General features: G+C 50.6%; 2 protein-coding genes and 2 pseudogenes across 4 annotated transcripts; 2 read left to right on the top strand and 2 right to left on the bottom strand.

Moving 5' to 3' along the window:
• Positions 1 to 55,658: 55,658 nt before the first annotated feature.
• Positions 55,659 to 56,009, bottom strand: LOC307111964 (uncharacterized protein C11orf71-like; the record flags this gene model as incomplete). The annotated part of the gene is made up of 1 exon (XM_079792234.1): positions 55,659 to 56,009. The coding sequence occupies one exon, from the start codon at positions 56,007 to 56,009 to the stop codon at positions 55,659 to 55,661; it is 351 nt and encodes a 116-aa protein (XP_079648360.1).
• Positions 56,010 to 56,321: 312 nt separating this feature from the next.
• Positions 56,322 to 57,096, top strand: LOC307111963 (RNA-binding protein 7-like; annotated as a pseudogene). The gene has a single exon. The product of its transcript is annotated as an RNA-binding protein 7-like (transcript).
• Positions 57,097 to 208,080: 150,984 nt separating this feature from the next.
• On the bottom strand, positions 208,081 to 208,431 carry LOC307111962 (uncharacterized protein C11orf71-like; the record flags this gene model as incomplete). Its single annotated transcript, XM_079792233.1, has 1 exon — positions 208,081 to 208,431. One exon carries the CDS (start codon positions 208,429 to 208,431, stop codon positions 208,081 to 208,083), a length of 351 nt encoding a protein of 116 aa, XP_079648359.1.
• A 312-nt stretch (positions 208,432 to 208,743) lies between these two features.
• On the top strand, positions 208,744 to 209,341 carry LOC307111720 (RNA-binding protein 7-like; annotated as a pseudogene). The gene has a single exon. The product of its transcript is annotated as an RNA-binding protein 7-like (transcript).
• The last annotated feature ends 76,708 nt before the right edge of the window (positions 209,342 to 286,049 follow it).

Genomic DNA, 286,049 nt, shown 5'->3' with positions numbered 1-286,049 from the left:
TTTTAACGTGTCTTTAACTGGTTTTGAAGTGTGTGATGGTGTGTTATCAAGAAGCAAAATTGCATTGCCCTGTCTTCTGGCACATTCCTGTTGTTTCACTATCAAGGAGTGGTTCAAATTGATTATTTGTTTTGGTAGCGATCAGCATTAATGGTTTCACCTGGTTTAGGAGCTCATAATACACCACACCTTCCTGATCGCACCAAACCAAAGCATTGTCTTCTTTCCGAAGCGATTTGGCCTTTCAGTAGATGTTGATGGTTGGCCTGGATGAACCCAGGATTATGTGCATTTGGGATACTCAAAATAAATCTACTTTTTATTGCCAGTCACAGTTCGAGGGAAAAAAGACTTTCTTTTGTGCCATTGAAGCAACATTTTACTGATGACTTTTCGGTTTTCCATTTGTCTTTCATTCAGTTGATGTGGCATCCATTTTCCTTCCTTTAAGATCTTTCCCATTGCTTGTAAACAATCGGAAATGGTTTGCTGAGCAATTTTTAAGCTTTCTGTAAGTTGTTTTTTAGTTTGACACGCATCCTCATCCAATAATGCTTGTAATTGGCCTTCAAACTTTTTCAATTGACCTGGACATTCTTTGTCTTTGACATCGAAATCATCACTTGTAAAGCCTTTCAACCAGCGTTCACAAGTATCTTGACATGGAACATGTTCACTATAAGCTTCCGAGAGTGTTCAGCAGCACTTATCTTCGAAATAAAGTAATGAATTAAAACTTCCCACAAATGCTCTTTTTTTGGCACAAAATCAAACATTTTTAAGGGTAAAATATCTATGTTATGTTAACACCTTCAGCAAATTTGTCCTATGAAGTTTTGAAGCTTGCTGTCCATACAACAAAATAGCATACATATCAAATCGCATATATATCAAATCGCATATAGGTAACTCTATCTATTGAAAAAAATCCGCATAATTAACTGGTGCACCTAGTAGAATCCTCCTCACATGCTCAGTAAAGCGTTGGCACAAGCATGCCACTAAATGAATTAAGCGGAGTCAGAGCATAATGGTTCACCGAGTCCTGATTCTGGTTGTGCCGTGGGTATTGTTTCCAACTCTCCTGGGCAGGACAGGACTCTGATCTCCCAAGAACATTTAGCTAATGTAGTCCTTTGTTGTTATTCATTTCATTTATTTGCTGTTTTGTTTTGTTTTTCCTTCCTCTCTTGGGTTATCCGGGGGATAACAATTTAGCAACTCAGCACAAAAAGCATCGCTTTTGGAGAAGGAGAAAGGAGGACAAGGCCTAGTCTCCACTGGCCCACCGGCTTTCTTTAAAGGCATGCAGTTCTGGTCCTCCTCCGACATCGCACCTGCTTCTGACTAGCCCCTCCTTTTCTCAGACACTGGGATTCCTAATCCTTTCCCTTCACCAGTGTCTTCACAATGTACCCTCCTTCATGCCTGATATTCAAACAAACAAACAAACAAACAGAAAAACAGTATCTAAAGGCCAGATGATCCAAAGTGGACCCTTCCTCCTGAGCCAAATTCCAAGCCAAGCTTAAAGTACCAACGAGGATTCTGACTTCAAAAGAGACGAGTTGTCCAAGCCTCTAGACAGTACTCCAGCGCAGCCAGTGTTAGGGGAGCCTCGGGGCATCCACGCCCAGGTCCCTGGGCCAGGGTGTCCATGCTAAGTGCTTCTGGGGCCCATTGCCGCCCCCTCTCTCGCACCTGCAAGCTTGGAGACCATGCCCTTGTGCAGCACAGAACGCATCAGCGGCTGCTTGGCTTCCGAAACTCTGTGGTCCCTGTCAAGTGCGATTTTTTTAAGACTCATTTTTGGGCAGCTAACTTTAAATCTGTGGCCCTTTTCTCCGCTTCCTGTGTCAGAGCACAGCATCTTAGCTTTTGTGGAGCAGTCCCTTTTTAGATGTGTTCTGTTCTGAAGAATTTACTGCTCCACTCAGCATCTCAAGTAACTGGATCCATTTTGCTGAACCAGGGTTCAGCCCAGAGTGACGTTGTAGGACCGTGCTGAGGTCCTCTGATGTCTTGGATGCTGCTGTGAGGCCAGCAGTGGACAGACAGGACATCAGCTCACAGTCACCGTCAGCCGAGAGTGCTGGTCCACAGAGGCCTTTAGCTACTGCATTGTTTTCAGTCTTCAGCCTTCCTCATACCATCTCTATGATTTTGCAAAATCTATATCACGTGTGTGCTTATTACATACTTTCCCTTGAATCGACTTGCCGTTTCCACTTTATTTTAAAAGGGAAGATATTTATCGGTATTGTGAGTGGAAAACCACTGTCACTATAAACAAAGGTCACTGTACAAGTAAACAGGTGACTCTCAAAACGTTCCTGTCAGTTAATGTGGCACTGACTTCATGGCATGCACTGCTCTGACTCCTGGGCTGCCACGTGCTGGTCCCCCGCCTGCCTGCCCAGCATGCTGTTGGAAACGCAGTCTCTCTGCCCTGGCTGCTGTCTGCTGCTCCTCACGCTGACGTTACGCAGTGGACGCCTGCCAGATTCATCCCACCAGACTTGAATCTTGCTCCTCATCAAGGTTATCCTTCAGAATCCAAATTTTCCCTTGATTTAAATTTGCAAGGCTTGGGTGCTTACAACTTCCCCATGAGTCCAGGCACTGGGTGGCTGAGGGCCAGGGGGGTCAGGTCCTGGGAGAGTGTGGAGGGGCCCAAATACCCACAGTGGGCATGGCTCCGGGTCCATAGGCCTCCAGCTGCCTGGAGCAGGATGCTGTGCAAAACAGCCTTGTCCTGATGCTCCCAGGAACTCCAACCGCATTCATTTTTCACTTGTATTTGCAGAGCCCATCCCCTCTCCTACTAGAAGGTCGTTGAAGGTCTTTTAGGTATGTTTTCCCCCCTCCCCCAATATTGTTGTTGTTTTCATTCGGATTTTCGTTAACTTTGCCAAGAGTATATGTTCACAGTAGAAAATTCAGACATTGCAAAAAATGGAAGGTAAAAATCATTCTTGAGTCAAAATCACCATTTAGAGATGAAGACCTCTTAAACAAATGACTCTTAGGGTGACAATGAACTTGTTTCTGAAATCATAAGGGAAGCCTGTTGGCAGGGTGCACATTCTGGAGCATGAGGGCCTGGACCACAGATCGGGAGTGGTCCTGAGCATCCACAGACCTGGTCTTCTTACATCAGCGATTGAGTGACACGGCAGGTGGGCCCAGTAGTTAATGTGTTGGACTTTTACCAAAATTTTGTTGAGCCTCCTGAGCTCATTCGTTATTTTCTCCCAGCTGCTGGGGGCTTGCACTGTGAGCCATGGGTAGAGCCAGGGCCAGCCGCCCGGGGCCTCCAGCTCAGGGTGCCACCAGGGCCTCCCCTTAGACCCCAGCCCATGGGGCACACAGCCCACCTCTTGTCCCTGGGCTCCCTGGGCCCTGCTGCCTCTGCTTCTACGCCTCATTGTGATCGCCCCATTTTGGCATGAGATTTTGCAGCCCCATTTCTCACTGTCCTTCTCTGCCCCAGGCCCTGTGGACCTCATACCGAAGGGAGTGGCCGCTCGCAGAGGCAGCCTTGAGCACTCGGATGCCTCCGCTGACCCAGCCACCAAGCCCCGGCAATCAGAGCTGGGCTCCAGGGCCTGTTCATCCTCAGCCATCACTACAGCTCCTTCCAGCTCCACCTCCTCGTCTATGTCCAGGCACCCAGGCCGCACCCACGGTGAGTCACAGGTGCCCCTAGAACCAAGAGGGATGAGCATCTCGGCCCAAGGTCCTTCCCAAAGACAGGGGTAAGAGGCACCGCTTAGACTGAGAGGTGGTCAGCAGGTGGGTGAAGCTGTGCGCAGGTTTGGTGTTCCACAGACACAGCTTCAGAGCTCAGCTCCACCTGCAGCTGTGCAACTTTGGGAGGGTAACTCTGCCATCTGGAGACCGGGGCCTGAGCCCTGGAACCCACACAACTGGTCATGAATTGGTGGCACCAAGTGACTCCTGAACAGAGATGAACGAACCAGAGTTAGGGTTAAAATCAGGCAACTTTGGAGGTTTATTCTCCAGGGAGGAGACTTGACAGGGTCCCTGCACTGGAGGCCGGTCCATGGAGTGGAGGGCAGGTGTCCTAGACTGAAAAACAAGGGGATTCAGAAGGGGTGGACAGGTTGGATGTCTCCCAGATTCCAGTAGCCATGCGTGCTCATACCTTGGATGGGACGTTACATCCTCATCAAGGCATCTGATTAGCAGGAGACATTCCCAGCAGAGCAGTCTGGTCACATCTTGCCAGGGGGGAGCCCATGAGAGGTCAGGCTCCCTGGACACCTGAGGAGCGCCTGCAACACCAGAGACAAACCAATGTGAGAGCAACAGAGCCAGCGGGCATTAGGCACAGAGACAGAAGCTTTAAAATGCCCGTCATGACCTCAGAGTAAGCCACTCTGCACAGTGAAACCAGAGCAGGATGCTGTGAAAAAGAGTATCTGGGGAAGAGCAATCGGAAATTTAGAATATGCAACAGAAAGGGAGAAATAAAGCTCAAAACTTAAAAAGACTTTCTGCTTCTAACCCAGAGATGAAATATCTGAGGACAGCAGAAAGAGCTAAAAATGACTGTTCCGGGCTGTTAGAACCTGACGAGAAGACATGGGGTTATGATTTTTCATAATCTTACCTCCCACAGGACCTGGAAGCTATGACATGCATAACCGTTGTTTGACAAGCCCAGCCAAGACAGACAGGGTCCCTGCCCTCAAGGCTGCCTGGGGCAGCTTCAGGACCTGGCCCCTTGTTTACAAATCAGAAGCTCCCCTGGGAGAAGATGAGGTGAGTGAGCACAGGGCAGGAGGCAGTCCCTCTGTGCTCTTAGCCAGACACTGAAACAGCAGCCACTCACTGTTGGGTGTCAGGGGCACGGTGCCATGTGTGGCTGGGGCGGTCTTACTCTGTGTCCCTTGTGGGCACTCAGCAGTCTGTCAGGTCTCCCAGGCTTGGCAGAGCAGAAGCCCTGCCTGGGCTCCAGCAGGAGCCAGGAGCACCACCTCCCCTGAGCCTGCCAGCAGCCGATGTGACTCCAGACCCAACCCTCCAAGCTAACCCTTGGGCTGTCTCAGCCTGGATCCCATCCTGAGCCACAGACCAGGCCTGTTCAGATGCCTGCGGAGCCTGCCCGAGGGCCCCTCACACTGCACACCCAGCACTGGCCACGGCAATTCCCTGGCAGCCCAGTGCTCACGCTCAGGTGGACCTAGAACTGTCTGCAAAATGGAGACCCTGGTGTCAGTTTGGAGAGGGTCCAGGGCTGCTGTCAGAGAGCAGCTGGCAGGCCTGAGGCACGGGGCATCTTAGTCCTCCTCAGGGAAAAGCAGTGACTAGTGGCCCATGGATACTGGACGTTGCTGGGGGGAGCTGCTGGTGCAGGCTCAGTTTCTAGGGGGCCCGCATCCTCCCTCAGGTGGTGGTTCTCTCCTTTTCCTTCCTCCAGGCCCTGGAGAGCCCAGGCACCCGGGAGAGAATTGCTCTCAGGGCCCTGCTTTTGGTGCAGCTGGCCCTGGAGATGGGAGGGGATCCCGGGATACTAAGTATCAGCTGCCTGTGGTGCATAGCCCTTAGGCCAGGACACTGCTGTCCTTTGGAGTCCCAGTCATTGCGCAGGCAAAAGTGTGACTTAAAGTTAAGTCAGATAGAGTCCCGAGTGTGAGGCTGTCCCGGCAGGAGAAACAGGGGGGAGATAGGACAGGCAGGCACATGCTCCCCAAGGGCACGGTCCACCTGTCCCTCCCTCCTCCAGGACCTGGACACGACCACGACTCAGGGGCTGGGCCAGAGTCAGAGGTGGCTGTCTCACAAAACGCCCATGATTCCCCATGGATGTTTCAGGTCTGCTGACTCTCCAGCCTTATGTTCTCCACCGGCTACACTTCAGATGACAGCCCCTGTGAGCGGTTCCGGGCTCTCGAGTTCCCAACCTCAGGCAGCATGGGCGTGGACGGTGCATTGTGCCCTTCAGCCTGGGTTCTCACACCTGTTTCTATCAACAGTGCTTTTCCTGCAAGTAAGGCCTGTGTGCCAGTCCCACAGGCACAGGAGGTGAAAGTGGAGGTGTTAATGCTGAAGCGGGATGGGGACCCACAGTTCCTCAACACCCCTTCCCTGCCTCCCCTAGGGGCCTAAGCATGCAGCTCCTGCTTACATCTCTCCAGTGAAGGGGAGTCTTTCCTCCTGAGGCCCCAGCACCCGCCCCCTCAGACCACCGAGGTGAAGCCGCCCCCAGAGCAGCATTGGCTCTATTGTGCACACGTGGGCGATCACACTCTACCCTGTCCTGGCTCCCGCCCTCACCAGGTGCCACTGTCCTGGTCTAGGCAGCGTGTTTCCACATGTTCTAGCAGCTCCATGTGTCCTAAGGGTGGGCTCCCCAACCCTCCAACCCTTCCTTTCCCAGAGCCGCCCTGTTTGGTCTATACCGGAGTTCTGCGTGAAATTTCCTCTGTTAACAACATTGTTTGAGCCCCAGCCCCAGACCTCACAGACACAGAAACACAGGTTGTCATCCCACACAGCCCATGCCCACTGTGCCCGGGGCCTGGCACTCCGGGGAGGCGGGACCCCTCCTGGGGCATCTCCAGAACCTGGGTCCGTCCTTCTGAGGGCGCTCCCTGAGCTGTGGCAGAATCACTCTGTTCTGTCCTCTTTGCAGACTAGAAGGCGTTGTCTGGGCTAGACTGGGTCAGCGGCCCTTTGGTTCAGGGTGGTCCTTTCCTCCCAGGGTCCCGGCCAGGCAGCTCAGAGAGGCACAGGGATGCTTCCAGTGACCGCTCACCTCGCGGCCTGAAGGGTAAGTCGGCCTTCCTTCTGGGCACTTTCCAGTGCCCTAGAATCTCTGCTCTGTGCTTGGTGTTATTTGTATGATTTAAAGAAGACCATTGGCAAGCTTTTCAAAGCTTGATGGGTTTGCCTCCATAGGGCACATCATGCAGTTTCAGGCTCAGGCCTGGGAGTTTTCACGGATTTGGGTTCAGATCCCTTCTCCTCGCTGACCAGCTCTGAGCACCTGGGTTAGCTACCCATCCTCCGAGTCTGAATTTCTGCAGCTTCCAGATGGGGACACGAATGGGAGTTCCGCTCCATCGTGCTCAGAGGACATGGGGTGAGTGAGATTCCTTTACTGTGTCTAAGCTTGTTAATGGTGGAGAAGATGGTCTGTCTGCGCTGTCCCAATGGCTAAGCAGTGTGGTGCCTCACAGCTGTTGCTAATTTCAGCTTTAGCAGGAGTTCTGCATTTCCTCCTCCCTTATTTTGTTTTTATGTCCCAGCGGGAACTTCTAGAGAATTCCAGCGTGTCCTTGACATCCCCAATGCCAGCCTGGGAGAAGTGTGCTCTGGGTTCCCCAGCAGGGCTCCCTCTGCTCTGTGAGCAGCAGGCAGCGCAGAGCCCACTGGCGGCAGGTGAGTGAGAGTGATAGACTGACGTGTGTCCCTCTGTGTCCCCTTACCCTGACACCAGGTTTCTCCGACGCGGCCTGCTCCACCGCAGGCCCGAGAGCTTCCGCAGTGAGGACCTGATGCCCAGCAGGGACACAGCACTCTGCCCCGCCCCACGGTGCCAGCACCCCAGAATGCAGTACCCTCAGCCGCCAAGAGTACCTGCCACCCAGAATGTGCCTCTCCACCAGGAGGCATCCAGAAGAGGGGTGTGGCCCAGCCCCAGGCCTGGGAATCCCTGTGCCCCCGGAGCAGAGGATGGTCACCCTGGATTAGTTTCTGTAGGAGCGTGACCAGGCTCCCCCTACTCTGTGTGTGGCCTGGGAGAGCTCTTTCCTCACTCTCCCCTCAGATGGACGTGGACCAGAGGGGAGACCTGGACAGCAAATTCACAGAGAGGGATGGGGCGGGGCTGGCAACCTGGCTGCAGAGCTGGCTGGATGGGGACATAACCACTAGCCAGAAAGTGACTGTGCTGGCGGCCCGCCCAGATCTGGGAGTGTGTTCTCTCCATCTGTGCAGGGAGCGGCAGAAATGCCAACATGGAAGGTTAAGCTGTGCAGTGTCTGTTGCAGTGACTCTACGCTGCCGCTGGGCAGGAGGTGTTCCTAGCCATCTGTCAATAAACAGGCAAGGCTGTGCTCCAATGACACTTTACTTACGGACACATCCTTTGAATTCTATAGAGTTGTTTTAATGCCATTCTTTTAAAAAGATGTTTTAATCATTTAAAATGTAAAGATTTATCAGCTTCCAGGCCATACAAAAGCGAGTAGCACATCCTAGCTGGCTTGGCTCAGTGGTTAGAGCATCAGCCCCTGGACTGAAGGGTCTCAAGTTGGAATCGAGTCTAGGGCATGTACCTCAGTTGCAGGATCAATCCACCAGTCTTGGTCAGGGCTTGTGCATGAGGCATCCAATCATTGTATCTCTCTCACATTGATGTTTCTCTCCCACACTCCCCCCTCCCCTTAACTCCTTCCATTCTCTCTAAAAATCATTGAAAAAAATATCCTTGGATCAGGATTAACAAAAACAAAAAAAGGGTGGCGAGCTGGAATGGGCCCACAGAGCGAGTTTGCTGAGCGCTGCTCTGCAGCTCTGAGCCCAGGACTTCAGCGGCCTTAGGGAACCCTCATGTCTCCGTGGAGCTTTCCTGAAGCTGCACGTGCGCCTGTTACTGAGCCGGTGCCTCCGTGCACCGGTGATGGTCCCCTCCTCACAGAGGGATACATGCAGGGTTTTAGTGCTCCCGTGATTGTCTTGTTCCCCTTAGCACACATGGTTGAGCTTTCTCTGGCCACATAGCAAATTATCTGGCCTGCAATAGTAGAGTCTGGTGACACAGAATACAAACTATTTGCTCAGTAGGGACGTATTGAGTGTGTCCTATGTGTTAGGCAGCACGCATGATGCCTGCTCCCCACCCCCCAAAAACAAAGGAAACCCGTTCAACAGCAAGTTTTGTCACATACATGCTAGGCGCCATACTTGCTAGTCTTGCAGTTGATCCTGAAGGCAATGCAGTAGGTCCTTGGGTTTCGTTGGAGATCTGCTCCTACAGCGCCAGTTAACGCGATTTTCGCCATAAATCAGAACCCACCTACATAAGCACCGACTTCACTCACAGGGAGCAAATACACAGCAATGATGTCAAAAGAATTTAAAGGAGAGATAACAATTCCTGAGTTTTACTAGTGGTAAATAGAGTAAATAATAAAAAACATCAAGCACATATGTATGTACATACATCGAAATGATGGAACATATATCCTACCTAATAAAAGAATAATATGCAAATTGACCGCACCTTCGTGACGCCCAAGCCACGCCCACCAGTCAATCAGGATAAGTATGTAAATTAACCCGACCAAGATGGTGGTTAATTTGCATATAAAGACAGCTTAGAAAGAAGCCAAGCACTGCAGAAGGGAGCAAAGCTGCGGAGAAGCAAGCAAGTGGGGTGGGGAGAAGGAAGGGAAGCAGGCAGGGCGGGGGAGAGCGAAGCAGGAAGCCCTATTGCAGGACTCTTCCTGCAATGGGCTACTAGTATATATATGTACATACACACATATATATATATATATATATATATATATATATATATATATATATATATACTAGAGGCTTGGTGCATGAAATTCGTCCATGGGGGTCCCCTCAGGCCAGCCTGCACCCTCTCCAATCTGGAACCCCTCGGGGGATGTCCAAATTCTGGTTTAGGCCTGATCCCCTGGCACGCAGTTGGACATCCCTCTCACAATCTGGGACCACTGGTTCCTAACTGCTCACCTGCCTGCCTGCCAGATCGCCCTAACTGCCACCTCTGCTGGCCTAGTCACCTCTTGCCAACCTGATTGCCCCTAATTGCCCCCCCTCCCGCCAGCCTGCTTGCCGCTCAATGCCCTCCTCTGCAGGCCTGGTTGCCCCTCACTGCCCTCCCCCCCCGCCCGTCTGCTCGGTGCCAGCTGTCCCTCCTATGGGCCTGGTCACCCCACACAGGCTGGTGCTTAGTCGTTTGGTTGGCCCTCAGTAATCCCTCTGCTGGCCTGGGGTCATCCCATGCAGCCTGCTGTTCAGTCATTTGGTCACCCCTCACTAACCCCCTGAGGGCCTGGTTACCCCACGCAACCTGTTCTGTCATCCCTTTGGTTGTGATGGTCGCTTAGGCTTTTATTATTATAGATGGGTGATGGTGATGTAACCACGAAACGACCTATGTCGAGTCTGATGTAACCTGAGGACTGCCTGTATGTGCATGGTCTCTGCCTCCCATCATTTCTGTTTCTGTCTACAGAACCCTATGCACCGGTGGCTAGAGAGAAACCAAAGCCCTGCCCTGGAGACCATGGTCTGATGCCTTGCTTCTCAGACTGCAGCCTGCCACACGCTCACCTGGGCTGCCTGGACACAGGCTGGACCCAGGGTTTCTGGCTCATGGGCTCTGGGATGGGGTTCCCGGAGAATCGGCATCACTGTGTGTGGAAAAGCACAGTACAAGATTCAGAGGACACCTGGCCCTTTCCAGCCTCAATGAGACCAAATCAGCCTCGCTGTAGGAGTTGGTTGTAGAAGCTGATGCTCCCTCCTGAGAGCCCCCTCCCTCCCTCTGCCCAGCGTGCTCCCCCACTAACCTGACACCTCTGAGCAGGCCTGAGGAAGTGGGATTCACAACCGTGCCCCTGCCCATGCCTCCACTCCTTGAGTGTTGATGCTGGGAGAGGGTGTCACAAGATGGGCCCTCTGGGTATCCAGGGTGGGTGTACTCATGAAGATGGGTGTCAAAGATTTAAAACTCTGCAGAGAGGAGCCGGGTGGTATGAAGGATGGCTGCAGAGCCAGACAGAGGTGGGTTCAACTGCCACCTGCCACTCTCTGGATGTGGGACCGGCTGAACTGTGACCTCACTTGCCTTACCTGTTGAAGGTTGTTTTAATACAGCCTTGCGAGGTTGCCTTGAGAACTGAATGAGTTGGGGGGTGGTTTTTGTTTTGTTCTTTTGCATTTGCACCTATGGTTTCTAGCAAAGTGCCTGGCACACGGGAAGCAGGTGATAAATGGTACCTGTTGTGTTAGTGACCGCAGGTCTTCCTGGACAAATCCCAGGACATGTGACTCCTAACTAGCATGTGAAACAGCAGGCTGTGTCTCTGGCAAGCTGAGCATCCAGATGTCTTCATGGGCCAGGAGTTGGTGGAGCTGTCTCCTGGGCTGCTGAGCCATCCCGCAGACTGACGCTGCCTGAACCAGGTCTGGGGGCCTGGGTCTGAACCCTGACTCATCTTCCCCATGCCCTCGTTCCCTTCCTCTTCTCCAGGTGGCCCTCCATCTAGGAGACGCCTGCACTAGGCTGCTCCAGGCTGGGAGGTGCTGGCAGAAGGCGGCAGTCACCAGAGCAGGGGTTGACCTCCATGGGCTCTGCTGAATTCCTGCAGCTTCCAGATGGGGACAGGTCCAGTAGTTCCAATCCATCATGGTCAGAGGACACAAGGTGTCCTTTACGGTGTTTCAGCTTGTTAATGGTACAGAAGATGGTGTGTCTGTGCTGTCCCAAGGGCTAAGGAGTGTGGGGCCTCACAGCTGTTGCTAATTTCAGCTTTAGTAGAAGCTCTGCATTTTGCTCCCACCTTATTTTGTTTTTAAACCCCACTGTGAACTTCTAGAGAATTCCAGCGTGTCCTTGACATCCCCAATGCCAGCCTGGGAGAAGTGTGCTCTGTGTTCCCCAGCAGGGTTTCCTGTGTTCTGTGAGCAGGAGGCAGCACAGAACGCACTGGAGGCAGATGAGCGAGAGTGAGAGACTGACGTGTGTCCCTCTGTGTTCCCTCACCCTGACACCAGGTTCCTCCGACGCGGCCAGCTCCACTGCAGGCCTGAGAGCTTCCGCAGTGAGGACCTGATGCCCAGCAGGGACATAGCACTCTGCCCCGCCCCAAGATGCCAGGACACAGGACCCTCAGCCACCAGGAGGACTCGCCACCCAGAATGGGGCTCCCCACCAGGAGGCATCCAGAAGAGGGGTGTGGCTCAGTCCCAGGCCTGGGGGCGGTCCTGTGCCCCCTGAGCAGAAGATGGGCACCCTGGAGTAGTTCCTGGAGGAGCGTGACTGGGCTCCCCCTACGCTGTGTGTGGCTCTGGAGCTCTCTCTTTCCTCACTCTACCCTCAGATGGACCTGGACCAGAGGGGAGACCTGGACAGCAAAGTCACAGAGAGGGATGGGGTGGGGCTGGCAACCTGGCTGCAGAGCTGGCTGGATGGGGACATAACCACTAGCCAGAAAGTGACTGTGCTGGTGGCCTGCCCAGACCTGGGAGTCTGTTCTCTCCATCCGTGTAGTGAGTGGCAGTAATGCCACTGTGGAAGATTAAGCCATGCAGTGTCTGCTGCAGTGACTCTATGCTGCCGCTGGGCAGGAGGTTGTCCTAGGCCATCTGTCAATAAACAGGCAAGGCTGTGCTCCAATGACACTTTACTTATGTACATTGTCCTTTGAATTCTATAGAGTTGTTTTTAATAGCATTCTTTAAAAAAATTGTTTTAATGATTAAAAAATGTAAAGACTTATTAGCTCCCAGGCCATACAAAAATGAGTGGCAAGTCCTGGCCGTCTTGCACAGTGGTTAGAGCCTGTGGGCTGAAGGGCCTCGGGTTCAGTTCCCAAGCACTGTTTCACATCTTGAAGTGGTTTCATTACAAGTAAAATTTACTTAATGAGCTACGTTCCACTTCCCTCAGTGTGTAGCTTGATTTGCTATTTGAGCAGCAACCACCAGAGTAGCTGTTTACAAAATTTAAAATCACTTGGGATAGAAAGAGCATTGCTTTGGTTGCAGCAGGAATGATTCAAAACAACTCCCTCCACTAAACACTTCCTTAATCATTTTCCTTCCCCATGAGCCCAGAATTTAACTCGCAGTCAAATTCATCTTAGGAAGAGCAATGGTCCCACTGGCACAGGATGGTACAAAAACAAGGAACACACCCTGGTTCTACCGGAAGGGCTATAGTTCGTTGACACAACTGGAACAATCTATAGCTAAAATTAAAACCATTTTCAAAACTTTTTTAGAAAAAAAAGATAAAGAATGCCATCTGTAGGAGAGTATTTCAGAAGGAGGCGAGCTGTACCAGAGAGACCCATGCAAAGATGTGGTTGAATCAGCCAAAGGTCCTCATTTTCATGTGAACACTCTTGCTCTGAGGGAGACATATTTCCTTTAGTTTCTATTTCCTGTGAATGGAAACCAGCCAGGCTATACACCAAGTCTGCAGTCTCTAGGTATCCAAAAAGGGAAACCTAAATGTATAAGTGACCTTTACATTTTACTTCATTTTAATCAATATAAATTTAATTTTATAAATTTATATGTGGCTTCATGGCTGGTGTGGCTAAGTGGTTGAGCATCCACGCATGATCCAGGAGGTCACGGTTTGATTCATAGTCAGGGAACATGGCTGGGTTGCAGGCTTGATACCTCATAGGAGCTGTGCAGGGGGTAGCTAATCAATGATTCTCTCTCATCATTGAGGTTTCTATCTCTCTCTCTCCCTCTCTCTGAAATCAATAAAAACATATTTTTAAAACTTGTATGTGGCTAATATTGACCATATTGGACAGAGTGGTTTAGGATACTAGAACATTGATTTGAAACAGTCATGCCTGAATCTCGGGACACCTTTCCTCCACAAATCCAAGAAGAAATGTACGGGGCCATTAGTGTTCACAGCAGAAACAGGAAGCTCACCCTCAGACACTTCCCAACTGCCCTTCCCCTCACCACCTTCTCCTCCTTCTCTGGGGCTGAGGCACCTCCTTCAGGAGCAGTTTGACAGTAAACTGCCCCATGTCCCTTGCAGTTGGGACAGTTCTGGCCAAGGGCTCATGCAAGAGAGTCTCATAGTTGATTTCTGAGACACTGTTTTCCTCCCTGATGAAAAGCACAATAGTGAAGAGAGGACTGCTTTCCTCTCTTTGATGATGGGAGCTGTGGCCACCTTCTAGTCGGGGCAGCCATCATGTGGCCATGAGGGAACAGTGGGAAGAGAGACGCTTACCATGACCTCACTGACTAGCTGAATTCAATCCTGGATCCACCTGCCTGTGGATTCATTATTTTGTGAGAAAAAATTTCTGTTGTGCAAGTCACATTTCATCAGTATTCTGTTGCATACCATCCTCAGCTTCCACACTGAAGGAGACCTTTAAAACTCCTGAGGGTGGGCAAGGTTGTATCATTTCATGGTATTGCAAAAAATGTGTAAGTGTGGGAGCAGAGAGGAGGACAGAGGAAAGATGGGAGATGCTTGAAAGTTCAAAAGTCTTCCAACTATTCCAGAGGAAATGTTGGGACACGAAGGCATGTGCACCAAGTATCCTATGTAATAAAAGGCTAATATGCAATTCGACCAAACTGCAGAATGACTGGTCACTATGATGCGCATTGACCAACAGGGGACAGACGCTTAACAAAGTAGCTGCCCCCTGGTGGCCAGGGTGCTCCCACAGGGGGTGTGCAGCTCAGCCAGAAGCTGGGCTCATGGCTGGCAAGTGCAGTGGCAGGCAGACATCCCCCGAGGGGTCCTGGAATGCGAGACGGTGCATGCTGGGCTGAGGGACCCCCCCAAGTGCACAAATCTCATGGACTGAGCCCCTAGTTAAATCCATAAAACAAAAACTTCAAACATCTGGAAGAGTATATAGCATAACAATCTCAGAATAATGTAAGAATTATTTAAACAAAACCGAAAACAACTGGTAAATCTCACCAAATTAAAATGGAAATTTTCTCACCCAGCCAGCGTGGCTCAGTGGTTGAGCATCAATGTATGAACCAGGAGGTCACAGTTTGATTCCTGATCAGGGCACGTGCCTGAGTTGCAGGCTTGCTCCCCAGTGTGGGGCATGCAGCAGGCAGCCCATCACTGATTCCCTCTCATCATTGATGTTTCTCTCTCTCTCTCCATCTTCCTTCCTCTCTGAAATTAAAAAATATATATTTTAAAATGAATAAATATATATAAATAAAAATGTAAATGTTCATTTGTTCAACATCTTAAATCTCTGAAAGTTCTACACCGATTGCTTTGAAATTTTGACATAACGTTGAATTGGAATACGTGCGTTTTTTTATATACCTTATACCTACTATTTTATAGATGTCACACCTGTGACAGGTAAAAACATGCTTTTTTTTGGGTAAAATAATGCCATCTGTTGGACGTAAAAGCAACACAAGCTATACTAAATACTTTACGATTCCATTTCAATGGTTCTGATTTACGATCTATTTATGATTTCCAAATTTCCAATTTTATGATTCCATTTCAATGTTGATAATGATAGAAGATTTGTGTTTAGAAATCATGAACAGTTATCAACCAATTGGGAATGCCATCACTGAATCGATCTGCTGCTGTTCATTCGATGTAGAATTGTGTCGTGAACAAAATTACAACACGGGTGATCTTTTGTTGTATGTGCAATCAAATATTCCTAAGCTAACACTTGAGCAAAAAGGCATTTATGATCAAATATTGCACACTGTCATTAACGAGGTTGGAGAAATCTTCTGAGATGCGCCAGGAGGAACTGGTAAAATGTTCCTAATTAGATTTATTCTGGCAGCAATTTGATCCCAAAATGACATAGCCTTAGCTCTTGTGTCATCTGGAATAGCTACGACATTGCTACCAGGTGGAAGGACTGCTCATTCTGCTTTGAAATTGCCATTGAACATGCAATTCATTGAAACTCCCACGTGCAACATTTCCAAAGCATTCGGCATGGCAAAAGTATTGCAGAAATACAAACTTATTGTTTGGGATGAATGCACAATGGCACACCAAAAATTGCTCGAGGCTCTCGATCTATCATTGAAAGATTTGCTTGGAAACATCAGACCATGTGGGAATGCATTAATATTGCTTGCAGGATATTTCAGGCAAACATTACCTGTAATTCCTCGATCGACACCAGCGGACGAAATAAATGCTTGCCTGAAATACTCTACTTTGTGACGACATGTAAAGACATTAAAATTAACTACAAATATGCGTATCCAGTTACAAGACGATCGATCAGCTGAGATATTCTCACAGCAATTGCTGGAAATTGGGAACGGAAAGGTGCCGGTTGGTCTGGCCTCAGGACGGATCTCATTGCCTCATAACTTCTGCAATTTAGTGACTTCAAAAGAGGAATTGGTTGTAAAAGTATTTCCCAATATTCAAACCAATTATAAGAATCACGATTGGCTGAGTGAACGAGCTATTCTTGCGGCCAAGAACAAAGGCATCTACAAACTTAACAATATTATTCAGTCTAACATTCAAAGCGAGGCAGTCCCATACAAGTCTGTCGACACTGTTGTGGAAGCAGATGAAGCGGTTAATTATCCATCAGAATTTTTTAATTCACTCGATCTGCCAGGGATGCCACCGCACGTACTGCAATTGAAAATCCGCGTGCCAATTATCATGTTGCGAAATATCAACCAGCCAAAGCTTTGCAACGCCACGCGGCTTGCAGTAAAAAAATTAATGAGCAACGTGGTAGAAGCAACAATCTTGACAGGACCTTTCAAAGGTGAAGATGTCCTCATTGCTGGCATTCCTATGATTCCAACGGATGTGCCATTCCAAATTAAAGAGATTGCAAGTCCCAATTCGATTGGCGTTTGCAATCACCATCAACAAAGCTCAGGGCCAATCTTTAGAATTGTGCAGTTTAGATCTAGACACGGATTGCTTCTCACATGGACAATTATATGTTGCGTGTTCTAGAGTAGGCAAACCAGACAATCTCTATTTCTGCACAGGCAATGGAACAACAAAAAATATTGTATACCCACAAGCATCGTGAAATTAAACATATTAGAAACATGCTCTTTCTCTTTTCTTTCTTTTCCATTTAACCAGACTGAGCCACAGCAACGCGTGGTCAGGTACAGCTAGTGAATAAATAAAATGGAAATCTCTGTTGAAAGCACATGATGAAGAGCATCGTCATGTACACTGAAAGGCTGAGGATGTGATTCAAGGTCAGGTAAAATTTCTGGTTGAGGATGTGATTCATGGTCAGGTAAACTTTCTGTCACACAGAGCTAGAGGACGGCACATGCCCAGCATTTAAAACTAAAACCCATGAGGAAAGAAGCAGGAATCCACTAGAGAAATGGGGAGGTCCTAGCCACCAACACATCACAGAAAAGGACCCATCAGTGGCTGAAAAACACTCAAAAAGATGCTCAACATGACTATTAATCAAGAAATGCAAACTAAAACCAAAATGACACCCCATTTGACTCCTGCCAAGATTGGCAAGGATATTGAGCAATGAAGCGCAGCCCCTGTGCTGATGCCTAAAGTAGAGCAATAATTCGTAAAGCCACTTTTCTCCTAGTTACAGCTAAAGCAAACCCTGCCCAGTTGCCAAAGATTTCACATACAGGAATGTTCACAGCAAAGTTCCTCACAACATCAAAAAGCTTCCAATAACCCAAGTGCCCCTGCACAGGAATACAAATGTGGTGCAGCCATAAAATGTCATTCTGCGTGGAAGAGTTTACTTCAGTGACAGTAAGTCACCTACAGCCATGGGCGCTATAGGTGAACAGAGCTGAGCAAAACTGCAAGATGTACAGAGAATCTCACAGCATGACATCATTGAGATAGAGTTGGACTACATTCATAATTTAATGTAATATTATTGTTGATCAATGCACAAATCTGAGACAAAATGCTAAGGGAAAAGAAAGTTATGACAGATAATATTGAAAACAGTCATTTTCCACTGGTGAGAAGAAGGGGCTGTGATGGGTGGGGGTGGGGGCATCCAATGCTTTAGAAGGACCGCATTCTATGTCTCACACTGTATGGTAAGTATGTGGGTGTTCATTATTTATGAAGGTGTTCTAACCAGGTTGCTTTTTCTTCCTCATTTTAGGTAATCTTTCCAGCATCCCCATTCCTCTTAACACATTCAGGGCATTATCTTCTAGGTCTGGGGTGGGACAATGCAGGCCAGTAACAGTAAGAGAGATATCATCTTCATGGGATTGTCAAGCACCCAGGCCTGACCTGCACGGAACTGCAGGCAAACCCCACACCTTTTTTTCTTTTTTGGTTAATCCTCACCTGAGGATATTTTTTCCCATTGATTAGTAGAAAGAGTGGAAGGGAGGGGTAGAAACACACAGAGAGAAACATCAATGAGAGAAAGACACATTGAATGATTGCCTCCCACACCCTGACCAGGACCAGGAATTAAGCCTACAACTGAGCTATGTGCCCTTGACTGGAATCGAACCTGGGACCTTTCAGTCCATAGGCCATTGCTCTGTTCACTGAGCCAAATTGGCTAGAACCAGAAACATGGCTCTTAATTGTCAGCCACTCCCTTTATCCTCAGCTGGGCCCACCACTTCTTCCTTCCTCAGTGACACTGGCAAGCCTAGTGCCTCCCACCTCTGAGAACCAGCCTCTCCAGTCTTCCCTTTCCAGGCCAAGCCTCCCTTTCTCTGCTTTTCTTCACGGCAAGAGTTTTCCAAAGTGTTTCCTCCATTCGTTCACCTTTTCTGTTGTCTTATTCATTCTTGGAGTTCCCTGTACTTGGCGACATTTGTCCATAAGCCCATTTTTGAGAGGAATGATGATGGGAGTGGCTGCCCTGATGCCCTTAGTTGTGGAGTTATCTGTGGAAGGGCTGCTTTGAGGTTCCTCTGATGGAAAGGCTCCTCTGAGCCCCCGTGAATTCCCTACCACGCTCCTTCTCTTCCTTTGGGTCTTGGTAAAGTCCACCTTCCACAGAAGCTTTCCTTCAGTCATGTAGTTTCCTTCTATCCTGTCCCCTGAGCACCCTTTAAGGGTCAGTGTCAGCTTATATTATCTTACTAGAGGCCTTGTGCATGAAATACATGCATTGGGGAGGGGGTTGTCCCTCAGCTCAGCCTGCACCCTCTGCAATCTGGGACTCCTCAGGGGAAGTCCGACTGCTGGTTTAGTCCCAATTCTGCAACCAGCAGCCAGACATCCCTCTCACAATGTGGGACTGCTGGCTCCTAACTGCTCACCTGCCTGCCTGCCAGCCTGATAGCCCCCTAACTGCTCCCCTGTGGGCATGAATGACACCTAACTTCTCCTCAGCTGGCCTTATTGCCCCCAACTGCCCTCCCCTGCAGGCCTGTCCTCCCCCCCAGCTACCCTCCCCTGCCGGCTATTTTGTGACAATGTGGTGGCGGCCATCTTGTGGTGGCCATCTTGTGACAATGTGGGGCAGCCACCTTGTGACGCAAGGGCATGAGGGCCAATTTGCATATTACCTCTTTATTATATAGGATTGATTCTCTTGTCTACTTAACTTTTAAATAGTGTCTTCCACTCAACTATAAATGCATGGGGGCAGGGCCACATTTCTCTGTTCCCATTTGGATTTCCAGGTCCCAGTGTAGCACCTGGCACAGAACAGAACCCAAAGATGATTTCTCGAATAAATACATGATTTTGTAATAAGTGTTCTTCATGACTAAAGTTTGGGAGTATAGTATGAGAATGATATTTTGTTAAGAAGTAAAAGTAATGATTACATATTTTTCTAAACGTCTAAAACGTGTTTACAGATTTCCTGCACTTTACAAAAATATATGAATGGATCACCTTCATCTCAGACCATGTTAGAGGCCTAAAATCCTTCTTAAAGCTGACTGGCAACCAGCTCTCCTGTGTTTCTTTCTTTGTGTTTCCTCTGTTGTTTTTGTCTATAAATCACTGTTGGTGCTGCTGTGTTAGGAAGCCTGTTCCCAGGAAGCTGTCTGGCCTTTTGGATGTCTGCTTTTGGACATAATATCATGGCTTTTTTGGTTTTGACTTTTATTTCTTTCTTTGTAAGAAAATGAAGGAAAAGTGTCTTTTTCCACTTGACTCCTCCATGATTCATAGAATATTGTATACCCAATACCAAACAAAGGATTTGTTTTACATTCTTTTTTTAATTTAAATTCTTTATTGTTGAAAGTATTATATATGGGTCCTTTTTCCTCCATTGACCTCTCCCTGGCTGCTGCTCCTCCCCTCCGCCCAGCACATGCCCTCACCTCCTTACTGTCTCTGTCCATTGGTTATGCTTTCATGCATGTTACAAATTCTTTGGTTGATCTCTTACCGAACCCCACCGTCCCCTGCTTCCCCTCTGAGGTTTGACAATCTGTTCGATGGTTTTATATCTTCGGATCTATTTTTTTTTTCATCAGTTCATGTTGTTCATAATATTCCACAAATGAGTAAGATCATGTGATATTTATCTTTCTCTGACTGGCTTATTTTGCTTAGCATAATGCTCTCCAGGCCCATCTATGCTCCAAACAAAGAATTTGGGTGAATCCTTAAAAATTAATTTTTGGTGATGCAATACCTTAAGTAGTGCTTAGATGGAAATATATAGCTGTAATTGCACATACTACTAGACAAGAAGAAAGATTTAAAATCAGTGATGTAAAATACTAACTCAAGAGACTAGAAAAGTAAGAATGAGTTAAACTGGAAGAAAACAGAATGGGGGAAATACTAAATCTAAAAGTAGAAGTTAATGAAATAGATGAACAAATGAAAAACTTTAAAAGTGCATAAGTTTCTTTTTGAGAAGATTGATGAAACTGAGAGATGCCTAGTAAGACTGATGAATCCTTACTAATAAAAACCTACGTGGTTTTTGAGCCCTCACACATAATGTCACCACAAGATGGCCACCACAAGATGGCCACACGCACAGCAGAGGCTGGGCCCAGCAGCCACTCCATGTGGTGAGGCCTGGGGATCCCGTGGCTCCACGAGGTATGGAGGAGGCCAGTCCCTGCATCTCCACCACCTTGCAGGGAGGAGGCAGGTCCCAGCGGAGGAGGCGGGTCAAGGCATAGGAGGGCAGTTGGGGTGATCAGGCTGGCAGGGGAGCAGTGAGGCATCAATCAGGCCAGCAGGGGAGCCTTTAGGTGGTGATCAGGCTGGCAGACAGAAGCAGTTAGGGGCAATCAGGCAGGTGAGCGGTTAGGAGCCAGCATCCCGGATTGTGAGAGGCATGTCCCCTGAGTGGTCCCAGATTAGCGGAGGTGCAGGCTGGGCTGAGGGACCCCTTCTGGTGCACAAATTTTGTGCACTGAACCTCTAGTATATTTTTAAAAGGGAGAGAGAAAGAAAATAAATGATCAATATCTGACATCAGAGTGAAGACCTCACCACAGAACCCAGAGACATTAAATGGACAATAAGGGGATATTATAACTGTCTTTATGCCATAAACTGGACAACATAGATAAGTTCCTTGAAAGCCATAAGTTACTGAAAATGACAAGAAAATCTACAACATACAAATAACCTCTGTTAAAGAAATTGAAACTATAATTTAAAATCTTTCAACAAAGAAAACTGGGCCCAGATGCTTCACCGGTGAATTCCTCCAAACAGGGTCATTTCAATAGGTATAGAAATATATTTGACAAATTTTGAAATCCACCCATGGTTTTTTAAAATAAATTTTTATTGTTTTCAGAGAGGAAGGGAGAGGGAGACAGACATAGAAACATCAATGATGAGAGAGAATCATTGATCGGCTGCCTCCTGCACACCCTCCACTGAAGATCAAGTCCATAACCTGGGCATGTGATCTTGACTGGAATCAAACCCCGTATCCTTCCCTTCAGTACAGAGGCTGATGCTCTATCCACTGAGCCAAACCAACTAGGGCAAAACCCATGCATAATTTTTAAAAAATTCTCAAAAACTGGGAACAGAAGGGAATGTCCTCAAATTGGTCAAGGGCAACAAAAGAAAACTAAAGCTAGCATCATTATCCTTAATGGTGGAATATTGAACTCTTATCCCTTAAAGTCATGAACAAGTCAAGGATGTCCAAGAAATAAAAAGATACATCAGTTTTCTAAATGGAGAAAAGCATATAAAAAAGAAAATATATTAAAAACCAAGAGGCATATGCAGAGATACTCAACATATAACATGTCATCAGGAAAATGCAAATTAAAAGCACAGTGATCCCTGGCTGGAGTCACTTCTTCTGTCAGTAATCAATGCAACAGGCAGACAGAAAATCAGTAAGGATATGAAAGAACCAAATACTGCCCTCAATAAACTGGATCTAACTAACATTTGCCCAAACCTCCACCCCCAAATAGTAAAATACACATTCTCTTAAGTTCACATGCAACATTAAGCAAGGTAGATGTTTCTGAACAATTAATAAATTCAAAACATATGATGTGTGGTCTTTGATCCCATGGAATTGAGTAACAGAAACATAACTGGCAAAAATTCTTAAATTTTTTGAAATGAAACAAGAGGTTTCTAAGTAATCAAAAGGTTAAAAGGAAATTTCATGGGAAATGTAAACGTATTTTGAATTGAACAAAACATGGAAATGTAGTGAAGAATGTGTGACATACTGGCTAAAGCTGTGCTTACAGGGTAGTTGATAGCACTGCATGTTTACATTAGAGAATTCCCAAATGGGTGGTCTGACTCTCTCCCGAGAATGCGACGCTTGAGTTGAGATCTGAGGGGTGAATTGGCCTTAAGAAGGTGTAGAGAAAGAGAACTGTGTACATGGCCAAAGGAGCGGTGCAGGCAAAGTTCATGGTGGGAAAGGAGTTGGGAATTGGGAGGCAAGTGTTGCTGAGAGGGGAGAATAAGGAGAAGTACTGATTGGGTTGAAATGGGAGACGGCAGGAAGTAGAACCTAGGACATTGTAGGCCATGGTGTAGGAGTTTTGTCTTTATGGTAAAAACAAGAGAATTACTGGGGGAAATGGCATAATTTTGGCACATGTTTTGGGAAGATGTCAGGCTCCTCTCTGGAGATGCATTAGAGAGGACAGAAGGGACATGAGTAGACCATTTGGGGGCTATGGCACCATGTGGTGGTGAACGGGCAGCAAGTGTCACTTTCAGCAAAACAAACCTGGAGGCAGCCTGCCAGGATCAACCCTGGCTCCACCAGCTGCTGAGTGTGGAATGCTGACCAAAGTACTTGACCTTGCTCTCCCTCTCATCTGTTCACACCTATTAGGGCCAGTGTGAGGGTTATTTAATGAGTTAGCATAAACACATGGGACATAGTAGGCGTGTGAGAGACGATGGTGATGACTTAGATGAGGGAGATGGAGGTAGGGATGAGAGAGGTAAAACCAACAGGACTTGGTGATGGATTGGATGTGGCTGGTGAGGGAAACGGGTTCTGTCCATGGTGCTGATGTACAGTTTGGGCTGGACACTGAAAGCAGATCAGCTCTGAGGGGGTTGGTGGGTTTTGCTTTGCTTATCCTGGTAGACTTCTAACTCATGCCTCAAGAAAAGTGTCCTTTCATCTGAACTGGGAGTAAAATAGTTGCGTCTCGGCATGGATTTCTTGGGTTAATCCTACTTGGGGTTTGTGCAGCTTATTCAATCTGTAGCCTATGTCTTTTGCCAGATTTTGGGATTATCAGCCATTATTTTTTCTATTATGTTCTGGATCCAAACTCTCCTCTCCTCTGGAACCTTAGAATAAATAAAATGCAGTCTCACCTTAAACACCAGGGAATAGTCAGAAGGCATTTGTACTCCAAGAGTCTAGATTGAGAATATATATTATTTTAGGGAGAGTTTAAATAAATTCATGTATATTAGGCATTGAAGAAAAGGGAACTTTCGTATGTGGGAAACCACTGAGCTGCCCGTGAGATACTGCTAACTGCCTACCAGTAGGGGCTGGGAGGGCAGTGGATTGAATTTGACCTAGTGACATGTTTGGGGTGATTTCTAATTACTTTTAAAGCTTAGTTTTAGAAGTGCTACCCTAAAATATATTTGTTGAAAATCAAAATTGATACCTATTCCTTTGAAAGATGTCAATTTTGACATTACCTTGACAGAATTTGATTCCATCTTTACAGTTTTGGCCCCTTTTGTGTTTCGTTGTTTTATATATATTTTGTGGGGCTAAGTTCTGCAGTGGCATTTTAAAAGAGATAAGTTGCAGTAAGAAAATAATGCACTAGAGGCCTGGTGCAAGAAATTTGTGCACTCAAGGGGCGGGCTGTCCCCTCAACCCAGTCTTCATCCTCTCGCAGTCCAGGAGCCCTTGGGCGATGTTTGACTGCCTCTGAGCAGGAGAGGCTCCTGCCACCACCCCTGCACTCTCCAGCTGTGAGGCTGGCTTCTGGCTGAGCGGTGCTCCCCCTGTTGGCACACACTGACCACCAGGGGGCAGCTCCTGACTTAGGCATCCTACCCCTGGTGGTCAAAGCAAGTCATAGTGACTGGTCAAATGGTCGTTCTGATTGTTCCGCTGTTTGGTTGCTAAGCTTTTATTATATAGGATAGTATGTAGACAAGCATCTCATACACGCAGACCACGGGCCACATGCAGCACACAATGAATATTTTTGTAGACCAGCCAACATAACGGTACATAAGAAACATTTTAATAAAAAATTTATAACTTAACTTTTACAATATCATGTTATACATAATTATTATTAACAATGACAACATTCGCTAATGACTGATTACTATGATAGTGTTGCATTCATTTCCCTTACGCACCTTAAACACAGGTGCACCATTTCTCTCCACTAATACTAGCAGCAAATATATTAGCAGCCGATTGCCATGTCATTAGTCTTGGACTGACCTGTTTGGTTTGCACAACTGAAAATATTTCACTTTTGGAGAACATGAAAAATGGGTTTGTTTGTGTTATGCTTATTAATTTGTGCAGCTACTAAGTGTCTGATAAATTAATGTTCAAGAAAAAATATTGTTTTTTTATTAAAATATTCTATTACTTTATGTTAACAACTAGAGGCCTGATGCACAAAGACTCATGCAAGAGTTGACCTTCCTTCCCCTGGCTGCTGGCACCAGCTTCCCTCTGGCACCTGGGACCTGGGCTGCTTCGCTCCAGCCTCAGCCTCCACCCACCCAGTTCCCCGTTTTTTTCCCATTCGCCATTCTGAGATCAGAGCCTGCAGGCCGAGGGGGAGGGACCGAGAGGTGGTCAATTCACCTCATAGCAACCAGTTGAGTGGTAGTTCTGGTCGTGATGCTTATGGCCTCTGGCCTTTTATTTATTATACAGGAATTACTCATTTACTTCAGCCCTTTGCATTCAGCATGTCTCTATCGAAATAAAGCTACAATTCTATGAAAATTGAAGCTTTTAACCTTCAATTTGACATGAACTTTAACCTTATTTATTTGGCCAGTGTTAGCCTTTGAGTTTCATAAGTGTGATGTAGATGTAGAGCCTTTATATTTCCTTGTCTTTCATATGCCATATAGATCTTAAATTTCATAGAAATTGTGTCATAATTTTTGTGTATTCCAAAGCACGTAACATTGGCCAGGAGCTGCCACACCCCCAACCCAGCTGTGTTCCCTGCCAGAGCCCTTTGGAATATGGGGCCTAGAGCCATTAGGAATAGCGGCTCAAGAGCTGTTTAGAATGTGGGGTGAGGAGCCTTTTTTGAATGTGGAGCAAATAGCCGTTTAGAATGTGGGGTGAGGAGCCTTTTTTGAACGTAGAGCAAATAGCCGTTTAGAATGTGGGGCAAAGAGCCGTTTAGAATGTGGGGTGAGGAGCCGTTTGGAATGTGGGGCGAAGAGCCGTTGGAAATGCATGGCGCTGAGCTGCTGGGCACAGGGACGGTGGGCCCAGAGCCGGTGTGCGCAGTGATGGACGGTGAACACAGCCTCAGGTTGGATGATACTGTCCGGGAACTCATGGAGCTCTTTCTACAGAGCCCGCTGGTGACTTGGGTGAGTGCACCTGCCTCCCTGTCCCATTACTCGTGCCCTGGCTTCTCTCCAGCCTCCCTGAGAACTCCTTTGACCCCACCCCCCTGGGCCCTGGCAGTCCTGGGACTCGGGGGTCTTCACAGGTTTCCAAGCAGGGGCGGAGGTCCTGGCCTGGGGGCCTGAGGGGTTTCCTACTCTGGAGCCCATGCACCAGGTGCAGGACCCCGTGGCACTCCCAGCCCTGGACTGAGATGGGTTCACCTGCTCTTGCCAGGGCGCTAGGCTGCCGGTCCTGGAGTGGACAGGGTCTGAGGGGTCACAAGGCCCAGGTGGCTGGACCACTGGGGAAAAGTACTCACTCCCCCATATATCCTGGTGTAGCGTTTGAACTCGAGACCAGTCAGTGAATGGCAGTGACGGGGGAGCATTTGTGTGGGTGTCTGAGTGGGAACATGTACTGGCTGGAACTGGCACAGTGATTTGCAATAGATGAGAAATTCGTTGAAAAGTCTGTTTTATTTCTTCCCATTCTGGGACGCTGGAGAAAAGTGGCGATAAAGTTTGCCTCCTGCTGTCTTGCATCTGTAGCCCCGATAGGGGCAGGGAGACAGGCCCTGGGGAAAGGTGGGCTTGGTGCCAACTGAAGGGAGGTTGGGTGCTGGGTGATCCTTCAGCCCACAAGGGCACAGCCCCAATGAGCAACGCTGTTGCCCCGGAGAGCTTCAGAATGTGCACGTGGGGTGACATTTCCTGCTTTCTGCCTGCACTCCCTCCTTGCAGGTGAAAACTTTGAGCCCAGTGGCCAGCGGCAAGGAAGACAACCTATACATGCACTTGGTGGATGGCATCGTGCTGAACCAAGTCATGCTCGAAATGTAAGTTGTCCTCACAGGCAAAGGACAAAACTGATGCTCAGAAGGTTTAATTTAAGGGTGTAGAAATGGAGGAACCTGAGTTGCTGTGGGAGGGTTTCTCGTGGGCCAGTGGTACCTCAGGACGTGGGCCTTTTTGCTGCCATTCATTGGGGATGAAGAACTCCAGGACAGTGGGTGGCAGTTTGTTTGATGAAGGATATTTGGAACTGAAGGACTGTCAAGCACTTGGTGTAGATGGTTCAATTAACTTCAAACTCCGGTACTTAATGTGGGTTAAACAATGAAATTTAAAAATAAAACTTGGGGAAGGGGGTCATGGAACTGTAACGGACAGTGTCTGGCTACAGGAAGTGTTGGGTGGGTTGGAAGCCCTGAGAGTGACTGAGGGTTCACTCCTGGTTAGGACCCTGATTCTGAGCTCGTTCCCTGCATCTTCCACATTCAGTTGCCCCATAGTGAGTGCAGTCGGTTAAGTGGCTTCTCAAGTCCTGGATTGAAAGCCACTGTGTTAGGAGTGGCACAGGGAGTCAGAATGCTGAGGGACCGATTTGGACCCTCTGAAACAGGGTCTGGGGTTGGTGGTACTTGTTAGTGTGCAGGCGGCACCACATCCTCTCCTGCTGCTGAATTCTGCAGAGCCTGTCTGACTGACAGCCTGCCTCACGGAGGTGGTGGCTCCTACCTCTGACTCTGTTTTTAACTCAGAAATGACAGGGGAGGTGTTGGAACTTAGTGTCGCTGTGGTTCTTAGGCACTTGATGGAAAAGGGAACATCCTAACTTTCTCCTTGGATCAAACCCTTATGCTCACCTACTCACCTGCAACTAAGCTGTCTGACTTGAGCATAAACCCTTTGGCTATTGAGAATCAGCTTCATCTGTGGCCCATGCAGGAGGAGGAGTTAGCTTGGGCATATTCAGAAAGTGGTTTAAGCAGACTTACCTAAAAAGAGCTGTTTTAAGAAATTTCCCAAAAACATAGCTCCTTTTGTTTTAATAAGTCATGTGTTATCATGCTGTGGGAGAGACATTTTGGTTCTATAGTTGTTGTTTTTCAAAAGCCACACCAATGTTACAAGCTTTGCAATCCTGTGTTTGTTTAGATTATAAATGACAAATCTGTTAGCCTTGGCAGCACTCTCTGAGAACATTGATGAAAATGAGTTTTCCTGGGGTTGTCCTATGGCACAGTGAGGTTCTGGCAACCACCCCCAGCCCCACCCCACCCATTGTGTTAGACCCCGAAATTACTGCATTCCATGGCGCAGTGACCAGTGAAACTTCCACCTGCCCTTACCCAAGCCCAAGACTGTTTAATTAAAACAGCCAGCAGCACCCCCAGCCTGTCCACTCAGCTCTTACACTCAGGCAGAGGGAGGACAAAAGCCCCGGGACTGTGGCTCTGTCTTCCCTGGCTTTGGAATCCCTGAGCTTTTACCACTTGCTTGTAGATCCGGAGGAAAGCCTGTTGTACTTTCCTTTGAGAAATGCCAGCTCTCCCTCTTTCACACTTGGCCTGTGGCTAAATTCAGTTGGAAGGGCTTTTTCCCTCCCCTTGACAATGTCAAATGTTACTTTCTCCTCAGTGATGTGCCCAGGTAACCATCCAGCAGTGAGAGCCGACCAGTTTGAGGGTCTTAAGGCCCTAAGCAGGGCTTTTGGGTCTTTCTGGTGAGGGCCAGGCACCTAAGAGGGACAGCGGGAAGCCCTCTGGGTGGCGTTCCAGAACAAGGAAATGCAGGCGAGAGTGGCCCCAGCAGCAGAGTTTACTGACTGGGGATGAGAATGACGTGCTCCAGGTGTGGAAATGAGGGCATTCGATGCCTTTGGAAGTGGTGGGGATTGACTGGAAAAGGGGTGCAGGAGAAATGGGAGGGGTAGAGGTTTTCTATCTAATGGCTGGAGTATGTTTCACTTTAAAAACTCATCAAGCTGTAGCTTAAGATGTATGCACTTCACTCTATGTAACAATCCCCTCAATCAAAAAAGAAAAAGATCCCCAGCCCTTGTGTCCACACGTAGGGAACCAGCGGGGACTGAAGTCCAGGTATCTCTCATCCTAGCTGCCTGACGCTGGGCATGGCACTCATCACCTCAGTTTGCTCATCTATGAAATGGGAAGTGCAGTGCCCCCATAAGAGATGGTTGTGAGGATTAGATGCGATGATGTGTGAGCATGTAGCACAGAGCCTGCCACGTGAAAGGTGTTAGTGTCAGTTACTCACTCATGTGTATACCCTCCTGAGTCAGGAAGGAGTTGTGGAAGCCCATACGAATTTTTGTGTTTCTTCAGTCTTTCTCCCACATTGTTAGTCTCCTAGATTATGATAATTCATAGCCTTAGCCTTCTCCCAGTGAGTTCTAGGACAGAACTGGACTCTGGGACCCACGTCCTAGCCCTACATCCGACACTGTACTGAAGCTACTAAGCCTGTGTTTTCACTTCTGCCAAGTGGAGAAATGTAACTCACCAGCAGGTAAGGTTGTTCTGCTTTACCGCCCATGCTGGGAGCTCCAACTGCCTGCTGTTCACCTGTTTGGATCAATTCTCCCCAGGTTGACAGGACCTGAGGAAAGAGAGCAGCAATATGCTAACCGGCTTGCTGGGGCTCAGATAAGGGGCGTGTTACCTAACACTTCAGAGCCACCAGGAGGCTGGCAGGGACTCAGGTGCCTGCACCTGGGAAACTGAGGAAGGCTGTGGTGGTCTCTGAGCCCTGGCCTCCCAGTGACATGTGTGCCTGGGAGCAGGAAAGCACTGTGAGCTCAGCTTTCTGGGGAGGCCCTGGTCTAGGAGAATCGCTGAATGGAAGTGAAGGATTGAGGGGCGTGGATGGAGATGCATGGGAAACTTGCCTAATGGCTCCTCCGTAAATGCAGAATCTCTGGGTACCCACTGGTACCCCAGGGAAAAGAAGGTGTCTGATTCACGTTGCACACATTTTTCACTGTCTTGTGGGAAAGTCATCTAAGAGCTTTGACTCTAGCATCAGGCAGACAAATTCTAACCCCCCTTTACCACTTACTAGTTTATTACTTTGGGAAAATTCCTTAAACTCTCTACGCCTCCATTTCCTGATCTGTAATAAGGGATGAAATTTCATAGATTTAGAGAGGATTAAAAAAGATCATGTGTATAGCAAATGCCCAACAAATGTCCATCATCGTTGTCATTAGAGTGAGGCTCAGAACTGGGTTGTGTGTGTGTGTGTATGTGTGTGTGTGCACGTGTGCGTGTGTGCGCGTGTGCCTGCATGCCCGCATGCCTGTGCTGATGTGCATGTACTTGTGAGAGTGGACATCATTTTGATTTGACCCAGGTTGGAATCAGCAGCGCTTGCTCTGTTTTTCCCGAAGCAGGAGAGGAGGGGGTTCGCATCCTGGGCAGAGTGGGATAGACTTCCCTTCGCAATAGTTGCCTTGCTTGGATTTGGTTCCTAATAGCCTTTCTCTGCCTTAAAGGAGGGAGTCTTGATGAATGATTGTGGTAATTAGTCTGATTGCTCAGGTAGTAAATGCCAGGGCTCTTTTGGAGTGTGATTCCAGTTAGTACTGCCCTTCAGAGCTGGTGGGAGAAGCAGAGGGTCAGAGCCCAGGCCCCCACCCTGGTGCGTGGAGTGTCTTTTAGGTGCAGCGAGCATCCCTGTGTGCTGAGGCCCTTTGGCTGCTGGCACTCCTGGGGAGGTCCCATCTGACTAGTAAATGAAAGCTCAGGTGACAGCAACAACAAGAGGAAGAGCCCTGCTTGTTCCCTAAGCTCTGCTATGCTAGGAAGCACATTTGTCAGTTTATGAACTTGCTTCTTTTTTTAAAAAAAAAAAATATTTTATTGATTTTTTTTTTTTTTTTACACAGAGGAAGGGAGAGGGATAGAGAGTTAGAAACATCGATGAGAGAGAATCATTGATCAGCTGCCTCCTGCACACCTGCTACTGGGGATGTGCCTGCAACCAAGGTACATGCCCTTGACTGTAATCTAACCTGGGACCCTTGAGTCCACAGGCCAATGCTATATCCACTGAGCCAAACTTATTAGGGCATGAACTTGCTTCTTGTCCCTTAATGTGCTATTGTCCAGGGAGAATTGCACCCTGCAGGTAAATTATATTGCAATTCTAGGCACACTTCTGCAGCCAAAGTGCCTTTGCTGTTTAAATTCTGAAAGCCTCCTTTGTTCCTAAATTAATTTCCACTGAACAGTTCACCTTTATTTCCTCCGTAATGAATGGCTCCATGAGAAACATGTAACGTGTAGGTGGCTTGGCAGACTCTATTACTGTGTGGGGACAGTAAGAACTGTTGTCATCTGACAGTTGAAAAGAAGGCCTCTTGTTTCCCCATGTGACTATTTTAGGGGGTCCAGGGTGATTGGATGAAGTCCTTGGCTGATATTGCCTGCAATGGATAAAGGGGTTTCCATACATACCATGCAAGGTGGGGACTCATACTGTAGCTAACAAATATGTACCTCATGGTTAAAGTTAATTTAATTAATCTGTTTTTTGAACTAAAATGGTGCCATGTTAGAACTTTGAAAGAACCAGGGCAGGAAAGATGATAAATCAGGAAAGCCTCAGCCTTCTCTTCAGCCAGAAGATTGCCAGGCTCTGCCCCTCCCCAAATGCCCTTTTTGCTCCAGGTCTTCCTCAGATTTTTCCTTGAGATTCTTTTCTTCTCCTGTGTCTTCTTTGACCTAGAGGACACTTCTCGCTCTCTCTGTCCAGCGCTGTAATGATGTAAGCAGGGGCGAGTTCTAACCGGGGGATATTGGCATGTTCAGTGGCATCTACACACCTGTTGGTTATCTTCAGAGCTTCATCCCAAGTAACAAAGGAAGGCTGCCAGAGACCAGATCCACTAGTAGTCCCATTGCTTTGGCATAATTCCTCACTTAATGTCACCAATTGTTCCCCACCTATGGCTAAACTGGTCAGTTCATAGCTGTCAGTTCCTTCATGGTCATGTTCAAATGCTGGCAAAGTAACACCTGCTACATCCTCTTTCTTCCCTCAGATCTTCACTGGGCCTTGTTTACATGTTGGCTAACTGTGGTACTCAAGTCCCCTGCTGCGAAATTGCCTGAGTGAGTGGGAGGCAGCTTCTCTCATCACTTTACCCATCAACATTTTAGCCTTTACAATCTGTAGGATCCTTGGGAATCGAAGGTCAAGGCATCGGATTGGATTCTTTCTTTAGGAGGTTTATGACCTGTCGGGGTGCTCCTCTTAATCAAGCCTTCATCACGGTCTGTGCTATTTGCCAGGGAAAGATTTCAATCTGGTCTTTGCCCAGCATTCAGAGGATGACTGTTCACTCCAGTTCCCAGCCCAACAGTCTGGGCTGCCATAGTCAGGGCTGCCATAGCCCCAGCCCAGTGTCCTCCTCTCCAAGTGAGCTGCTGGTGTCCTGGTTGAATTTCAAATAACTTGTGGTGGTGGTGGTGGTGTTTAAATTGTACTTCCAGTGACATTAGAAATGTGTATTTGTAGGTTTTTTTTTCCCTTGTTTGTCACTTTTGTATTAATGATTGGCTTCAAATGAGCCGAATTGCATTGAGATAAATATCTTTTAAAAAAATATATATATATATATATATATATATGTATATATATATATATATATATATATATATATATATATATATATATATTATTGATTTTTTACAGAGAGGAAGGGAGAGGGATAGAGAGTTAGAAACATGGATCAGCTGCCTCCTGCACACCTCCTACTGGGGATTTACCCACAAGCAAAGTACATGCCCTTGACCAGAATCGAACCTGGGACCTTTCAGTCTACAGGCAGATGCTCTATCCACTGAGCCAAACTGGTTAGAGTTGAGATAGATTTCCATGCCTCTCCAAACTCCTATTATGGAGGAGGGCAGGTTACTGGGGAAAGAGGAAGAGGCCTACCTCTCTTCCATGAGACTAGCTCCCAGGAGGCTCAGTGCCCTCCTGAACCCATGAAGACAGCCCTCATTTGAATTCTCACCCTCCCTGTGTCCTGGGACAGTAACTGTGGGGGAGGGCTTTGTTATGAAAAGCAGGAGAGGCAGCAGCTAAGGCCTCCTATTGAGTCTGTTCTCTTCAGATAGGAAACTTTTTAGGAGCCTGAGAATTTTGAGAAATATCCTGAACACATATCGATGAGTAAAGTTATAAGTCACTTGATTCAGATTTCTAATTTTATCCAGACCAGACCTGACTTTAGCTGGAGAGTGGAACGTAAATGATGCTTGGGGGTTCCTACATGAATTACATATGTCTCTACTGTTAGCCTGTCTCCTGGGCAGTGGCGTACACCATATAGTGCCACAGATGTATGATGTCGGCTTGACCAGGTGGAATTGTGTCCCTAGAATGTAAAATCACAGGATCAGCCCGAAACCCAGGCTGGTGACAGAGGAGGGGAACCCATGTGAAGTAGAACATTAATGATTTTTTATTGATTTAAGTCAGAAAATGTACCATTTCCCACTTTTTCTTTCTTGATGGTTCATATATTTTGGTGTATCCAGTTCCAGCTTTCTTAATCTATAAATATATTTTGGGGTGGATTATCGATTTTCACAAAGTGTAACCTTTTGGGTCTGCACTGCATTTGGTGGTGGTCTGTGGGAGCTGCTGGGAGTGGGAATGGAAGTGATGTTGACTAAGGGCCTGGGGAGGGCTTGTCTTGGGGTTGGGAGGGATGCGTATTGTCTAAGGTCCACGGCTCGGCAGGAGCAGAATTCAGGTTTGACTGGAGCCACACTGGTTTCAGCCTCACACTGACCTGGGCTTGGAGAGGGCCCAGTGCTGGGAAGGGAGGTGAGGCAAATGCTGGGAAACGCTGTTTCCAGTTTCGTGTTTCCTCCCCTAGAGACCCCAGGCCTAATCAGCGCTTCCACCAGCACGTGAACAACCATGTGAACCTCCGCATTGAGAACTTGACCATCCTGGTCAGACACATTAAGACCTTCTACCAGGTAAGGGCAGCTTCTGCTCCCAGGACTTCTGTGCTTCTGGCAATGTCGTCACTCAAAAGGTTTCCCTGCAGAAAGCCCAGAGATGGTGTTCACGGTGAGGCAGCTGCTTGCTGACACTTGGGGTTTATTACTTGCATCTATTTTCCAACCCCCCCCACCCTCCCGAATTGTGAGAAGGGGCAGATGGCAGGCAGATGTTGGATTCTTTACTTTGTCCAGTCAATGTCCATTGAGCCATGTGCATGGCATTGGGTCTGGTGCTGTGAGGGCCCCAGAGATGAGTCGCCATTGTGGCCCCAAGCACCAGTCACATAGGGAGTGGCTGGAATGTGCTCTGGCGTGATGTGGGCGGTGGGGATACGCTGACCTGGTAATTGTCCACAGCTCAGTGAGTCTTTGTATAGCAGCAATTCAACGGGTTGAAGGAGGTATAGGACCACAGAGGGTTATGTTGGGTCAGGATTGTAATGGACGAGCCTCCAGCATGCGGACGGCAGCACTGGAGTTCAGCGTGTAGAGTGTCCACTTGTCATGCTCACCGTATCTCATTCACAGATAGTCCGTGGCAGGAGGATCTGATGGCGAAGGGCTGTTAAAATCCCTTCCCCAGTCTTGGGAAGGTGGGGTGAAATCTCTGATCTTTATGGTCTTTATATGACCAGGACGGACGCCATATGGACTGAAACTGCCCCGCTGGGCCCTGGTTTTCACACTTTTTCTGAGCATCAATGTCCCCCGATGAGATTTTTAAAGATCCCAGGTGAAGCTCCATGACTGATTGTTTGGTGGCTGGGGGACCCTAGTGCCCTCTGCTCAGCCACTTCCTTTCCCTGCAGGGCATCTCTGTGAGTTCCTGGGACCTCAGGGAACATTGTCTAACAACCATTCATTGGCCTGGCATGTGTGGCTCAGTGGTTGAACATTGACCTATGAACCAGGAGGTCGACGGTTTAATTCCTGGTCAGAAAATATGCCCAGGTTGTAGGCACGATTTCCAGTGTGGGGCCTTCAGATACCAGGAAATAAATGACTCTCATCTTTGATGTTTCTATCTCTCTCCCTCTCTGAAACACACACACACACACACACACACACACACACACACACACACACACACATACTATATAAGGAAAGCCTAATATGCATATCAACATAACAGTGGATAGTGCGGTTGCTATGACACACACTGACCACCAGGGGGAAGACACTCAAAGCAGGAGCTTCCCTCTGGTGTTCAGTGCACTCCCACTAGGGGGCGCCGCTCAGCCAGAGACCAGGTTTAGGGCTGGTGAGCACAGAGGTGGTGTTGGGAGTCTCTCCTGCATTCCAGGCATTGCTAAGGAGCAGCAAGCTGAGCCTTAAGGAGCAGTGAGCAGGCAGGTGGTAAGGAGAGATGGCTCCCGGACTGCAAGAGGGTTCAGGCCAGGCTGAGGGACCGCCTCCCCATCCCCGAGTGCACAAATTTTTATATTCAGATATTTTTATTGTTTAAAGAAATACTCACTGCCCAAGAAGCAAGAAGTCCCAGATTTATGCCTTGGTTTCACTGAGTTGTTGGCCAGACTCCGTCTCTGAGCCCTGTTCTCAGCATGCAGCTGTGCTCATTCCATGGTCTTGATTCTGAGCAGCCTCTGGGCGGGGCCTGAGGGAGCTCAGAAGATGGGGCTGAAGTGGCCTCATTTCTTTGTCTGAGGGGGGCCACACTCAGGGCCGGGCATGCTGTAGGCTGGTGGGTTTCAGCTAGTGCTGCCCTTGTGATGGCCACGGACAGGGGAAGGGGTGGTGCTGCCATTGAACTTGGGTCTGGGTTTTGAGGGACCTTGATTCCTGGCTGCAGGCACCATTCGTGATAAGCACGTGCTTTTGATGCTGTGTGCTAAGTGCCAGGGTGGCAGATGGTGCCAACAGTTCAGGAGATGAGACTCCTAACTCAGGCTGCGTGGGGGCAGCTGGGAAGGCTTCTTGGAGGAAATGACACCTGAGTGCAGTGATGGTGCGCAACTGAGTTTCCAGTTTGGAGGGTTATGGGCAGGAGACAAGGGAAAGGGTGTCAATGTGGAGGCAGTCCTGTCAGCGTCTGTCACTTGCCCCAGTTGCTGGGATGAAGGCCTGTTGTCCTGGTTTCACAGGCATCAAAACCAGGGAGATGCCAACGTGGGACCCTTGGCAGGCAGGCCTCCCGCCTCAGGGCATCACCTCTCCCTGTGGCAGCCATGAAGGCGTCAGGGGAGGGAGGTTTCTGAGGCTCTCTGTGAACAGCAGGGAACAGGCAGGCTCCAGGGCGAGCTGTGTGGCCATGCGCATGCAGTCTTCTGGTTTAGCTGGTCAAGGAGGGTGCACGCTGATGATGGTCAGCTGCCCTGCCGCTCAGCTCTGGGCTGGCCAAGGGGGCTCGACCATGTGGAATTGCAGGCAGTTTACTGCTCTTGGGCACTGGGTAGCGCTCCAGAACACAGAACCGTCCCAGGAAGGAAAAGGGTCCAGAGAGAATCGCAGGGAGAAGGAAGGACCTGCCTCCTGGCCCGGCTTCTGCACTGGCAGCTCTTTGAGGGCAGGGCAGGGGTGCGTGGCAGCCTCAGCCCCGAGGCCCAGAGTAAATGTTTGCTGCAGCACTTGCTAAGGGCCACAGGGCGCCCCTGCGTCAGTCCTGCTCAGGTGGAGAAAGCCTCAGGCACTTGCCTCTGGGCTGACACAGGTAGGTGCGGGTAGGGTTGTGCTGTGTATTTCCTTCTTATTTATTGTAAAATAAAGTTAAGTTCTGGTCATATAAGTAATATGTGCTTTTTACAAACAGCTAGGAAAACACAGAAGTAGTAAGAATAAGAATCCCCCAGAATCCCACCACTGAAAGACAGTCACTATGAGTGGTTCTAGTGTTTCCTCCCAGTGTTTGCATGGGGACTTGTGTTTCACGCCCTGCCTTTCATGTTCTGCCTTTTTCCCTCACTCCTGACATGCTAGAGTACACATAACTGGTTATTGTTGTGAAGCGACAGTCAGGAAAGTTTTCCAAAAGAAGTACTGCCCAGCGTCCACTTGTTGTGAGGGCTTGAACGAAGCGAGACAGACATTCCTTACTCTGACCAGGGAGGGTGAGAGGTCACCCCAACGTAGAGTGGGATCCCTGTGCCCGTGGCTTTTCAGGGAGACACGTCAAAGTCACAGAATCCAGGCAACACTTCTGCCACCCTGGCTGTCCTCTTCTGAGGCATCAGGGGAGGGCACTTAGGAATACCAGAGGCCACTCTTGAATAGCATGAACTATTCAAGAAGCTCAAGTTTTGTCTCTGAAAACCTGGGGAAACTTTGTCCTTGACCTTTTTCAGAGGACTGGAGGGGTGAGAAGCAGCATGGCCAGGCTCAGTCTGAGCGCTGGTATCCCAGCCAGGGTCTCCAGCCTCCTCCTGGCCTGCTGCTTTGACTCCTCTGGGGTTGGGGCCAGGACTCTCACAGCCAGCTGATGTGGGTCAGCGATTGAGCATCGACCTATGAACCAGGAGGTCACGATTGGATTCCCAGTCAGGGCACATGCACGGGTTGAGGACTCAATTGCCCAGTAGGGGACGTGAAGGAGTCAGCCCATTGATGGTTCTCTCTCATCATTGATGATTCTCTCTCTCCCCCTCCCTTTCTCTATCCCTCTCCCTCTGCAAAATCAATAAAAACATATTTTAAAAATCAAAAAGACACGCACATCTGATGCCGATGTCCTGGCATGTAATGTATCTTCTTCTTCCCAAGGTTTCTGCTCATATGCAGACATAATGTTTATTTGGTTATGATGAGGGCAGAAGTACAGGTAGCTCTGACTTTTCACATTTATTTATGTCCTAACTATTCCTTCCTCTTACACAGCATGTTCCCAGTTACTGTGCAGTGGCTGCGCTCCCCCAGTGACTTGATAAGCTGTCATGTTGTTGGTCATTCTTTATTTCCTTTCATATTCTCAGTGGTATCTTTCCTCTTTGTTTGTGTAGGAAGTTCTGCAGCAGTGGATCATAATGAGCTTGCCGGATGTTTTGATGCTTGGCAAAGACCCGCTGTCTGGTAAGTGAAAGCCCCTGTTCCCCCTATGAATTGGCTAGTTCTAATGGCTCTGGGCAGCTGTTGGACAGAGAGCTCTGGCTGCCAGCTTGGAGCCAACACAGTGAAAACACGGGGTCATCCCGGTGAGATTTTAAAGGATGGGTTTGTTCCTCTGGGCATGAAGCCAAGGCCCCAGCTTCAGTGGGCTTAGGGACTGAGTCATATGTGGCCTCTTGAGGATCTCTCCTCCTCAGTAAATGTGGAGTCAGGGCCACCTTCACAGGGTGGGGACCTTTTGGTAAGAAAGGAAGAGTCTGTGGAGGAACTCACATCTCTCTCCCACGGGGACCCTGTGATGCCCTTTTCAGTCCGTGGTGGGTCTCACCAGGAAGTCCTGGCAGGTCTGCCACTGCACCCTGAGGCCCGAGAGGGCAAGGGTTCCAAGTCCTAACCTCGGACACGCGCTGTGACCTTGAAAGACCGAATGAAATGTGCTCCTGGACGTCTTCCAGAAAGTCAGAGTTAGTTCATGCTTGTCAGGTGGCTCCCTGGGGAGGTAAACAGGCGGTGGATCTCCTCCGCCACATCCTGTGCGTCTGCCTGCACCAGGGCTCCGGACCAGCACCATGTTCTCTTACCTCTGGGCCTTTGCACATGCTGTTCCTGTTACTGCAACACTCTCACTCACTGTGTCCTCACTCCCCCCGCTGACCCTGTGGGTCTCAGCTCAGAGGTCACGTCCTTTAAGAAGCCTTGCCTGATCTCACTGTAGACTAGAGGCCCTTCTTCCAGGTTCCCTGGGTGCTTTTCAGCTTTTGTGCATTGTTGATGTTCTTGGTCTGAGCCAGAGGACTGTATTCATTATGACAAAGCTCGCAGCAGCCAGAACACATGGGTGCCTGGAAGGGAGCTGTCTGTAGGTTTGTTTCTTCTTTGCCTGCTTAACTGTCACTGAGCCAATCTCACTGGCAGGGACCCACTAGAAAGTGTTCTGTGTGTTTGAAACTATTCAAAACCCACAATCTGGTAAATTTAAGAAAATTCCAGTTTTTCTTACCCCTGAAATCCTGAGAGAAATTTCATATCAGCCTCCCATAAAAAAATGAGAGAACTTTTGCATCTCTCCCCCCCCTCTCCTTTTCTCTCTCTCTCCTCTCTCCTCTCTCTCTCTCTCTGTCTCTCTCTCTCTCTCTCTCTCTCTCTCTCTCTCTCTCTCTCTCATCTCTCATAAGTTTCATAATAATCTGTGTAGGGGTAAAAATCACAGGATGCCTTTGTTTGCACCACATGTTTTTATCCACTCACCCTCATGAGAACAAACACAGCACTGCTCCACCTGAATCTCCTAGCGCCCTGTTTATCGCCCCAAAACTTATTTTAAATCATTTTTTCCATGAATATTTTTCCTAAAATTAATTCTCTACCTTTAAAACCTCGACCCCCCTGCCTCCTCACATCGTGTTAACAAATCTTAGCAAACAGAAATTCTGTCTTTTGCTAACAGTGCTGTGGATCAGATTTAGTTTTTTCTAGATGCCTGATGGGTGTGAATGAATGAATGAATCCTCATGATTGTCACTGTGTGGAACTGCTGGTGCTGAGGAAGCAGAACCCTTTGCCCCTTTGCTGTTTCATTGAGCCACCTTGGACTGTAGATTTGAGCTCATGTGTGTCTGTGTGTGTCTGTGCCTGTCTGTGTGTACAGGGTTTCTAGCCTCCTCTTCCCTTATGCTCTTGCTACTAGCAGTGGGCTTATCCTACAGGTGTTTCCACTTTTAATGCTGTTTTCCTCTGCGGTGGCTGGGAAAATGGACCCTCAGAGCTGTTGGAGTTATTCTAAAGTATGGTACACTTAGACCATCTGCCATGAACAACAAGATGTTCTGTATGAACTCTGCCTTCAGTTTCTGCTGCTCCACGCCCTCCAAACACTTTCTCGCTGGGTGTCAGCTCTCTGCTGGCTACAGCACCATATACAAGCCTGGGGGAGGTGAATCGCTGTAGGAAGAGGAGCTGGCGATGGCTGGGAGGGTCTGTGCCTGTAATATCCACCTAAGGGCTTACAAGAGGCACTTGCCTGTCATGTGGGGACTTATTGGGGGAGGGGGGTGCCAGGGTAGGGAGGGTCACATGGGCACATGGGCTGGTGGGTGAGAGCACTGTGGCCATTGAAAGGTTTTGGTGGGACTGCTTGGAGGCTTTTAACACTCCTATGCTCATTACCTTTCTTTTTTATCAAAACTGAAATGTGGCTGATCATCAGCTCAGCATGAATAGAGAAGTGAGTCAGGATGGTGATTATATTTATGAATGACTATAGATTGGAGCCTTGGGGCCAAGTGAATTGCCTCAAGTGAAATAATAATCATAAGTCTTTGAAATTATTCCATTTTAAACACTGAGGAAGTTCTACACTTATCAGCAAAGGGAAGTCTTTGCGGGTAATGGATGGATCTGCAGCACCCATTCTTACTGAGCATATTGTTAAGAGTGGGATCTGGATGGTCCATGGGGACCCTGGGGTCCAGCCCTCACCCCTCCCGTCCTCCTTCAGGCTGGGAAATGACAAGGAGGGTGCAGTTTAGGTCAGTGAATGTCCAGCCCCCAGTACTGAGACTCAACCATAGTGTCTTCATTGCAAGAAAGGTTGTTTTTAGCTATTTCTCATTTGAGAGCTATTAGCACGAGGTCACCTATTACTCCATACACACCTCACAGCCCAGGATCTGAAATAAAGCACAGCAGTGATTCTTGGGACGCGAGTTTGTTTTCTTCATCCCAGGGGTCATTGGTAGTACCTTGGGCCATTTAGCACAGTGCAAGGGGGTGTGGGTCAGTCTTCCAAGAAGACAATGCTATGTATATCTGTCATGTTCCTTCTCCCCCAAGTAGAACAGGATATGATGAGAAAGCCAGAATACTAGAGAATTTTTTTTTTTACCCAAAACCACTCTGCACATCACGCAGGCCAGCTGTCTCCATTTCAGAGATGGGAACTGAGGCTGGGGGACAGTGTACAGCTTGGTGGGGTCACACTGCTCCTGGTAACCAGGCAGGTCTAGAGCCCAGTATTCTGAGGCTGTTGATATAAGTGCCTGGCACTCGTAAGCACATGAAGATGCATAATCTAGGAGACAGTGTAAAGAGATGAAATGTGATTCTTTGGGTCCTATCTGATTGGCAGAGCTGAAAAGGAGCAGTTTGATAGAGTGGATCTGGGTCTGGGGAAATCGGGCTTATCGTATATTGGTTGTGAGAGAATGAAATGGTAAAAGCCTTTCTGCCTGGCAATTTGGCAGTAGGAAAAGCTTAAAGGACGAGTTTTCCCTAAACAGGTAAATAAGAAGCTGCTTTACAAACCAGCAGCCAGGGGCGGGGAACCTTTTCTCTGCCAAGGGCCATTTGGGTATGTATGATATTATTCGTGAGCCATACTAAATTATCAACTTAAAAACTAGCTGCTATATTTGGTCGAACATTTAATAATCACATGCCTAATACCTTAAGAGGACCAGGCCAAATGATTTTGGGGGCCTTTAGGGCAGGACATTCCCACCCCCGCTCTAAGCCCTGGCCTGTGTGGTTTTAGTTGGTTGGATATCATCCAGTGCACCAAAAGGTTGCTGGTTTCATTCCTGGTTAGGGCATATGCCTGGGTTTCCGGCTCTATCTCAAGGTGGGGAGTGGGGGGAATTAGCGGGAGGGGGTGTGCAGGAGGCAGCCAATGCATCTCTCTCACATCGATTTGTCTTTCTCTCCTTTCCTCTCTAAAATATTTTTTAAATGAACTGCTCTTCTTCCTTCTAAAAACCAAACAAACTGGCCACTAAGATGTTTAGCATCATTTAGATTTAAACAAAGAAAACTTGAGCCTCTGGAAGGAAACTGGTTGAGTAAGTTGGTGGCCTTTGTACAAAAGGGACGCCTTATGTTGTCTGGGTTTGCTTTGCAACACTCCAGCCAAACACTGATGCTGAGGAACAGCAGGAGGAGGGCAGCGGGACAGATGTGCAGGATGTGGGCTGCATGAAGCTGGGGGTGCGTCTGGGGCTTGTCTATTTGCAATGCTGCACGATGAACAGGTGGAGTTGTGTGCGCCTCATCTTAGCGCCCACTCAGCACTTCCTGAGGAGACGCCTCTCTGCCATTGGGCTTGCTTCCTGCACACACTATCAAGAGATGCTGATGTTGACGTTCATGGATTATCATGGGAAGATATTGATGACATACTTGAGTGTGAAAGGACCACAAATACTATGTACAGAATTCCCATCTGGCTTAAACAATATGCAAGCCCATATGTAGAAAACAGACTTGCGGGGAGGGCACCCAAGTCGAAATGATTTTTTTTAGCTTTCCTGATTTTCCCCCCAAGAGCAGAGTGGTGTATCACTGGTGAGATTTTATGTGGAGATGAGTCTACTTAAATAGGTTCCTCTTTTCATTTAGCAAAGGCTATGGAGGAAATGAAGAAGATGCTGGTGCTGGTGCTGGGCTGTGCTGTCCAGGTAGGGATTGGGCAAGGGTGGAGGGGGCCTGCCCTTGCCATCTTGTGTGTGGGTTTGTGGGGATAAACTCCCCCTTAGTGAGTGAGGTAGGAGGGAAGCTGCCTTCAGTCCAACATGACATGTTCCAGCTTCTGAGAGAAGGTACCACTCATTAGGTGGCAGCTGATTCTAATCCCAGGGCACCTTTGGCAAGAAGCAAGTGGGGAGTCCTCAGCCCAGGGTTCCCTTAGCAAATTGTCCCCAGTATAGGGACACCTAGACCAAAGATCAGAAACTCCATCCTGCCTGGGGGCCCCATCTGACTCACCCCCTGATTTTGGAAAAAACTTTCATGGGCACAGGGCCCCACTGGATTCTTCATGTATTATCTCTGGCTGCTGGCACAGCACAATGGCAGAGCAGAGACTAAATGGCCCGCAGACTCTGAGATGTTCCTACCATCTGGCCCTTTGAAGAGCAAGGTTGTCACCCTGGAGCTCTTGACCTTATCTGGTTTAAGAGTCACTGGAGTTTGTTTAACGTGCAGATTTCTGTGCTTCAGCCCCAGCGTTTTCAACCTGATGGGCTTTTTGAAAACAAGTACCCCTGGTGATTCCTCTGTGGTGGTGAGAGCAACTTCTAGAGAAACTTCTGTCTAAGGGGCAAGAGGGAGGACAGATTCTTGGTTATAAAGGAGGAAGCCAGAGGCTGGTGGATAGTTCATTTGGAGACTATTTCTGTGGCATTGGTGGGCCCAGGTTGCCTCCCTTGCAGAATGCTTCCATTAACATGTGTTACCTTCACAGTGCGACAGGAAAGGGGAGTTTATTGACAAAATCCAACAGCTGGACTTTGAGACCCAGGCCGGGATTATGGCCCATATCCGGGAGGTAGGTGTGTGGCTGGCTTTGTGGGGCTTAGCCATGGATTCCCACTCCCGTGGCAACCAGGAGGCAGACTCTCACCACCAAGGGAAAGTTTAAAGACTACATCACCCATTAGTGATTGTCCTAATTTTAGGTTTCATACACTAGACATATTGAAACTGTTTGGAAAGGTAGTCATCAGCAAGCTAAAACAAAATGAGGGTAAAAAAGTAAAAATGAATAAATAAATAAATAAAAATTAAAACACCTCAATCAGGTCTCCGTTTGCCTCCTGTTCTTGCCTACTATGGAGCCAGGCTGGTTTTAAGTACTCTCAGGGGGTTTGGCCTCAGAATTTGATTTGTTCTGAAAATGTGCTCTGGCCCATGTGGCTCTGCTTCCCATGGCTGATCGTCCCCGGGAAAGGGTCTCCGTTTCTGTCAGTAACGTGGCAGAGACACAGGCTGCCAAGCCCCAGAAGGGCAGTCGCTGTTGGCTGGGCCCTGGGGTGGGTGCGGGAGGGCTCTGCACTGAGCCCTCATGGACCTTGGCAGAGGGGGTCACATCAGAGAAGTGGTTTCTCTGGAAACCGGGCCTGTGGGGCAGCCACCAACCTGAAAGTGTATTTCCCTGACATTCGCCCTCCCCCCTCCAGAAGAAGCCTTGTATGATTTAGTTACCTTAGGAGATGTGGTTCAGCCTTCAGTCCGATTGGACAGGTGAGATAAAGGCATGAGAAAGACATGAGCAGGAGCACCTAGGAGCAGGTGTGGGGCTGGCAGGGGCCGCTGAACACAGCACCCCAAGAAGGCGTTAGGGACAGGCTGGGCTGATGGGCACCCAGACCCAGGCACCATGGGTGGTGGGTGCTGAGTCAGCACTGGAGCAGGAGAGGGAAGTGATTGGTCGAAGTGGAGGGGAAGTCAGCATTGTCCTAAATAGGCTCAGCCATTCCTGATGGTGAGTGGCCAGCTTTTAGCCTGAGGACCATTCTGCTTTTGTTAAATCCTTACCCGAGAGTATTTTTCCATTGATTTTTAGAGAGAGTGAAAAGGAAGCAGGAAGAGGGGAGAGAGAGGGGAGAGAAAGACATAGATGTCAGAAAGCAACATCCACTGGCTGCCTCCCGCAGGGAGACAGGCTCAAAGCACTAACTGAGGTATGTGCCCTTGACCGGGAATTAAGCCCGAGACCCTTCGATTCCAAGGCTGGTGCTCTAACCACTGAGTGAAACCAACCGAGCAGGGTTTTTGAGGTGCTCTCCCCCTCCATTTGCCCCTCTGGGAAATGGAAGAACTTTTGTTGGTGCACCTCACTCAGTGGATTGCCATTTGTTTCCCCTCTTGAGGCCTGAGTGCACTAACACTCACCTTCCCACACTGAGAAGACACGGACTGGAAACAGACCTTCTGCCTCCTCGGGCTGGTCTGGGAGCTCAGGTTGAGAAGGTGAGGTCAGGCCCTAGATGGTTTGGCTCAGTGGTTAGAGTGTTGGACTGCCGACCAAAGGGTCGCAAGTTCGATTCCCCGTCAAGGGCCTGTCCCTGGGTTGAAGAAGGTGATGTGGGCAGTTGGAGGAGAGGCTGCCCAGTGCGGATGAGGCTGGGGTCTGTGCTCACACCCAGCAGAAAGGGGAAACCAGGTGGGCCTGTGTGGCCTGTGGGGAGGAGATACAGGCTCACCTGAAAAGTGTTTCAGGCTATGAAATGTTTCCTCAAAAAGTAATAGAAGATTGTCATGGACCCAACGTTCTGACAGAAGCGTTCTAATATTTTGCCATCTTCGCATTAGATTCTATTTTGAGAATAAGATGCTATCCCTCCTCACCCTCCACTCCCAAGGCTCACCTTCTTTGTGTGATACATGGATAGTGCGGGACTGAAATCCCTGGGGACAGTTAGGGAGCTCCCACACTGTGAGGAGTGCTGTCTGGTGTGAAGTCAGTGTCCTCCTTGAACTAGTGTGTCAGCAGTGGTGTGTGAGTAAAGAGCTCAGCTGCAGAGTGTGGCTGGGCTGTCTGAGGGGCCTGCCCGCCCCCCACCGACATGTGGTGGCTGAGGGTTAATAATATCAGTGAGGTGGGTCAGCTGTGGGAGGGTTGGCCTAGGTCCCAGGGGGCGTGTCCTTGGGAGGTGGGTACTCTAGGGGACCCCACAGCTGCTCCCTGCCCAGCCTCCGCAGCACTGTCCCCCTGTGTCCCTCCAGGTGACCCACCACCAGGAGAGCCTGTTTGACCTGCAGAGGTTGGAGGTCCCAGACATGGCCCTGGAGGAGCTGCAGTCCCTCTCGAGGAACATGGCGTTTCAGCTCAGGAGGCTGGTGGATGAGCGAGACAGTGGCAGGGAGGTGTGTTTGCGGGTGGCCCTGCAGCTGGGGGACAGGTGGGGAGGGGTTTGGGCCTGGGGACCTAGTTATGGGCCTGGCTCCTCATGCTGACTTCCTCTCCAGCGCGCACATTGTCTGTCCTCCTGGTCCATTTTCCTTGGGGGCAGGGCGACAGCACTTTCCCTGCAGGGCCCAGTCCCCTCCCAGACACCTGCGTGAGGACAGATGTTGAGCTTGGGGTCCCTGCTCCATTCACTCGGCCCTGCAGTCTCACTAAATGTATCCTTGCATTTTAAAAACTCCCCCAACTTTCTCCTGCGCCCCTCCTGGCATTGCAGTCTCGGCTGCCATCTTCTCTTTTACTTTCTTCCGTCTTTTGGTCATCCTTCAGCAAATTGTAGTGCGGGCACTGTGCCAAGCACAGGAGCAAGCCGGTGAGACCCCTCTGTGTGCCCTCTGTAGCTGATCGTGACCCTGACCCTGGAGCGGGACACCAGCAGCCGCCCCAGCGAGGACACACAGCACCTGGCTGTGGAGCTGGCAAACACCAAGGCCAGGCTGCGCAGCATCAGGCAGGAGCTGTGAGTCCCCCAGTGACCCCGTTCTTTCTGCCCTTGTGCCCTGTCACCACACCTGCTAGCACCTGTGGTTCACTGCCATGCGGGGCAGCAAACGGGGGCGCTCTCCCACGTGCCCTGGAGGGTCTGGGCTCTGCTCTGATCCTGGTTCCTGTTGGGCCCTGGGTAGCCCGCTCCCTTCCCGCCTCTCCCCTCCCATCCCCGGGCCTGCACAGCAGGGTTGTGCTGGGCCTTTAGGGCTCCTGCCAGTCCAGACATGGCAGGCTCAGAGCAGCAGCCTGCTGCTCACCCTCAGGCCCAGTGTGGGTGCTCTTGGCTGGAGGGAGGATGTGACTCTCCTGTCCCGTCCGGTGGGCCTGCTCCCCCTTTCCTGCAGCTGGTGATGACACCATGCCTGGTATCTCGGGAGCTGCCCGCCTTCACCTCCCCGCCAGTGGGCCCCGCTGCCTGCCTGGCTGTGGCCTCCTTCCCTGTCCCGCACCCTCAGAGGAAAGCTCAGGTCTGTGGTGTGGTCTGAGAGCAGGCATTGAAAACTTAAAGCTCACCTTGGAGTCAGGAGTGTTTTTGCAGCCCCGGGTGCAGACGCCTTCCTCACGCCCAGAAGCCAGGTCCCCTCTCCTCCCCGCTGGGGTCTCCCAGGTGGTGGGCTTTCCGGGTGCTTCTGAGGAAGCCCTCACCACATCCTCCCATCGCCCCCAGGGAGGAGAAGACGGAGCAGCTGGCAGACACCCGGCATGAGGTGGACCATCTGCTGCTGGAGCTGCAGGAGTCCGATCGCTATGTGAGCGGGAGGCCTGTTCTGTGGGGGTGGCTGGGGGGCTAGGGCGCCCCAGTCACCGTGGCCCCAGGTCCAGGAATGTGATCTGGGACCTCTCCTTCCCGCTCAAAGCAGCGCTCCCTGAGAGTCAGTTGTCCTGGGAGCTGCTGTGGGGTGACATGCTTCAGTGACAGCATATGGGGCTCCCCCTCGGGGGTCTGCACATGGACCAGCTTGGCCGCCCCTGGCTTATCCTGGGGCTGCAGGGACTGGGCCTTCCCCAGCCCCGAGGGTGCCCTGAGCCAGGTCCCCTGCCTTTGCCCACCTCCCAGAACATGGAGCTGGCGGCCAGTGCCCAGTCTGCTCGTCATGCCCTCTCTGAGCTGGACTCCCTGAGGGAGAAAGCGAGCCGCGTGGAGAGGCTGGAGATGGAGGCGAAGGGCCTCAGACAAAATCAGAAAGACGCAGACTTCTATGCAGCCCGCATGAAGGTGAGCCCAGCCAGGGCAGGCAGCCAGCGGCACTTGTGTCCTGGAAGAGGGGAGAGGGGCCGTGATGCCTCCCCAGCTGGCCCTCTCCCTGCACCCCAGCCAATCTGCAGGACCCCTGGGCTCCCTCTGTTAGTGGAAGGAACAGGGTTGGGAATGTGGTTGAAGGGCCTCTTTCTTTTAGGGCTTTTCCTTCTCCTCCTTCATGCCACAGTGATGACTTTCTAGTCACTAATCTTTTTTTAAGAGTCCTTGTAATTTCTGTGGCTAAATCTTACCAGGACTATTTTCTCATCTGTAAAACAGAGGTAACTTTACTAGTCCGTGAGGTTTTTACAATGAAAGAGGTAAGATACCTGGTATTTGGGCAAGTCCCATATTAAGCTCTCTGTGGTGTAGCCTACTCGGATCCTTAGGTTATGGGTCTGTTCAGGGGATGGTGTTAGGGTTAAGGGGGGACAGAACCAAGAACCAGGCAGGGTTACTGGCGCTCTGAGCATGCAGCCGACTGCTTCACGTCAACAGCGGGTTACAGACCCTCTCCTTGAGGATTTGGGAATGTTGCCTCTTCTGCTGAGCCCGGGGTTTAGAGGCAGTCTGAGGGAGCTGGGTGAAATCAGGATGGCAGCGCACAGTGCCGGGCCTGCTGGATGTAAGAAATCATCCCCGCTGCCAGCAGGAAGCTTGTGAGGGGAACACAGGTCTGCAGCACAGGCTGACCCTCTCCTGGCCACGCTGCTGGTAGGCAGGTGCGCAGGGGCAGGCGGTTTGGCCGGAGACCTCAACATGCTCTCCTGCTGCAGACGGGCCAGGTTGGGGATGGCTGTGGTCCAGGTTTGGTGGTTCCTCAGACCTACTCAGAGCGTGGCTGTTCCCAGGAATGTAGATGGTGTGCTCCCCTACCCCCTGTGGAGAAGGCGCCCTGGGCGCTGTGCCAAAGCAGCCTAGCCCAGGCAGGGGTGGGGTGGGAGGCCAGCTCTCAGCTTTGTCCTGGAAATGGTCCCCGGGCCCTGCTGGTGATGAAGGGCATCCATCTGCAGCACAGACCGGTGTGGGGCACGGGCACCCTCACTCACTGGAAATGCCACAGGTGGGAGCGTTACAGAAGGTCATGTGCAAGCTTCCCCAGACTGCTGCCTCCGCAGCCTCCTGCACACTGGGGACCTAAGGCAGCCCCCACATCTCAGCCGACAGTCTGCCCCAGGGATGGGGGTGGGTTTCAGGGCTCAGCCTCTGTCTCCGTGTCTTTTCCGGGCCTGTCCAGGCAGCCTCGCTCAGTCATGCATACACAGTGACTGAAAGTCTGTGTGGCACCGAGCCCTGCACCAGGAGCAGGGGATGGAGCACAAAGCAAGACTGGCTCCCTGCACTCGGGAGCTTCTGGGCTTTTGCAGGGTTTCACATGGAAACCCCTTTTCCATGTTCTCAAGGTACGTGCCTCTGGATAAGAGAAGCAACATTTTTCATATTGATTAATAATTTTGCTGTGAAACTAGTAATGCCTTAAACTTGGCGTTAGTAAATGAATAACAAGATAAACAGCGTGGTCCGTGGAGGCCAGTCCACATAGAGGATGAGTCACACTCTTCTCTGAGGCCCATGTGCTTGGGCCCAGGGAGCAGTGAGGACAGTGCTCGCGCCCGCAGGCTTACATCGCAGTGGTTCCAACAGCCCTGCAGGCTGTGCGCAGGCCTCCCTCAGCCCTGCCTGGCCAGGTTTCCTGCGTGCAGCTCGTGCCCCTGAGGGCAGGGGCAGGGTCCTGTCCCACTGCATGCCTGGGGCTGGCACACACAAGGCACTTGGTAGTGACCTCACAAGTCACGTAAAAACCATCTCATCATGAAAAGACTTGCAGCCTGGGGAGAAGGACGGGGGAATCAGAGGTTTAGTCTCCTTTGGAAAGGTGACAGTGTCGGGTGTGATGGGCAGTGGAGCAGAGAGCCCAGCACGACTGTCACGTGAACACCCACCAGGCAGGGTCTCTCCTATGGGTACAGGGGGAGCCACAGACAGCCCGGGTACCCTCCCTGAGAACCCGTCCAGTGTCAGCACTGACAAGCACATAAAAGGGGAGGGTGTCAGTGCCACAACCTGAGGAGAGAGCCCTGGGCGCCCCTAGGCACAGTGAGAAGTGGGGGTGCACTAGGTGGTCCTTGACTTCGCTCTGCCAACAGTCCCACCTCTGCTGCCCGGATCCGGGGTGGAGAGAGAGTGCCTGGAAGTCCCTCTGGTTGTTCTTGACTGAAATTCCCAACACCGGAGGGCAGACTTGTGGGTGCGCTGAGCGGCCAGCTGGGCCTGTCTCTGCCCCTCCAAGAGGGAAGGCACTTAGCTTCCTGGGCAGGGCTTGCTCCAAGAGGCGGAGGCTCAGCAGGCACAGTCCCAGCTCTCACTCCACTTGCTGGGTGTGGGGCAAGCCTTGTCCCCGTCCATCACAGGAGTGGTGGTCCAGGCGCCTCTGAGCCCCTCGTGCCCTGGCACCATGTGGCATTGATAGGAAAATGTTTCTAGTGAGCTTATCCTGGGGAGTTCTGTCCACAGATGGGGCCCCTGAATCGGATCATGCAGGGAGGGGCAAGACAGGTAGGAGCTGGGTTTAAGATCGGCCTTGGGACTGGTGGTCTCACACTCTCTGCCTCTTCCAGGCCCAGCCTTTGCCACTTTAGGACTCGGGCACAGCTTCTTGCCATCTGTTCTCTCACTTCTGCAGTGGTGGGCTGTGCAAAGCAAGTTTAGATATTTCTGCTGCCTGATATATGGGGCACATGGGAACAGTAGCTATAAATCATCCAGTTCCACACTGTACTCTGCTTCTGGATACTTGTCCATCCCTGTTGTCTCCAGGTCCTTCAGGGCCCAACTCACATGGCACCTCTGATCCCCCTCATGGCGTGATTCAGCTGACAAGTGTCTTTGAATATATCTTATTGATTTTTTACAGAGAGGAAGAGAGAGGGATAGAGAGTTAGAAACATCGATGAGAGAGAAACATCGATCAGCTGCCTCTTGCACACCCCCCACTGGGGATGTGCCCGCAACCAAGGTACATGCCCTTGACCGGAATCGAACCTGGGACCCTTGAGTCCGCAAGCCGACGCTCTATCCACTGAGCCAAACCTGTTTCGGTTGACAAGTGTCTTTGAACACTTCTGGGAGCCACAGGAGAACAGAAGTGCATAGTCCTGCCCTGCAGAACTAGCCTTGGGTTGGGGACAGGCCAGCTTTGTGTTTTGCTCATAGTAGGCACTCTGGGTGCCCCAGCACCTGACTCAGTGGGTGGGACAGAGTGGAGCTGAAGTCCTTCTTAGAGGGGCTATTCTGGCTGGGATTTGAAGGCTGTGCAGGAGTGGGTTGTAAAGGTGACGGGCCAGGCTGTGCTATGGGAGCTCAGGGCCTGGGGGGATGGTGATACTGCGAGGACTGGTGGGTAGACCTGCTGGAACACTAGATCAGAATGCTGGCGGCAGTGGCCAAAGGGGGAGAGCTTAGCCTTCTTCCTGCTTGAAGCCCCTCCACGAGCTCCAGCTCACATAGCTGGTAGTGTCGGGGCCCCTTAGCCACGCGGGCTCCTCAAGGATGGGGTGGAGGCCACTGAGGGCAGTAGACAGACAGGTCTGGAGCTCTTCAGCCTGAGATCAAGCCCAGCTTCACCCCTGGCTGGCTTTGTGACTTGGGGCTCATTTGTTAATTGACCCAAGGCAGCCTCTTCGTGTGTAGGAAGGGATTGTCCCTGCCTCCCTCTGGGGGCTGTTGTGAAGAGTGAATGTGCAGAGAGCTCCGAGGGCAGGGCCGGAGCCAGGAGAAGCCAGAGTCAGTGACCATGCCCTTCCCGCTGCCAGGCTTTGTCCAGAACCGTGTCCACTGGCGGTAGGTGCATGGTTTCCTATGCGGGGAAATGAACATATGATAGATAAGCAGGAGCTACTGGCCCATGCCCAGTTGTTAGAACCATGAGTGGGGCAAGCATTGGAAAACTGCTCCCTTCGCAAAACAGACACGTCCCTATGTATGGGGGCTCACAAACTGTGAGGGCATTCAGGGGAGACTCAGCCCCCTAAAACACTGTGTGCTGCTGGGAGGGCTCCGGAGGGCAGGACCAGGGATGAAGGGAATGAGCTGAACGGCTCCCCTGTGTGTGCTGGGCACTGGGACAGGAGTAAGTGCAGTGGACCTGCGAGGGTCCAGCCATTGTGCTCCACACTCAGAATGTGCCTGACACTCAGAGGCCATAGTACTTGTTTGTTGTGTTTTACAGACCCCTCATTTCCAGGAAACTGCTGAGAGCAGGTGTGTGAAATGATCAAATAGGAACTGCATATCGAACCAAAGCTCATCTGAATTTTGTTTTAGACCCAGATCAGTGGAGTGACTGTTGAGTTGAGAGGCTTAGATTCAGACTTCAAACCCAGGACAGACTCTCACCCCACCCCTTCCTTGTTAAGGAAAGGGGCTCAGCCAAGTCCCACACCTGTCAGCAGGTGCACTCGTCCAACCACCCGAGGCTGTACGTGTCAGACACTCCCGAATTTAAATAGTGTCTTGCTTTGGGGATTTTTCCATCTGGCCTGGACTCATGGAGAAGGGCAGGGGCTCAATAGCGGAGACAGAACTTCCTGCGGCTGCAGAGTCATCCCTAGGTTGTTCGTTTGGGTCCAGGGGCCTGGAAGCGCTGTCTTCATGACCAGGGACCTTAACCTGATGGCTCTCATGTGTGTTCTTGCTGACCAGGAGCTGATTGAAGACAATTATACTTTAATGGACACCAAGGGCCTTCTCCAGGAGCAGCTGACTGTCGCTCGGTCCCAGGTCGATAAGCTGTATGAGCTTGAGGAGGAGAATGTGCAGCTGAAATCAAAGCTGCGCCACCTACAGTTGGTAGGACAGGCTGTTGTTGCCACGTGTAACACAGATAGGGGCAGTTTTAGGTTCATGTTGTGCCCTTCTCTGATGTTCGGCTACTGGGTTGGTGCTGCTGCCGACACAGTGACCCGCTGACGGCAGAGAGTCGCTTGGTAAGCTCAGAGGCTTGAGTGGGCACCACTTAAGGGTCCCAACGCAGAGAGGGCCTGATGCTGTGTTGCTTTCCCGTGAGGGTGGATGGATGTGGGCATCTGTTGCAAAACGGGTCTCTGCTGGTGTTTATGGTGTGGGATGAGCTGTGCTGTGTGAGTCCCTATGGCCTTTCCAAGGCGTTAGGTCTGCTAAGGGGCCACAGAGTTGCCATCATCATAGCGCTTTCTTTAAAGCCCTGTGCTGTATGTCACTTTGTTCAGACACCGCTCAGAGACCTTGGGTGTCTTCATCCTCTAGGTCACTGTGTCAACATACCTTTTAGTGGTTGTAACTGTCACAGCTGGGCTGTGTGTTGGGGTCATTTCTGTGCAGCTGTGTTTTTGGAAGTGAGCAGGTGCATGGAGGCCCTTCATCCTGGGGGAACGAGGGCAGATGCATGGGGGTTGGAGCCTGTCCACAGAGTGTGCCGCAGGCTGCATCCTCACCACCACCACCCCCCTTTCTGCACTAGGCCCAGTACACAGACCAGAAACGCCTTGAGGAGCTGCAGGAGGAGAACTTGGCCCTCAAGGCTGCACAGGGGCAGAGTGTGAAGGAGTCTGCCCACCTGCGCTGGGAGCTGGAGCAGCTGTCAGAGGGTAGGCAGCAGCCCCTGGTGCCTGGGAGCCAGCCTGATTGAAGACAATTACACTTTAATGGATACCAAGGGCCTTCTCCAAGAACAGCTGACTGTTTGGCTTCTCCCTCACCCAGGGAACTGAGCCCTTGGCTCTGAATCATATGTGTCAGCCCATCCTCAGCCCAAGTCAATAGGGTTTTATTCAAGGGCCATTTGGAACTGTTTCACTGCAATTCTCCCAAGAACATGAAGGGCCTGGCAGCCTTGAAGTCAGCACATGAAATGCAAAGGAAGTGTTGCCAGATTTATCAGTTGCCATTCGGCCAGGCCCTGGAGCTTCCAGGTGACAGCACGCTTACACCCAGAGGGTGTTTCAGATCTCTCCCTGGAGCACTGGGAGCTCTGGATGCAGGAGAAATCCCCAGTGGTCACTGACTTCCATTATAGTTGCCCCCGGGGCCTGGTTTCCTTAGATGCTCTCATAATCAGGCAGATGGGTGTCGTCTGCTCTCCTTCTTCCTGGGCAGGGGCTGCTCAGTGGCTGCTGTTCAGGGGACCCAGGCCTCTTCCTCTCCCTCTGGCATTTGCCCCCTCCCAGCCCCCGGAGGAGGTGTGGGGTTGGCCAGGGAAGGTGGGTGGGGCAGCCAACTGTGCAGCAGGAGCCTCAGCACCCTGCAAGCAACAGGCCAGTTCCCGTGTCCAACAATCACACGCGTGCACCTGAGAGTGCAGGTGAAGGCTCTCTTAGAGCTCTGCAGAGTCAGGAGGGCCTGTGGCTGGTTTGGGGAGGAGCTGCTTTTTCAATTCTGAGCAACATTCCTAAGCGTCATGGAAAGGCTGTTGAAAGCAGCTGGGTATTCCTTCTCTTCAAGGCCTCCCATTTGCTCCAAGCCTAAAATCAGTTCATTGAACTAGGAGTCTGTGTGGGAGTTAGTTCTTTCTGTGGTTTGGTGTCTCCCCACTCCTGGGAACCCAGGCTCTGGGAGTTCAGGTTCCTGGGGAGCACCACTGCCCCCTGGTGGGACACACAAGAGGTGTCACTGGCAGGGACTGGCTCAGACCAAATGTGCTTCAGTTAGACACCACCAGGGTGTCTGATGGGGTTTGAAAGCCTCCCTGAGTCAGATGCTCAGTGTAGCTAGTGAGCCCTTTCAGGTCGGTGACTGACTTCTTCTTGGTGTTCCCAACTCCTACTGCTTAGCTGTCAGCTCACGAACACAGCGTGAATGTACTTTGGTGTGGTTGGTGTGGTGGCTTCTTGAGTCAGAAAGGCCTGGTTTAAAGTCCTGGCTCTCTACTTGTTAGCCTAGTGACCTCTCCTAAACCTCAATTTTCTTATCTGCAAAATGGGGCAATGAAGCTGCCTCACCGGATTACTATGGGTATCTTGTGAGGAGACAGTGAAGAGTTAGGCTGTGCCTGGCCCACGGGCGCCAACAAAGGATGGCTGTTCTTATCGCCCTTGTCTTACCCAAAGATGCCCACTGCTCTGCTTCTTGGGGTGCTCATGAGCAGCCCTGTTAGCAGTACAGTGCGATAAGGCTCCCAGGGCTGAGTGTGTGGCCCTGGAGGGACAGCTGAGGGAACAGCCCTGACCCCTCATGCATTCATGTTTTCCTCCTGAACAAGCCCCGGGACTTACCCAAAGTCACGCACCTGCTCGTGGCAGGGAGGGGCCAAGAACTCCCATTCTCCTCAGGTCTGTGCTCTCTTTTCTGTTCCTCATTCAAGCTGTTTCAAAGCACAGGAGGAAATCTGCCTTTACCTTATGTTTTGATCTCGCTTAGAATTTTTAAAGCAGCTTAAATATACTATCTCATTCTTTTTCAATGCAATTGTGAACTTACAAAATGAAATCTCTGTCTGAAGGACCTTACCCAGAGATGGAGAGTACTGCGCATATGCGCCCCATTGCCTCTACCACTCACAGACATGCGGGTTAATGATCATGTCCCCCCTACACCCTCGGCTGAGCCACTTGGACTCCCATCACTCTGAGGCTGGCACAGAGAACGCACTCTCTTTGCCATCTCTGTTAGTTTGTGAAATCCTTGACTTGATGGTCAGGTTATAACTTTGTAAAAAGTGGATCCAGCAGTTCCATCATCTTGAACTTTTGCATTGGCTTCTCCACCGTCACCTGCTTCCTTCTAAAGCTCTGGTTGCTTCCCTGACAAACCCAGCTGAGCCAGCAGAGGGGCCATAACCGCCCAAGGAGCCCTCAGATGCGGACAGAAACAGCACCCTGGGAAAAAGGGAGGGCATCCAGCTGAGCATCCCGGCCCCCCAAATCTAGGGCTCGGGGTGATGGCTGGCTCGGGGCCGGGGGCAGAGAGCAGAAGCTGAGGCCCCTGGACTCTGGGCCCTGACTCCACTTTGCTCTTCAGCCTCCAGCTGCTTCCTGAAGCTGGACAAAGAGAAGCAGAGCCTCCAGGGCACCATCCAGGGGCTGCGGGATGCCTCCCTGGCCCTGCAGGAGAGCAGCCTCCAGCGCGGGGAGCTGGAGAAGGAGAACCAGCAGCTCAGCAAGCAGGTACCCGTGGGTGGTGGCCGGAACCTAGGGGCATGGACGAGGCCAGGTGGAGAACTCAGGGGTCGGTGGGCATGCGCAGCTGGGGGAAAGGCAGAGTCCAGTGCAGCCACCATTATGGGAGGGGACAGGAGTCCTCCTGGAGAGGCGTCACGAGGCAGCATGAGGTGTCCCTGCAGCAGTGAGACCGCACCCGATGGAGCTCTGTGTGCCTCGCTGCCTTCCTCTGTGAAATGGGTTAGCGATGTACCCCCCTAGTAGGTGTGGTGAGGATGGTGTGAGTCAGTGCAGGCAAAGGGTCCAGCTTGTGGTAAGTGCCTAAGGAAAGGAGAGCAGCGCCCTGTTGGGAAGCACCGGGCAGGGCCGAAATGCAGCCCAGGGTCACACAGCACTAGGGTCACCCTCACAGCATCCCGCACCTAGAGCTCTGCAGCAGGTGCAGTTCCATGGGGATCCGGTAGAGGGAGAATCTCGCCTGTGGCCTTGGCACCGCCCATTCTGGTCCTTTCCCTTCACTGAGCAAGGTGGGCTCCAGCCGCTGCCAGTCGCCCAGGGCTCTGGTCCGGAAGCCGAGCTGTGTCTTCTGTGGAGGAGGAGGTCCCCGGTGGGTCACCTTGGGCCTGGCCAGGAGGGCGCTGTCTCCAGAGACCTTCGCCAGTGCTGAAGCCAGCGGGCTGTGGCCATTGAGGGGAGCGCGATGGGCCACCGCATTCCCTGGGTCCCCAGTGCACAGGGACACGTGGTTCAGGGCCATCTTCAAACGCGGCCGCTGTACCTGCCTCACATCCCTGGGCCCAGGGAGGCCTCCGCGCTCCCAGGTCAGTCCAGACCATGACCAGCATGGAGACAGCCTGCCCCGCGAGCCTTCCTGGGAGCCATGGCCTTCAACCAGCGCTCTCCTCGGATCTTGCACACTCCGTCAGTACACTTGACACCAGGCGGGAGCGAGCGTGACTGACACTTATGTGGGCAACAGCTGGGAGCAGGAGGACATGAGCTTTGGAGAATGCGCAGTGGTCGCTTCAGTGAGGACCCCTGGGCCTCTCCTGGGAGGGGCGATGCCAAGATGAGGGCTATGGCTGTGGAGGCGGATCCTACTCTCTTAGTGGGCTACCTAGACACTAAAGTGACCCAGGAGCTCCTTTCCCAGCCTTTGCACCAGGCTGGGCCAGTGATGCAGGTGAAAATTCCAGCAGATAAGGATGGTAAACCAAAGCAGTTTGCATTTGTGAATTTCAAACAGGGAGTGTCTGTTCCTTAGGCCATGAATCTCCTTAATGGAATAAAGCTTTTTGGAAGGCCCATCAACTTTCAGTTTAGATCAGGAAGCAGCCATGCCTCGCAGGAGGTTGTTTTGTCATATTCCCAGTATCATGTTGGAAATTCAAGCCCTGCCTCTCCATCTCCTAACAGACATGAAAGGACTGTGGATAACATGACTCCATCACCACAGGTCATTCAGAGATGTTTCTCTTCTCCAGAAAAATTTCAGAATCAACCAGGGATGAACAACGTTTTGAGACAGAGGTCATATGGCAGGAAATTGGGTTCTCCACATCTTGATCGATCAGGATTTTCCCCATCAGTTCAGTCACATAATCATAGTTATAAGGAGTCTCCAAGCTCCCAAATGGCGTCAAGATACACCATCATCACTGCGTAAAGCCAGGCAGAGCCCTCATCCCTCCCTAGTAGACAGACACTACAGCCGTGAGCAGCATTACAGAGGACACGGAGGTGATGACTTCTATGCAGACAGGAATCGCGATGGCTGGAGCCATGGCCATGATAGCAGAAGAGACAGCAGTAGAGCTGGGAAGTGGCATTCATCTCGGAGCTAACAAGTGTCCAAAGGACATTGTTTTCATAGAGTCATCCTAGGTCCTTTGGACTAAGTTGGTCTGGGAATGTGTTGTTCAAACTGTAGAGAGCAGTTTTATAAGTTGCCACATTTCTTTATAAAATATTTGAACATATAGCTATAGTCTAATACAGAAATGAGAAGACTTGTTCTTACAATTTTACTTTGATAGACTTTCACCTCAGGATTTCATGAAGAGGAAAGTGTTTTATGCAAAAGAAAGTTCCACGATTCCTAATCGTTTTAGAAATTGAGGAAGGCACATGTTATATGTATTGGTTGTATCATAAAGCAAATATTTTAATGATCTATTATCTATTGTATTGCAAGAACCTGCTTATTAGTGAATCACATTTTGTGTCTATAATAGAAAACATTCAAGTTGATAGTCTAAAATATACTAGTATTTAGTTAACAAATGAGAAAATGGAATTTCAATGATTGGTTTTACTAACATTGGTGAAGTTTGGGATTAATCATATTGTTTAACTTCATGGAGAACCTAAGTTCATTGACTTGCTCTTTGGGTTTTGCCCTAATTGGATATCCAGTGTAAATCTTCACTTCCTATTTCATTCTAAAATTTTAGAACTTTCTCATTAAATAACTGAAGTTATTTAAATATCTCTAAATGTACTTTTTTAAATTAAAAATTCAGTGTTAGTAAAGTCTCCTTTTTAGGAAGAACAAAAATGCAAATGCAGAGTCAGATAACATGACTTACCAGAAGTATGCTTGTTTGGGAAAAGGTTCACACAGCCTTTAAGTGCTGCCCCTATTACTCAAACTTTAAAAATTTACAATTTTTAAAGTGCCCCGGGTATGTGTACATTTTATTATAGGGATTGTACATGTTGTCTTTTTGTTTGAACATTTGAAAGAGTTAAGTCTTACACACTTACTGATTTAAAAATTTTTAAATCCTGTTAAAACTTTTTTGTATCAAGATGTTTCCTTTTAATTATAGAACTAGTTTGTACAAATTCACTCCTTCCTATAATTGGACCCATTTCAATAACTATAGCATTTTTGTATTGTTACTTTTTAATATATTGAAAAAACAAAACAAATCAAAACAAAACAGAAAACACCAGGTGGGCCCGGGAGAGAAGCAGCGAGGGAAGACACGCTGGTGTGTAGACGACATGGGTGGCCATCTCAGGGCATGGCTGCTGGTGACAGGAGCGCAGTGCTCACTCTCCTTTCGGTCGAGCGGGGAGGAAGGAGAGATGGCTGGACTGCACTGCCTTTCTGGACAACCCAGGTCTTCCCAGTAGCGCAGTAGAACAGACATCTAGGAGGACAGACAGGCTCACCAGCCAGTTCATCCTGCAGTTACCAGGACCCCATTCACATTGACACGGGAAGAAGGGCCCTGAGAGGCTAGTGACAGCCTTCCTGTGCAGGTCATTCTGGGTCAGAGGCCTCAGTACACGTAGCCACTGCAGGTGACACAGCTGCGTCGTGGGCTCTGAGCACACCTTGACCGGTGGCCGGATTCCGCATGAGGGAGGGGCAAGAATGATCTTGCTTGTTGACTGCCTGGCAGGACTGGTGCTTTCAGGTGTCTGGGTGTCTGTCCCGACCTGCGCGGGGGTCCTGCGAGCGCATTTGCTGAGGCTGCCCCGGCAATGGGAGGGACATGGGCTGCAGACCTGAGACCTGAGTCCAATGGTCACAGCTCTGCTGGAACTTAATCTCTGGGGAGGCTTGGGACCGCCCCTCCTCCTGTGAAGTGGTTTCTCCAGGCTTCTTGTGGGATGTATGAGTTTCGGTGACTCACGCTTCTCGTCCTTTGAGGCACTGTGTGTCCTGTCTGTGGTTCAGGAGGAAACCCTCCTCACGCCATGTCTCTCCGCACAGCACAGCACAGGGAAGCCACCTGACAGTCTGGGTGTTAGATTCACTTGGGCCAGGCACAAGGAATGTCTCTAAATGGCAGCCGACCTTGGCCGAGATAGAAAGGCTTGACCTTTAGAAAGACGAGAACCTCCAACGGGGCAGGTCCTCACGGGTGAGCCGCAGAGGCCTGTGCTGTAGCCTCTGGCCTAGCTCCTGGCAGGCCTGACCGATGACCACTGACGCTTCTCATGCCCCCAGGCCCACTCGGGTCCCTCCTCCGCACACAGGACTGGCGGGGGGAGCCGCCTCCCCGCATGACTCCTTAGCCCTGTCTCTCGGGTCCCATCCCCTGTCTCCTCTCTGGATCAGGTCCCTGTAGGACACCTTGACAATGCTGCCACAGCCCTTGGAGGCCAGTTTGGGCTCTGAGCCCCTGGTGGGAGGGAGGGGCCGCAGTTTCCAGACCAGTGCCTTCCTTTATCTGCTGCCAGGAGGCCCTTCTGCTGCTCCTCCTTGTCCTGCTCCACCTGCTCGGACTTGACTGCATCTGTCCTGGCCCAGTGGGGCTGGTTGGGCTTTCTCCCCCGAGCCTGGCTGCATCATGGGTCCTCCCTCATGTTGGATCGATGGTGCATCTGGGCTATCAGATGAGCATCACAGGGGACATGGCCTGACATTGACCTCACCTGGAGCCAGGGCAGGCCCAGCCTCGAACACGTCCAGAAAACATGACCCTCTGGGAGGTGTCTGAGGAGGTACAAGCGTCAGCCAGGACAGGCGGGCTGGAGTCCCAGGCCCCCTGGTGCCAGCTCAGCTCTCCCACCGCCCAGTGTCGCCCAGGCTGTAGGCTCGCTTTGGTCTGTGTAAACCGTAATTGCCGAAGTTCACGTCCTTCCCTGTAACTCACGACCCTTCTCTGAGGGAGGACCTGAGAGAAGGTACCTCCCCCACCCTCACTTTGCATTGACAGCCTAAGAGTTCATTCCTTCAGCCAGGAATCCTGGTTTAGAGAGGAAGAGGGCAGCCCTTTGGGGCCTATTGTGGGAACACAAGCGCAGCACAGGGGCTGATAGGCAGGCCCCTGGCACCCACCCATGTGCTCTGGGGACCTGGAGCCTCCCCACAGGAGCCCTCGGCCCAAGGACGCAAACCCATCTCAGCCCAGTGAGCGCTCCCTAGGGGAATGGAGGGCCTTCAGGGAAGGACAGGAATGAGGGTTCCAGTTCCAGGGCAAAAAGAAGCAGACAGAGAAAGATGGGGGTGTCCATCAGGGGAGGGTGGGACATGGGGCTGTCACATCTTCAGAGCAGAAGCAGCCACGCCAGATATACAAAGGTTGGACATAACATTCCTTTCACTGGGAGAGAAGAGGCGGCAGGGGAGAAGGATTAACAGTAAGACTGGGAGGGGGTGAACAAGGTAGGAGGTTGGAGGTCCATACACCCCAGGCCCTGACTGAGAGAGCAGACCTGGGTCGGCCCACTGCCCTGTGTTCGGTTCTATGGCATCCTCGCCGTGGGGCTCTGGGCAGATCACTGGACTCCCTGGCCTGGTGCCCTTCTCTGAATGAGGGTGGGTGACGGCTGTGCAGGGCCTTCCTCCTCAGGGCCGGCTCTTGAGCAGGGGCTGCCAGCAGGGCAGATGCCTGCTTCCCTGCTGAGCCCAGACCTGGTGCTAGGAAGTGGGGCAGCAATGAGGAAGGAGAAGAAGGATGTTCTTACTTGTGAGAAAGACTCAGACACGTGGCACATTACAGCGCCTTTTGCTATTGGTTCTGGCTGTGTGGGGCTGCCCCGTCCTTGTGTCCCCATGTTGGGGCAGGGGGCTGGATATGCCCACAGGGTGATGTGAGGGTACGAATATGAGCCCCACTGTGCCTGACCCTCTCCCTCATGGGGAAGAAGCTGGCTGCCTGCTGCTTCCAGAGGAGTCTGGAGACTGTGCCCAGACCTGTGGGATAAGGCAGGGCGGCCCTCGGCCCAGGAGAAGTAGGCAGAGCTGGCATTAGAGCAGCGGTCCTTCCGGGAGTTTGTGAACCTACCTGTGCCAGGCCGCCCCCACCCAGGGGAAGGAGCAGGCTCTTGGTCCTGCTGCTCACGTGATCGATGGGCATTTGAAGGTCCTGCCCCCAGATGTTCTAGTCAGTGGCCTGAGGTCTGGGGTGTTTGAAAGCTCTAAGAACCACCTGATCTCCGATGGTGGGGATCCTCTGTTTTAGTTTTAGAGCCGTCATCCCAAACCAGCAGCATCAGGGTCACAAGTCCAAATGCAGGTTCTTGAACCCCAGCCCAGATGGACTGTGTCAGAAGCTCTGAGGGTGGGAGGGGCCGGCACTCTCAGGAGGGTCAGCTCTTGTTGGACCTGCCACCTGCCAGGTGTGTGCTGAGCACTTCGCCCTGACAGAAGCGGGTGCCCATGCCTGCTGCTTGCTGGCCCTGTGAGTTACGGAAACCGCTCGTGGTCACATTGTTAGCAGGGAGCAAACCTTTCACCTCCCGGGTGATCATGAGTTTGTGTCAGTGGGAAGGGACAGCAGCACGGGCCTCGCCTGGGAGTCCCACCTCAGGTCCCACCCTGAGTCTGAAGCTGCGTCCATCACGGTGGTCAGGTGTCAGGCACAGAGTGGGAGACGTGCGGGTCCAGGCAGTTCATGGTCAGGGAGTGGGCACTGGTGGGTCCCGCAGAAGAGCTCTGTGTCGGGCCACTGATTGGGCAGTCGTGCAGGCAGGACGGAGGTGGTCTGGCCTGGGTGGCAGTGGGGTGTGGAAGCAGTGAGAGTGAGCAGTGGAAAGATGGAAAGGAAGCTGACCGATTGGTGTCCATGTCTTTTTCGCTACCATGAGCTGAACGTGCACACCGTGGGCTGAGAGGTGATGGTCAAGGGTGTGGGGAGCTCACTGCACAAGTAGGCCTGACCTGGGCAGCGGCTTAGGGACACCTCACAGGCCCCAGGCTTCTCCCTTCCTGCTCTGCAGTCTTGGCAGTGGCTATTGTACCTCCCCAAGAAGTGGGCAGGAAGGGTTTCTCTTTAGAAAAGACCTGATAAAGTGTTCCAAGTGGCTGACAGGTTCCAGGTTTGCTTTAAAAGATAGTTCACTTTGTGAAACTGACTTTTGCATGGGCTGGGTCTTTGACTCTGCAGATTGAAGACTTGCGGGTCCAGATGGAAAGAGAAAAGCAGACCAGTCAGGATCTGGAGACCCTCAGTGAGGAGCTGGTGGAGGAGAGAGAACAGCTGCTCCGTGACATAGAGACCCTGAAGGCTGAGAAAGCCCAGGAGGTAGGCCCTCCAGCGCCATGCCTCCCCTGGCACCCCAGCCTGCAAGAGGCCGAGTCCAGGATCACAGCCATGTCCGGGGAATCCAGCAGTGATTCCTGGGCTACCAGTTTCCTCCCTCAGCTGCAGCTCAGACCAGCAATTCCAGTCACAACAGGGGGTGGGGACAGTAATTGACCCCAGGGACACTGGCAATCTTGTTTTTGATGGGGATGACTTGGGGGAGGAGAGGGGAGGTGCTCCTGGCTTTTGTGAGGAGCGGCCAGTATTCTGCTAAATGTCCTGCTGCACATGGGACAGCCTGCAGGACAAAGAATGATCCTGCTCCAAATGCCCAACATCATTAGGAACCCTGGCAAACCGCCAGGGTTGATCCACCTCACAGTCTAAGAAGGCCCAGAGTAGGCAGCCCAGTGCTGGGGTTGGGGCCCAGGCACACCATCCAGGCCCCAGTCTTCCCCTTTCTTGCTCTGCAGTCTTGGCAGTGGCTGTTGTACCTCCCTAAGAAGTGGGCAGGAAGATTTCCCCCTCAGAAAAGACCTGATAAAGTGTTCTCTGGGGCTGACAGGTTGTGGGTTTGCTTTAAAACAAAGTTCACTTCCTGAAACTGACTTTTGCATGGGCTGGGTCTTTGGCTCTGCAGATTGAAGACTTGCGGGTCCAGATGGAAAGAGAAAAGCAGACCAGTCAGGATCTGGAGACCCTCAGTGAGGAGCTGGTGGAGGAGAGAGAACAGCTGCTCCGTGACATAGAGATCCTGAAGTCTGAGAAAGCCCAGGAGGTAGGCCCTCCAGCGCCATGCCTCCCCTGGTACCCCAGCCTGCAAGAGGCCGAGTCTAGGATCACAGCCACGTCCTGGGAATCCAGCAGTGATTCCTGGGCTACCAGTTTCCTCCCTCAGCTGCAGCTCAGACCAGCAAGTCCAGCCACAGCAGGGGGTGGGGAAAGATTTTGCCCCCCAGGAACACTGGCAATCCTTTTGGTTTTTATTTTAATCTATTTTATTTATTTCAGAGAGGAAGGAAGAGGGAGAGGGAGAATGAGAGGAGAGGGAGAGGGGTAGAGGGAGAGGGAGAGAGAGACGGAGAGAGAGAGAGAGAAACATCAAGATGAGAGAGAATCATTGATTGGCTGCCTCCTGCACACTGCCTAATGGGGTCTAACCAGCTCCTGAGAATGTGCCCTGACAGATAATTGAACTGTGACCTCCTGGTTCATAGTTTGATGCTCAACCATTGACCCACACTGGCTGGGCAACACTGTCCATCTTGTTTATGATTGTTATGACTTGGGGGAGGAGAGGGGAGGATGCTCATGGCTGTGTTCCTGGCTGTGCTGCTGGCTGTGGTGGGAGAGGCTAGGATGCTGCTTAATGTCCTGCAGCTCATGGGACAACCTGCAGGACAAAGATCCGCCTTCAAATGTCCAGCTTCACGCTCTGAGCCCAGGCAAACCTCCAGGGCTGGTCCACCTCACACTACAGGAAGTCCAAACTAGGCAGCCCAGTGTTGGGGCAGCGGCTCAGGGACGCCACCCTGGAGCCAGGCTTCTCTCTTCCTGCTCTACCAGTTTTGGCAGTGGCTGTTGTACCTCCCCAAGAAGTGGGCAGGAAGAATGTGGAGGGTGAAGAGACAGAGGGAACGCCTCCCAGTACCCTCTGTGGACATCTCATTGTCCTCACCTGACACCTGACTAACCCTAGCTGCAAGGGAGGCTGGGTATCAGGTACTTAGGTTCTTCAGCTTCTCTAGTAGACAAAAAAGGGGGCTTGGAATGGTGCTGTGTAGACTTAAGAGACATGCGTCCACCCTCCCCCGATATGGCTTGCAGTCTAGCAGGCTGAATGACAGGTGACAAGCCAGGTGACTTCAGATGTGCTATTGAGGGAATATTCATGGGTACAGGGAAAGTCTTGTTAGGTGCAGGACATTTAGATCCTGGTGCAGGGCTTCCCTGAGGAGCTGTCAATCAATCACACTGAGCTGGGAGGGTGAGAAGGAGCTAGTGATGCTAGAGGCTGGGTGTGGAGGCAGGTGAGCATTCACAGCACAGATAAGATCATGTGCAATGTCTGTGAGAAGCTGCATTAGGGGTGGGCGGCCAGCTCGTTGGGTCCTTGTGGACCAGGATAAAAAGCACCAAGGAAGTCACTGTCATTGTCTTAAGTAAGAGGAGCTGTGGTTTCTGTTTCTAAATCATCAGCTGCTGTGAATGTGTTTAGATTTGAACTTTCTGGGTGGGGATCTCGTGCCCTTCACCTTGTGTCCATATCAGGCGTCTGGGAAAGGTTAGGACGTTCTTTGGGTCCATGATGAGATTTTCGTTCCAAGCCCACACGTTAGGCCCCAGTTTGGACTGACATCACACCTGTGTCATTTCCATTGTGTTTTCCTGCAGATCAAGGATCTTGAACAAGTGGTGCGTTCGCTGCAGGCGAGTTCACAGGCCAGCAGTGAGGCCCGTGTGGAGGACATGGAGAATGAAAACAAAGTCCTCCAGCAGACGGTGATCGAGACAAGCAGCCAAGTCAGCAAGCTGGAGTGGGAGCGGCAGCAGTTGGGCCTAGAGCTGGATCAGGTGAAGGAGCAGGCGGCGCGGGCACAGGAGCTGGAGCAGGAGCTGCACCGGCTGCAGGAGGAGAACGAGAAGCTGGCCACGGAGGTCAGCGCCCTGAGGACGGCCCCCGAGAGGGTCTGTGCCCTGGAGCGGGAGAGCCAGGGCCTGCTGCTGGAGAACCAGAGGCTGCAGACGTCTCTGGACCCCCTGCAGCCCGAGGGTCTGGAGCGGGACACGCAGCTGGACACCAGGGTAATTCTGGCCTCAGAATGAGTGAGGACGGATTCATCCCCGGTCATCTTTCTGAGAGTTTGAATGCTGTGGGATGGGTGTTCTGTAAATATCGGTTACATGGGTTGATAGTGCTGTTCAGGTACTCTATATCCTTACTGATTTTCTTTGTACTTTTCAAAGTAGTTTAAGAAGGAACCCAAGGAGCTTATCCAGAGAAAGGGCATAAATTGCCCAAGAAAGTCACATGTGCAGAGAGGGGCCCAGGACTAAGCTTAGGTCCATGTGACAGTCCTTTTATGCCATGGACCCTCCCAGAGCAGTTCCTTAAGTGCTGAAGAACTGTCCTCAGCACGGCTGGGTTTTGCCCGCCTGAGGGTCCTGCTATTTTGGTATCTGCACTTGACCCCATCTTGGCCCCTCACTGCGTGTGCGGATGTGGGGATCCAGAGCCTGTGGTTCCCCTGGGCCTGTTCCATGATGAGGCATCATCCCTCATCCCTCCTGGCAGGTGGAACATTCCACTCTGAGCTCCCAGAGTGCCTCGCTCACTGTGCTCAGGGAACAGAACATGCAGCTCCAGCACCAGCAGGCGGCCACAGAGAGGGAGCTTGAGACCCTGCAGGAGCAGCACCAGCAGCTGGAGGCAGCCCACGAGGCTCTGCAGCGGGACCATGCCTGCCTGGGGGCGCTCCACGAGCACCTGTCTGGGGAGCACGAGGCCCTCAGGGACGAGTACAGCCGGAAGAAGACACTGCTGCATCGGACCCTGGAACTGCAGAGCAAGGCGCTAAGTGACAGGTGCGTGCCTGCGGCTGGTGTGTGACTGGCAGGCTCCCCGGGGCTCCTGTCCCCCCTTCACTCTGGCCCTTCGGGTTTCCTCTGGTCCCGCTGATTCACTGTGAAGAGATGTAAATCCACCATCACCCTCAGTGATGTGGAGTTGGTGTGGCTGAAGACTGATGGGGAGGAGGGTCCCCGGGGAGAAGGGTGTGTCCAGCTAATCCCAGCTCAGGGAATCCAGACATCCGCATTGGGTCCCAGCGCCCCTGGGGATTCCTACCCCCTCTTCCCTCTTCCTTTTCTTTCCAAACCAAGAACAAGGAGAGGATAGAGGGGAGAGATCAACTAAAGGACTTGTGTGCATCCATATGAGCCTAACCAGTGGTCAAAGACAACAGGGGGTTGGGGGCATGCGTAGGGATGGGTTTGGGATGGGAATGGGGGGATGAGGACAAATATGTGACACCTTAATCAATAAAGAAATTTAAACAAAACAAACAAACAAACAAACAAAAAGCTGTGTGGGCCAAACTTCACACACCTGTTTCAAATTGAGTTCATGAGCCTCTGGACTTAGGAGCTTTTTAGTCTAAATCTTCCATCAGGAATCCCAGTTGGGTAATGATGATGATGCTGGTGATAATTTCAGTGAACTTATATAACACTGTAGAACCTCCTATTTTGTTTATTTCAGGTGTTGAAAATAGAAAGAAGCTTGGAATTGGGGGGGAAGAGCTAGGCATAGACATAGCGTCTTAGAGCAAAGATGTTCTGATTCCATGTTTAAGTGTTTGAATCAAAGAACCCTTTTTCCAAGTAGGCAGCTGTGCCAAAGCCTCCCATAGAAAGGACTTCTACAGGGATGCTCTGTGGAAGTGGTGGCCGAGCCTGCCTGTCCTGTCTCCCCAGCCCACAGTGGGGCAACTGTGGTAGCCTCCTAGAACCCCAATGAACACAGTTTGAAAACTGCTGATTGTGTTCAACCCTTCATTTACACATGGGAAAAACGGAGGCCCAGAGAGGTTGTAGTTTTGATTAAGGTTGCACAACTGGGGCAGAGTCTGGGAGTGCTCCTCAGCCCTTGTCCCTGTGTCTCTCCACCCCCAGGGCCAATTTCCTACAGCAGCAGCTGAAGGGGGAGCAGGAGGAGCTGCAGACCCACACCAAGGAGCTGCAAACCTCCCTGGGGAACACACAGCTGGACGTGAACCACTGGCAGGCTCTGTACGAGGGGCTAAAAGAGGAGAAGGAAGAGCTGCATGTCCACACCAAGGAGCTGCAAAGCTCCCTGGAGAACACACAGCTGGAGGTGAACCACTGGCAGGCTCTGTACGAGGGGCTAAAAGAGGAGAAGGAAGAGCTGCATGCCCACACCAAGGAGCTGCAAAGCTCCCTGGAGAACACACAGCTGGAGGTGAACCACTGGCAGGCTCTGTACGAGGGGCTAAAAGAGGAGAAGGAAGAGCTGCATGCCCACACCAAGGAGCTGCAAAGCTCCCTGGAGAACACACAGCTGGAGGTGAACCACTGGCAGGCTCTGTACGAGGGGCTAAAAGAGGAGAAGGAAGAGCTGCATGCCCACACCAAGGAGCTGCAAAGCTCCCTGGAGAACACACAGCTGGAGGTGAACCACTGGCAGGCTCTGTACGAGGGGCTAAAAGAGGAGCAGGAAGAGCTGCAGGCCAACACCAAAGAGCTGCAAACCTCCCTGGAGAACACACAGCTGGAGGTGAACCGTTGGCAGGTCCTGTATGAGGGGTTGAAGGGGGAGCATGAGGAGCTTCAGTCCCACACCAAGGAGCTCCAAACCTCCCAGAATGACACACAGCTGGAGGTGAACCGCTGGCAGGCCCTGTATGAGGGGCTGAAGGGGGAGCAGGAGGAGCTGCAGACCCACACCAAGGAGCTCCAAACCTCCCTGGAGAGCACACAGCTGGAGGTGAACCACCTGCAGGCCCAGTGCGAAGGACTGAAGCGGGAGCAGGAGGAGCTGCAGACCCACACCAAGCAGCTGCAAAGCTTCCTGAATGACAGGCAGCTTGAAGTTAACAGCTGGCAGGCGCAGTGCGACTGGCAGAGGGAGGAGCTCCAGAGCATGAACATCTCGCTGACAGAGCTGGACAACCACTGCCAGGTGAGGCCTGGGGCTGGAGGGCACAGCACCCTGGATGGGCCTTTTCCCTGGGCTGACGCCTTGGGCTCAGCCTGGTCTGAATGAGTCCTCATTGGCATCTCTGCTCAAAGAGTGTGTGTGAATGTCACACAGAGGCGGAGGGGAAGCCAGAGGCATGTGGCTGGGATGAACACCATGACTGGCAGCGGTGTGCTACAGAACACCTTTCACCAGATCTTTGCTTTTTGCAGGGTCAGGGCAGTGCATGGAAACAGCCAAATACTGTTTTATTTCCGTCCTCTCGGCTAAGCACTCTGCTCTCTGTGTCATCTCATTTAATTCTCGCAATGATCTTGTGAGCTGGGTTCCCTTCCTTGTCCCTCTGAAGTAGCGGGTTGGAACCCCGTTTGTCTGAAGCCAAAACTTGGGACTTTCCTGCTCACCAACCGCGATGATATTCTAGAGCAGGAGCTGGCCAGGCTCAGCCCCAAATTCAGGTCCAGCCCCACACCTGCTTGTGTCAGGCTGTGAACCAAGGATAGCTTCCACAGTGTTTAATGGTTGGGGAAAATCAAAAGTAGGATGATATTTGGTGGCAAGTGAAAGTGATATGAAATTTAAAAGTCCGTGTCCACGAGGAAATATTTTTGGTTTGTTATTTAAACACAGCCACACCCAGGCCTGTACATTTTATCTCTGGCCCTTTCCTGCTGTAATAACAGAGTTGAACAGTTGCAGCAGAGACCACTGTCAGCCTGGAAAGCCTAACATATTTAGTACCTCGCTCTTTTTTGTTTTTAAATTTAATAAATCTTTATTGTTCAGATTATTACAGTTGTTCCTCTTTTTTCCCCCCATAGCTCCCGTCCACCTGGTTCCCATCCCACCCTCTTCCCTTACCTTCCCCCGACTGTCCTCATCCATAGGTGTACGATTTTTGTCCAGTCTCTTCCCGCACCCCCCACACCCCTTTACTCCTGAGAGTTGTCAGTCCACTCCCTTTCTATGCCCCTGATTGTATTATACTCACCAGTTTATTCTGTACATCAGATTTTTAATTCACTTGATTTTTAGATTCACTTGTTGATAGATATGTATTTGTTGTTCATAATTTTTATCTTTACCTTTTTCTTCTTCTTCCTCTTCTTAGAGAATACCTTTGAGCATTTCATATAATACTGGTTTGGTGTTGATGAACTCCTTTAGCTTTTTCTTATCTGTGAAGCTCTTTATCTGACCTTCCATTCTGAATGATAACTTTGCTGGGTAGAGTACTCTTGGTTGTAGGTTCTTGCTACTCATCACTTTGACTATTTCTTGCCACTCCCGTCTGGCCTGCATAGTTTCTGTTGAGAAATCAGCGGACAATCATATGGGTGCTCCCTTGTAGGTAATTAACTGTTTTTCTCTTGCTGCTTTTAATATTCTCTCTTTGTCTTTTGCTCTTGGCATTTTAATTATGATGTGTCTTGGTGTGGTCCTCTTTGGATTCCTTTTGTTTGAGGTTCTGTGTGCTTCCTGGACTTGTAAGTCTATTTCTTTCACCAGGTGGGGGAAGATTTTGGTCATTATTTCTTCAAATAGGTTTTCAGTATCTTGCTCTCTCTCTTCTTCTGGCACCCCCATAATTCTGATGTTGGTACGCTTGCAGTTGTCCCAGAGGCTTCTTACACTATCTTCAAATTTTTGGATTCTTTTTTCTTTTAGCTTTTCCAATTGAGTGATTTTTGCTTCTTTGTATTTCAAAGCTTTGACTTGATTCTTCCATTCCTCTAGTTTGCTGTTGGGTGTCTGTATAATATTTTTTATTTCAGTCAGTGTATGTTTAATTTCTAGTTGGTCCTTTTCCATATCCTCGAGGGTCTCTCTCATATCCTCGAGGGTCTCGCTAAATTTATCGGCCTTTTCTAGGAAATTCTTGAAAAACCTTATAACCGTGGTTTTGAACTCTATCTCCAGTCGTTTGTTTTCCTCCATTTCTTTGGTTTTTGATCTGTTTCTTTGTCTCCGCATTTTTGCTGCTTCCCTGAGTTGGTAGGGTAGCTTTGTGTGCTAGTTGTCCTATATGGGCCAGTGGCTCGGCCTCCCCAGTTACCTGAGGTGGACACTTTTGGTGCAGCCCTTTGTGGACTGTGTGTACAGCCTTATTGTAGTTAAGCCTTGATTGTTGTTGGTATCAGTGGGAGGAGTTGACCTCCAGGCCAATTGGCTGTGAGGATCAGCTGTGTCTACGCTGGGAGACAGCCTTATTCGACTAGACTTGCAAAATTGTAAAGCCTCTGTGCTCAGCTTGGATGGGGCGGAGTTTCAGGGTGGAACCTACAGCCTTGGCTTCCCGTCAGCCCCTCCCTATGAGGTTCCTGGGTCTCAGTGTCCCTAGTTACTTGCTGCAAGCACCTCTGAGAGAAAGGCGCCCTGGTGTTTCGCCCGCTGCCAAATAATATAGTCTCTCCCCCAGTGAATCTGGATTCCCAGATTCTCGCTCGGAATTGGGGTTCAGTGCAGTCGGAACTGGGGTTCAGCGCAGTCCGGAGCTTTTGTCTCCTTCCCACTAGGGCAATTCAGCGGCATAGTCTACTGTCCGTCCTCTGCGCGCATTCACGTGCGCTCCTCCAGAGCTCTGCCTTTCGCAGCTCCCCTGAGTTTCAGCCTTACAGCCCAGATTCCCCCAGTATGAGCCTGGGTCCCCAGGGTCTCACCTGGAACTGGGGTTCAGTGCAGTCGGAGCTGGGGTTCAGTGCAGTCTGGAGCTTTTATCTCCTTCCCACTAGAGAACGCCAGCCAGGCACTCAGCCACCCCGTCCTCTCCGGCTCCGTCCTCTCCACATGTACGCAACCTTGTCTCCGTACCTCAGGCTTTTACAGCTCCTCTGATTTTCCTTGTGGTTTTCTCTTTCCTTCTAGTTGTAGGATTTCCAGTCAGCCAGCTTTCCTGTGGTTCTGGATGATGTCCGTTTTGTCTTTTAGTTGTATTTTTGAAATTGTTGTGCAAGGCTGCAGTTTAGGTGTTTAACTATGCCGCCATTTTGGTTTCTCCCCTAGTACCTCGCTCTTGACAGGAAAAGCGTGCCAACCCTGCCTAGAGCAGAGATGTCCAACAGGAATATAATGCAGGCCACCACATGTGATACTTAACTTTCTAGTAGCCATATTCAAAAAGTAAGAGGAGACAGGTGGGACTAATATAATGGTCTATTTTATTTAACCATTATATTTAAAATGTCACGTGTAACCCCAAAAGCTTATTAATGAGAGTTTTAAATATGTTTTTATTGGATTTTTGAGAGAAACATCAATCAGCTGCCTCCTTAATGCCCTCTACTGGGGAATGGAGCCTGCAACCCAGGCATATACCTTGATCAGGAATTATATCGGTGATTTCTTGGTGCATGGGAAAACACTCAACTAACTGAGACACAGTGTCCGGCAGCTTTTTAATGAGAAATTTTACATTAATTTTTAAATTGTTATGAAGTCCTCAGAACCTATTGTGTATTTTGCACTTATGGCCCGTCTCAGCTCAGACTGGCTGCGTTTTCAGTGCTCAACGGCCACACGTGGCCAACGGCTGCCTGATTGGAAGGTGCAGTGGCAGAAGGCTTGGCCATCCCCATGGCATTGGCTGCATTGGTCATTCCAGCTGACACAGACAATACCAAAGTGGCCCTGTTTGTGCATGTGGCCTTTTTCTTCTTTGGAAGTAGATTCCCAGCAGTGGAATCACGGGAGCCTGTGGTGTTTGAGACATTGTCCATCTGTGTTTTAGCGGCTCTCCAGTCTCAGGAGGAATGTGGAGGAAGAAAACCGTCACCTGCAGAGCCAAGTCCACAGGTTGAATGAGCAGAACCAGAGGCTTCTCCAGAAGGACATGGAGAACAAGGACCAGCACCACCAGGAGCAGCAGCAGTACGTGGGAGGGGTGTGGGCTGATGTTCACCCTTCAGGAGAGGGGGCGTGGCTTCCAGCTCCAGGACTAGACAGCACCATTCTGGGCAGCAGAGAACCCTCTGGGTGCAGTGGTGTCCCCAGGGCAAGGGGACAGACCATCTTACCAGCGCATCCTTCTCTCCTTTACCCTGGAATGGTTCTAGATTTCTGCAAGTAGGGGTGGTTGGCTTTGTTGGCTTTTCGGAGACACTGCCCCCTGACAGATGCTTCTTAATCTGCTTTTGGGATGAAGTTCACTTTGAAAAATACCACAGTGATACAGAGAGGTCCGAGGGAAGGACTTCAGCTCGCAGGCTGAGCCCTTTCTATGTGGGCTTTTCCCATAATGGGCTGGAGAGTGGGTTGTTGGGGCACAGTGGCTGTCCTCCCTTTGACCACATTGACTTTGCGGACAGTCCTGGCTTTGGTGTGGGCCCTACGAGGTGCACAGAACCAGTTACCTGGTCTCCAGGAACCAGTAGGGGTGATGGGACGTGAGCAGAGCTGTGTGCACAGCAGACAGATGTTGAGGAGCTCCATGGAGGTGTAGAAAGAAGCGTGGTGGTAGGAGTTGGGCTTCTGCTGCTGCCTCGGATGGGGAGAAGGCTAGCCAGTGTGTGTGTGTGGAGGGGAGAGGGTGGGGGATGTGAAGGTGGAGCTTGGCGTGGTCTGGGTGCAGGGAAGGGGCAGGGAGTGGCAGGAGGGAAGGCTGGAGGGGGCAGCGCTCAGCCATGGAAGGCTTCCATGCCCGCTAAGGAGTCGGATTCACTGGGAAGTGAGTGTTTAAGGGATGCTGGTGTACAGGGCCTAGGAAGCTGCCAGAAATGAGGGCAGGAGGAAGAGCCTTGGTGCTGGAAACCTTGTGGTCTGGAAGTCAAGTAATCTGAGATGCATCTTGTGGGTCCAGGGTGGTCTTCACCCCTCGGTGCTGTGCTGCTGGGACTGTCCTTCTTTGTGATCAGCAATGGCTGGCCAGTGTGGGACAGAGGGCCATGGTCACAGTGACCAAGGGGCGCTGTCCCAGCTCCCTGGGCTGATGATGCCACTCACTGTTCTCCCGGAGTCATCTGCTCATCTACAGGGGGCTCGCCACCTACCAAGGATGGTTGACATGGAAAACCGCACTGCAGTTTGGGGTAGAAGTGAGAGTTTGTAGCCTGAAGTTGGCTCTCTATAACGCAGCTGCTAAAAATTACGAGCAGAGGTTGGGCAGGTGGAAAGTAGAAGAATTGGGACCTGGAACCCTGGGGGATGATCTGATGACGGTTTTGCCTTAGAAAGTGTCTGCAGGAGGCCAGGGAATTGGGCAGGCTTTCTGAGCCTGCTCTGAGCCGAGTCTTCCCCAGCCCTAAGATAGTTGGGCCATGAGTTTGTGGGGCTGGAGTACGGCCGTGGGAACAGAATAACACAGACTAGAAGAACAGAGGCTAAGACAAGGGCACTGGGAGCAGAGCAGGTCAGGGACCACGGGCCCAGTGGTTAGCAAGAGATCACTTTTCACGGGGGCTCACTTTGCGGTGAACTCGCTGGAAAGCCCTCATATTAGGTGGGGGGTGGCCTGGGCACCTTATGACCGAAGGATCCTGAGCAGCTGCCTCGATGCCGAGGACTCACTTTCAAACAAGGAAAGCAGGGGTGTGAGCTGTCATGGCCACATGGGTGAGGAGAGGCAGGAAGAGGACCGAAGCCGGCGTCCCAGTAGGGGACGCTGTACAGAGAGCACTGTGTGTACGGCTCCTAGACACTCAGCACGAAAGCATGCCTTGCTGTCTGCTTCAGGAAGTCCAGGCTCCCTCTCCCAGGAGCAGGGGTGTCCTCTGGCAGCCCAAGGTTTAAGAGGTGTCTCTCTGGTCCTTTCTGTGTTTTTGAAAATGTGAACGGATTTCCCACATTTAGAAATTAAGAGATTTTGCTTCAGAGCCGGGGCTTCTAGAGCCTTCGGGAAAAGCCATCAGAAGCTCTGCCACATGGACAGCGGGGCTCCGATTGCAGGCCCTGCATTAGGTCCCACGTGGCACCATGCACTGAGCCTCGCCGCAGGCCCCGCCCCCCCTCCAGTCCTCCCAGGCCACTTTGCTCCTTATCTTCTCTGTCTGGCCCCCAAAAGGCTTTGAGTTGCTTCCATGGAAGTGTGAGCAGAAGCCCAACATTGGAGTGGGTCCAGGTCAGAGGTCTGACTTTGCTAAACTGAACTTTTTCACCTGATGCCCATCTAACTCACAGAGGGAAGACCCCGCCCCCCACCCACACCACTAAAGGCATCGTTGGTCTGCACCCACAGGAGCTAGCCTAGCCCTGTGTCTGACCTTAGAACCCAAGGTCCTGAGTTGACCTGGCCGGAATCCTTGGGGTTCCCCAGCTTGAGTTTCAGATGGTTTGGGGTCTGCTCTCCTGAGGTGACGTACAGCCTGATCCAAGGTGTTCAGCCGGTCCCCTCAATGTGCTAGGGGTCCTGGACCCACATCACCTGCTTCCACCCCCATAGTCCCAACTCGGTGGTCATGGTGGCCATGAGCACTGTGATGTCTGAGTTCCAGAAACACGCCAGCTTCTCCTGGGCCAGGTCCCAGGCAGGGCTGATGAGTCAATTTATGTGTTTTATTTTAAAAAACAGATTGTTTTTCTCTCTCCTCTGTTAGAGACAAATTACATGCCTCACAGAAAACTAAGGAAAACCTGGAAGAAAAAAGCATGGCTCAACAGAAGTTCCATGATCCAGCGCCAAAGAAGTGAGTTGATCTAAGCGTCAGTAACTTACATACAGTAGAGAAGCTTGCTCTTTCACGAGTAGGGAAAGCTGTAGCATCTAGAGCAGTGTCCAGTGTGTTGGGCCCGTACCTTCCGCTGTATGACAGCTGCCCTGTGTGCAAGTCCCTCCCAGCAGGAAAAGAATTTAGAGGTTTTTTTGGTCCCACCCTCTGTAGTGAGGGTTATCCTATGCTGGACGGTGAATGCTAGCTGGCCAGGAGCCTGTTTAAGGGGCAGAGAGTCTGGGCTTTTAGAGTCACTAAAGCAGGCATATCAGGTTTGGTCTCAAGATTGTGGGATCTAGGAAAGCATGTTTCTGTTTTGGGAAGGAAGCTTGGGTCAGACGCCTGGACCCGCATCCCCGTCTTCAAGCACAGGAACCTTTTGTTCAGACCTCCATTCCTCTGGGTTCACTGGACCACCCAGGGCAGGTTCACAAACAAGTTCCCTTCTGCAGAGAGTAGCAGCCCCGGTGGTGGGCCAGCTGGGTCCCCGAGACTGCCGGCCTCTCTCCAGCAGCAGGGCTTCCCCTGGGCCCGGGCCTGAGCCCAGGAGCTGGACTTCCCATTGTCCTGTCCCAGCCCAGCCTTGAGGTCAAATCACCATGAATCCGGCAGGGCCTCTCTGTAGCAATCACAGAATCACAGAATTCCGCCTGACCCTGCTGTTGACAGGGAAATTGAGACACCGATGAGGAAATGGAGTGGCTTGTGTAAGCACAGTGCTATTTCATGGCAGAGCCAGGATCAGAACCCAGCTGTGGTCCTTGTGACATTAGAATGCCTCATTTCCTGTTAGCTGTAGCATATTACCTTTACATTCACTGTTTTCATTTATTTACTTATTTTTTTAATCCTCACCCAAGGATATTTGTCCCATTGATTTTTAGAGAGAGGAGAAGGGAGGTAGGGAGGTGAGAGGGGTAGAGGGAGAGAGAGAGAGAGAGATAGAAATATCAATTGGTTTCCATCTGCACACATCTCGACCGGGGCCGGGGATCGAATCTGCACCCCAGATATGTGCCCTTGATAAGGGATGGAACCCACCACCCTTCAGTGCTCAAGCCGATTCTCCAACCACCAGGCTCCGGGCCAGGGCTCATCATTTCTACTTGAAGCAGCACACTCTCCTGCCCTCTTCCCCTCACCCAGATTCCTCAATGCCGGGAACGGGCAGAGGATGCCAGCCTATTTCATGTATTACTAAAGCTAGTAGAAAATGAGGATGTCCCTGACCCTTTCTGAAAATGGCATTTAGTGGAATTTTGCCAACCAGCATGATTAGGTCAGCACAGCACCGCTTCCTGCACTTGGCACAGGAATCAAGAGCTGAGAGCTGGGTTGGAAGTTCTGTTTTCCCGAGGGGCTAGAGTGGGTTCCTGTCATGAGAAAGGCTTCTACCATCCCTTGGTCTGTGCGAATTAACTGCATAGTGTGTGCCCCCTCCTGAGCCCCAGGTGGGATGAGAGTGGTGATGGCAAAGAGCACCCTCATTCTGTACCAGATTAAAGGTCACCTTCCGAGGCTGGTGATGGAAATCCCAGCTCGTGTAGGGCACCCAGGAACCTGCTAGAGGGGCAGTGAGGGTTGGCTGTGTCCTAAAAACCTACCTCTTACAGGAAGAAGCGCTGGATTAGAACAAAAAACATTGTCAAGTTCATCAAAGGAAAGAAAGGGAGTTCCAGAGAACAACCAAAGTCAACCCCAGAGAGGCCTCCCTGGCTGCTGGGGTCCTCAGACCAGGCTTCGCCCAGTACTTCTCAGCCTCTTCAATCGCAGCTGGAGCCCCTGGAGGCCAACCCATGCTGCTCAAAGTGGACAGAAGAGCAAGACGCCCGCAGGGGGCGCAAGGGAAAAGGTAGGAGGGGTGGACCTGGCTGCAGGCAGGATGTGAAGGGGAGGATCTCAGGTCGCCCTCAGGGACAGGGGAGAACCAAGGACACTGCATGCTGGTGCAGGAGTGTGTGTGTGTGTGTGTGTGTGTGTGTGTGTGTGTGTGTATATGTGTGTAGGAGCCTGAAGGGGGCATGCTCCACACATGCACATCTGCCTCCTGAGGTATGTGAACAGCCAAGTAGAAAATGTAAACCCCGTCAGTGTGGCTGCACTTTCGTCCCAGAACAATTCAGGTCCTTTAGCATGAGGAGCCTCACGCATCATGGACACTGTGGGAGGGACTCGCATATCCAGAGGTGATGTCCACACAGTTGCCGCAGAGACAAGCTCCACTGCGGATGTGTTTGGGGTTCCCGGTTTCTTCCAGGCCTACAATAGGCCGTTTCTGGAGGGGGCTCCGCGGTGCATTGAGCGCGTCATGGACAGCGGCATTGTCTCCAGCCAGGCCTCCTGTGGCTCTGATCGTTCTGTCACTTTGAAAAGCGGTTCCGGTTTCTTCTACAGCCTGATGTGGCCTTGAGTCCTGCCACCACGGGTAGCACTGTACTCGTCATTCAGGGTTGTCGTGTGGAGTCGCCTTAGATTCTGAAGTGGATTTCTAGTTGCACGTGCTGTATGTATTTCATGGACTCTAAGAGGCTGTCAGGACAAGGGTGCTCACTCAAAAAGAAGATAAATGGGTTGTGGCAGTGACGATTTTGTCAGAATTGCTACCTGACCAACAGTGACTGTGAGACAGGCTCGAAGCTGCATCCTAATTTCAGGAATGTTAAGGATTGGGAGAGGGGGAAAGTGCATCTTACTTGCCTTAAACATGGTTTAGTTTTCAAGTTTACTTTTAAATATCATGTCCTACATGACTTACCTATAAGCCTGCCAGACGTGCACCCTGAGAATTTAAATTTTATGAAAGACACCAGGACTTCCTGAGACCAGCCCATGCCTGGGATTCGGGCCCTCTCAGGGGCGGCTGTGACAGCACTGAGGGCCTGTGACCAGCGCCTTCTGAGTGTGACCTGCGCACATGCCTGTCTGGGTGACAGTCACCACTGCTGGTCCTGGTGTGTCCCTTGAAACGCAAAAAACAAAGTGTGCACACGCATCCATACCAGTGTTTGGGACTAATGCTTGCATTCCCAGACTTTACAGGATTTGATTAGGTAAAATGCTCACATGCAGGTAAATGATATCCAAGCTTATTAACATTGATCTAGAGGCGTCTGTTGTCTCCGGTTTTCATTCAGGCTATATAATGGTTTTTATATTCACCACCTCCACTTGTGTGATTGTCTAAGTTGACTTAATTAATGATAATCAGCCTAACTGAGCTAGCAAAACTTTCAGAGAAAAGATGCTTGACTGCCCTGGCCAGTTTGTCTCAGTGGTTAGAGGGTCGGCCCTCAGACTAAAGAGTCCAGGGTTTGATTCTGGTTAAGGGCACGTACCTCAGTTGCAGGCTCAATGCCCCGCCCGGTCGAGGTGTGTGGGTGGCACCCAATGCATGTGTCTCTCACATAGATGTTTCTCTCTCTGACTGTCCCTCCCTTCCACTCTGTCTGAAAAAAATATCCCCGGGTGAGGATTAACAAAACAAACAACTGTTTGGATCTGTGAGTGAGCTGTCAGTGGTAGATATTAGTAACGGCAGCCATGTAATAGGTGCTCTTTCTGGGCTCATCACCCTTTAGCTAGTTTCACACTTTATGTCTCTCCTTTAGTTCCAACTGCCATGTGAGGCAGCCACGATTCCTATCCCCTTTGCAGGGCTGGGCAAGTGAGGCTTGACAAGGTTAAGCACTTGCCCAGAGGATACGGGGTGGAGCTGGGATCCGAACTCGGGTCTGACAGATTATGGCGCCTGAACTCATAACCACTGTGAGCACTGCCTGCAGTTAAAGCTGCTTTGGTCCCTGAAGGTGCTGACCAAGCCTGGGGCACCAGCATTGCATAGTGGGTCCTTTTTCCTGTGGTGTGAGCTGTGGCCACCAGGTGGTGCTGTGGAAAGAGAAATAACAGGGGTCCTGCTATGGACTTGAATCCTAAATCAGAAATCGGATAAACCAGTTATGCTCATGTACCTGACATGTTCAGGAAGTTAGGCCAATTGTCTGCTCTGATAAGACTCCATAATTCAAAGGTCATGAAGTGTAGGTTTGCAGGAGAGGATGCGTAGGGATCTAAATGGGAATAATTATCGATGTGTTCACAGTGTTTTGGTATGAAACAGAGGTATTTCAAACTCATCCTTCCATAAGAGGCTGTTTTAGATGTACAAGGATTATCAGTGTGCAGCTCAGGTAGGCTATCCTGTCGCAGCAGCCAGAAGCATCCCAGGAAGTGTCCCAAGATCTTTGAACAGGAGCAGGAGTTAGTTGTGTGTGAGCCAAGTTGTCAGGGAGCTTGTCATTAGGCCGGAGGAGTAAGAAAAACCGGCTCCTAAACTAATAAAAATTCTTATTTAATAATTTTACACATTGACATTGAAAAATAGTTAAGGCATCAGCTCCTAGTGCACTATACTAGGTGTACCGTTTAATAACGCAGATATTGTAATAAAAAACACAAAATCATTTCAAGAGGAATATCCAAAGTGCTTTATTCAAAGTAATGACCATCGCTAGCTACACATTTCCCCATCTTTCAGGTAATGTGTGGATACTGTCCCAACAGAACTTTTCTTGTTTTGAGGCAAACCATTCAGAGACCCAATTTCCACTTCTTCGTTTGTTTTGAATTGCTGCTCAGAAAGTGCGTGTGCCATTGATCAGAACAAGTGCTAATCTGAAGGAGCAAGGTTTGGTGAATACAGTTGCTTGGTTAATACTTCCCAGGCAAGATCTTTAAATGTGTCTTTAACTGGTTTTGAACTGTGTGATGGAGTGTTATCATGAAGCAAAATTACTTTGCCATGTCTTCGGGCACATTGTGTTCGTTCCACGATCAAAGAGTGGTTCAAATTGATTAGTAGTTGTAAGTAACGATCAGTATTAATGGTTTCACCTGGTTTTAGAAGCTCGTAATACACCACACCTTCCTATTCCCATCAAACGCAGAGCATTGTCTTTTTGTCCGAAGCGACTTGGCCTTGCACTCCATGTTGATGGTTGACCTTGATGAACTCACAATTTTGTGCATTTGGGATTCTCAAAATAAATGTACTTTTCATCGCCAGTCACAGCTCGATGCAAAAAAGACTTTCTTTCGTGCCATTGAAGCAACATTTTAGTAATGATTTTCGGTTTTCCATTTGTCTTTCGTTCAGTTGATGTGGCACCCATTTCCTTCCTTTAAGATCTTTGGCATTGCTTGTAAACAATCAGAAATTGTTTGGTGAGCAATCTTTAATCTTTCTGCAAGTTGTTTTTGAGTTTGACACGCATCTTCATCCAATAATGCTTGTAATTGGTCTTCAAACTTTTTCAATTGACCTGGACATTCTTTGTCTTTGACATTGAAATCATCACTTGTAAAGCCATTAAACCAACATTCACAAGTATCTTGAGATGGAGCATGTTCATCATAAGCTTCCGAGAGTGTTCAGCAGCACTTATCTTCGAAATAAAGTAATGAATTAAAACTTCACACAAATGCTTTTTTTTTTGGCATGAAATTAAACATTTTTAAGGGTAAAATATCTATGCTATGTGAACACCTTCAGCAAATTTGACATATGAAGTTTTGAAGCTTGCTGTCCATACAACAAAATAGCATACATACCAAATCGCATATATATGAACATACGTTTAACTCTATTTATTGAAAAAAATCCGCATAATTAACTGGTGCACCTAGTACAATCCTCCTCACGTGCTCAGTAAAGTGTTGGCACAAGCATGCCACTAAATGAATTAAGCGGAGTCAGAGCATAATGGTTCACCGAGTCCTAATTCTGGTTGTGCCATGTGTATTGTTTCCAACTCTCCTGGGCAGGACAAAACTCTGATCTCCCAAGAACATTTAGCTAACCTAGTCCTTTGTTGTTACTCATTTCATTTATTTGCTGTTTTGTTTTGTTTTTCCTTCCTCTCTTGGGTTATCCAGGGGAAAACAATTTATCAACTCAGCACAAAAAGAATCGCTTTTGGAGACGGGGAAAGGAGGACAAGGCCTAGTCTCCATCGGCCCACCGGCTTTCTTTAAAGGCATGCAGTTCTGGTCATCCTCCTACATCGCACCTGCTTCTGACTAGCCCCTCCTTTTCTCAGACACTGGGATTCCTAATCCTTTCCCTTCACCAGTGTCTTCACAATGTACCCCCCCCCCCTTCATGCCTGATATTCAAACAGAAAAACAGTAGCTAAAGGTCAGATGACCCAAAGTGGACCCTTCCTCCTGACCCAAATTCCAAGCCAAGCTTAAAGTACCAACGTGGATTCGGACTTCAAAAGAGACGAGTTGTTGGAACCTCTGGACAGTACTCCAGCGCAGCCAGTGTTAGGGGAGCCTCGGGGCATCCAAGCCCAGGTCCCTGGGCCAGGGTGTCCATGCTAAGTGAGTCTGGGGCCCAGTGCCGCCCCCTCTCTCGCACCTGCAAGCTTGGAGACCATGCTCCTGCGCAACGCAGAACGAATCAGCGGTCACTAGGCTTCCGAAACTCTGTGGTCCCTGTCAAGTGAGATTTTTTAAAGACTCATTTGTGGGCAGCTAACTTTAAATCTGCTGCCCATTTCTCCACTTCCTGTGTCAGAGCACAGCATCTTGGCTTTTTTGGAGCAGTCCCTTTTTAGATGCGTTCTGTGTTTTGAAGAATTTACTGCTCCACTCTGCATCTCAAGTAATTGGATCGATTGTCCCGAACCAGGATTCAGCCCAGTGTGACGTTGTAGGACCGTGCTGGGGTCCTCTGATTCTTGGATGCTGGTGAGAGGGCAGCAGTGGACAGACGGGACATCAGCTCACAGTCACCATCAGCCGGGAGCGCTAGTCCACAGAGGCCTTTAGCTACTGAATTGTTTCTGTCTTCAGCCATCCTCGTACTATCTCCGTGATTTTGAAAAGTCTATATCACATGTGTGCTTATTACATATTTTCCCTTGAGTCGACTTGCTGTTTCCACTTTATGTTAAAAGGACAGATTTTTATCGGTATTGGGAGTGGAAAACCACCGTCACTATAAACACAATGTCAACGTAAAAGTAAATGGGTGATGATCGCAATGTTCCTCAGTTGATGTGGCACTGACTTCTCAGCATTCACCGCTCTGATTCCTGGGCTGCCACATGCTGGTCCCCTGCCTGCCTGCCCAGCATGCTGTTGGAAACACAGCCTCTCTGCCCTGGCTGCTGTCTGGCACCTCCATCTCTCCGCCCCTCCTCACGCTGACTTCCCCCTCACGCTGACTTCATGCAGTGGACGCCTGCCAGATTCATCCCACCAGACTTGAATCCTGCTCCTTATCAAGGTTATCCTTCAGAATCCAAATTTTCCCTTGATTTAAATTTCAAGGCTTGGGTGCTTACAACTTCCCCATGAGTCCAGGCACTGGGTGGCTGAGGGCCAGGGGGTCAGGTCCTGGGAGAGTGTGGAGGGGCCCAAATACCCACAGCGGGCGTGGCTCCGGGTCCATAGGCCTCCAGCTGCCTGGAGCAGGACGCTGTGCAAAACAGCCTTGTCCTGATGCTCCCAGGAATTCCAACTGCATTCTTTTTTCACTTGTATTTGCAGAGCCCATCCCCTCTCCTACTAGGAGGTAGTTGAAGGTCTTTTAGGTGTGTTTTTACCCCCAGTATTGTTATTGTTTTCATTCAGATTTTATTTACCTTTCTCAAGAGTATATGTTCACTGTAAAAAATTCAGACATTGCAAAAAATGGAAGGTAAAAATCATTATCATTCTTGAGTCAAAATCACCATGTAGAGATGAAGACCTCTTAAACAAATGACTCTTAGGGTGACAATGAACTTGTTTCTGAAATCATAAGGGAAGCCTGTTGGCAGGGTGCACATCCTGGAACCTGAGGGCCTGGACCACAGGTTGGGAGTGGTCCTGAGCAGCCACAGACCTGGTCTTCTTACATCAGGGATTGAGTGACACGGCAGGTGGGCCCAGTAGTTAATGCGTTGGACTTTTACCAACATTTTGTTGAGCCTCCTGAGCTCATTCTTTATTTTCTCCCAGCTGCTGGGGGCTTGCACTGTGAGCCATGGGTAGAGCCAGGGCCAGCCGCCCGGGGCCTCCATCTCAGGGGCCTCCCCTTAGACCCCAGCCCATGGGGCACACAGCCCACCTCTTGTCCCTGGGCTCCCTGGGCCCTGCTGCCTCTGCTTCTAGGCCTCATTGTGATCGCCCCATTTTGGCATGGGATTTTGCAGCCCCATTTCTCACTGTCCTTCTCTGCCCCAGGCCCTGGGGACCTCATACCAAAGGGAGTGGCCCCACCCAGAGGCAGCCTTGAGCGAATGGATGCCTCTGCTGACCCAGCCACCAAGTCCTGGTGATCAGAGCTGAGCTCCGGGCCTGTTCATCCTCAGCCATCACTACAGCTCCTTCCAGCTCCACCTCCGCATCCATGTCCAAGCACCCAGGCCGCACCCACGGTGAGTCATGGGTCCCTCTAGAACCAAGAGGGTAAGCATCTCGGCCCGAGGTCCTTCCCAAAGACAGGGGCAAGAGGCGCCTCTCAGACTGAGAGGTGGTCAGCAGGTGGGTGAAACTGTGGACAGGTTTGGTGTCCCACAGACACAGGTTCAGAGCTCGGCTCTGCCTACAGCTGTGCGACTTTGGGAGGGTAACTCCGCCATCTGGAGACCGGGGCCTGAGCCCTGGAACCCACACCACTGCTCAGGAATTGGTGGCACCAAGTGGCTCCAGAACAGAGATGAACGAACCAGAGTTTGGGCTAAAATCAGGCAACTTTGGAGGTTTATTCTCCAGGGAGGAGACTTGACAGGGTCCCTGCACTGGAGGCCGGTCCATGGAGTGGAGGGCAGGTGTCCTAGACTGAAAAACAAGGGGATTCAGAAGGGGTGGACAGGTTGGATGTCTCCCAGATGCCAGTAGCCATGCGTGCTCGCACCTTAGATGGGATGTTACATCCTCATCAAGGCATCTGATTAGCAGGAGATATTCCCAAAAGAGCAGTCGGGTCACATCTTGCCAGGGGAAGCCCAAGAGAGGTCAGGCTCCCTGGACACCTGAGGAGCGCCTGCAACACCAGAGACAAACCAATGTGAGAGCAACAGAGTTAGCGGGCATTAGGCACAGAGACAGAAGCTTTAAAATGCCCGTCATGACCTCAGAGTAAGCCACTCTGCACGATGAAACCAGAGCAGGATGCTATGAAAAGGAGCATCTGGGGAAGAGCAATCGGAAATTTAGAATATGCAACAGAAAGGGAGAAATAAAGCTGAAAACTTAAAAAGACTTTCTGCTTCTAACCCAGAGATGAAATATCTGAGGACAGCAGAAAGAGCTAAAAATGACTGTCCCGGGCTTTTAGAACCTGACGAGAAGACACGGGGTCATGATTTTTCATAATCTTACCTCCCACAGGACCTGGAAGCTATGGCAATCTTAACCCTGGTTTGACAAGCCCAGCAAAGACAGACAGGGTCCCTGCCCTCAAGGCTGCCTGGGGCAGCTTCAGGACCTGGCCCCTTGTTTACAAATCAGAAGCTCCCCTGGGAGAAGATGAGGTGAGTGAGCACAGGGCAGGAGGCAGTCCCTCTGTGCTCCTGGCCAGACACAGAAAAGGCAGCCACTCACTGCTGGGTGTCAGGGACACGGTGCCATGTGTGGCTGGGGTGGGCTTACTCCGTGTCCCTTGTGAGCACTCAGCAGTCGGTCAGGTCTCCCAGGCTCGGCAGAGCAGAAGCCCTGCCTGGGCTCCAATAAGAGCCGGAAGCAACACCTCCCCAGGGCCTGCCAGCGGCCTGTGTGGCACCAGGCCCGGCCCTCCAAGCTAACCCTCGGGCTGTCTCAGCCTGGATCCCATCCTGAGCCACAGCCCAGGCCTGTTCAGACGCCTGCGGAGCCTGCCCAAGGGCCCCTCACACTGCACACCCAGCACTGCTCACGGCGATTCCCTGGCAGCCCAGTGCTCACGCTCAGGTGGACCTAGATCTGTCTTCAAAATGGAGACCCAAGTGTCTGTTTGGAGCGTGTCCAGGACTGCTGTCAGAGAGCATCTGGCAGGCCTGAGGCACAAGGTATCTTATTCCTTCTCAGGGAAGAGCAGTGACTGGTGGCCCATGGATTCTGGACGTTGTTGGGAGGAGCTGCTGGTGCCTGCATCCTCCCTCAGGTAGGGGTTCTCTCCTTTTCCTTCCTCCAGGCCCTGGAGAGCCCAGGCCCCTGGGAGAGAATTGCTCTCGGGATCTGCTTTTGGTGCAGCTGGCCCTGGAGGGGGGAGGGGCTCCCGGGATACTAAGTATCAGCTGTCTGTGCTGCATGGCCCTTAGGCCAGGACACTGCTGTCCTTTGGAGTCCCAGTCATTGCGCAGGTGGACGTGTGACTTAAAGTTAAGTCAGATAGAGTCCCGAGTGTGAGGCTGTCCCGGTAGGAGAAACAGGGGAGAGATAGGACAGGCAGGCACATGCTCCCTAAGGGCACGGTCCAGCTGTCCCTCTCTCCTCCAGGACCTGGACACGATCAGGACTCAGGGGCTGGGCCAGAGTCAGAGGTGGCTGTCTTGCAAAAGGCCCAGGATTCCCGTGGATGTTCCAAGTCGGCCGACTCTCCAGCCTTATGTTCTCTGCCGGCTAGACTTCAGATGACAGCCCCTGTGAGCGGTGCCTGGAGCTCGAGTTCCCAACTGCAGGCAGCCTGGGGAGTGCGCTGTGTGTGGTGCCCTTCAGCCTGGGTTCTCACAGCTGTTTGCATCAACAGTGCTTTTCCTTCAAGTAAGGTCTGTGTGCAAGTCCCACACACTGGAGGTGAAAGTGGAGGTGTTAATGCTGAAGCGGGATGGGGACCCACAGTTCCTCAACCCCCCTTCCCTGCCTCCCCTAGGGGCCTAAGCATGCAGCTCCTGCTTACATCCCTCCAGTGAAGGGGAGTCTTTCCTCCTGAGGCCCCAGCACCCGCCCCCTCAGACCACCGAGGTGAAGCCGCCCCTAGAGTGGGCACCGGCTCTATTGTGCACACGTGGGCGCTCACACTCTGCCCTGTCCTGGCTCCCGCCCTCTCCAGGTGCCACTGTCCTGGTCTAGGCAGCGTGTTTCCACATGTTCTAGAAGCTCCATGTGTCCTAAGGGTGGGCTCCCCAACCCTCCAACCCTTCCTTTCCCAGAGCCGCCCTGTTTGGTCTATACCGGAGTTCTGGGTGAAATTGCCTTTGTTAACAACATTGTTTGAGCCCCAGCCCCAGACCTCACAGACACAGAAGCACAGGCTGTCATCCCGCACAGCCCATGCCCACTGTGCACAGAGCCTGGTGCTCAGGAAAGACGGGACCCCTCCTGGGGCGTCTCCAGAACCTGGGTCTGTCCTTCTGTGCGCTCCCTGAGCTGTAGCAGAATTGCTCTGTTCTGTCCTCATTTGCAGACTAGAAGGCGTAGTCTGGCCTCGACTGGGTCCGCCGCCCTTTCGGTTCAGGGTGGGCCTTTCCTCCCAGGGTCCCGACCAGGCAGCTTAGAGAGCCGCAGGGATGCTTCCAGTGACCGCTCACCTCGCGGCCTGAAGGGTAAGTTGGCTTTCCTTCTGGGCACTTTCCAGTGCCCTTGGTTCTCCGCTCTGCGCTTGGTGTTATCCATATGATTTAAAGAAGACAATTAGCAAGTTCTTCAAAGCTTGATGGGTTTGCCTCCATAGGGCACATCATGCAGTTTCAGGCTCAGGCCTGGGAGTTTTCACGGATTTGGGTTCAGATCCCTTCTCCTCACTGACCAGCTCTGAGCACCTCGGCGAGCTACCCATCCTTCAAGTCTGAATTCCTGCAGCTTCCAGATGGGGACAGGGCTGAGAGTTCCGGTCCATCATGGTCAGAGGACACGGGGTGAGTGTGATTCCTTTACAGTGTCTAAGCTTGTTAAAGGTGCAGATGATGATCTGTCTGCGCTGTCCCAAGGGCTAAGGAGTGTGGTGCCTCACAGCTGTTGCTAATTTCAGATTTAGCAGAAGCTCTGCACTTTGCTCCCACCTTATTTTTTTTAAAAACCCCACTGTGAACTTCTAGAGAATTACAGCATGTCCTTGACATCCCCAATGCCAGCCTGGGAGAAGTGTGCTCTGGGTTCCCCAGCAGGGCTCCCTCTGCTCTGTGAGCAGGAGGCAGCGCAGAGCCCACTGGAGGCAGGTGAGTGAGAGTGAGAGACTGACGTGTGTCCCTCTGTGTCCCCTCACCCTGACACCAGGTTTCTCCAATGTGGCCAGCTCCACCTCAGGCCTGAGAGCTTCCGCAGTGAGGACCTGATGCCCAGCAGGGACACAGCACTCTGACCTGCCCCGCGATGCCAGCACCTCAGGCCACACCACCCTCAGACGCAAGGAGTACCCGCCACCCAGAATGTGCCTCTCCACCAGGAGGCATCCAGAAGAGGGGTGTGGCCCAGCCCCGGGCCTGTGGGGCCCTGTGCCCCCGGAGCAGAGGATGGTCACCCTGGAGTAGTTCCTAGAGGAGTGTGACCAGGCTCCCCCTACTCTGATTGTGGCACAGGATCACTCTTTCCTCACTCTCCCCTGAAATGGACATGGACCAGACAGGAGACCTGGACAGCAAAGTCACAGAGAGGGATGGGGTGGGGCTGGCAACCTGGCTGCAGAGCTGGCTGGATGGGGGCATAACCACTAGTCAGAAAGTGACTGTACTGGGGGCCCGCCCAGATCTGGGAGTGTGTTCTCTCCATCTGTGCAGGGAGCGGCAGAAATGCCAACATGGACGGTTAAGCCATGCAGTCTCTGTTGCAGTGACTCTATGCTGCCGCTGGGCAGGAGGTGGTCTTAGGCCATCTGTCAATAAACAGGCAAGGCTGTGCTCCAATGGCCCTTTACTCATGGACATTGTCCTTTGAATTCTATAGAGTTGTTTTAATGTCATTCTTTTAAAAAATTGTTTTAATCATTTAAAATGTAAAGACTTACTAGCTCCCAGGCTATCCAAAGCGAGTGGCACATCCTAGCCGGCTTTGCCCAGTGGTTAGAGCATCAGCCCGTGGACTGAAGGGTCTCAAGTTGGAATCCAGTCTAGGGCATGTACCTCAGTGGCAGGCTCGATCCCCCAGTCTTGGTCAGGGTATGTGCATGAGGCATCCAATGATTGTGTCTCTCTCACATTGATGTTTCTCTCCCCCGCCCCCCCCCTTAAACCCTTCCATTCTCTCTAAAAATCAGTGAAAAAAATATCCTCAGATCAGGATTAACAACAACAACAAAAGGGTGGCGAGCTGAAGTGGACCTGCAGAGCGAGTTTGCTGAGCGCTGCTCTGCAGCTCTGAGCCCAGGACTTCAGCTGCCTTAGGAAACCCTCATGTCTCTGTGGAGCTTTCCTGAAGCTTCACGTGCACCTGTTACTGAGCTGGTGCCTCTGTGCACCGGTGATGGTCCCCACCTGACAGTGAGACCCTTGGAGGTTTTAGTGCTCTGGTGATTGTCTTGTTCCCCTTAGCACACATGGTTGCGCTTTCTCTGGCCACATAGCAAATTCTCTGGCCTGCAATAGTAGAGCCTGGCAACACACAATACAAACTATTTGCTCAGTAGAGACGTATTGAGCGTGTCCTATGTGTTAGGCAGCACGCATGATGCCTGCTCCCCACCCCCCAAAAACAAAGGAAACCCGTTCAACAGCAAGTTTTGTCACATAGTTGCTAGGCGCCTAGTCTTGTGGTTGGTCCTGAAGGCAATGCAGTAGGTCCTCGGGTTACATTGGAGATCCGCTCCTACAGCGCCAGGTAACGTGATTTTCACTGAGAGTCAGAACCCACCTGCAGAAGCACCTATGTCACTCAAATGGAGCACATACACAGCAGTGGTGAAGTGAAACAGTAAAAAGAATGTAAAAGAGAGATAACAATTCCTGACCTTTACTTGTGGTAAATACAGCAAATAATGAAAACATCCAGCACATACATATGTACATACATCAAATTGATGGAATTTTCTTTTTTTATATAAATAAACTAGAGGCTCGGTGTACAAAATTCGTGCAGGGGGGTCCGCTCAGGCCCGCCTGCACACACTCCAATCGGAGACCCCTCAGGGGATGTCCAAATGCTGGTTTAGGCCTGATCCCCTGGCAGGCAGTTGGACATCCCCCTCACAATCTGGGACCACTGGTTCCTAACTGCTCACCTGCCTGCCTGCCAGATCACTCCTAACTTCCCCCTCTAATGGCCTAGTCATCTCTTGCCATCCTGGTTGCCCCTCACTCCCCCCACCCCATCCTGGTTGCCCCTCACTGCCCCCCACACCCCGCCACCCTGCTCGCTGCCAACTGCCCCTCCTACGGGCCTGGTCACCCCACACAAGCTGCTGCTTAGTTGTTTGTTCAGCCCACACTAATCCCTCTGCCGGCCTGGTCATCCAATGCAGCCTGCTGCTCAGTCGTTTGGTTACCCCTCGCTAACCCCCCTGAGGGTCTGGTTACCCCATGCAGTCTGTTCGGTTGGGATGGTTGCTCAGGCTTTTATTATTATAGATGGGTGATGGCGATGTAACCACGAAACGACCTACGTCAAGTCCGATGTAACCCGAGGACTGCCTGTATGTGCATGGTCTCTGCCTCCTGTCATTTCTGTTTCTGTCTACAGAGCACTGTGTGTCGGGGCTGGAGAGAAACCAAAGCCCTGCCCTGGAGATCATGGTCTGATGCTGTGCTTCTCAGACTGCGGCCTGCCACACGCTCACCTGGGCTGCCTGGACACATGCTGGACTTCAGGGTTTCTGCCTCAGGGGCTCTGAGGTGGGGCCCCCTGAGAATTGGTCCCACTGCCAAGAGCACAGAGGACACCTGGCCCTTTCCAGCCTCAATGAGACCAAATCAGCCTCTCTGTAGGAGTTGGTTGTGAAATCTGATGCTCCCTCCTGAGAGCCCCCTCCCTCCCTCTGCCCATCTTGCTCCCCCACTAACCTGACACCTCTGAGCAGGCCTGAGGAAGTGAGATTCACAACCATGCCCCTGCCCATGCCTCCACTCCCTGAATGTTGATGCTGGGAGAGGGTGTCAAAAGATGGGCCCTCTGGGTGGCCAGGGCAGGTGCGCTCATGAAGATGGGTGTCAAAGATTTAAAACTGTGCAGAGAGGGGCCAGGTGGTGTGAAGGACGGCTGCAGAGCCAGACAGCGGTGGGTTCAACTGCCACCTGCCACTCTCTGGATGTGGGACCGGCTGAACTGTGCCCTCACTTGCCTTACCTGTTGAAGGTTGTTTTAATACAGCCTTGCGAGGTTGCATTGAGAATTGAATGAGTTGGGGGTGGGTTTTGTTTGTTCTTTTGCAATTGCACCTATGTTTTCTAGCATCGTGCCTGGCACACGGGAAACAGGTGATAAATGGTACCTGTTGTGTTAGTGACTGCAGGTCTTCCTGGACAAACACCCAGGACATGTGACTCCTAACTAGCAGGTGAAACAGCAGGCTGTGTCTCTGGCAAGTTGAGTGTCCAGATGTCTTCACGGGCCAGGAATTGGCAGATCGAGGTGTCTCCTGGGCTGCTGAGCCATCCCGCAGACTGACGCTGCCTGACACAGGTCTGGGGCCTGGGTCTAAGCTCTGACTCATCTTCCCCATGCCCTCCTTCCCTTCCTCTTCTACTGGTGGCCCTTCATCTAGGAGACGCCTGCAGTAGGCTGCTCCAGGCTGGGAGGTGCTGGCAGAAGGCGGCAGTCACCAGAGCAGGGGTAGACCTTCAGGGGCTCTGCTGAGTTCCTGCAGCTTCCAGATGGGGACAGGGCTGGGAGTTCCAGTCCATCATGGTCAGAGGACACGGGGTGAGTGTGATTCCTTTACAGTGTCTAAGCTTGTTAATGGTGCAGATGATGATCTGTCTGCGCTGTCCCAAGGGCTAAGGAGTGTGGTGCCTCACAGCTGTTGCTAATTTCAGCTTTAGTAGAAGCTCTGCACTTTGCTCCCACCTTATTTTGTTTTTGAACCCCACTGTGAACTTCTAGAGAATTACAGCATGTCCTTGACATCCCCAATGCCAGCCTAGGAGAAGTGTGCTCCAGGTTCCCCAGCAGGGCTCCCTCTGCTCTGTGAGCAGGAGGCAGCACAGAGCCCACTGGAGGCAGGTGAGCGAGAGTGAGAGACTGACGTGTGTCCCTCTGTGTCCCCTCACCTTGACACCAGGTTCCTCTGACCCAGCCCGCTCACCGAGGCCCGAGAGCTTCCGCAGTGAGGACCTGATGCCCAGCAAGGACACAGCTCTCTTCCCTGCCCCACAATGCCAGCACCCCAGGACACAGTAGCCTTAGGCTCCAGGAGTACTCACCACCCAGAATGGGCCTCTCCACCAGGAGACATCCAGAAGAGGGGTGTGGCCCAGCCCCGGCCTGGAGGGGCCTGTGCCCCCAGAGCAGAGGATGGTCACTCTGGAGTAGTTCCTGGGGGAGACTGACTGGGCTCTCCCTACTCTGTGTGTGGCCTGGCAGTGCTCTTTCCTCACTCTCCCCTCAGATGGACCTGGACCGGAGGGGAGACCTGGACAGCAAAGTCACAGAGAGGAATGGGGTGGGGCTGGTACAACCTGGCTGCAGACCTGGCTGGATCGAGACATAGACACTAGCCAGAAAGTGACTGTGCTGGTGTCCCACCCAGACCTGGGAGTCTGTTCTCTCCATCTGTGCAGGGAGTGGCAGAAATGCCAACATGGAAGGTTAAGCCATGCAGTCTCTGTTGCAGTGACTCTACGCTGCCGCTGGGCAGGAGGTGGTCCTAGGCCATCTGTCAATAAACGGGCAAGTCTGTGCTCCAATAACACTTTACTTATGAACATTGTCCTTTGAATTCTATAGAGTTGTTTTTAATGTCATTCTTTTTAAAAATTGTTTTAATCATTTAAAAATGTAAAGACTTATTAGCTCCCAGGCCATACAAAAATGAGTGGCAAGTCCTGGCCATTTTGCACAATGGTTAGAGCCCATGGACTGAAGGGCCTCAGGTTCAGTTCCCAAGCACTGTTTCCCATCTTGAAGTGGTTTCATTACAAGTAAAAATTACTTAATGAGCTACATTCCACTTTCTTCAGTGTGTAGCTTGATTTGCTATTTGAGCAGCAACAACCACCAGATTAGCTGTGTACAAAATTTAAAATCACGTGGGATAGAAAGAGCATTGCTTTGGTTGCAACAGGAATGATTCAAAACAACTCCCTCCACTAAACACTTCCTTAATCATTTTCCTTCCTCCATGAGCCCAGAATTTAACTCGCAGTCAAATTCATCTTAGGAAGAGCAATGGTCCCACTGACACAGGACGGTAGGGAAACATGGTACACACCCTGGTTCTACCGGAAGGGCCATAGTTCACTGACACAACAGGAACAATTGATCATTAAAATTAAAACCAGCATCAAAACTTTTTTAGAAAAAAAGATAAAGAATGCCATATGTAGGTGAGTATTTCAGGAGGAGGCGAACTGTACCAGAGAGACCCATGCAAAGATGTGGCTGAATCAGCCAAAGGTGCTCATTCTCATGTGAACACTCTTGCTCTGAGGGAGACACATTTCCTTTCGTTTCTATTTCCTGTGAATGGAAACCAGCCGGTCTATACACCAAGTCAGCACTCTCCAGGTATCCAAAAAGGGAAACCTCAATGTATAAGTGACCTTTACATTTTACTTCATTTTAATCAATATAAATTTAATTTTATAAAGTTATATATGGCTTCAGGGCTGGTGTAGCTCAGTGGTTGAGCATCCACGCATGATCCAGGAGGTCACAGTGTGATTCACTGTCAGGGAACATGCCTGGGTTGCAGGCTTAATACCTCATAGGAGCTGTGCAGGGGGTAGCTAATCAATGATTCTCTCTCATCATTGAGGTTTCTATCTCTCTCCCTCTCTCTGAAATCAATAAAAACATATTTTTAAAACTTGTGTATGGCTAATATTGACCGTATTGGACAGAGTAGTTTAAGATACTATAAAATTGATTTGAAACAGTCATCCCTGAATCTTGGGTCACCTTTCCTTCACAAATCCAAGAAGAAATGTACGGGGCCATTAGTGTTCACAGCCGAAACAGGAAGCTCACCCTCAGACACTTTCCAACTGCCCTTCCCCTCACCACCTTCTCCGCCTTCTCTGGGGCTGAGGCACCTCCTTCAGGAGCAGTTTGACAGTAAACTGCCCCATGTCCCTTGCAGTTGGGACAGTTCTGGCCAAGTGCTCATGCAAGAGAGTCTCATAGTTGATTTCTGAGACGCTGTTTTCTTCCCTCATGAAAAGCACAATAGTGAAGAGAGGACTGTTTTCCTCTCTTTGATGCTAGGAGCTGTGGCCACCTTCTAGTTCGGGCAGCCATTATGTGGCCATGAGGCAACAGTGGGAAGAGAGACGCTTACCATGACCTCACTGAGCAGCTGAATTCAATCCTGGATCCACCTGCCTGTGGATTCGTTATTTTGTGAGAAAAACAAATTTATATTGTTCAAGTCACATTTCATCAGTATTCTGTTGCTTACCATCCTCAGCTTCCACACTGAAGGAGACCTTTAAAACTCCTGAGGGTGGACAAAGTTGTATCATTTCATGGTATTGCAAAATATGTGTAAGTGTGGGAGGAAAGAGGAGGACAGAGGAAAGATGGGAGATGCTCGAAAGTTCAAGTCTTCCAACTATTCCAGAGGAAATGTTGGGACACGAAGGCATGTGCACCTATATAATAAAAGGCTAATATGCAATTCGACCCATCAGCAGAATGACTGGTCGCTATGATGCGCACTGACCAACAGGGGGCAGACGCTCAACAAAGTAGCTGCCCCCTGGTGGTCAGGGCGCTCCCAAAGGGGGAGTGCAGCTCAGGCAGAACCTGGGCTCAAGGCTGGCAAGTGCAGCTGCAGTGGCAGGAGCCTCTCCTGCCTCCATGGCAGGCAGACATCCCCCGAGGGGTCCTGGAATGCGAGAGGGTGCATGCAGGACTGTGTTGAGATAGCGGTGGCTTGAAGCAATTTCCTGACCTGATAGCCTCAAAGTAAATGTTAATTGGATCTTTACTGATCGTTATTGACCTTGTTGTGGAGCGAATGTAAGTGAACGACCACTGGAGTCCAGACCAAATTAAAATGTAGGGAGCCTTTATTAGCTGGCCGACAGGCCAGCCAGCCAGCCGGCGACTGCTCTGCCTTTCTCCACGCAGGGAGGCCAGAGAGCATCCCTGACTCTTTGTGCAGGACTGCTTTAAAACCCATTTACCACATCTTTTTTTTTTTTGCAGAGTGAGTAATTTACGATAAAACAGACCATGCTATTTACAGGTCTTCAGAAAGCTGACAGTGTTCTGTGTTCTATGTGCAAGGCTATTTTGTGAGTCAGCTGGGATTCACACATGCTCAAAAATTCCCACTCTCTAACATTCTCCAGTGGTTTTATGTACATGAGTCAAATCATTGACTCTTTGGGTCATTATTTTCAAAGGAGTTATATTGACCCATGAGGTCTGTAAGCTTGATAGAATTAATTCTCTCTGAATAAAGCCAGTGGGCCTGTTTATAAGATAAGGGCCTGGAATGAGGGCCAGGACTAATCTTTGGAGGGTCCGAAGAGTCTTGTACTCTCTATTTTGCCTGGACTGTCTTAAGCCAGGTGTGATGAAGCCACGTCGGGATCCCGTCGACCTTGACTGCTGTGGGGGTGGTACTTTCCAGGTAGGAGTCAGTGCTTGTGTGGCAAATTTCTTTACCCAAACAGAGTCACCAGGGTGGAAGGATGGACCGGATCAGACATGCTTCTGGACTGCTTTCTGGGTAGACTGTAAAGCCTGTAAGAACTTGAGTAAAGATTGGTTATGGGTTTCAGTTTTTCTAGATTGGGTTTCCATGTGAGCTGGTGAGGTGGGTAGGTCAGGTTTTGGAAGAGTCACTAGAATCTGTAGAGGCTCCACTGGTTTAGGGCAGCCTCCCAGGCTGCTGCATCTGCAGCCTTGTTCCCTCTTGCTTCTGGGGAGTCCCCTTGTCTCACAAAGTTAGAGATGAAAAGACTTAATTACATCTGGTGGTGCTAGTTGGCCCATCGTCCTTGCTCTGCTCATATCTGTCTAACTGCCTGATATATTACCTCAAGGATCCTGGCTCTGAATTCTTTTAGGGAAAATGGACGTCGGTGGGCTCTCCTAGCTACTTCCTGCTGAGGCGGGTCAGAGGTTTCTCTCAGAGCCAAGAGATCCTTGCAGTCTGTCAGAGGGACAATGAGACCTGGGCACAGAAGGAGGTGGGCTTGTGACCTGGCGGAGACAAACTGTAACAGATGGTCTGTTGGAAGGGAAAACAAAAACAAAAACTTTCAGTTTTAATAACTTCTATTGAAATTGAATTTTTCTTCTCAAAATTACCCCCATGTTTATCAAAAGAGCCAAATTAAGACTAATTTATCTATTGTATTTAATTTGGCCTGATTGTTTGCATAAACATAACAAGAATGGTAACTGAATACCTTTGCCAGAATTTCAGGATTGAATCTTAATGTGCCCTGTAGGGCCAGGAAGCCAAGCCATCCAGCTGCCATCAGACCTGCCTGTAGTATCTGCTGTGTTAGGTGAAGTCCTCCCCTATAGTGGCTCTACCCGGGCACACGCCCTAGGTTTTAAGGCCCATCTCAGCCCTCCTACTTGTTGAAGCTCAGAGTGTGTTGGGGTCCTGCAGGGACTCAGAGGCACCCTTGTTGCTTCCCTTGTACTCTGACCAATCGCCAGCGATGGTAGTGTATGAGCCTGATGCTCCAGCACCAGCTATTTTAAGTGCTACCAAGCAGGATACCAGACTTTCTCCGTGGCACTCTTATTTGCAGGCAAACCCAACACTTTTTTTTTTTTTTTGGTTAATCCTCACCTGAGGATATTTTTTCCCATTGATTTGTAGAGAGAGTGGAAGGGAGGTTAGAGACACACAGAGAGAAACATCAATGAGAGAAAGACACATTGAATGATTGCCTCCCACACCCTGACCAGGACCAGGAATTAAGCCTGCAACTGAGCTATGCGCCCTTGACTGGAATGGAACCTGGGACCTTTCAGTCCATAGGCCATTGCTCTGTTCACTGAGCCAAATTGGCTAGAAGCAGGAACATGGCTCTTAATTGTCAGCCCCTCCCTGTATCCTCTGCTGGGCCCACCACTTCTTCCTTCCTCAGCGACACTGGCAAGCCTAGTGCCTCCCGCCTCTGAGAACCAGCCTCTCCAGTCTTCCCTTTCCAGGCCAAGCCTCCCTTTCTCTGTTTTTCTTCTCAGCAAGACTTTTCCAAAGAGTTTCCTCCATTCACCTTTTCTGTTGTCTTATTTGTTCTTGGAGTTCCCTGTACTTGGCGACATTTGTCCATAAGCCCATTTTCGAGAGGAATGATGATGGGAGTGGCTGCCCTGATGCCCTGAGTTGTGGAGTTACCTGTGGAAGGGCTGCTTTGAGGTTCCTCTGATGGGAAGGCTCTTCTGAGCCCCTGTGAATGCCCTTCCCTGCTCCTTCTCTTCCTTTGGGTCTTGGTAAATTCCACCTTCCACAGAAGCTTTCCTTCAGTCATGTAGGTTCCCTCTATCCTGGATCAGGGTCAGCTCATATTACTAGAGGCCTGGTGAATGAAATTCACGCATGGGTGGGGGCGGGGGTTGTCCAGCCCAGACTGTACCCTCTGCAATCTGGGACCCCTTGGGGGATGTCCGACTGCCAGTTTAGTCCAGATTCTGCAACAGGCAGTCGGACATCCCTCTCACAATCTAGGACTGCTGGATCCTAACCGCTCACCTGCCTGCCTGCCACCCTGATAGCCTCCTAACCGCTCCCCTGCTGGCATAAATGACACCTAACTGCTCCCCTGCCTGTCCGATTGCCCCCAACTGCCCTCCCCTGCTAGCCTGCCCCTCCAGCTGCCCTCCCTTGCTGGCTATCTTGTGACAATGTGGTGGTGGCCATCTTGTGATGACATGGGGATGGCCATCTTGTGGTGGCCATCTTGTGACAATGGGGTGGCCATCTTGTGATGCAAGGGCATGTGGGCCAATTTGCATATTACCTCTTTATTATATAGGAGGAATCATTCTCTTGTCTATTTTACTTTTAAATAATGTCTTCCACTCAACCATAAATGCATGAGGGCAGGGCCACATTTCTCTGTTCCCATTTGGATTTCCAGGTCCTAGTGTAGCACCTGGCACAGAATAGAACCCAAAGATGATTTCTCGAATAAATACATGATTTTGCAATAAGTGTTCTTCATGACTAAAGTTTGGGAGAATGGTATGAAAATGATATTTTGTTAAGAAGTAAAAGTAATGATTACATATTTTTCTAAACGTCTAAAACATGTTTACAGATTTCCTGCACTTTACAAAAATATATGAATGGATCATCTTCATCTCAGACCATGTTAGTGGCCTAAAATACTTCTTAAATCTGTCTGGCAACCAGCTCTCCTATGTTTCTTTCTTTGTGTTTCCTCTGATGTTTTTGTCTGTAAATCACTGCCGGTGCCTCTGTGTTAGGAAGCCTGTTCCCAGGAAGCTGTCTGCTTTTTGACATAACATCATGGATTCTTTGGTTTTGACTTTTATTTTTTCTTTATAAGAAAATAAAGGAAAAGTGTCTTTTTCCACTTGACTCCTCCATGATTCATAGGACAATATTTTTTACCCAATACCAAACAAAGGATTTGTTTTTCATTTTTTTTTAAATTTAAATTCTTTATTGTTGAAAGTATTACATATGTCTCCTTTTTCCTCCATTGACCTCTCCCTGACTGCTCCTTCTCCCCTCCGCCCAGCACATGCCCTCACCCTCCTACTGTCTGTGTCCATTGGTTATTCTTACATGCATGAATACAAGTTCTTTGGTTGCTCTCTTACTCCCCTGCCTCCCCCACCTTTCCCTCTGAGGTTTGACAATCTGTTTGATGGTTTTATGTCTCTGGAACTATTTTGGTTCATCAGTTCATGTTGTTCATAATATTCCACAAATGAGTGAGATCATGGGATATTTATCTTTCTTCGACTGGCTTGTTTTGCTTAGCATAATGCTCTCCAGGCCCATCTATGCTCCAAACAAAGAATTTGGGTGAATCCTTAAAAATTACTTTTTGGTGATACAATACCTTAAGTATTGCTTAGATGGAAATATATAGCTGTAATTGCATACACTACTAGACAAGATGAAAGATTTGAAATCAGTGATGTAAACTACCAACTCAAGAGGCTAGAAAAGTAAGAATGAGTTAAACTGGAATAAAACAGAATGGGGGAAATACTAAATCTAAACGTAGAAGTTAATGAAATAGATGAACAAATGAGACACTTTAAAAATGCCATAAGTTTCTTTTTGAGAAGATTGATGAAACTGAGAGATGCCTAGTAAGACTGATGAATCTCTATTAATAAAAGCCTAGGTGGTCCTTGAGCCCTCACACATGCTGTCACCATAAGATGGCCACCACAAGATGGCCACACACACACAGCAGAGGCAGGGCCCAGCGGCCACTCCTGGTGGTGAGGCCTGGGGATCCCGTGGCTCCACGAGGCATGGAGGAGGCCAGTCCTGGCATATCTACCACCTTGCAGGGAGGAGACAGGTCCCAACGGAGGAGGATGGTCATGGCAGGGGAGGGCAGTTGGGGCTGATCAGGCTGGCGGGCAGAAGCGGTTAGGGGCAATCAGGCAGGCAGGCAGGTGAGCAGTTAGGAGCTAGCATCCTGGATTGTGAGATGCATGTCCCCCGATGGGTCCCAGATTAGAGAGGGTGCAGGCTGGGCTGAGAGACCCCCTCCTGGTGCACGAATTTCATGCACTGAACCTCTAGTATATTTTGAAAGAAAATAAATGATCAATATCTAACATCAGAGTGAAGACCTCACCACAGAATCCACAGACATTGAATGGACAATAAGGTGGTATTATAACTGTCTTTATGCCATAAACTGGACAACATAGATAAGTTCCTTGAAAGCCATAAGTTACTGAAAATGACAAGAAAATCTAGAACATATAAATAACCTCTGTTAAAGAAATTGAAACTATAATTTAAAATCTTTCAACAAAGAAAACTGGGCCCAGATGCTTCACTGGTGAATTCCTCCAAACAGGGTCATTTCAATAGGTATAGAAAAAGTACTTGACAAATTTTGAAATCCATCCATGGTTTTTTAAAATAGATTTTTATTGTTTTCAGAGAGGAAGGGAGATGGAGACAGAGATAAAAACATCAATGATGAGAGAGAATCATTGATCAGCTGCCTCCTGCACTCCCCACACTGAGGATCAAGCCCAGAACCCAGGCATGTGCCCTTGACTAGAATCTAACCCAGTACCCTTCAGTCCATAGGCCCATGCTCTATCCACTGAGCCAAACCAACTAGGGCAAAACCCATGCATGATTTTTAAAAATTCTCAAAAACTAGGAACAGAAGGGAATGTCCTCAAATTGGTAAAGGGCAACAAAAGAAAACTAAAGCTAGCATCATTATCCTTAATGGTGGAATATTGAACACTTGTCCCTTAAGGTCATGAACAAGTCAAAGATGACCAAGAAATAAAAAGATAAATCAGTTTTCTAAATGGAGAAAAGCATATGATAAAGAAAATATATTAAAAACCAAGAGGCATATGCAGAGATACTCAACATATAACATGTCATAAGGAAAATGCAAATTAAAACCACAGTGAGCCCTGGCTGGCATCACTTCTTCTGTCAGTAATCTATGCAACAGGCAGACAGAAAATCAGTAAAGGTATGACAGAACCAAACATTGCCCTCAATAAACTGGATCTAACTAACATTTGCACAAACCTCCACTCGCAAATAGTAAAATACACATTCTCTTAAGTGCACATGGAACATTAAGCAAGGTAGATGCTTCTGAACAATTAATAAATTCAAAATATCTGATGTGTGGTCTTTGATCCCATGGAATTGAATTAGAAATCAGTAACAGGAATATAACTGGAAAATTATTAAATTCGTGGAAATGAAACAAGAGGTTTCTAAATAATCAAAAGGTTAAGAGGAAATTTCAAGGGAAATTAAAACATATTTTGAACTGAACAAAACATGGAAATGTAGTGAAGAATGTTTGGCATGCTGGCTAAAGCTGTGCTTACAGGGTAGTTGATAGCACTGCATGTTTACATTAGAGAATTCCCAAATGAATGGTCTGACTCTCTCCCGAGAATGCGACGCTTGAGCTGAGATCTGAGGGGTGAATTGGCCTTAAGAAGGTGAAGAGAAAGGGAACTGTGTACATGGCCAAAGGAGCGGTGCAGGCAAAGTTCATGGTGGGAAAGGACTTGGGAAGTGGGAGGCAAGTGTTGCTGAGAGGGGAGTATAAGGAGAAGTACTGATTGGGTTGAAATAGGAGACGGCAGGAAGTAGAACCTAGGACATTGTAGGCCATGGTGTAGGAGTTTTGTCTTTATGCTAAAAACAAGAGAATTACTGGGGGAAATGGCACAATTTTGGCACATGTTTTGGGAAGATGTCAGGCTCCTCTCTGGAGTTGCATTAGAGAGGACAGAAGGGACATGAGTAGACCATTTGGGGGCTATGGCACCATGTGGTGGTGAATGGGCAGCAAGTGTCACTTTCAGCAAAACAAACCTGGAGGCAGCCTGCCAGGATCAACCCTGGCTCCACCAGCTGCTGAGTGTGGAATGCTGACCAAAGTACTTGACCTTGCTTTCCCTCTCATCTGTTCACACCTATTAGGGTAAGTGTGAGGGTTATTTAATGAGTTAGCATAAACACATGGGACATAGTAGGCATGTGAGAGACAATGGTGATGACTTAGATGAGGGAGGTGGAGGTAGGGATGAGAGAGGTAAAACCAACAGGACTTGGTGATGGATTGGATGTGGCTGGTGAGGGAGAATGGGTTCTTTCCATGGTGCTGATGCACAGTTTGGGCTGGACACTGAAAGAGATCAGCTCTGAAGGGGTTGGTGGGTTTTGCTGTGCTTATCCTGGTAGACTTCTAACTCATTCCTCAAGAAAAGTGTCCTTTCATCTGAACTGGGAGTAAAATAGTTGCGTCTGGGCATGGATTTCTTGGGTTAATCCTACTTGGGGTTTGTGCAGCTTATTCAATCTGTAGCTTATGTCTTTTGCCAGATTTTGGGATTTTTCAGCCATTATTTTCTCTATTACCTTCTGGCTTCAAACTCTCCTCTCCTCTGGGACCTTAGAATAAATAAAATGAAGTCTCACCTTAAACACCAGGTAATAGTCAGAAGGCGTTTGTACTCCAAGAGTCTAGATTGAGAATATATATTATTTTAGGGAGAGGTTAAAGAAATTCATGTATATTAGGTATTGAAGAAAAGGGAACTTTCGTATGTGAGAAACCACTGAGCTGCCTGTGAGATACTGCTAACTGCCTACCAGTATGGGCTAGGAGGGCAGTGGATTGAATTTGACCTAATGACATTTTTGTGGTGATTTCTAATTATTTTTAAAGCTTCGTTTTAGAAGTGCTATATTAAAATACATTTGTTGAAAATCAAAATTGATACCTATTCCTTTGAAAGATGTCAATTTTGACCATAACTTGACAGAATTTGATCCCATCTTTACAGTTTTGGCCCCTTTTGTGTTTCATTGTTTTATATATATTTTGTGGGGCTAAGTTCTGCAGTGGCATTTTAAAAGAGATAAGTTGCAGTAAGAAAATAATGCACTAGAGGCCTGGTGCAAGAAATTTGTGCACTCAAGAGGCGGGCTGTCCCCTCAACCCAGTCTTCATCCTCTCGCAGTCCAGGAGCCCTTGGGCGATGTCTGACTGCCTCTGAGTGGGAGAGGCTCCTGCCACCACCCCTGCACTCACCAGCTGTGAGGCTGGCTTCTGGCTGAGCGGTGCTCCCCCTGTTGGTGCACACTGACCACCAGGGGGCAGCTCCTGCCTTGAGCATCTGAGCCCTTGTGGTCAGAGCAAGTCATAGTGACTGGTCAAATGTTCGTTCTGATTGTTCCGCTGTTTGGTTGCTAAGCTTTTATTATATAGGACAGTATGTAGATCAAGTATCTCAAACTCGCAGATCACTGGCCACATGTAGCGCACAATGAATATTTTTGTAGACCAGCCAACATAACGGTATGTAAAAAAATTTTAATAAAAAAATTTTTTTTTAATTTCTTTATTGATTAAGGTGTCACATATTTGTCCTCATCCCCCCATTCCCATCCCACACCCCTCCCCTTGGATGCCCCAACCCTCTGTTGAACTTAAGCATTGGTTAGGCTCATATGCATGCACACAAGACCTTTGGTTGATCTCTCCCCCCTCCCCCCACCCTCCCCTATCCTCCCTCTGAGGCCCGATAGTCCGATCGATGCCTCCTTGTTTCTGGTTCTGTTCTTGTTCATCAGTCTATGTTGTTCATCATTTCCCCGAGATGAGCGAAATCATGTGTCACTAGAGATATACTTATAAGAATTGAATGTGTGACGAGCAATAATAGTTATGCTGACAGGCAAATGAATCAGTCTGTAGTGAGTTTCTTTCTGGACCAACAGTTCTTTTGAGACCCAATATCAATGTCCACCAGTTCCCTATGAGTACATGTCGGCACTGACCCCTCAGCTCTGGATGGTGGACAAATGGTGGTAATGCAGGTCCGACTCCCTCTGGTTTGGTCTCGGCCGGACCCAGGGGCACTGATTCACCCGGATCCAGGGGCCCACGGCCTCACCCGGACCCGGGGCCAGGCTCACCCGGATCCAGGGGCCCACGGCCCCATCCGGACCCGGGGCCAGGCCCACCCGGATCCAGGGGCCCGCGGCCCCCCCCGGACCCGGGGCCAGGCCCACCCGGATCCAGGGGCCCGCGGCCCCCCCCGGACCCGGGGCCAGGCCCACCCGGATCCAGGGGCCCGCGGCCCCACCCGGACCCGGGGCCAGGCCCACCCGGATCCAGGGGCCCGCGGCCCCACCCGGACCCGGGACCCAGGCTCACCTGGATCCAGGGGCCCACGGCCTCACCCGGACCCGGGGCCAGGCCCACCCGGATCCAGGGGCCCACGGCCTCACCCGGACCCGGGACCCAGGCTCACCCGGATCCAGGGGCCCGCGGCCTCACCCGGACCCGGGACCCAGGCTCACCCGGACCCGGGGCCAGGCTCACCCGGATCCAGGGGCCCACGGCCTCACCCGGACCCGGGACCCAGGCTCACCTGGATCCAGGGGCCCACGGCCTCACCCGGACCCGGGGCCAGGCTCACCCGGATCCAGGGGCCCACGGCCTCACCCGGACCCGGGGCCCGCGGCCTCGCCCGGACCCGGGGCCCAGGCTCACCCGGCTCCAGGGGCCCGCGGCCTCGCCCGGACCCGGGGCCCAGGCTCACCCGGCTCCAGGGGCCCGCGGCCTCGCCCGGACCCGGGGCCCAGGCTCACCCGGCTCCAGGGGCCCGCGGCCTCGCCCGGACCCGGGGCCCAGGCTCACCCGGATCCAGGGGCCCGCGGCCTCGCCCGGACCCGGGGCCCAGGCTCACCCGGATCCAGGGGCGCATGGCCTCGCCCGGACCCAGGGGCACGTGGCCTCACCCGGACCCGGGGCCCAGCCTCACCCTGACCCAGTTCCCAGCCTCACCCGGACCCAGGGGCACGCAGCTTCACCCGGATCCGGGACCCAGCGGAGTTTCGTCTTCTTGATCCCAATTCCTGTTGGTCAATTCCCTCTCAGCAATTCCTTCGGCCATTTTCTCAGAGTTCCAGGGCAGCCACCGCAGAACTCGTTGGGCGGCGGGCTCGGCAAAGCTCCGGTGTGCCCGGTGCGCGGCGGCGGGCTGGTACGGGGTGGCTGCGTCGGCCCTTGGGTCTGCAGCGGTGGCCGGTCGCCGAGCGTGCGCACCTGGCCGCTTCCGGGGCGTTGAGATTCTTGAAGGACTCGGAGGTCAGCAAGCGCGTAGTCTCCCGCCCCATGTCTCCCAGGGGCTCGTCTGTCCGTGCTCGGCAGCGAGTGAAGCCTTCCCCTCAGCCGGAGACCGCTGGGGGAACTGCGCCGAGCACGTTCCAGGCCGCCATTGTGTCGCCTGAGCCGTAGTTTTTAAAGTGTGGTCTTTGGGTCACCGGCATCAGCTTCATCCCGCGTACCCCTCTCTTTTATTCTAGTTGTAGAGCATCTGCTCAGTCAGCCCTCCGGTGGTTCTGGATGGTGTCTGCTCCGCTCTCCCGTCGTAGTCTCAAAATTGTTGTGGTAGGCAGCAATCAGGCTTCTGCCCTATGCCTCCATCTTGGTCCTTGTTTGTATAGTTAAGTCTTGATTGTTGTTGGTGTCACTGGGAGGAATTGTCCTCCAGGCCTATTGGCCGTGCGGACCCTCTGTGTCTATAAAGGAAGAGTTGCTGTGCGGGAGACACGCCTATGTGCCGGGTCTTGGTGCCGCAAGGCTTCGGCGCTCACTGCGTCTGCCTCTTGAATGTGTCCCTTATGGGAGTGGTCGAAATCTGATGTCATCTCACACCGACCACTAGATGCCTTCGTTTCTGGGTCTCCAATGGAGTGTAGGTCAGCTACTGCCTGTGGCCCCTCAGCAGGAATTACAGCATCCCTTATATTCGTGACCTGTTTCGGTGTCTTCCCCTTTTGGCTGCCTCCCTATCGCTCAGCTTCCCCAATCTCCCTAGGTGGTCGCTCTTGATACCCCCCTTTGTGGGCTGAGTGCAAAGTCTTGGTGTTGTTAAGCCTTGATTGCTGTTGGTACACTGGGAGGATGTGACCTCCAGTCCAATTGGCTGTGAGGATCAGCTGTGTCTATGCCGGGAGACAGCCCCATTCAACTAGACTTGCAAAATTGTAAAAGCCTCTGTGTTCAGCTTGGATGGGGCGGAGTTACAGGGCGGAGCCTACCGCCTTGGCTTCCCGTCAGCCCCGCCCTATGAGGTTCCTGTGTCTCAGTGTCCCTCTGTACTCCCAGCAAACACCTCTGAGAGAAAAGCGCCCTGGAGTTTCGCGTGCTGCTAAACAGTCTAGTTTCTCCCCCAATGAATCTGGATTCCCAGATTCTCTCCCGGAACTGGGTTTCCGTGTAGTCAGAATTGGGGCTCACCTCAGTCTGGCGCTTTTGTCTCCTTCCCACCAGGGCGACTCAGCGGCACAGTCAACAGCCCATCCTCCGCGCACAATCCTGTGTGCGCCTCCGGTGCTCTGCTCTTCGCCGCCTCTCTGCATCTCTGCCTTACAGCCCAGCTTTCCCCAGTATGAGCATGGCTTCCCCGGGTCTTTCCCGGAACTGGGGTTCAGTGCAGTTGGAACTGGGGGTTCAGCACAGTCCGGAGCTTTTGTCTCCTTCCCGCTAGGGCAATCCAGCGGCACAGGCAACAGACCCTCCTCTGCGCACATTCCCGTGCGCGGCTCCGGCGCAGCTCCTCTGTGTCTCTGTCCCACAGCCCAGACTCCCCCAGCATGAGCCCGGCTTCCCAGGGTTTCGCCGGGCACTGGGGTTCAGTGCAGTCGGAGCTGGGGTTCAGCACAATCTGGCGCTTTTATCTCCTTCCCGCCAGAGAACGCCAGCCAGGCGGCCAGCCGCCCCTTCCTCTCCAGCTCCGGCTTCCCGGCACGCGCGCGGGCTCGTGTCTCCGCCCGTGTCTCCATACCTCAAGCTTTTACGGCTTCTCTGATTTTCCTTGTGGTTTTCTTTTTCCTTCTAATTGTGCGCATTTCAGGCAGCCAGCTTTCCTGTGGTTCTGGATGATGTCCGTTTTGACTTTTAGTTGTGTTTTTGATATTGTTGTGCCCGGCTGTAGGTTAGGTGTTTAACCTATGCCGCCATCTTGGTTTTAATAAAAATTTTATAACTTAATTTTTACAATATCCTGTTATACATAATTATTCGCTAATGACTGATTATTATAACGTGTTGCATTCATTTCCCTTACACACCTTAAACACAGGTGCACCATTTCTCTCCACTAATACTAGCAGCAAATATATTAGCAACTGATTGCCACGTCATTAGTCTTGGACTGACTTGTTTGGTGTGCACAACTGGAAATATTTCACTTTTGGAGAACAAGAAAAAATGGGTTTGTTTGTGTTATCCTTATTAATTTGTGCAGTTACTCAGTGTCTGGTAAATTAATGTTCAAGAAAAAATATTATTTTTTATTAAAATGTTCTATTACTTTATGTTAACAACTAGAGGCCTGATGCACAAAAACTCGTGCAAGAGTTGGCCTTCCTTCCCCCAGCTGTTGGCACCAGCTTCCCTCTGGCACCTGGGACCCGGGCTGCTTTGCTCCAGCCACCGCCTCTACCCACCTGGTTCACCATGTTTCTCCATTCACCATGCTGAGATCAGAGCCTGCAGGCCGAGGAGTAGGGACTGAGAGGTGGTCAATTCACCTCATAGCAACCAGTTGAGTGGTTATTCTGGTCGTGACGCTTATGGCCTCTGGCCTTTTATTATATAGGAATTACTCACTTACTTCAGGCCTTTGTATTCAGCATGTTTCTATCGAAATAAAGCTACATTTCTATGAAAATTGAAGCTTTTAACCTTCAATTTAACATGAACTTTAACCTTATTTATTTGGCCAGTGTTAGCCTTTGAGTTTGATAAGTTTGATGTAGATGTAGAGCCTTTATATTTCCTTATCTTTTAAATGCCAGTTAGATCTTAATTTCATAGAGATTGTGTCATAATTTTTGTGTATTCCAAAGCACTTAGCATTGGCCAGGAGCTGCCACACCCCCAACCCAGCTGTGTTCCCTGCCAGAGCCCTTTGGAATATGGGGCCTAGAGCCATTAGGCATAGTGGCTCAAGAGCCGTTTAGAATGTGGGGTGAGGAGCCTTTTTTGAATGTGGAGCAAATAGCCGTTTAGAATGTGGGGCAAAGAGCCGTTTAGAATGTGGGGTGAGGAGCCGTTTGGAATGTGGGGCGAATAGCCGTTGGCAATACGTGGCGCAGAGCTGGTGGGCACAGAGCTGGTGGGCCCAGAGCCGGTGTGCGCAGCGATGGACGGTGAACACAGCCTCAGGATGGACGATACTGTCCGGGAGCTCATGGAGCTCTTTCTACAGAGCCCGCTGGTGACTTGGGTGAGTGCACCTGCCTCCCTGTCCCATTACTGGGGCCCTGGCTCCTCTTCCACTTTGCCCTCGGGTCTCCATTGACCCTACCCCCCTGGGCCCTGGCAGTCCTGGGACTCGGGGGTCTTCGCAGGTTTCCAATCTGGGGGCAGGGGTTCTGGCCTGGGGCATGAGGGGTTTCCTACTCTGGAGCCCATGCACCAGGTGCAGGACCCGGTGGCGCTCCCAGCCCTGGACTGAGATGGGTTCACCTGCTCCTGCCTGGGCACTAGGCTGCCGGTCCTGGAGTGGACAGGGTCTGAGGGGTCACCTGGCCCATGTGGCTGGACCACTGGGGAAAAGCACTCACAGATATCGTGGTGTAGTGTTTGATCTCAAGACCAGTCAGTGGATGGCGGTGATGGGTAAGGATTGGGGTGTGTCTGAGTGGGATTGTGTATCAGCTGGGACGGGCACAGTGGCTCCAATAGATCAGAGACGTGAGAAATACGTTGAAAAGTCCCTTTTATTTTTCATGTTTCCATGACCTGTGATGTTGGAGAAAAGTGGCGAGAAAGTTTGCCTCCTGCTGTCTCGCATCTGTAGCCGGGATCCGGGCAGGGAGACAGGCCCTGGGGAAAGGTGGGCTTGGTGCCAACTGAAGCGAGGGTGGGCACTGGGTGACCCTTCAGCCCACAGGGGCCCTGCTCGCCGTTGCCATGGAGAGCTTCAGAATGTGCACGTGGGGTGACATTTCCTGATTTCTGCCTGCACTCTCTCCTCGCAGGTGAAAACTTGGAGCCCAGTCGCCAGCGGCAAGGAAGACAACCTATACATGCACTTGGTGGATGGCAACTTGCTAAACCAAGTCATGCTGGAAATGTAAGTTGTCCTCACAGGCAAAGGACAAAAACTGATGCTCAGAAGGTTTAATTTAAGGGTGTAGAAATGGAGGAACCTGAGTTGCTGTGGGAGGGTTTCTCGTGGGCCAGTGGTACCTCAGGGTACGGGCCCTTTTGCTGCCATTCATTGGGGATGAAGAACTCCAGGACAGTGGGTGGCAGTTTGTTTGATGAAGGATATTTGAAACTGAAGGACTGTCAAGCACTTGGTGTAGATGGTTCAATTAATTTTAAACTCAGGTACTTAATGTGGTTTAAACAATGAAATTTAAAAATAAAACTTGTGGGGGTCATGGAACTGTAACGGACAGTGTCTGGCTACAGGAAGTGTCGGGTGGGTCGGGAGCAGTGAGAGTGACTGAGGGTTCACTCCTGGTTAGGACGCCTGTTTCTGAGCTCTTTTACTTCATCTTCCACATTCAGTTGCCCCATAGTGAGTGCAGTTGGTTAAGTGGCTTCTCAGGTCCTGGATTGAAAGCCACTGTGTTAGGAGAGTCACAGGGAGTCAGAATGCTGAGGGACCGATTTGGAGCATCTCAAACAGGGTCTGGAGGAAGTGGCACTTGTTAGTGTGCATGCGTGACCAAATCCTCTCCTGCTGCTGAATTCTGCAGAGCCTGTCTGACTGACAGCCTGCCTCATGGAGGTGGTGACTCCTACCTCTGACTCTGTTTTTAACTCAGAAATGGCAGGGGAGGTGTTGGAACTTAGTGTCATTGTGGTTCTTAGGAACTTGAAGGAAAAGGGAACATACTAATGTTCTCCATGGACCAAACCCTTATGCTCACCAACTCACCTACATCTAAGCTGTCCGACTTGGGCATAAACACTTTAGCTTAATGAGAATCAGCTTTATTTGTGGCCCACGCAGGAGGAGGAGTTAGCTTTGGCATATTCAGAAAGTGGTTTAGTCCTAACCTGTTTGGCTCAGTGGATAGAGTGTCGGCCTGCAGACTGAAGGGTCCCAGGTTCAATTCCGGTCAAGGGCATGTACCTTGGTTGCAGGCATCCCCAGTAAGGGGTATGCAGGAGGCAGCTGATTTATGTTTCTCTCCCATCAATGTTTCTAACTCTCTATCCTTCTCCCTTCCTCTCTATAAAAAAAATCAATAAAATATATGTTTTTAAAAAAGTTTTAAAAAGAAAGTGGTTTAAGTAGACTTACCTAAAAAGATCTATTTAAGAAATTTCCCAAGAACATAGCTCCTTTTGTTTTAATACATCATGTGCTATCATGCTGTGGGAGAGGTAGAAGTTTCATTTCTAATGTGTTTTTTTCAAAAGCCCTACCAATCTTACCAATCTTACCAACCCTGTGTTTGCTTAGATTAAAAACGACAAATCTGTTAGCTTTGACAACACTTCTCTGAGAACACTGACGAAAACGAGTTTTCCTGGGGTTGTCCCGTGGCATAGTCAGGTTCTGGCAAGTGGTGGGGATTGACTGGAAAAGGGGTGCAGGAGAACTGGGAGGGGTAGAGGTTTTCTATCTCATGACTGGAGTGTGTTTCATTTTTAAAAACTCATCAAGCTGTAGCTTAAGATGTATGCATTTCACTCTATGTAATCTCCTCAAATAAATAAAAAAAGAACCCCAGCCCTTGTGTCCACACGTAGGGAACCAGGGGGGACTGAAGTCCAGGTATCTCTCTTCCTAGCTGCCTGACGCTGGGCGTGGCACTCATCACCTCAGTTTGCTCATCTATGAAATGGGAAGTGCAGTGCCCCCCTAAGAGATGGTTGTGAGGATTAGATGCAATGATGTGTGAGCATGTAGCACAGCGCCTGCCACGTGAAAGGTGTTTGTGTCAGTTACTTATGTGTATACCCTCCCGATCCAGGAAGGAGTTGAGGCACCCCGTAAAAATTGTTTTGTGTTTCTTCAGTCTTTCTTAGTCCCCTAGATTATGATAATCCATAGCCTGAGCCCCTCCCAGTGAGTTCTAGGACAGAACTGGACTCTGGGACCCATGTCCTATCCTCACATCCGACACTGTACTGAAACTAAGCCTGTGTTTTCACTTCTGCCAAGTGGAGAAATGTAACTCACCAGCAGGTAAGGCTGTTCTGCTTTACCGTCCATGCTGGGAGCTCCAACTGCCTGCTGTTCACCTGTTTGGATGAACTGTCCCCAGGTTGACAGGACCTGAGGAAAGAGAGCAGCAATATGCTAATGGTTGCTGGAGCTCAGATAAAGGGCCTGTTACCTAACACTTCAGAGCCACCAGGAGGTTGGCAGGGGCTCAGGTGCCTGCACCTGGGAAACTGAGGAAGGCTGCGGTGGTCTCTGAGCCCTGGCCTCCCAGTGACATGTGTGCCTGGGAGCAGAAAAACCCTGTGAGCTCAGCTTTCTGGGGAGGCCCTGGTCTAGGAGAATCGCTGAATGAAAGCGAGGCTTTGAGGGCCGTGGATGAAGATGCATGGGAAACTTGCTGAATGGCTCCTCTGTAAATGCAGAATCTCCGGGTACCCACTGGTACCCCAGGGAAAAGAAGGTGTCTGATTCATGTTGCACACATTTTTCACTGTCTAGTGGGAAAGTCATCTAAGAGCTTTGACTCTAGCATCTAATCCCCCCTCTACCAGTTACTAGTTTATTACTTTGGGCAAATTCCTTAAACTCTCTACCCCTCCATTTTCTGATCTGTAATAAGGGATGGAATTTCATAGAGCTGGAGAGGATTAAAAAAGATCATGTATATAGAAAATGCCCAACAAATGCCCATCATCATTGTCATTGGAATAAGGCCCAGAACTGGTATGTATGTGTGCGTGTGCCCGCGTGCCCGCATGTCTGGGCTGATGTGCATGTACTTGTGAGAGTGGACACCATTTTGATTTGGCCCAGGTTGGAATCAGCCGCGCTTGCTCTGTTTTCCCAAAGCAGGAGAGGAGGGCAGAGTGGGATAGACTTCCCTTAGCAATAGTTGGCTTGTTTAGATTTGATTCCTAATAGCCTTTCTCTGCCCTGAGAGCCTTAAAGGAGGGAGTATTGGTTAATGATCATGATAATTAGTCTGATTGTTCAGGTAGTAAATGCCAGGGCTCTTTTGGAGTGTGATTCCAGTTAGAACTGCCCTTTAGATCTGGTGGGAGAAGCAGAGGGTCAGAGCCCAGGCCCCCACCCTGGTGCATGGAGTGTCTTTTAGGTGCAACGAGCGTCCCTGAGTGCTGAGGCCCTTTGGCTGCTGGCACTCCTGGGGAGGTCCTGTCTGACTTTTAATTGGGCCTTCATTTGTCAGTGAAATATTTCAGTTCGGTCTTGGCAGACACCGTATCTCATTCGCAGACATTCTAAGGATGACTGTTCACTCCTGTTCCCAAATGGGCAGTCGGGGCTGCCACAGCCCCAGCCCCAGTGTCCTCTCCGAGTCAGCTGCTGGTGTCCTGGTTGAATTTCAAACAGCTTGTGGTGGTGGTGGTTTTTAAATTGTTCTTCCATTGACATTTGAAATGTTTACTTGTAGATTTTTTCCTATTTGTCAATTTTGTATTAATTATTGGCTTCAAATGAGCCTAATGGCATTGAGAACGATTTCTGTATTTCTCCAATCTCTCCTTTGTTACTGAGGGGGGCAGATTACTGTGGAAAGAGGAAGAGGCCTGTCTCTCTTCCATCAGACCAGCTCCCAGGAGGCTCAGGGCCCTCCTGAACCCATGAAGACAGCCCTCATTTGAATTATCACCCTCCCTGTCTCCTGGGACAGTAACTGTGGGGAAGGGCTTTGTTATGAAAAACAGGTGAGGCAGCAGCTAAGGCCTCCTGTTGAGTCTGTCCTCTTGAGATAGGAAACCTTTTTGGAGCCTGAGAATTTTGAGAAATATCCTGAACACATATCAATGAGTGAAGTTATAAGTCACTTGATTGAGAATTCTGGTTTCATCACAACCAGACTGGACTTTTGCTGGAGAGTGGAAAGTAAATGAGGCTTTGGGGGTTCCCACATGAATTGCTTGTGTCTCTACTGTTAGCCTGTCTCCTGGGCAGTGGCGTACACCATATAGTGCCACAGACAGATGATGTCGATTTTTGTCCAAGTGGAATTGTGTCCCTAGAATGTAAAATCACAGGACCAGCCTGAGACCCAGGCTGGTGACAGAGGAGGGGAACCCATGTGAAGTAGAACATTAATGATTTTTATTGATTTAAGTCAGAAAATGTACCATGTTTCGCCTTTCTTTCTTTCTTTCTTTTTTTAATATTTATTATTATTATTATTATTATTATTATTTTACAGAGAGGAAGGGAGACGCCTAGAGAGTTAGAAACATCGATGAGAGAGAAACATTGATCAGCTGCCTCCTGCACACCCCCTACTGGGGATGTGCCCGAAACCAAGGTACATGCCCCTGACCGGAATCGAACCTGGGACCTTTCAGTCCGCAGGCCAATGCTCTATCCACTGAGCCAAACCGGTTTCAGCTCCCCTTTCTTTCTTGATGGTTCATATATTTTGGTGTGTTCAGTTTCTAACTCTCTTAATCTTTAAATATATTTTGGGGTGGATTATCAATTTTCACACAGTGTAAACTTTTGGGTCTGCATTGCATTTGGTGGTGGTTTGTGGGTGCTGCTAGGAGTGGGAATGGAAATGACATTGACTAAGAGCCTGGGGAGGGCTTGTCGTGGGGTTGGGAGGGATGTGTATTGTCTAAGGTCCACGGCTCGGCGGGGGCAGAATTTGGGTTTGACTGGAGCCACACTGGTCAGCCTCACACTGACCCGGGCTTGGAGAGGGCTGCCCAGCGCTGGGAAGGGAGGTGAGGCAAATGCTGGGAGATGCCGTTTCTAGTCTCCTGTTTCCTCCCCTAGAGACCCCAGGCCTAATCAGCGCTTCCACCAGCACGTGAACAATGATGTGAACCTCCGCATTGAGAACTTGACCATCTTGGTCAGACACATTAAGACCTTCTACCAGGTAAGGGCAGTCGTCACTCAATAGGTTTCCCCACAGAAAGCCCAGAGGAGATGGTGTTCATGGTGAGGCAGCTGCTTGCTGACATTTGGGGTTTATCACTTGCATCTATTATCCACCCACCCACCCCCAGCATTGTGAGAAGGGCCAGATGTTGCATTGCTTTACTTTATCCAGCAAATGTCCTTTGAGCCATGTGCATGGCATTGGGTCTGGTGCTGTGAGGGCCCCAGAGATGAGTCTCCACTGAGTCCCAAAGCACCAGTGGAAGTGGCTGGAATGGGCTCTGGGGGGTGGGCACGCTGACCTGGTTATTATCCACAGCTCAGTGAGACTTTGTATAGCAGCAATTCAAGGAGTTGAAGGAGATCTGGGGCCACAGAGGGTTATGTTGGGTCAGGACTGTAATGGACAAGCCCCCAGGGTGCCGGCATCAGCACTGGATTTCAGCCTATAGAGTGTCCACTTGTCATGCTCACAATATCTTATTCGCAGATAGTCCGTGGCAGGAGGACCTGATGGCAAAGGGCTGTTAAAATCCCCACCCCAGCTTTGGGAAGGTGGGGTGAAATCTCTAATCTTTATGGTCTTTATATGACCAGCACGGACGCCATATGGACTGAACCTGCCACCTGGGTTCTGGTTTTCACACTTCTTCTGAGCACTGGAACTTGTGTCCCCATATGAGTTTTCTTAAGATCTCAGGTGAAGCCCCATTACTCTGATTGATGGGGGTTGGGGGACCCTAGTGCCCTCTGCTCAGCCCTGACCTTTCCCTCCAGGGCATCTCTGTGAGTTCCAGGGACCTCAGGGAACATGGTTTAAGAACCACTCCCTGGCCGGGCCTGTGTGACTCCAGCTTGTAGGCTCAGTTTCCAGTTGGGGCAAGCAGAAGGCAGCGGATCAATGATTTTCTCTCATCTTTGATGTTTCTATCTCTTCCTCTCTGAAATAAATAAAAAAATATATATATTTTAAAGAAACACTCACTGCCCAGCAGGTCCCAGGATTATTCCGTGGTTTCACTGAGATCTTGGGCAGACTCCGCCTCTGGCCCTGTTCCCAGCTCACAGCTGTGCTCACTCCATGGCCTGTTGGCAGCACAGCACCCTGACTCTGAGCAGCCTCTGGGCAGGGTCTGGGAGAGCTCAGATGATGGGGCCGAAGTGGCCTCATTTCTTTGTCTGAGGGGAGCCACACTCAGGGCCGGGCATGCTGTAGGCTGGTGGGTTTCAGCTAGTACGGCCCTTGTGACAGCCATGGACAGGGGGAGGGGGTGGTGCTGCCATTGAACTTGGGTCTGGGTTTTGAGGGACCTTGATTCCTGGCTGCAGGCACCATTCGTGGTAAGCAGGTTCTTTTGATGCTGTGTGCTAAGTGCCAGGGAGGCGGATGGTGCCAACATTTCAAGAGACAAGACTGCTAACTCAGGCTGCGTGGGGGCAGCTGGGAAGGCTTCTTGGAGGAAATGACACCTGAGTGGAGTGATGGTGCACAGCTGAGTTTCCAGTTTGGAGGGTTATGGGCAGGAGACGGGGGAAAGGGTGTTGAGGTGGAGGCAGTCCTGTCCATGTCTGTCACAGTCAGCACTTGCCCCAGTCCTGGGATGAAGGCCTGTTGTCTTGGTTTCACAGGAATCAAAACCAGGGAGATGTCAACGTGGGACTCTTAACATGCAGGCCTGCCGCCTCAGGTGTAGCTGGGAGGGCATCACCTCTCCCTGCGGCAGCCATGAAGGCCTCAGGGGAGGGAGGTTTCTGAGGCTCTCTGTGAGCAGCAGGGAGCAGGCAGGCTCTGGGGCAAGCTGTGTGGCCATGTGCATACCATTCTCTGGTATTGCTGGTCGAGGAGGGTGGTCAGCTGCCCTGTCGCTCAGCTCTGGGCTGGCCAAGGGGGCTCAACCATTGCAGGCAGTTTGCTGCTTTTGGGCACTGGGTAGCACTCCAGAACACGGGATTCGTCCCAAGAAGGAAAAGATGGCCAGTCCACCCTCAGGGCTCAGAGAGAATCACAGGGAGAAGGAAGGACCTGCCTCCTGGCCCGACTTCTGCACTGGCAGCTCTCTGAGGGCAGGGCAGGGGTGCGTGGCAGCCTCAGCCCCGAGGCCCAGAGTAAATGTTTGCTGCAGCACTTGCTAAGGGCCGCAGGGCGCCCCTGCCTCAGTCCTGCTCCCATGGAGAAAGCCGCAGGCACTTGCCTCTGGGCTGACACAGGTAGGTGCGGGCAGGGTTGTGCTGTGTATTTCCTTCCGATTTATTGGAAAATAAAGTTAACTTCTGGTCATATAAGTAATATGTGCTTTTTACAAACAGCTGGGAAAACACACAAGTAGTATGAGTAAGAACCACCCAGAATCCCACCACTGAAAGACAGTCACTATGAGCGGTTTAGTGTTTCCTCCCGGTGTTTGCATGGGGACTTGTGTTTCACGCCCTGCCTTTCATGTTCTGCCTTTGTTCTCTCCCTCCTGACATGATAGGGTACGCATAACTGGTTATTGTTGTGAAGCGACAGTCAGGAAAGTTTTCCAAAAGAAGTACCGCCCAGCATCCCCTTGTTGTGAGGGCTTGGACGAAGTGAGACAGACATTCCTTACTCTGACCAGGGAGGGTGAGAGGTCACCTCCGAGTAGAGTGGGATCCCTCTGCCCATGGCTTTTCAGCAAGACATGCAAAGTCACAGAACCCAGCCCTGGTCTTGTTTGCCAGGCAACGCTTCTGCCACCCTGGCTGTCCTCTTCTGAGGCATCAGGGCAGGGCACTTGGGAATACCAGAGGCCCCTCTTGAATAGCACCAGCTATTTAAGAAGCTCAAGTTTTGCCTCTGAAAACTTGGGGAGACTTTGTCCTTGACCTTTTTTAGAGGACGGGACGGGATGAGAAGCAGCATGGCCAGGCTCAGTCTGAGCGCTGGTGTTCAACCAGGGTCTCTGGCCTCCTCCTGGCCCGCTGCTTGGTCGCCTCTGGGGTTGGGGCCAGGATTCTGTGTTTTCAGAAGTTCCTTGGATGTTGAGTCTTACGTCCTTCCTGTCGCACTGGGAATCATTTGGATTGAGCGGTGGTTCTCAAAGGGGGTTCCCAGCACAGCAGTAGCAGCAGCACCTGGGAACTTGTCAGCAACCATCTGGGTCTGCGTCTCTAAGCAGCACCCCCAAGGCCTACTGTGAGGTCCTGCCTCCTCCTTAACAAGCCTGTGGGGATGCTGACGCACCCTCCCCCGGGAACCCCAGGCTACAGAGCACACGGAGTGATGTATGGAAGGGGCACCTTCCCCCAGTTCTCCTGGGGCCTAGAGCTCTGTTCTCCCCAGTGACTCCTCTCATCACAGACAGTGGACACGTCTCACCTGCTCTGGGGCAGGAAGGCGGTCCTGGCAGCCCTGTGAGGAGGGGCCCAGTGATGCCCAGGTGACCAGAGGGCTCACTGAGGGAGTTGCCGGGAAGGGGCCGAGGAAGCCACAGTTGGGCAGAAGGCCTCATTCAGTCTCTGCTTTTAAAGAAGAAAGGCTGGTGGGGGTCAGGGGGCACCAGCTCCAGGACAGACCCCCCAAGGGGTGAGAAGCCTGGAGGAAAGCTGACTCTGGAGCAGAGCCGCAGACCGCCTCCAGCTGCCTGCGGGTCAGCTTTGTGTCAGTGCCACACAGCCCTTGCTGTACTTGCTAACAGCCAAGCTCTTTTTCACCTGAGTCTTTTTAAACTAAATTTTGGGGCGCAGTGGTTCATTTTTTACATCAGAGCCTGGAGTCCTTACATGAAGCACAGGTTTACTCCACAATGGAGCCAGTAGGAAAATAAGGCCAGTGGAGCGGGAATTCCCCTGTGCAACAAATATCGGACGCGTGTTTCTTCTCTGGGCTGTGCATGGTGTCCCACCACCGTTCCCTGCCCTGGACGCCTGCGATCTGGCCCTTCCTCTGGGCAGTCAGGGCCTCGTTGTCATGTGAAGCTGCTGAGGCTTCTCTGGCTGCATGGTGGCGGGAGGCCCTCGGTCAGCGGCTGGATACATCCCGTGTCTGTTGATGGACATGTACATGTTTGTTTCGAGTCCAGATAGGGACATCGATCCTGACACCTGGACCCTTCGATGGATGTAGGGACCCACCTGCAGGACCGACTCTGAAATGGGAGGTTTGCTGAGGTTCTCCAAGCTCCTCCCCTCAGGTGCATTCCTTCTCTGGGCCTCTGAGTTCTCATCTGTCAAGCATAGGATGGGCCTGAGCCCGATATTCCACATCCCATGATGGCCAGCGACCACCAAGATTTCCAGTTAAGAGCACCTCGAGGAAGTGTGGTTTATGATTCCTTGAACTTGGCTTCTTCCTTCTGAACTCTCACCTTGGTTAGAAGGCTCGGCAGACCCCAATATTGTTTTATGTCTCCGAGGAAACAGCAGAAGAAATAGTCTGGGGTTGCCTGATCTTCTGTAATCCCTTCTTTCCTTCATTGCTTTGAAATATTAAAAATCAAACAGTACCAGTGTTTATAATGAACACCTGAGTATCCTTTTTTTCAAATGAATATGAACATACTAGAGGCCCGATGCACAACAATTCATGGAAGAGTAGGTCTTCCTTCTGCCTGCTGCCGGCACCTGCCTTCCCTCTGGCACCCGGGACCCGGATGGCTTCCCTCCAGCCCCAGCTTTGTCCGGAAGGATGTATGGTCTAATTAGCATATTACCCTTTTATTATTATAGATGTGATTTTTTTAAATGTTTCTTTTAGATTTTTTTTAAGAAATAAATTTTTTGCCTGGTAGGTGTGGCCCAATAGTTGAGAGTCAACCTATGAACCAGAAGGTCACTGTTTGATTCTCAGTCAAGGCACATGCCTGAGTTGAGGGCTTAATCCCTTGTAGGAGGCATCTCATCATTGATGTTTGTAGCTCTCTCTTCCTCTGCCTTCCTCTCTGAAATCAATTAAAACATATTTTTTAATAAAAAGATTTTTTTTTTCTGATAGAAGTCTCCAGGATACCTCTACTGAGTCCAATTATCTCCCTCCCCGGAGATAACTGCTATCACCAGTTTGCTGGCTAACAGTTCAAATTTTTATACTCTTGCCGTGTGTGCATATATGTGTGCATGTATGTGTGCATGTGTGTGTATACATGAGTTTGTATGTGCAGCTGTGTGTGTCACTATATATACACATGCACACACACTAACATTACTTTGTGTGATGTCTTTAGATAAACTTCCATACACTGCTTGCACCTTTTCCCCACTCTGCCTTCATTTTGAGACCTGTCAGTTCTGTGTGGTAGTTGTATTGGATGAGCATGGGGCTGACGACTAAACATTGGAATTATCTTTAGAAATGTGCATGCTCAGTTTGAAAAATGGAAACTTTAGTTCCAAGAATAGAAGGAAATGTACATCTGACATTGTTGGAGGAACATAGACATGATTAAGAAAATGTTAGTCAACTCTGATGCAGTGACAATGGACCCCAGATAGCCAGGAAACACTCTCGAACACTGAGTGGAGAGGGGCTTGGTGTGTTGGGAGTGGGTACGCCACATGGGGTAGCATCCCTTCCCCCCAAGTTCTGGTGTGGACTGGAGCCACAGAAAGATGACAAGAAGGGAGGATAAAGTCAGTGCATAAATGTTTGACGGTCCTGTAAACTCGGTGGCTGTGCCTAGGCCACCATTCTAATCTGATGATTCAGAGAGAGTTCTGGGGTGTTCCACTGGGCCCATGGTGCTATGGTCCCCCTTTTCTTTATCAGTGCTAGCTGGCAGGACACTGAATGCAGACATTCAGTGAGTTATTCAAAGAGCGACTCCTGAAAAAGTTGGGAACATGTTTTAAAAGGGATAAGAAGAGCTTTGTTGGTGAGGAATTTCTCTAGTGACCACTGTCTAAGGCCAAGAATACCTGTGAAACCTACCCCGTTACTTGTCTTCTGAAAAATTGGATTTCTATCTTCTCATTTGTAAACAGCAAGGCCCTTCTGGACAGGGAAGACCACCTGCCCTGGAGGCGCTCTGGGAACGCAGTGGAGGGTCAGGGTGAGCCGCACACTCCCAGGAGGGCTGGTTGAGACCCCCAGACCCGGGGCTGGTGCCTGGGCCTGCTTTCAAAGACCCTTCTGTGAAAGCAGCTCCATTCCCAGGCCACCTCTCTGAGGGGGGCAGCGTGACTGTGGTCTATCCCTCTCCCAGGGAGGGCGCTGTTGTAAAGGAGAGAAGTCTCCAGAGAACTGCTGACACAGCATCCTGAATATCCTATAGAGACCCTGCAGCATCTCTTTAATTTTCATTCTTTAGTTGCACCAGCAAATCATACCACGAAAATAAGGACATATTTTTAAAAGACACTCACAGCCCAGCCGTTGTGTCTCAGTGGTTGAGCATCAACCTATGAACCAGGAGGTCACGGTTGGCTTCCCACTCAGGGCACATGCAGGAGTTGGGGGCTCAATCCCCCAGTAAGGGGCGTGAAGGAGGCAGCCTATGGATGGTTCTCTCTCATCATTGATATTTCTCTCCACTCCCTCCCACTCCCTCTGTGAAATCAATAAAAATACTTCAAAAAAAATTTAAGAAGACACTCACACCTGATGCTGCTGTCCTGGCATGTAACATATCCTCTTCCCAAGGTCTCTGAACATATGCAGACATAATGTTTATTTGGTTATAATGATTGCAGAAGTACAGGTAACTCTGGTTTTTCACATTTATTTATATCCTAACTATTCTTTCCTCTTACACAGCATGTTCCCAGTTACCGTGCAGTGGCTGCGCTCCCCCAGTGACTTGATAAGCTGTCATGTTGTTAGTCATTCTTTATTTTCCTTTTCTGTTCTCAGTGGTATCTTTCCTCTTTGTTTCTATAGGAAGTTCTCAAGCAACTGATTGTAATGAGCTTGCCGGACGTTTTGATAATTGGCAAAGACCCGCTGTCTGGTGAGTGAAAGCCCTCCTCCCCGCCATGGGCTTGGCCAGTGCCAGTGGCTCTGGGCAGCTGTTGGACACAGAGCTCTGGCTGCCAGCTTGGAGCCAGCACAGTGAAATCACGGGATCATCCCGGTGAGATTTTAAAGGATGGGTTTGTTCCTCTGGGCATGAAGCCAAGGCCCCTGCTTTGGTGGGCTTAGGGCCCGAGTCATATGTGGCCTCTCAGGGGATCTCTCCTCCTCAGTAAATGTGGAGTCAGGGCCACCTTCACAGGGTGGGGACCTTTTGGTAAGAAAGGAAGAGTCTGTGGAGGAACTCGCATCTCTCTTCCACGGGGACCCTGTGATGCCCTTTTCAGTCCGTGGTGGGTCTCACCCGGAAGTCCTGGCAGGTCTGCCACTGCACCCTGAGGCCCGAGAGGGCAAGGGTTCCAAGTCCTAACCTCGGACACTCGCTGTGACCTTGAAAGACCGAATGAAATGTGCTCCTGGACATCTTCCAGAAAGTCAGAGTTAGTTCATGCTTGTCAGGTGGCTCCTGGGGAGGAAAACAGGCGGCGGATCTCCTCCGCCACATCCTGTGCGTCTGCCTGCACCAGGGCTCCGGACCAGCACCATGTTCTCTTACCTCTGGGCCTTTGCACGTGCTGTCCTGTGCCTGCAACGCTCTCCCTCACTTTGTCTAACGCTCCCCCCTCACCCTGTGGGTCTCAGCTCAGAGGTCACTTCCTTTAAGAAGCCTTGCCTGATCTCACTGCAGACTAGAGGTCCTTCTTCCAGGCTCCCTGGGCGCTTTCCAGCTCTTGTGCATTGTCAATGTTCTAGGTCTGAGGCAGAGGAAGGTGTTGACTATGACAAAGCTCGCAGCAGCCGGAACACATGGGTGCCTGGAAGGGAGCTGTCTGTAGGTTTGTTTCTAATTTGCCTGCTTAACTGTCACTGAGCCAATCTCGCCGGCGGGGACCCACTAGAGAGTCTTCTGTGTGTTTGAAACTATTCAAAACCCACAGTCTGATAGATTTATGAAAATACCAGTTTTTCTTACTTCTGAAATCCTGAGAGAAATTGGGTATAACCTCCCATAAAAAGTGAGAGAACTTCTGCTTCTGTCCTCTCTCTCGCTCTCTTAAGTTTCATCAGAATCTGTTTAGGGAAAACAGTCACAGGATGCCTTTGTATGCAACACATGTTTTTATCTACTCACCCTGGTGAGAATAAACACAGCACTGCTCCACCTGAATCTCCTAGTGCCCTGTTTATCGCCCCAAAGCTTATTTTAAATCATTTTTCCATGAAGATTTTTCTAAATTCTCTACCTTTAAACCTTCTCCCCCCTCCCCACCTCCGTTGACAAAACTTAGGAAACAGGAGTTCCATACCATACTTTTCTAACAGTGCTCTGGATCAGATTTAGTTTTTTCTTGATTCCTGATGGGTGGGAATGAATAAATGAATGAATGAGTGAATGAATGAACGGCTCATGATTGTCATGTGTGTAATTGCCAGTGTTGATGGAGTGGAACTCTTTGCTCTTTCATTGAGCCTGCTCAGACTGTAGATTGAGTTCATGTGTGTGTGTGTGTGTGTGTGTGTGTGTGTGTGTGTGTGTACAGGGTTTCTAGTCTCCTCCTTGCTTATACTCTTGCTACTAGTAGTGGAGCAGTGGGCCTATCCTACACGTTTTTCCACTTTTAATGCTGTTTTCCTCTGTGGTGGCTGGGAAAATGGACCCTCAGAGCTGTTGGAGTTATTTCAAAGTATGGTACAGTTAGACCGTCGGCCGTGAACATCAAGATGTTCTGTATGAACTCTGCCTTGTGTTTCTGCTGCTCCACGCCCTCCAAACACTTTCTCTCTGGGTGTCAGCTCTCTGCTGGCTACAGCACCATATACAAGCCTGGTAGAGGTGAATCGCTGTAGGAAGAGGAGCTGCGATGGCTGGGAGGGTCTGTGCCTGTAATATCCACCAAAGGGCTTACAAGAGGCACTTGCCTGTCATCTGGGGAGTGACTGGGGTGGTGGTGGAGGGAAGGTCACATGGGCACATGGGCTGGTGGGTGAGAGCACTGTGGCCATGGAAAGGTTTTGGTGGGACTGCTTGGAGGCTTTTAACACTCCTATGCTCATTCCCTTTCTTTTTTATCAAAACTGAAATGTGGCTGATCATCAGCTCAGCATGAATAGAGAAGTGAGTCAGGATGGTGATTATATTTATGAATGACTATAGATTGGAGCCTTGGGGCCAAATGAAATGCCTCAAGTGAAATAATAATCATAAGTCTTTGAAATTATTCCATTTTAAACACTGAGGAAGTTCTACACTTATCAGCAAAGGGAAGTCTTTGCGGGTAATGGATGGATCTGCAGCACCCATTCTTACTGACCATATTGTTAAGAGTGGGATCTGGATGGTCCATGGGGACCCTGGGGTCCAGCCCTCACCCCTCCAGTCCTCCTTCAGGCTGGGAAATGACAAGGAGGGTGCAGTTTAGGTCAGTGAATGTCCAGCCCCCAGTACTGAGACTCAAACATAGTGTCTTCATTGCAAGAAAGGTTGTTCTTAGCTATTTCTCATTTCAGAGCTATTAGGACGAGGTCACCTATTACTCCATACACACCTCACAGCCCAGGATCTGAAATAAAGCACAGCAGTCATTCTTGGGACGCGAGTTTGTTTTCTTCATCCCAGGGGTCATTGGTAGTACCTTGGGCCATTTAGCACAGTGCAAGGGGGTGTGGGTCAGTCTTCCAAGAAAACAATGCTTTTTCTGGCACATTTCTTCTCCCCAAGTAGAACAGGATATGATAAGAAAGCTGGAAAAGTAGAGAAATTTTTTACCCCAAAACCACTCTGCACATCACGCAGGCCAGCTGTCTCCATTTCAGAGATGTGAACTGAGGCTGGGGGACAGGGTACAGCTTGGAGGGGTCACACTGCTCCTGGTAACCAGGCAGGTCTAGAGCCCAGTATTCTGAGGCTGTTGATGTAAGTGCCTGGCACTCGTAAGCACATGAAGATGCATAATCTAGAAGACAGTGTAAAGAGATGAAATGTGATTCTTTGGGTCCTGTCTGATTGGCAGAGCTGCAAAGGAGCAGTTTGATAGAGTTGGTCTGGGTCTGGGGAAATCGGGCTTATCATATGTTGGTTGTGAGAGAGTGAAATGGTAAAAGCCTTTCTGCCTGGCAATTTGGCAGTAGGAAAAGCGTAAAGGACGAGTTTTCCCTAAAGAGGTAAATAAGAAGCTGCTTTACAAACCAGCAGCCAGGGGTGGGGAACCTTTTCTCTGCCAAGGGCCATTTGGGTATGTATGATATTATTCGTAGGCCATACTAAATTATCAACTTAAAAACTAGCTGCTATATTTGGTCGAACATTTAATAATCACACGCCTAATACCTTAAGAGGACCAGGCCAAATGATTTTGGGGGCCTTTAGGACAGGACATTCCCACCCCCGCTCTAAGCCCTGGCCTGTGTGGTTTTAGTTGGTTGGATATCATCTAGTGCACCAAAAGGTTGCTGGTTTCATTCCTGGTTAGGGCATATGCCTGGGTTTCCGGCTCTATCTCAAGGTGGGGAGTGGGGGGAATTAGCGGGAGGGGGTGTACAGGAGGCAGCCAATGCATCTCTCTCACATTGATTTGTCTTTCTCTCCTTTCCTCTCTAAAATATTTTTTAAATGAACTGCGCTTCTTCCTTCTAAAAACCAAACAAACTGGCCACTAAGATGTTTAGCATCATTTAGATGTAAACAAAGAAAACTTGAGCCTCTGGAAGGAAACTGGTTGAGTAAGTTGGTGGCCTTTGTACAAAAGGGACGCCTTATGTTGTCTGGGTTTGCTTTGCAACACTCCAGCCAAACACTGATGCTGAGAAACAGCAGGAGGAGGGCAGCGGGACAGATGTGCAGGATGTGGGCTGCATGAAGCTGGGGGTGCGTCTGGGGCTTGTCTGTTTGCAATGCTGCACGATGAACAGGTGGAGTTGTGTGCGCCTCATCTTAGCGCCCACTCAGCACTTCCTGAGGAGACGCCTCTCTGCCATTGGACTTGCTTCCTGCACACACTAAAGAGATGCTGATGTTGACGTTCATGGATTATCATGGGAAGATATTGATGACATACTTGAGTGTGAAAAGACCACAAATACTATGTACAGAATTCCCATCTGGCTTAAACAATATACAAGCCCATATGTAGAAAACAGACTGGGGAGGGGGGGCACCCAAGTCGAAATGATTTTTTTAGCTTTTCGGATTCCCTCCCCCCCCCCAAGAGCAGAGTGGTGTATCACTGGTGAGATTTTATGAAGAGATGATTCTACTTAAATATGTTGCTCTTTTCATTTAGCAAAGGGTATGGAGGAAATGAAGAAGATGCTGGTGCTGGTGCTGGGCTGTGCTGTCCAGGTAGGGATTGGGCAAGGGTGGAGGGGGCCTGCCCTTGCCATCTTGTGTGTGGGTTTGTGGGGATAAACTCCCCCTTAGTGAGTGAGGTAGGAGGGAAGCTGCCTTCAGTCCAACATGACATGTTCCGGCTTCTGAGAGAAGGGACCACTCATTAGTTGGCAGCCGATTCTAGTCCCAGGGCACCTTTGGCAAGAAGCAAGTGGGGATTCCTCAGCCCAGGGTGCCCTTAGCAAATTGTCCCCAGTATAGGGACACGTAGACCAAAGATCAGAAACTCCATCCTGCCTGGGGGCCCCATCTGACCCTCCCTGATTTTGAAAAAAACTTTCATGGGCACAGGGCCCCACTGGATTCTTCATGTATTATCTATGGCTGCTGGCACAGCACAATGGCAGAGCTGAGACTAAATGGCCCGCAGACTCTGAGATGTTCCTACCATCCGGCCCTTTGAAGAGGAAGGTTGTCACCCTGGAGCTCTTGACCTTATCTGGTTTAAGAGTCACTGGAATTTGTTTAACGTGCAGATTTCTGTGCTTCACCCCCAGCATTTTCAACCTGATGGGCTTTTTGAAAACAAGTACCCCTGGTGATTCCTCTGTGGTGGTCAGAGCAACTTCTAGAGAAACTTCTGTCTAAGGGGCAGGAGGAAGGACACATTCTTGGTTATAATGGAGGCAGCCAGGGGCTGGTGGACAGTTCATTAGGAAACTATTTCTGTAACCATGTTGGGCCCAGGTTGCCTCCCTTGCAGAATGCTTCCATTAACATGTGTTACCTCCACAGTGCGACAGGAAAGGGGAGTTTTTTGACAAAATCCAACAGCTGGACATTGAGACCCAGGCCGGGATCATGGCCCATATCCGGGAGGTAGGTGTGTGGCTGGCTTTGTGGGGCTTAGCCGTGGACCCCCACTCCCGTGGCAACCAGGAGGCAGGCTCTCCCCACCAAGGGAAAGTTTAAAGACTACATCACCCATTAGTGATTGTCGTAATTTTAGGTTTCATACACTAGACATATTGAACCTGCTTGGAAAGGTAGTCATCAGCAAGCTAAAACAAAATGAGGGTAAAAAAGTAAAAAAAAAAAAAAATTAAAACACCTCAGTCAGGTCTCTGTTTGTCTCCTGTTCTTGCCTACTATGGAGCCAGGCTGGTTTTAAGTACTCTCAGGGGGTTTGGCCTCAAAATTTGATTTGCTCTGAAAATGTGCTCTGGCCCATGTGGCTCTGCTTCCCATGGCTGATCTTCCCAGGGAAAGGGTCTCCGTTTCTGTCAGTGACGTGGCAGAGACACAGGCTGCCAAGTCCCAGAAGGGCAGTTGCTGTAGACTGGGCCCTGGGGTGGGGGCGGGAGGGCTCTGCACTGAGGGCAGCCCCTCTGCCATGGACCTTGGCAGAGGTGGTCACATCAGAGAAGTGGTTTCCCTGGACCCGGGCCTGTGGGGCAGCCACCGACCTGAAAGTGTATTTCCCTGACATCCCCCCTCCCTGCAGAAGAAGCCTTGTATGATTTAGTTACCTTAGGAGATGTGGTTCAGCCTTCAGTCCCATTGGACAGATGAGATAAAGGCATGAGAAAGACATGAGCAGGAGCACCTAGGAGCAGGTGTGGGGCTGGCAGGGGCCGCTGAACACAGCACCCCAAGAAGGCGCTAGGGACAGGCTGGGCTGATGGATACCTAGCCCCAGACACCATGGATGGTGGATGCTGAGTCCACACTGGAGCAGGAGAGGGATGTGACTGGTCGAAGTGGAGGAGAAGTCAGCATTGTCCTAAATAGGCTCAGCCATTCTTGATGGTGAGTGGCCAGCTTTTAGCCTGAGGACCATTCTGCTTTTGTTAAATCCTCACGTGAGAGTATTTTTCCATTGATTTTTAGAGAGAGTGAAAAGGAAGCAGGAAGAGGGGAGAGAGAGGGGAGAGAAAGACATAGATATCAGAAAGCAACATCCACTGGCTGCCTCCCGCAGGGAGACAAGCTCAAAGCACTAACTGAGGTATGTGCCCTTGACCAGGAATTAAGCCCGAGACCCTTCGATCCCAAGGCTGGTGCTCTAACCACTGAGTGAAACCAACCGAGCAGGGTTTTTTGAGGTGTTCTCCCCCTCCAATTGCCCCTCTAGGCAATGGAAGAACCTTGTTGGTGCACCTCACTCAGTGGATTGCCATTTGTTTCCCCTCTTGAGGCCTGAGTGCACCAACACTCACCTTCCCACACTGAGAAAACACGGACTGAAAAGAGACCTTCTGCCTCCTCGGGCTGGTCTGGGGCTCAGGTTGAGAAGGTGAGGTCAGGCCCTAGATGGTTTGGCTCAGTGGTTAGAGTGTTGGACAGCCGAACAAAGGTCACAGGTTCGATTCCCCGTCAAGGGCCTGTCCCTGGGTTGAAGAAGGTGATGTGGGTGTTGGAGGAGAGGCTGAGGCTGTGGGCCTGCGCTCACACCCAGCGGAAAGGGGAAACCAGGTGGGCCTGTGTGGCCTGTGGGGAGGAGATACAGGCTCACCTGAAAAGTGTTTCAGGCTATGAAATGTTTCCTCAAAAAGTAACAGAAGATTGTCATGGACCCAACGTTCTGACAGAAGCGTTCTAATATTTTGCCCTCTTCGCATTAGATTTTATTTTAAGATATAAGAAGCTATCCCTCCTCACCCTCCACTCCCGAGGCTCACCTTCTTTGTGTGATACATGGATGGTGCGGGACTGAAATCCCTGGGGACAGTTAGGGAGCTCCCACACTGTGAGGAGCGCTGTCTGTTGTGAAGTCAGTGTCCTCCTTGAACTAGTGTGCCAGCAGCAGTGGTGTGTGAGTAAAGAGATGGGCTGCAGAGTGTGGCTGGGCTGGCTGAGGGGCCTGCCCGCCCCCCACCGACACGTGGTGGCTGAGGGTTAATAATGTCAGTGAGGTGGGTCAGCTGTGGGAGAGTCGGCCTAGGTCCCAGGGGGCGTGGCCTTGGGAGGTGGGTACTCTAGGGGACACCACAGCTGCTCCCTGCCCAGCCTCCGCAGCACCGTCCCCCTGTGTCCCTCCAGGTGACCCACCACCAGGAGAGCCTGTTTGACCTGCAGAGGCTGGAGGTCCCAGACATGACCCTGGAGGAGCTGCAGTCCCTCTCGAGGAACATGGCGCTTCAGCTCAGGAGGCTGGTGGATGAGCGAGACAGTTGCAGGGAGGTGTGTTTGCAGGTGGCCCTGCAGCTGGGGGACAGGTGGGGAGGGGTTTGGGCCTGGGACTCTAGTTATGGGCCTGGCTCCTCATGCTGACTTCCTCTCAAGCTTGCACACTGTCTGTCCTCCTGGTCCATTTTCCTTGGGGGCAGGGCGACAGCACTTTCCCTGCAGGGCCCAGTCCCCTCCCAGACACCTGCGTGAGGACAGAAGTTGAGCTTGGGGGCCCTGCTCCATTCACTGGGCCCTGCTTTCTCAGTAAATGTATCCTCGCATTTTAAAAACTCCCCCAACTTTCTCCTGCGCCCCTCCAGGCATTGCAGTCTCGGCTGCCATCTTCTCTTTTACTTTCTTCCGTCTTTTGGTCATTCTTCAGCAAGTTGTAGTGCGGGCACTGTGCCAGGCACAGAATCAAGCAGGTGATACCCCTCTGTGTGCCCTCTGTAGCTGATCGTGACCCTGACCCTGGAGCGGGACACCAGCAGCTGCCCTAGCGAGGACACGCAGCACCTGGCCATGGAGCTGGCAGACACCAAGGCCAGGCTGCGCAGCACCAGGCAGGAACTGTGAGTCCCCCAGTGACCCCGTTTTTTTTGCCCTTGTGCCCTGTGTCACCACACCTGCTAGCACCTGTGGTTCACTGCCATGTGGGGCAGTAAACGGGGGCGCTCTCCCACTTGCCCTGGAGTGACTGGGCTCTGCTTTGATCCTGGTCCCTGTTGGGCCCTGGGTAGTCCGCTCCCTCCCCTCCCCTCCCCTCCCATCCCCGGGCCTGCACAGCAGGGTTCTGCTGGGCCTTTAGGGCTCCTGCCAGCCCAGACATGGCAGGCTCAGAGCTGCAGCCTGCTGCTCACCCTCAGACCCAGTGTGGGTGCTCTTGGCTGAAGGGAGGATGTGACTCTCCTGTCCCGTCCGGTGGGCCTGCTCCCCCTTTCCTGCAGCTGGTGATGGCACCATGCCTGATATCTCTGGAGCTGCCCGCCTTCACCTCCCCGCCAGTGGGTTTCGCTGCCTGCCTGGCTGTGGGCTCCTTCCCTGTCCCGCATGCTCAGAGGAAAGCTCAGGTCTGTGGTGTGGTCTGAGAGCAGGCATTGAAAACGTAAAGCTCACCTTGGAGTCGGGAGTGTTTTTGCAGCCCCGCGTGCAGACGCCCTCCTCACACCCAGAAGCCAGGTCCCCTCTCCTTCCCCGCTGGCGTCTCCCAGGTGGTGGGCTTTCGGGGTGCTTTAGAGGAAGCCCTCACCACATCCTCCCATCGCCCTCAGGGAGGAGAAGACGGAGCAGCTGGCAGACACCCGGCATGAGGTGGACCAGCTGCTGCTGGAGCTGCAGGAGGCCCATCGCCATGTGAGCGGGAGGCCTGTCCTATGGGGGTGGTTGGGTGGCTGTTCCCCAGGAATGTAGATGGCGTGCTCCCCTACCCCCTGTGGAGAAGGCGCCCTGGGCACTGTGCCAAATCAGCCTGGCCCAGGCAGGGGTGGGGTGGGAGGCCAGCTCTCAGCTTTGTCCTGGAAATGGTCCCCGGGCCCTGCTGGTGATGAAGGACATCCATCTGCAGCACAGACCAGTGTGGGGCACGGGCACCCTCACTCACTGGAAATGCCACAGGTGGGAGCGTTACAGAAGGTCATGTGCAAGCTTCCCCAGACTGCTGCCTCCGCAGCCTCCTGCACACTGGGGACCTAAGGCAGCCCCCACATCTCAGCCGACAGTCTGCCCCAGGGATGGGGGTGGGTTTCAGGGCTCAGCCTCTGTCTCCGTGTCTTTTCCGGGCCTGTCCAGGCAGCCTCGCTCAGTCATGCATACGCGGTGACTGAAGGTCTGTGTGGCACCGAGCCCTGAGCCAGGAGCAGGGGATGGAGCACAAAGCAAGACTGGCTCCCTGCACTCAGGAGCTTCTGGGCTTTTGCAGGGTTTCGCATGGAAACCCCTTTTCCGTGTTCTCAAGTTGCAGTCCTCTAGATAATAGCAGGAACATTTTTTGTATAAAAATTTTTGCTGTGAAACTAGTAATGCCTTAAACTTGGCATTAGTAAATGAATAACAAGAGAAACAGCGTGGTCCGTGGAGGCCAGGCCACATAGAGGATGAGTCACACTGTTCTCTGAGGCCCGTGTGCCGGGGCCCAGGGAGCAGTGAGGACAGTGCTTGCGACCTCATGCTTACAGCACAGTGGTTCCAACTACCCTGCAGGCTGTGCGCAGGCCTCATTCAGCCTTGCTTGGCCAGGTTTCCTGCGTGCAGCTCGTGCCCCTGAGGGCAGGGGCAGGGTCCTGTCCCACTGCATGCCTGGGGCTGGCACACACAAGGCACTTGGTAGTGACCTCACAAGTCATGCAAAAACCATTTCATCATGAAAGACTTGCAGCCTGGGGAGAAGGACGGGGGAATCAGAGGTTTTGTCTCCTTTGGAAAGGTGACAGTGTCGGGTGTGATGGGCAGCGGAGCAGAGAGCCCAGCACGACTGTCACGTGGACACCTACCAGGCAGGGGCTCTCCTATGGGTACAGGGGGAGCCACAGACAGCCCGGGTGCCCTCCCTGAGAGCCCGTCCAGGGTCAGCACTGACAAGCACATAAAAGGGGAGGGTATCAGTGCCACAACTTGAGGAGAGAGGCCTGATCGCCTCTAGGCATAGTGGGAAGTGAGGGTGCACCAGTTGGTCCTTGACTTCCCTCTGCAAACAGTACCCCCTCTGCTGCCCGGGCCCGGGTGGAGAGAGAGTGCCTGGAAGTCCCTCTGGTCCCATGCTTTGTTCTTGGCTGAAATTCGCATCACCGGAGGGCAGACTTGTGGGTGCACTGAGCGTCCCGAACAGGTGAGGGCCAGCTGGGCCTGTCTCTGCCCCTCCGAGAGGGATGGCACTTAGCTTCCTGGGCAGGGCTTGCTCCGAGAGGCGTGGGCTCGGCAGGCACAGTCCCAGCTCTCACTCCACTTGCTGGGTGTGGGGCAAGCCTTGTCCCGTCCATCACAGGAGTGGTGGTCCAGGCGCCTCTGAGCCCCTCGTGCCTTGGCACCCTGTGGCATGCATTGGAACACGTTTCTAGTGAGCTTATCCCGCGGAGTTCTGTCCACAGATGGGGCCCCTGTGTGTCAGATCGTGCAGGGAGGGGCAAAATGGGTGGTGGCAAGACAGGTAGGAGCTGTGTTTAAGATCGGCCTTGGGACTGGTGGTCTCACACTCTCTGCCTCTACCCGTCACAGCCTTTGCCACTTTAGGACTCGAGCACAGCTTCTTGCCATCTGTTCTCTCACTTCTGCAGTGCTGGGCTGTGTAAAGCAGGTTTAGATATTTCTGCTGCCTAATACATGGGGCACATGGGAACAGTAGCTATAAACCATCTAGGTCCACGCTATACTCTGCTTCTGGACACTTGTCCATCCCTGTTGTCTCCAGGTCCTTCAGGGCCCAACTCACATGGCACCTCTGATTCCCCCTCATGGCGTGATTCAGCTGACAAGTGTCTTTGAACACTTTTGGGAGCCCCAGGAGAACAGAAGTGCATAGTCCCGCCCTGCAGAACTAGCCTTGGGTGGGGGACAGGCCAGCTCTGTGTTTTGCTCATAGTAGGCACTCTGGGTGCCCTAGCGCCTGACTCAGTGGGTGGGACAGAGTGGACTTGAAGTCCTTCTTAGAGGGGCTATTCTGGCTGGGATTTGAAGGCTGTGCAGGAGTGGGTTGTAAATGTGAAGGGCCAGGCTGTGCTATGGGAGCTCAGAGCCTGGGGGATGGTGATACTGGCGAGGACTGGTGGGTAGACCTGCTGGAACACTAGATCAGAATGCTGGCGGCAGTGGCCAAAGGGGGAGAGCTTAGCCTTCTTCCTGCTTGAAGCCCATCCACGAGCTCCAGCTCACATCGCTGGTAGTAGTCGGGGCCCCTTATCCACGCAGGCTTCTTAAGGATGGGGTGGAGGCCACTGAGGGAAGTAGACAGACAGGTCTGGAGCTCTCCAGCCTGAGATCGAGCCCAACTTCACCCCTGGGTGGATTTGTGACTTGGGGCTCATTTGTTAATTGACCCAAGGCAGCCTCTTCGTGTGTAGGAAGGGACTGTCCCTGCCTCCCTCTGGGGGCTGTTGTGAAGAGTGAATGTGCAGAGAGCTCCGAGTGCAGGGCCGGGGACAGGCAGAGAGGGGGCAGCCAGGAGAAGCCAGAGTCAGTGACCATGCCCTTCCCGCTGCCAGGCTTTGACCAGAACCGTGTCCACTGGCGGTAGGTGCATGGTTTCCCGTGCGGGGAAATGAACACGTGATAGATAAGCAGGAGCTACTGGCCCATGCCCAGTTGTTAGAACCATTTCAGGGCATGGCTGCTGGTGACAGGAGCTCAGTGCTTACTCTCCTTTTGGTCGAGGGGATGAGGAAGAAGAGATGGTTGGACTGCACTGCCTTTCTGGACAACCCACGTCTTTCAAGTAGCACAGTAGGACAGACATCTGGGAGGACCTACAGACTCATCAGCCATGTTCATCCTGCAGTTACCATGACCCCATTCACATTGACACGGGAAGAAGGGCCCTGAGAGGCTAGTGACAGCCTTCCTGTGCAGGTCATTCTGGGTCAGAGGCCTCAGTACACGTAGCCACTGCGGGTGACACAGCTGCGTCGTGGGCTCTGAGCACACTTTGACCGGTGGCCGGATTTTGGATGAGAGAGGCGCAAGGGCACTCTTGCTTGCTGACTGCCTGGCAGGACTGGTGCTTTCAGGTGTCTGGGTGTCTGTCCCGACCTGCGCAGGGGTCCTGCGAGCGCATTTGCTGAGGCTGCCCCGGCAATGGGAGGGACGTGGGCTGCAGACCTGAAACCTGGGTCCCATGGTCACAGCTCTGCTGAAACTTAATCTCTGGGGAGGCTTGGGACGGCCCATCCTCCTGTGAAGTGGTTTCTCCAGGCTTCTTGTGGGATGTATGAGTTTCGGTGACTCACGCGTCTCGTCCTTTGAGGTACCGTGTGTCCTGTCTGTGGTTCAGGAGGAAGCCCTCCTCACGCCATGTCTCTCCGCACAGCGCAGCTCAGGGAAGCCACCTGACAGTCTGGGTGTTAGATTCACATGGGCCGGGCACATGGAATGTCTCTAAATGGCAGCTGACCTTGGCCGAGATAGAAAGGCTTGACCTTTAGAAAGACGAGGCGGGTCCTCACGGGTGAGCCGCAGAGGCCTGTGCTGTAGCCTCTGGCCCAGCTCCTGGCAGGCCTGACCGAGGATTGCTGACGCTTCTCCTGCCCTCAGGGTCCACTCATGTTTCTCCTCTGCACACACAGGACTGGCGGGGGTTTCCGCCTCCCCGCATGACTCCTTAGCCCTGTCTCGCGGGGCGCATCCCCTGTCTCCTCTCTGGATCAGGTCCCTGTAGGACACCATGACAATCCTGCCACAGCCCTTGGAGGCCAGTCTGGGCTCTGAGCCCCTGGTGGGAGGGAGGGGCCGCAGTTCCCAGACCAGTGCTGTCCCTTGTCTGCTGCCAGGAGGCCCTTCTGCTGCTCCTCCCTGTCCTGCTCCACCTGCTCCGACCTGGCTGCATCTGTCCTGGCCCAGTGGGGCTGGTTGGGCTTTTTCCCCCAAGCCTGGCTGCATCATGGGTCCTCCCTCATGTTGAATCGATGGTGCATCTGGGCTATCAGATGAGCATCACAGGGGACATGGCCCGACATTGACCTCCCTGGAGCCAGGGCAGGCCCAGCCTCGGACACATCCAGAAAACATGACCCTCTGGGGGGTGTCTGAGGAGGTACAAGCGTCAGCCAGGACAGGCGGGCTGGAGTCCCAGGCCCCCTGGTGCCAGCTCAGCTCTCCCACCGCCCAGTGTCGCCCAGGCTGTAGGCTCGCTTTGGTCTGTGTAAACCGTAATTGCCGAAGTTCACGTCCTTCCCTGTAACTCACGACCCTTCTCTAAGGGAGGACCTGAGAGAAGGTACCTGCCCCACCCTCACTTTGCATTGACAGCCTAAGAGTTCATTCCTTCAGCCCGGAATCCTGGTTTAGAGAGGAAGAGGGCAGCCCTTTGGGGCCTATTGTGGGAACACAAGCGCAGCACAGGGGCTGATAGGCAGGCCCCTGGCACCCGCATGCTCTGGGAACCTGGAGCCTGCCCACAGGAGCCCTCGGCCCAAGGACGCAAACCCATCTCAGCCCAGTGAGCTCTCCCTAGGGGAATGGAGGGCCTTCAGGGAAGAACAGGAATGAGGGTTCCAGTTCCAGGGCAAAAAGAAGCAGACAGAGAAAGATGGCGGTGTCCATCAGGGGAGGGTGGGACATGGGGCTGTCACATCTTCAGAGCAGAAGCAGCCACGCCAGATATACAAAGGTTGGACATAACATTCCTTTCACTGGGAGAGAAGGGGTGGCAGGGGAGAAGGATTAACAGTAAGACTGGGAGGGGTGAACAAGGCAGTAGGTTGGAGGTCCATACACCCCAGGCCCTGACTGAGAGAGCAGACCTGGGTCGGCCCACTGCCCTGTGTTCGGCTCTGTGGCATCCTCGCCGTGGGGCTCTGGGCAGATCACTGGACTCCCTGGGCCAGTGCCCTTCTCTGAATGAGGGTGGGTGACGGCTGTGCAGGGCCTTCCTCCTCAGGGCCGGCTCTTGAGCAGGGGCTGCCAGCAGGGCAGATGCCTGCTTCCCTGCTGAGCCCAGACCTGGTGCTAGGAAGTGGGGCAGCAATGAGGAAGGAGAAGAAGGATGTTCTCACTTGTGAGAAAGACTCAGACACGTGGCACGTTACAGCGCCTTTTGCTATTGGCCCTGGCTGTGTGGGGCTGCCCCGTCCTCGTGTCCCCATGTTGGGGCAGGGGGCTGGATGTGCCCACAGGATGATGTGAAGGCATGAATATGAGCCCCACTGTGCCTAACCCTCCCCCTCATGGGGAAGAAGCTGGCTGCCTGCTGCTTCCGGAGGAGTCTGGAGACTGTGCCCAGACCTGTGGGATAAGGCAGGGCGGCCCTCGGCCCAGGAGAAGTAGGCAGAGCTGGCATTAGAGCAGCGGTCCTTCTGGGAGTTTGTGAACCTACCTGTGCCAGGCCGCCCCCACCCAGGGGAAGGAGCAGGCTCTTGGTCCTGCTGCTCATGTGATCGATGGGCGTTTGAAGGTCCTGCCCCCAGATGTTCTAGTCAGCGGCCTGAGGTCTGGGGTGTTTAAAACCTCTGAGAACCACCTGATCTTTGATCGTGGGGATCCTCTGTTTTAGTTTTCGAACCGTCATCACAAACCAGCAGCATCAGGGTCACAAGTCCAAATGCAGGTTCTTGAACCCCAGCCCAGATGGACTGTGTCAGGAGCTCTGAGGGGGGAGGGGCTGGCGCTCTCAGGAGGGTCAGCTCTTGTTGGACCTGCCACCTCCCAGGTGTGTGCTGAGCACTTCGCCCTGACAGAAGCGGGTGCCCATGCCTGCTGCTTGCTGGCCCTGTCAGTTACGGAAACCGCTCGTGGTAACATTATTAGCAGGGAGCAACCCTTTCACCTCCCGGGTGATCATGAGTTTGGTGTCAGCGGGAAGGGACAGCAGCACGGCCTCGCCTGGGAGTCCCACCTCAGGTCCCACCCTGAGTCTGAAGCTGCGTCCATCACGGTGGTCAGGTGTCAGGCACAGAGTGGGAGACGTGCGGGTCCAGGCAGTTCATGGTCAGGGAGTGGGCACTGGTGGGTCCCGCAGAAGAGCTCTGTGTTGGGCCACTGATTGGGCAGTCGTGCAGGCAGGACGGAGGTGGTCTGGCCTGGGCAGCAGTGGCGTGTGGAGGGGGAGCTGCATGGGGAACGAGGACAGGCCTTGGCGGTCCATTTACTTGGAGGAGGGAGGAGGGAGAGAGATGGCAGAAGACGCCTCTGAGCAGCTGGATGAATAGGAATGTTACCAACCGTGTGAAGTCCCTGTAGGACATCCAGTGGTGGCTGCTGGCCCCAGGGTATGTGGCCTGACCCTCAGGACAGTAGTGGACAAGGCCTAAGATGGAAGCAGTGAGAGTGAGCAGTGGAAAGCTGGGAGGGAAGCTGACCGATTGGTGTCCATGGCTTTTTCTCTACCATGAGCTGGAAGTGCATGCCGTGGGCTAAGAGGTGATGGTCAAGGGTGTGGGAGCTCACTGCACAACTAGGCCTGACCTGGGCAGCCGCTTAGGGATACCACCAAGGCCCCAGGCTTTTCCCTTCCTGCTCTGCAGTCTTGGCAGTGGCTGTTGTACCTCCCCAAGAAGTGGGCAGGAAGGGTTTCCTTTGAGAAAAGGCCTGATAAATTTTTCCGTGTGGACGACAAGTTTTGGGTTTGCTTTAAAAAAAGAGTTCACTTGGTGAAACTGACTTTTGCATGGGCTGGGTCTTTGGCTCTGCAGATTGAAGACTTGCGGGTCCAGATGCAAAGTCAGGATCTGGAGAACAGTCAGGATCTGGAGAACCTCAGTGAGGAGCTGATGGAGGAGAGAGAACAGCGGCATCATGACAGAGAGACCCTGAAGGCTGAGAAAGCCCAGGAGGTAGGCCCTCCAGCGCCATACCTACCCTGGCGCCCCTGCCTGCAAGAGGGAAAGTCCAGGATCACAGCCATGTCCTGGGAATCCAGCAGTGATTGTAGCTCAGACCAGCAATTCTAAGCCACAGCAGAGGGGCGGGGACAGATTTTGCCTCTGGACTCTGGCAATCTTTTTGTTTTTTCCAATCTATTCTTTATTTATTTCAGAGAGGAAAGGAGAGGGAGAGAGAGAGGGAGAGAGAGAGAGAAAGAAACACCAGTGATGAGAGAGAATCATTGGTCGGATGCCTCTTGCACACCGCCTACTGGGATTGAACCAGCACCTCAGCATGTGCCCTGACCGGCAATCGAACTGAACTGTGATCTCCTGTTTCACAGGTTGATGCTCAACCATTGACCCACACTGGCTGGGCAACACTGGCAATCTTGTTTATGATTGTCATGACTTGGGGGAGGAGAAGGGAGGTGCTCCTGGCTGTGTTCCTAGCTGTGGTGGGAGAGGCCAGGATGCTGCTAAATGTCCTGCAGCTCATGGGATAGCCTGCAGCCCCCTTCAAATGTCCAGCTTCATGCTCTGAGCGCCAGCAAACCTGCATGGTTGGTCCGCCTCACACTACAGGAAGTCCCAGGGTAGAAAGCCCTGTGCTGGGGCAGTGGCTCAGGGATGCCACCCTGGAGCCAGGCTTCTCTCTTCCTGCTCTGCCAGTCTTGGCAGTGACTGTTGGACCTCCCCAAGAAGTGGGCAGGAAGAATGTGGAGGGTGAAGAGACAGAGGGAAGGCCTCCCCAGTACCCTCTCTGGACATCTCATTGGCCACACCTGACACTTGACTAACCCTAGCTGCAAGGGAGGCTGGATATCAGGTACTTGAGTTCTTTAGCCTCTAGTAGAGCAAAAAAGCGGGCTCGGCATGGTTCTGTGTAGACTTAAGAAACCTGCACCCACCCTCCCCCGATATGGCTTGCAGTCTAGCAGGCTGAATGACAGGTGACAACCCGGTGACTTCAGACGTGTGCTATTGAGGGAATATACGTGGGTCCAGGGAGAGTCTTGCTAGGTGCAGGGCATTTAACTGAGTTCTATGAACATGAATTCTTAAGTGTTCCAGGGGTGGAGGCAGGTGAGCATGCATAGCAGAGAGAAGATCATGTGCAATGTCTGCAGGGGAGAGTGGCGTGAGGAGAAGCCACAGGGGTGGGCGGCCACCTTGTTGGGCTCCTGTGGACCAGGGTAAAAAGCACCAAGGAAGTCACTGTTATTGTCTGAGGTAAGAGGAGCTGTGGTTTCAGTTTCTAAACCATCAGCAGCTGTGAATGTGTTTAGACTTGAACTGTCTGGGTGGGGATCTCCGTGCCCTTCACCTTGTGTCCATATCAGGCCTCTGGGAAACGTTAGGATGTCCTTTGGGTCCATGAGGAGATGGTCATTCCAGGCCTACACGTTAGGCCCCCAGTTTGGACTGACATCACGCCTGTGTGGTTTCCATTGTGTTTTTCTGCAGATCAAGGATCTTGAACAAGTGGTGCGTTCGCTGCAGGCGAGTTCCCAGGCCAGCAGCGAGGCCCGTGTGCAGGACATGGAGAATGAAAACAAAGTCCTCCAGCAGACGGTGATGGAGACAAGCAGCCAAGTCAGCAAGCTGGAGTGGGAGCGGCTGCAGCTGCACCAGGATCTAGAGCAGGTGAAGGAGCAGGGGGCACGGGCATAGGAGCTGGAGCAAGAGCTGCACCGGCTGCAGGAGGAGAACGAGAAGCTGGCCACGGAGGTCAGTGCGCTGACGACGGTCCCCTAGAAGGTCAGCGCCCTGGAGCCTGTTGCTGGAGAACCAGAGGCTGCAGTCATCTCTGGACCCCCTGCAGCTTGAGGGTTTGGAGCAGGACATGCAGGGGGACAGCAGGGTAATTCTGGCCTCAGAATGCGTGAGGACAGATTCCTCCCAGGTCAGCTTTCTGAGAGTTTGAATGCTGTGGGATGGGTGTTCTGTAAATATTGGTTACATGGGTTGGTAGTGCTATTCAGGTACTCTATATCCTTACTGATTTTCTTTGTAGTTTTCAAAGTAGTCAAAGAAGGAACCCAAGGAGCTTATCCAGAGAAAGGGCATACTTTGCCAAGAAAGTTCATATGTGCAGAGAGGGACTAAGCTTAGGTCCATGTGATAGTCCTTTTATGCCGCGGACCCTCCCAGAGCAGTTCCTTAAGTGCTGATAGAACTGTCCTCAGCACGGCTGGGTTTTGCCTGCCTGAGGGTCCTGCTATTTTGGTGTCTGCACTTGACCGGCTCTTGGCCCCTCACTGCGTGTGGGGATGTGGGGATCCGGAGCCTGTGGCTCCCCTGGGTCTGTACTTGGTGAGGCATCATCCCTTCTCCCTCCCGGCAGGCGGAACATTCCACTCTGAGCTCCCAGAGTGCCTCGCTCACTGCGCTCAGGGAGCAGAACATGCAGCTCCAGCACCAGCAGGCGGCCACAGAGAGGGAGCTTGAGACCCTGCAGGAGCAGCACCGGCAGCTGGCGGCAGCCCAAGAGGCTCTGCAGGGGGACCATGCCTGCCTGGGGGTGCTGCAGGAGCACCTGCCTGGGGAGCACAAGGCCCTCAGGGAACAGTACAGCCACAGGAAGACGCTGCTGCATCTGACCCTCGAGCTCAGTGACAGGTGCATGCCTGCGGCTAGTGGGTGACTGGCGGACTCCCCCGGGCTCCTGTCCCCCATTCACTCTGGCCCTTCGTGTTTCCTCTGGTCCCGCTGATTCACAGTGAAGAGAAGTAAATCCACCATCACCCTCAGCGATGTGGAGTTAGTGCGGCTGGAGACTGAGCAGGACGAGAGTCCTCCAAGGAGGGTGCCCAGTTAATCCCAGCTCAGGGAATCCAGGCATCCGCATTGGGGCCCCAGCTCCCCTGGAGATTCCTACCCCCTCTTCCTTTGCTCTCCAAACCAAGAACAAGGAGGGGAACTTCACCACAGCTGCCGATTTTCAGGGGCGTGCCTTACCTAGCTCCTCAGGCCTTTCCCTGTCAATGTCTCAAAGTCTGGGCTTCTGATTTTCTTCTGTTTATTTGTAATTTTGGAAACTGTTGAATATATGGAAGTGTACGGAATAGTATAGTGAAAGCCCCATGTTCCTATCTCCTGCATCAGTACTTATCAATATTCTGCCATTCTCATGTCACCTTTACCTCTGACTCTTCATACTCCTTTTTTTGTTTGGTACAAGTGATGTACCTTAAATACGTAAATCTTAACTTTGCACTTTTGCCAAATCAGGGCTGTGTGTGCATGTAATCAGCCAAAGTGGGCTGAGCGCCTGCCCAGGCAGATCCGTGATTGCAATGGCCAGGCAGGTACAGCGGGACCCAGAGCCTGGGGGAGGTGTGATGTGCACAGGACTCCAAGGCAGGGGAGAGAGAGGGACAGATGCCTAAAGAGAGGCTCTCCCACACTTGGAGCAGCACAGGAGGGAGCTGTCCACTTCCTGTGCCTGTGAGGCGGCCCTGCTTAGTACTTCCCTTGCCTCTTCCTCAGCAAGATGCTAGGCAAACACTGGGGCTTGCGTGGGAGCAGCTGAGGTGCAGGGAGTTGGCATCTCAGGGACCAAGGAGGGCTTTGAGCCTGCGGAGCCTGCTGAGGGCGCCTGCTGATGCTGTGAGCGTGGGGGCGATGATGTTAATTTACTTGCTCACCCAGTGCTTCCTGTGGACTCTCTCCGGAGCCTTCCACCTGCTTTCTCCACCCAGATCCCCATTCTTCGGGAGCGGGGGGGGCTGAGACGTCTCCTCCTATCAGGCCCTCATTCCTTCCAGCCAGAATGAGCATCTTCTGCCTCTTGGCATCTCCATCTCTGCCTCCTCCTCACCCATCCTGTGTTCAGGAGACGCTTTGTGAGCACCCAGTGGGCGCGTGGTGCTGTCTGATGTGGTGGGAATGCACCCAGCTGACTAATGTTGGGAGCCTCCTGTGGTGCCCCCCTCCTCCCCAGGCGCTGCGGGCCTTACCCTCAGTGCCCTATGGTAACCGTGTGGATATATTCTTATGTCTGTTCACATGGGAAGGTTTGTGCAGGTGGCATTTGACTGGTCTGAAGGAGGAGTTCATTGTTCTGCCTGTAGCTCCTTGCTTGATGGACCTACTGTGTGACTTAGTAGATTTTGCTGGTTGGACAGAGAACTGGAGATGCTTGGTCTGTCTGCAGAAGGGCTGCAGGTTGGAGGTGGAGGTGCCTGGAACACAGGCCGGTGGCTCTGTATTCATTTCACCTGACACTTGACTGGGACACTCGCTCCTTCGTTCCCCTCGCACACCTGTACTGGGTGGCAAGCCTCGTAGCTGGATTCATGGGGAGTAGGACTCGCAGTTTCTGCCCTGCAGCAGGGTGCTTACTAATATTTTCGATATGCTTGATCCGTGTGCTTTCCCAAGACACAACAGGGAAGCAGGAGGTGGGGACCCTAATGGTCCATGGCCCTGTTTGTCAAACTTTGATAAGAAAGATTGCGGCCCTGAAAGCCAGGCAGAGCCCCCACCCCGACCTTCCATTTCCCACATCCCGTGGCTAAAGGCCACACAAAGGAACGTTTGTCTTCCAACAGCTGCCCCAGCAGGTGTCTGAGTCTGAGTCCCCACAAGTCTTGGCTCCAGCCTGTCTCTGGGTGTGGGCAACTCAGGAAGGGGGTCTGGACAGGGATTTGCCTGCACAGGGAAGATTGAGAGGATGGCTCCATCTCCACCTTGGACCTGGGGAGGCTCCCGAGTCTCCCTGAACAGGGAAGGTTCCTGCAGGAGGAGGAACAGCCTGGGGCTGGTCAGGGGCTCCCTCTTGTGCTCTGCTGCCCTCCAGAGAGGACTGTGCGGGACCCTCTACATACTGAGACAGGAAGGAAATAAAATCCCAAGCTGAGGGGTGGCTGTGGGAGAGACAGGCAAGGGCTGGACTGGGGGTGCCTTGAGGAGCAGGGTGTGTGCATGTGTATTTGCAATTGGTCCTGGTGGCTGCTTGGGCCCCATCAGGCAAGCTTCTGGCCCCATGCTGCCTGGTCAGAGCAGGGAGAGTCCTGTTCTCGAGCTGAGGCAGAGGGCTCACTTGGTGAGCAGGATCAGCTGTGATGGGCGGTAGAATTCTGCTGTATGTGCGGTGGTTTCTTTGAGAAGGGTGTGGCGTTCAGAAACAGTGGTTTTGTTCCCAGTGGGATAAGGAAGGGAGAGGGACTGGAAGGGATCATGGAGACACGTCGGGTGGAGGAGGGGGACTTGGCTCCTGGGCTGGAGGAGACTCCCAGAGCTGGCCCACTGTCTGTCCCTTCTCTCTGTCCAGCCCCGCCCCCTACCTATCCAGCTCTCCCTCAGCGCTGCAGAGAGTAGCTGCTCACCCATGCTTTGCAGTCTCCTGGTGTGTCCATTGCTAGCGGGTGTGTTTCCCTTCAACAGCTACAAGGACCAGCTCCAACATGAGGCGGCGCTGGAGCAGCTGAGGAGGCTCTTGAACACTGAGCGGGAGGCTCTGCATCAGGAGCAGAGGACAAGCGCCATGGCCGCCGAGGAGAACCTGAGGCTGCAGGGAGAGCTGGACAGGTAACCATCAGGCCCCTGCAGTGCCTCTGCCAGGATGTCATTCACACCCACTCACTCAGCACCTGCTGAGCTGAGCTCAAGGGAGACCCCTGGTGATGGTGCATCTTTACCAACCCTGCCCTGGTAACAACTGGTGGCAACAAGGTAAAGGGGACTTGAGCTGGTGGCTGGAAGGAAGGACTCGGGCAGCTGGCATGGGGCATTGTCTAGGTCTGGATTACCTCCCCTCCCACATTTATGGTGCCGATGACTGTTGGGCATGGGCACCTGCATCCTCTAACCCTAGTGCTCCCTCGAGGGAGAGAGGCTCGGTCCTCACCATTCACCCATTCCCATTTGTGAATTCCCCTCCTTACTGAAATGTTCTGCTTACCTCCAAATCGGTGCCCCTGGCCATTAATGGACGTTCCCAGAGTGGGAGATGCTGGAGTTGCCTGATGTGCACATTTGCAGCTGAGGTTGAACAAGGCCTTTGACCCTGGCCTTCCTCCAGCTCTCACAAACCAGCGTCCTCTTTGTGGTCCATTGAGTGCCATGGTGTTCTATTTGTGCTTTGTGGGGGCGATTTCCCCGTATGAAATGCCTCCCAAATCGAGTGCTGACGTGCTGTCTAGTGTTCCCAGGTGCAAGGCTGCATTGGGCCTCATGAGGAATATATGAGTGGCACAGAGGGTCATTCAGGCCCAGGTCTGGTGCTGTTGGCTGTGAGTGTATTACAGGAGGCGTCTTTATGTCTTGATCAGTAGACACAATGTGAACAGAGACTCCCAGGAACCGATGCAAACAGTGTCAGTATACACTAAGTCAGTGTCCGGGTGGCTGGGTAGAACACTATGCTGGGAATCATGAGAATTGGCAGAGCTATTGTTATCCTTAAAAAAAAACAACCCACAGCAACAGAGGAGGAAACAGGCTCAGGGAGATGACACAACTTGTTCAAGGTCAATGCTCCTAGTTAGTGGCACAGGCAGGATTCAAATCCAGGTCTGCCTCAACCCAGAGGCAGGACCATATGAAGCCTTCCTTTGCACAGCCCTGATTTAACATGTATTGTGGGGCTGTAAACTCAGCTGCCTGCAGTGGCCTGGTAGGTCCAGCAGGAGGGGAAAGAGAGTCAGCGATAGAGCAGGCCCTGGTGGAGAACACACCCAGGCTAAAGGCTGTCAGCTGGGAGGTAGGCCAGGCTGCCAGGTCATCATTCTTTATGCATTTTTGTTTTTTTAAATATGTGAATGTGGATGTGGAAACTTAAACTTTTTGGATGCTGGTAAACTGATTAATTTTTTGTTTTGTTTTTTGAAAAGCTGCTGTTTGGGGCTGGAGAGAGGACTGGGAGGTCCTAGAAACATGTTTTTAGGCCTGGGACTGTTAAACCTAAACCTGGGAGTATTCACAGGATAACAACAGAGGAATCTTTTCATATTTTTCTGTTTTCTTTCTTTATGTGATTTTATTTTTTTTTGGAATTGACTTTATTGGGGAGAAATCAGTTAATAAAACCATACACACTTTAAAATGAAATAAAATAGAAAAATAAGTAAATGTTAAAAATTAAAAAAAAAAAAAGCTGTATGGGCCAAACTTCACAGACCTGTTTCAAATTGAGTCCATGAGCTTCTGGTCTTAGGAGCTTTTTGGTCTAAATCTTCTCCCAGGAATCCCAGTCGGGTTCTGATGATGATGATGCTGGTGATAATTTCAGTGAATTTACATAAGACACCAGAATCTCCTATTTTCTTTATTTCAGGTGTTGAAACTAGAAAGGAGGTTGGAATTGGGGAGAAGAGCTGGGCATAGACATAGAGTCTTAGAGCAAAGATGTTCTGATTCCGTGTTTTGTTTTTTTTTTGATTCCGTGTTTAAGTGTTTGAATCAAAGAACCCTTTTTCCAAGTAGGCAGCTGTGCCAAAGCCTCCCATAGAAAGGCCTTCTACAGGGATGCTCTGTGGAAGTGTTGGCCGAACCTGCCTGTCCTGTCTCCCCCAGCCCACAGTGGGACACCTGTGGTAGCCTCCTAGAACCCCAATGAACACAGTTTGAAAACTGCTGATTTTGTTCAACCCTTCATTTACACATGGGAAAAACGGAGGCCCACAGAGGTTGTCGTTTTGATTAAGGTTGCACAACTGGGGCAGAGTCTGGGAGTGCTCCTCAGCCCTTGGGTCTGTGTCTCTCCACCCCCAGGGCCAATTTCCTGCAGCAGCAGCTGAAGGGGAAGCAGAAGGAGCTGCAGACCTACAGGAAGGAGCTGCAAGCCTCCCTGAAGGACAAGCAGCTGGAGGTGAACGACTGGCAGGCGCAGTGCGAGGGACTGAAGCAGGAGCAGGAGGAGCTGCAGATCCACACCAAGGAGCTGCAAACCTCTCTAGAGGCCACACAGCTGGAGGTGAACCGCCTGCAGGCCCAGTGCGAAGGACTGAAGCGGGAGCAGGAGGAGCTGCAGACCCATACCAAGCAGCTGCAAAGCTCCCTCAATGACAGGCAGCTGGAGATGAACTGCTGGCAGGACCAGTGCAACTGGCTGAGGAAGGAGCAGGAGCAGCTGCAGACCTATAACGAGGAGCTGCAAACCTCCCTGAACGACAGGCAGCTGGAGGTGAACCGCTGGCAGGCCCAGTGCAAGGGTCTGAAGGGGGAGCAGGAGCTACAAGCCCACACCAAGGAGCTTCAAACCTCCCTAGAGGCCACACAGCGGGAGGTGAACCGCCTGCAGGCCCAGTGCAAAGGACTGAAGAGGGAGAGGGAGGATCTGCAGATCTATACCAAGTGGCTGCAGACCTCCCTGAATGACAGGCAGCTGGAGGTAAACCGCTGGCAGGCACTGTATGAGGGGCTGAAGAGGAAGCAGGAGGAGCTGCAGATCCACACCAAAAAGGTGCAAAGCTCCCTGAATGACAGGCAGCTGGAGGTGAACCGCTGGCAGGCCCTGTACAACACGCTGAAGGGGGAGCAGGAGCTGCAGACCCACACCAAGGAGCTGCAAACCTCCCTAGAGGACACACAGCTGGAGGTGAACCACCTGCAGGCCCAGTGCGAAGGACTGAAGCAGGAGCAGGTGGAGCTGCAGACCCACACCAAGCAGCTACAAACCTCCCTGAATGACAGGCAGCTGGAAGTTAACAGCTGGCAGGCGCAGTGCGAATGGCAGAGGGAGGAGCTCCAGAGCATGAACATCTCGCTGACAGAGCTGGACAACCACTGCCAGGTGAGGCCTGGGGCCGGAGGGCACAGCACCCTGGATGGGCCTTTTCCCTGGGCTGACGCCTTGGGCTCAGCCGGGTCTGAATGAGTCCTCATTGGCATCTCTGTTCAAAGGGTGTGTGTGAATGTCACACAGAGGCGGAGGGGAAGCCAGAGGCATGTGGCTGGGATGAACACCATGACTGGCAGCGGTGTGCTACAGAACACCTTTCACCAGATCTTTGCTTTTTGCAGGGTCGGGGCGGTGCATGGAAACAGCCGAGTACCGTTTTATTTCCGTCCTCTCGGCTCTCTGTGTCATCTCATTTAATTCTCGCAATGATCTTGTGAGCTGGGTTCCCTTCCTTGTCCTTCTTAAGTAGCGGGTTGGAACCCCGTTTGTATGAAGCCAAAACTGGGGACTTTCCTGCTCACCAACCGCGATGATATTCTAGAGCAGGAGCTGGCCAGGCTCAGCCCCAAATTCAGGTTCAGCCCCACGCCTGCTTCTGTCAGGCTGTGAACCAAGAAAAGCTTTCACAGTGTTTAATGGTTGGGAAAATCAAAAGTAGGATAATATTTGGGGGCAAGGAAAAGTGATATGAAATTTAATAGTCCGTGTCCACGAGTAAATATTTTGGTTTGTTATTTAAACACAGCCACATCCAGGCCTGTACATTGTATCTCTGGCTCCTTTCCTGCTATAATAACAGAGTTGAACAGTTGCATCAGAGACCATTGTCGGCCTGGAAAGCCTCACATATTTAGTGCCTCGGTCATGACAGGAAAAGCCTGCCAACCCTGCCTAGAGAAGAGATGTCCAACAGGAATATAATGCAGGCCACCACATGTGATGCTCAGCTTTCTAGTAGCCATATTCAAAAAGTAAGAGGAGACAGGTGGGATTAATGGAATGGTCTATTTTATTTAACCATTACATTTAAAATGTCACATGTAACCACAAAAGCTTATTAATGAGATTTGAAAAAAAAAATTATTGGTTTTTTTGAGAGAAATATCTATCAGCTGCCTCCTGCATGCCCTCTACTGGGGAATGGAGCCTGCAACCCAGGCATATGCCTTGATCAGGAATTACATCGGTGACTTCTTGGTGCATGGGAAGACACTCAACCAACTGAGCCACGGTGTGGGGCAGCTTTTTAATGAGATATTTTACATTAATTTTTAAATTGTTATGACGTCCTCAGAACCTATTATGTATTTTGCACTTATGGCCCGTCTCAGCTCAGACTGGCTGCATTTTCAGTGCTCAGCGGCCACACGTGGCCAATGGCTGCCTGATTGGAAGGTGCAGTGGCAGAAGGCTTGGCCATGCCCATGGCATTGGCTGCATTGGTCATTCCAGCTGACACAGACAATACCAAAGTGGCCCTCTTTGTGCACGTGGCCTTTTTCTTCTTTGGAAGTAGATTCCCAGCAGTGGAATCACGGGAGCCTGTGGTGTTTGAGACATTGTCCATCTGTGTTTTAGCGGCTCTCCAGTCTCAGGAGGAATGTGGAGGAAGAAAACCGTCACCTGCAGAGCCAAGTCCACAGGTTGAATGAGCAGAACCAGAGGCTTCTCCAGGAGGACGTGGAGGACAAGGACCAGCACCTCCAGGAGCAGCAGCAGTACGTGGGAGCGGTGTGGGCTGATGGATGCCCTTCAACAGAGGGGGCGTGGCTTCCAGCTCCAGGACTAGACCATGCCCTCTGGGCGGCAGAGAACCCCCTGGGTGCAGTGGTGTTCCCAGGGCAAGGGGACAGACCATCTTACCAGCGCAACCTTCTCTCGCTTCCCCTGGAATGGTTCTAGATTTCTGCAAGTAGGGGTGGTTGGCTTTGTGGTCTTTTGAGAGACACTGCCCCCTACCAGACGCTTCTTAATCTGCTTTTGGGATTAAGTTCACTTTGAAAAATACCACAGTGATACAGAGAGGTCCTAGGGAAGGACTTCAGCTCGCAGGCTGAGCCCTTTCTATGTGGGCTTTTCCCATAATGGGCTGGAGAGTGGGTTGTTGGGGCACAGTGTCTGTCCTCCCTTTGCCCACATTGACTTTGTGGACAGTCCTGACTTTGGTGTGGGCCCTGCAAGGTGCACAGAACCAGTTACCTGGTCTCCAGGAACCAGTAGGGGTGATGGGACATGAGCAGAGCTGTGTGCACAGCAGACAGATGTTGAGGAGCTCCATGGAGGTGTAGAAGGAAGCGTGGTGGTGGGAGTTGGGCTTCTGCTGCTGCCTCTGATGGGGAGAAGGCTAGCCAGTGTGTGTGTGTGGAGGGGAGAGGGTGGGGGATGTGAAGGTGGAGCTTGGTGTGGTCTGGGTGCAGGGAAGGTGCAGGGAGTGGCAGGAGGGAAGGCTGGAGGGGGCAGCGCTCAGCCATGGAAGGCTTCCATGCCGGCTAAGGAGTCGGATTCACTGGGAAGTGAGTGTTTAAGGGATGCTGGTGTACAGGGCCTAGGAAGCTGCCAGAAATGAGGGCAGAGGAAGAGCCTTGGTGCTGGAAACCTTGTGCTCTGGAAGTCAAGTCATCTGAGATGCATCTTGTGGGTCCAGGTTGGTCTTCAACCCTCGGTGCTGTGCTGCTGAGACTTACCTTCTTTGTGATCAGCAATGGCTGGCCAATGTGGACAGAGGGCCATGGTCACAGTGACCAAGGGGCGCCGTCTCAGCTCCCTGGGGGTGACGATGCCGCTCAGTGTTCTCCCAGAGTCATCTGGTCATCTACAGGGGGCTCGCCACCTACCAAGGATGGTTGACATGGAAAACCGAACTGCAGTTTGGGGTAGAAGTGAGAGTTTTTGCCTGAAGTTGGCTCTCTATAACGCAGCTGCTAAAAATTATCAGCAGAGGTTGGGCAGGTGGAAAGTAGAAGAATTGGGACCTGGTACCCTGGGGGATGATCTGATGACGGTTTTGCCTTAGAAAGTGTCTGCAGGAGGCCAGGGAGTGGGCAGGCTTCCTGAGCCTGCTCTGAGCCGAGTCTTCCCCAGCCCTAGGATAGCTGGGCCATGAGTTTGTGGGGTTGCTGGCGGCCATGGGAAGAGAATAACACTGACTAGAAGAACAGAGGCCGAGCCAAGGGCGCTGGGAGCAGAGCAGGTCAAGGGCCAAGGGCCCAGTGATTTTTAAGTGATCACTTTACATGGGTGCTCACTTCGCGGTGAATTCGCTGGAAAGCCCTCGTATTAGGGGTTGCCTGGGCACCTTATGACCCAAGAGGCCTGAGCAGCTGCCTCGATGCCGAAGACTCACTTTCAAGCAAGGGAAGCAGAGGTGATGTACAGCCTGATCCTAGGTGTGCAGCTGGTCCCCTCAATGTGGTCTGAGGTGTCATGGCCACATGGGGGAGGGGAGTCAGGAAGAGGACCGAAGCTGTCGGCCTAGTAGAGGACGCTGTACAGAGGGCACTGAGCGCACGGCTAGACACACAGCAGGAAAGCATGCCATGCCGTCTGCTTCAGGAAGGCCAGGCTCCCTCTCCCAGGAGCAGGGGTGTCCTCTGACAGCCCAAGGTTTAAGAGGTGTCTCTCTGGTCCTTTCTGTGTTTTTGAAAATGTGAACTGACTTCCCACACTTAGAAATTAAGAGATTTTGCTTCAGAGCCGGTGCTTCTGGAGCCTTCGGGAAAGGCAATCAGAAGCTCTGCCACATGGAGAGTGGGGCTCTGATTGCAGGCCCTGCATTAGGTCCCACGTGGCACCATGCACTGAGCCTCGCCACAGGCCCCACCCCCCTCCGTTCCTCTCAGGTCGCTTGCTTTGCTCCTTATCTTCTCTGTCTGCCCCCTGAAATGCCCTGGAAGTGTGAGCAGAAGCCCAACATTGGAATGGGTCCAGGTCGGAGGTCTGACTTTACTAAACTGACCTTTTTCACTTGATGCCCATCTAACTCATGGAGGGAAGACCCCCCCCCCTCCCCACTCCACACCACTAAAGGCATTGTTGGTCTGCACCCCCAGGAGCTAGCCTAGCCCTGTGTCCGACCCGTTGCCCAACACCCTGAGCTGACCTGGCCGGAATCCTCGGGGTTCCCCAGCTTGAGTTTCAGATGGTTCGGGGTCTGCTCTCCTGAGGTGACGTACAGCCTGATCCTAGGTGTTCAGATGGTCCCCTCGATGTGCTAGGGATCCTGGACCCACCTCACCTGCTTCCAACGCCATATTCCCAACTCAGTGGTCATGGTGGCCATGAGCACTGTGATGTCTAAGTCCCAGAAACACGCCAGCTTCTCCTGGGCCAGGTCCCAGGCGGGGCTGAAGAGTCAATTTATGTGTTTTATTTTAAAAACTAGATTGTTTTTCTCTCTCCTCTGTTAGAGACAAATTACATGCCTCACAGAAACCTAATGAAAACCTGGGAGAAAAAAGCATGGCTCAGCACAAGTTCCATGATCCAGCGCCAAAGAAGTGAGTTGATCTAAGTGTCAGTAACTTACACACAGAAGAGAAGCTTGATTTTTCACGAGTAGGGAAAGCTGTAGCATCTAGAGCAGTGACTAGTTTGTTGGCCCATACCTTCCGCTGTATGGCAGCTGTCCTGTGTGCAGGTCCCTCCCAGCATGGAAAGAATTTAGAGTTTCTTTTGGTCCCGCCCTCTGTACTCAGGGTTAGCCTATGTGGGATGGTGAAGGCCAGCTGGCCAGGAGCCCGTTTAAGGAGCAGAGAGTCTGGGCTTTTAGAGCCACTAAAGCAGGCATATCAGGTTTGGTCTCAAGATTGTGGGACCTAGAAAACCATGTTTCTGTTTTGGGAAGGAAGCTTGGGTCAGACGTCTGAACCAGCACCTCTGTCTTCAAGCACAGGAACCTTTTGTCCAGATCTCCATTTCTCTGGGTTCACTGGACCCCCCCCAGGCACGTTCACAAACAAGTTCCCTTCTGCAGAGAGTAGCAGCCCCGGTGGTGGGCCGGCTGGGTCCCCGAGACTGCTGGCCTCGCAAAGTATGCCAGCCAATTTCATGTATTAATAACTCTAGTAGAAAATGAGGAGGTCCCTGACTCTTTCTGAAAATGGCATTTAGTGGAATTTTGCCAACCAGCATGATTAGGTTAGCACAGCACCGCTTCCTGCACTTGGCACAGTAATTGAGAGCTGAGAGCTGGGTTGAAGGTTCTGTTTTCCCGAGGGGCTAGAGTGGGTTCCTGCCACGAGGAAGGCTTCTACCTTTCCTGGGTCTGTGCGAATTAACTGCACAGCGTGTGCCCCCTCCTGAGCCCCAGGTGGGATGAGCGTAGTGATGGAAATCCCAGCTCATGTAGGGCACCCAGGGACCTGCTGGAGGGGCACTAAGGGTTGGCTGTGTCCTAAAAACCTACCTCTTACAGGAAGAAGCGCTGGATTAGAACCATTGTCAAATACATCAAAAGAAAGAAAGGGGGTTCCAGAGAACAACCAGACCAGACCTTGCCCAGTACTTCTCAGCCTCTTCAATCACAGCTGGAGCCCCTGGAGGCCACCCCATGCTGCTCAAAGTGGACAGAAGAGCAAGATGCGTGCAGGGGGCTCAAGGGAAAAGGTAGGAGGGGCGGACCTGGCTGCAGGCAGGATGTGAAGGGGAGGATCTCAGGTCACCCTCAGGGACAGAGGAGAACCAAGGACACTGCCAGTGCATGCTGGGTGCGCACATGTGTGTGTGTGTGTGTGTGTGTGTGTGTGTGTGTGTGTGTAGGAGCCTGAAGGGGGCATGATCCACACATGCACATCTGCCTCCTGAGGTATGTGAACACCCAAGTAGAAAATGTAAACCCCGTCAGTGTTGCTGCACTTTCATCCCAGAACAATTCAGGTCCTTTAGCATGAAGAGCATCATGCATCATGGACACTGTGAGAGGGACTCGCATATCCAGAGGTGATGTCCACACAGTTGCCACAGAGACAAGCTCCACCGCGGATGTGTTTGGGTTCCCGGTTTCCTCCAGGCCTACAATAGGCCGTTTCTGTAGGGAGCTCCGCGGTGCATTGAGCGCGTCATGGACAGCGGCAAGGTCTCCAGCAAGGCGTCCTGTGGCTCTGATCGTTCTGTCACTTTGAAAAGCGGGTCCAGTTTCTTCTCCAGCCTGATGTGGCCTTGAGTCCTGCGACCACGGGGTGCACTGTACTCGTCATTCAGGGTTGTCGTGTGGAGTCGCCTTAGATTCTGAAGTGGATTTCTAGTTGCATGTGCTGTATGTGTTTCATGGACTCTAAGAGGCTGTCAGGACAAGGGTGCTCACATAAAAGGAAGATAAATGGGTTGTGGCAGTGACGATTTTGTCAGAATTGTCACGTGGCCAACAATGACTGTGAGACAGGCTCGATTTCAGGGATGTTAAGGTTTGGGAGAGGGAAAAAGTGCATCTTACTCGCCTTAAACATGATTTAGGTTTCAAGTTTACTTTTTAATATCATGTCCTACATGACTTACCTATAAGCCTGCCAAACATGCAGCCTGAGAATTTACATTTATGAAGGACACCAGGACTTCCTGAGACCAGCCCATGCCTGGGACTCGGGCCCTGTCAGGGGCGGCTGTGACAGCACCGAGGGCCCGTGACCAGTGCCTTCTGAGTGTGACCTGTGCACATGCCTTTCTGGGTGACAGTCACCACTGCTGGTCCTGGTGTGTCCCTCGAAACGCAAAAAACAAAGTGTGCACACGCATCCATACCAGTGTTTCGGACTCATGCTTGCATTCCCAGTCTTTACAGGAGTTGATTAGGGAAAACGCTCACATGCAGGTAAATGATATCGAAGGGGATTAACATTGATCTACAGGCATCTGTTGTCTAGGGTTTTCATTCAGGCTACATAATTGTTTTTATATTCACCACATCCACTTGTGTTATTGTCTAAGTTGACTTAATGAATGATAATCAGCCTAACTGAGGTAGCAAAACTTTCAGAGAAAAGATGTTTGACTGCCCTGGCCTTTTTGTCTCAGTGGTTAGAGGGTCGGCCCTCAGACTAAAGAGTCTAGGGTTTGATTCTGGTCAAGGGCACGTACCTCAGTTTCAGGCTCAATGCCCGGCCCGGTCGAGGTGTGTGGGTGGCACCCAATCCATGTGTCTCTCACATAGATGTTTCTCTCTCTGACTGCCCCTCCCTTCTACTCTCTCTGGAAAAAATATCCTCGGGTGAGGATTAACAAAACAAACAAACATCTGTTTGGATCCGTGAATGAACAGGTCAGTGGTAGATATTAGTAACGGCAGCCATGTAATAGGTGCTCTTTCTGGGCTCAGCACCCTTTAGCTAGTTTCCCACTTTATGTCTCTCCTTTAGTTCCAACTGCCATGTGAGGCAGGCAGGATTCCTATCCCCTTTGCAGGGCTGGGCAAGTGAGGCTTGACATGGTTAAGCACTTGCCCAGAGGATAAGGAGTGGAGCTGGGATCCAAACCCAGGCCTGAAAGATTACGGAGCCTGAACTCATAACCACTGTGAGCACTGCCTGCAGTTAAAGCTGCTTTAGTCCCTGAAGGTGCTGACCAAGCCTGGAACATTGCATAGTGGGTCCTTCCTCCTGTGGTGTGAGCTGTGGCCACCAGGTGGTGCTGTGGAAAGAGAAATAACAGGGGTCCTGCTATGGACTTGAAGCCTAAATCAGAAATCAGATAAACCAGTTATGCTCATGTATACGTTCAGGAAGTTAGGCCAATTGTCTGCTCTGATAAGACTCCATAATTGAAAGGTCATGAAGTGTAGGTTTGCAGGGATCTAAATGGGAATAATTCTCGATGTGTTCACAGTGTTTGGGTATGAAACAGAGGTATTTCAAAGTCATCCTTCCATAAGAGGCTGTTTTAGATGTACAAGGATTATCAGTGAGCAGTTCAGGTAGGCTATCATGTTGGAGCAGCCAGAAACATACCAGGAAGTGTCCCAAGATCTTTGAACAGGAGCAGGAGTTAGTTGTGTGTGAGCCAAGTTGTCAGGGAGCTTGTCATTAGGCCGGAGGAGTAAGAAAAACCTGCTCCTAAACTAATAAAAATTCTTATTTAATAATTTTACACATTGACATTGAAAAATAGTCTAAGGCATCAGCTCCTAGTACAATATACTAGGTGTACCGGTTAATAACGCAGATTTTGTAATAAAAAATACAAAATCATTTCAAGAGGAATATCCAAAGTGCTTTATTCAAAGTAATGGCTATCTCTAGCTACATATTTCCCCATCTTTCAGGTAATTTGTGGATACAGTCCCAACAGAACTTTTCTTGTTTTGAGGCAAACCATTCAGAGACCCAGTTTCCACTTCTTTGTATGTTTTGAAGTGCTGCTCAGAAAGTGCATGTGCCATTTATCAGAACAAGTGCTAATCTGAAGGAGCAAGGTCTGGCGAATACGGTGGGTGGGTTAATAGTTCCCAGGCAAGATCTTTTAACATGTCTTTAACTGGTTTTGAAGTGTGTGATGGTGTGTTATCATGAAGCAAAATTGCATTGCCCTGTCTTCTGGCACATTCCTGTTGTTTCACTATCAAGGAGTGGTTCAAATTGATTATTTGTTGTTGGTAGCGATCAGCATTAATGGTTTCACCTGGTTTAGGAGCTCATAATACACCACACCTTCCTGATCGCACCAAACCAAAGCATTGTCTTCTTTCCGAAGCGATTTGGCCTTTCAGTAGATGTTGATGGTTGGCCTGGATGAACCCAGGATTATGTGCATTTGGGATACTCAAAATAAATCTACTTTTTATTGCCAGTCACAGCTCGAGGGAAAAAAGACTTTCTTTTGTGCCATTGAAGCAACATTTTACTGATGACTTTTCGGTTTTCCATTTGTCTTTCATTCAGTTGATGTGGCATCCATTTTCCTTCCTTTAAGATCTTTCCCATTGCTTGTAAACAATCGGAAATGGTTTGCTGAGCAATTTTTAATCTTTCTGTAAGTTGTTTTTTAGTTTGACACGCATCCTCATCCAATAATGCTTGTAATTGGCCTTCAAACTTTTTCAATTGACCTGGACATTCTTTGTCTTTGACATCGAAATCATCACTTGTAAAGCCTTTCAACCAGCGTTCACAAGTATCTTGACATGGAACATGTTCACTATAAGCTTCCGAGAGTGTTCAGCAGCACTTATCTTCGAAATAAAGTAATGAATTAAAACTTCCCACAAATGCTCTTTTTCTGGCACAAAATCAAACATTTTTAAGGGTAAAATATCTATGTTATGTTAACACCTTCAGCAAATTTGTCCTATGAAGTTTTGAAGCTTGCTGTCCATACAACAAAATAGCATACATATCAAATCACATACATATCAACATATGTGTAACTCTATCTATTGAAAAAAATCCACATAATTGACTGGTGCACCTAGTAGAATCCTCCTCACATGCTCGGTAAAGCGTTGGCACAAGCATGCCACTAAATGAATTAAGCGGAGTCAGAGCATAATGGTTCACCGAGTCCTGATTCTGGTTGTGCCGTGGGTATTGTTTCCAACTCTCCTGGGCAGGACAGGACTCTGATCTCCCAAGAACATTTAGCTAATGTAGTCCTTTGTTGTTATTCATTTCATTTATTTGCTGTTTTGTTTTGTTTTTCCTTCCTCTCTTGGGTTATCCGGGGGATAACAATTTAGCAACTCAGCACAAAAAGCGTCGCTTTTGGAGAAGGAGAAAGGAGGACAAGGCCTAGTCTCCATCGGCCCGCCCGGCTTTCTTTAAAGGCATGCAGTTCTGGTCCTCCTCCGACATCGCACCTGCTTCTGACTAGCCCCTCCTTTTCTCAGACACTGGGATTCCTAATCCTTTCCCTTCAGCAGTGTCTTCACAATGTACCCTTCTTCATGCCTGAAATTCAATCAAACAAACAGAAAAACAGTATCTAAAGGCCAGATGACCCAAAGTGGACCCTTCCTCCTGAGCCAAATTCCAAGCCAAGCTTAAAGTACCAACGAGGATTCTGACTTCAAAAGAGACGAGTTGTCCAAGCCTCTAGACAGTACTCCAGCGCAGCCAGTGTTAGGGGAGCCTTGGGGCATCCACGCCCAGGTCCCTGGGCCAGGGTGTCCATGCTAAGTGCTTCTGGGGCCCATTGCCGTCCCCTCTCTCGCACCTGCAAGCTTGGAGACCATGCCCTTGTGCAGCACAGAACGCATCAGCGGCTGCTTGGCTTCCGAAACTCTGTGGTCCCTGTCAAGTGAGATTTTTTTAAGACTCATTTTTGGGCAGCTAACTTTAAATCTGTGGCCCTTTTCTCCGCTTCCTGTGTCAGAGCACAGCATCTTAGCTTTTGTGGAGCAGTCCCTTTTTAGATGTGTTCTGTTCTGAAGAATTTACTGCTCCACTCAGCATCTCAAGTAACTGGATCCATTTTGCTGAACCAGGGTTCAGCCCAGAGTGACGTTGTAGGACCGTGCTGAGGTCCTCTGATGTCTTGGATGCTGCTGTGAGGCCAGCAGTGGACAGACAGGACATCAGCTCACAGTCACCGTCAGCCGAGAGTGCTGGTCCACAGAGGCCTTTAGCTACTGCATTGTTTTCAGTCTTCAGCCTTCCTCATACCATCTCTATGATTTTGCAAAATCTATATCACGTGTGTGCTTATTACATACTTTCCCTTGAATCGACTTGCCGTTTCCACTTTATTTTAAAAGGGAAGATGTTTATCGGTATTGTGAGTGGAAAACCACTGTCACTATAAACACAGGTCACTGTACAAGTAAACAGGTGACTCTCAAAACGTTCCTGTCAGTTAATGTGGCACTGACTTCATGGCATGCACTGCTCTGACTCCTGGGCTGCCACGTGCTGGTCCCCCGCCTGCCTGCCCAGCATGCTGTTGGAAACGCGGTCTCTCTGCCCTGGCTGCTTTCTGCCGCTCCTCACGCTGACGTTACGCAGTGGACGCCTGCCAGATTCATCCCACCAGACTTGAATCTTGCTCCTCATCAAGGTTATCCTTCAGAATCCAAATTTTCCCTTGATTTAAATTTGCAAGGTTTGGGTGCTTACAACTTCCCCATGAGTCCAGGCACTGGGTGGCTGAGGGCCAGGGGGGTCAGGTCCTGGGAGAGTGTGGAGGGGCCCAAATACCCACAGTGGGCATGGCTCCGGGTCCATAGGCCTCCAGCTGCCTGGAGCAGGATGCTGTGCAAAACAGCCTTGTCCTGATGCTCCCAGGAACTCCAACCGCATTCATTTTTCACTTGTATTTGCAGAGCCCATCCCCTCTCCTACTAGAAGGTAGTTGAAGGTCTTTTAGGTATGTTTTCCCCCCTCCCCCAATGTTGTTGTTGTTTTCATTCGGATTTTCGTTAACTTTGCCAAGAGTATATGTTCACAGTAGAAAATTCAGACATTGCAAAAAATGGAAGGTAAAAATCATTCTTGAGTCAAAATCACCATGTAGAGATGAAGACCTCTTAAACAAATGACTCTTAGGGTGACAATGAACTTGTTTCTGAAATCATAAGGGAAGCCTGTTGGCAGGGTGCACATTCTGGAGCATGAGGGCCTGGACCACAGGTCGGGAGTGGTCCTGAGCATCCACAGACCTGGTCTTCTTACATCAGCGATTGAGTGACACGGCAGGTGGGCCCAGTAGTTAATGTGTTGGACTTTTACCAAAATTTTGTTGAGCCTCCTGAGCTCATTCTTTATTTTCTCCCAGCTGCTGGGGGCTTGCACTGTGAGCCATGGGTAGAGCCAGGGCCAGCCGCCCGGGGCCTCCAGCTCAGGGTGCCACCAGGGCCTCCCCTTAGACCCCAGCCCATGGGGCACACAGCCCACCTCTTGTCCCTGGGCTCCCTGGGCCCTGCTGCCTCTGCTTCTACGCCTCATTGTGATCGCCCCATTTTGGCATGAGATTTTGCAGCCCCATTTCTCACTGTCCTTCTCTGCCCCAGGCCCTGGGGACCTCATACCGAAGGGAGTGGCCGCTCGCAGAGGCAGCCTTGAGCACTCGGATGCCTCCGCTGACCCAGCCACCAAGCCCCGGCAATCAGAGCTGGGCTCCAGGGCCTGTTCATCCTCAGCCATCACTACAGCTCCTTCCAGCTCCACCTCCTCGTCTATGTCCAGGCACCCAGGCCGCACCCACGGTGAGTCACAGGTCCCCCTAGAACCAAGAGGGATGAGCATCTCGGCCCAAGGTCCTTCCCAAAGACAGGGGTAAGAGGCACCGCTTAGACTGAGAGGTGGTCAGCAGGTGGGTGAAGCTGTGCGCAGGTTTGGTGTTCCACAGACACAGCTTCAGAGCTCAGCTCCACCTGCAGCTGTGCAACTTTGGGAGGGTAACTCTGCCATCTGGAGACCGGGGCCTGAGCCCTGGAACCCACACAACTGGTCATGAATTGGTGGCACCAAGTGACTCCTGAACAGAGATGAACGAACCAGAGTTAGGGTTAAAATCAGGCAACTTTGGAGGTTTATTCTCCAGGGAGGAGACTTGACAGGGTCCCTGCACTGGAGGCCGGTCCATGGAGTGGAGGGCAGGTGTCCTAGACTGAAAAACAAGGGGATTCAGAAGGGGTGGACAGGTTGGATGTCTCCCAGATTCCAGTAGCCATGCGTGCTCGTACCTTGGATGGGACGTTACATCCTCATCAAGGCATCTGATTAGCAGGAGGCATTCCCAGCAGAGCAGTCTGGTCACATCTTGCCAGGGGGGAGCCCATGAGAGGTCAGGCTCCCTGGACACCTGAGGAGCGCCTGCAACACCAGAGACAAACCAATGTGAGAGCAACAGAGCCAGCGGGCATTAGGCACAGAGACAGAAGCTTTAAAATGTCCGTCATGACCTCAGAGTAAGCCACTCTGCACAGTGAAACCAGAGCAGGATGCTGTGAAAAAGAGTATCTGGGGAAGAGCAATCGGAATTTTAGAATATGCAACAGAAAGGGAGAAATAAAGCTCAAAACTTAAAAAGACTTTCTGCTTCTAACCCAGAGATGAAATATCTGAGGACAGCAGAAAGAGCTAAAAATGACTGTTCCGGGCTGTTAGAACCTGACGAGAAGACATGGGGTTATGATTTTTCATAATCTTACCTCCCACAGGACCTGGAAGCTATGACATGCATAACCGTTGTTTGACAAGCCCAGCCAAGACAGACAGGGTCCCTGCCCTCAAGGCTGCCTGGGGCAGCTTCAGGACCTGGCCCCTTGTTTACAAATCAGAAGCTCCCCTGGGAGAAGATGAGGTGAGTGAGCACAGGGCAGGAGGCAGTCCCTCTGTGCTCTTAGCCAGACACTGAAACAGCAGCCACTCACTGTTGGGTGTCAGGGGCACGGTGCCATGTGTGGCTGGGGCGGTCTTACTCTGTGTCCCTTGTGGGCACTCAGCAGTCTGTCAGGTCTCCCAGGCTTGGCAGAGCAGAAGCCCTGCCTGGGCTCCAGCAGGAGCCAGGAGCACCACCTCCCCTGAGCCTGCCAGCAGCCGATGTGACACCAGACCCAACCCTCCAAGCTAACCCTTGGGCTGTCTCAGCCTGGATCCCATCCTGAGCCACAGCCCAGGCCTGTTCAGATGCCTGCGGAGCCTGCCCGAGGGCCCCTCACACTGCACACCCAGCACTGGCCACGGCAATTCCCTGGCAGCCCAGTGCTCACGCTCAGGTGGACCTAGAACTGTCTGCAAAATGGAGACCCTGGTGTCAGTTTGGAGAGGGTCCAGGGCTGCTGTCAGAGAGCAGCTGGCAGGCCTGAGGCACGGGGCATCGTAGTCCTCCTCAGGGAAAAGCAGTGACTGGTGGCCCATGGATACTGGACGTTGCTGGGGGGAGCTGCTGGTGCAGGCTCAGTTTCTAGGGGGCCCGCATCCTCCCTCAGGTGGTGGTTCTCTCCTTTTCCTTCCTCCAGGCCCTGGAGAGCCCAGGCCCCCGGGAGAGAATTGCTCTCAGGGCCCTGCTTTTGGTGCAGCTGGCCCTGGAGATGGGAGGGGATCCCAGGATACTAAGTATCAGCTGCCTGTGGTGCATGGCCCTTAGGCCAGGACACTGCTGTCCTTTGGAGTTCCAGTCATTGCGCAGGCAAAAGTGTGACTTAAAGTTAAGTCAGATAGAGTCCCGAGTGTGAGGCTGTCCCGGCAGGAGAAACAGGGGGGAGATAGGACAGGCAGGCACATGCTCCCCAAGGGCACGGTCCACCTGTCCCTCCCTCCTCCAGGACCTGGACACGACCACGACTCAGGGGCTGGGCCAGAGTCAGAGGTGGCTGTCTCACAAAACGCCCATGATTCCCCATGGATGTTTCAGGTCTGCTGACTCTCCAGCCTTATGTTCTCCGCCGGCTACACTTCAGATGACAGCCCCTGTGAGCGGTTCCGGGCTCTCGAGTTCCCAACCTCAGGCAGCATGGGCGTGGACGGTGCATTGTGCCCTTCAGCCTGGGTTCTCACACCTGTTTCTATCAACAGTGCTTTTCCTGCAAGTAAGGCCTGTGTGCCAGTCCCCAGGCACAGGAGGTGAAAGTGGAGGTGTTAATGCTGAAGCAGGAATGGGGACCCACAGTTCCTCAACACCCCTTCCCTGCCTCCCCTAGGGGCCTAAGCATGCAGCTCCTGCTTACATCCCTCCAGTGAAGGGGAGTCTTTCCTCCTGAGGCCCCAGCACCCGCTCCCTCAGACCACCGAGGTGAAGCCGCCCCCAGAGCAGCACTGGCTCTATTGTGCACACGTGGGCGCTCACACTCTGCCCTGTCCTGGCTCCCGCCCTCACCAGGTGCCACTGTCCTGGTCTAGGCAGCGTGTTTCCACATGTTCTAGCAGCTCCATGTGTCCTAAGGGTGGGCTCCCCAACCCTCCAACCCTTCCTTTCCCAGAGCCGCCCTGTTTGGTCTATACCTGAATTCTGCGTGAAATTTCCTCTGTTAACAACATTGTTTGAGCCCCAGCCCCAGACCTGACAGACACAGAAACACAGGTTGTCATCCCACACAGCCCATGCCCACTGTGCCCGGGGCCTGGCACTCAGGGGAGGAGGGACCCCTCCTGGGGCATCTCCAGAACCTGGGTCCGTCCTTCTGAGGGCGCTCCCTGAGCTGTGGCAGAATCACTCTGTTCTGTCCTCTTTGCAGACTAGAAGGTGTAGTCTGGGCTAGACTGGGTCAGCGGCCCTTTGGTTCAGGGTGGTCCTTTCCTCCCAGGGTCCCGGCCAGGCAGCTCAGAGAGCCACAGGGATGCTTCCAGTGACCGCTCACCTCGCGGCCTGAAGGGTAAGTCGGCCTTCCTTCTGGGCACTTTCCAGTGCCCTTGAATCTCTGCTCTGTGCTTGGTGTTATTTGTATGATTTAAAGAAGACCATTGGCAAGCTTTTCAAAGCTTGATGGGTTTGCCTCCATAGGGCACATCATGCAGTTTCAGGCTCAGGCCTGGGAGTTTTCACGGATTTGGGTTCAGATCCCTTCTCCTCGCTGACCAGCTCTGAGCACCTGGGTTAGCTACCCATCCTCCGAGTCTACATTTCTGCAGCTTCCAGATGGGGACACGAATGGGAGTTCCGGTCCATCGTGCTCAGAGGACATGGGGTGAGTGAGATTCCTTTACTGTGTCTAAGCTTGTTAATGGTGGAGAAGATGGTCTGTCTGCGCTGTCCCAATGGCTAAGCAGTGTGGTGCCTCACAGCTGTTGCTAATTTCAGCTTTAGCAGGAGTTCTGCATTTCCTCCTCCCTTATTTTGTTTTTATGTCCCAGCGGGAACTTCTAGAGAATTCCAGCGTGTCCTTGACATCCCCAATGCCAGCCTTTGAGAAGTGTGCTCTGGGTTCCCCAGCAGGGCTCCCTCTGCTCTGTGAGCAGCAGGCAGCGCAGAGCCCACTGGCGGCAGGTGAGTGAGAGTGATAGACTGACGTGTGTCCCTCTGTGTCCCCTCACCCTGACACCAGGTTTCTCCGACGCGGCCTGCTCCACCGCAGGCCCGAGAGCTTCCGCAGTGAGGACCTGATGCCCAGCAGGGACACAGCACTCTGCCCCGCCCCACGGTGCCAGCACCCCAGAATGCAGTACCCTCAGCCGCCAAGAGTACCTGCCACCCAGAATGTGCCTCTCCACCAGGAGGCATCCAGAAGAGGGGTGTGGCCCAGCCCCAGGCCTGGGAGTCCCTGTGCCCCCGGAGCAGAGGATGGTCACCCTGGATTAGTTTCTGTAGGAGCGTGACCAGGCTCCCCCTACTCTGTGTGTGGCCTGGGAGAGCTCTTTCCTCACTCTCCCCTCAGATGGACGTGGACCAGAGGGGAGACCTGGACAGCAAATTCACAGAGAGGGATGGGGCGGGGCTGGCAACCTGGCTGCAGAGCTGGCTGGATGGGGACATAACCACTAGCCAGAAAGTGACTGTGCTGGCGGCCCGCCCAGATCTGGGAGTGTGTTCTCTCCATCTGTGCAGGGAGCGGCAGAAATGCCAACATGGAAGGTTAAGCTGTGCAGTGTCTGTTGCAGTGACTCTACGCTGCCGCTGGGCAGGAGGTGTTCCTAGCCATCTGTCAATAAACAGGCAAGGCTGTGCTCCAATGACACTTTACTTACGGACACATCCTTTGAATTCTATAGAGTTGTTTTAATGCCATTCTTTTAAAAAAATGTTTTAATCATTTAAAATGTAAAGATTTATCAGCTCCCAGGCCATACAAAAGCGAGTAGCACATCCTAGCTGGCTTGGCTCAGTGGTTAGAGCATCAGCCCCTGGACTGAAGGGTCTCAAGTTGGAATCGAGTCTAGGGCATGTACCTCAGTTGCAGGATCGATCCACCAGTCTTGGTCAGGGCTTGTGCATGAGGCATCCAATCATTGTATCTCTCTCACATTGATGTTTCTCTCCCTCACTCCCCCCTCCCCTTAACTCCTTCCATTCTCTCTAAAAATCATTGAAAAAAATATCCTTGGATCAGGATTAACAAAAACAAAAAAAGGGTGGCGAGCTGGAATGGGCCCACAGAGCGAGTTTGCTGAGCGCTGCTCTGCAGCTCTGAGCCCAGGACTTCAGCGGCCTTAGGAAACCCTCATGTCTCCGTGGAGCTTTCCTGAAGCTGCATGTGCGCCTGTTACTGAGCCGGTGCCTCCGTGCACCGGTGATGGTCCCCTCCTCACAGAGGGATACATGCAGGGTTTTAGTGCTCCCGTGATTGTCTTGTTCCCCTTAGCACACATGGTTGAGCTTTCTCTGGCCACATAGCAAATTCTCTGGCCTGCAATAGTAGAGTCTGGTGACACAGAATACAAACTATTTGCTCAGTAGAGACGTATTGAGTGTGTCCTATGTGTTAGGCAGCACGCATGATGCCTGCTCCCCACCCCCCAAAAACAAAGGAAACCCGTTCAACAGCAAGTTTTGTCACATACATGCTAGGCGCCATACTTGCTAGTCTTGCAGTTGATCCTGAAGGCAATGCAGTAGGTCCTTGGGTTTCGTTGGAGATCTGCTCCTACAGCGCCAGTTAACGCGATTTTCGCCATAAATCAGAACCCACCTACATAAGCACCAACTTCACTCACAGGGAGCAAATACACAGCAATGATGTCAAAAGAATTTAAAGGAGAGATAACAATTCCTGAGTTTTACTAGTGGTAAATAGAGTAAATAATAAAAAACATCAAGCACATATGTATGTACATACATCGAAATGATGGAACATATATCCTACCTAATAAAAGAATAATATGCAAATTGACCGCACCTTCGTGACGCCCAAGCCACGCCCACCAGTCAATCAGGATAAGTATGTAAATTAACCCGACCAAGATGGTGGTTAATTTGCATATAAAGACAGCTTAGAAAGAAGCCAAGCACTGCAGAAGGGAGCAAAGCTGCGGAGAAGCAAGCAAGTGGGGTGGGGAGAAGGAAGGGAAGCAGGCAGGGCGGGGGAGAGCGAAGCAGGAAGCCCTATTGCAGGACTCTTCCTGCAATGGGCTACTAGTATATATATGTACATACACACATACACACACACACACACATATATATATATATATATATATATATATATATATATATATATATATATATATACTAGAGGCTTGGTGCATGAAATTCGTCCATGGGGGTCCCCTCAGGCCAGCCTGCACCCTCTCCAATCTGGAACCCCTCGGGGGATGTCCAAATTCTGGTTTAGGCCTGATCCCCTGGCACGCAGTTGGACATCCCTCTCACAATCTGGGACCACTGGTTCCTAACTGCTCACCTGCCTGCCTGCCAGATCGCCCTAACTGCCACCTCTGCTGGCCTAGTCACCTCTTGCCAACCTGATTGCCCCTAATTGCCCCCCCTCCCGCCAGCCTGCTTGCCGCTCAATGCCCTCCTCTGCAGGCCTGGTTGCCCCTCACTGCCCTCCACCCCGCCCACCTGCTCGGTGCCAGCTGTCCCTCCTATGGGCCTGGTCACCCCACACAGGCTGCTGCTTAGTCGTTTGGTTGGCCCTCACTAACCCCTCTGCTGGCCTGGGGTCATCCCATGCAGCCTGCTGTTCAGTCATTTGGTCACCCCTCACTAACCCCCTGAGGGCCTGGTTACCCCACGCAACCTGTTCTGTCATCCCTTTGGTTGTGATGGTCGCTTAGGCTTTTATTATTATAGATGGGTGATGGCGATGTAACCACGAAAAGACCTACGTGGAGTCTGATGTAACCTGAGGACTGCCTGTATGTGCATGGTCTCTGCCTCCCATCATTTCTGTTTCTGTCTACAGAACCCTATGCACCGGTGGCTAGAGAGAAACCAAAGCCCTGCCCTGGAGACCATGGTCTGATGCTGTGCTTCTCAGACTGCAGCCTGCCACACGCTCACCTGGGCTGCCTGGACACAGGCTGGACCCAGGGTTTCTGGCTCATGGGCTCTGGGATGGGGCTCCCGGAGAATCGGCATCACTGTGTGTGGAAAAGCACAGTACAAGATTCAGAGGACACCTGGCCCTTTCCAGCCTCAATGAGACCAAAATCAGCCTCGCTGTAGGAGTTGGTTGTAGAAGCTGATGCTCCCTCCTGAGAGCCCCCTCCCTCCCTCTGCCCAGCGTGCTCCCCCACTAACCTGACACCTCTGAGCAGGCCTGAGGAAGTGGGATTCACAACCGTGCCCCTGCCCATGCCTCCACTCCTTGAGTGTTGATGCTGGGAGAGGGTGTCACAAGATGGGCCCTCTGGGTAGCCAGGGTGGGTGTACTCATGAAGATGGGTGTCAAAGATTTAAAACTCTGCAGAGAGGAGCCGGGTGGTATGAAGGATGGCTGCAGAGCCAGACAGAGGTGGGTTCAACTGCCACCTGCCACTCTCTGGATGTGGGACTGGCTGAACTGTGACCTCACTTGCCTTACCTGTTGAAGGTTGTTTTAATACAGCCTTGCGAGGTTGCCTTGAGAACTGAATGAGTTGGGGGGTGGTTTTTGTTTTGTTCTTTTGCATTTGCACCTATGGTTTCTAGCAAAGTGCCTGGCACACGGGAAGCAGGTGATAAATGGTACCTGTTGTGTTAGTGACCGCAGGTCTTCCTGGACAAATCCCAGGACATGTGACTCCTAACTAGCATGTGAAACAGCAGGCTGTGTCTCTGGCAAGCTGAGCATCCAGATGTCTTCATGGGCCAGGAGTTGGTGGAGCTGTCTCCTGGGCTGCTGAGCCATCCCGCAGACTGACGCTGCCTGAACCAGGTCTGGGGGCCTGGGTCTGAACCCTGACTCATCTTCCCCATGCCCTCCTTCCCTTCCTCTTCTCCAGATGGCCCTCCAGCTAGGAGACGCCTGCACTGGGCTGCTCCAGGCTGGGAGGTGCTGGCAGAAGGCGGCAGTCACCAGAGCAGGGGTTGACCTCCATGGGCTCTGCTGAATTCCTGCAGCTTCCAGATGGGGACAGGTCCAGTAGTTCCAATCCATCATGGTCAGAGGACACAAGGTGTCCTTTACGGTGTTTCAGCTTGTTAATGGTACAGAAGATGGTGTGTCTGTGCTGTCCCAAGGGCTAAGGAGTGTGGGGCCTCACAGCTGTTGCTAATTTCAGCTTTAGTAGAAGCTCTGCATTTTGCTCCCACCTTATTTTGTTTTTAAACACCACTGTGAACTTCTAGAGAATTCCAGCGTGTCCTTAACATCCCCAATGCCAGCCTGGGAGAAGTGTGCTCTGTGTTCCCCAGCAGGGTTTCCTGTGTTCTGTGAGCAGGAGGCAGCACAGAACGCACTGGAGGCAGATGAGCGAGAGTGAGAGACTGACGTGTGTCCCTCTGTGTTCCCTCACCCTGACACCAGGTTCCTCCGACGCGGCCAGCTCCACTGCAGGCCCGAGAGCTTCCTCAGTGAGGACCTGATGCCCAGCAGGGACATAGCACTCTGCCCCGCCCCAAGATGCCAGGACACAGGACCCTCAGCCACCAGGAGGACTCGCCACCCAGAATGGGGCTCCCCACCAGGAGGCATCCAGAAGAGGGGTGTGGCTCAGTCCCAGGCCTGGGGGCGGTCCTGTGCCCCCTGAGCAGAAGATGGGCACCCTGGAGTAGTTCCTGGAGGAGCGTGACTGGGCTCCCCCTACGCTGTGTGTGGCTCTGGAGCTCTCTCTTTCCTCACTCTACCCTCAGATGGACCTGGACCAGAGGGGAGACCTGGACAGCAAAGTCACAGAGAGGGATGGGGTGGGGCTGGCAACCTGGCTGCAGAGCTGGCTGGATGGGGACATAACCACTAGCCAGAAAGTGACTGTGCTGGTGGCCTGCCCAGACCTGGGAGTCTGTTCTCTCCATCCGTGTAGTGAGTGGCAGTAATGCCACTGTGGAAGATTAAGCCATGCAGTGTCTGCTGCAGTGACTCTATGCTGCCGCTGGGCAGGAGGTTGTCCTAGGCCATCTGTCAATAAACAGGCAAGGCTGTGCTCCAATGACACTTTACTTATGTACATTGTCCTTTGAATTCTATAGAGTTGTTTTTAATAGCATTCTTTAAAAAAATTGTTTTAATGATTAAAAAATGTAAAGACTTATTAGCTCCCAGGCCATACAAAAATGAGTGGCACGTCCTGGCCGTCTTGCACACTGATAGAACCCGTGGGCTGAAGGGCCTCGGGTTCAGTTCCCAAGCACTGTTTCACATCTTGAAGTGGTTTCATTACAAGTAAAATTTACTTAATGAGCTACGTTCCACTTCCCTCAGTGTGTAGCTTGATTTGCTATTTGAGCAGCAACAACCACCAGAGTAGCTGTTTACAAAATTTAAAATCACTTGGGATAGAAAGAGCATTGCTTTGGTTGCAGCAGGAATGATTCAAAACAACTCCCTCCACTAAACACTTCCTTAATCATTTTCCTTCCTCCATGAGCCCAGAATTTAACTCGCAGTCAAATTCATCTTAGGAAGAGCAATGGTCCCACTGGCACAGGATGGTACAAAAACAAGGAACACACCCTGGTTCTACCGGAAGGGCTATAGTTCGTTGACACAACTGGAACAATCTATAGCTAAAATTAAAACCATTTTCAAAACTTTTTTAGAAAAAAAAGATAAAGAATGCCATCTGTAGGAGAGTATTTCAGAAGGAGGCGAGCTGTACCAGAGAGACCCATGCAAAGATGTGGTTGAATCAGCCAAAGGTCCTCATTTTCATGTGAACACTCTTGCTCTGAGGGAGACATATTTCCTTTAGTTTCTATTTCCTGTGAATGGAAACCAGCCAGGCTATACACCAAGTCTGCACTCTCTAGGTATCCAAAAGGGGAAACCTAAATGTATAAGTGACCTTTACATTTTACTTCATTTTAATCAATATAAATTTAATTTTATAAATTTATATGTGGCTTCATGGCTGGTGTGGCTAAGTGGTTGAGCATCCACGCATGATCCAGGAGGTCACGGTTTGATTCATAGTCAGGGAACATGGCTGGGTTGCAGGCTTGATACCTCATAGGAGCTGTGCAGGGGGTAGCTAATCAATGATTCTCTCTCATCATTGAGGTTTCTATCTCTCTCTCTCCCTCTCTCTGAAATCAATAAAAACATATTTTTAAAACTTGTATGTGGCTAATATTGACCATATTGGACAGAGTGGTTTAGGATACTAGAACATTGATTTGAAACAGTCATGCCTGAATCTCGGGACACCTTTCCTCCACAAATCCAAGAAGAAATGTACGGGGCCATTAGTGTTCACAGCAGAAACAGGAAGCTCACCCTCAGACACTTCCCAACTGCCCTTCCCCTCACCACCTTCTCCTCCTTCTCAGGGGCTGAGGCACCTCCTTCAGGAGCAGTTTGACAGTAAACTGCCCCATGTCCCTTGCAGTTGGGACAGTTCTGGCCAAGGGCTCATGCAAGAGAGTCTCATAGTTGATTTCTGAGACACTGTTTTCCTCCCTGATGAAAAGCACAATAGTGAAGAGAGGACTGCTTTCCTCTCTTTGATGATGGGAGCTGTGGCCACCTTCTAGTCGGGGCAGCCATCATGTGGCCATGAGGGAACAGTGGGAAGAGAGACGCTTACCATGACCTCACTGACTAGCTGAATTCAATCCTGGATCCACCTGCCTGTGGATTAATTATTTTGTGAGAAAAAATTTCTGTTGTGCAAGTCACATTTCATCAGTATTCTGTTGCATACCATCCTCAGCTTCCACACTGAAGGAGACCTTTAAAACTCCTGAGGGTGGGCAAGGTTGTATCATTTCCTGGTATTGCAAAAAATGTGTAAGTGTGGGAGCAGAGAGGAGGACAGAGGAAAGATGGGAGATGCTTGAAAGTTCAAAAGTCTTCCAACTATTCCAGAGGAAATGTTGGGACACGAAGGCATGTGCACCAAGTATCCTATGTAATAAAAGGCTAATATGCAATTCGACCAAACAGCAGAATGACTGGTCACTATGATGCGCATTGACCAACAGGGGACAGACGCTTAACAAAGTAGCTGCCCCCTGGTGGCCAGGGTGCTCCCGCAGGGGGTGTGCAGCTCAGCCAGAAGCTGGGCTCATGGCTGGCAAGTGCAGTGGCAGGCAGACATCCCCCGAGGGGTCCTGGAATGCGAGACGGTGCATGCTGGGCTGAGGGACCCCCCCAAGTGCACAAATCTCATGGACTGAGCCCCTAGTTAAATCCATAAAACAAAAACTTCAAACATCTGGAAGAGTATATAGCATAACAATCTCAGAATAATGTAAGAATTATTTAAACAAAACCGAAAACAACTGGTAAATCTCACCAAATTAAAATGGAAATTTTCTCACCCAGCCAGCGTGGCTCAGTGGTTGAGCATCAATGTATGAACCAGGAGGTCACAGTTTGATTCCTGATCAGGGCACGTGCCTGAGTTGCAGGCTTGCTCCCCAGTGTGGGGCATGCAGCAGGCAGCCCATCAATGATTCCCTCTTATCATTGATGTTTCTCTCTCTCTCTCCATCTTCCTTCCTCTCTGAAATTAAAAAATATATATTTTAAAATGAATAAATATATATAAATAAAAATGTAAATGTTCATTTGTTCAACATCTTAAATCTCTGAAAGTTCTACACCGATTGCTTTGAAATTTTGACATAATGTTGAATTGGAATACGTGCGTTTTTTTATATACCTTATACCTACTATTTTATAGATGTCACACCTGTGACAGGTAAAAACATGCTTTTTTTTTGGGTAAAATAATGCCATCTGTTGGACGTAAAAGCAACACAAGCTATACTAAATACTTTACGATTCCATTTCAATGGTTCTGATTTACGATCTATTTATGATTTCCAAATTTCCAATTTTATGATTCCATTTCAATGTTGATAATGATAGAAGATTTGTGCTTAGAAATCATGAACAGTTATCAACCAATTGGGAATGCCCTCACTGAATCGATCTGCTGCTGTTCATTCGATGTAGAATTGTGTCGTGAACAAAATTACAACACGGGTGATCTTTTGTTGTATGTGCAATCAAATATTCCTAAGCTAACACTTGAGCAAAAAGGCATTTATGATCAAATATTGCACACTGTCATTAATGAGGTTGGAGAAATCTTCTTCTGAGATGCGCCAGGAGGAACTGGTAAAACGTTCCTAATTAGATTTATTCTGGCAGCAATTTGATCCCAAAATGACATAGCCTTAGCTCTTGCGTCATCTGGAATAGCTGCGACATTGCTACCAGGTGGAAGGACTGCTCATTCTGCTTTGAAATTGCCATTGAACATGCAATTCATTGAAACTCCCACGTGCAACATTTCCAAAGCATTCGGCATGGCAAAATTATTGCAGAAATGCAAACTTATTGTTTGGGATGAATGCACAATGGCACACCAAAAATTGCTCGAGGCTCTCGATCTATCATTGAAAGATTTGCTTGGAAACATCAGACCATGTGGGAACGCATTAATATTGCTTGCAGGATATTTCAGGCAAACATTACCTGTAATTCCTCGATCGACACCAGCGGACGAAATAAATGCTTGCCTGAAATACTCTACTTTGTGACGACATGTAAAGACATTAAAATTAACTACAAATATGCGTGTCCAGCTACAAGACGATCGATCAGCTGAGATATTCTCACAGCAATTGCTGGAAATTGGGAACGGAAAGGTGCCGGTTGGTCTGGCCTCAGGACGGATCTCATTGCCTCATAACTTCTGCAATTTAGTGACTTCAAAAGAGGAATTGGTTGTAAAAGTATTTCCCAATATTCAAACCAATTATAAGAATCACGATTGGCTGAGTGAACGAGCTATTCTTGCAGCCAAGAACAAAGGCATCTACAAACTTAACAATATTATTCAGTCTAACATTCAAAGCGAGGCAGTCCCATACAAGTCTGTCGACACTGTTGTGGAAGCAGATGAAGCGGTTAATTATCCATCAGAATTTTTTAATTCACTCGATCTGCCAGGGATGCCACCGCACGTACTGCAATTGAAAATCCGCGTGCCAATTATCATGTTGCGAAATATCAACCAGCCAAAGCTTTGCAACGCCACGCGGCTTGCAGTAAAAAAATTAATGAGCAACGTGGTAGAAGCAACAATCTTGACAGGACCTTTCAAAGGTGAAGATGTCCTCATTGCTGGCATTCCTATGATTCCAACGGATGTGCCATTCCAAATTAAAGAGATTGCAAGTCCCAATTCGATTGGCGTTTGCAATCACCATCAACAAAGCTCAGGGCCAATCTTTAGAATTGTGCAGTTTAGATCTAGACACGGATTGCTTCTCACATGGACAATTATATGTTGCGTGTTCTAGAGTCGGCAAACCAGACAATCTCTATTTCTGCACAGGCAATGGAACAACAAAAAATATTGTATACCCACAAGCATCGTGAAATTAAACATATTAGAAACATGCTCTTTCTCTTTTCTTTCTTTTCCATTTAACCAGACTGAGCCACAGCAACGCGTGGTCAGGTACAGCTAGTGAATAAATAAAATGGAAATCTCTGTTGAAAGCACATGATGAAGAGCATCGTCATGTACACTGCAAGGCTGAGGATGTGATTCAAGGTCAGGTAAAATTTCTGGTTGAGGATTTGATTCATGGTCAGGTAAACTTTCTGTCACACAGAGCTAGAGGACGGCACATGCCCAGCATTTAAAACTAAAACCCATCAGGAAAGAAGCAGGAATCCACTAGAGAAATGGGGAGGTCCTAGCCACCAACACATCACAGAAAAGGACCCATCAGTGGCTGAAAAACACTCAAAAAGATGCTCAACATGACTATTAATCAAGAAATGCAAACTAAAACCAAAATGACACCCCATTTGACTCCTGCCAAGATTGGCAAGGATATTGAGCAATGAAGCGCAGCCCCTGTGCTGATGCCTAAAGTAGAGCAATAATTCATAAAGCCACTTTTCTCCTAGTTACAGCTAAAGCAACCCCTGCCCAGGTGCCAAAGATTTCACATACAGGAATGTTCACAGCAAAGTTCCTCACAACATCAAAAAGCTTCCAATAACCCAAGTGCCCCTGCACAGGAATACAAATGTGGTGCAGCCATAAAATGTCATTCTGCGTGGAAGAGTTTACTTCAGTGACAGTAAGTCACCTACAGCCATGGGCGCTATAGGTGAACAGAGCTGAGCAAAACTGCAAGATGTACAGAGAATCTCACAGCATGACATCATTGAGATAGAGTTGGACTACATTCATAATTTAATGTAATATTATTGTTGATCAATGCACAAATCTGAGACAAAATGATAAGGGAAAAGAAAGTTATGACAGATGATATAGAAAACAGTCATTTTCCACTGGTGAGAAGAAGGGGCTGTGATGGGTGGGGGTGGGGGCATCCAATGCTTTAGAAGGACCGCATTCTATGTCTCACACTGTATGGTAAGTATGTGGGTGTTCATTCTTTATGAAGGTGTTCTAACCAGGTTGCTTTTTCTTCCTCATTTTAGGTAATCTTTCCAGCATCCCCATTCCTCTTAACACATTCAGGGCATTATCTTCTAGGTCTGGGGTGGGACAATGCAGGCCAGTAACAATAAGAGAGATATCATCTTCATGGGATTGTCAAGCACCCAGGCCTGACCTGCACGGAACTGCAGGCAAACCCCACACCTTTTTTTCTTTTTTGGTTAATCCTCACCTGAGGATATTTTTTCCCATTGATTAGTAGAAAGAGTGGAAGGGAGGGGTAGAAACACACAGAGAGAAACATCAATGAGAGAAAGACACATTGAATGATTGCCTCCCACACCCTGACCAGGACCAGGAATTAAGCCTGCAACTGAGCTATGTGCCCTTGACTGGAATCGAACCTGGGACCTTTCAGTCCATAGGCCATTGCTCTGTTCACTGAGCCAAATTGGCTAGAACCAGAAACATGGCTCTTAATTGTCAGCCACTCCCTTTATCCTCAGCTGGGCCCACCACTTCTTCCTTCCTCAGTGACACTGGCAAGCCTAGTGCCTCCCACCTCTGAGAACCAGCCTCTCCAGTCTTCCCTTTCCAGGCCAAGCCTCCCTTTCTCTGCTTTTCTTCACAGCAAGAGTTTTCCAAAGTGTTTCCTCCATTCATTCACCTTTTCTGTTGTCTTATTCATTCTTGGAGTTCCCTGTACTTGGCGACATTTGTCCATAAGCCCATTTTTGAGAGGAATGATGATGGGAGTGGCTGCCCTGATGCCCTTAGTTGTGGAGTTATCTGTGGAAGGGCTGCTTTGAGGTTCCTCTGATGGAAAGGCTCCTCTGAGCCCCCGTGAATTCCCTACCATGCTCCTTCTCTTCCTTTGGGTCTTGGTAAAGTCCACCTTCCACAGAAGCTTTCCTTCAGTCATGTAGTTTCCTTCTATCCTGTCCCCTGAGCACCCTTTAAGGGTCAGTGTCAGCTTATATTATCTTATTAGAGGCCTTGTGCATGAAATACATGCATTGGGGAGGGGGTTGTCCCTCAGCTCAGCCTGCACCCTCTGCAATCTGGGACTCCTCAGGGGAAGTCCGACTGCTGGTTTAGTCCCAATTCTGCAACCAGCAGCCAGACATCCCTCTCACAATGTGGGACTGCTGGCTCCTAACTGCTCACCTGCCTGCCTGCCAGCCTGATAGCCCCCTAACTGCTCCCCTGTGGGCATGAATGACACCTAACTTCTCCTCAGCTGGCCTTATTGCCCCCAACTGCCCTCCCCTGCAGGCCTGTCCTCCCCACCAGCTACCCTCCCCTGCCGGCTATTTTGTGACAATGTGGTGGCGGCCATCTTGTGGTGGCCATCTTGTGACAATGTGGGGGCGGCCACCTTGTGACGCAAGGGCATGAGGGCCAATTTGCATATTACCTCTTTATTATATAGGATTGATTCTCTTGTCTACTTAACTTTTAAATAGTGTCTTCCACTCAACTATAAATGCATGAGGGCAGGGCCACATTTCTCTGTTCCCATTTGGATTTCCAGGTCCCAGTGTAGCACCTGGCACAGAACAGAACCCAAAGATGATTTCTCGAATAAATACATGATTTTGTAATAAGTGTTCTTCATGACTAAAGTTTGGGAGTATAGTATGAGAATGATATTTTGTTAAGAAGTAAAAGTAATGATTACATATTTTTCTAAACGTCTAAAACGTGTTTACAGATTTCCTGCACTTTACAAAAATATATGAATGGATCACCTTCATCTCACACCATGTTAGAGGCCTAAAATCCTTCTTAAAGCTGACTGGCAACCAGCTCTCCTGTGTTTCTTTCTTTGTGTTTCCTCTGTTGTTTTTGTCTATAAATCACTGTTGGTGCTGCTGTGTTAGGAAGCCTGTTCCCAGAAAGCTGTCTGGCCTTTTGGATGTCTGCTTTTGGACATAATATCATGGCTTTTTTGGTTTTGACTTTTATTTCTTTCTTTGTAAGAAAATGAAGGAAAAGTGTCTTTTTCCACTTGACTCCTCCATGATTCATAGAATATTGTATACCCAATACCAAACAAAGGATTTGTTTTACATTCTTTTTTTAATTTAAATTCTTTATTGTTGAAAGTATTATATATGGGTCCTTTTTCCTCCATTGACCTCTCCCTGGCTGCTGCTCCTCCCCTCCGCCCAGCACATGCCCTCACCTCCTTACTGTCTCTGTCCATTGGTTATGCTTACATGCATGTTACAAGTTCTTTGGTTGATCTCTTACCGAACCCCACCGTCCCCTGCTTCCCATCTGAGGTTTGACAATCTGTTCGATGGTTTTATATCTTCGGATCTATTTTTTTTTTCATCAGTTCATGTTGTTCATAATATTCCACAAATGAGTAAGGTCATGTGATATTTATCTTTCTCTGACTGGCTTATTTTGCTTAGCATAATGCTCTCCAGGCCCATCTATGCTCCAAACAAAGAATTTGGGTGAATCCTTAAAAATTAATTTTTGGTGATGCAATACCTTAAGTAGTGCTTAGATGGAAATATATAGCTGTAATTGCACATACTACTAGACAAGAAGAAAGATTTAAAATCAGTGATGTAAAATACTAACTCAAGAGACTAGAAAAGTAAGAATGAGTTAAACTGGAAGAAAACAGAATGGGGGAAATACTAAATCTAAAAGTAGAAGTTAATGAAATAGATGAACAAATGAAAAACTTTAAAAGTGCATAAGTTTCTTTTTGAGAAGATTGATGAAACTGAGAGATGCCTAGTAAGACTGATGAATCCTTACTAATAAAAACCTACGTGGTTTTTGAGCCCTCACACATAATGTCACCACAAGATGGCCACCACAAGATGGCCACACGCACAGCAGAGGCTGGGCCCAGCAGCCACTCCATGTGGTGAGGCCTGGGGATCCCGTGGCTCCACGAGGTATGGAGGAGGCCAGTCCCTGCATCTCCACCACCTTGCAGGGAGGAGGCAGGTCCCAGCAGAGGAGGCGGGTCAAGGCATAGGAGGGCAGTTGGGGTGATCAGGCTGGCAGGGGAGCAGTGAGGCATCAATCAGGCCAGCAGGGGAGCCTTTAGGTGGTGATCAGGCTGGCAGACAGAAGCAGTTAGGGGCAATCAGGCAGGTGAGCGGTTAGGAGCCAGCATCCCGGATTGTGAGAGGCATGTCCCCTGAGTGGTCCCAGATTAGCGGAGGTGCAGGCTGGGCTGAGGGACCCCTTCTGGTGCACAAATTTTGTGCACTGAACCTCTAGTATATTTTTAAAAGGGAGAGAGAAAGAAAATAAATGATCAATATCTGACATCAGAGTGAAGACCTCACCACAGAACCCAGAGACATTAAATGGACAATAAGGGGATATTATAACTGTCTTTATGCCATAAACTGGACAACATAGATAAGTTCCTTGAAAGCCATAAGTTACTGAAAATGACAAGAAAATCTACAACATACAAATAACCTCTGTTAAAGAAATTGAAACTATAATTTAAAATCTTTCAACAAAGAAAACTGGGCCCAGATGCTTCACCGGTGAATTCCTCCAAACAGGGTCATTTCAATAGGTATAGAAATATATTTGACAAATTTTGAAATCCACCCATGGTTTTTTAAAATAAAATTTTATTGTTTTCAGAGAGGAAGGGAGAGGGAGACAGACATAGAAACATCAATGATGAGAGAGAATCATCGATCGGCTGCCTCCTGCACACCCTCCACTGAAGATCAAGTCCATAACCTGGGCATGTGATCTTGACTGGAATCAAACCCCGTATCCTTCCCTTCAGTACAGAGGCTGGTGCTCTATCCACTGAGCCAAACCAACTAGGGCAAAACCCATGCATAATTTTTAAAAATTCTCAAAAACTGGGAACAGAAGGGAATGTCCTCAAATTGGTCAAGGGCAACAAAAGAAAACTAAAGCTAGCATCATTATCCTTAATGGTGGAATATTGAACTCTTATCCCTTAAAGTCATGAACAAGTCAAGGATGTCCAAGAAATAAAAAGATACATCAGTTTTCTAAATGGAGAAAAGCATATAAAAAAGAAAATATATTAAAAACCAAGAGGCATATGCAGAGGTACTCAACATATAACATGTCATCAGGAAAATGCAAATTAAAAGCACAGTGATCCCTGGCTGGAGTCACTTCTTCTGTCAGTAATCAATGCAACAGGCAGACAGAAAATCAGTAAGGATATGAAAGAACCAAATACTGCCTTCAATAAACTGGATCTAACTAACATTTGCACAAACCTCCACCCCCAAATAGTAAAATACACATTCTCTTAAGTTCACATGCAACATTAAGCAAGGTAGATGTTTCTGAACAATTAATAAATTCAAAACATATGATGTGTGGTCTTTGATCCCATGGAATTGAGTAACAGAAACATAACTGGCAAAAATTCTTAAATTTTTTGAAATGAAACAAGAGGTTTCTAAGTAATCAAAAGGTTAAAAGGAAATTTCATGGGAAATGTAAACGTATTTTGAATTGAACAAAACATGGAAATGTAGTGAAGAATGTGTGACATACTGGCTAAAGCTGTGCTTACAGGGTAGTTGATAGCACTGCATGTTTACATTAGAGAATTCCCAAATGGGTGGTCTGACTCTCTCCCGAGAATGCGACGCTTGAGTTGAGATCTGAGGGGGGAATTGGCCTTAAGAAGGTGCAGAGAAAGAGAACTGTGTACATGGCCAAAGGAGCGGTGCAGGCAAAGTTCATGGTGGGAAAGGAGTTGGGAAGTGGGAGGCAAGTGTTGCTGAGAGGGGAGAATAAGGAGAAGTACTGATTGGGTTGAAATGGGAGACGGCAGGAAGTAGAACCTAGGACATTGTAGGCCATGGTGTAGGAGTTTTGTCTTTATGGTAAAAACAAGAGAATTACTGGGGGAAATGGCATAATTTTGGCACATGTTTTGGGAAGATGTCAGGCTCCTCTCTGGGGATGCATTAGAGAGGACAGAAGGGACATGAGTAGACCATTTGGGGGCTATGGCACCATGTGGTAGTGAACGGGCAGCAAGTGTCACTTTCAGGAAAACAAACCTGGAGGCAGCCTGCCAGGATCAACCCTGGCTCCACCAGCTGCTGAGTGTGGAATGCTGACCAAAGTACTTGACCTTGCTCTCCCTCTCATCTGTTCACACCTATTAGGGCCAGTGTGAGGGTTATTTAATGAGTTAGCATAAACACATGGGACATAGTAGGCGTGTGAGAGACGATGGTGATGACTTAGATGAGGGAGATGGAGGTAGGGATGAGAGAGGTAAAACCAACAGGAGTTGGTGATGGATTGGATGTGGCTGGTGAGGGAAACGGGTTCTGTCCATGGTGCTGATGTACAGTTTGGGCTGGACACTGAAAGCAGATCAGCTCTGAGGGGGTTGGTGGGTTTTGCTTTGCTTATCCTGGTAGACTTCTAACTCATGCCTCAAGAAAAGTGTCCTTTCATCTGAACTGGGAGTAAAATAGTTGCGTCTCGGCATGGATTTCTTGGGTTAATCCTACTTGGGGTTTGTGCAGCTTATTCAATCTGTAGCCTATGTCTTTTGCCAGATTTTGGGATTATCAGCCATTATTTTTTCTATTATGTTCTGGATCCAAACTCTCCTCTCCTCTGGAACCTTAGAATAAATAAAATGCAGTCTCACCTTAAACACCAGGGAATAGTCAGAAGGCATTTGTACTCCAAGAGTCTAGATTGAGAATATATATTATTTTAGGGAGAGTTTAAATAAATTCATGTATATTAGGCATTGAAGAAAAGGGAACTTTCGTATGTGGGAAACCACTGAGCTGCCCGTGAGATACTGCTAACTGCCTACCAGTAGGGGCTGGGAGGGCAGTGGATTGAATTTGACCTAATGACATGTTTGGGGTGATTTCTAATTACTTTTAAAGCTTAGTTTTAGAAGTGCTATCCTAAAATACATTTGTTGAAAATCAAAATTGATACCTGTTCCTTTGAAATATGTCAATTTTGACCTTACCTTGACAGAATTTGATTCCATCTTTACAGTTTTGGCCCCTTTTGTGTTTCGTTGTTTTATATATATTTTGTGGGGCTAAGTTCTGCAGTGGCATTTTAAAAGAGATAAGTTGCAGTAAGAAAATAATGCACTAGAGGCCTGGTGCAAGAAATTTGTGCACTCAAGGGGCGGGCTGTCCCCTCAGCCCAGTCTTCATCCTCTCGCAGTCCAGGAGCCCTTGGGCGATGTTTGACTGCCTCTGAGCAGGAGAGGCTCCTGCCACCACCCCTGCACTCTCCAGCTGTGAGGCTGGCTTCTGGCTGAGCGGTGCTCCCCCTGTTGGCACACACTGACCACCAGGGGGCAGCTCCTGACTTAGGCATCCTACCCCTGGTGGTCAAAGCAAGTCATAGTGACTGGTCAAATGGTCGTTCTGATTGTTCCGCTGTTTGGTTGCTAAGCTTTTATTATATAGGATAGTATGTAGACAAGCATCTCATACACGCAGACCACGGGCCACATGCAGCACACAATGAATATTTTTGTAGACCAGCCAACATAACGGTACATAAGAAACATTTTAATAAAAAATTTATAACTTAACTTTTACAATATCATGTTATACATAATTATTATTAACAATGACAACATTCGCTAATGACTGATTACTATGATAGTGTTGCATTCATTTCCCTTACGCACCTTAAACACAGGTGCACCATTTCTCTCCACTAATACTAGCAGCAAATATATTAGCAGCCGATTGCCATGTCATTAGTCTTGGACTGACCTGTTTGGTTTGCACAACTGAAAATATTTCACTTTTGGAGAACATGAAAAATGGGTTTGTTTGTGTTATGCTTATTAATTTGTGCAGCTACTAAGTGTCTGGTAAATTAATGTTCAAGAAAAAATATTGTTTTTTTATTAAAATATTCTATTACTTTATGTTAACAACTAGAGGCCTGATGCACAAAGACTCATGCAAGAGTTGACCTTCCTTCCCCTGGCTGCTGGCACCAGCTTCCCTCTGGCACCTGGGACCCGGGCTGCTTCGCTCCAGCCTCAGCCTCCACCCACCCAGTTCCCCGTTTTTTTCCCATTCGCCATTCTGAGATCAGAGCCTGCAGGCCGAGGGGGAGGGACCGAGAGGTGGTCAATTCACCTCATAGCAACCAGTTGAGTGGTAGTTCTGGTCGTGATGCTTATGGCCTCTGGCCTTTTATTTATTATACAGGAATTACTCATTTACTTCAGCCCTTTGCATTCAGCATGTCTCTATCGAAATAAAGCTACAATTCTATGAAAATTGAAGCTTTTAACCTTCAATTTGACATGAACTTTAACCATATTTATTTGGCCAGTGTTAGCCTTTGAGTTTGATAAGTGTGATGTAGATGTAGAGCCTTTATATTTCCTTGTCTTTCATATGCCATATAGATCTTAAATTTCATAGAAATTGTGTCATAATTTTTGTGTATTCCAAAGCACGTAGCATTGGCCAGGAGCTGCCACACCCCCAACCCAGCTGTGTTCCCTGCCAGAGCCCTTTGGAATATGGGGCCTAGAGCCATTAGGAATAGCGGCTCAAGAGCTGTTTAGAATGTGGGGTGAGGAGCCTTTTTTGAATGTGGAGCAAATAGCCGTTTAGAATGTGGGGTGAGGAGCCTTTTTTGAACGTAGAGCAAATAGCCGTTTAGAATGTGGGGCAAAGAGCCGTTTAGAGTGTGGGGTGAGGAGCCGTTTGGAATGTGGGGCGAAGAGCCGTTGGAAATGCGTGGCGCTGAGCTGCTGGGCACAGGGACGGTGGGCCCAGAGCCGGTGTGCGCAGTGATGGACAGTGAACACAGCCTCAGGATGGATGATACTGTCCGGGAACTCATGGAGCTCTTTCTACAGAGCCCGCTGGTGACTTGGGTGAGTGCACCTGCCTCCCTGTCCCATTACTCGTGCCCTGGCTCCTCTCCAGCCTCCCTGAGAACTCCTTTGACCCCACCCCCCTGGGCCCTGGCAGTCCTGGGACTCGGGGGTCTTCACAGGTTTCCAAGCAGGGGCGGAGGTCCTGGCCTGGGGGCCTGAGGGGTTTCCTACTCTGGAGCCCATGCACCAGGTGCTGGACCCCGTGGCACTCCCAGCCCTGGACTGAGATGGGTTCACCTGCTCTTGCCAGGGCGCTAGGCTGCCGGTCCTGGAGTGGACAGGGTCTGAGGGGTCACAAGGCCCAGGTGGCTGGACCACTGGGAAAAAGTACTCACTCCCCCATATATCCTGGTGTAGCGTTTGAACTCGAGACCAGTCAGTGAATGGCAGTGACGGGGGAGCATTTGTGTGGGTGTCTGAGTGGGAACATGTACTGGCTGGAACTGGCACAGTGATTTGCAATAGATGAGAAATTCGTTGAAAAGTCCGTTTTATTTCTTCCCATTCTGGGACGCTGGAGAAAAGTGGCGATAAAGTTTGCCTCCTGCTGTCTTGCATCTGTAGCCCCGATAGGGGCAGGGAGACAGGCCCTGGGGAAAGGTGGGCTTGGTGCCAACTGAAGGGAGGTTGGGTGCTGGGTGATCCTTCAGCCCACAAGGGCACAGCCCCAATGAGCAACGCTGTTGCCCCGGAGAGCTTCAGAATGTGCACGTGGGGTGACATTTCCTGCTTTCTGCCTGCACTCCCTCCTTGCAGGTGAAAACTTTGAGCCCAGTCGCCAGCGGCAAGGAAGACAACCTATACATGCACTTGGTGGATGGCATCGTGCTGAACCAAGTCATGCTCGAAATGTAAGTTGTCCTCACAGGCAAAGGACAAAACTGATGCTCAGAAGGTTTAATTTAAGGGTGTAGAAATGGAGGAACCTGAGTTGCTGTGGGAGGGTTTCTCGTGGGCCAGTGGTACCTCAGGACGTGGGCCTTTTTGCTGCCATTCATTGGGGATGAAGAACTCCAGGACAGTGGGTGGCAGTTTGTTTGATGAAGGATATTTGGAACTGAAGGACTGTCAAGCACTTGGTGTAGATGGTTCAATTAACTTCAAACTCCGGTACTTAATGTGGGTTAAACAATGAAATTTAAAAATAAAACTTGGGGAGGGGGGTCATGGAACTGTAACGGACAGTGTCTGGCTACAGGAAGTGTTGGGTGGGTTGGAAGCCCTGAGAGTGACTGAGGGTTCACTCCTGGTTAGGACCCTGATTCTGAGCTCGTTCCCTGCATCTTCCACATTCAGTTGCCCCATAGTGAGTGCAGTCGGTTAAGTGGCTTCTCAAGTCCTGGATTGAAAGCCACTGTGTTAGGAGTGGCACCGGGAGTCAGAATGCTGAGGGACCGATTTGGACCCTCTGAAACAGGGTCTGGGGTTGGTGGTACTTGTTAGTGTGCAGGCGGCACCACATCGTCTCCTGCTGCTGAATTCTGCAGAGCCTGTCTGACTGACAGCCTGCCTCACGGAGGTGGTGGCTCCTACCTCTGACTCTGTTTTTAACTCAGAAACGGCAGGGGAGGTGTTGGAACTTAGTGTCGCTGTGGTTCTTAGGCACTTGATGGAAAAGGGAACATCCTAACTTTCTCCTTGGATCAAACCCTTATGCTCACCTACTCACCTGCAACTAAGCTGTCTGACTTGAGCATAAACCCTTTGGCTATTGAGAATCAGCTTCATCTGTGGCCCATGCAGGAGGAGGAGTTAGCTTGGGCATATTCAGAAAGTGGTTTAAGCAGACTTACCTAAAAAGAGCTGTTTTAAGAAATTTCCCAAAAACATAGCTCCTTTTGTTTTAATAAGTCATGTGTTATCATGCTGTGGGAGAGACATTTTGGTTCTATAGTTGTTGTTTTTCAAAAGCCACACCAATGTTACAAGCTTTGCAATCCTGTGTTTGTTTAGATTATAAATGACAAATCTGTTAGCCTTGGCAGCACTCTCTGAGAACATTGATGAAAATGAGTTTTCCTGGGGTTGTCCTATGGCACAGTCAGGTTCTGGCAACCACCCCCAGCCCCACCCCACCCATTGTGTTAGACCCCGAAATTACTGCATTCCATGGCGCAGTGACCAGTGAAACTTCCACCTGCCCTTACCCAAGCCCAAGACTGTTTAATTAAAACAGCCAGCAGCACCCCCAGCCTGTCCACTCAGGTCTTACACTCAGGCAGAGGGAGGACAAAAGCCCCGGGACTGTGGCTCTGTCTTCCCTGGCTTTGGAATCCCTGAGCTTTTACCACTTGCTTGTAGATCCGGAGGAAAGCCTGCTGTACTTTCCTTTGAGAAATGCCAGCTCTCCCTCTTTCACACTTGGCCTGTGGCTAAATTCAGTTGGAAGGGCTTTTTCCCTCCCCTTGACAATGTCAAATGTTACTTTCTCCTCAGTGATGTGCCCAGGTAACCATCCAGCAGTGAGAGCCGACCAGTTTGAGGGTCTTAAGGCCCTAAGCAGGGCTTTTGGGTCTTTCTGGTGAGGGCCAGGCACCTAAGAGGGACAGCGGGAAGCCCTCTGGGTGGCGTTCCAGAACAAGGAAATGCAGGCGAGAGTGGCCCCAGCAGCAGAGTTTACTGACTGGGGATGAGAATGACCTGCTCCAGGTGTGGAAATGAGGGCATTCGATGCCTTTGGAAGTGGTGGGGATTGACTGGAAAAGGGGTGCAGGAGAAATGGGAGGGGTAGAGGTTTTCTATCTAATGGCTGGAGTATGTTTCACTTTAAAAACTCATCAAGCTGTAGCTTAAGATGTATGCACTTCACTCTATGTAACAATCCCCTCAATCAAAAAAGAAAAAGATCCCCAGCCCTTGTGTCCACACGTAGGGAACCAGCGGGGACTGAAGTCCAGGTATCTCTCATCCTAGCTGCCTGACGCTGGGCATGGCACTCATCACCTCAGTTTGCTCATCTATGAAATGGGAAGTGCAGTGCCCCCATAAGAGATGGTTGTGAGGATTAGATGCGATGATGTGTGAGCATGTAGCACAGAGCCTGCCACGTGAAAGGTGTTAGTGTCAGTTACTCACTCATGTGTATAACCTCCTGAGTCAGGAAGGAGTTGTGGAAGCCCATACGAATTTTTGTGTTTCTTCAGTCTTTCTCCCACATTGTTAGTCTCCTAGATTATGATAATTCATAGCCTTAGCCTTCTCCCAGTGAGTTCTAGGACAGAACTGGACTCTGGGACCCACGTCCTAGCCCTACATCCGACACAGTACTGAAGCTACTAAGCCTGTGTTTTCACTTCTGCCAAGTGGAGAAATGTAACTCACCAGCAGGTAAGGTTGTTCTGCTTTACCGCCCATGCTGGGAGCTCCAACTGCCTGCTGTTCACCTGTTTGGATCAATTCTCCCCAGGTTGACAGGACCTGAGGAAAGAGAGCAGCAATATGCTAACCGGCTTGCTGGGGCTCAGATAAGGGGCGTGTTACCTAACACTTCAGAGCCACCAGGAGGCTGGCAGGGACTCAGGTGCCTGCACCTGGGAAACTGAGGAAGGCTGTGGTGGTCTCTGAGCCCTGGCCTCCCAGTGACATGTGTGCCTGGGAGCAGGAAAGCACTGTGAGCTCAGCTTTCTGGGGAGGCCCTGGTCTAGGAGAATCGCTGAATGGAAGTGAAGGATTGAGGGGCGTGGATGGAGATGCATGGGAAACTTGCCTAATGGCTCCTCCGGAAATGCAGAATCTCCGGGTACCCACTGGTACCCCAGGGAAAAGAAGGTGTCTGATTCACGTTGCACACATTTTTCACTGTCTTGTGGGAAAGTCATCTAAGAGCTTTGACTCTAGCATCAGGCAGACAAATTCTAACCACCCTTTACCACTTACTAGTTTATTACTTTGGGAAAATTCCTTAAACTCTCTACGCCTCCATTTCCTGATCTGTAATAAGGGATGAAATTTCATAGATTTAGAGAGGATTAAAAAAGATCATGTGTATAGCAAATGCCCAACAAATGTCCATCATCGTTGTCATTAGAGTGAGGCTCAGAACTGGGTTGTGTGTGTGTGTGTATGTGTGTGTGTGCACGTGTGCGTGTGTGCGTGTGTGCCTGCATGCCCGCATGCCTGTGCTGATGTGCATGTACTTGTGAGAGTGGACATCATTTTGATTTGGCCCAGGTTGGAATCAGCAGCGCTTGCTCTGTTTTTCCCGAAGCAGGAGAGGAGGGGGTTCGCATCCTGGGCAGAGTGGGATAGACTTCCCTTCGCAATAGTTGCCTTGCTTGGATTTGGTTCCTAATAGCCTTTCTCTGCCTTAAAGGAGGGAGTCTTGATGAATGATTGTGGTAATTAGTCTGATTGCTCAGGTAGTAAATGCCAGGGCTCTTTTGGAGTGTGATTCCAGTTAGTACTGCCCTTCAGAGCTGGTGGGAGAAGCAGAGGGTCAGAGCCCAGGCCCCCACCCTGGTGCGTGGAGTGTCTTTTAGGTGCAGCGAGCATCCCTGTGTGCTGAGGCCCTTTGGCTGCTGGCACTCCTGGGGAGGTCCCATCTGACTAGTAAATGAAAGCTCAGGTGACAGCAACAACAGAAGAGGAAGAGCCCTGCTTGTTCCCTAAGCTCTGCTATGCTAGGAAGCACATTTGTCAGTTTATGAACTTGCTTCTTTTTTTTAAAAAAAAAAATATTTTATTGATTTTTTTTTTTTTACACAGAGGAAGGGAGAGGAATAGAGAGTTACAAACATCGATGAGAGAGAATCATTGATCAGCTGCCTCCTGCACACCTGCTACTGGGGATGTGCCTGCAACCAAGGTACATGCCCTTGACTGTAATCTAACCTGGGACCCTTGAGTCCACAGGCCAATGCTATATCCACTGAGCCAAACTTATTAGGGCATGAACTTGCTTCTTGTCTCTTAATGTGCTATTGTCCAGGGAGAATTGCACCCTGCAGGTAAATTATATTGCAATTCTAGGCACACTTCTGCAGCCAAAGTGCCTTTGCTGTTTAAATTCTGAAAGCCTCCTTTGTTCCTAAATTAATTTCCACTGAACAGTTCACCTTTATTTCCTCCGTAATGAATGGCTCCATGAGAAACATGTAACGTGTAGGTGGCTTGGCAGACTCTATTACTGTGTGGGAACAGTAAGAACTGTTGTCATCTGACAGTTGAAAAGAAGGCCTCTTGTTTCCCCATGTGACTATTTTAGGGGGTCCAGGGTGATTGGATGAAGTCCTTGGCTGATATTGCCTGCAATGGATAAAGGGGTTTCCATACATACCATGCAAGGTGGGGACTCATACTGTAGCTAACAAATATGTACCTCATGGTTAAAGTTAATTTAATTAATCTGTTTTTTGAACTAAAATGGTGCCATGTTAGAACTTTGAAAGAACCAGGGCAGGAAAGATGATAAATCAGGAAAGCCTCAGCCTTCTCTTCAGCCAGAAGATTGCCAGGCTCTGCCCCTCCCCAAATGCCCTTTTTGCTCCAGGTCTTCCTCAGATTTTTCCTTGAGATTCTTTTCTTCTCCTGTGTCTTCTTTGACCTAGAGGACACTTCTCGCTCTCTCTGTCCAGCGCTGTAATGATGTAAGCAGGGGCGAGTTCTAACCGGGGGATATTGGCATGTTCAGTGGCATCTACACACCTGTTGGTTATCTTCAGAGCTTCATCCCAAGTAACAAAGGAAGGCTGCCAGAGACCAGATCCACTAGTAGTCCCATTGCTTTGGCATAATTCCTCACTTAATGTCACCAATTGTTCCCCACCTCTGGCTAAACTGGTCAGTTCATAGCTGTCAGTTCCTTCATGGTCATGTTCAAATGCTGGCAAAGTAACACCTGCTACATCCTCTTTCTTCCCTCAGATCTTCACTGGGCCTTGTTTACATGTTGGCTAACTGTGGTACTCAAGTCCCCTGCTGCGAAATTGCCTGAGTGAGTGGGAGGCAGCTTCTCTCATCACTTTACCCATCAACATTTTAGCCTTTACAATCTGTAGGATCCTTGGGAATCGAAGGTCAAGGCATCGGATTGGATTCTTTCTTTAGGAGGTTTATGACCTGTCGGTGCTCCTCTTAATCAAGCCTTCATCACGGTCTGTGCTATTTGCCAGGGAAAGATTTCAATCTGGTCTTTGCCCAGCATTCAGAGGATGACTGTTCACTCCAGTTCCCAGCCCAACAGTCTGGGCTGCCATAGTCAGGGCTGCCATAGCCCCAGCCCAGTGTCCTCCTCTCCAAGTGAGCTGCTGGTGTCCTGGTTGAATTTCAAATAACTTGTGGTGGTGGTGGTGTTTAATTTGTACTTCCAGTGACATTAGAAATGTGTATTTGTAGGTTTTTACCCCTGTTTGTCACTTTTGTATTAATGATTGGCTTCAAATGAGCCGAATTGCATTGAGATAAATATCTTTAAAAAAAAAAAAAAATATATATATATATATATATATATATATATATATATATATATATTATTGATTTTTTACAGAGAGGAAGGGAGAGGGATAGAGAGTTAGAAACATGGATCAGCTGCCTCCTGCACACCTCCTACTGGGGATTTACCCACAAGCAAAGTACATGCCCTTGACCAGAATCGAACCTGGGACCTTTCAGTCTACAGGCAGATGCTCTATCCACTGAGCCAAACTGGTTAGAGTTGAGATAGATTTCCATGCCTCTCCAAACTCCTATTATGGAGGAGGGCAGGTTACTGGGGAAAGAGGAAGAGGCCTACCTCTCTTCCATGAGACTAGCTCCCAGGAGGCTCAGTGCCCTCATGAACCCATGAAGACAGCCCTCATTTGAATTCTCACCCTCCCTGTGTCCTGGGACAGTAACTGTGGGGGAGGGCTTTGTTATGAAAAGCAGGAGAGGCAGCAGCTAAGGCCTCCTATTGAGTCTGTTCTCTTCAGATAGGAAACTTTTTAGGAGCCTGAGAATTTTGAGAAATATCCTGAACACATATCGATGAGTAAAGTTATAAGTCACTTGATTCAGATTTCTAATTTTATCCAGACCAGACCTGACTTTAGCTGGAGAGTGGAACGTAAATGATGCTTGGGGGTTCCTACATGAATTACATATGTCTCTACTGTTAGCCTGTCTCCTGGGCAGTGGCGTACACCATATAGTGCCACAGATGTATGATGTCGGCTTGACCAGGTGGAATTGTGTCCCTAGAATGTAAAATCACAGGATCAGCCCGAAACCCAGGCTGGTGACAGAGGAGGGGAACCCATGTGAAGTAGAACATTAATGATTTTTTATTGATTTAAGTCAGAAAATGTACCATTTCCCACTATTTCTTTCTTGATGGTTCATATATTTTGGTGTATCCAGTTCCAGCTTTCTTAATCTATAAATATATTTTGGGGTGGATTATCGATTTTCACAAAGTGTAACCTTTTGGGTCTGCACTGCATTTGGTGGTGGTCTGTGGGAGCTGCTGGGAGTGGGAATGGAAGTGATGTTGACTAAGGGCCTGGGGAGGGCTTGTCTTGGGGTTGGGAGGGATGTGTATTGTCTAAGGTCCACGGCTCGGCAGGAGCAGAATTCGGGTTTGACTGGAGCCACAATGGTTTCAGCCTCACACTGACCTGGGCTTGGAGAGGGCCCAGTGCTGGGAAGGGAGGTGAGGCAAATGCTGGGAGACGCTGTTTCCAGTTTCGTGTTTCCTCCTCTAGAGACCCCAGGCCTAATCAGCGCTTCCACCAGCACGTGAACAACCATGTGAACCTCCGCATTGAGAACTTGACCATCCTGGTCAGACACATTAAGACCTTCTACCAGGTAAGGGCAGCTTCTGCTCCCAGGACTTCTGTGCTTCTGGCAATGTCGTCACTCAAAAGGTTTCCCTGCAGAAAGCCCAGAGATGGTGTTCACGGTGAGGCAGCTGCTTGCTGACACTTGGGGTTTATTACTTGCATCTATTTTCCAACCCCCCCCCCCACCCTCCCGAATTGTGAGAAGGGGCAGATGGCAGATGTTGGATTCTTTACTTTGTCCAGCCAATGTCCATTGAGCCATGTGCATGGCATTGGGTCTGGTGCTGTGAGGGCCCCAGAGATGAGTCGCCATTGTGGCCCCAAGCACCAGTCACATAGGGAGTGGCTGGAATGTGCTCTGGCGTGATGTGGGCGGTGGGGATACGCTGACCTGGTAATTGTCCACAGCTCAGTGAGTCTTTGTACAGCAGCAATTCAACGGGTTGAAGGAGGTATAGGACCACAGAGGGTTATGTTGGGTCAGGATTGTAATGGACGAGCCTCCAGCATGCGGACGGCAGCACTGGAGTTCAGCGTGTAGAGTGTCCACTTGTCATGCTCACCGTATCTCATTCACAGATAGTCCGTGGCAGGAGGATCTGATGGCGAAGGGCTGTTAAAATCCCCTCCCCAGTCTTGGGAAGGTGGGGTGAAATCTCTGATCTTTATGGTCTTTATATGACCAGGACGGACGCCATATGGACTGAAACTGCCCCGCTGGGCCCTGGTTTTCACACTTTTTCTGAGCATCAATGTCCCCCGATGAGATTTTTAAAGATCCCAGGTGAAGCTCCATGACTGATTGATTGGTGGCTGGGGGACCATAGTGCCCTCTGCTCAGCCACTTCCTTTCCCTGCTGGGCATCTCTGTGAGTTCCTGGGACCTCAGGGAACATTGTCTAACAACCATTCATTGGCCTGGCATGTGTGGCTCAGTGGTTGAACATTGACCTATGAACCAGGAGGTCGACGGTTTAATTCCTGGTCAGAAAATATGCCCAGGTTGTAGGCACGATTTCCAGTGTGGGGCCTTCAGATACCAGGAAATAAATGACTCTCATCTTTGATGTTTCTATCTCTCTCCCTCTCTGAAACACACACACACACACACACACACACACACACACACACACACACACACATACTATATAAGGAAAGCCTAATATGCATATCAACATAACAGTGGATAGTGCGGTTGCTATGACACACACTGACCACCAGGGGGAAGACACTCAAAGCAGGAGCTTCCCTCTGGTGTTCAGTGCACTCCCACTAGGGGGCGCCGCTCAGCCAGAGACCAGGTTTAGGGCTGGTGAGCACAGAGGTGGTGTTGGGAGTCTCTCCTGCATTCCAGGCATTGCTAAGGAGCAGCAAGCTGAGCCTTAAGGAGCAGTGAGCAGGCAGGTGGTAAGGAGAGATGGCTCCCGGACTGCAAGAGGGTTCAGGCCAGGCTGAGGGACCGCCTCCCCATCCCCGAGTGCACAAATTTTTATATTCAGATATTTTTATTGTTTAAAGAAATACTCACTGCCCAAGAAGCAAGAAGTCCCAGATTTATGCCTTGGTTTCACTGAGTTGTTGGCCAGACTCCGTCTCTGAGCCCTGTTCTCAGCATGCAGCTGTGCTCATTCCATGGTCTTGATTCTGAGCAGCCTCTGGGCGGGGCCTGAGGGAGCTCAGAAGATGGGGCTGAAGTGGCCTCATTTCTTTGTCTGAGGGGGGCCACACTCAGGGCCGGGCATGCTGTAGGCTGGTGGGTTTCAGCTAGTGCTGCCCTTGTGATGGCCACAGACAGGGGAAGGGGTGGTGCTGCCATTGAACTTGGGTCTGGGTTTTGAGGGACCTTGATTCCTGGCTGCAGGCACCATTCGTGGTAAGCACGTGCTTTTGATGCTGTGTGCTAAGTGCCAGGGTGGCAGATGGTGCCAACAGTTCAGGAGATGAGACTCCTAACTCAGGCTGCGTGGGGGCAGCTGGGAAGGCTTCTTGGAGGAAATGACACCTGAGTGCAGTGATGGTGCGCAACTGAGTTTCCAGTTTGGAGGGTTATGGGCAGGAGACAAGGGAAAGGGTGTCAATGTGGAGGCAGTCCTGTCAGCGTCTGTCACTTGCCCCAGTTGCTGGGATGAAGGCCTGTTGTCCTGGTTTCACAGGCATCAAAACCAGGGAGATGCCAACGTGGGACCCTTGGCAGGCAGGCCTCCCGCCTCAGGGCATCACCTCTCCCTGTGGCAGCCATGAAGGCGTCAGGGGAGGGAGGTTTCTGAGGCTCTCTGTGAACAGCAGGGAACAGGCAGGCTCCAGGGCGAGCTGTGTGGCCATGCGCATGCAGTCTTCTGGTTTAGCTGGTCAAGGAGGGTGCACGCTGATGATGGTCAGCTGCCCTGCCGCTCAGCTCTGGGCTGGCCAAGGGGGCTCGACCATGTGGAATTGCAGGCAGTTTACTGCTCTTGGGCACTGGGTAGCGCTCCAGAACACAGAACCGTCCCAGGAAGGAAAAGGGTCCAGAGAGAATCGCAGGGAGAAGGAAGGACCTGCCTCCTGGCCCGGCTTCTGCACTGGCAGCTCTTTGAGGGCAGGGCAGGGGTGCGTGGCAGCCTCAGCCCCGAGGCCCAGAGTAAATGTTTGCTGCAGCACTTGCTAAGGGCCGCAGGGCGCCCCTGCCTCAGTCCTGCTCAGGTGGAGAAAGCCTCAGGCACTTGCCTCTGGGCTGACACAGGTAGGTGCGGGCAGGGTTGTGCTGTGTATTTCCTTCTTATTTATTGTAAAATAAAGTTAAGTTCTGGTCATATAAGTAATATGTGCTTTTTACAAACAGCTAGGAAAACACAGAAGTAGTAAGAATAAGAATCCCCCAGAATCCCACCACTGAAAGACAGTCACTATGAGTGGTTCTAGTGTTTCCTCCCAGTGTTTGCATGGGGACTTGTGTTTCACGCCCTGCCTTTCATGTTCTGCCTTTTTCCCTCACTCCTGACATGCTAGAGTACACATAACTGGTTATTGTTGTGAAGCGACAGTCAGGAAAGTTTTCCAAAAGAAGTACTGCCCAGCGTCCACTTGTTGTGAGGGCTTGAACGAAGCGAGACAGACATTCCTTACTCTGACCAGGGAGGGTGAGAGGTCACCCCAACGTAGAGTGGGATCCCTGTGCCCGTGGCTTTTCAGGGAGACACGTCAAAGTCACAAAATCCAGGCAACGCTTCTGCCACCCTGGCTGTCCTCTTCTGAGGCATCAGGGGAGGGCACTTAGGAATACCAGAGGCCCCTCTTGAATAGCATGAACTATTCAAGAAGCTCAAGTTTTGTCTCTGAAAACCTGGGGAAACTTTGTCCTTGACCTTTTTCAGAGGACTGGAGGGGTGAGAAGCAGCATGGCCAGGCTCAGTCTGAGCGCTGGTATCCCAGCCAGGGTCTCCAGCCTCCTCCTGGCCTGCTGCTTTGACTCCTCTGGGGTTGGGGCCAGGACTCTCACAGCCAGCTGATGTGGCTCAGCGATTGAGCATCGACCTATGAACCAGGAGGTCACGATTGGATTCCCAGTCAGGGCACATGCACGGGTTGAGGACTCAATTGCCCAGTAGGGGACGTGAAGGAGTCAGCCCATTGATGGTTCTCTCTCATCATTGACGATTCTCTCTCTCCCCCTCCCTTTCTCTATCCCTCTCCCTCTGCAAAATCAATAAAAACATATTTTAAAAATCAAAAAGACACGCACATCTGATGCCGATGTCCTGGCATGTAATGTATCTTCTTCTTCCCAAGGTTTCTGCTCATATGCAGACATAATGTTTATTTGGTTATGATGAGGGCAGAAGTACAGGTAGCTCTGACTTTTCACATTTATTTATGTCCTAACTATTCCTTCCTCTTACACAGCATGTTCCCAGTTACTGTGCAGTGGCTGCGCTCCCCCAGTGACTTGATAAGCTGTCATGTTGTTGGTCATTCTTTATTTCCTTTCATATTCTCAGTGGTATCTTTCCTCTTTGTTTGTGTAGGAAGTTCTGCAGCAGTGGATCATAATGAGCTTGCCGGATGTTTTGATGCTTGGCAAAGACCCGCTGTCTGGTAAGTGAAAGCCCCTGTTCCCCCTATGAATTGGCTAGTTCTAATGGCTCTGGGCAGCTGTTGGACAGAGAGCTCTGGCTGCCAGCTTGGAGCCAACACAGTGAAAACACGGGGTCATCCCGGTGAGATTTTAAAGGATGGGTTTGTTCCTCTGGGCATGAAGCCAAGGCCCCAGCTTCAGTGGGCTTAGGGACTGAGTCATATGTGGCCTCTTGAGGATCTCTCCTCCTCAGTAAATGTGGAGTCAGGGCCACCTTCACAGGGTGGGGACCTTTTGGTAAGAAAGGAAGAGTCTGTGGAGGAACTCACATCTCTCTTCCACGGGGACCCTGTGATGCCCTTTTCAGTCCGTGGTGGGTCTCACCAGGAAGTCCTGGCAGGTCTGCCACTGCACCCTGAGGCCCGAGAGGGCAAGGGTTCCAAGTCCTAACCTCGGACACGCGCTGTGACCTTGAAAGACCGAATGAAATGTGCTCCTGGACGTCTTCCAGAAAGTCAGAGTTAGTTCATGCTTGTCAGGTGGCTCCCTGGGGAGGTAAACAGGCGGCGGATCTCCTCCGCCACATCCTGTGCGTCTGCCTGCACCAGGGCTCCGGACCAGCACCATGTTCTCTTACCTCTGGGCCTTTGCACATGCTGTTCCTGTTACTGCAACACTCTCACTCACTGTGTCCTCACTCCCCCCGCTGACCCTGTGGGTCTCAGCTCAGAGGTCATGTCCTTTAAGTAGCCTTGCCTGATCTCACTGTAGACTAGAGGCCCTTCTTCCAGGTTCCCTGGGTGCTTTCCAGCTTTTGTGCATTGTTGATGTTCTTGGTCTGAGCCAGAGGACTGTATTGATTATGACAAAGCTCACAGCAGCCAGAACACATGGGTGCCTGGAAGGGAGCTGTCTGTAGGTTTGTTTCTTCTTTGCCTGCTTAACTGTCACTGAGCCAATCTCACTGGCAGGGACCCACTAGAAAGTGTTCTGTGTGTTTGAAACTATTCAAAACCCACAATCTGGTAAATTTAAGAAAATTCCAGTTTTTCTTACCCCTGAAATCCTGAGAGAAATTTCATATCAGCCTCCCATAAAAAAATGAGAGAACTTTTGCATCTCTCCCCCCCCCCTCTCCTTTTCTCTCTCTCTCCTCTCTCCTCTCTCTCTCTCTCTCTCTCTCTCTCTCTCTCTCATCTCTCATAAGTTTCATAATAATCTGTGTAGGGGTAAAAATCACAGGATGCCTTTGTTTGCACCACATGTTTTTATCCACTCACCCTCATGAGAACAAACACAGCACTGCTCCACCTGAATCTCCTAGCGCCCTGTTTATCGCCCCAAAAATTATTTTAAATCATTTTTTCCATGAATATTTTTCCTAAAATTAATTCTCTACCTTTAAAACCTCGACCCCCCTGCCTCCTCACATCGTGTTAACAAATCTTAGCAAACAGAAATTCTGTCTTTTGCTAACAGTGCTCTGGATCAGATTTAGTTTTTTCTAGATGCCTGATGGGTGTGAATGAATGAATAGAATGAATGAATGAATCCTCATGATTGTCACTGTGTGGAACTGCTGGTGCTGAGGAAGCAGAACGCTTTGCCCCTTTGCTGTTTCATTGAGCCGCCTTGGACTGTAGATTTGAGCTCATGTGTGTCTGTGTGTGTCTGTGCCTGTCTGTGTGTACAGGTTTTCTAGCCTCCTCTTCGCTTATGCTCTTGCTACTAGCAGTGGGCTTATCCTACAGGTGTTTCCACTTTTAATGCTGTTTTCCTCTGCGGTGGCTGGGAAAATGGACCCTCAGAGCTGTTGGAGTTATTCTAAAGTATGGTACACTTAGACCATCTGCCATGAACAACAAGATGTTCTGTATGAACTCTGCCTTCAGTTTCTGCTGCTCCACGCCCTCCAAACACTTTCTCGCTGGGTGTCAGCTCTCTGCTGGCTACAGCACCATATACAAGTCTGGGGGAGGTGAATCGCTGTAGGAAGAGGAGCTGGCGATGGCTGGGAGGGTCTGTGCCTGTAATATCCACCAAAGGGCTTACAAGAGGCACTTGCCTGTCATGTGGGGACTTATTGGGGGAGGGGGGTGCCAGGGTAGGGAGGGTCACATGGGCACATGGGCTGGTGGGTGAGAGCACTGTGGCCATTGAAAGGTTTTGGTGGGACTGCTTGGAGGCTTTTAACACTCCTATGCTCATTCCCTTTCTTTTTTATCAAAATTGAAATGTGGCTGATCATCAGCTCAGCATGAATAGAGAAGTGAGTCAGGATGGTGATTATATTTATGAATGACTATAGATTGGAGCCTTGGGGCCAAGTGAATTGCCTCAAGTGAAATAATAATCATAAGTCTTTGAAATTATTCCATTTTAAACACTGAGGAAGTTCTACACTTATCAGCAAAGGGAAGTCTTTGCGGGTAATGGATGGATCTGCAGCACCCATTCTTACTGAGCATATTGTTAAGAGTGGGATCTGGATGGTCCATGGGGACCCTGGGGTCCAGCCCTCACCCCTCCCGTCCTCCTTCAGGCTGGGAAATGACAAGGAGGGTGCAGTTTAGGTCAGTGAATGTCCAGCCCCCAGTACTGAGACTCAACCATAGTGTCTTCATTGCAAGAAAGGTTGTTTTTAGCTATTTCTCATTTGAGAGCTATTAGCACGAGGTCACCTATTACTCCATACACACCTCACAGCCCAGGATCTGAAATAAAGCACAGCAGTGATTCTTGGGACGCGAGTTTGTTTTCTTCATCCCAGGGGTCATTGGTAGTACCTTGGGCCATTTAGCACAGTGCAAGGGGGTGTGGGTCAGTCTTCCAAGAAGACAATGCTATGTATTTCTGTCATGTTCCTTCTCCCCCAAGTAGAACAGGATATGATGAGAAAGCCAGAATACTAGAGAATTTTTTTTTTACCCAAAACCACTCTGCACATCACGCAGGCCAGCTGTCTCCATTTCAGAGATGGGAACTGAGGCTGGGGGACAGGGTACAGCTTGGTGGGGTCACACTGCTCCTGGTAACCAGGCAGGTCTAGAGCCCAGTATTCTGAGGCTGTTGATATAAGTGCCTGGCACTCGTAAGCACATGAAGATGCATAATCTAGGAGACAGTGTAAAGAGATGAAATGTGATTCTTTGGGTCCTATCTGATTGGCAGAGCTGAAAAGGAGCAGTTTGATAGAGTGGATCTGGGTCTGGGGAAATCGGGCTTATCGTATATTGGTTGTGAGAGAATGAAATGGTAAAAGCCTTTCTGCCTGGCAATTTGGCAGTAGGAAAAGCTTAAAGGACGAGTTTTCCCTAAACAGGTAAATAAGAAGCTGCTTTACAAACCAGCAGCCAGGGGCGGGGAACCTTTTCTCTGCCAAGGGCCATTTGGGTATGTATGATATTATTCGTGAGCCATACTAAATTATCAACTTAAAAACTAGCTGCTATATTTGGTCGAACATTTAATAATCACATGCCTAATACCTTAAGAGGACCAGGCCAAATGATTTTGGGGGCCTTTAGGGCAGGACATTCCCACCCCCGCTCTAAGCCCTGGCCTGTGTGGTTTTAGTTGGTTGGATATCATCCAGTGCACCAAAAGGTTGCTGGTTTCATTCCTGGTTAGGGCATATGCCTGGGTTTCCGGCTCTATCTCAAGGTGGGGAGTGGGGGGAATTAGCGGGAGGGGGTGTGCAGGAGGCAGCCAATGCATCTCTCTCACATCGATTTGTCTTTCTCTCCTTTCCTCTCTAAAATATTTTTTAAATGAACTGCTCTTCTTCCTTCTAAAAACCAAACAAACTGGCCACTAAGATGTTTAGCATCATTTAGATTTAAACAAAGAAAACTTGAGCCTCTGGAAGGAAACTGGTTGAGTAAGTTGGTGGCCTTTGTACAAAAGGGATGCCTTATGTTGTCTGGGTTTGCTTTGCACACTCCAGCCAAACACTGATGCTGAGGAACAGCAGGAGGAGGGCAGCGGGACAGATGTGCAGGATGTGGGCTGCATGAAGCTGGGGGTGCGTCTGGGGCTTGTCTATTTGCAATGCTGCACGATGAACAGGTGGAGTTGTGTGCGCCTCATCTTAGCGCCCACTCAGCACTTCCTGAGGAGACGCCTCTCTGCCATTGGGCTTGCTTCCTGCACACACTATCAAGAGATGCTGATGTTGACGTTCATGGATTATCATGGGAAGATATTGATGACATACTTGAGTGTGAAAGGACCACAAATACTATGTACAGAATTCCCATCTGGCTTAAACAATATGCAAGCCCATATGTAGAAAACAGACTTGCGGGGAGGGCACCCAAGTTGAAATGATTTTTTTTAGCTTTCCTGATTTTCCCCCCAAGAGCAGAGTGGTGTATCACTGGTGAGATTTTATGTGGAGATGAGTCTACTTAAATAGGTTCCTCTTTTCATTTAGCAAAGGGTATGGAGGAAATGAAGAAGATGCTGGTGCTGGTGCTGGGCTGTGCTGTCCAGGTAGGGATTGGGCAAGGGTGGAGGGGGCCTGCCCTTGCCATCTTGTGTGTGGGTTTGTGGGGATAAACTCCCCCTTAGTGAGTGAGGTAGGAGGGAAGCTGCCTTCAGTCCAACATGACATGTTCCAGCTTCTGAGAGAAGGTACCACTCATTAGGTGGCAGCTGATTCTAATCCCAGGGCACCTTTGGCAAGAAGCAAGTGGGGAGTCCTCAGCCCAGGGTGCCCTTAGCAAATTGTCCCCAGTATAGGGACACCTAGACCAAACATCAGAAACTCCATCCTGCCTGGGGGCCCCATCTGACTCACCCCCTGATTTTGGAAAAAACTTTCATGGGCACAGGGCCCCACTGGATTCTTCATGTATTATCTCTGGCTGCTGGCACAGCACAATGGCAGAGCAGAGACTAAATGGCCCGCAGACTCTGAGATGTTCCTACCATCTGGCCCTTTGAAGAGCAAGGTTGTCACCCTGGAGCTCTTGACCTTATCTGGTTTAAGAGTCACTGGAGTTTGTTTAACGTGCAGATTTCTGTGCTTCAGCCCCAGCGTTTTCAACCTGATGGGCTTTTTGAAAACAAGTACCCCTGGTGATTCCTCTGTGGTGGTCAGAGCAACTTCTAGAGAAACTTCTGTCTAAGGGGCAAGAGGGAGGACACATTCTTGGTTATAAAGGAGGAAGCCAGAGGCTGGTGGATAGTTCATTTGGAGACTATTTCTGTGGCTGTGGTGGGCCCAGGTTGCCTCCCTTGCAGAATGCTTCCATTAACATGTGTTACCTCCACAGTGCGACAGGAAAGGGGAGTTTATTGACAAAATCCAACAGCTGGACTTTGAGACCCAGGCCGGGATTATGGCCCATATCCGGGAGGTAGGTGTGTGGCTGGCTTTGTGGGGCTTAGCCATGGATTCCCACTCCCGTGGCAACCAGGAGGCAGACTCTCACCACCAAGGGAAAGTTTAAAGACTACATCACCCATTAGTGATTGTCCTAATTTTAGGTTTCATACACTAGACATATTGAAACTGTTTGGAAAGGTAGTCATCAGCAAGCTAAAACAAAATGAGGGTAAAAAAGTAAAAATGAATAAATAAATAAATAAAAATTAAAACACCTCAATCAGGTCTCCGTTTGCCTCCTGTTCTTGCCTACTATGGAGCCAGGCTGGTTTTAAGTACTCTCAGGGGGTTTGGCCTCAGAATTTGATTTGTTCTGAAAATGTGCTCTGGCCCATGTGGCTCTGCTTCCCATGGCTGATCGTCCCCGGGAAAGGGTCTCCGTTTCTGTCAGTGACGTGGCAGAGACACAGGCTGCCAAGCCCCAGAAGGGCAGTCGCTGTTGGCTGGGCCCTGGGGTGGGTGCGGGAGGGCTCTGCACTGAGCCCTCATGGACCTTGGCAGAGGGGGTCACATCAGAGAAGTGGTTTCTCTGGAAACCGGGCCTGTGGGGCAGCCACCAACCTGAAAGTGTATTTCCCTGACATTCGCCCTCCCCCCTCCAGAAGAAGCCTTGTATGATTTGGTTACCTTAGGAGATGTGGTTCAGCCTTCAGTCCGATTGGACAGGTGAGATAAAGGCATGAGAAAGACATGAGCAGGAGCACCTAGGAGCAGGTGTGGGGCTGGCAAGGGCCGCTGAACACAGCACCCCAAGAAGGCGTTAGGGACAGGCTGGGCTGATGGGCACCCAGACCCAGGCACCATGGGTGGTGGGTGCTGAGTCAGCACTGGAGCAGGAGAGGGAAGTGATTGGTCGAAGTGGAGGGGAAGTCAGCATTGTCCTAAATAGGCTCAGCCATTCCTGATGGTGAGTGGCCAGCTTTTAGCCTGAGGACCATTCTGTTTTTGTTAAATCCTTACCCGAGAGTATTTTTCCATTGATTTTTAGAGAGAGTGAAAAGGAAGCAGGAAGAGGGGAGAGAGAGGGGAGAGAAAGACATAGATGTCAGAAAGCAACATCCACTGGCTGCCTCCCGCAGGGAGACAGGCTCAAAGCACTAACTGAGGTATGTGCCCTTGACTGGGAATTAAGCCCGAGACCCTTCGATTCCAAGGCTGGTGCTCTAACCACTGAGTGAAACCAACCGAGCAGGGTTTTTGAGGTGCTCTCCCCCTCCATTTGCCCCTCTGGGAAATGGAAGAACTTTTGTTGGTGCACCTCACTCAGTGGATTGCCATTTGTTTCCCCTCTTGAGGCCTGAGTGCACTAACACTCACCTTCCCACACTGAGAAGACACGGACTGGAAACAGACCTTCTGCCTCCTCGGGCTGGTCTGGGAGCTCAGGTTGAGAAGGTGAGGTCAGGCCCTAGATGGTTTGGCTCAGTGGTTAGAGTGTTGGACTGCCGACCAAAGGGTCGCAAGTTCGATTCCCCGTCAAGGGCCTGTCCCTGGGTTGAAGAAGGTGATGTGGGCAGTTGGAGGAGAGGCTGCCCAGTGCGGATGAGGCTGGGGTCTGTGCTCACACCCAGCAGAAAGGGGAAACCAGGTGAGCCTGTGTGGCCTGTGGGGAGGAGATACAGGCTCACCTGAAAAGTGTTTCAGGCTATGAAATGTTTCCTCAAAAAGTAATAGAAGATTGTCATGGACCCAACGTTCTGACAGAAGCGTTCTAATATTTTGCCATCTTCGCATTAGATTCTATTTTGAGAATAAGATGCTATCCCTCCTCACCCTCCACTCCCAAGGCTCACCTTCTTTGTGTGATACATGGATAGTGCGGGACTGAAATCCCTGGGGACAGTTAGGGAGCTCCCACACTGTGAGGAGTGCTGTCTGGTGTGAAGTCAGTGTCCTCCTTGAACTAGTGTGTCAGCAGTGGTGTGTGAGTAAAGAGCTCAGCTGCAGAGTGTGGCTGGGCTGTCTGAGGGGCCTGCCCGCCCCCCACCGACATGTGGTGGCTGAGGGTTAATAATGTCAGTGAGGTGGGTCAGCTGTGGGAGGGTTGGCCTAGGTCCCAGGGGGCGTGTCCTTGGGAGGTGGGTACTCTAGGGGACCCCACAGCTGCTCCCTGCCCAGCCTCCGCAGCACTGTCCCCCTGTGTCCCTCCAGGTGACCCACCACCAGGAGAGCCTGTTTGACCTGCAGAGGTTGGAGGTCCCAGACATGGCCCTGGAGGAGCTGCAGTCCCTCTCGAGGAACATGGCGTTTCAGCTCAGGAGGCTGGTGGATGAGCGAGACAGTGGCAGGGAGGTGTGTTTGCGGGTGGCCCTGCAGCTGGGGGACAGGTGGGGAGGGGTTTGGGCCTGGGGACCTAGTTATGGGCCTGGCTCCTCATGCTGACTTCCTCTCCAGCGCGCACACTGTTTGTCCTCCTGGTCCATTTTCCTTGGGGGCAGGGCGACAGCACTTTCCCTGCAGGGCCCAGTCCCCTCCCAGACACCTGCGTGAGGACAGATGTTGAGCTTGGGGTCCCTGCTCCATTCACTCGGCCCTGCAGTCTCACTAAATGTATCCTTGCATTTTAAAAACTCCCCCAACTTTCTCCTGCGCCCCTCCAGGCATTGCAGTCTCGGCTGCCATCTTCTCTTTTACTTTCTTCCGTCTTTTGGTCATCCTTCAGCAAATTGTAGTGCGGGCACTGTGCCAAGCACAGGAGCAAGCCGGTGAGACCCCTCTGTGTGCCCTCTGTAGCTGATCGTGACCCTGACCCTGGAGCGGGACACCAGCAGCCGCCCCAGCGAGGACACACAGCACCTGGCTGTGGAGCTGGCAAACACCAAGGCCAGGCTGCGCAGCATCAGGCAGGAGCTGTGAGTCCCCCAGTGACCCCGTTCTTTCTGCCCTTGTGCCCTGTCACCACACCTGCTAGCACCTGTGGTTCACTGCCATGCGGGGCAGCAAACGGGGGCGCTCTCCCACGTGCCCTGGAGGGTCTGGGCTCTGCTCTGATCCTGGTTCCTGTTGGGCCCTGGGTAGCCCGCTCCCTTCCCGCCTCTCCCCTCCCATCCCCGGGCCTGCACAGCAGGGTTGTGCTGGGCCTTTAGGGCTCCTGCCAGTCCAGACATGGCAGGCTCAGAGCAGCAGCCTGCTGCTCACCCTCAGGCCCAGTGTGGGTGCTCTTGGCTGGAGGGAGGATGTGACTCTCCTGTCCCGTCCGGTGGGCCTGCTCCCCCTTTCCTGCAGCTGGTGATGGCACCATGCCTGGTATCTCGGGAGCTGCCCGCCTTCACCTCCCCGCCAGTGGGCCCCGCTGCCTGCCTGGCTGTGGCCTCCTTCCCTGTCCCGCACCCTCAGAGGAAAGCTCAGGTCTGTGGTGTGGTCTGAGAGCAGGCATTGAAAACTTAAAGCTCACCTTGGAGTCAGGAGTGTTTTTGCAGCCCCGGGTGCAGACGCCTTCCTCACGCCCAGAAGCCAGGTCCCCTCTCCTTCCCCGCTGGGGTCTCCCAGGTGGTGGGCTTTCCGGGTGCTTCTGAGGAAGCCCTCACCACATCCTCCCATCGCCCCCAGGGAGGAGAAGACGGAGCAGCTGGCAGACACCCGGCATGAGGTGGACCATCTGCTGCTGGAGCTGCAGGAGTCCGATCGCTATGTGAGCGGGAGGCCTGTTCTGTGGGGGTGGCTGGGGGGCTAGGGCGCCCCAGTCACCGTGGCCCCAGGTCCAGGAATGTGATCTGGGACCTCTCCTTCCCGCTCAAAGCAGCGCTCCCTGAGAGTCAGTTGTCCTGGGAGCTGCTGTGGGGTGACATGCTTCAGTGACAGCATATGGGGCTCCCCCTTGGGGGTCTGCACATGGACCAGCTTGGCCGCCCCTGGCTTATCCTGGGGCTGCAGGGACTGGGCCTTCCCCAGCCCCGAGGGTGCCCTGAGCCAGGTCCCCTGCCTTTGCCCACCTCCCAGAACATGGAGCTGGCGGCCAGTGCCCAGTCTGCTCGTCATGCCCTCTCTGAGCTGGACTCCCTGAGGGAGAAAGCGAGCCGCGTGGAGAGGCTGGAGTTGGAGGTGAAGGGCCTCAGACAAAATCAGAAAGACGCAGACTTCTATGCAGCCCGCATGAAGGTGAGCCCAGCCAGGGCAGGCAGCCAGCGGCACTTGTGTCCTGGAAGAGGGGAGAGGGGCCGTGATGCCTCCCCAGCTGGCCCTCTCCCTGCACCCCAGCCAATCTGCAGGACCCCTGGGCTCCCTCTGTTAGTGGAAGGAACAGGGTTGGGAATGTGGTTGAAGGGCCTCTTTCTTTTAGGGCTTTTCCTTCTCCTCCTTCATGCCACAGTGATGACTTTCTAGTCACTAATCTTTTTTTAAGAGTCCTTGTAATTTCTGTGGCTAAATCTTACCAGGACTATTTTCTCATCTGTAAAACAGAGGTAACTTTACTAGTCCGTGAGGTTTTTACAATGAAAGAGGTAAGATACCTGGTATTTGGGCAAGTCCCATATTAAGCTCTCTGTGGTGTAGCCTACTCGGATCCTTAGGTTATGGGTCTGTTCAGGGGATGGTGTTAGGGTTAAGGGGGGACAGAACCAAGAACCAGGCAGGGTTACTGGCGCTCTGAGCATGCAGCCGACTGCTTCACGTCAACAGCGGGTTACAGACCCTCTCCTTGAGGATTTGGGAATGTTGCCTCTTCAGCTGAGCCCGGAGTTTAGAGGCAGTCTGAGGGAGCTGGGTGAAATCAGGATGGCAGCACACAGTGCCGGGCTTGCTGGATGTAAGAAATCATCCCCGCTGCCAGCAGGAAGCTTGTGAGGGGAACACAGGTCTGTAGCACAGGCTGACCCTCTCCTGGCCACGCTGCTGGTAGGCAGGTGCGCAGGGGCAGGCGGTTTGGCCGGAGACCTCAACATGCTCTCCTGCTGCAGACGGGCCAGGTTGGGGATGGCTGTGGTCCAGGTTTGGTGGTTCCTCAGACCTACTCAGAGCGTGGCTGTTCCCAGGAATGTAGATGGTGTGCTCTCCTACCCCCTGTGGGGAAGGCGCCCTGGGTGCTGTGCCAAAGCAGCCTGGCACAGGCAGGGGTGGGGTGGGAGGCCAGCTCTCAGCCTTGTCCTGGAAATGATCCCCGGGCCCTGCTGGTGATGAAGGGCATCCATCTGCAGCACAGACCGGTGTGGTGCACGGGCACCCTCACTCACTGGAAATGCCACAGGTGGGAAGGTTGCAGAAGGTCATGTGCAAGCTTCCCCAGACTGCTGCCTCCGCAGCCTCCTGCACACTGGGGACCTAAGGCAGCCCCCACATCTCAGCCGACAGTCTGCCCCAGGGATGGGGGTGGGTTTCAGGGCTCAGCCTCTGTCTCCGTGTCTTTTCCGGGCCTGTCCAGGCAGCCTCGCTCAGTCATGCATACGCGGTGACTGAAGGTCTGTGTGGCACCGAGCCCTGAGCCAGGAGCAGGGGATGGAGCACAAAGCAAGACTGGCTCCCTGCACTCGGGAGCTTCTGGGCTTTTGCAGGGTTTCACATGGAAACCCCTTTTCCATGTTCTCAAGGTGCGTGCCTCTGGATAAGAGCAGCAACATTTTTCATATTGATTAATAATTTTGCTGTGAAACTAGTAATGCCTTAAACTTGGTGTTAGTAAATGAATAACAAGAGAAACAGCGTGGTCCGTGGAGGCCAGGCCACATAGAGGATGAGTCACACTGTTCTCTGAGGCCTGTGTGCCGGGACCCAGGGAGCAGCGAGGACAGTGCTCGCGCCCGCAGGCTTACATCGCAGTGGTTCCAACAGCCCTGCAGGCTGTGCGCAGGCCTCCCTCAGCCCTGCTTGGCCAAGTTTCCTGCGTGCAGCTCGTGCCCCTGAGGGCAGTGGCAGGGTCCTGTCCCACTGCATGCCTGGGGCTGGCACACACAAGGCACTTGGTAGTGACCTCACAAGTCACGTAAAACCATCTCAGCATGAAAAGACTTGCAGCCTGGGGAGAAGGACGGGAGAATCAGAGATTTTGTCTCATTTGGAAAGGTGACAGTGTCGGGTGTGATGGGCAGCGGAGCAGAGAGCCCAGCACGACTGTCACGTGGACACCCACCAGGCAGGGTCTCTCCTATGGGTACAGGGGGAGCCACAGACAGCCCGGGTGCCCTCCCTGAGAGCCCGTCCAGGGTCAGCACTGACAAGCACATAAAAGGGGAGGGTGTCAGTGCCACAACCTGAGGAGAGAGCCCTGGGCGCCCCTAGGCACAGTGAGAAGTGGGGGTGCACTAGGTGGTCCTTGACTTCCCTCTGCCAACAGTCCCACCTCTGCTACCCGGGTCCGGGGTGGAGAGAGAGTGCCTGGAAGTCCCTCTGGTTGTTCTTGACTGAAATTCCCAACACCGGAGGGCAGACTTGTGGGTGCGCTGAGCGGCCAGCTGGGCCTGTGAGGGCCAGCTGGGCCTGTCTCTGCCCCTCCAAGAGGGAAGGCACTTAGCTTCCTGGGCAGGGCTTGCTCCAAGAGGCGGAGGCTCAGCAGGCACAGTCCCAGCTCTCACTCCACTTGCTGGGTGTGGGGCAAGCCTTGTCCCCGTCCATCACAGGAGTGGTGGTCCAGGCGCCTCTAAGCCCCTCGTTCCCTGGCACCATGTGGCATTGATAGGAAAATGTTTCTAGTGAGCTTATCCTGGGGAGTTCTGTCCACAGATGGGGCCCCTGAATCGGATCATGCAGGGAGGGGCAAGACAGGTAGGAGCTGGGTTTAAGATCGGCCTTGGGACTGGTGGTCTCACACTCTCTGCCTCTTCCAGGCCCAGCCTTTGCCACTTTAGGACTCGGGCACAGCTTCTTGCCATCTGTTCTCTCACTTCTGCAGTGGTGGGCTGTGCAAAGCAAGTTTAGATATTTCTGCTGCCTGATATATGGGGCACATGGGAACAGTAGCTATAAATCATCCAGTTCCACACTGTACTCTGCTTCTGGACACTTGTCCATCCCTGTTGTCTCCAGGTCCTTCAGGGCCCAACTCACATGGCACCTCTGATCCCCCTCATGGCGTGATTCAGCTGACAAGTGTCTTTGAATATATCTTATTGATTTTTTACAGAGAGGAAGAGAGAGGGATAGAGAGTTAGAAACATCGATGAGAGAGAAACATCGATCAGCTGCCTCTTGCACACCCCCCACTGGGGATGTGCCCGCAACCAAGGTACATGCCCTTGACCGGAATCGAACCTGGGACCCTTGAGTCCGCAAGCCGACGCTCTATCCACTGAGCCAAACCTGTTTCGGTTGACAAGTGTCTTTGAACACTTCTGGGAGCCACAGGAGAACAGAAGTGCATAGTCCTGCCCTGCAGAACTAGCCTTGGGTCGGGGACAGGCCAGCTTTGTGTTTTGCTCATAGTAGGCACTCTGGGTGCCCCAGCACCTGACTCAGTGGGTGGGACAGAGTGGAGCTGAAGTCCTTCTTAGAGGGGCTATTCTGGCTGGGATTTGAAGGCTGTGCAGGAGTGGGTTGTAAAGGTGACGGGCCAGGCTGTGCTATGGGAGCTCAGGGCCTGGGGGGATGGTGATACTGCGAGGACTGGTGGGTAGACCTGCTGGAACACTAGATCAGAATGCTGGCGGCAGTGGCCAAAGGGGGAGAGCTTAGCCTTCTTCCTGCTTGAAGCCCCTCCACGAGCTCCAGCTCACATAGCTGGTAGTGTCGGGGCCCCTTAGCCACGCGGGCTCCTCAAGGATGGGGTGGAGGCCACTGAGGGCAGTAGACAGACAGGTCTGGAGCTCTTCAGCCTGAGATCAAGCCCAGCTTCACCCCTGGCTGGCTTTGTGACTTGGGGCTCATTTGTTAATTGACCCAAGGCAGCCTCTTCGTGTGTAGGAAGGGATTGTCCCTGCCTCCCTCTGGGGGCTGTTGTGAAGAGTGAATGTGCAGAGAGCTCCGAGGGCAGGGCCGGAGCCAGGAGAAGCCAGAGTCAGTGACCATGCCCTTCCCGCTGCCAGGCTTTGTCCAGAACCGTGTCCACTGGCGGTAGGTGCATGGTTTCCTATGCGGGGAAATGAACATGTGATAGATAAGCAGGAGCTACTGGCCCATGCCCAGTTGTTAGAACCATGAGTGGGGCAAGCATTGGAAAACTGCTCCCTTCGCAAAACAGACACGTCCCTATGTATGGGGGCTCACAAACTGTGAGGGCATTCAGGGGAGACTCAGCCCCCTAAAACACTGTGTGCTGCTGGGAGGGCTCCGGAGGGCAGGACCAGGGATGAAGGGAATGAGCTGAACGGCTCCCCTGTGTGTGCTGGGCACTGGGACAGGAGTAAGTGCAGTGGACCTGCGAGGGTCCAGCCATTGTGCTCCACACTCAGAATGTGCCTGACACTCAGAGGCCATAGTACTTGTTTGTTGTGTTTTACAGACCCCTCATTTCCAGGAAACTGCTGAGAGCAGGTGTGTGAAATGATCAAATAGGAACTGCATATCGAACCAAAGCTCATCTGAATTTTGTTTTAGACCCAGATCAGTGGAGTGACTGTTGAGTTGAGAGGCTTAGATTCAGACTTCAAACCCAGGACAGACTCTCACCCCACCCCTTCCTTGTTAAGGAAAGGGGCTCAGCCAAGTCCCACACCTGTCAGCAGGTGCACTCGTCCAACCACCCGAGGCTGTACGTGTGAGACACTCCCGAATTTAAATAGTGTCTTGCTTTGGGGATTTTTCCATCTGGCCTGGCCTCATGGAGAAGGGCAGGGGCTCAATAGCGGAGACAGAACTTCCTGCGGCTGCAGAGTCATCCCTAGGTTGTTCGTTTGGGTCCAGGGGCCTGGAAGCGCTGTCTTCATGACCAGGGACCTTAACCTGATGGCTCTCATGTGTGTTCTTGCTGACCAGGAGCTGATTGAAGACAATTATACTTTAATGGACACCAAGGGCCTTCTCCAGGAGCAGCTGACTGTCGCTCGGTCCCAGGTCGATAAGCTGTATGAGCTTGAGGAGGAGAATGTGCAGCTGAAATCAAAGCTGCGCCACCTACAGTTGGTAGGACAGGCTGTTGTTGCCACGTGTAACACAGATAGGGGCAGTTTTAGGTTCATGTTGTGCCCTTCTCTGATGTTCGGCTACTGGGTTGGTGCTGCTGCCGACACAGTGACCCGCTGACGGCAGAGAGTCGCTTGGTAAGCTCAGAGGCTTGAGTGGGCACCACTTAAGGGTCCCAACGCAGAGAGGGCCTGATGCTGTGTTGCTTTCCCGTGAGGGTGGATGGATGTGGGCATCTGTTGCAAAACGGGTCTCTGCTGGTGTTTATGGTGTGGGATGAGCTGTGCTGTGTGAGTCCCTATGGCCTTTCCAAGGCGTTAGGCCTGCTAAGGGGCCACAGAGTTGCCATCATCATAGCGCTTTCTTTAAAGCCCTGTGCTGTATGTCACTTTGTTCAGACACCGCTCAGAGACCTTGGGTGTCTTCATCCTCTAGGTCACTGTGTCAACATACCTTTTAGTGGTTGTAACTGTCACAGCTGGGCTGTGTGTTGGGGTCATTTCTGTGCAGCTGTGTTTTTGGAAGTGAGCAGGTGCATGGAGGCCCTTCATCCTGGGGGAACGAGGGCAGATGCATGGGGGTTGGAGCCTGTCCACAGAGTGTGCCGCAGGCTGCATCCTCACCACCACCACCCCCCTTTCTGCACTAGGCCCAGTACACAGACCAGAAACGCCTTGAGGAGCTGCAGGAGGAGAACTTGGCCCTCAAGGCTGCACAGGGGCAGAGTGTGAAGGAGTCCGCCCACCTGCGCTGGGAGCTGGAGCAGCTGTCAGAGGGTAGGCAGCAGCCCCTGGTGCCTGGGAGCCAGCCTGATTGAAGACAATTACACTTTAATGGATACCAAGGGCCTTCTCCAAGAACAGCTGACTGTTTGGCTTCTCCCTCACCCAGGGAACTGAGCCCTTGGCTCTGAATCATATGTGTCAGCCCATCCTCAGCCCAAGTCAATAGGGTTTTATTCAAGGGCCATTTGGAACTGTTTCACTGCAATTCTCCCAAGAACATGAAGGGCCTGGCAGCCTTGAAGTCAGCACATGAAATGCAAAGGAAGTGTTGCCAGATTTATCAGTTGCCATTCGGCCAGGCCCTGGAGCTTCCAGGTGACAGCACGCTTACACCCAGAGGGTGTTTCAGATCTCTCCCTGGAGCACTGGGAGCTCTGGATGCAGGAGAAATCCCCAGTGGTCACTGACTTCCATTATAGTTGCCCCCGGGGCCTGGTTTCCTTAGATGCTCTCATAATCAGGCAGATGGGTGTAGTCTGCTCTCCTTCTTCCTGGGCAGGGGCTGCTCAGTGGCTGCTGTTCAGGGGACCCAGGCCTCTTCCTCTCCCTCTGGCATTTGCCCCCTCCCAGCCCCCGGAGGAGGTGTGGGGTTGGCCAGGGAAGGTGGGTGGGGCAGCCAACTGTGCAGCAGGAGCCTCAGCACCCTGCAAGCAACAGGCCAGTTCCCGTGTCCAACAATCACACGCGTGCACCTGAGAGTGCAGGTGAAGGCTCTCTTAGAGCTCTGCAGAGCCAGGAGGGCCTGTGGCTGGTTTGGGGAGGAGCTGCTTTTTCAATTCTGAGCAACATTCCTAAGCGTCATGGAAAGGCTGTTGAAAGCAGCTGGGTATTCCTTCTCTTCAAGGCCTCCCATCTGCTCCAAGCCTAAAATCAGTTCATTGAACCAGGAGTCAGTGTGGGAGTTAGTTCTTTCTGTGGTTTGGTGTCTCCCCACTCCTGGGAACCCAGGCTCTGGGAGTTCAGGTTCCTGGGGAGCACCACTGCCCCCTGGTGGGACACACAAGCGGTGCCGCTGGCAGGGACTGGCTCAGACCAAATGTGCTTCAGTTAGACACCATCAGGGTGGCTGATGGGGTTGCAAAGCCTCCCTGAGTCAGATGCTCAGTGTAGCTAGTGAGCCCTTTCAGGTCGGTGACTGACTTCTTGGTGTTCCCAACTCCTACTGCTTAGCTGTCAGCTCACGAACACAGCGTGAATGTACTTTGGTGTGGTTGGTGTGGTGGCTTCTTGAGTCAGAAAGGCCTGGTTTAAAGTCCTGGCTCTCTACTTGTTAGCCTAGTGACCTCTCCTAAACCTCAATTTTCTTATCTGCAAAATGGGGCAATGAAGCTGCCTCACCGGATTACTATGGGTATCTTGTGAGGAGACAGTGAAGAGTTAGGCTGTGCCTGGCCCACGGGCGCCAACAAAGGATGGCTGTTCTTATCGCCCTTGTCTTACCCAAAGATGCCCACTGCTCTGCTTCTTGGGGTGCTCATGAGCAGCCCTGTTAGCAGTACAGTGCGATAAGGCTCCCAGGGCTGAGTGTGTGGCCCTGGAGGGACAGCTGAGGGAACAGCCCTGACCCCTCATGCATTCATGTTTTCCTCCTGAACAAGCCCCGGGACTTACCCAAAGTCACGCACCTGCTCGTGGCAGGGAGGGGCCGAGAACTCCCATTCTCCTCAGGTCTGTGCTCTCTTTTCTGTTCCTCATTCAAGCTGTTTCAAAGCACAGGAGGAAATCTGCCTTTTTCTGGCTTTACCTTATGTTTTGATCTCGCTTAGAATTTTTAAAGCAGCTTAAATATACTATCTCATTCTTTTTCAATGCAATTGTGAACTTACAAAATGAAATCTCTGTCTGAAGGACCTTACCCAGAGATGGAGAGTACTGCGCATATGCGCCCCATTGCCTCTACCACTCACAGACATGCGGGTTAATGATCGTGTCCCCCCTACACCCTCGGCTGAGCCACTTGGACTCCCATCACTCTGAGGCTGGCACAGAGAATGCACTCTCTTTGCCATCTCTGTTAGTTTGTGAAATCCTTGACTTGATGGTCAGGTTATAACTTTGTAAAAAGTGGATCCAGCAGTTCCATCATCTTGTACTTTTGCATTGGCTTCTCCACCGTCACCTGCTTCCTTCTAAAGCTCTGGTTGCTTCCCTGACAAACCCAGCTGAGCCAGCAGAGGGGCCATAACCGCCCAAGGAGCCCTCAGATGCGGACAGAAACAGCACCCTGGGAAAAAGGGAGGGCATCCAGCTGAGCATCCCGGCCCCCCAAATCTAGGGCTCGGGGTGATGGCTGGCTCGGGGCCGGGGGCAGAGAGCAGAAGCTGAGGCCCCTGGACTCTGGGCCCTGACTCCACTTTGCTCTTCAGCCTCCAGCTGCTTCCTGAAGCTGGACAAAGAGAAGCAGAGCCTCCAGGGCACCATCCAGGGGCTGCGGGATGCCTCCCTGGCCCTGCAGGAGAGCAGCCTCCAGCGCGGGGAGCTGGAGAAGGAGAACCAGCAGCTCAGCAAGCAGGTACCGTGGGTGGTGGCCGGAACCTAGGGGCATGGACGAGGCCAGGTGGAGCACTCAGGGGTCGGTGGGCATGCGCAGCTGGGGGAAAGGCAGAGTCCAGTGCAGCCACCATTATGGGAGGGGACAGGAGTCCTCCTGGAGAGGCGTCACGAGGCAGCATGAGGTGTCCCTGCAGCAGTGAGACCGCACCCGATGGAGCTCTGTGTGCCTCGCTGCCTTCATCTGTGAAATGGGTTAGCGATGTACCCCCCTAGTAGGTGTGGTGAGGATGGTGTGAGTCAGTGCAGGCAAAGGGTCCAGCTTGTGGTAAGTGCCTAAGGAAAGGAGAGCAGCGCCCTGTTGGGAAGCACCGGGCAGGGCCGAAATGCAGCCCAGGGTCACACAGCAGTAGGGTCACCCTCACAGCATCCCGCACCTAGAGCTCTGCAGCAGGTGCAGTTCCATGGGGATCCGGTAGAGGGAGAATCTCGCCTGTGGCCTTGGCACTGCCCATTCTGGTCCTTTCCCTTCACTGAGCAAGGTGGGCTCCAGCTGCTGCCAGTTGCCCAGGGCTCTGGTCTGGAAGCCGAGCTGTGTCTTCTGTGGAGGAGGAGGTCCCCGGTGGGTCACCTTGGGCCTGGCCAGGAGGGCGCTGTCTCCAGAGACCTTCGCCAGTGCTGAAGCCAGCGGGCTGTGGCCATTGAGGGGAGCGCGATGGGCCACCGCATTCCCTGGGTCCCCAGTGCACAGGGACACGTGGTTCAGGGCCATCTTCAAACGCGGCCGCTGTACCTGCCTCACATCCCTGGGCCCAGGGAGGCCTCCGCGCTCCCAGGTCAGTCCAGACCATGACCAGCATGGAGACAGCCTGCCCCGCGAGCCTTCCTGGGAGCCATGGCCTTCAACCAGCGCTCTCCTCGGATCTTGCACACTCCGTCAGTACACTTGACACCAGGCGGGAGCGAGCGTGACTGACACTTATGTGGGCAACAGCTGGGAGCAGGAGGACATGAGCTTTGGAGAATGCGCAGTGGTCGCTTCAGTGAGGACCCCTGGGCCTCTCCTGGGAGGGGCGATGCCAAGATGAGGGCTATGGCTGTGGAAGCGGATCCTACTCTCTTAGTGGGCTACCTAGACACTAAAGTGACCCAGGAGCTCCTTTCCCAGCCTTTGCACCAGGCTGGGCCAGTGATGCAGGTGAAAATCCCAGCAGATAAGGATGGTAAACCAAAGCAGTTTGCATTTGTGAATTTCAAACAGGGAGTGTCTGTTCCTTAGGCCATGAATCTCCTTAATGGAATAAAGCTTTTTGGAAGGCCCATCAACTTTCAGTTTAGATCAGGAAGCAGCCATGCCTCGCAGGAGGTTGTTTTGTCATATTCCCAGTATCATGTTGGAAATTCAAGCCCTGCCTCTCCATCTCCTAACAGACATGAAAGGACTGTGGATAACATGACTCCATCACCACAGGTCATTCAGAGATCTTTCTCTTCTCCAGAAAAATTTCAGAATCAACCAGGGATGAACAACGTTTTGAGACAGAGGTCATATGGCAGGAAATTGGGTTCTCCACATCTTGATCGATCAGGATTTTCCCCATCAGTTCAGTCACATAATCATAGTTATAAGGAGTCTCCAAGCTCCCAAATGGTGTCAAGATACACCATCATCACTGCGTAAAGCCAGGCAGAGCCCTCATCCCTCCCTAGTAGACAGACACTACAGCCGTGAGCAGCATTACAGAGGACACGGAGGTGATGACTTCTATGCAGACAGGAATCGCGATGGCTGGAGCCATGGCCATGATAGCAGAAGAGACAGCAGTAGAGCTGGGAAGTGGCATTCATCTCGGAGCTAACAAGTGTCCAAAGGACATTGTTTTCATAGAGTCATCCTAGGTCCTTTGGACTAAGTTGGTCTGGGAATGTGTTGTTCAAACTGTAGAGAGCAGTTTTATAAGTTGCCACATTTCTTTATAAAATATTTGAACATATAGCTATAGTCTAATACAGAAATGAGAAGACTTGTTCTTACAATTTTACTTTGATAGACTTTCACCTCAGGATTTCATGAAGAGGAAAGTGTTTTATGCAAAAGAAAGTTCCACGATTCCTAATCGTTTTAGAAATTGAGGAAGGCACATGTTATATGTATTGGTTGTATCATAAAGCAAATATTTTAATGAGCTATTATCTATTGTATTGCAAGAACCTGCTTATTAGTGAATCACATTTTGTGTCTATAATAGAAAACATTCAAGTTGATAGTCTAAAATATACTAGTATTTTGTTAACAAATGAGAAAATGGAATTTCAATGATTGGTTTTACTAACATTGGTGAAGTTTGGGATTAATCATATTGTTTAACTTCATGGAGAACCTAAGTTCATTGACTTGCTCTTTGGGTTTTGCCCTAATTGGATATCCAGTGTAAATCTTCACTTCCTATTTCATTCTAAAATTTTAGAACTTTCTCATTAAATAACTGAAGTTATTTAAATATCTCTAAATGTACTTTTTTAAATTAAAAATTCAGTGTTAGTAAAGTCTCCTTTTTAGGAAGAACAAAAATGCAAATGCAGAGTCAGATAACATGACTTGCCAGAAGTATGCTTGTTTGGGAAAAGGTTCACACAGCCTTTAAGTGCTGCCCCTATTACTCAAACTTTAAAAATTTACAATTTTTAAAGTGCCCCGGGTATGTGTACATTTTATTATAGGGATTGTACATGTTGTCTTTTTGTTTGAACATTTGAAAGAGTTAAGTCTTACACACTTACTGATTTAAAAAATTTTAAATCCTGTTAAAACTTTTTTGTATCAAGATGTTTCCTTTTAATTATAGAACTAGTTTGTACAAATTCACTCCTTCCTATAATTGGACCCATTTCAATAACTATAGCATTTTTGTATTGTTACTTTTTAATATATTGAAAAAACAAAACAAATCAAAACAAAACAGAAAACACCAGGTGGGCCCGGGAGAGAAGCAGCGAGGGAAGACACGCTGGTGTGTAGACGACATGGGTGGCCATCTCAGGGCATGGCTGCTGGTGACAGGAGCGCAGTGCTCACTCTCCTTTCGGTCGAGCGGGGAGGAAGGAGAGATGGCTGGACTGCACTGCCTTTCTGGACAACCCAGGTCTTCCCAGTAGCGCAGTAGAACAGACATCTAGGAGGACAGACAGGCTCACCAGCCAGTTCATCCTACAGTTACCAGGACCCCATTCACATTGACACGGGAAGAAGGGCCCTGAGAGGCTAGTGACAGCCTTCCTGTGCAGGTCATTCTGGGTCAGAGCCCTCAGTACACGTAGCCACTGCGGGTGACACAGCTGCGTCGTGGGCTCTGAGCACACCTTGACCGGTGGCCGGATTCCGCATGAGGGAGGTGCAAGAATGATCTTGCTTGTTGACTGCCTGGCAGGACTGGTGCTTTCAGGTGTCTGGGTGTCTGTCCCGACCTGCGCGGGGGTCCTGCGAGCGCATTTGCTGAGGCTGCCCCGGCAATGGGAGGGACATGGGCTGCAGACCTGAGACCTGGGTCCCATGGTCACAGCTCTGCTGGAACTTAATCTCTGGGGAGGCTTGGGACCGCCCCTCCTCCTGTGAAGTGGTTTCTCCAGGCTTCTTGTGGGATGTATGAGTTTCGGTGACTCACGCTTCTCGTCCTTTGAGGCACTGTGTGTCCTGTCTGTGGTTCAGGAGGAAACCCTCCTCACGCCATGTCTCTCCGCACAGCACAGCACAGGGAAGCCACCTGACAGTCTGGGTGTTAGATTCACTTGGGCCAGGCACAAGGAATGTCTCTAAATGGCAGCCGACCTTGGCCGAGATAGAAAGGCTTGACCTTTAGAAAGACGAGAACCTCCAACGGGGCGGGTCCTCACGGGTGAGCCGCAGAGGCCTGTGCTGTAGCCTCTGGCCCAGCTCCTGGCAGGCCTGACCGATGACCACTGACGCTTCTCATGCCTCCAGGCCCACTCGGGTCCCTCCTCCGCACACAGGACTGGCGGGGGGAGCCGCCTCCCCACATGACTCCTTAGCCCTGTCTCTCGGGTCCCATCCCCTGTCTCCTCTCTGGATCAGGTCCCTGTAGGACACCTTGACAATGCTGCCACAGCCCTTGGAGGCCAGTTTGGGCTCTGAGCCCCTGGTGGGAGGGAGGGGCCGCAGTTCCCAGACCAGTGCCTTCCTTTATCTGCTGCCAGGAGGCCCTTCTGCTGCTCCTCCCTGTCCTGCTCCACCTGCTCGGACTTGACTGCATCTGTCCTGGCCCAGTGGGGCTGGTTGGGCTTTCTCCCCCGAGCCTGGCTGCATCATGGGTCCTCCCTCATGTTGGATCGATGGTGCATCTGGGCTATCAGATGAGCATCACAGGGGACATGGCCTGACATTGACCTCACCTGGAGCCAGGGCAGGCCCAGCCTCGAACACGTCCAGAAAACATGACCCTCTGGGAGGTGTCTGAGGAGGTACAAGCGTCAGCCAGGACAGGCGGGCTGGAGTCCCAGGCCCCCTGGTGCCAGCTCAGCTCTCCCACCGCCCAGTGTCGCCCAGGCTGTAGGCTCGCTTTGGTCTGTGTAAACCGTAATTGCCGAAGTTCACGTCCTTCCCTGTAACTCACGACCCTTCTCTAAGGGAGGACCTGAGAGAAGGTACCTGCCCCACCCTCACTTTGCATTGACAGCCTAAGAGTTCATTCCTTCAGCCCGGAATCCTGGTTTAGAGAGGAAGAGGGCAGCCCTTTGGGGCCTATTGTGGGAACACAAGCGCAGCACAGGGGCTGATAGGCAGGCCCCTGGCACCCACCCATGTGCTCTGGGGACCTGGAGCCTCCCCACTGGAGCCCTCGGCCCAAGGACGCAAACCCATCTCAGCCCAGTGAGCGCTCCCTAGGGGAATGGAGGGCCTTCAGGGAAGGACAGGAATGAGGGTTCCAGTTCCAGGGCAAAAAGAAGCAGACAGAGAAAGATGGGGGTGTCCATCAGGGGAGGGTGGGACATGGGGCTGTCACATCTTCAGAGCAGAAGCAGCCACGCCAGATATACAAAGGTTGGACATAACATTCCTTTCACTGGGAGAGAAGAGGCGGCAGGGGAGAAGGATTAACAGTAAGACTGGGAGGGGGTGAACAAGGTAGGAGGTTGGAGGTCCATACACCCCAGGCCCTGACTGAGAGAGCAGACCTGGGTCGGCCCACTACCCTGTGTTCGGTTCTATGGCATCCTCGCCGTGGGGCTCTGGGCAGATCACTGGACTCCCTGGCCTGGTGCCCTTCTCTGAATGAGGGTGGGTGACTGCTGTGCAGGGCCTTCCTCCTCAGGGCCGGCTCTTGAGCAGGGGCTGCCAGCAGGGCAGATGCCTGCTTCCCTGCTGAGCCCAGACCTGGTGCTAGGAAGTGGGGCAGCAATGAGGAAGGAGAAGAAGGATGTTCTTACTTGTGAGAAAGACTCAGACACGTGGCACATTACAGCGCCTTTTGCTATTGGTTCTGGCTGTGTGGGGCTGCCCCGTCCTTGTGTCCCCATGTTGGGGCAGGGGGCTGGATATGCCCACAGGGTGATGTGAGGGCACGAATATGAGCCCCACTGTGCCTGACCCTCCCCCTCATGGGGAAGAAGCTGGCTGCCTGCTGCTTCCGGAGGAGTCTGGAGACTGTGCCCAGACTTGTGGGATAAGGCAGGGCGGCCCTCGGCCCAGGAGAAGTAGGCAGAGCTGGCATTAGAGCAGCGGTCCTTCCGGGAGTTTGTGAACCTACCTGTGCCAGGCCGCCCCCACCCAGGGGAAGGAGCAGGCTCTTGGTCCTGCTGCTCACGTGATCGATGGGCATTTGAAGGTCCTGCCCCCAGATGTTCTAGTCAGTGGCCTGAGGTCTGGGGTGTTTGAAAGCTCTAAGAACCACCTGATCTCCGATGGTGGGGATCCTCTGTTTTAGTTTTAGAGCCGTCATCCCAAACCAGCAGCATCAGGGTCACAAGTCCAAATGCAGGTTCTTGAACCCCAGCCCAGATGGACTGTGTCAGAAGCTCTGAGGGTGGGAGGGGCCGGCGCTCTCAGGAGGGTCAGCTCTTGTTGGACCTGCCACCTGCCAGGTGTGTGCTGAGCACTTCGCCCTGACAGAAGCGGGTGCCCATGCCTGCTGCTTGCTGGCCCTGTCAGTTACGGAAACCGCTCGTGGTCACATTGTTAGCAGGGAGCAACCCTTTCACCTCCCGGGTGATCATGAGTTTGTGTCAGTGGGAAGGGACAGCAGCACGGGCCTCGCCTGGGAGTCCCACCTCAGGTCCCACCCTGAGTCTGAAGCTGCGTCCATCACGGTGGTCAGGTGTCAGGCACAGAGTGGGAGACGTGCGGGTCCAGGCAGTTCATGGTCAGGGAGTGGGCACTGGTGGGTCCCGCAGAAGAGCTCTGTGTCGGGCCACTGATTGGGCAGTCGTGCAGGCAGGACGGAGGTGGTCTGGCCTGGGTGGCAGTGGGGTGTGGAAGCAGTGAGAGTGAGCAGTGGAAAGATGGAAAGGAAGCTGACCGATTGGTGTCCATGTCTTTTTCGCTACCATGAGCTGAACGTGCACACCGTGGGCTGAGAGGTGATGGTCAAGGGTGTGGGGAGCTCACTGCACAAGTAGGCCTGACCTGGGCAGCGGCTTAGGGACACCTCACAGGCCCCAGGCTTCTCCCTTCCTGCTCTGCAGTCTTGGCAGTGGCTATTGTACCTCCCCAAGAAGTGGGCAGGAAGGGTTTCTCTTTAGAAAAGACCTGATAAAGTGTTCCAAGTGGCTGACAGGTTCCAGGTTTGCTTTAAAAGATAGTTCACTTTGTGAAACTGACTTTTGCATGGGCTGGGTCTTTGACTCTGCAGATTGAAGACTTGCGGGTCCAGATGGAAAGAGAAAAGCAGACCAGTCAGGATCTGGAGACCCTCAGTGAGGAGCTGGTGGAGGAGAGAGAACAGCTGCTCCGTGACATAGAGACCCTGAAGGCTGAGAAAGCCCAGGAGGTAGGCCCTCCAGCGCCATGCCTCCCCTGGCACCCCAGCCTGCAAGAGGCCGAGTCCAGGATCACAGCCATGTCCGGGGAATCCAGCAGTGATTCCTGGGCTACCAGTTTCCTCCCTCAGCTGCAGCTCAGACCAGCAATTCCAGTCACAACAGGGGGTGGGGACAGTAATTGACCCCAGGGACACTGGCAATCTTGTTTTTGATGGGGATGACTTGGGGGAGGAGAGGGGAGGTGCTCCTGGCTTTTGTGGGGAGCGGCCAGTATTCTGCTAAATGTCCTGCTGCACATGGGACAGCCTGCAGGACAAAGAATGATCCTGCTCCAAATGCCCAACATCATTAGGAACCCTGGCAAACCGCCAGGGTTGATCCACCTCACAGTCTAAGAAGGCCCAGGGTAGGCAGCCCAGTGCTGGGGTTGGGGCCCAGGCACACCATCCAGGCCCCAGTCTTCCCCTTTCTTGCTCTGCAGTCTTGGCAGTGGCTGTTGTACCTCCCTAAGAAGTGGGCAGGAAGATTTCCCCCTCAGAAAAGACCTGATAAAGTGTTCTCTGGGGCTGACAGGTTGTGGGTTTGCTTTAAAACAAAGTTCACTTCCTGAAACTGACTTTTGCATGGGCTGGGTCTTTGGCTCTGCAGATTGAAGACTTGCGGGTCCAGATGGAAAGAGAAAAGCAGACCAGTCAGGATCTGGAGACCCTCAGTGAGGAGCTGGTGGAGGAGAGAGAACAGCTGCTCCGTGACATAGAGATCCTGAAGTCTGAGAAAGCCCAGGAGGTAGGCCCTCCAGCGCCATGCCTCCCCTGGTACCCCAGCCTGCAAGAGGCCGAGTCTAGGATCACAGCCACGTCCTGGGAATCCAGCAGTGATTCCTGGGCTACCAGTTTCCTCCCTCAGCTGCAGCTCAGACCAGCAAGTCCAGCCACAGCAGGGGGTGGGGAAAGATTTTGCCCCCCAGGAACACTGGCAATCCTTTTGGTTTTTATTTTAATCTATTTTATTTATTTCAGAGAGAAAGGAAGAGGGAGAGGGAGAATGAGAGGAGAGGGAGAGGGGGAGAGGGAGAGGGAGAGAGAGACGGAGAGAGAGAGAGAGAAACATCAAGATGAGAGAGAATCATTGATTGGCTGCCTCCTGCACACTGCCTAGTGGGGTCTAACCAGCTCCTGAGAATGTGCCCTGACAGATAATTGAACTGTGACCTCCTGGTTCATAGTTTGATGCTCAACCATTGACCCACACTGGCTGGGCAACACTGTCCATCTTGTTTATGATTGTTATGACTTGGGGGAGGAGAGGGGAGGATGCTCATGGCTGTGTTCCTGGCTGTGCTGCTGGCTGTGGTGGGAGAGGCTAGGATGCTGCTTAATGTCCTGCAGCTCATGGGACAACCTGCAGGACAAAGATCCGCCTTCAAATGTCCAGCTTCACGCTCTGAGCCCAGGCAAACCTCCAGGGCTGGTCCACCTCACACTACAGGAAGTCCAAACTAGGCAGCCCAGTGTTGGGGCAGCGGCTCAGGGACGCCACCCTGGAGCCAGGCTTCTCTCTTCCTGCTCTGCCAGTTTTGGCAGTGGCTGTTGTACCTCCCCAAGAAGTGGGCAGGAAGAATGTGGAGGGTGAAGAGACAGAGGGAACGCCTCCCAGTACCCTCTGTGGACATCTCATTGTCCTCACCTGACACCTGACTAACCCTAGCTGCAAGGGAGGCTGGGTATCAGGTACTTAGGTTCTTCAGCTTCTCTAGTAGACAAAAAAGGGGGCTTGGAATGGTGCTGTGTAGACTTAAGAGACATGCGTCCACCCTCCCCCGATATGGCTTGCAGTCTAGCAGGCTGAATGACAGGTGACAAGCCAGGTGACTTCAGATGTGCTATTGAGGGAATATTCATGGGTACAGGGAAAGTCTTGTTAGGTGCAGGACATTTAGATCCTGGTGCAGGGCTTCCCTGAGGAGCTGTCAATCAATCACACTGAGCTGGGAGGGTGAGAAGGAGCTAGTGATGCTAGAGGCTGGGTGTGGAGGCAGGTGAGCATTCACAGCACAGATAAGATCATGTGCAATGTCTGTGAGAAGCTGCATTAGGGGTGGGCGGCCAGCTCGTTGGGTCCTTGTGGACCAGGATAAAAAGCACCAAGGAAGTCACTGTCATTGTCTTAAGTAAGAGGAGCTGTGGTTTCTGTTTCTAAATCATCAGCTGCTGTGAATGTGTTTAGATTTGAACTTTCTAGGTGGGGATCTCGTGCCCTTCACCTTGTGTCCATATCAGGCGTCTGGGAAAGGTTAGGACGTTCTTTGGGTCCATGATGAGATTTTCGTTCCAAGCCCACACGTTAGGCCCCCAGTTTGGACTGACATCACACCTGTGTCATTTCCATTGTGTTTTCCTGCAGATCAAGGATCTTGAACAAGTGGTGCGTTCGCTGCAGGCGAGTTCACAGGCCAGCAGTGAGGCCCGTGTGGAGGACATGGAGAATGAAAACAAAGTCCTCCAGCAGACGGTGATCGAGACAAGCAGCCAAGTCAGCAAGCTGGAGTGGGAGCGGCAGCAGTTGGGCCTAGAGCTGGATCAGGTGAAGGAGCAGGCGGCGCGGGCACAGGAGCTGGAGCAGGAGCTGCACCGGCTGCAGGAGGAGAACGAGAAGCTGGCCACGGAGGTCAGCGCCGTGATGACGGCCCCCGAGAGGGTCTGTGCCCTGGAGCGGGAGAGCCAGGGCCTGTTGCTGGAGAACCAGAGGCTGCAGAAGTCTCTGGACCCCCTGCAGCCCGAGGGTCTGGAGCGGGACACGCAGCTGGACACCAGGGTAATTCTGGCCTCAGAATGAGTGAGGACGGATTCATCTCCGGTCATCTTTCTGAGAGTTTGAATGCTGTGGGATGGGTGTTCTGTAAATATCGGTTACATGGGTTGATAGTGCTGTTCAGGTACTCTATATCCTTACTGATTTTCTTTGTACTTTTCAAAGTAGTTAAAGAAGGAACCCAAGGAGCTTATCCAGAGAAAGGGCATAAATTGCCCAAGAAAGTCACATGTGCAGAGAGGGGCCCAGGACTAAGCTTAGGTCCATGTGACAGTCCTTTTATGCCATGGACCCTCCCAGAGCAGTTCCTTAAGTGCTGAAGAACTGTCCTCAGCACGGCTGGGTTTTGCCCGCCTGAGGGTCCTGCTATTTTGGTATCTGCACTTGACCCCATCTTGGCCCCTCACTGCGTGTGCGGATGTGGGGATCCAGAGCCTGTGGTTCCCCTGGGCCTGTTCCATGATGAGGCATCATCCCTCATCCCTCCTGGCAGGTGGAACATTCCACTCTGAGCTCCCAGAGTGCCTCGCTCACTGTGCTCAGGGAACAGAACATGCAGCTCCAGCACCAGCAGGCGGCCACAAAGAGGGAGCTTGAGACCCTGCAGGAGCAGCACCAGCAGCTGGAGGCAGCCCACGAGGCTCTGCAGCGGGACCATGCCTGCCTGGGGGCGCTCCACGAGCACCTGTCTGGGGAGCACGAGGCCCTCAGGGACGAGTACAGCCGGAAGAAGACACTGCTGCATCGGACCCTGGAACTGCAGAGCAAGGCGCTAAGTGACAGGTGCGTGCCTGCGGCTGGTGTGTGACTGGCAGGCTCCCCGGGGCTCCTGTCCCCCCTTCACTCTGGCCCTTCGGGTTTCCTCTGGTCCCACTGATTCACCGTGAAGAGATGTAAATCCACCATCACCCTCAGTGATGTGGAGTTGGTGTGGCTGAAGACTGATGGGGAGGAGGGTCCCCGGGGAGAAGGGTGTGTCCAGCTAATCCCAGCTCAGGGAATCCAGACATCCACATTGGGTCCCAGCGCCCCTGGGGATTCCTACCCCCTCTTCCCTCTTCCTTTTCTTTCCAAACCAAGAACAAGGAGAGGATAGAGGGGAGAGATCAACTAAAGGACTTGTGTGCATCCATATGAGCCTAACCAGTGGTCAAAGACAACAGGGGGTTGGGGGCATGTGTAGGGATGGGTTTGGGATGGGAATGGGGGGATGAGGACAAATATGTGACACCTTAATCAATAAAGAAATTTAAACAAAACAAACAAACAAACAAACAAACAAAAAGCTGTGTGGGCCAAACTTCACACACCTGTTTCAAATTGAGTCCATGAGCCTCTGGACTTAGGAGCTTTTTAGTCTAAATCTTCCATCAGGAATCCCAGTTGGGTAATGATGATGATGCTGGTGATAATTTCAGTGAACTTATATAACACTGTAGAACCTCCTATTTTGTTTATTTCAGGTGTTGAAAATAGAAAGGAGCTTGGAATTGGGGGGAAGAGCTAGGCATAGACATAGCGTCTTAGAGCAAAGATGTTCTGATTCCATGTTTAAGTGTTTGAATCAAAGAACCCTTTTTCCAAGTAGGCAGCTGTGCCAAAGCCTCCCATAGAAAGGACTTCTACAGGGATGCTCTGTGGAAGTGGTGGCCGAGCCTGCCTGTCCTGTCTCCCCAGCCCACAGTGGGGCAACTGTGGTAGCCTCCTAGAACCCCAATGAACACAGTTTGAAAACTGCTGATTGTGTTCAACCCTTCATTTACACATGGGAAAAACGGAGGCCCAGAGAGGTTGTAGTTTTGATTAAGGTTGCACAACTGGGGCAGAGTCTGGGAGTGCTCCTCAGCCCTTGTCCCTGTGTCTCTCCACCCCCAGGGCCAATTTCCTGCAGCAGCAGCTGAAGGGGGAGCAGGAAGAGCTGCAGACCCACACCAAGGAGCTGCAAGCCTCCCTGGAGAGCACACAGCAGGAGGTGAACCACTGGCAGGCCCAGTGCGAAGGACTGAAACGGGAGCAGGAGGAGCTGCAGACCCACACCAAGGAGCTGCAAACCTCCCTGGGGAACACACAGCTGGACGTGAACCACTGGCAGGCTCTGTACGAGGGGCTAAAAGAGGAGAAGGAAGAGCTGCATGTCCACACCAAGGAGCTGCAAAGCTCCCTGGAGAACACACAGCTGGAGGTGAACCACTGGCAGGCTCTGTACGAGGGGCTAAAAGAGGAGAAGGAAGAGCTGCATGCCCACACCAAGGAGCTGCAAAGCTCCCTGGAGAACACACAGCTGGAGGTGAACCACTGGCAGGCTCTGTACGAGGGGCTAAAAGAGGAGAAGGAAGAGCTGCATGCCCACACCAAGGAGCTGCAAAGCTCCCTGGAGAACACACAGCTGGAGGTGAACCACTGGCAGGCTCTGTACGAGGGGCTAAAAGAGGAGCAGGAAGAGCTGCACGCCAACACCAAAGAGCTGCAAACCTCCCTGGAGAACACACAGCTGGAGGTGAACCGTTGGCAGGTCCTGTATGAGGGGTTGAAGGGGGAGCATGAGGAGCTTCAGTCCCACACCAAGGAGCTCCAAACCTCCCAGAATGACACACAGCTGGAGGTGAACCGCTGGCAGGCCCTGTATGAGGGGCTGAAGGGGGAGCAGGAGGAGCTGCAGACCCACACCAAGGAGCTCCAAACCTCCCTGGAGAGCACACAGCTGGAGGTGAACCACCTGCAGGCCCAGTGCGAAGGACTGAAGCGGGAGCAGGAGGAGCTGCAGACCCACACCAAGCAGCTGCAAAGCTTCCTGAATGACAGGCAGCTTGAAGTTAACAGCTGGCAGGCGCAGTGCGACTGGCAGAGGGAGGAGCTCCAGAGCATGAACATCTCGCTGACAGAGCTGGACAACCACTGCCAGGTGAGGCCTGGGGCTGGAGGGCACAGCACCCTGGATGGGCCTTTTCCCTGGGCTGACGCCTTGGGCTCAGCCTGGTCTGAATGAGTCCTCATTGGCATCTCTGCTCAAAGAGTGTGTGTGAATGTCACACAGAGGCGGAGGGGAAGCCAGAGGCATGTGGCTGGGATGAACACCATGACTGGCAGCGGTGTGCTACAGAACACCTTTCATCAGATCTTTGCTTTTTGCAGGGTCAGGGCAGTGCATGGAAACAGCCAAATACTGTTTTATTTCCGTCCTCTCGGCTAAGCACTCTGCTCTCTGTGTCATCTCATTTAATTCTCGCAATGATCTTGTGAGCTGGGTTCCCTTCCTTGTCCCTCTGAAGTAGCGGGTTGGAACCCCGTTTGTCTGAAGCCAAAACTTGGGACTTTCCTGCTCACCAACCGCGATGATATTCTAGAGCAGGAGCTGGCCAGGCTCAGCCCCAAATTCAGGTCCAGCCCCACACCTGCTTGTGTCAGGCTGTGAACCAAGGATAGCTTCCACAGTGTTTAATGGTTGGGGAAAATCAAAAGTAGGATGATATTTGGTGGCAAGTGAAAGTGATATGAAATTTAAAAGTCCGTGTCCACGAGGAAATATTTTTGGTTTGTTATTTAAACACAGCCACACCCAGGCCTGTACATTTTATCTCTGGCCCTTTCCTGCTGTAATAACAGAGTTGAACAGTTGCAGCAGAGACCACTGTCAGCCTGGAAAGCCTAACATATTTAGTACCTCGCTCTTTTTTGTTTTTAAATTTAATAAATCTTTATTGTTCAGATTATTACAGTTGTTCCTCTTTTTCCCCCCCATAGCTCCCGTCCACCTGGTTCCCATCCCACCCTCTTCCCTTACCTTCCCCCGACTGTCCTCATCCATAGGTGTACGATTTTTGTCCAGTCTCTTCCCGCACCCCCCACACCCCTTTACTCCTGAGAGTTGTCAGTCCACTCCCTTTCTATGCCCCTGATTGTATTATACTCACCAGTTTATTCTGTACATCAGATTTTTAATTCACTTGATTTTTAGATTCACTTGTTGATAGATATGTATTTGTTGTTCATAATTTTTATCTTTACCTTTTTCTTCTTCTTCCTCTTCTTAGAGAATACCTTTGAGCATTTCATATAATACTGGTTTGGTGTTGATGAACTCCTTTAGCTTTTTCTTATCTGTGAAGCTCTTTATCTGACCTTCCATTCTGAATGATAACTTTGCTGGGTAGAGTACTCTTGGTTGTAGGTTCTTGCTACTCATCACTTTGACTATTTCTTGCCACTCCCGTCTGGCCTGCATAGTTTCTGTTGAGAAATCAGCGGACAATCATATGGGTGCTCCCTTGTAGGTAATTAACTGTTTTTCTCTTGCTGCTTTTAATATTCTCTCTTTGTCTTTTGCTCTTGGCATTTTAATTATGATGTGTCTTGGTGTGGTCCTCTTTGGATTCCTTTTGTTTGAGGTTCTGTGTGCTTCCTGGACTTGTAAGTCTATTTCTTTCACCAGGTGGGGGAAGATTTTGGTCATTATTTCTTCAAATAGGTTTTCAGTATCTTGCTCTCTCTCTTCTTCTGGCACCCCCATAATTCTGATGTTGGTACGCTTGCAGTTGTCCCAGAGGCTTCTTACACTATCTTCAAATTTTTGGATTCTTTTTTCTTTTAGCTTTTCCAATTGAGTGATTTTTGCTTCTTTGTATTTCAAAGCTTTGACTTGATTCTTCCATTCCTCTAGTTTGCTGTTGGGTGTCTGTATAATATTTTTTATTTCAGTCAGTGTATGTTTAATTTCTAGTTGGTCCTTTTCCATATCCTCGAGGGTCTCTCTCATATCCTCGAGGGTCTCGCTAAATTTATCGGCCTTTTCTAGGAAATTCTTGAAAAACCTTATAACCATGGTTTTGAACTCTATCTCCAGTCGTTTGTTTTCCTCCATTTCTTTGGTTTTTTATCTGTTTCTTTGTCTCCGCATTTTTGCTGCTTCCCTGAGTTGGTAGGGTAGCTTTGTGTGCTAGTTGTCCTATATGGGCCAGTGGCTCGGCCTCCCCAGTTACCTGAGGTGGACACTTTTGGTGCAGCCCTTTGTGGACTGTGTGTACAGCCTTATTGTAGTTAAGCCTTGATTGTTGTTGGTATCAGTGGGAGGAGTTGACCTCCAGGCCAATTGGCTGTGAGGATCAGCTGTGTCTACGCTGGGAGACAGCCTTATTCGACTAGACTTGCAAAATTGTAAAAGCCTCTGTGCTCAGCTTGGATGGGGCGGAGTTTCAGGGTGGAACCTACAGCCTTGGCTTCCCGTCAGCCCCTCCCTATGAGGTTCCTGGGTCTCAGTGTCCCTAGTTACTTGCTGCAAGCACCTCTGAGAGAAAGGCGCCCTGGAGTTTCGCCCGCTGCCAAATAATCTAGTCTCTCCCCCAGTGAATCTGGATTCCCAGATTCTCGCTCGGAATTGGGGTTCAGTGCAGTCGGAACTGGGGTTCAGCGCAGTCCGGAGCTTTTGTCTCCTTCCCACTAGGGCAATTCAGCGGCATAGTCTACTGTCCGTCCTCTGCGCGCATTCACGTGCGCTCCTCCAGAGCTCTGCCTTTCGCAGCTCCCCTGAGTTTCAGCCTTACAGCCCAGATTCCCCCAGTATGAGCCTGGGTCCCCAGGGTCTCACCTGGAACTGGGGTTCAGTGCAGTCGGAGCTGGGGTTCAGTGCAGTCTGGAGCTTTTATCTCCTTCCCACTAGAGAACGCCAGCCAGGCACTCAGCCACCCCGTCCTCTCCGGCTCCGTCCTCTCCACATGTACGCAACCTTGTCTCCGTACCTCAGGCTTTTACAGCTCCTCTGATTTTCCTTGTGGTTTTCTCTTTCCTTCTAGTTGTAGGATTTCCAGTCAGCCAGCTTTCCTGTGGTTCTGGATGATGTCCGTTTTGTCTTTTAGTTGTATTTTTGAAATTGTTGTGCAAGGCTGCAGTTTAGGTGTTTAACTATGCCGCCATTTTGGTTTCTCCCCTAGTACCTCGCTCTTGACAGGAAAAGCGTGCCAACCCTGCCTAGAGCAGAGATGTCCAACAGGAATATAATGCAGGCCACCACATGTGATACTCAACTTTCTAGTAGCCATATTCAAAAAGTAAGAGGAGACAGGTGGGACTAATATAATGGTCTATTTTATTTAACCATTATATTTAAAATGTCACGTGTAACCCCAAAAGCTTATTAATGAGAGTTTTAAATATGTTTTTATTGGATTTTTGAGAGAAACATCAATCAGCTGCCTCCTTAATGCCCTCTACTGGGGAATGGAGCCTGCAACCCAGGCATATACCTTGATCAGGAATTATATCGGTGATTTCTTGGTGCATGGGAAAACACTCAACTAACTGAGACACAGTGTCCAGCAGCTTTTTAATGAGAAATTTTACATTAATTTTTAAATTGTTATGAAGTCCTCAGAACCTATTATATATTTTGCACTTATGGCCCGTCTCAGCTCAGACTGGCTGCATTTTCAGTGCTCAACGGCCACACGTGGCCAACGGCTGCCTGATTGGAAGGTGCAGTGGCAGAAGGCTTGGCCATGCCCATGGCATTGGCTGCATTGGTCATTCCAGCTGACACAGACAATACCAAAGTGGCCCTGTTTGTGCATGTGGCCTTTTTCTTCTTTGGAAGTAGATTCCCAGCAGTGGAATCACGGGAGCCTGTGGTGTTTGAGACATTGTCCATCTGTGTTTTAGCGGCTCTCCAGTCTCAGGAGGAATGTGGAGGAAGAAAACCGTCACCTGCAGAGCCAAGTCCACAGGTTGAATGAGCAGAACCAGAGGCTTCTCCAGAAGGACATGGAGAACAAGGACCAGCACCACCAGGAGCAGCAGCAGTACGTGGGATGGGTGTGGGCTGATGTTCACCCTTCAAGAGAGGGGGCGTGGCTTCCAGCTCCAGGACTAGACAGCACCATTCTGGGCAGCAGAGAACCCTCTGGGTGCAGTGGTGTCCCCAGGGCAAGGGGACAGACCATCTTACCAGCGCATCCTTCTCTCCTTTACCCTGGAATGGTTCTAGATTTCTGCAAGTAGGGGTGGTTGGCTTTGTTGGCTTTTCAGAGACACTGCCCCCTGACAGATGCTTCTTAATCTGCTTTTGGGATGAAGTTCACTTTGAAAAATACCACAGTGATACAGAGAGGTCCGAGGGAAGGACTTCAGCTCGCAGGCTGAGCCCTTTCTATGTGGGCTTTTCCCATAATGGGCTGGAGAGTGGGTTGTTGGGGCACAGTGGCTGTCCTCCCTTTGACCACATTCACTTTGCGGACAGTCCTGGCTTTGGTGTGGGCCCTACGAGGTGCACAGAACCAGTTACCTGGTCTCCAGGAACCAGTAGGGGTGATGGGACGTGAGCAGAGCTGTGTGCACAGCAGACAGATGTTGAGGAGCTCCATGGAGGTGTAGAAAGAAGCGTGGTGGTAGGAGTTGGGCTTCTGCTGCTGCCTCGGATGGGGAGAAGGCTAGCCAGTGTGTGTGTGTGGAGGGGAGAGGGTGGGGGATGTGAAGGTGGAGCTTGGCGTGGTCTGGGTGCAGGGAAGGGGCAGGGAGTGGCAGGAGGGAAGGCTGGAGGGGGCAGCGCTCAGCCATGGAAGGCTTCCATGCCCGCTAAGGAGTCGGATTCACTGGGAAGTGAGTGTTTAAGGGATGCTGGTGTACAGGGCCTAGGAAGCTGCCAGAAATGAGGGCAGGAGGAAGAGCCTTGGTGCTGGAAACCTTGTGGTCTGGAAGTCAAGTAATCTGAGATGCATCTTGTGGGTCCAGGGTGGTCTTCACCCCTCGGTGCTGTGCTGCTGGGACTGTCCTTCTTTGTGATCAGCAATGGCTGGCCAGTGTGGGACAGAGGGCCATGGTCACAGTGACCAAGGGGCGCTGTCCCAGCTCCCTGGGCTGATGATGCCACTCACTGTTCTCCCGGAGTCATCTGCTCATCTACAGGGGGCTCGCCACCTACCAAGGATGGTTGACATGGAAAACCGCTCTGCAGTTTGGGGTAGAAGTGAGAGTTTGTAGCCTGAAGTTGGCTCTCTATAACGCAGCTGCTAAAAATTATGAGCAGAGGTTGGGCAGGTGGAAAGTAGAAGAATTGGGACCTGGAACCCTGGGGGATGATCTGATGACGGTTTTGCCTTAGAAAGTGTCCGCAGGAGGCCAGGGAATTGGGCAGGCTTTCTGAGCCTGCTCTGAGCCAAGTCTTCCCCAGCCCTAAGATAGTTGGGCCATGAGTTTGTGGGGCTGGGGTACGGCCGTGGGAACAGAATAACACAGACTAGAAGAACAGAGGCTAAGACAAGGGCACTGGGAGCAGAGCAGGTCAGGGACCACGGGCCCAGTGGTTAGCAAGAGATCACTTTTCACGGGGGCTCACTTTGCGGTGAACTCGCTGGAAAGCCCTCATATTAGGTGGGGGGTGGCCTGGGCACCTTATGACCGAAGGATCCTGAGCAGCTGCCTCGATGCCGAGGACTCACTTTCAAACAAGGAAAGCAGGGGTGTGAGCTGTCATGGCCACATGGGTGAGGAGAGGCAGGAAGAGGACCGAAGCCGGCGTCCCAGTAGGGGACGCTGTACAGAGAGCACTGTGTGTACGGCTCCTAGACACACAGCACGAAAGCATGCCTTGCTGTCTGCTTCAGGAAGTCCAGGCTCCCTCTCCCAGGAGCAGGGGTGTCCTCTGGCAGCCCAAGGTTTAAGAGGTGTCTCTCTGGTCCTTTCTGTGTTTTTGAAAATGTGAACGGATTTCCCACATTTAGAAATTAAGAGATTTTGCTTCAGAGCCGGGGCTTCTGGAGCCTTCGGGAAAAGCCATCAGAAGCTCTGCCACATGGACAGCAGGGCTCCGATTGCAGGCCCTGCATTAGGTCCCACGTGGCACCATGCACTGAGCCTCGCCGCAGGCCCCGCCCCCCCTCCAGTCCTCCCAGGCCACTTTGCTCCTTATCTTCTCTGTCTGGCCCCCAAAAGGCTTTGAGTTGCTTCCATGGAAGTGTGAGCAGAAGCCCAACATTGGAGTGGGTCCAGGTCAGAGGTCTGACTTTGCTAAACTGAACTTTTTCACCTGATGCCCATCTAACTCACAGAGGGAAGACCCCGCCCCCCACCCACACCACTAAAGGCATCGTTGGTCTGCACCCACAGGAGCTAGCCTAGCCCTGTGTCTGACCTTAGAACCCAAGGTCCTGAGTTGACCTGGCCGGAATCCTCGGGGTTCCCCAGCTTGAGTTTCAGATGGTTTGGGGTCTGCTCTCCTGAGGTGACGTACAGCCTGATCCAAGGTGTTCAGCCGGTCTCCTCAATGTGCTAGGGGTCCTGGACCCACATCACCTGCTTCCACCCCCATAGTCCCAACTCGGTGTTCATGGTGGCCATGAGCACTGTGATGTCTGAGTTCCAGAAACATGCCAGCTTCTCCTGGGCCAGGTCCCAGGCAGGGCTGATGAGTCAATTTATGTGTTTTATTTTAAAAAACAGATTGTTTTTCTCTCTCCTCTGTTAGAGACAAATTACATGCCTCACAGAAAACTAAGGAAAACCTGGAAGAAAAAAGCATGGCTCAACAGAAGTTCCATGATCCAGCGCCAAAGAAGTGAGTTGATCTAAGCGTCAGTAACTTACATACAGTAGAGAAGCTTGCTCTTTCACGAGTAGGGAAAGCTGTAGCATCTAGAGCAGTGTCCAGTGTGTTGGGCCCGTACCTTCCGCTGTATGACAGCTGCCCTGTGTGCAAGTCCCTCCCAGCAGGAAAAGAATTTAGAGGTTTTTTTGTTCCCACCCTCTGTAGTGAGGGTTATCCTATGCTGGACGGTGAATGCTAGCTGGCCAGGAGCCTGTTTAAGGGGCAGAGAGTCTGGGCTTTTAGAGTCACTAAAGCAGGCATATCAGGTTTGGTCTCAAGATTGTGGGATCTAGGAAAGCATGTTTCTGTTTTGGGAAGGAAGCTTGGGTCAGACGCCTGGACCCGCATCCCCGTCTTCAAGCACAGGAACCTTTTGTTCAGACCTCCATTCCTCTGGGTTCACTGGACCACCCAGGGCAGGTTCACAAACAAGTTCCCTTCTGCAGAGAGTAGCAGCCCCGGTGGTGGGCCAGCTGGGTCCCCGAGACTGCCGGCCTCTCTCCAGCAGGGCTTCCCCTGGGCCCGGGCCTGAGCCCAGGAGCTGGACTTCCCATTGTCCTGTCCCAGCCCAGCCTTGAGGTCAAATCACCATGAATCCGACAGGGCCTCTCTGTAGCAATCACAGAATCACAGAATTCTGCCTGACCCTGCTGTTGACAGGGAAATTGAGACACCGATGAGGAAATGGAGTGGCTTGTGTAAGCACAGTGCTATTTCATGGCAGAGCCAGTATCAGAACCCAGCTGTGGTCCTTGTGACATTAGAATGCCTCATTTCCTGTTAGCTGTAGCATATTACCTTTACATTCACTGTTTTCATTTATTTATTTATTTTTTTAATCCTCACCCAAGGATATTTGTCCCATTGATTTTTAGAGAGAGGAGAAGGGAGGTAGGGAGGTGAGAGGGGTGGAGGGAGAGAGAGAGAGAGAGATAGAAATATCAATTGGTTTCCATCTGCACACATCTCGACTGGGGCCGGGGATCGAATCTGCACCCCAGATATGTGCCCTTGATAAGGGATGGAACCCACCACCCTTCAGTGCTCAAGCCGATTCTCCAACCACCAGGCTCCGGGCCAGGGCTCATCATTTCTACTTGAAGCAGCACACTCTCCTGCCCTCTTCCCCTCACCCAGATTCCTCAATGCCGGGAACGGGCAGAGGATGCCAGCCTATTTCATGTATTACTAAAGCTAGTAGAAAATGAGGATGTCCCTGACCCTTTCTGAAAATGGCATTTAGTGGAATTTTGCCAACCAGCATGATTAGGTCAGCACAGCACCGCTTCCTGCACTTGGCACAGGAATCAAGAGCTGAGAGCTGGGTTGGAAGTTCTGTTTTCCCGAGGGGCTAGAGTGGGTTCCTGTCATGAGAAAGGCTTCTACCATCCCTTGGTCTGTGCGAATTAACTGCATAGTGTGTGCCCCCTCCTGAGCCCCAGGTGGGATGAGAGTGGTGATGGCGAAGAGCACCCTCATTCTGTACCAGATTAAAGGTCACCTTCCGAGGCTGGTGATGGAAATCCCAGCTCGTGTAGGGCACCCAGGAACCTGCTAGAGGGGCAGTGAGGGTTGGCTGTGTCCTACAAACCTACCTCTTACAGGAAGAAGCGCTGGATTAGAACAAAAAACATTGTCAAGTTCATCAAAGGAAAGAAAGGGAGTTCCAGAGAACAACCAAAGTCAACCCCAGAGAGGCCTCCCTGGCTGCTGGGGTCCTCAGACCAGGCTTCGCCCAGTACTTCTCAGCCTCTTCAATCGCAGCTGGAGCCCCTGGAGGCCAACCCATGCTGCTCAAAGTGGACAGAAGAGCAAGACGCCCGCAGGGGTCGCAAGGGAAAAGGTAGGAGGGGTGGACCTGGCTGCAGGCAGGATGTGAAGGGGAGGATCTCAGGTCGCCCTCAGGGACAGGGGAGAACCAAGGACACTGCATGCTGGTGCAGGAGTGTGTGTGTGTGTGTGTGTGTGTGTGTGTGTGTGTGTGTGTAGGAGCCTGAAGGGGGAATGCTCCACACATGCACATCTGCCTCCTGAGGTATGTGAACAGTCAAGTAGAAAATGTAAACCCCGTCAGTGTGGCTGCACTTTCGTCCCAGAACAATTCAGGTCCTTTAGCATGAGGAGCCTCACGCATCATGGACACTGTGGGAGGGACTCGCATATCCAGAGGTGATGTCCACACAGTTGCCGCAGAGACAAGCTCCACTGCGGATGTGTTTGGGGTTCCCGGTTTCCTCCAGGCCTACAATAGGCCGTTTCTGGAGGGGGCTCCGCGGTGCATTGAGCGCGTCATGGACAGCGGCATTGTCTCCAGCCAGGCCTCCTGTGGCTCTGATTGTTCTGTCACTTTGAAAAGCGGTTCCGGTTTCTTCTACAGCCTGATGTGGCCTTGAGTCCTGCCACCACGGGTAGCACTGTACTCGTCATTCAGGGTTGTCGTGTGGAGTCGCCTTAGATTCTGAAGTGGATTTCTAGTTGCACGTGCTGTATGTATTTCATGGACTCTAAGAGGCTGTCAGGACAAGGGTGCTCACTCAAAAAGAAGATAAATGGGTTGTGGCAGTGACGATTTTGTCAGAATTGCTACCTGACCAACAGTGACTGTGAGACAGGCTCGAAGCTGCATCCTAATTTCAGGAATGTTAAGGATTGGGAGAGGGGGAAAGTGCATCTTACTTGCCTTAAACATGGTTTAGTTTTCAAGTTTACTTTTAAATATCATGTCCTACATGACTTACCTATAAGCCTGCCAGACGTGCACCCTGAGAATTTAAATTTTATGAAAGACACCAGGACTTCCTGAGACCAGCCCATGCCTGGGATTCGGGCCCTCTCAGGGGCGGCTGTGACAGCACTGAGGGCCTGTGACCAGCGCCTTCTGAGTGTGACCTGCGCACATGCCTGTCTGGGTGACAGTCACCACTGCTGGTCCTGGTGTGTCCCTTGAAACGCAAAAAACAAAGTGTGCACACGCATCCATACCAGTGTTTGGGACTATAATGCTTGCATTCCCAGACTTTACAGGATTTGATTAGGTAAAATGCTCACATGCAGGTAAATGATATCCAAGCTTATTAACATTGATCTAGAGGCGTCTGTTGTCTCCGGTTTTCATTCAGGCTATATAATGGTTTTTATATTCACCACCTCCACTTGTGTGATTGTCTAAGTTGACTTAATTAATGATAATCAGCCTAACTGAGCTAGCAAAACTTTCAGAGAAAAGATGCTTGACTGCCCTGGCCAGTTTGTCTCAGTGGTTAGAGGGTCGGCCCTCAGACTAAAGAGTCCAGGGTTTGATTCTGGTTAAGGGCACGTACCTCAGTTGCAGGCTCAATGCCCCGCCCGGTCGAGGTGTGTGGGTGGCACCCAATGCATGTGTCTCTCACATAGATGTTTCTCTCTCTGACTGTCCCTCCCTTCCACTCTCTCTGAAAAAAATATCCCCGGGTGAGGATTAACAAAACAAACAACTGTTTGGATCTGTGAGTGAGCTGTCAGTGGTAGATATTAGTAACGGCAGCCATGTAATAGGTGCTCTTTCTGGGCTCAGCACCCTTTAGCTAGTTTCACACTTTATGTCTCTCCTTTAGTTCCAACTGCCATGTGAGGCAGCCAAGATTCCTATCCCCTTTGCAGGGCTGGGCAAGTGAGGCTTGACAAGGTTAAGCACTTGCCCAGAGGATACAGGGTGGAGCTGGGATCCGAACTCGGGTCTGACAGATTATGGCGCCTGAACTCATAACCACTGTGAGCACTGCCTGCAGTTAAAGCTGCTTTGGTCCCTGAAGGTGCTGACCAAACCTGGGGCACCAGCATTGCATAGTGGGTCCTTTTTCCTGTGGTGTGAGCTGTGGCCACCAGGTGGTGCTGTGGAAAGAGAAATAACAGGGGTCCTGCTATGGACTTGAATCCTAAATCAGAAATCGGATAAACCAGTTATGCTCATGTACCTGACATGTTCAGGAAGTTAGGCTAATTGTCTGCTCTGATAAGACTCCATAATTCAAAGGTCATGAAGTGTAGGTTTGCAGGAGAGGATGCGTAGGGATCTAAATGGGAATAATTATCGATGTGTTCACAGTGTTTTGGTATGAAACAGAGGTATTTCAAACTCATCCTTCCATAAGAGGCTGTTTTAGATGTACAAGGATTATCAGTGAGCAGCTCAGGTAGGCTATCCTGTCGCAGCAGCCAGAAGCATCCCAGGAAGTGTCCCAAGATCTTTGAACAGGAGCAGGAGTTAGTTGTGTGTGAGCCAAGTTGTCAGGGAGCTTGTCATTAGGCCGGAGGAGTAAGAAAAACTGGCTCCTAAACTAATAAAAATTCTTATTTAATAATTTTACACATTGACATTGAAAAATAGTTAAGGCATCAGCTCCTAGTGCACTATACTAGGTGTACCGTTTAATAACGCAGATATTGTAATAAAAAACACAAAATCATTTCAAGAGGAATATCCAAAGTGCTTTATTCAAAGTAATGACCATCGCTAGCTACACATTTCCCCATCTTTCAGGTAATGTGTGGATACTGTCCCAACAGAACTTTTCTTGTTTTGAGGCAAACCATTCAGAGACCCAATTTCCACTTCTTCGTTTGTTTTGAATTGCTGCTCAGAAAGTGCGTGTGCCATTGATCAGAACAAGTGCTAATCTGAAGGAGCAAGGTTTGGTGAATACAGTTGCTTGGTTAATACTTCCCAGGCAAGATCTTTAAATGTGTCTTTAACTGGTTTTGAACTGTGTGATGGAGTGTTATCATGAAGCAAAATTACTTTGCCATGTCTTCGGGCACATTGTGTTCGTTCCACGATCAAAGAGTGGTTCAAATTGATTAGTAGTTGTAAGTAACGATCAGTATTAATGGTTTCACCTGGTTTTAGAAGCTCGTAATACACCACACCTTCCTATTCCCATCAAACGCAGAGCATTGTCTTTTTGTCCGAAGCGACTTGGCCTTGCACTCCATGTTGATGGTTGACCTTGATGAACCCACAATTTTGTGCATTTGGGATTCTCAAAATAAATGTACTTTTCATCGCCAGTCACAGCTCGATGCAAAAAAGACTTTCTTTCGTGCCATTGAAGCAACATTTTAGTAATGATTTTCGGTTTTCCATTTGTCTTTCGTTCAGTTGATGTGGCACCCATTTCCTTCCTTTAAGATCTTTGGCATTGCTTGTAAACAATCAGAAATTGTTTGCTGAGCAATCTTTAATCTTTCTGCAAGTTGTTTTTGAGTTTGACACGCATCTTCATCCAATAATGCTTCTAATTGGTCTTCAAACTTTTTCAATTGACCTGGACATTCTTTGTCTTTGACATTGAAATCATCACTTGTAAAGCCATTAAACCAACATTCACAAGTATCTTGAGATGGAGCATGTTCATCATAAGCTTCCGGAAGTGTTCAGCAGCACTTATCTTCGAAATAAAGTAATGAATTAAAACTTCACACAAATGCTTTTTTTTTTTGGCATGAAATTAAACATTTTTAAGGGTAAAATATCTGTGCTATGTGAACACCTTCAGCAAATTTGACATATGAAGTTTTGAAGCTTGCTGTCCATACAACAAAATAGCATACATACCAAATCGCATATATATGAACATACGTTTAACTCTATTTATTGAAAAAAATCCGCATAATTAACTGGTGCACCTAGTACAATCCTCCTCACGTGCTCAGTAAAGTGTTGGCACAAGCATGCCACTAAATGAATTAAGCGGAGTCAGAGCATAATGGTTCACCGAGTCCTAATTCTGGTTGTGCCATGTGTATTGTTTCCAACTCTCCTGGGCAGGACAGGACTCTGATCTCCCAAGAACATTTAGCTAACCTAGTCCTTTGTTGTTACTCATTTCATTTATTTGCTGTTTTGTTTTGTTTTTCCTTCCTCTCTTGGGTTATCCAGGGGAAAACAATTTATCAACTCAGCACAAAAAGAATCGCTTTTGGAGACGGGGAAAGGAGGACAAGGCCTAGTCTCCATCGGCCCACCGGCTTTCTTTAAAGGCATGCAGTTCTGGTCATCCTCCTACATCGCACCTGCTTCTGACTATCCCCTCCTTTTCTCAGACACTGGGATTCCTAATCCTTTCCCTTCACCAGTGTCTTCACAATGTACCCCCCCCTTCATGCCTGATATTCAAACAGAAAAACAGTAGCTAAAGGTCAGATGACCCAAAGTGGACCCTTCCTCCTGACCCAAATTCCAAGCCAAGCTTAAAGTACCAACGTGGATTCGGACTTCAAAAGAGACGAGTTGTTGGAACCTCTGGACAGTACTCCAGCGCAGCCAGTGTTAGGGGAGCCTCGGGGCATCCAAGCCCAGGTCCCTGGGCCAGGGTGTCCATGCTAAGTGAGTCTGGGGCCCAGTGCCGCCCCCTCTCTCGCACCTGCAAGCTTGGAGACCATGCTCCTGCGCAACGCAGAACGAATCAGCGGTCACTAGGCTTCCGAAACTCTGTGGTCCCTGTCAAGTGAGATTTTTTAAAGACTCATTTGTGGGCAGCTAACTTTAAATCTGCTGCCCATTTCTCCACTTCCTGTGTCAGAGCACAGCATCTTGGCTTTTTTGGAGCAGTCCCTTTTTAGATGCGTTCTGTGTTTTGAAGAATTTACTGCTCCACTCTGCATCTCAAGTAATTGGATCGATTGTCCCGAACCAGGATTCAGGCCAGTGTGACGTTGTAGGACCGTGCTGGGGTCCTCTGATGTCTTGGATGCTGCTGAGAGGGCAGCAGTGGACAGACGGGACATCAGCTCACAGTCACCACCAGCCGGGAGCGCTAGTCCACAGAGGCCTTTAGCTACTGAATTGTTTCTGTCTTCAGCCATCCTCGTACTATCTCCATGATTTTGAAAAGTCTATATCACATGTGTGCTTATTACATATTTTCCCTTGAGTCGACTTGCTGTTTCCACTTTATGTTAAAAGGACAGATTTGTATCGGTATTGGGAGTGGAAAACCACTGTCACTATAAACACAATGTCAACGTAAAAGTAAATGGGTGATGATCGCAATGTTCCTCAGTTGATGTGGCACTGACTTCTCAGCATTCACCGCTCTGATTCCTGGGCTGCCACATGCTGGTCCCCTGCCTGCCTGCCCAGCATGCTGTTGGAAACACAGTCTCTCTGCCCTGGCTGCTGTCTGGCTCCTCCGTCTCTCCGCCCCTCCTCACGCTGACTTCCCCCTCACGCTGACTTCATGCAGTGGACGCCTGCCAGATTCATCCCACCAGACTTGAATCCTGCTCCTTGTCAGGTTATCCTTCAGAATCCAAATTTTCCCTTGATTTAAATTTCAAGGCTTGGGTGCTTACAACTTCCCCGTGAGTCCAGGCACTGGGTGGCTGAGGGCCAGGGGTCAGGTCCTGGGAGAGTGTGGAGGGGCCCAAATACCCACAGTGGGCGTGGCTCCGGGTCCATAGGCCTCCAGCTGCCTGGAGCGGGACGCTGTGCAAAACAGCCTTGTCCTGATGCTCCCAGGAATTCCAACTGCATTCTTTTTTCACTTGTATTTGCAGAGCCCATCCCCTCTCCTACTAGGAGGTAGTTGAAGGTCTTTTAGGTGTGTTTTTACCCCCAGTATTGTTATTGTTTTCATTCAGATTTTATTTACCTTTCTCAAGAGTATATGTTCACTGTAAAAAATTCAGACATTGCAAAAAATGGAAGGTAAAAATCATTATCATTCTTGAGTCAAAATCACCATGTAGAGATGAAGACCTCTTAAACAAATGACTCTTAGGGTGACAATGAACTTGTTTCTGAAATCATAAGGGAAGCCTGTTGGCAGGGTGCACATCCTGGAACCTGAGGGCCTGGACCACAGGTCGGGAGTGGTCCTGAGCAGCCACAGACCTGGTCTTCTTACATCAGGGATTGAGTGACACGGCAGGTGGGCCCAGTAGTTAATGCGTTGGACTTTTATCAACATTTTGTTGAGCCTCCTGAGCTCATTCTTTATTTTCTCCCAGCTGCTGGGGGCTTGCACTGTGAGCCATGGGTAGAGCCAGGGCCAGCCGCCCGGGGCCTCCATCTCAGGGGCCGCCCCTTAGACCCCAGCCCATGGGGCACACAGCCCACCTCTTGTCCCTGGGCTCCCTGGGCCCTGCTGCCTCTGCTTCTAGGCCTCATTGTGATCGCCCCATTTTGGCATGGGATTTTGCAGCCCCATTTCTCACTGTCCTTCTCTGCCCCAGGCCCTGGGACCTCATACCAAAGGGAGCGGCCCCACCCAGAGGCAGCCTTGAGCGAATGGATGCCTCTGCTGACCCAGCCACCAAGTCCTGGTGATCAGAGCTGAGCTCCGGGCCTGTTCATCCTCAGCCATCACTACAGCTCCTTCCAGCTCCACCTCCGCATCCATGTCCAAGCACCGAGGCCGCACCCACGGTGAGTCATGGGTCCCTCTAGAACCAAGAGGGTAAGCATCTCGGCCCGAGGTCCTTCCCAAAGACAGGGGTAAGAGGCGCCTCTCAGACTGAGAGGTGGTCAGCAGGTGGGTGAAGCTGTGGACAGGTTTGGTGTCCCACAGACAAAGGTTCAGAGCTCGGCTCTGCCTACAGCTGTGCGACTTTGGGAGGGTAACACCGCCATCTGGAGACCGGGGCCTGAGCCCTGGAACCCACACCACTGCTCAGGAATTGGTGGCACCAAGTGGCTCCAGAACAGAGATGAACGAACCAGAGTTTGGGCTAAAATCAGGCAACTTTGGAGGTTTATTCTCCAGGGAGGAGACTTGACAGGGTCCCTGCAATGGAGGCCGGTCCATGGAGTGGAGGGCAGGTGTCCTAGACTGAAAAACAAGGGGATTCAGAAGGGGTGGACAGGTTGGATGTCTCCCAGATGCCAGTAGCCATGCGTGCTCGCACCTTAGATGGGATGTTACATCCTCATCAAGGCATCTGATTAGCAGGAGATATTCCCAAAAGAGCAGTCGGGTCACATCTTGCCAGGGGAAGCCCATGAGAGGTCAGGCTCCGTGGACACCTGAGGAGCGCCTGCAACACCAGAGACAAACCAATGTGAGAGCAACAGAGTTAGCGGGCATTAGATACAGAGACAGAAGCTTTAAAATGCCCGTCATGACCTCAGAGTAAGCCACTCTGCACAGTGAAACCAGAGCAGGATGCTATGAAAAGGAGCATCTGGGGAAGAGCAATCGGAAATTTAAAATATGCAACAGAAAGGGAGAAATAAAGCTGAAAACTTAAAAAGACATTCTGCTTCTAACCCAGAGATGAAATATCTGAGGACAGCAGAAAGAGCTGAAAATGTCTGTCCCGGGCTGTTAGAACCTGACGAGAAGACACAGGGTTATGATTTTTCATAATCTTACCTCCCACAGGTCCTGGAAGCTATGACATGCATAACCCTGGTTTGACAAGCCCAGCCAAGACAGACAGGGTCCCTGCCCTCAAGGCTGCCTGGGGCAGCTTCAGGACCTGGACCCTTGTTTACAAATCAGAAGCACCCCTGGGAGAAGATGAGGTGAGTGAGCACAGGGCAGGAGGCAGTCCCTCTGTGCGCCTGGCCAGACACTGAAAAGGCAGCCACTCACTGCTGGGTGTCAGGGACACGGTGCCATGTGTGGCTGGGGTGGGCTTACTCCGTGTCCCTTGTGGGCACTCAGCAGTCGGTCAGGTCTCCCAGTCTCGGCAGAGCAGAAGCCCTGCCTGGGCTCCAGCAGGAGCCAGAAGCAAAACCTCCCCAGGGCCTGCCAGCGGCCTGTGTGGCACCAGTCCCGGCCCTCCAGGCTAACCCTCGGGCTGTCTCAGCCTGGATCCCATCCTGAGCCAGAGCCCAGGCCTGTTCAGACACCTGCGGAGCCTGCCCAAGGGCCCCTCACACTGCACACCCAGCACTGCTCACGGCGATTTTCTGGCTGCCCAGTGCTCACGCTCAGGTGGACCTCGAACTGTCTGCAAAATGGAGACCCAAGTGTCTGTTTGGAGCGTGTCCAGGACTGCTGTCAGAGAGCATCTGGCAGGCCTGAGGCACAAGGCATCTTAGTCCTTCTCAGGGAAGAGCAGTGACTGGTGGCCCATGGATACTGGACGTTGTTGGGAGGAGCTGCTGGTGCCTGCATCCTCCCTCAGGTGGGGGTTCTCTCCTTTTCCTTCCTCCAGCCCCTGGAGAGCCCAGGCCCCTGGGAGAGAATTGCTCTCAGGGCCCTGCTTTTGCTGCAGCTGGCTCTGGAGGTGGGAGGGGCTCCCGGGATACTAAGTATCAGCTGTCTGTGCTGCATGGCCCTTAGGCCAGGCAGGACACTGCTGTCCTTTGGAGTCCCAGTCATTGCACAGGTGGAAGTGTGACTTAAAGTTAAGTCAGATAGAGTTCCGAGTGTGAGGCTGTCCCGGCAGGAGAAACAGGGGAGAGATAGGACAGGCAGGCACATGCTCCCTAAGGGCACGGTCCAGCTGTCCCTCTCTCCTCCAGGACCTGGACACGACCAGGACTCAGGGGCTGGGCCAGAGTCAGAGGTGGCTGTCTTGCAAAAGGCCCAGGATTCCCATGGATGTTCCAAGTCGGCCGACTCTCCAGCCTTATGTTCTCTGCCGGCTAGACTTCAGATGACAGCCCCTGTGAGCGGTCCCTGGAGCTCGAGTTCCCAACTGCAGGCAGCCTGGGGAGTGCGCTGTGTGTGGTGCCCTTCAGCCTGGGTTCTCACAGCTGTTTGCATCAACAGTGCTTTTCCTTCAAGTAAGGTCTGTGTGCAAGTCCCACACACTGGAGGTGAAAGTGGAGGTGTTAATGCTGAAGCAGGAATGGGGACCCACAGTTCCTCAACCCCCCTTCCCTGCATCCCCTAGGGGCCTAAGCATGCAGCTCCTGCTTACATCCCTCCAGTGAAGGGGAGTCTTTCCTCCTGAGGCGCCAGCACCCGCCCCCTCAGACCACCAAGGTGAAGCTGCCCCCAGAGCATGCACCAGCTCTGTTGTGCACACGTGGGTGCTCACACTCTGCCCTGTCCTGGCTCCCGCCCTCACCAGGTGCCACTGTCCTGGTCTAGGCAGCGTGTTTCCACATGTTCTAGAAGCTCCATGTGTCCTAAGGGTGGGCTCCCCAACCCTCCAACCCTTCCTTTCCCAGAGCCGCCCTGTTTGGTCTATACCGGAGTTCTGGGTGAAATTGCCTTTGTTAACAACATTGTTTGAGCCCCAGCCCCAGACCTCACAGACACAGAAGCACAGGCTGTCATCCCGCACAGCCCATGCCCACTGTGCACGGAGCCTGGTGCTCAGGAAAGACGGGACCCCTCCTGGGGCATCTCCAGAACCTGGGTCTGTCCTTCTGTGCGCTCCCTGAGCTGTAGCAGAATTGCTCTGTTCTGTCCTCATTTGCAGACTAGAAGGTGTAGTCTGGCCTCGACTGGGTCCGCCGCCCTTTCGGTTCAGGGTGGTCCTTTCCTCCCAGGGTCCTGACCAGGCAGCTTAGAGAGCCGCAGGGATGCTTCCAGTGACCTCTCACCTCGCGGCCTGAAGGGTAAGTTGGCCTTCCTTCTGGGCACTTTCCAGTGCCCTTGGTTCTCCGCTCTGGGCTTGGTGTTATCCATATGATTTAAAGAAGACAATTAGCAAGTTCTTCAAAGCTTGATGGGTTCAGGCCTGGGAGTTTTCACGGATTTGGGTTAAGATCCCTTCTCCTCACTGACCAGCTCTGAGCACCTAGGCGAGCTACCCATCCTTCAAGTCTGAATTCCTGAAGCTTCCAGATGGGGACAGGGCTGAGAGTTCCGTTCCATCATGGTCAGAGGACACGGGGTGAGTGTGATTCCTTTACAGTGTCTAAGTTTGTTAATGGTGCAGATGATGATCTGTCTGCGCTGTCCCAAGGGCTAAGGAGTGTGGTGCCTCACAGCTGTTGCTAATTTCAGATTTAGCAGAAGCTCTGCACTTTGCTCCCACCTTATTTTGTTTTTAAACCCCACTGTGAACTTCTAGAGAATTCCAGCATGTCCTTGACATCCCCAATGCCAGCCTGGGAGAAGTGTGCTCTGGGTTCCCCAGCAGGGCTCCCTCTGTTCTGTGAGCAGGAGGCAGCGCAGAGCCCACTGGAGGCAGGTGAGTGAGAGTGAGAGACTGACGTGTGTCCCTCTGTGTCCCCTCTCCCTGATATCAGGTTCCTCCAATGTGGCCAGCTCCACCTCAGGCCCAAGAGCTTCCGCAGTGAGGACCTGATGCCCAGCAGGGACACAGCACTCTGCCCTGCCCCGCGATGCCAGCACCTCAGGCCACACCACCCTCAGACGCAAGGAGTACCCGCCACCCAGAATGGGCCTCTCCACCAGGAGGCATCCAGAAGAGGGGTGTGGCCCAGCCCCGGGCCTGTGGGGCCCTGTGCCCCAGAGCAGAGGATGGTCACCCTAGATTAGTTCCTGGAGGAGTGTGACCAGGCTCCCCCTACTCTGATTGTAGCCCAGGATCACTCTTTCCTCACTATCCCCTGAGATGGACATGGACCAGACAGGAGACCTGGACAGCAAAGTCACAGAGAGGGATGGGGTGGGGCTGGCAACCTGGCTGCAGGGCTGGCTGGATGGGGGCATAACCACTAGTCAGAAAGTGACTGTACAGGGGGCCCGCCCAGATCTGGGAGTGTGTTCTCTCCATCTGTGCAGGGAGCGGCAGAAATGCCAACATGGACGGTTAAGCGATGCAGTCTCTGTTGCAGTGACTCTATGCTGCCGCTGGGCAGGAGGTGGTCCTAGGCCATCTGTCAATAAACAGGCAAGGCTGTGCTCCAATGGCCCTTTACTCATGGACATTGTCCTTTGAATTCTATAGAGTTGTTTTAATGTCATTCTTTTAAAAAATTGTTTTAATCATTTAAAATGTAAAGACTTACTAGCTCCCAGGCCATACAAAGCGAGTGGCACATCCTAGCCGGCTTAGCTCAGTGGTTAGAGCATCAGCCCGTGGACTGAAGGGTCTCAAGTTGGAATCCAGTCTAGGGCATGTACCTCAGTTGCAGGCTCGATCCCCCAGTCTTGGTCAGGGTATGTGCATGAGGCATCCAATGATTGTTTCTCTCTCACATTGATGTTTCTCTCCCCCGCCCCCCCTTAAACCCTTCCATTCTCTCTAAAAATCAGTGAAAAAAATATCCTCAGATCAGGATTAACAACAACAAAAAAAGGGTGGCGAGCTGAAGTGGACCTGCAGAGCGAGTTTGCTGAGCGCTGCTCTGCAGCTCTGAGCCCTGGATGTCAGCTGCCTTAGGAAACCCTCATGTCTCCGTGGAGCTTTCCTGAAGCTGCACGTGCACCTGTTACTGAGCTGGTGCCTCTGTGCACCGGTGATGGTCCCCACCTGACAGTGAGACCCTTGGAGGTTTTAGTGCTCTGGTGATTGTCTTGTTCCCCTTAGCACATATGGTTGCGCTTTCTCTGGCCACATAGCAAATTCTCTGGCTTGCAATAGTAGAGCCTGGTGACACAGAATACAAACTATTTGCTCAGTAGAGACGTATTGAGCATGTCCTTGTGTTAGGCAGCATGCATGATGCCTGCTCCCCACACCCCAAAAACAAAGGAAACCCGTTCAACAGCAAGTTTTGTCACATAGTTGCTAGGCGCCTAGTCTTGTGGTTGGTCCTGAAGGCAATGCAGTAGATCCTCGGGTTACATTGGAGATCCGCTCCTACAGCGCCAGGTAACGTGATTTTCACTGAGAGTCAGAACCCACCTGCAGAAGCACCTATGTCACTCAAATGGAGCACATACACAGCAGTGGTGAAGTGAAACAGTAAAAAGAATTTAAAAGAGAGATAACAATTCCTGACCTTTACTTGTGGTAAATACAGTAAATAATGAAAACATCCAGCACATACATATGTACATACATCAAATTGATGGAATTTTCTTTTTTTATATAAATAAACTAGAGGCTCGGTGTACAAAATTCGTGCAGGGGGGTTCACTCAGGCCCGCCTGCACACACTCCAATCGGAGACCCCTCAGGGGATGTCCAAATGCTGGTTTAGGCCTGATCCCCTGGCAGGCAGTTGGACATCCCCCTCACAAACTGGGACCACTGGTTCCTAACTGCTCACCTGCCTGCCTGCCAGATCACTCCTAACTTCCCCCTCTAATGGCCTAGTCATCTCTTGCCATCCTGGTTGCCCCTCACTGCCCCCCACCCCAACCTGGTTGCCCCTCACTGCCCCCCACACCCCGCCACCCTGCTTGCCGCCAACTGCCCCTCCTACGGGCCTGGTCACCCCACACAAGCTGCTGCTTAGTTGTTTGTTCAGCCCACACTAATCCCTCTGCCGGCCTGGTCATCCAATGCAGCCTGCTGCTCAGTCGTTTGGTTACCCCTCGCTAACCCCCCTGAGGGTCTGGTTACCCCATGCAGTCTGTTCAGTTGGGATGGTTGGTCAGGCTTTTATTATTATATATGGGTGATGGCGATGTAACCACGAAACGACCTACGTCGAGTCCGATGTAACCCGAGGACTGCCTGTATGTGCATGGTCTCCGCCTCCTGTCATTTCTGTTTCTGTCTACAGAGCACTGTGTGTCGGGGCTGGAGAGAAACCAAAGCCCTGCCCTGGAGATCATGGTCTGATGCAGTGCTTCTCAGACTGCGGCCTGCCACACGCTCACCTGGGCTGCCTGGACACATGCTGGCCTTCAGGGTTTCTGACTCAGGGGCTCTGGGGTGGGGCCCCCTGAGAATTGGTCCCACTGCCAAGAGACCAGAGGACACCTGGCCCTTTCCAGCCTCAATGAGACCAAAGCAGCCTCGCTGTAGGAGTTGGTTGGGAAATCTGATGCTCCCTCCTGAGAGCCCCCTCCCTCCCTCTGCCCAGCGTGCTCCCCCACTAACCTGACACCTCTGAGCAGGCCTGAGGAAGTGAGATTCACAACCATGCCCCTGCCCATGCCTCCACTCCCTGAATGTTGATGCTGGGAGAGGGTGTCACAAGATGGGCCCTCTGGGTGGCCAGGGCAGGTGCGCTCATGAAGATGGGTGTCAAAGATTTAAAACTGTGCAGAGAGGGGCCAGGTGGTGAGAAGGACGGCTGCAGAGCCAGACAGCGGTGGGTTCAACTGCCACCTGCCACTCTCTGGATGTGGGACCTGCTGAACTGTGACCTCACTTGCCTTACCTGTTGAAGGTTGTTTTAATACAGCCTTGCGAGGTTGCTTTGAGAATTGAATGAGTTGGGGGTGGTTTTTGTTTGTTCTTTTGCAATTGCACCTATGGTTTGTAGCATCGTGCCTGGCACACGGGAAGCAGGTGATAAATGGTACCTGTTGTGTTAGTGACTGCAGGTCTTCCTGGACAAACACCCAGGACATGTGACTCCTAACTAGCAGGTGAAACAGCAGGCTGTGTCTCTGGCAAGTTGAGCGTCCAGATGTCTTCACGGGCCAGGAATTGGCAGATCGAGGTGTCTCCTGGGCTGCTGAGCCATCCCGCAGACTGACGCTGCCTGACACAGGTCTGGGGCCTGGGTCTAAGCTCTGACTCATCTTCCCCATGCCCTCCTTCCCTTCCTCTTCTACTGGTGGCCCTTCATCTAGGAGACGCCTGCAGTAGGCTGTTCCAGGCTGGGAGGTGCTGGCAGAAGGCAGCAGTCACCAGAGCAGGTGTAGACTTCATGGGCTCTGCTGAGTTCCTGCAGCTTCCAGATGGGGACAGGGCTGGGAGTTCCGGTCCATCATGGTCAGAGGACACGGGGTGAGTGTGATTCCTTTACAGTGTCTAAGCTTGTTAATGGTGCAGATGATGATCTGTCTGCGCTGTCCCAAGGGCTAAGGAGTGTGGTGCCTCACAGCTGTTGCTAATTTCAGCTTTAGTAGAAGCTCTGCACTTTGCTCCCACCTTATTTTGTTTTTGAACCCCACTGTGAACTTCTAGAGAATTACAGCATGTCCTTGACATCCCCAATGCCAGCCCGGGAGAAGTGTGCTCCAGGTTCCCCAGCAGGGCTCCCTCTGCTCTGTGAGCAGGAGGCAGCACAGCCCACTGGAGGCAGGTGAGCGAGAGTGAGAGACTGACGTGTTTCCCTCTGTGTCCCCTCACCTTGACACCAGGTTCCTCTGACCCAGCCCGCTCACCGAGGCCCGAGAGCTTCCGCAGTGAGGACCTGATGCCCAGCAAGGACACAGCTCTCTTCCCTGCCCCACAATGCCAGCACCCCAGGACACAGTAGCCTTAGGCTCCAGGAGTACTCTCCACCCAGAATGGGCCTCTCCACCAGGAGACATCCAGAAGAGGGGTGTGGCCCAGCCCCGGCCTGGAGGGGCCTGTGCCCCCAGAGCAGAGGATGGTCACTCTGGAGTAGTTCCTGGGGGAGACTGACTGGGCTCTCCCTACTCTGTGTGTGGCCTGGCAGTGCTTTTTCCTCACTCTCCCCTCAGATGGACCTGGACCAGAGGGGAGACCTGGACAGCAAAGTCACAGAGAGGGATGGGGTGGGGCTGGTACAACCTGGCTGCAGACCTGGCTGGATCGAGACATAGATACTAGCCAGAAAGTGACTGTGCTGGTGTCCCGCCCAGACCTGGGAGTCTGTTCTCTCCATCTGTGCAGGGAGTGGCAGAAATGCCAACATGGAAGGTTAAGCCATGCAGTCTCTGTTGCAGTGACTCTACGCTGCCGCTGGGCAGGAGGTGGTCCTAGGCCATCTGTCAATAAACGGGCAAGTCTGTGCTCCAATAATACTTTACTTATGAACATTGTCCTTTGAATTCTATAGAGTTGTTTTTAATGTCATTCTTTTTAAAAATTGTTTTAATCATTTAAAAATGTAAAGACTTATTAGCTCCCAGGCCATGCAAAAATGAGTGGCAAGTCCTGGCCGTCTTGCACAGTGGTTAGAGCCCGTGGGCTGAAGGGCCTCGCGTTCAGTTACCAAGCACTGTTTCACATCTTGAAGTGGTTTCATTACAAGTAAAAATTACTTAATGAGCTACATTCCACTTTCCTCAGTGTGTAGCTTGATTTGCTATTTGAGCAGCAACAACCACCAGATTAGCTGTGTACAAAATTTAAAATCACGTGGGATAGAAAGAGCATTGCTTTGGTTGCAACAGGAATGATTCAAAACAACTCTGTCCACTAAACACTTCCTTAATCATTTTCCTTCCTCCATGAGCCCAGAATTTAACTCGCAGTCAAATTCATCTTAGGAAGAGCAATGGTCCCACTGACACAGGACGGTAGGGAAACAAGGTACACACCCTGGTTCTACCGGAAGGGCCATAGTTCACTGACACAACAGGAACAATCGATCATTAAAATTAAAACCATCATCAAAATTTTTTTAGAAAAAAAGACAAAGAATGCCATATGTAGGTGAGTATTTCAGGAGGAGGCGTGCTGTACCAGAGAGACCCATGCAAAGATGTGGCTGAATCAGCCAAAGGTGCTCATTCTCATGTGAATACTCTTGCTCTGAGGGAGACACATTTCCTTTCGTTTCTATTTCCTGTGAATGGAAACCAGCCGGTTTATACATCAAGTCAGCACTCTCCAGGTATCCAAAAAGGGAAACCTCAATGTATAAGTGACCTTTACATTTTACTTCATTTTAATCAATATAAATTTAATTTTATAAAGTTATATATGGCTTCAGGGCTGGTGTGGCTCAGTGGTTGAGCATCCACGCATGATCCAGGAGGTCATAGTTTGATTCACCGTCAGGGAACATGCCTGGGTTGCAGGCTTAATACCTCATAGGAGCTGTGCAGGGGGTAGCTAATCAATGATTCTCTCTCATCATTGAGGTTTCTATCTCTCTCCCTCTCTCTGAAATCAATAAAAACATATTTTTAAAACTTGTGTATGGCTAATATTGTCCGTATTGGACAGAGTAGTTTAAGATACTATAAAATTGATTTGAAACAGTCATCCCTGAATCTTGGGTCACCTTTCCTTCACAAATCCAAGAAGAAAATGTACGGGGCCATTAGTGTTCACAGCAGAAACAGGAAGCTCACCCTCAGACACTTTCCAACTGCCCTTCCCCTCACCACCTTCTCCTCCTTCTCCAGGGCTGAGGCACCTCCTTCAGGAGCAGTTTGACAGTAAACTGCCCCATGTCCCTTGCAGTTGGGACTGTTCTGGCCAAGGGCTCATGCAAGAGAGTCTCATAGTTGATTTCTGAGACGCTGTTTTCCTCCCTGATGAAAAGCACAATAGTGAAGAGAGGACTGTTTTCCTCTCTTTGATGCTGGGAGCTGTGGCCACCTTCTAGTCCGGGCAGCCATTATGTGGCCATGAGGGAACAGTGGGAAGAGAGACGCTTACCATGACCTCACTGACTAGCTGAATTCAATCCTGGATCCACCTGCCTGTGGATTCGTTATTTTGTGAGAAAAACAAATTTCTATTGTTCAAGTCACATTTCATCAGTATTCTGTTGCTTACCATCCTCAGCTTCCACACTGAAGGAGACCTTTAAAACTCCTGAGGGTGGACAAGGTTGTATCATTTCATGGTATTGCAAAATATGTGTAAGTGTGGGAGGAGAGAGGAGGACAGAGGAAAGATGGGAGATGCTCGAAATTTCAAAAGTCTTCCAACTATTCCAGAGGAAATGTTGGGACACGAAGGCATGTGCACCTATATAATAAAAGGCTAATATGCAATTCGACCCATCAGCAGAATGACTGGTCGCTATGATGCGCACTGACCAACAGGGGGCAGACGCTCAACAAAGTAGCTGCCCCCTGGTGGTCAGGGCGCTCCCACAGGGGTGTGCCGCTCAGGCAGAACCTGGGCTGAAGGCTGGCAAGTGCAGCGGCAGTGGCAGGAGCCTCTCTTGACTCCATGGCAGGCAGACATCCCCCGAGGGGTCCTGGAATGCGAGAAGGTGCATGCTGGGCTGAGGGACCCCTCCCCCAAAGTGCACAAATCTCATGCACTGAGCCCCTAGTTAAATGCACAAAACAAAAACTAACATCTGGAAGAGGATATAGCATAACAATCTCATAATAATGTAAGAATAATTCAAATCCCAAAACAACTGATAAATATCACCAAATTAAAATGGACATTTTCTCACCCAGCCAGCATATCTCAGTGGTTGAGCATCAATCTATGAACCAGGAGGTTACAGTTCCATTCCTGATCAGGGCACATGTCTGGGTTGCAGGTTTGATCCCCAGTGTGGGGCATGCAGGAGGCAGCACATCAATGATTCACTCTCATCATTGATGTTTCTCTCGCTCTCTCCCTCTACCTTCCTCTCTGAAATTAATACAAATATATTTTAAAATGAATAAATAAAATGGAAATCTCTTTTGAAAGGACATGATGAAGAGCATCGTCATGTACACTGAAAGGTTGAGGATTTGATTCACGGTCAGGTAAACTTTCTGGGGCACATGCCCAGCATTTAAAACTAAAATCCATCAGGAAAGAAGCAGGAATCCACTAGAGAAATGGGGAGGACCTAGCCACCAGCACATCACAGAAAAAGATCCATCAGTGGCTGAAAAACATTCAAAAAGATGCTCAACATGACTAGTAATCAGGAAATGCAAACTAAAACCAAAATGACACCCCGTTTGACTCCTGCCAAGATTGGCAAGGATATTGAGCAATGAAGCGCAGCCCCTGTGCTGATGCCTAAAGTAGAGCAATAACTCGTAAAGCCACTTTTCTCCTAGTTACAGCCAAAGCAACCCCTGCCCAGGTGCCAAAGATTTCATGTACGGGAATGTTCACAGCAGAGCTCCTCACAACATCAAAAAGCTTCAAATAACCCAAGTGCCCCTGCACAGGAGAACAAATGTGGTGCAGCCATAAAATGCAATTCTGCGTGGAAGAGTTTACTTCAGTGACAGTAAGTCAGCTACAGCCATGGGCGCTGTAGATGAACAGAGCTGAGCAAAACTGAGAGAAACTCACAGCATGACATCATTGAGATAGAGTTAGACTACATAATTTAACCCTTTGCACTCGCTTGCTTTTTTCTCGATTCCTTTACTCTACTTGGGATTTAATTTTTTAAATACCCCAGATTTTACAAAGCGTGGCAGTAGAATAAAAAACTGGAGTTTCTTTTCATACAAACTTATTTATTTGGATTTTTTTATATTTCAAATTATTGATACATTCAAAGAGTAATTGCCATACGAGCTGCTACCGATGCTAACCGTGTTGAGTCACACTCGACATCCGAGTGCAAAAGGTTAATGTTATATTATTGTTTATCGATGCACAAATCTGAGACATATTGCTAAGGGAAGTGAAAGTTATGACAGACAATATTTAAAACAGTCACTTGCCACTGGTGAGAAGAGGGGGCTATGGTGTGTGTGTGGGGGGCATCCAATGTTTTAGAAGGACCACATTCTATTTCTCATACTGTATGGTGAATAAGTATGTGGGTGTTTGTTTTCAGTTTTAACACTTTATATACTCCATAGAGATATTTAAGTAAATGTGTCATTCTAAAACAAAATTCAGAGGTAAAAGCCTCCGTGTGTGTGTGTGTGTGTGTGTGTGTGTGTATAATTTTTTTTGGGGGGTGGGAGTTTAGTTGGTGGTGTCAACACTGTGATAATAGCATTTGACCACCCAACCAAATATATGCTTTTGCCTAAGGACAAATCTTTAGTCACTGGAGTAGCCATGGATTGACTGGCTATAAACCCAAAACCTTGTTTCTTTGGGTCAGACATACTGTCACTCCACATTTATCGTAGTCACTGCATTTTCTAGGACAGTGATGTTTAGGGGCATGTACTCTGAGGAGTGTTGCCTCCTATACATACCCAACTGGGAATTGAACCCACAACTTAGGTTTGTGCCCTGACCGTGAATCAAATCCTCAGTCTTTCAGTGTATAGGTCAATGCTCCAACCAACTGCACACCCGGCCAGGGCCAAGCCACTCTTCGTCATTCCCTCATTGTCTGCTTACTGCCTCTTCACGCTGTGGCTCTGTGGCCCCCTCTCTGTGGTGGGCGATTCCCTTTGACATTGCCTCTTTCACCATTTCTCCTCTAGCCAGCTACCCTTGCCATATGCAAATGTGTTTTTCCCCCTAAAAATGCTGTCTCACATGGAGATGTGTCCTTTTACATGGTAGCTAAAATTGGTGATGAAGAGGTTGGGAGATGGGTTATGATGCCAGTCATGTACCCTGGAAATGACACACTGCAGCATCCTGGATTGCCAGAGGGATGTCAGACTGCTGGTTTAGGCCCGACATCCCCCAAGGGGTCCGAGATTTTGAGAGGGCATAGGCGAGGCTGAGGGACCCCCCCCCCCACACACACACACACACACACACCTTCATGCACAAATTTCATGCACTGCGCATCTGGTACTAATATATAAAGCAATCCCCTCTTATAGCCACTTTTGGTTGTATTTATAGTTCTCACTTGGATGTCTAAAACTGAAGCTAAATGCTATGAGCTGTCTGTGGAATACCTAAACCCTAGGTGAATGGACAGGTCAAGTTCAAAGGGGACATGCTTTGTGATGGGAAGAGGCTATTGTGGGGTCTTCTGCTCTGCCTCCGCGTGGTTACTCTCCCATTGACGGGCTGTGCTCACCTTTTAGAACCTCACTTTCTCCATCTGGAGGGAAGGTGGTTCTGAGGGTCGAATGAGGCGATGCCTATGAACTGCCTAGCATCCCATTTGGTGCACACTACCTGTGAGCCTTATCTTCATTCTTTGTATCCTCCTGGCTGGGGCCTAGACTTGTGGACTTTAGAGTGGGTGGAGAAGCATTTTCAAGTCCGGTGCTGTCCTTATTGTAGAGGCAGGATCTTGAATCCAGAGTCACTTAGCTTTCTGAGCTTTGGTTTTCATATCTGTGTGCCTCAGAGCTGGGCTGTGAGGATGCCAGGCTAATGGGCGAGAAAGCATTTACATGTGCACTTTTAAACATAAGCCTTACAATTATTACCTGACTTGCCTGCTTAAAGACTTCTGTATGATATTTAAAAAATATATATTTTTATTGATTTCAGAGAGAAGATAGGAGAGGGAGAGAGAGATAGAAACATCAATGTTGGGAGACAATCCAGGCATGTGCCCTGACTGGGAATGGAACCATGACCTCCTAGTTCATAAGTTGATGCTCAACCACTGAGCAATACAGACCAGACCAGAATGTTATTTTGTAAATATCCACCCAGCCATTGTGGCACAGTGATTGAGTGTCAACCTATGAAGGGTTCCATTATATCTCCTTGGTCAGAATTTAGTTTCCAACCTCTAGAGCTTGGAAACTCTAGGCTCTCTGCCAGCTCCTTACTGAAGGGAGGGATTCTGTTAGAAAGGAGGTGGCAGTTCAGTGGCAGACCCCCCGCAGCCTCTGTGAAGCTCAGTCTGTCAGGTGGGTTTGTAGACTCCCTGCTTGTTCCCTGGTGGAGCCCCAGGTGCTCAGTGGTGGTTCAAAGGGCTTGACCTTTACATTTGACTGAATTTGCTGTTTTGCCTTTCAGAAAGTTAGGCCTACTTGTTCTCCACCCCAGGGTCAAGAGAACATGCTTCCCCACACATTTGCGGTCAGGGCCATCACCAGTCTTCCTGCTGGTGTGATGGCAAAAAGGCTCCTGTTTGTTTTTGTGTGCATCATTGTTCTTCTGGGGGGGGGGGGGGGGGTTGAGCATCATGTCATGTACTTTATGACTGTTTCTGTTTCTTTGTAAATCGCCTTTTCAGTTATTTTGACCATTTTTTATAAGAGATTTTTAGAACACCTTATTGATTTATATTCTTGTGATATTTTAATAATAAGATTATAAACACTTGGAAATTTGTGACAGATGTTCCTTCGTTGACTTTCAACCATGTTTAGTTTTTATGTAGCTAAGTCTGTCAGCATTTTCATATATGAACTCTGATTATGGCATCATAATTAGAAAGGGCTTTCCCATCTCAGGATTATTTTCTTCTAATCCTTTTAGAGTTCTTTTGTTTATACCATTATTTTTCTTTAATTTGAGTAAATGTCAACGGAATTTATTTTGATTAAACTTGTTTTCTATCACTAGCCTTGTAATCTTTCAAACAGTGAAGTAATAAACCATGTTTTGAAATCTTCCCACTTATTTTTTATATGCCCATCATGTAAATTCCTATCTACACTTGAGTCTCTCTGAAAGTCTTTTGGTTTGTTTATTTGTTTATAGCAGTTTTAATCATAATTGCCAAAATTGGGAAGCAACCAAAATGGTCTTCAATATGTGAATGGATAAACAAATTATGCTACATCCAGACAATGGAATATTTAGTGCCAAAATGAAGTGGGCTATGAAGCCATGAAAAGACATGGAGGAACCTTAAATGCATATCGCTGTGACAGAAGTATATGATTCCAACTGTATGACATTTTGGAAAAGGAAAAACTATGGATACAATAAAAACATCACTGAGTTGGGTTGAGAGCAGGGAGTGTTGAATAGGAGTACAGCATTTTGGGGCAGTGAATCTATTTTATATGACTCTATAATGGTGGATTGCGTAAAGCCACCACTTTTCCAATACTGTCATAAGAGTGCACCAAGGAACACAGAAGGCTGATGGACCTTGGACAAATCAGGACTGTGTTGAGATAGCGGTGGCTTGAAGCAATTTCCTGACCTGATAGCCTCAAAGTAAATGTTAATTGGATCTTTACTGATCGTTATTGACCTTGTTGTGGAGCGAATGCAAGTGAACGACCACTGGAGTCCAGACCAAATTAAAATGTAGGGAGCCTTTATTAGCTGGCCGACCGGCCAGCCAGCCAGCCGGCGACTGCTCTGCCTTTCTCCACGCAGGGAGGCCAGAGAGCATCCCTGACTCTTTGTGCAGGACTGCTTTAAAACCCATTTACCACATCTTTTATTTTTGCAGAGTGAGTAATTTACGATAAAACAGTTTTTTCCAAGCAACGTCAGGGTCATGCTATTGACGACCATGTTATTTACAGGTCTTCAGAAAGCTGACAGTGTTCTGTGTTCTATGTGCAAGGCTATTTTGTGAGTCAGCTGGGATTCACACATGCTCAAAAATTTCCACTCTCTAACATTCTCCAGTGGTTTTATGTACATGAGTCAAATCATTGACTCTTGGGTCATTATTTTCAAAGGAGTTATATTGACCCATGAGGTCTGTAAGCTTGATAGAATTAATTCTCTCTGAATAAAGCCAGTGGGCCTGTTTATAAGATAAGGGCCTGGAATGAGGGCCAGGACTAATCTTTAGAGGGTCCGAAGAGTCCTGTACTCTCTATTTTGCCTGGACTGTCTTAAGCCAGGTGTGATGAAGCCACGTCGGGATCCCGTCGACCTTGACTGCTGTGGGGGTGGTACTTTCCAGGTAGGAGTCAGTGCTTGTGTGGCAAATTTCTTTACCCAAACAGAGTCACCAGGGTGGAAGGATGGACTGGATCAGACATGCTTCTGGACTGCTTTCTGGGTAGACTGTAAAGCCTGTAAGAACTTGAGTAAAGATTGGTTATGGGTTTCAGTTTTTCTAGATTGGGTTTCCATGTGAGCTGGTGAGGTGGGTAGGTCAGGTTTTGGAAGAGTCACTAGAATCTGTAGAGGCTCCACTGGTTTAGGGCAGCCTCCCAGGCTGCTGCATCTGCAGCCTTGTTCCCTCTTGCTTCTGGGGAGTCCCCTTGTCTCACAAAGTTAGAGATGAAAAGACTTAATTATATCTGGTGGTGCTAGTTGGCCCATCGTCCTTGCTCTGCTCATATCTGTCTAACTGCCTGATATATTACCTCAAGGATCCTGGCTCTGAATTCTTTTAGGGAAAATGGACGTCGGTGGGCTCTCCTAGCTACTTCCTGCTGAGGCGGTTCAGAGGTTTCTCTCAGAGCCAAGAGATCCTTGTAGTCTGTCAGAGGGACAATGAGACCTGGGCACAGAAGGAGGTGGGCTTGTGACCTGGCGGAGACAAACTGTAACAGATGGTCTGTTGGAAGGGAAAACAAAAACAAAAACTTTCAGTTTTAGTAACTTGTATTGAAATAGAATTTTTCTTCTCAAAATTACCCCCATGTTTATCAAAAGAGCCAAATTAAGACTAATTTATCTATTGTATTTAATTTGGCCTGATTGTTTGCATAAACATAACAAGAATGGTAACTGACTACCTTTACCAGAATTTCAGGATTGAATGTTAATGTGCCCTGTAGGGCCAGGAGGCCAAGCCATCCAGCTGCCATCAGACCTGCCTGTAGTATCTGCTGAGTTAGGTGAAGTCCTCCCCTATAGTGGCTCTACCCGGGCACACGCCCTAGGTTTTAAGGCCCATCTCAGCCCTCCTACTTGTTGCAGCTCAGAGTGTGTGGGGGTCCTGCAGGGACTCAGAGGCGCCCTTGTTGCTCCCCTTGTACTCTGACCAACCGCCAGCGATGGTAGTGTATGAGCCTGATGCTCCAGCACCAGCTATTTTCAGTGCTACCAAGCAGGATACCAGACTTTCTCCGTGGCACTCTTAGTGGCTTCAAGTCTTCAGAGTTCAGGCAGGGTTCTTTAAAACATGATACTCCAGTCAAAGTTTCTGGTTAATAAAACGACTACTGGAAACTGGTCTTATTGAATTTATGCAAAGAAATGTATTGCCATGATTTATTTAATAAGTGTTGCCAAATTTTGGAGGAATTGTATAAGGAGAAAAATATACTGCCCTGCTTTAAGATAGAATTTTCCTTGCCAGTCCTTTTTATGGACTTTCCAAAGTAATATTTTCTGAATGTATTATAACAAACAGTAACTGTTAGATTTCTTTTATCAGTCCCTCCCTAAGTACTTTGGCCTAACTATTTACCCTCTGTTTAGGGAGGCAAAATGCAAATTATTTACTCTTCCTGGCTTACTGGCCTGTATTATTTGGTTTCCTTTCAGCATTCCTCTTCTCCTTCTTATTACATACTCAACCTTTATAAATTTTACACTTCCAAATTAGCCTTCAAACCTTCTTTCTATGTCTTTTAAATATGCATAACCATGCCTCAGACCTTCTACTCAGTATTCCTTATTCTTTGAAACCTCAATCCTTTAATGATTCCTTAAAACTCAACAGCCAGAATTTCTTTTTGAGAGACAGAGATTTTTAAAACTTAAACTAGTTGTAACATTAAAGATATTATATCTTAAAGTTCCTTTACTGAATATTCCACCACTGCACAAGAAGCATCCAGTAACCCCACCGTGCCAGGCTCAGACAAAGAGATTTTCTTAAAACGGGGCAGAGGAAGATCCACTGTGTTTTGCAAAAAACCTTGAGTCTAGCATAGTTCAGACAAGCAAAAATCAACAGAAATCTATCTCTCCCTGCTCTCCGCGCTGATGCCCGCCCCCCCCCCCCCCTTTTCTGCATTAACCATTTACTCTGTCCTTAGCAGGGGAAATAAGGCAAGCGGTCTGAGATCCTGTATAACCAGGCTTTTTACACTTAAGGAACAGCTGCTCTCCCTCCCAGATTTTCCTTCTTTACTCCAAGATCTCAACCTTCACCACTTCTGATATCTCCAATCATCCCCCTGTCCCACAGCCTAGGGCTCCTCTATCTCAGCAGGCTGAGAGTGAATTCCACCACCTCTACCCTTTCTCACACCTGCTCCGGTGCAGTTTTCGGCTCTCTTCCTCCCCCAGAGAGAGACCCACTGTCAATCTATCAGGAAGGGCAGGCAGGTCGCAGTTTTCGGGACCACATGATTCTCTGTTTGCTAGCAGGACTGAAAAAGGCAGCCTACAAAGCAGTTAATTATGACTAATCTTAACCCAACAAGCCTTTGTTTAAACTTCTCTGGATTGGCAACCTTCACAAATTTTATACCCTTAAATTAACCCTAGAATTCCAAAATTTTAAACTAACACAGCAAAATTATATATCAAGGAAAAGTAATTAGAAGTTCTCTACTGTCTTCCCCCTCAGGCAGGGTTTGTACTGTCTTTCACACAGATTGTCTCACTTACATTTATACACCAGAAAGTCTGAGTATTTTACTTCTGGGGAGGTGATCAAGCTGCCCCTTCAGCTCACTGGGATATGGGAAAGTCAGCCATGCCCGCTCACAAAAATTCTGTAAATCAATAGCATTAATGGAGGCTCCGTAGTCACCCGCTCGTTGCTTGAATGCCTGAAAGTTTATAAAAAAAAAAAAAAAAAAAAAAAAAAAAAACATTGCAGGGGAGTACAGACAGAACATAAAGCAGACTGACCCATTCTAATGATAGAGACAATTAGACCACAATAACACAGAATAACAAAAGACAATGGCAACCAACTGCGGATCGCCCAGCACCGTCGTGCGCCGGGATCTGGTCTCAGAAGTAGCGCTGTGTCCAGCCGTCCAGAGACCCTAAATGGGCGCCCACAGAACCAGAAATAAGTTTCTTACCAGTAAGAACCAGATCCATGTGGCTCCGATCAGACTCAATCAGGAAATTTAGCAGGCGGGGTCTCCGACCTCTACCAGTCCCGGGGCTGAGGAACGTCTCTCAGAGATCTCCGCTTGGGTTGGAGAGTCCGGGGATCCTGGTGGACTCCTTTCACAGGACCAGTCAAAGGCTGGTTATCTCGCTGAGGAATCTCCAAATGTTGTGGAGCGAACGCGACTGAATGACCACTGGAATCCAGACTAAATTAAAATTTAGGGAGCCTTTAATAGCTGGCCGGCCAGCCAGACGGTGACTGTTCTGCCTTTAGCCATGCAGGGAGTCCAGAGAGCACCCCCAACCCTTGTGCAGGACTGCTTTTAAACCCATTTACCACATCTTGTTTTTGCAGAGTGAGTAATTTAAGATAAAACAGTTTTTTCCAAGCAACGTCAGGGTCATGCTATTGACGATCATGTTATTTACAGGGTCATCCTGTTCTTCAGAAAGCTGACAGTGTTCTGTGTTCTATCTTGCAAGGCTATTTTGTGAGTAAGCTGGGATTCATGCATGCTCAAAAATTCCCACTCTCTAACAACCTTAGAGATGGTCTGTCTGCTACCTGTTTGCTGTGCTTTACTGAGGGCAAGATGTGTGTCTGAAACTGAGTAAAAAGTGGACCATCCAGAGTTTTGGTTTGCTCTTCATGAAAGAGACACCCCTGGCCCCCAATGCCTTCTAAAGTCCTATTTCTTGTATAGCATTTTCATTTGTGTGCCTGCTCCTTCTTCAGATCCTGACCCCTAGCCCTGCAGATTGGGGCAGTGGATACATATCATTCATTGTACATATGTCAAAACCCATAGAATGTAAAACACAAAGAGTGAACCCTAATGTCAACTATGGGCTTTCAGCAATAGTGACTGGTCAATGTAAATTCAACAAATGTACCATTCGGCTGCAGGGTGTTGATAGTTGGGGTAATGGGAGTGAGAAAGTAGCAGAATTTGGGAACTTGTACTTTCTGCTCAATTTTTCTGAAAGCCTAAAACTGCTAAAATAAGTCTATTAATTAAAACAAAACCATATTATATTCTACATAGCTAAATACTTGAAGCAGCAGTGGCAATCACTTTTGGGCAAACCTCCAGTACAGAATCCAGACATTCACACCGGTACTGCAAGAGGCAGTCGGACATCCCTCTCACAATCTAGGACTGCTGGATCCTAACCGCTCACCTGCCTGCCTGCCACCCTGATAGCCTCCTAACCGCTCCCCTGCTGGCATAAATGACACCTAACTGCTTCCCTGCCTGTCTGATTGCCCCCAACTGCCCTCCCCTGCTGGCCTGCCCCTCCAGCTGCCCTCCCTTGCCGGCTATCTTGTGACAATGTGGTGGTGGCCATCTTGTGATGACATGGGGGTGGCCATCTTGTGATGCAAGGGCATGTGGGCCAATTTGCATATTACCTCTTTATTATATAGGAGGATTTATTCTCTTGTCTATTTTACTTTTAAATAATGTCTTCCACTCAACCATAAATGCATGAGGGCAGGGCCACATTTCTCTGTTCCCATTTGGATTTCCAGGTCCCAGTGTAGCACCTGGCACAGAACAGAACCCAAAGATGATTTCTCGAATAAATACATGATTTTGCAATAAGTGTTCTTCATGACTAAAGTTTGGGAGAATGGTATGAAAATGATATTTTGTTAAGAAGTAAAAGTAATGATTATATATTTTTCTAAATATCTAAAACGCTTTTACAGATTTCATGCACTTTACAAAAATATATGAATGGATCATCTTCATCTCAGACCATGTTAGTGGCCTAAAATCCTTCTTAAAGCTGACTGGCAACCAGCTCTCCTGTGTTTCTTTCTTTGTGTTTCCTCTGATGTTTTTGTCTGTAAATCACTGCCGGTGCCTCTGTGTTAAGAAGCCTGTTCCCAGGAAGCTGTCTGCTTTTTGACATAACATCATGGATTCTTTGGTTTTGACTTTTATTTTTTCTTTATAAGAAAATAAAGGAAAAGTGTCTTTTTCCACTTGACTCCTCCATGATTCATAGGACAATATTTTTTACCCAATACCAAACAAAGGATTTGTTTTTCATTTTTTTTTAAATTTAAATTCTTTATTGTTGAAAGTATTACATATGTCTCCTTTTTCCTCCATTGACCTCTCCCTGACTGCTCCTTCTCCCCTCCGCCCAGCACATGCCCTCACCCTCCTACTGTCTGTGTCCATTGGTTATTCTTACATGCATGAATACAAGTTCTTCGGTTGCTCTCTTACCCCCCTGCCTCCCCCACCGTCCCCTGCTTTCCCTCTGAGGTTTGACAATCTGTTCGATGGTTTTATGTCTCTGGAACTATTTTGCTTCATCAGTTCATGTTGTTCATAATATTCCACAAATGAGTGAGATCATGGGATATTTATCTTTCTTCGACTGGCTTGTTTTGCTTAGCATAATGCTCTCCAGGCCCATCTATGCTCCAAACAAAGAATTTGGGTGAATCCTTAAAAATTAATTTTTGGTGATACAATACCTTAAGTATTGCTTAGATGGAAATATATAGCTGTAATTGCATACACTACTAGACAAGATGAAAGATTTGAAATCAGTGATGTAAACTACCAACTCAAGAGGCTAGAAAAGTAAGAATGAGTTAAACTGGAAGAAAACAGAATGGGGGAAATACTAAATCTAAAAGTAGAAGTTAATGAAATAGATGAACAAATGAGATACTTTAAAAATGCCATAATTTCTTTTTGAGAAGATTGATGAAATTGAGAGATGCCTAGCAAGACTGATGAATCTCTACTAATAAAAGCCTAGGTGGTCCTTGAGCCCTCACACATGCTGTCACCATAAGATGGCCACCACAAGATGGCCACACACACACAGCAGAGGCAGGGCCCAGCGGCCACTCCTGGTGGTGAGGCCTGGGGATCCCGTGGCTCCACGAGGCATGGAGGAGGCCAGTCCTGGCATCTGTACCACCTTGTAGGGAGGAGACAGGTCCCAACGGAGGAGGATGGTCATGGCAGGGGAGGGCAGTTGGGGCTGATCAGGCTGGCGGGCAGAAGCGGTTAGGGGCAATCAGGCAGGCAGGCAGGTGAGCAGTTAGGAGCTAGCATCCTGGATTGTGAGATGCATGTCCCCCGATGGGTCCCAGATTAGAGAGGGTGCAGGCTGGGCTGAGAGACCCCCTCCTGGTGCAGGAATTTCATGCACTGAACCTCTAGTATATTTTGAAAAGGGAGAGAGAAAGAAAATAAATGATCAATATCTGACATCAGAGTGAAGACCTCACCACAGAATCCACAGACATTGAATGGACAATAAGGGGGTATTATAACTGTCTTTATGCCATAAACTGGACAACATAGATAAGTTCCTTGAAAGCCATAAGTTACTGAAAATGACAAGAAAATCTAGAACATATAAATAACCTCTGTTAAAGAAATTGAAACTATAATTTAAAATCTTTCAACAAAGAAAACTGGGCCCAGATGCTTCACTGGTGAATTCCTCCAAACAGGGTCACTTCAATAGGTATAAAAAAGTACTTGACAAATTTTGAAATCCATCCATGGTTTTTTAAAATAGATTTTTATTGTTTTCAGAGAGGAAGGGAGATGGAGACAGAGATAAAAACACCAATGATGAGAGAGAATCATTGATCGGCTGCCTCCTGCACTCCCCACACTGAGGATCATGCCCATAACCCAGGCATGTGCCCTTGACTAGAATCAAACCCAGTACCCTTCAGTCCATAGGCCCATGCTCTATCCACTGAGCCAAACCAACTAGGGCAAAACCCATGCATGATTTTTAAAAATTCTCAAAAACTAGGAACAGAAGGGAATGTCCTCAAATTGGTAAAGGGCAACAAAAGAAAACTAAAGCTAGCATCATTATCCTTAATGGTGGAATATTGAACACTTGTCCCTTAAGGTCATGAACAAGTCAAAGATGACCAAGAAATAAAAAGATAAATCAGTTTTCTAAATGGAGAAAAGCATATGAAAAAGAAAATATATTAAAAACCAGAGGCATATGCAGAGATACTCAACATATAACATGTCATAAGGAAAATGCAAATTAAAACCACAGTGAGCCCTGGCTGGCATCACTTCTTCTGTCAGTCATCTATGCAACAGGCAGACAGAAAATCAGTAAAGGTATGACAGAACCAAATATTGCCCTCAATAAACTGGATCTAACTAACATTTGCACAAACCTCCACTCGCATAGTAAAATACACATTCTCTTAAGTGCACATGGAACATTAAGCAAGGTAGATGCTTCTGAACAATTAATAAATTCAAAATATCGGATGTGTGGTCTTTGATCCCATGGAATTGAATTAGAAAACAGTAACAGGAATATAACTGGAAAATTATTAAATTAGTGGAAATGAAACAAGAGGTTTCTAAGTAATCGAAAGGTTAAAAGGAAATTTCAAGGGAAATTAAAACATATTTTGAACTGAACAAAACATGGAAATGTAGTGAAGAATGTGTGGCATGCTGGCTAAAGCTGTGCTTACAGGGTAGCTGATAGCACTGCATTTTACATTAGAGAATTCCCAAATGGGTGGTCTGAGGATGCGATGCTTGAGCTGAGATCTGAGGTGTGAATTGGCCTTAAGAAGGTGCAGAGAAAGGGAACTGTGTACATGGCCACAGGAGCGGTGCAGGCAAAGTTCATGGTGGGAAAGGACTTGGGAAGTGGGAGGCAAGTGTTGCTGAGAGGGGAGAATAAGGAGAAGTACTGATTGGGTTGAAATAGGAGACGGCAGGAAGTAGAACCTAGGACATTGTAGGCCATGGTGTAGGAGTTTTGTCTTTATGCTAAAAACAAGAGAATTACTGGGGGGGAAATGGCACAATTTTGGCACATGTTTTGGGAAGATGTCAGGCTCCTCTCTGGAGATGCATTAGAGAGGACAGAAGGGACATGAGTAGACCATTTGGGGGCTATGGCACCATGTGGTGGTGAACGGGCAGCAAGTGTCACCTTCAGCAAAACAAACCTGGAGGCAGCCTGCTAGGATCAACCCTGGCTCCACCAGCTGCTGAGTGTGGAATGCTGACCAAAGTACTTGACCTTGCTCTCCCTCTCATCTGTTCACACCTATTAGGGTCAGTGTGAGGGTTATTTAATGAGGTAGCATAAACACATGGGACATAGTAGGCGTGTGAGAGACGATGGTGATGACTTAGATGAGGGAGGTGGAGGTAGGGATGAGAGAGGTAAAACCAACAGGACTTGGTGATGGCTTGGATGTGGCTGGTGAGGGAGAATGGGTTCTTTCCATGGTGCTGATGCACAGTTTGGGCTGGACACTGAAAGAGATCAGCTCTGAAGGGGTTGGTGGGTTTTGCTTTGCTTATCCTGGTAGACTTCTAACTCATGCCTCAAGAAAATTGTCCTTTCATCTGATCTGGGAGTAAAATAGTTGCGTCTGGGCATGGATTTCTTGGGTTAATCCTACTTGGGGTTTGTGCAGCTTATTCAATCTGTAGCTTATGTCTTTTGCCAGATTTTGGGATTTTTCAGCCATTATTTTCTCTATTACCTTCTGGCTCCAAAGTCTCCTCTCCTCTGGGACCTTAGAATAAATAAAATGAAGTCTCACCTTAAACACCAGGTAATAGTCAGAAGGCGTTTGTACTCCAATAGTCTAGGTTGAGAATATATATTATTTTAGGGAGAGGTTAAAGAAATTCATGTATATTAGGTATTGAAGAAAAGGGAACTTTCGTATGTGAGAAACCACTGAGCTGCCTGTGAGATACTGCTAACTGCCTACCAGTATGGGCTAGGAGGGCAGTGGATTGAATTTGACCTAATGACATTTTTGTGGTGATTTCTAATTATTTTTAAAGCTTCGTTTTAGAAGTGCTATCCTAAAATACATTTGTTGAAAATCAAAATTGATACCTATTGCTTTGAAAGATGTCAATTTTGACCATAACTTGACAGAATTTGATCCCATCTTTACAGTTTTGGCCCCTTTTGTGTTTCATTGTTTTATATATATATTTTGTGGGGCTAAGTTCTGCAGTGGCATTTTAAAAGAGATAAGTTGCAGTAAGAAAATAATGCACTAGAGGCCTGGTGCAAGAAATTTGTGCACTCAAGGGGCGGGCTGTCCCCTCAGCCCAGTCTTCATCCTCTCGCAGTCCAGGAGCCCTTGGGCGATGTCTGACTGCCTCTGAGTGGGAGAGGCTCCTGCCACCACCCCTGCACTCACCAGCCATGAGGCTGGCTTCTGGCTGAGCGGTGCTCCCCCTGTTGGTGCACACTGACCATCAGGGGGCAGCTCCTGCCTTGAGCATCTGAGCTCTGGTGGTCAACACACATCATAGTGACTGGTCAAATGTTCGTTCTGATTGTTCCGCTGTTTGGTTGCTAAGCTTTTATTATATAGGACAGTATGTAGATCAAGCATCTCAAACTTGCAGACCACTGGCCACATGCAGCGCACAATGAATATTTTTGTAGACCAGCCAACATAACGGTATGTAAGAAACATTTTAATAAAAATTTTATAACTTAATTTTTACAATATCCTGTTATACATAATTATTCGCTAATGACTGATTATTATAATCGTGTTGCATTCATTTCCCTTACACACCTTAAACACAGGTGCACCATTTCTCTCCACTAATACTAGCAGCAAATATATTAGCAGCTGATTGCCACGTCATTAGTCTTGGACTGACTTGTTTGGTGTGCACAACTGGAAATATTTCACTTTTGGAGAACAAGAAAAAATGGGTTTGTTTGTGTTATCCTTATTAATTTGTGCAGTTACTCAGTGTCTGGTAAATTAATGTTCAAGAAAAAATATTATTTTTTTATTAAAATGTTCTATTACTTTATGTTAACAACTAGAGGCCTGATGCACAAAAACTCGTGCAAGAGTTGGCCTTTCTTCCCCCAACTGTTGGCACCAGCTTCCCTCTGGCACCTGGGACCCGGGCTACTTTGTTCCAGCCACCGCCTCTACCCACCTGGTTCACCATGTTTCTCCATTCGCCATGCTGAGATCAGAGCCTGCAGGCCGAGGAGTAGGGACCGAGAGGTGGTCAATTCACCTCATAGCAACCAGTTGAGTGGTTATTCTGGTCGTGACGCTTATGGCCTCTGGCCTTTTATTATATAGGAATTACTCATTTACTTCAGGCCTTTGTATTCAGCATGTCTCTATCGAAATAAAGCTACATTTCTATGAAAATTGAAGCTTTTAACCTTCAATTTAACATGAACTTTAACCTTATTTATTTGGCCAGTGTTAGCCTTTGAGTTTGATAAGTTTGATGTAGATGTAGAGCCTTTATATTTCCTTATCTTTTAAATGCCAGTTAGATCTTAATTTCATAGAGATTGTGTCATAATTTTTGTGTATTCCAAAGCACTTAGCATTGGCCAGGAGCTGCCACACCCCCAACCCAGCTGTGTTCCCTGCCAGAGCCCTTTGAAATATGGGGCCTAGAGCCATTAGGAATAGCGGCTCAAGAGCCGTTTAGAATGTGGGGTGAGGAGCATTTTTTGAATGTGGAGCAAATAGCCGTTTAGAATGTGGGGCAAAGAGCCGTTTAGAATGTGGGGTGAGGAGCCGTTCGGAATGTGGGGCGAATAGCCGTTGGCAATGCGTGGCGCAGAGCTGGTGGGCACAGAGCTGGTGGGCCCAGAGCCTGTGTGCACAGTGATGGACGGTGAACACAGCCTCAGGATGGACGATACTGTCCGGGAGCTCATGGAGCTCTTTCTACAGAGCCCGCTGGTGACTTGGGTGAGTGCACCTGCCTCCCTGTCCCATTACTGGGGCCCTGGCTCCTCTTCCACTTTGCCCTGGGGTCTCCATTGACCCTACCCCCCTGGGCCCTGGCAGTCCTGGGACTCGGGGGTCTTCGCAGGTTTCCAATCTGGGGGCAGGGGTTCTGGCCTGGGGCATGAGGGGTTTCCCACTCTGGAGCCCATGCACCAGGTGCAGGACCCGGTGGCGCTCCCAGCCCTGGACTGAGATGGGTTCACCTGCTCCTGCCTGGGCGCTAGGCTGCCGGTCCTGGAGTGGACAGGGTCTGAGGGGTCACCTGGCCCATGTGGCTGGACCACTGAGGAAAAGCACTCACTCCCCCAAATATCCTGGTGTAGTGTTTGATCTCGAGACCAGTCAGTGGATGGCGGTGATGGGTGAGGATTGGGGTGTGTCTGAGTGGGATTGTGTATCAGCTGGGACGGGCACAGTGGCTCCAATAGATCAGAGACGTGAGAAATGCGTTGAAAAGTCCCTTTTATTTTTCATGTTTCCATGACCTGTGATGCTGGAGAAAAGTGGCGAGAAAGTTTGCCTCCTGCTGTCTCGCATCTGTAGCTGGGATCCGGGCAGGGAGACAGGCCCTGGGGAAAGGTGGGCTTGGTGCCAACTGAAGCGAGGGTGGGCACTGGGTGACCCTTCAGCCCACAGGGGCCCTGCTCGCCGTTGCCATGGAGAGCTTCAGAATGTGCACGTGGGGTGACATTTCCTGATTTCTGCCTGCACTCTCTCCTCGCAGGTGAAAACTTTGAGCCCAGTTGCCCGCGGCAAGGAAGACAACCTATACATGCACTTGGTGGATGGCAACTTGCTAAACCAAGTCATGCTGGAAATGTAAGTTGTCCTCACAGGCAAAGGACAAAAACTGATGCTCAGAAGGTTTGATTTAAGGGTGTAGAAATGGAGGAACCCGAGTTGCTGTGGGAGGGTTTCTTGTGGGCCAGTGGTACCTCAGGGTACGGGCCCTTTTGCTGCAATTCATTGGGGATGAAGAACTCCAGGACAGTGGGTGGCAGTTTGTTTGATGAAGGATATTTGAAACTGAAGGACTGTCAAGCACTTGGTGTAGATGGTTCAATTAACTTCAAACTCAGGTATTTAATGTGGGTTAAACAATGAAATTTAAAAATAAAACTTGTGGGGGTCATGGAACTGTAACGGACAGTGTCTGGCTACAGGAAGTGTCGGGTGGGTCGGGAGCAGTGAGAGTGACTGAGGGTTCATTCCTGGTTAGGACCCTGATTCTGAGCTCTTTTACTTCATCTTCCACTTTCAGTTGCCCCATAGTGAGTGCAGTTGGTTAAGTGGCTTCTCAGGTCCTGGATTGAAAGCCACTGTGTTAGGAGAGTCTCAGGGAGTCAGAATGCTGAGGGACCGATTTGGAGCATCTCAAACAGGGTCTGGAGGAAGTGGCACTTGTTAGTGTGCATGCGTGACCAAATCCTCTCCTGCTGCTGAATTCTGCAGAGCCTGTCTGACTGACAGCCTGCCTCATGGAGGTGGTGGCTCTTACCTCTGACTCTGTTTTTAACTCAGAAATGGCAGGGGAGGTGTTGGAACTTAGTGTCATTGTGGTTCTTAGGAACTTGAAGGAAAAGGGAACATCCTAATGTTCTCCATGGACCAAACCCTTATGCTCACCAACTCACCTACATTTAAGCTGTCCGACTTGGGCATAAACACTTTAGCTTAATGAGAATCAGCTTTATTTGTGGCCCACGCAGGAGGAGGAGTTAGCTTTGGCATATTCAGAAAGTGGTTTAGTCCTAACCTGTTTGGCTCAGTGGATAGAGTGTCGGCCTGCAGACTGAAGGGTCCCAGGTTCGATTCCGGTCAAGGGCATGTACCTTGGTTGCAGGCACATCCCCAGTAAGGGGTATGCAGGAGGCAGCTGATTTATGTTTCTCTCCCATCAATGTTTCTAACTCTCTATCCCTCTCCCTTCCTCTCTATAAAAAATCAATAAAATATATGTTTTTAAAAAAGTTTTAAAAAGAAAGTGGTTTAAGTAGACTTACCTAAAAAGATCTATTTAAGAAATTTCCCAAGAACATAGCTCCTTTTGTTTTAATACATCATGTGCTATCATGCTGTGGGAGAGGTAGAAGTTTCATTTCTAATGTGTTTTTTTCAAAAGCCCTACCAATCTTACCAATCTTACCAACCCTGTGTTTGCTTAGATTAAAAACGACAAATCTGTTAGCTTTGACAACACTTCTCTGAGAACACTGACGAAAACGAGTTTTCCTGGGGTTGTCCCGTGGCATAGTCAGGTTCTGGCAAGTGGTGGGGATTGACTGGAAAAGGGGTGCAGGAGAAATGGGAGGGGTAGAGGTTTTCTATCTCATGACTGGAGTGTGTTTCATTTTTAAAAACTCATCAAGCTGTAGCTTAAGATTATGCATTTCACTCTCTGTAATCTCCTCAAATAAATAAAAAAAAAAGAACCTCAGCCCTTGTGTCCACACGTAGGGAACCAGGGGGGACTGAAGTCCAGGTATCTCTCTTCCTAGCTGCCTGACGCTGGGCATGGCACTCATCACCTCAGTTTGCTCATCTATGAAATGGGAAGTGCAGTGCCCCCCTAAGAGATGGTTGTGAGGATTAGATGCGATGATGTGTGAGCATGTAGCACAGCGCCTGCCACGTGAAAGGTGTTTGTGTCAGTTACTTATGTGTATACCCTCCTGATCCAGGAAGGAGTTGAGGCACCCCGTAAAAATTGTTTTGTGTTTCTTCAGTCTTTCTCCTATATTCTTAGTCCCCTAGATTATGATAATCCATAGCCTGAGCCCCTCCCAGTGAGTTCTAGGACAGAACTGGACTCTGGGACCCACGTCCTATCCTCACATCCGACACTGTACTGAAACTAAGCCTGTGTTTTCACTCCTGCCAAGTGGAGAAATGTAACTCACCAGCAGGTAAGGCTGTTCTGCTTTACCGTCCATGCTGGGAGCGCCAACTGCGTGCTGTTCACCTGTTTGGATGAACTGTCCCCAGGTTGACAGGACCTGAGGAAAGAGAGCAGCAATATGCTAATGGCTTGCTGGAGCTCAGATAAAGGGCCTGTTACCTAACACTTCAGAGCCACCAGGAGGTTGGCAGGGGCTCAGGTGCCTGCACCTGGGAAACTGAGGAAGGCTGCGGTGGTCTCTGAGCCCTGGCCTCCCAGTGACATGTGTGCCTGGGAGCAGGAAAGCCCTGTGAGCTCAGCTTTCTGGGGAGGCCCTGGTCTAGGAGAATCGCTGAATGAAAGCGAGGCTTTGAGGGCCGTGGACGAAGATGCATGGGAAACTTGCCGAATGGCTCCTCTGTAAATGCAGAATCTCCGGTTACCCACTGGTACCCCAGGGAAAAGAAGGTGTCTGATTCATGTTGCACACATTTTTCACTGTCTAGTGGGAAAGTCATCTAAGAGCTTTGACTCTAGCATCAGAAGGTGTTTGATTCACGTTGCACACATTTTTCACTGTCTAGTGGGAAAGTCATCTAAGAGCTTTGACTCTAGCATCTAATCCCCCCTCTACCAGTTACTAGTTTATTACTTTGGGCAAATTCCTTAAACTCTCTACCCGTCCATTTCCTGATCTGTAATAAGGGATGGAATTTCATAGAGCTGGAGAGGATTAAAAAAGATCATGTATATAGAAAATGCCCAACAAATGCCCATCATCGTCATTAGAGTAAGGCCCAGAACTGGTATGTGTGTGCGCGTGTGCCCGTGTGCCCGCATGTCTGGGCTGATGTGCATGTACTTGTGAGAGTGGACACCATTTTGATTTGGCCCAGGTTGGAATCAGCCACGCTTGCTCTGTTTTCCCGAAGCAGGAGAGGAGGGCAGAGTGGGATAGACTTCCCTTAGCAATATTTGGCTTGTTTGGATTTGATTCCTAATACCTTTTCTCTGCCCTGAGAGCCTTAAAGGAAGGAGTCTAGATGAATGATCATGATAATTAGTCTGATTGTTCAGGTAGTAAATGCCAGGGCTCTTTTGGAGTGTGATTCCAGTTAGTACTGCCCTTCAGAGCTGGTGGGAGAAGCAGAGGGTCAGAGCCCAGGCCCCCACCCTGGTGCATGGAGTGTCTTTTAGGTGCAAAGAGCGTCCCTGAGTGCTGAGGCCCTTTGGCTGCTGGCACTCCTGGGGAGGTCCAGTCTGACTTTTAATTGGGCCTTCATTTGCCAGGGAAAGATTTCAATTCAGTCTTGGCAGACACCTTATCTCATTCGCAGACATTCTAAGGATGACTGTTCACTGCTGTTCCCAAATGGGCAGTCGGGGCTGCCACAGCCCCAGCCCCAGTGTCCTCTCTGAGTCAGCTGCTGGTGTCCTGGTTGAATTTCAAACACCTTGTGGTGGTGGTGGTTTTTAAATTGTTCTTCCATTGACATTTGAAATGTTTACTTGTAGATTTTTTCCTATTTGTCAATTTTGTATTAATTATTGGCTTCAAATGAGCCTAATGGCATTGAGAACGATTTCTGTATTTCTCCAATCTCTCCTTTGTTACTGAGGGGGGCAGGTTACTGTGGAAAGAGGAAGAGGCCTGTTTCTCTTCCATCAGACCAGCTCCCAGGAGGCTCAGTGCCCTCCTGAACCCATGAAGACAGCCCTCATTTGAATTATCAGCCTCCCTGTCTCCTGGGACAGTAACTGTGGGGAAGGGCTTTGTTATGAAAAGCAGGACAGGCAGCAGCTAAGGCCTCCTGTTGAGTCTGTCCTCTTGAGAAAGGAAACCTTTTTGGAGCCTGAGAATTTTGAGAAATATCCTGAACACATATCAATGAGTGAAGTTATAAGTCACTTGATTGAGAATTCTGGTTTCATCACAACCAGACTGGACTTTTGCTGGAGAGTGGAAAGTCAATGAGGCTTTGGGGGTTCCCACATGAATTGCTTGTGTCTCTACTGTTAGCCTGTCTCCTGGGCAGTGGCGTACACCATATAGTGCCACAGACAGATGATGTCGATTTTTGTCCAAGTGGAATTGTGTCCCTAGAATGTAAAATCACAGGACCAGCCTGAGACCCAGGCTGGTGACAGAGGAGGGGAACCCATGTGAAGTAGAACATTAATGATTTTTATTGATTTAAGTCAGAAAATGTACCATGTTTCGCCTTTCTTTCTTTCTTTTTTTTAAATATTTATTATTATTATTATTATTATTATTATTATTATTATTATTATTTTACAGAGAGGAAGGGAGAGGCCTAGAGAGTTAGAAACATCGATGAGAGAGAAACATTGATCAGCTGCCTCCTGCACACCCCCTACTGGGGATGTGCCCGCAACCAAGGTACATGCCCTTGACCGGAATCGAACCTGGGACCTTTCAGTCCGCATGCCAATGCTCTATCCACTGAGCCAAACCGGTTTCAGCTCCCCTTTCTTTCTTGATGGTTCATATATTTTGGTGTGTTCAGTTTCTAACTCTCTTAATCTTTAAATATATTTTGGGGTGGATTATCGATTTTCACACAGTGTAAACTTTTGGGTCTGCATTGCATTTGGTGGTGGTTTGTGGGTGCTGCTAGGAGTGGGAATGGAAATGACATTGACTAAGAGCCTGGGGAGGGCTTGTCGTGGGGTTGGGAGGGATGTGTATTGTCTAAGGTCCACGGCTCGGCGGGGGCAGAATTTGGGTTTGACTGGAGCCACACTGGTCAGCCTCACACTGACCCGGGCTTGGAGAGGGCTGCCCAGCGCTGGGAAGGGAGTTGAGGCAAATGCTGGGAGATGCCGTTTCTAGTCTCCTGTTTCCTCCCCTAGAAACCCCAGGCCTAATCAGCGCTTCCACCAGCACGTGAACAACGATGAGAACCTCCGCATTGAGAACTTGACCATCTTGGTCAGACACATTAAGACCTTCTACCAGGTAAGGGCAGTCATCACTCAATAGGTTTCCCCACAGAAAGCCCAGAGGAGATGGTGTTCATGGTGAGGCAGCTGCTTGCTGACATTTGGGGTTTATCACTTGCATCTATTATCCACCCACCCACCCCAAGCATTGTGAGAAGGGCCAGATGTTGCATTGCTTTACTTTATCCATCAAATGTCCTTTGAGCCATGTGCATGGCATTGGGTCTGGTGCTGTGAGGGCCCCAGAGATGAGTCTCCACTGAGTACCCAAAGCACCAGTTGGAAGTAGCTGGAATGGGCTCTGGGGGGTGGGCACGCTGACCTGGTTATTATCCACAGCTCAGTGAGACTTTGTATAGCAGCAATTCAAGGAGTTGAAGGAGATCTGGGGCCACAGAGGGTTATGTTGGGTCAGGAATGTAATGGACGAGCCCCCAGGGTGCCAGCAGCAGCACTGGATTTCAGCCTATAGAGTGTCCACTTGTCATGCTCACAATATCTCATTCACAGATAGTCCGTGGCAGGAGGACCTGATGGCAAAGGGCTGTTAAAATCCCCACCCCAGCCTTGGGAAGGTGGGGTGAAATCTCTGATCTTTATGGTCTTTATATGACCAGCACGGACGCCATAGGACTGAACCTGCCACCTGGGTTCTGGTTTTCACACTTCTTCTGAGCACTGAAATTTGTGTCCCCATATGAGTTTTCTTAAGATCTCAGGTGAAGCCCCATGACTCTGATTGATGGGGGTTGGGGGACCCTAGTGCCCTCTGCTCAGCCCCCACCTTTCCCTCCAGGGCATCTCTGTGAGTTCCAGGGACCTCAGGGAACATGGTTTAAGAACCACTCCCTGGCCGGGCCTGTGTGGCTCCAGCTTGTAGGTTCAGTTTCCAGTTGGGGCAAGCAGAAGGCAGCGGATCAATGATTTTCTCTCATCTTTGATGTTTCTATCTCTTCCTCTCTGAAATAAATAAAATATATATTTTTTGAAGAAACACTCACTGCCCAGCAGGTCCCAGGATTATTCTGTGGTTTCACTGAGATCTTGGGCAGACTCCGCCTCTGGCCCTGTTCCCAGCTCACAGCTGTGCTCATTCCATGGCCTGTTGGCAGCACAGCACCCTGACTCTGAGCAGCCTCTGGGCGGGGCCTGGGAGAGCTCAGATGATGGGGCCGAAGTGGCCTCATTTCTTTGTCTGAGGGGAGCCACACTCAGGGCCGGGCATGCTATAGGCTGGTGGGTTTCAGCTAGTACTGCCCTTGTGACAGCCATGGACAGGGGGAGGGGTGGTGCTGCCATTGAACTTGGGTCTGGGCGTGGAGGGACCTTGATTCCTGGCTGCAGGCACCATTCGTGGTAAGCAGGTTATTTTGATGCTGTGTGCTAAGTGCTAGGGAGGCGGATGGTGCCAACAGTTCAAGAGACAAGACTCCTAACTCAGGCTGCGTGGGGGCAGCTGGGAAGGCTTCTTGGAGGAAATGACACCTGAGTGGAGTGGTGGTGCACAGCTGAGTTTCCAGTTTGGAGGGTTATGGGCAGGAGACTGGGGAAAGGGTGTCGAGGTGGAGGCAGTCCTGTCAGCGTCTGTCACTTGCCGCAGTTGCTGGGATGAAGGCCTGTTGTCCTGGTTTCACAGGAATCAAAACCAGGGAGATGCCAACGTGGGACCGTTGGCAGGCAGGCCTGCCGCCTCAGGTGTAGCTGGGAGGGCATCACCTCTCCCTGTGGCAGCCATGAAGGCCTCAGGGGAGGGAGGTTCCTGAGGCTCTCCGTGAGCAGCAGGGAGCAGGCAGGCTCCGGGGCGAGCTGTGTGGCCATGCGCCTGTCGTCCTCTGGTCTCGCTGGTCGAGGAGGGTGCAGGTGATGATGATGGTCAGCTGCCCTGCTGCTCAGCTCTGGGCTGGCCAAGGGGGCTGGACCATGTGGAATCGCAGGCAGTTTGCTGCTCTTGCGCACTGGGTAGCGCTCCAGAACACAGAACCGTCCCAGGAAGGAAAAGACGGCCAGTCCACCCTCAGGGCCCAGAGAGAATCGCAGGGAGAAGGAAGGGCCTGCCTCCTGGCCCGGCTTCCGCACTGGCAGCTCTCTGAGGGCAGGGCAGGGGTGCGTGGCAGCCTCAGCCCCAAGGCCCAGAGTAAATGTTTGCTGCAGCACTGGCTAAGGGCCACAGGGCGCCCCTGCCTCAGTCCTGCTCAGGTGGAGAAAGCCGCAGGCACTTGCCTCTGGGCTGACACAGGTAGGTGCGGGCAGGGTTGTGCTGTGTATTTCCTTCTTATTTATTGGAAAATAAAGTTAAGTTCTGGTCATATAAGTAATATGTGCTTTTTACAAACAGCTAGGAAAACACACAAGTAGTAAGAATAAGAACCACCCAGAATCTCACCACTGAAAGACAGTCACTATGAGCAGTTCTAATATTTCCTCCCAGTGTTTGCATGGGGACTTGTGTTTCACGCCCTGCCTTTCATGTTCTGCCTTTGTTCTCTCCCTCCTGACATGCTAGTGTAAGCATAACCAGTCATTATTGTGGAGCGACAGTCAGGAAAGTTTTCCAACAGAAGTACCGCCCAGCTTCCCCTTGTTGTGAGGGCTTAGATGAATGAAGTGAGACAGACATTCCTTACTCTGATCAGGGAGGGTGAGAGGTCACCGCTATGTAGAGTGGGATTCCTCTGCCCGTGGCTTTTCAGCGAGACATGTCAAAGTCACAGAACGCAGCCCTGGTCTTGTTTGCCAGGCAACGCTTCTGCCACTCTGGCTGTCCTCTTCTGAGGCATCAGGGCAGGGCACTTGGGAATACCAGAGGCCCCTCTTGAATAGCACCAGCTATTTAAGAAGCTCAAGTTTTGCCTCTGAAAACCTGGGGAGACTTTGTCCTTGACCTTTTTTAGAGGGCGGGACGGGATGAGAAGCAGCATGGCCAGGCGCAGTCTGAGCGCTGGTGTTCAACCAGGGTCTCCGGCCTTTTTCTGGCCCGCTGCTTGGTCGCCTCTGGGGTTGGGGCCAGGATTCTGTATTTTCAGTAGTTCCCTGGATGTTGAGTCTTACGTCCTTCCTGTCGCACTGGGAATCAGTTGGCTTGAGCGGTGGTTCTCAAAGGGGGTGCCCAGCCCAGTAGCAGCAGCAGCAGCAGCAGCAGCAGCACCTGGGAACTTGTCAGCAACCATCTGGGTCTGCGTCTCTAAGCAGCACCCCCAAGACCTGCTGTGGAGGTCCTGCCTCCTTCTTAGCAAGCCTGTGGGGATGCTGACGCACCCTCCCATGGGAACCCCAGGCTACAGAGCACACAGAGTGATGTATGGAAGGGGCACCTTCCCCCAGTTCTCCTGGGGCCGAGAGCTCCGTTCTCCCCAGTGACTCCTCTCATCACAGACAGTGGACACGTCTCACCTGCTCTGGGGCAGGAAGGCGGTCCTGGCAGCCCTGTGAGGAGGGGCCCAGTGATGCCCAGGTGACCAGAGGGCTCACTGAGGGAGTTGCCGGGAAGGGGCCGAGGAAGCCACAGTTGGGCAGAAGGCCTCATTCAGTCTCTGCTTTTAAAGAAGAAAGGCTGGTGGGGGTCAGGGGGCACCAGCTCCAGGACAGACACCCCAAGGGGTGAGAAGCCTGGAGGAAAGCTGACTCTGGAGCAGAGCCGCAGACTGCCTCCAGCTGTCTGCGGGTCAGCTTTGTGTCAGTGCCACACAGCCCTTGCTGTACTTGCTAACAGCCAACCTCTTTTTCACCTGAGTCTTTTTAAACTGAATTTTGGGGCGCAGTGGTTCATTTTTTACATCAGAGCCTGGAGTCCTTACATGAAGCACAGGTTCACTCCATAATGGAGTCAGTAGGAAAATAAGGCCAGTGGAGCGGGAATTCCCCCGTGCAACAAATATCGGACGCATGTTTATTCTTTGGGCTGTGCATTGTGTCCCACCACCGTTCCCTGCCCTGGACGCCTGCGATCTGGCCCTTCCTCTGGGCAGTCAGGGCCTCGTTGTCATGTGAAGCTGCTGAGGCTTCTCTGGCTGCATGGTGGTGGGGGGCCCTCGGTCAGCGGCTGGATACATCCCGTGTCTGTTGACGGACATGTACATGTTTGTTTCGAGTCCAGGTAGGGACATCGATCCTGACACCTGGACCCTTAGATGGATATAGGGACCCACCTGCAGGAAGGACTCTGAAATGGGAGGTTTGCTGAGGTTCTCCGAGCTCCTCCCCTCAGGTGCGTTCCTTCTCTGGGCCTCTGAGTTCTCATCTGTCAAGCAGAGGATGGGCCTGGGCCCGATATTCCACATCCCATGATGGCCAGCGACCACCAAGATTTCCAGTTAAGAGCACCTCGAGGAAGTGTGGTTTATGATTCCTTGAACTTGGCTTCTTCCTTCTGAACTCTCACCTTGGTTAGAAGGCTTGGCAGACCCCAATATTGTTTTATGTCTCCGAGGAAACAGCAGAAGAAATAGTCTGGGGTTACCTGATCTTCTGTAATCCCTTCTTTCCTTCATTGCTTTGAAAAATTAAAAATCTAACAGTACCAGTGTTTATAATGAACACCTGAGTATCCTTTTTTCGAATGAATATGAACATACTAGAGGCCCGATGCACAACAATTCATGGAAGAGTAGGCCTTCCTTCTGCCTGCTGCCGGCACCTGCCTTCCCTCTGGCACCCGGGACCCGGATGGCTTCCCTCCAGCCCCAGCTTTGTCCGGAAGGATGTATGGTCTAATTAGCATATTACCCTTTTATTATTATAGATGTGATTTTTTAAAAATGTTTCTTTTAGATTTTTTTTAAGAAATAAATTTTTTGCCTGGTAGGTGTGGCCCAATAGTTGAGAGTCAACCTATGAACCAGAAGGTCACTGTTTGATTCTCAGTCAAGGTACATGCCTGAGTTGAGGGCTTAATCCCTTGTAGGGGGCATCTCATCATTGATGTTTGTAGCTCTCTCTTCCTCTGCCTTCCTCTCTGAAATCAATTAAAACATATTTTTTAATAAAAAGATTTTTTTTTCTGATAGAAGTCTCCAGGATGCCTCTACTGAGTCCAATTATCTCCCTCCCCGGAGATAACTGCTATCACCAGTTTGCTGGCTAACAGTTCAAATTTTTATACTCTTGCCGTGTGTGCATATATGTGTGCATGTATGTGTGCATGTGTGTGTATACATGAGTGTGTATGTGCAGCTGTGTGTGTCACTATATATACACATGCACACACACTAGCATTACTTTGTGTGATGTCTTTAGATTAAACTTCCATACACTGCTTGCACCTTTTCCCCATTCCGCCTTCTTTTTGAGACCTGTCAGCTCTGTGTGGCAGTTGTATTGGATGAGCATGGGGCTGACGACTAAACATTGGAATTATCTTTAGAAATGTGCATGCTCCATTTGAAAAATGGAAACTTTAGTTCCAAGAATAGAAGGAAATGTACATCTGACATTGTTGGAGGAACATAGACATGATTAAGAAAATGTTAGTCACCTCTGATGCAGTGACAATGGACCCCAGATAGCCAAGAAACACTCTCGAACACTGAGTGGAGAGGGGCTTGGTGTGTTGGGAGTGGGTACGCCACATGGGGTAGCATCCCTTCCCCCCAAGTTCTGGTGTGGACAGGAGCCACAGAAAGATGACAAGAAGGGAGGATAAAGTCAGTGCATAAATGTTTGACAGTCCTGTAAACTCGGTGGCTGTGCCTAGGCCACCATTCTAATCTGATGATTCAGAGAGAGTTCTGGGGTGTTCCGCTGGGCCCATGGTGCTATGGTCCCCCTTTTCTTTATCAGTGCTAGCTGTCAGGACACTGAATGCAGACATTCAGTGAATTATTCAATAGAGCGACTCCTGAAAAAGTTGGGAACATGTTTTAAAAGGGATAAGAAGAGCTTTGTTGGTGAGGAATTTCTCTAGCGACCACTGTCTAAGGCCAAGAATACCTGTGAAACCTACCCCCTTACTTGTCTTCTGAAAAATTGGATTTCTATCTTCTGATTTGTAAATAGCAAGGCCCTTCTGGACAGGGAAGACCACCTGCCCTGGAGGCGCTCTGGGAACACAGTGGAGGGTCAGAGTGAGCCGCACACTCCGAGGAGGGCTGGTTGAGACCCCCAGACCCGGGGCTGGTGCCTGGGCCTGCTTTCAAAGACCCTTCTGTGAAGGCAGCTCCATTCCCACGCCACCTCTCTGAGGGGTGCAGTGTGACTGTGGTCTATCCCTCTCCCAGGGAGGGCGCTGCTGTAAAGGAGAGAAGTCTCCAGAGACCTGCTGACACAGCATCCTGAATCATCCCATATAGACCCTGCAGCATCTCTTTAATTTTCATTCTTTAGTTGCACCAGCAAATCATACCACGAAAATAAGGACATATTTTTAAAAGACACTCCCAGCCCAGCCATTGTGTCTCAGTGGTTGAGCATCAACCTATGAACCAGGAGGTCACGGTTGGCTTCCCAGTCAGGGCACATGCAGGGGTTGGGGGCTCAATCCCCCAGTAAGGGGCGTGAAGGAGGCAGCCTATAGATGGTTCTCTCTCATCATTGATATTTCTCTCCACTCCCTCCCTCTCCCTCTGTGAAATCAATAAAAATACTTTAAAAAAATTTAAGAAGACACTCACACCTGATACTGCTGTCCTGGCATGTAACATATCCTCTTCCCAAGGTCTCTGAACATATGCAGACATAATGTTTATTTGGTTATAATGATTGCAGAAGTACAGGTAACTCTGGTTTTTCACATTTATTTATGTCCTAACTATTCCTTTCTTACACAGCATGTTCCCAGTTACCGTGCAGTGGCTGCGCTCCCCCAGTGACTTGATAAGCTGTCATGTTGTTAGTCATTCTTTATTTTCCTTTTCTGTTCTCAGTGGTATCTTTCCTCTTTGTTTCTATAGGAAGTTCTCAAGCAGCTGATTGTAATGAGCTTGCCGGACGTTTTGATAATTGGCAAAGACCCGCTGTCTGGTGAGTGAAAGCCTCCCTCCCCGCCATGGGCTTGGCCAGTGCCAGTGGCTCTGGGCAGCTGTTGGACACAGAGCTCTGGCTGCCAGCTTGGAGCCAGCACAGTGAAATCACGGGATCATCCCGGTGAGATTTTAAAGGATGGGTTTGTTCCTCTGGGCATGCAGCCATGGCCCCTGCTTTGGTGGGCTTAGGGCCCGAGTCATATTTGGCCTCTCAGGGGATCTCTCCTCCTCAGTAAATGTGGAGTCAGGGCCACCTTCACAGGGTGGGGACCTTTTGGAAAGAAAGGAAGAGTCTGTGGAGGAACTCGCATCTCTCTTCCACGGGGACCCTGTGATGCCCTTTTCAGTCCGTGGTGGGTCTCACCAGGAAGTCCTGGCAGGTCTGCCACTGCACCCTGAGGCCCGAGAGGGCAAGGGTTCCACGTCCTAACCTCGGACACTCGCTGTGACCTTGAAAGACCGAATGAAATGTGCTCCTGGACATCTTCCAGAAAGTCAGAGTTAGTTCATGCTTGTCAGGTGGCTCCTGGGGAGTTAAACAGGAGGACAGAGCTCCTCCGCCACATCCTGTTCGTCTGCCTGCACCATGGCTCCCGGAACAGCACCATGTTCTCTTACCTCTGGGCCTTTGCATGTGCTGTCCTGTGCCTGCAACGCCCTCACTCACTGTGTCTAATGCTCCCCCCTCACCCTGTGGGTCTCAGCTCAGAGGTCACGTCCTTTAAGAAGCCTTGCCTGATCTCACTGCAGACTAGAGTTCCTTCTTCCAGGTTCCCTGGGCGCTTTCCAGCTCTTGTGCATTGTCAATGTTCTTGGTCTGAGGCAGAGGAAGGTGTTGACTATGACAAAGCTCCCAGCAGCCGGAACACATGGGTGCCTGGAAGGGAGCTGTCTGTAGGTTTGTTTCTAATTTGCCTGCTTAACTGTCACTGAGCCAATCTCGCTGGTGGGGACCCACTAGAGAGTCTTCTGTGTGTTTGAAACTATTCAAAACCCACAGTCTGATAGATTTATGAAAATACCAGTTTTTCTTACTTCTGAAATCCTGAGAGAAATTGGGTATAACCTCCCATAAAAAGTGAGAGAACTTCTGCTTCTCTCCTCTCTCTCTCTCTCTCTCTCTCTCTCGCTCTCGCTCTCGCTCTCTCGCTCTCTTAAGTTTCATCAGAATCTGTTTAGGGAAAACAGTCACAGGATGCCTTTGTATGCAACACATGTTTTTATCTACTCACCCTGGTGAGAACAAACACAGCACTGCTCCACCTGAATCTCCTAGTGCCCTGTTTATCGCCCCAAAGCTTATTTTAAATCATCTTTCCATGAAGATTTTTCTAAATTCTCTACCTTTAAACCTTCTCCCCCCTCCCCACCTCCGTTGACAAAACTTAGGAAACAGGAGTTCCATACCATACTTTTCTAACAGTGCTCTGGATCAGATTTAGTTTTTTCTTGATTCCTGATGGGTGGGAATGAATGAATGAGTGAATGAATGAATGGCTCATGATTGTCATGTGTGTAATTGCCAGTGCTGATGGAGTGGAACTCTTTGCTCTTTCATTGAGCCTGCTCAGACTGTAGATTGAGTTCATGTGTGTGTGTGTGTGTCTGTGTGTGTGTGTGTGTGTGTGTACAGGGTTTCTAGTCTCCTCCTTGCTTATGCTCTTGCTACTAGTAGTGGAGCAGTGGGCCTATCCTACACGTGTTTCCACTTTTAATGCTGTTTTCCTCTGTGGTGGCTGGGAAAATGGACCCTCAGAGCTGTTGGAGTTATTCCAAAGTATGGTACAGTTAGACCGTCTGCCTTGAACATCAAGATGTTCTGTATGAACTCTGCCTTGTGTTTCTGCTGCTCCACGCCCTCCAAACACTTTCTCTCTGAGTGTCAGCTCTCTGCTGGCTACAGCACCACATACAAGCCTGGGGGAGGCGAATCACTGTAGGAAGAGGAGCTACGATGGCTGGGAGGGTCTGTGCCTGTAATATCCACCAAAGGGCTTACAAGAGGCACTTGCCTGTCATCTGGGGAGTGATTGGGGGGTGGGTGGAGGGAAGGTCACATGGGCACATGGGCTGGTGGGTGAGAGCACTGTGGCCATGGAAAGGTTTTGGTGGGACTGCTTGGAGGCTTTTAACACTCCTATGCTCATTCCCTTTCTTTTTTATCAAAACTGAAATGTGGCTGATCATCAGCTCAGCATGAATAGAGAAGTGAGTCAGGATGGTGATTATATTTATGAATGACTATAGATTGGAGCCTTGGGGCCAAGTGAATTGCCTCAAGTGAAATAATAATCATAAGTCTTTGAAATTATTCCATTTTAAACACTGAGGAAGTTCTACACTTATCAGCAAAGGCAAGTCTTTGCGGGTAATGGATGGATCTGCAGCACCCATTCTTACTGAGCATATTGTTAAGAGTGGGATCTGGATGGTCCATGGGGACCCTGGGGTCCAGCCCTCACCCCTCCCGTCCTCCTTCAGGCTGGGAAATGACAAGGAGGGTGCAGTTTAGGTCAGTGAATGTCCAGCCCCCAGTACTGAGACTCAACCATAGTGTCTTCATTGCAAGAAAGGTTGTTTTTAGCTATTTCTCATTTGAGAGCTATTAGGACGAGGTCACCTATTACTCCATACACACCTCACAGCCCAGGATCTGAAATAAAGCACAGCAGTCATTCTTGGGACGCGAGTTTGTTTTCTTCATCCCAGGGGTCATTGGTAGTACCTTGGGCCATTTAGCACAGTACAAGGGGGTGTGGGTCAGTCTTCCAAGAAAACAACGCTTTTTCTGGCACATTTCTTCTCCCCAAGTAGAACAGGATATGATAAGAAAGCTGGAAAAGTAGAGAAATTTTTTACCCCAAAACCACTCTGCACATCACGCAGGCCAGCTGTCTCCATTTCAGAGATGTGAACTGAGGCTGGGGGACAGGGTACAGCTTGGAGGGGTCACACTGCTCCTGGTAACCAGGCAGGTCTAGAGCCCAGTATTCTGAGGCTGTTGATGTAAGTGCCTGGCACTCGTAAGCACATGAAGATGCATAATCTAGGAGACAGTGTAAAGAGATGAAATGTGATTCTTTGGGTCCTGTCTGATTGGCAGAGCTGAAAAGGAGCAGCTTGATAGAGTTGGTCTGGGTCTGGGGAAATCGGGCTTATCATATGTTGGTTGTGAGAGAGTGAAATGGGAAAAGCCTTTCTGCCTGGTAATTTGGCAGTAGGAAAAGCTGAAAGGACGAGTTTTCCCTAAAGAGGTAAATAAGAAGCTGCTTTACAAACCAGCAGCCAGGGGCGGGGAACCTTTTCTCTGCCAAGGGCCATTTGGGTATGTATGATATCATTCGTAGGCCATACTAAATTATCAACTTAAAAACTAGCTGCTATATTTGGTCGAACATTTAATAATCACACGCCTAATACCTGAAGAGGACCAGGCCAAATGACTTTGGAGGCCTTTAGGGCAGGACACTCCCACCCCCGCTCTAAGCCCTAGACTGTGTGGTTTTAGTTGGTTGGATATCATCCAGTGCACCGAAAAGGTTGCTGGTTTTATTCCTGGTTAGGGCATATGCCTGGGTTGCCGGCTCTATCTCAAGGTGGGGAGTGGGGAGAATTAGCGGGAGGGGGTGTGCAGGAGGCAGCCAATGCATCTCTCTCACATCGATTTGTCTTTCTCTCCTTTCCTCTCTAAAATATTTTTTAAATGAACTGCTCTTCTTCCTTCTAAAAAGCAAACAAACTGGACACTAAGATGTTTAGCATCATTTAGATTTAAACAAAGAAAACTTGAGCCTCTGGAAGGAAACTGGTTGAGTAAGTTGGTGGCCTTTGTACAAAAGTGACGCCTTATGTTGTCTGGGTTTGCTTTGCAACACTCCAGCCAAACACTGATGCTGAGGAACAGCAGGAGGAGGGCAGCGGGACAGATGTGCAGGATGTGGGCTGCATGAAGCTGGGGGTGCGTCTGGGGCTTGTCTGTTTGCAATGCTGCACGATGAACAGGTGGAGTTGTGTGCGCCTCATCTTAGCGCCCACTCAGCACTTCCTGAGGAGACTCCTCTCTGCCATGGGCTTGCTTCCTGCACACACTATCAAGAGATGCTGATGTTAACGTTCATGGATTATCATGGGAAGATATTGATGACATACTTGGGAAAGGACCACAAATACTATGTACAGAATTCCCATCTGGCTTAAAAAATATACAAGCCCATACGTAGAAAACAGATTGGGGAGGGGGCACCAAAGTTGAAATGATTTTTTTAGCTTTTCGGATTTCCCCCCCAAGAGCAGAGTGGTGTATCACTGGTGAGATTTTATGAGGAGATGAGTCTACTTAAATATGTTGCTCTTTTCATTTAGCAAAGGGTATGGAGGAAATGAAGAAGATGCTGGTGCTGGTGCTGGGCTGTGCTGTCCAGGTAGGGATTGGGCAAGGGTGGAGGGGGCCTGCCCTTGCCATCTTGTGTGTGGGTTTGTGGGGATAAACTCCCCCTTAGTGAGTGAGGTAGGAGGGAAGCTGCCTTCAGTCCAACATGAAATGTTCCGGCTTCTGAGAGAAGGTACCACTCATTAGGTGGCAGCTGATTGTAATCCCAGGGCACCTTTGGCAAGAAGCAAGTGGGGAGTCCTCAGCCCAGGGTGCCCTTAGCAAATTGTCCCCAGTATAGGGACACCTAGACCAAAGATCAGAAACTCCATCCTGCCTGGGGGCCCCATCTGACCCTCCCTGATTTTGGAAAAAACTTTCATGGGCACAGGGCCCCACTGGATTCTTCATGTATTATCTCTGGCTGCTGGCACAGCACAATGGCAGAGCAGACACTAAATGGCCCGCAGACTCTGAGATGTTCCTACCATCCGGGCCTTTGAAGAGGAAGGTTGTCACCCTGGAGCTCTTGACCTTATCTGGTTTAAGAGTCACTGGAGTTTGTTTAACGTGCAGATTTCTGTGCTTCACCCCCAGCGTTTTCAACCTGATGGGCTTTTTGGAAACAAGTACCCCTGGTGATTCCTCTGTGGTGGTCAGAGCAACTTCTAGAGAAACTTCTGTCTAAGGGGCAGGAGGGAGGACACATTCTTGGTTATAAAGGAGGAAGGCAGGGGCTGGTGGACAGTTCATTAGGAAACTATTTCTGTAACCATGGTGGGCCCAGGTTGCCTCCCTTGCAGAATGCTTCCATTAACATGTGTTACCTCCACAGTGCGACAGGAAAGGGGAGTTTTTTGACAAAATCCAACAGCTGGACATTGAGACCCAGGCCGGGATCATGGCCCATATCCGGGAGGTAGGTGTGTGGCTGGCTTTGTGGGGCTTAGCCGTGGACCCCCACTCCCGTGGCAACCAGGAGGCAGGCTCTCACCACCAAGGGAAAGTTTAAAGACTACATCACCCATTAGTGATTGTCGTAATTTTAGGTTTCATACACTAGACATATTGAACCTGCTTGGAAAGGTAGTCATCAGCAAGCTAAAACAAAATGAGGGTAAAAAAGTAAAAAAAAAAAAAAAAATTTAAAACACCTCAGTCAAGTCTCCGTTTGCCTCCTCTTCTTGCCTACTATGGAGCCAGGCTGGTTTTAAGTACTCTCAGGGGGTTTGGTCTCAGAATTTGATTTGCTCTGAAAATGTGCTCTGGCCCATGTGGCTCTGCTTCCCATGGCTGATCTTCCCCGGGAAAGGGTCTCCGTTTCTGTCAGTGACGTGGCAGAGACACAGGCTGCCAAGCCCCAGAAGGGCAGTCGCTGTAGACTGGGCCCTGGGGTGGGGGCGGGAGGGCTCTGCACTGAGGGCAGCCCCTCTGCCATGGACCTTGGCAGAGGTGGTCACATCAGAGAAGTGGTTTCCCTGGACCCGGGCCTGTGGGGCAGCCACCGACCTGAAAGTGTATTTCCCTGACATCCCCCCTCCCTCCAGAAGAAGCCTTGTATGATTTAGTTACCTTAGGAGATGTGGTTCAGCCTTCAGTCCCATTGGACAGATGAGATAAAGGCATGAGAAAGACATGAGAAGGAGCACCTAGGAGCAGGTGTGGGGCTGGCAGGGGCCGCTGAACACAGCACCCCAAGAAGGCACTAGGGACAGGCTGGGCTGATGGACACCTAGCCCCAGACACCATGAGTGGTGGATGCTGAGTCCACACTGGAGTAGGAGAGGGATGTGACTGGTCGAAGTGGAGGGGAAGTCAGCATTGTCCTAAATATGCTCAGCCATTTCTGATGGTGAGTGGCCAGCTTTTAGCCTGAGGACCATTCTGCTTTTATTAAATCCTCACCCGAGAGTATTTTTCCATTGATTTTTAGAGAGAGTGAAAAAGAAGCAGGAAGAGGGGAGAGAGAGGGGAGAGAAAGACATAGATGTCAGAAAGCAACATCCACTGGCTGCCTCCCGCAGGGAGACAGGCTCAAAGCACTAACTGAGGTATGTGCCCTGGACCAGGAATTAAGCCCAAGACCCTTCGATCCCAAGGCTGGTGCTCTAACCACTGAGTGAAACCAACCGAGCAGGGTTTTTGAGGTGCTCTCCCCCTCCAATTGCCCCTCTGGGCAATGGAAGAACCTTGTTGGTGCACCTCACTCAGTGGATTGCTATTTGTTTCCCCTCTTGAAGCCTGAGTGCACTAACACTCACCTTCCCACACTGAGAAGACACGGACTGAAAACAGACCTTCTGCCTCCTCGGGCTGGTCTGGGGCTCAGGTTGAGAAGGTGAGGTCAGGCCCTAGATGGTTTGGCTCAGTGGTTAGAGTGTTGGACTGCCGACCAAAGGGTCGCAAGCTTGATTCCCCGTCAAGGGCCTGTCCCTGGGTTGAAGAAGGTGATGTGGGCAGTTGGAGGAGAGGCTGCCCAGTGCGGATGAGGCTGGGGCCTGTGCTCACACCCAGCAGAAAGGGGAAACCAGGTGGGCCTGTGTGGCCTGTGGGGAGGAGATACAGGCTCAACTGAAAAGTGTTTCAGGCTATGAAATGTTTCCTCAAAAAGTAACAGAAGATTGTCATGGACCCAACGTTCTGACAGAAGTGTTCTAATATGTTGCCATCTTCGCATTAGATTTTATTTTGAGAATAAGATGCTATCCCTCCTCACCCTCCACTCCCAAAGCTCACCTTCTTCGTGTGATACATGGATGGTGCGGGACTGAAATCCCTGGGGACAGTTAGGGAGCTCCCACACTGTGAGGAGCGCTGTCTGGTGTGAAGTCAGTGTCCTCCTTGAACTAGTGTGTCAGCAGCAATGGTGTGTGAGTAAAGAGCTCGCTGCAGGGTGTGGCTGGGCTGGCTGAGGGGCCTGCCCACCCCCCACCGTCACGTGGTGGCTGAGGGTTAATAATGTCAGTGAGGTGGGTCAGCTGTGGGAGAGTTGGCCTAGGTCCCAGGGGGCGTGGCCTTGGGAGGTGGGTGCTCTCAGGGTCCCCACAGCTGCTCCCTCCCTGTCCTCCGCAGCACCATCTCCTTGTGTCCCCCCAGGTGACCCACCACCAGGAGAGCCTGTTTGACCTGCAGAGGCTGGAGGTCCCAGACATGGCCCTGGAGGAGCTGCAGTCCCTCTGGAGGAACATGGCGCTTCAGCTCAGGAGGCTGGTGGATGAGCGAGACAGTTGCAGGGAGGTGTGTTTGCGGGTGGCCCTGCAGCTGGGGGACAGGTGGGGAGGGGTTTGGGCCTGGGACTTTAATTATGGGCCTGGCTCCTCATGCTGACTTCCTCTCCAGCGCACACACTGTCTGTCCTCCTGGTCCATTTTCCTTGGGGGCAAGGCGACAGCACTTTCCCTGCAGGGCCCAGTCCCCTCCCAGACACCTGCGTGAGGACAGAAGTTGAGCTTGGGGTCCCTGCTCCATTCACTCGGCCCTGCTGTCTCAGTAAATATATCCTCGCATTTTAAAAACTCCCCCAACTTTCACCTGCGCCCCTCCAGGCATTGCAGTCTCGGCTGCCATCTTCTCTTTTACTTTCTTCCGTCTTTTGGTCATTCTTCAGCAAGTTGTAGTGTGGGCACTGTGCCAGGCACAGGAGCAAGCAGGTGACACCCCTCTGTGTGCCCTCTGTAGCTGATCGTGACCCTGACCCTGGAGCGGGACACCAGCAGCCGCCCCAGCGAGGACACGCAGCACCTGGCCATGGAGCTGGCAGACACCAAGGCCAGGCTGCGCAGCACCAGGCAGGAACTGTGAGTCCCCCAGTGACCCCGTTTTTTTTGCCCTTGTGCCCTGTGTCACCACACCTGCTAGCACCTGTGGTTCACTGCCATGCGGGGCAGTAAACGGGGGGCGCTCTCCCACTTGCCTGGGAGTGACTAAGCTCTGCTTTGATCCTGGTCCCTGTTGGGCCCTGGGTAGTCCGCTCCCTTCCCCCCTCTCCCCTCCCATCCCCGGGCCTGCACAGCAGGGTTCTGCTGGGCCTTTAGGGCTCCTGCCAGTCCAGACATGGCAGGCTCAGAGCTGCAGCCTGCTGCTCACCCTCAGGCCCAGTGTGGGTGGTCTTGGCTGAAGGGAGGATGTGACTCTCCTGTCCCGTCCGGTGGGCCTGCTCCCCCTTTCCTGCAGCTGGTGATGGCACCATGCCTGGTATCTCGGGAGCTGCCCGCCCTCACCTACCCGCCAGTGGGCCTCGCTGCCTGCCTGGCTGTGGGCTCCTTCCCTGTCCCGCACCCTCAGAGGAAAGCTCAGGTCTGTGGTGTGGTAAGAGCAGGCATTGAAAAGGTAAAGCTCACCTTGGAGTCGGGAGTGTTTTTGCAGCCTCGCGTGCAGACGCCCTCCTCACACCCAGAAGCCAGGTCCCCTCTCCTTCCCCGCTGGGGTCTCCCAGGTGGTGGGCTTTCGGGGTGCTTTAGAGGAAGCCCTCACCACGTCCTCCCATCGCCCTCAGGGAGGAGAAGACGGAGCAGCTGGCAGACACCCGGCATGAGGTGGACCAGCTGCTGCTGGAGCTGCAGGAGGCCCATCGCCATGTGAGCGGGAGGCCTGTCCTGTGGGGGTGGTTGGGTGGCTTTTCCCCAGGAATGTAGATGGCGTGCTCCCCTTCCCCCTGTGGAGAAGGCGCCCTGGGTGCTGTGCCAAAGTAGCCTGGCCCAGGCAGGGGTGGGGTGGGAGGCCAGCTCTCAGCCTTGTCCTGGAAATGGTCCCCGGGCCCTGCTGGTGATGAAGGGCATCCATCTGCAGCACAGGCCGGTGTGGGGCACGGGCACCCTCACTCACTGGAAATGCCACAGGTGGGAGCGTTACAGAAGGTCATGTGCAAGCTTCCCCAGACTGCTGCCTCCGCAGCCTCCTGCACACTGGGGACCTAAGGCAGCCCCCACATCTCAGCCGACAGTCTGCCCCAGGGATGGGGGTGGGTTTCAGGGCTCAGCCTCTGTCTCCGTGTCTTTTCCGGGCCTGTCCAGGCAGCCTCGCTCAGTCATGCATACGCAGTGACTGAAGGTCTGTGTGGCACCGAGCCCTGCGCCAGGAGCAGGGGATGGAGCACAAAGCAAGACTGGCTCCCTGCACTCGGGAGCTTCTGGGCTTTTGCAGGGTTTCGCATGGAAACCCCTTTTCCGTGTTCTCAAGTTGCAGTCCTCTAGATAATAGCAGGAACATTTTTTGTATAAAAATTTTTGCTGTAAAACTAGTAATGCCTTAAATTTGGCATTAGTAAATGAATAACAAGAGAAACAGCATGGTCCGTGGAGGCCAGGCCACATAGAGGATGAGTCACACTGTTCTCCGAGGCCCGTGTGCCGGGGCCCAGGGAGCAGTGAGGACAGTGCTTGCGACCTCATGCTTGCATCACAGTGGTTCCAACTACCCTGCAGGCTGTGCGCAGGCCTCATTCAGCCTTGCTTGGCCAGGTTTCCTGCGTGCAGCTCGTGCCCCTGAGGGCAGGGGCAGGGTCCTGTCCCACTGCATGACTGGGGTTGGCATACACAAGGCACTTGGTAGTGACCTCACAAGTCATGTAAAAACCATCTCATCATGAAAGACTTGCAGCCTGGGGAGAAGGACGGGGGAATCAGAGGTTTTGTCTCCTTTGGAAAGGTGACAGTGTCGGGTGTGATGGGCAGCGGAGCAGAGAGCCCAGCACGACTGTCACGTGGACACCCACCAGGCAGGGTCTCTCCTATGGGTACAGGGGGAGCCATAGACAGCCCGGGTGCCCTCCCTGAGAGCCCGTCCAGGGTCAGCACTGACAAGCACATAAAAGGGGAGGGTATCAGTGCCACAACTTGAGGAGAGAGGCCTGATCGCCTCTAGGCATAGTGGGAAGTGAGGGTGCACCAGTTGGTCCTTGACTTCCCTCTGAAACAGTACCCCCTCTGCTGCCCGGGCCCGGGTGGAGAGAGAGTGCCTGGAAGTCCCTCTGGTCCCATGCTTTGTTCTTGGCTGAAATTCGCAACACCAGAGGGCAGACTTGTGGGTGCGCTGAGCGTCCCGAACAGGTGAGGGCCAGCTGGGCCTGTCTCTGTCCCTCCGAGAGGGAAGGCACTTAGCTTCCTGGGCAGGGCTTGCTCCGAGAGGTGTGGGCTCGGCAGGCACAGTCCCAGCTCTCACTCCCCTTGCTGGGTGTGGGGCAAGCCTTGTCCCGTCCATCACAGAAGTGGTGGTCCAGGCACCTCTGAGCCCCTCGTGCCTTGGCACCCTGTGGCATCCATAGGAACACGTTTCTAGTGAGCTAATCCCGCGGAGTTCTGTCCACAGATGGGGCCCCTGTGTGTCAGATTGTGCAGGGAGGGGCAAAATGGGTGTTGGCAAGACAGGTAGGAGCTGTGTTCAAGATCGGCCTTGGGACTGGTGGTCTCACACTCTCTGCCTCTTCCAGGCCCAGCCTTTGCCACTTTAGGACTCGGGCACAGCTTCTTGCCATCTGTTCTCTCAATTCTGCAGTGCTGGGCTGTGTAAAGCAGGTTTAGATATTTCTGCTGCCTAATACATGGGGCACATGGGAACAGTAGCTATAAACCATCTAGGTCCACGCTATACTCTGCTTCTGGACACTTGTCCATCCCTGTTGTCTCCAGGTCCTTCAGGGCCCAACTCACATGGCACCTCTGATTCCCCCTCATGGCGTGA

The sequence above is a fragment of the Cnephaeus nilssonii genome, assembly GCF_951640355.1.
Source record: "Cnephaeus nilssonii genome assembly, chromosome: 15".
Lineage (NCBI taxonomy): Eukaryota > Metazoa > Chordata > Mammalia > Chiroptera > Vespertilionidae > Cnephaeus > Cnephaeus nilssonii.
Note: the sequence above shows the minus strand (reverse complement) of the source record. Positions and strands in the feature narration are given on the sequence as shown.